Genomic DNA, 260,298 nt, shown 5'->3' on the forward strand with positions numbered 1-260,298 from the left:
TTTTGTAGGAACACAGGCTGTCTGTACGTCCAGGAGCACAGAGAGAGCCCATCTCAGTCAATTAGAAGGAAGGTTCTGATCCCAGACACCAAAAAGACTTTTTGGAGGTAGCAACCAAGCTTGTGACAAGAAACACATTTTGGAGGACATCCCAAGGACATCCTTTAGGCTGCTGTTGCCAGTAGACAATGTTCCTTCTGTCCCACAGCAAGGGAAAGACTGTGGCTGTCTAGTGCCTGGGAGCCTATTTGGGCATGTATCCTCTGACCGCTACATCCCTCAGGAGGTGTAATTTGATTTGCATTCTAACACATCCTAACACGTTCAGAAGAGGTAAAAGAAAGGATGTGGCCCTCTGTTACTACATCGGGGATGCTACTGAGACTTACTGCTGTTTCTGATGGAGAGCTGATAAATTTTCAAAGCACAAACTGTCAGAGTTGTGGCTCACAACAGGACACAAGGCTTTGGCAGGCAGTTCTGTTCTGTTGATTCTCAGTCAATCTTAAGTGTTGATAAAAGAAAAATGTGTTTAGGAAAAGCAAGTTTTTTTTCTGTCGAACAAGCAGCACAAGTATAAAGGAGTTGAAATGAGATACTTGAATGTTTTAAATCTTTTGTGGAGTGTGGAAGTGAAATAAGTACTTAAATCTAAAGGTATTCTCGAATAGATTTTAATTATTGACTGTTTGAAACTTAATTATTATATTCAAAAAACAACGTGATGCTGATTAAATTGCATGAAATTATATGGTTAGGATATTTCATAGTGCCTGTGGTATAATTTGCTAGCCTTTTAAGATCATAAAATGTTACATTGAGGGCAAATATATCTCATTATAACAATTTTTGGGGAAGATAAGCATCTCACCTCTGACACAGGCCGATAGCATTTGCCTGTTATATATGTACATATAAGGTACTGATTTACTAAGGACAGACAGGAATGAGAGTGAGGTCCTGGGAAGATGTGAATTAGAAATGAACTAAATCTGCATTTACCAAGTTAGTGCGGCACCAAGCTCATCTCATCAACTTTATGAAAGTCAGTGTATACTTGTTTGAGTCTAGTACTACTTAAACGTAGCTATACTTCTTTCATAGATCAGTTCCCACCAGCTCACAGCAGCAATAGAAATAACTCACAGCTGACAAAACATGCCAGGAAAATTGCTGCTGATAAACCCTTGAACTTTTGTTCTTTCTAGAAGCCTGGTCCAGAACCTGTGTAATGCAAGGTGGCCAGGGGTCCTTGCTCTCTGCCAGTCAAAGCTCCTTCTTCCATAATAGGGATCACAGTGGTAAGAGATGGACTTCTGTGTAAGTCTCTTTCAGGGTGCACACAGTGCAAGAAAGCACTTGTCTTTACACCAGAATTAAATCAACTTCTGGCTTCAAATCTCCCTTTCCTGTATACAACCCAAACCCAAACCTCCCTTTTACTGTATAGATGACAAAGGCTTCCAACTCAAGCTAGTTGGCTTGTAAGATGGGGGAACTATATCAAATCAGCACAACTTAGTTGTTCACCCCAGTCATTCTGTGTAGCATATTTTGGTGTGGCTAAGGGCTAGTTTACATCAGACGGGAGGAGAAAGAGTCAATATGTGGGATGTTCTAGCATTTTGTTTTCAGGTTGAAATACCTGCAGCCTCATGGAGTTCTCCCAAGTGAAGCAGAAATCTTCTGCCAACTGAAGAAATTCTTCCAAAAGGGCACATTCATTTCATGATGAGTTAAAGCAGGGGAAAGAAAAGTTCATACTGTTGCATCTGTATGTCAGATGTCCTTTTTTAGACTTTGGCAGTCTTCCCGCTGCTGTCCTACACTTAGCTGTCTCACACCACGACCAGTCTGTCAGATTACCTGGCTGCCCTGTAGTGCACCAGAGTCAAGCTGACCAGCTGCTAACTCACTGCTTTTAAAAAGTTGGGATGCAACTCCGTGCACTCCACTGGTGGTCACACACTCCTAAAAGCTCATTATCCTACTCAGAACCACAGCAATCATGGACTGTGTAACTGCCTAGCACTATGCAGAGATCCCAGATTTCTCTGACACCTAATGGAAGAAATTATTCTCCTTTAAAAGCTGTCACTGCAGCACAAAGAGCTACGATCTCTGAGTAAATACAGGTAGGACAGGGTATGTGCCTAGGACACATCTTAGGTAATGCCAAAAAGAGGTGTAACTTTTTAAACAGCTCAGGAGAGAAAGAGGTCTTCTATTAATAGTGCAAGTCCTCATCCTTACTCTGGGTTGAACATTATGGAAAACACTGAGACACTGAAGATACTGGAACCAGAACTCTGATAAGCTAGATGTGAAAATCAGAATAATTTGCTAAGACGCAGCCAAAGAATAACACGGAGAAACGGACAAAGAGAGAGAGAGAATGAGTCCAATGCTCAACAGGGTTATGAAGGAGACCTGGCAGTACCCGCTACATTAAAGTACGTGAACGGATGATCTAACCAAAAGACAGATCCCCTTTGCCTGACAGAGGCTGCATTTTAGGCAGGTGTTAGTGAAGACCCTTTCTGAACCTATTTGGCTCTATCCCCCTCTTCTCGCATGTATGCTGGGAAATTCACATCAGCAGCAATTATTTTCCTTCTGCTTTCAGATCCCACAGCCGTCAGCCGGATTAGCACCTACCCCTCAGCTGTCCCCTTTCATTTGGCTGGCATTCAGGGCACACTCCTTCTGCACTCCAAGTGCCCTGTGTAAGGCTTCTTTGACAAAGCGAGAGAGCATAAGTTGGAAACTTCAGCATCAGTGATGGATTAATGAGCCTTTGGCAAACCTTTGTACTTTCTGTTTCAAGTGCAAGGCAAAGTCCTTTGATCTTTCCTTATCTACCATATTTATGTAGAAGCACATAGACTGAAAGAGCAAACAAATAAATAAAATCCCTCAGGTCCACCAAAATAGGACATATAACTGCAGAATTTTTTCCTCCTAAAAGGAGAATCTGAGAATAAGCATGTAACAGATGTGTAGGATATATGGCTTAATGTACTAATGGAAGGCTCTCCTGTGCCACAGGGATGAACGCAGTCTAACAGTCTAGAGAAAACAGAATTATCCTTAGTAGCATAACTGCAAATGTTATCTTTTCACATATACTATGGGTACGTACACTATATATTTTATATACACATATGTTTGTTTCCTCCTTTTTAGTCATTTAAGGTGTGATTTTTCAAAATTGCCTAAGTGACTTTCTGACTTTAATTTAACAGAATTGCATAATTACTGAAGATGACAGCACAAGGCCAAATGCTGCCCTTGAAATCATTGACTTCTCTGGGAATTGCATGTATTCAGACGACTACAGGCTTTTGCAGAGGCTGAATCTGCAAAGTCTGCATAATTGTATCAGCTTGGTCTGGCCTTTTGGAGCTGGCCATCAGAATTACGCCTCCCCAGGGTCTGTTGACAAAGCCATCAACACATACACCATTTGAAGAAAAATCCTTAACAGAAATGGTCGCTTCTCCAATTATCTGTGCTGGGCTTTCCCCAGAACTTCTCTGTAATTTGGAGTGAGCAACATGAATTATTTTAGGGCAGGTGTTACATTACAAACTAACAGAATTTCTTGATTGGAGAAACGCTGCCGTGGGCTGTGATTGTGACAGTTCTAACAAAAACCACTGAACATTTCCTTCTGCCCATCAAGCCAGGTGACTTTAACAGGTATCAGTCTGGAAAGCTTTTGTGCAGAAAAAGGTTCCATAGTTCCACCTGGATGAACTCTTTCTGAAGCTGCTTTACTGAGGTGGGAAAACCAGGTGGGAAAAGTAGGTGGGAAACCGTCAGCTTTTATTAGGAAAGGATGGTGATGTGGTCATGGTAACAGAATCGGATAGAAGGAAAGAAATAAGCAGATTGTGCCTTGTATGTGCAGGGTATCTACTCGTTTATGCACTCCCTAACCTGCTTTAGCCACAATAACCACCTGAACATAAACAGTTTACATCCTAAATGTAGATTGACTGGATTCATTTTGATAGAAGAGGGTTAGGCATGGCTGGCAGCCCTGAATGAGTGATAGCTTCTCATACCACAAAGGGTGGTGATAAGCAGTTGTGGCATGAGCTGCTGGTGGTATCTGTTTCCCACTGCAAGCAGAACACAGCATCTCTCTACAGGATTAAGAGCTAACCTATTTAAAACTGGAAAACTCGTGGTAATGATCTTTTTTGTTTTTAATGTGAAATGTCAGAGCACAAAACTGATGCCAGCGCTCCTGTGAGCCAGTGGTATTAGAATGAAGTGCAAACCCCCAGATTACGGTACTTTCTTGTATGTCACAAAGATGGGGGGAAAGTGATTCCAGCTTCTGAAGCATCTGATAATAGCATTTGCGGAGTCTGAATGGGGAGCCAAATCCCAGCCTCCTTTACTCATGCGAGTAGTTTTGTGCTGAGCTATTCTTAAAATAATCATCAATTCCCGCTCAGTGCTTCCCCCCATAAATTAGTTTCTATGATGTATAACAGCCACTGAAAGAAGAACTGAACAGGGGAAATTAACTTGCTTTTCAGTAGCAGGAATTTATCAAGGCTCCAGTTTTTACTGGGACAAAAACAATTCATTTAAGCGTTGTCAAGATTCCTAATTAAAAATCTTCTACTCCCAATTGCAACTTACAAATACTGTGCTTAATTTGGAAGTTAATAATATTTCCACGCATTTCTGCTATACTCTGCTACAGCAGCTACGACTCTAGTCTGATAACAGGAGCACTGTACCCAAGCCAGCAGCAAATGACTTCCCTCCTTTCTGCGTAAAAAAGAAACTTACTTCGTAGAAGGGGGATGGGGAGGTTTGAAGCTGCGCTTATTGTCTGACTTTGAGCTCTATTGTATGAGATAAGAAAGATCCATCTCTTTTAGGCTTAGGCTAATGCATCAGGTATTGCAGGGCTGGAAAGCTTTGATTTTTTGTTGTAAATCAATCAGCTCGCACCAGGCTACCTGCTGCATGGCAGATCTCCATTGGTAAGTGATTGTGTGAACAGCTTGGACCACAGGTCACACTAATGGAAGATCAAGCCTTCAACCAACTAGCCCATGAATAGAGCTCAACCCTACTTTTCATTAGTTGTGAGTTGGAGGAGGTCTCTTCCTTCAAAGACTTTGGTAGTGTAGACCTTCAGCACATTCAAGGAACAATTTTCTGTTGTAGAAGAATATGAGTAAGATTATTCTGTTCTGTGATGGACGATTGTGATTTCACAGGTAATCATTCAAGCCTCTAGTGCTTTGGCTGGATTTTTTTATGCAAACTACAATATGAACTTGAAAGAAAACAACTCTCAATCTTCACCAACACATAACAGTTCATCTTCCTCTACTTACAGAGGAGTATTACAATGAAGAACTTGACGTGGCAAATCTCCAATAAGTCAAAATTCAACACCTCTTTTACGTGTCTCAAAAATATTTTACTTTGAAGCAACCCTTATTCTGCCTTCATTATACATCTGTAATGCCATTTCCCTACACCATCTTATCTTTGTTTGCCTCCATGCTTATAGTCTGTGGGACAAGAATGGTTGCTAATCATACAGTGAGGGTCCCAATTTATTTTTCTGTGCACTAGCAATCTCATTACCTCAGTAGCCAGTGTGTTGCCAGAGTTCTTGGGGATATCACTTAAAAATAGGCAGTTTTAAGGAGAGATCTGAGAGAGAAAGAGGAGGCAACTTTTCTGATATTTGTAGGGAAGGGTTTTCTAATCATCAGGGCCAGAAAAAATCCTGAAGCTGCGAGTTTTAAAAAATCTGACTAAATGTAATGGAGGATGTGATCCCTGGGTGACCACAAGGCCATCGTGAAGTTTGACCTAAACTGTATCTTCCAATAAAACAACTTGAAAAGCAGACTTGACTTTCCTGGTGTTTACAAGCACTTAAAAAAAGAAGCATGAAAAGTCTTTTAAAAGGAGAACCAGCCTTTCTGTTCTTAGTTTTGTATGAGTTGAATATAAATATATCCAACAGTCAAAAAGCAACTTAAGAAATGGCGGTATAAACATTAAGGGGAAAAAGCCTCAGTACAATGATTTTGTCCTGTTTTTTAAAGCTGAACTAAAATATTATTATTTGAGCTTGAAGTTTCAGAGGAATCTTATTGTACACTTCTCAGTTTAACCACTTTAGGAATCATTAAGAGCCAAAACCAAGTTAAAACTAGGTACTAGTGAGACATTTTTTCTTTAATCCTTGAAGACTGGCATACATACCAATTTATGAACTCAGAGGTGCAATGTGCGAATCACCTGACTGACAGGGAACCCTCTCAGGACCTCCTTAGCTAATAGTATTAATTCTTCCTTTGAGGGTCCTTAAGACACAAGATCAGAAAACTTCTCCTCATGTTGTTCGGACCTCGTCTGAAGCCACCAAAGCCAATACAAGTCTTTCCAACTGTTTCAGATCAGGCCGTAAGTCCTGAGACAGCACCCTCTCTTGAATTTGATGAATTATGATTCCCCAGCACTGGCGGTACACAATGTCACTGACAAGGTCACATCAACCATGAATCCCATAAGTGCCGTAAGAGAAAATCCAATGGGCTATGTGGTTTTTGCAGTTATCAGTTTTCACTTAATGCATGGGGAAAGACAGGGAAAAGAATAAGTCTCAGCTCTGCCACTCTACCTGATATTTACTGTTTGAGGTTTTTTTTCACAATTTAAATATTGTACACCTCATATGGCAGTTATTTTTACTTACTCAAATTAAATGACACTATTTTTTCCCTGCTCTGTAAATGCAAAAGGATAGATGTCTTGGCCTATTGAGCTGACATCACTTGAGTAATTCGGTTGATGTTGGAAGCCCACAGTTTGGCCTTCTGTGTGTTGCTACGTAGTTCTTAGGGATGTAACTTTTGGTAGATAAAGCACAGTTAGTTGTTATGAAAAAAATTATAAGTGACAGAAATAGCAGAACTAACTTACACAAGGGTATTTACCCAGTGACTTGCTAAAACACTGAAACAGCAAAGGCTCACAACAGTCCTCCAGCCAGCAAAGTTCAAACAGTCTGGAAAATGCTCTCCACCTCATAAAACTCATTCACCTCAGCCCAAAGAGGGAGCAGCACAACTCAATCTCTGGGGATACTTGACCCTGGAGGATCTCCAGGGATCTCTGAGACTGAGATCGTGCACTCCAAACCAGCACACTTAATGCTCTACTCCTCTAAACCATTAACAACTGCTGCTTAGGTAAGCAGCTAAAATGGGAGTAAAGGCAATCCTATTCCTGTGACTCTGTAGTCTTCTATGCATTAATAACCACTCTTTCACAGAGACAATAAATATCCAAACTTCTTCACACAGATCTAATTATCGCATAGTATTTGATGCGTAAGTTCAGTCTTTCTTGACCTAAACCACAATCATAGGAAACACACTTTGCAACTCAGTAGTCTCACTGAATTTGTGTTAATTCTGATGAGCATGAAAATAAGCAGGACTACTGACAGAAGGTTCAGAAAGTCTAGAAAGGTCTTCATTATCTGTTACAGCTATTGTAAAACATTAAATAAATAAATGCAAACATTCTTTCTACATACGAGATCCCATTAAAAAGAGTTCCAAAAGTCATCACTTCCTCTTCTAGTATTGTCATGGGGCTGGTGTCACAAATGTGGTTTCTCTGGATACAGAGGTTTATCTTCTTCCCAGAGGTGAAAGACTTACTGATACTGAAACAGCTTTAAAAAACCTAATTTTTCTTGACACAAACTTGCATTTATAAAATGAGCAAAAATACCTAGTTGCCATAAATTTTGTGAAATAGTAATTTAAGTCTGCTTTCAGACTTAAATCTATGTCTAACCACGGTTCAGGAGGGCACCTAATGTAAAGAACACATTAGCCTCATTTCTATATGACACAGGTGGTTTCTTCCACCTTCCCTCTGAAACATCCAGTGCCAGCTATGTTCAGAGACAAGTTTGTAGAGTAGATCGATATGAAGTCTAATTTGGTATGGCAAATCCTCTGGGACAAATTCCACCATAGCGTGCAGATGTACCATGATTCTGAAGTCAACAACGTTGCATGATTTATATCATTATAGATTTGTCCCAGGTTTTAACAAATAAATACACAGAAAATTGTGTCTTCTTTAGCATATTAACTCCTGGATATAGTAATGGGTTTTCTGTAAGGCTACTGAATTCAAACAGGGAAAAAAAAATCCCCTGTTTCATGAGATGGTCACATTAGTCATGTCAAGAAGTATGATGCAGTATGATGGGCAATGATCTTATATATGCAAGTGCCTATTCTCCCCATCTAACAGCACAGTTGTTGCTTCTTCACCAAGTGTTGCCAGGTCCTACAAACAAAACTGATAATATTGTCTCCAGCTACACTACTCAACATAAGGAACACTTCATCAATAAGAATCCTCTTGACCACCTGCTGTATGCCCTGACAGTCAGTTCTTTTCCTTCATTCATAAATGCATACAGAATTGAATTTAATTCAGAAGCAGTGATTTTTACCTGAAAACGATTTGAGAGCTTGTGACCTGTGCTCACAGGGAACCCACAGGTAGTCCAATAGGTCCTGGGAACAAAGGGGGATATGAGAGGAATTAATAGCCTTGTCCTCATCTTCCTGTTCTCTATCTTTTGGGAAGACACCTGTAGACTATTTGATTTCTTTCCCATTGAGAAGTGATTTATTTTTACTCATCGCCTGCTAGAAAAGGTTGTGTTCGTGTTAGAATTAGCAAACACTCTTTTTTTTCCTCCATGGGAATTACAATCCTGTTTCTCACACTGCATTAAATAATCTTTTTTCCAGAATTTAACAAAGCACTAATGGTCACACAACCATTCCCTCTGCAGAGCTTTGATTATATTTACATCAGGCAATGATAACACCACAAAAAGGCTGTTGTACAAAGGTAAATTTAAAAAACTATGAGTTTGCATAGTCAAGCTGGTGACAAACCTCTCATACCTGATAGTAAGCCTCCATGAATACAATTGCAAGCTGTAGATACAATCAACCTACATTTTACTTTTTTTTCCAGGACTTAAAATGGATTCCTTCATGCATCCTGAATACAGCAAACACCAAATATTCATTACAATCAATACCGTATTATGTTGTGACCTCTCAGCTGTAGCAAGATCTTTCACCCAGCAGAAATCATTCTATGTGAATGGCCCTTGAGCACAAATTAAATGAAAGTAGACTTCAATCGAGGGAAATTACAGTCATAACTGCTGTAGAAATGAAGTCAACTCTTTCTCTGCATGATCACATCAAACAGTGCAGATGCTTTCTGCAATCAGCACTGATACGGGTGCCAAAATACCTTCCTGCTAAAAGAGTTTTATTAAAATGCCTTTATCCTTAAGGGATGTGTCATCACTATTACACAAAAACAAAGACAGAAATGAGCCTTGAAAATACGATTTGATCTACTAGTGCCATTATAATACAAATGAGTGTCTAATGGCAGACATTACACTTCAGGTGTGAATAAGAATCCATACATTGCCTGCATAAGAGATGTGTGTGGAGTTGTACAAAACGCACTTCCAGATCTCCTGCCCCAAGAAGGCTGACAGAATCACACTCTGAGAAACCCAAAACATATACTTATTTAAAAAATGGAATGTTTTCTTTTTCCTTCCAACTGCTTCTTCAGCATAGAATTTACAGTATATCATTTTTTCTCCACAAAGCTTATAAAAGCAAGTGATAGGTCCTACAAAGTAGTAAATCATCAGAATCCAAGCTAGCTTGACAATAGCCAAAAAGCTAAGAATACATAATGGAATCTGCTTGCCAACAGCCACCAATTGAAAATACAAAATATTACTACTTATGACCATATTTATCAGAGAAAACTCACTAGCTGGTATAATGTACTACAATCAATAAAGGATCATAGAAAGGGCAGAGACATTGTTCTTCTGAGCAGAGACACCAACTTCAGGGCTTTAAGCCTTTAAACAAAAGATCAGGTCTAGTGGAGATTTTGAGCTCTCTAGGAGAATAAAGGGGCCTTTCATGAAGGTAAAAATCTCTGAGTTACCTAAATAAATGAATGCAAGCCCTGAAATTTTCTTTTAGGACTCAAGAACACTGAATATCACTGAAGGAGCGACAGGCCATTTTATTTTAAAGACACCAGGGAATAAGGAAAAAACAAAAATAAAAACAAAACCAAAGGAAACTTTAGGAAATGCTGGTCAAAAACTATTTAAGGATACTTCCTTTTCAAAAATATGCTTCACAAACATATCAATTAAATGAATCCTCCTTAAAAGCTAACTCCTAGTACATGTTAAAGATTAATTTACAGTACGGACTTCTCAAAGAGAAAAATGCAAATAAAAACAAAACATGTTGTCTTAATTGAACTGCTTGCATAAAACATACCCATTTCCATCAATAACAAACAGCACGCTCTGGGGACGAGGACAGACGGATGACAGGCAAGTAGTGAGAAGTCTGAACTGATCATCTCTAACATCACTTTAGGATTCCTTTCTCTTTCCATTCTGAAACTGTTAAAAGCTGAGAAGTGGGGGAAAAGATCAGAGGAAGGGAAAGATCTCTTTTCCCCATGAAAAAATACTAAATGCACAAACATACTATCTTTTTTATTTATGGCCTCAGCTCTTTATTGAGTCAGCAAATATTTGCATATATATTTTTTCCACCATTAAAGATTTTGGAAAAATGTAATGGCAAGTCAAATTACTATTTGTCATAGTCCTGGCTGAGTCCCTTTCATAGACAATCATCAATCTGCTGTAATTGGACCCAACAGTTGCATCCCACACATTTCCAAGCCAGCTAGATATGGCAAGATTCCAAATACTGTCTTTACTCTGGGTCTCTCCAGCAATTTTCTGGGTATAGAAATCCTGTCTGAAGTCCTCTGCAAGGGATCCATAGTCCAACTGCTCAGGGCCTGGGACCAGTGGTAAAACCCAACTCAGCTCCGCTGTTAGGCACATTGTCCCAGAATTACACCTCACTGTAGCTGTTCTGGTTCATGTTCAAAAAAAATAAAACAGGCAATCAAAGGAATTTCCTACAAACGTGTACTTCAATTTTAGCAAGTGCTAGAGCATCACAATGTTTGTAGAAAAACCACACATTAAAAATATCTCCCTTTGGAGCATTTGGATTTGGTTTGTGTCCTTGAGGAAGGACAACATTCTACTTGCCCTTCAGCTCTGTCAGCTGTCTTCTTTTTCCAGAAGTAGGTTGGACATACCTCCTTTTCTTTTATGGATACGTCTCCTTTATGGTATTGGAACACTCTTCTTTTTCTTCTTCCTCTACTTGAAATTTTCCCATCTCTGCCCCCTGCCTCCCCTTCTTTATCAACAGCTGAGCAGGGAACACAGGAAAATCAGTGATTCTGCTGGTAGAAATCCTTTCATTCTACCACAGTGGAAACGTTTCCTGAGACCTTGATTGGCCTCTTTCTGCTTCCCAGGTGTATTCAGCACTACTATAAAATGGATATTCTTCTCTACGTTGAAGGTAACAATCATAAATGATGCTCATAAAACCAAGAAGAATTCTTGTCCTGATGGACACATTCCTCACGCTGTCACGCTATTGCTCCTATCTTTATGTACCAGAGAACCAACAGACTGTTGAAGAAGAGCTACGGTAGCAGGGTATAAACAGCCTCCCTCAGCAGAGCGCAAGCCACGTGTTATACTGACATGGCTGGGCTGCCACCAATCCCCATCTTCGCTACCTGTGGTACACCTGTGTGTGGTGCTGCCCTGGTGGCTTCTGACCATCAAACTGCCGCTCCTCTTTGCTTTTGCTAACGGGCCTTTATGGGAGCAGAATGTGCTTTGGATGCAATTAAAGAAGCATCTCTACCTATGGGCTTGCAATTTAAAACAATCATTTTGTGCTAATGTTTCCTTACAAAGAGCATTGTCGCATATCATAGTTCATCAGAACAAAAATATAAACATGACACTAAGGCATAAGGAGCCTCTATAATGTAATGGCCCATGAAACAGATAACTTCACAAGATATTGTTAAGGGTTTTCAGGCTAGAGAACACAGATAGACCTTCTTAAAACAAGAATTCAATACTTATCCCTAGGCTCTTCATTTGTCAATTTCCTTCACAAATCCCTGTGTAGCTATAAAGTGGGTCCCCTCTAATTTTGAAACGTCTTGTAAACTGAACCTTGTCTCAAGCTGAGCTCTCCAGATCAGGTAGGGATGTCAACCCACGGAACATGCAAGCCCCCAGCTATACAATCAATCACGAAGTCAGGATTTCAGACTGTGTGTACTTTAAAGTGTATTTTAAATAAAGCAACACTGAAACTCTCTTAGCCATCTGACCTGTTGGTCCTAATAATAAATAGGTAACTCAGCCAAACTCTGCTGACACAAAGAGATCCATTTAAATTAAAATAACCATTTCTTCCTCTTCCCATCAGTTACCACCTAATAGATCAGTCTGCAAGACATAAACCAACGAGCAAGTCAGAGACAATTAGGAAAGATTTCGTGCATGCTCAGAGGTGGCCACACACAAGATCTGAGAATAAAATTCTGAAAGATTGATCGCACCACAAATCAGGAAACCTGTATTCTTAACATCATAATTTCTTTTCCCTCTCTACTAACAAATCATTTTCTTAAGATTAAGAATTGTATCTTTCTTTATGAGTCCCATAGAAAATTTTTGCACTCTCCATGTATTATCTTCTAAGCCATACCTTGTCATTAGTATTTGCACCAATTGCCTCCATTTCTTGCTGCTGACTCTCATGACACTTGCCATTAATTTGTCGCCTAAAGAAATCATTCTGAAAATGTTCTGAAATAACTCACTTGCTCAGTGCATAAAATTAGGCACTTCAACAATAAAGGATGCAGCTTTACAAAACAGCCAAGTTCTAAACAGAATGACTTGAGTCTTGATTTGATGCCTTTAGGCACTAGGCTGCCATGTAAAGGAATCATTAATAAAACAAGCATAATTTGTACACCTAGAACAATTTACTCTTCAGTTGGGAAAAAAAGCATACCAAATCTTTTGAGCTAAATTCCCAAGAATCTCTGGGAAAAGGGCCAAGTAGCAAAAAATCCATTTCAGCACAAGACCAAAGAAAGCAAAGTAGAACAGGTTTTTGATGTTATCCTCTAGACAACTGCTGACCTACAGCAAAACAAATTATAACCAGTTCTAACTAATCAGGTTGCTGCCTTTTTCAGTCTTACTCTTTCTTTATCTATGCAGATATAAGGAGGTGACAGAATACTGGGTTCCTTACAGCATTATTTTCATATGCAATCAACAAAGCAATATTATCTGGGAATAAATGTTCTTCACCTTAGGACAGGAGCAATCTCACAGTACCTTCTCCGTACTAGAATCAGTAAATTACTTCAGCTATCTGAGAAGCTTTGTTAGTTGACTGCTAAAAGGCAGTTTGCAATTTGCTTAAATGGAGTACAAACTTGTTAAGCAGTTTCCTTATATTATCTATAATGTTAACAGGCTACTAAGTAAGTGTACTAATATGTCAAGTACTTCTACCTCGAGGATGGGGCATAGGAGATGTCAGAGAGAGAGAAATTACATATATTTATGTGTTAATATATTTTCTTCTCAAGAAGCTGTTGATAGGATCCTGTTAACATTTTGACTTGGAATGAGTTTCAGCCTCATCTCTCTCCTGAAGCACTGGGTTGTTTCTAGGGAATAGGAAGAACAGGCCTATAAAATTCCTTCCAGGCTGAACAGCAAAAACAGCAAAAACAGCAGCTGCAGGAGGTATGAGTGGCTTTTTGGCAGAAAGGCATCCTGTCATGCATCAGACCCACACTCATTAGTATTAGTGAGCATTGCTGCAGTCAGAATTAACTATCATGCACAGGACTCTAGGATAATTTAGACTCAAACAATAAGAAAGCACACGTATTTTAACATTAGAAGTAATGGTGGCATCGGCTCAGCTGCACTCTTAATTCTTTTGAACAGAACGCAAAACTAACCCCATGAAGAATGATCTCCTGTTAGTCTAGTTGAAGACTTCCAAAATTTTAAATAGAAAATACAACACAGTCTTGTATGGGACAAAATAAAGAAAAACCTGACGTGAAATAAAAAAGCGTCATTATTTGGACCTACTTCTACACAGTCCTGAGCACATGCTGAACACTAAGCATTAGGCATTACTAAGCATTAAGAGGTCTCATTACCATTCAGGTAGCATCTAACACAATCAGACCTCTTATGAGGAGATAGTAGCTACAGAAAAGGTCATAGCAGCATTTTTCACCAGTGCATCACAGCACCACATGAAAGAGGCTGGTATCATTATGCCCATTTTACAGATATGGAAATTGAGACAAAAAGCTGTGAAGTACCTTAATCAAAACTTCACAAGCTACTATTAGACCTAAAAATAGAATCCATTTCTCTTAAATCCTCATCTAGTCTAGTCATGAGCTTCCCAGGAGAAAAAGGAGACAGTTGTTCTTGGACAATGATAAAGAGCTGACTTTTCAGACGTACAGCCAGCAAGGCAGACAGACACTTGAAGCCTAAAGAAAAAAAAGCACATATTTTTTCCCTTCTTATAGCCAACACAATCACCAGATCAATAAACAGCCTGGAGTGCTAATACCACATTTCTTAGCCTGGTTTCAGATGGCCAACAAATCCAACTGCCCTCAAAGGGTTGCTCTGAACTGAGCAGGATTCCCTTCAGGCAGAAAAGTCACATGCACAGGATTATAGTTATAGGATCAAGATATAATAGCATGCTGAATTATTCATTTTAAAATGTTTAAAATGGCAACATCCCTTTAAATATAAACTATTTCCTACACAGTCTTGACAGTACTCTCGTTAAATGCTAATAGATGGTTCTGTAATAAACAGAAGCTTAAAAATGAATCACATTTATATACCTTGGGATGTCATGAGTAACAATGTTTTGCAACTTAGGAGTGCAGAAAATGTTTTTTTTTGATGCATTGACATCTCCTTCTTGGTATTGAGCAACACTTCATAATATCTTACACTATAATTTTATTTCCTTTGTACCAAAATTTGTAGTTGTTCTATAAATTTCAAATGTTAATTGTATAATTGTCCTTTATGAGGATACAAGAAAGTCTCTTCAGATTCACCTTTTTTTATACATGCAGAGCAATCACTCCCTTGTGTGCCATAACAATGATAAATGTGAGGTATTTTTTCTTCTGAGCTAAAGTAATATACCACTCCCCTCATTAGAAATGTACATATTTGGACTGAAGAGAAGAACTGTAACCCAGCAATGTTTTCAGAAGGTCACATTTCTCCTGACCTACTGTCTAATCCTCCTCTAGGTGTGCACATCGTAATCTATTCCAAGCAAAGCTGCTGGTAATGCTGAGGTAACAGATAATTAAATATTTGGTTCTAGGGCACTTTGAAATCCTTCAATCAAAGGCACCATGCAATTTCAAATACTATTACATCCAAAATCACTGTTATCGGCTATTATAATAATATAAATTACATTAACACAGACTGCAGGCCTATCAGTGCAAACAAACTTGAATTGCAGAGGAGCCCTAAAATGAGATTCTGGTGTTGGGACAGAGACAGGTGACTCAGCCATTAAAAATGCAGCACTGTCTCAGCTTTTTTTCTTTGCAACAAAACCTTGGAGCCACACTACGGAGTACATCTCAATTCTGACACAAAAAAAAACCCCAAAGAAGTCAACAACTGTTTATCACTGCTATTCACACAGTTTCAAGCTCATCCATAGCCACTTGCTAGGGAAACCATGTGATGTCTGCGTATTTGTGGTATTCAAGCTGGAAATAATAGCAGGGCAAAATAAAAGGGTTTACATGAGTTTTATATTTGGAAATACCAAGACAAGAACCAAACCATTTACTTAGGTACAAAAGGATGCGTATAGAGATCCATTTTTAGCAGTAAGGTAAGTTATTAACATTGGTTGTGTAGAAAGGCAGACAAGCATACCACCTAAGCTCTGAAGTTTAGTGGCAATGTTGGTTTTAATCTAACGGTTGTTAATTACCTGATTTAATTATTAGTAGTCACCTCGCATGCAGGGTTACAGCATAAACACGAATCAGAAGACTTAATTTCCTCTTTCTCTACATCTACAAGTTCTAATTCTGTCCACTATGGGGTTTTACACAATGGTGACATAAGTGTTGTTATTGCTAGCTATGACAGTGTCAGGATCAAATAACTTATTTGTTTTATTAGCTCATCTAGATTTTTAAAACTGGCAAAATGCAAGTTTAATAGTAACTATCAAATTAGTTACATCAGTGCAAACTCCTAGAGGTACGTGCATACAAACAAATTACTGTGATGAAAAGCAAGGTATGTATTTCGAGATATAGTAGACCGATAGAAGGATTAAAACAGTGTAGCTTAATTTGTGTATGTGCATGTTAACAGAAGAAAATTGCTTCTATTTAAATTAGGCTAACATTTTAAAGGGATTTACGCCGGTACACAAAATAAGCTGTCTGGAAACTCTCAGAAATTCCCACACAGACAAATTACAACAGGGTAACAGGCTACTGTGTATCACCTGATCTGTTGCCACGGGCTGTGTCAGTTTTCTTAGCCTGTAACAAATAGCGAGATAACCAAAGTTAGCTTAGCCATCTTTCCATTAAACATAAACTAATTCAAATAATTTCTCATCTGTCTTGGGCAGATGCACAGTCACTGTAGATCAGCTGATAGGCGGTATCTTGTCAAGGCACTGCAATGGATGATGAACATGAGAATAGAGTAAAATTGGTCCAACTTCTGCTCAACAAAAATAACTAAATGACCAAACTAAAATGGGATAAACTGTATTTTCTTCCAGTTGCTGCATTTTTCAGGGATCTATGTCAACCTAAACTAACTGATACTGGTGCCAATTTTCTTTATCTAGATGGAAACCTACAGAGCTGTCTATAAAATGTAGCACTAGTTTAACTAAGTGTGTGTTTAAAATTACTAAATGTAACTCAGTTCAAATCACCACATTTAAAGTATGTTTATTTTAATTTGTCTTAAATTGATTAGGAATAGGTTTAAATTAAAATAATATAATCTTAAATCAGAATGCTGGATTAGAATACAACAACTATGCAGAATTTTTCACCTGTAAAGTTATTTAAAAATACTTTCTAACCTTCTCATCAGACAGGCCAAAATTGATACTGGTAAAGGTAGTAGAACGTCCAATTTGAAGACCTCCATTTGTTGCGAAGAAGCTCTCAATTGCAGTAGTCTTTTGCGCCTTCAAATGACTTAAATGTGGGAATATTTGCATATTCAAGGTTGTTATAAATATCTGATTTACTCCTGGATGAAATTTAATCCTACCTGAGGAAATACTATCAGGTAACCCAGAAAGAGTTAATTATTATGCTTGGAAGAAATGAAACATTTCTACAGCTTTAGCAATCCAAATTAAAAAATGTAAAACCTTTTGCTCCTCAGACTCAAGGACTACAGCTAATTAGACTGAATCATAATGCTCCCTTAAAACCAATGCATATTAAAAGAAGAGTATTTAAAAGACTAGAAAAAACAACATAAAGAAAAAGTAATGAAATTAGTAAATTCTTCATGATTCTGCAAATCAGTATCAAAGGGTTTACTGTCATCATCTTTTAACATCAAACTGTATAAAAGAAAATTTCTCTACATGTTTTGAAGCAGGAACATCTCAAAACAGATTTACTGGGTATATTGCTTTGGTTGGAAGTGCCAAAATATACAGAAAAAATATTACTGTCCAAGATGTCCAATCTGATTTCTAAATAAAAGAAGTAATAGCCTGGGTTTCATCCATTACAGGGATCCCAATGGTCTGGAAATCACTCACACTAAAACGACAGAGCAAAATATCTCAGCACACACAGGAATAAACAAGGCCTTGATCCAGGAAACTGCTCCCTGCTGAGACTCCTTGAGACCAATTAGACTCAGGATTGACATTGGACATGGCTTATTCGGAGCAGTTTGCAAGACTGAGGCCAAAAATCTAAAGAAAAACTTTAACAGAAATTCCTCTCACTGCAACAAAAAGCCCCTTATGCATTTTTTCAATTTTTCATTTTTTGTTGTTCCTTCTATACCTTATTGTAAGATACTAGGAAGGCCAAGGTTTATTTTATTCTTCACATTTTTCATTAGTAAAATGGAATAGTATCAATTTAAAAAAAACATTTAAAATAAATCATTTCCCATGTACTACTAGTACTCAGTGATGATTTCATAGGCGGCCAAAATGTTTCTAAAGGGATAAGAATTTTTGGGGTGAGGCGTTCCCCAAAAGTCATCCCACAAATTCCTGTTCTCTTCCAGAGGCAAATTTCCAGATATCTTTCATTTTCATTAAAAAGTTTCTCAGCTCATCCTTGTGGGTATAGGTGGTATAAACTGGTAGTTATGGAGAAAGGTCATTCTGAGGTGTTGTGATTCAAGTGCTGGCACAGGTTCTAAAATAAAGCAACATTCTCAGTGTTATGATAAAGGCTGATCCTCCAGCACTTATGGTTTTGCTGCTATTGAAACTATTGCTGATGTACAATGTTAGTTATTCTCAGCAATTCATACTAACCTTGGAAAATTTGCACAGAAAATTGAGAAGGGTTCCACTGGACTTAAATACAGATAGTATATCTACATCTTCAATCCATTAGCTTAATAAAACTGAATTTATTCCAAAAAAAAGTCTGATTCACCATAGAGCTTGTATGCTTTTCCTATTTTCACTGCATTAAGTGAAATGCAAGAGGCAGACACTTTCACAGCAGGGAATAGCACTGAGATATTTCATGGCTTTATAAAGTTTTAAATCAAAGGAGACCATCAGATCATCCCATCCGCTTCAGGAACATCATAATCCATTATATTTCATCCAGTCATCACTGCACTGAGCCTCCTCTAACTTGTGTTTGTTGAACGCCTCTCTATCAAAGTAGGCACCTGGGAGTTTTGCTTCAGTCATTACCGGTTAAACTGCGGTCTCCGTGGCCCCCGCTGCAGCTGCAAATGAACCCATGGCAAACAAAATGTCACTGTTTTGTGCGGTGCACTCTGCCAGGGCACTTCACACACGCTGCGCCTCCTTATGTTTACATGTGAAGACAAGGCTGATGTAAGGACGCTCAGCTCCTTCACAGTTCGTGGCACCTGAGGACCCTGACAGCAGGAGTGGCAGGTATGTCATGGTGGTGACAAAATCTGAAACGACAGCTATTCTCCCTCCGGTAAATGCTGGTGCAGACGGCACTCTGAGTGACTGGCCGTCAGACTCTTTCGTGAAAGACAGGTGTGAGGTGTTCCAGGACTATCAGCCCAAAAATGACTGGAGGACTGATACAACCGTAGCACCTGATCAGGCAGGAACAACTACAGAACAGTTTTCTACAGAAATCAGAAGGTTCCTTCACTTCGCACCTATGCAGATCTTTGAAACGAGGACACTTGTAAAGGCATTTATCTGTACTGTAGCTCCAGCACAACTGAGACTAGCAGTTGGCTTCAAGTAAAGGTAGACAATACTTTACTGTCTCCTCTTCCTCTGTCAGTTGGCCCTTAACTTTGACAGTGCACTTGTATAATTTGAACTCTCCTGCATCACTGACACAACTGGAGCCTGCATTAGGGTGTGTCTATTAACATACTTGAAGGCCTTTGAAGACAGCTGCTACTTTCGCAATCTGTTTAGCAACTGATGTAACCACGACCAGCATGACAATGCAGGTAGGCCCATGCAGTGGAGCATGTTCACCAACAGTAAGTGAAAATGGATGAATACGATCACAGCTGCCAAAACCAAAGTCATTCAAAGGATTTCTGAAGAAGTTGGAAGGAATTTAATGCAGGGATGTAGCCACTCCATCTTTATATTCTTGAATGAGAACATGAGGAGACACAGCAGGGGCATACTTGTCAAGTGTGAAAGAAGTGAATCTCCCACAAGGCCCAAGGAATGGAGAAGCCCTGATGATGAATTAAAAAGAGAGGGAAAAGCACAGATGTCTGGATAAAGAGTCCCACATGATTCCTTCAACCAAGCACAGTCAAGTTGTGCTATGCCACAGAGGAAAAGGAGAACTGCTATTAAGTCTTCCAGTAGTGAGACAGAAAAGAAAGAAAACAATAAAGAAGAACCACCTGTTTCCTTACAGTTTCACTTTCTAGTTCTCATCTGCAACACTGCAACTGCACTGCCTGCAAACACACCAAGGAGACTTCTCTTCCCTTTTTTTCTTCCTGTAGTCAGTCATTTCTGCCTTTCCTGGAGGTGCCACTGGATTCTAAAGCTCAAGGAAGAATTTAGTCAGCGAGTGGGTAGGAGTGTAAAGGAAAGAAGGGGAAGAGAAGGCAAACAAGCAGGTAAATGTCAAACCAAACAGGCAAAGGAATCTATAGCACCACTATCAAAACAGCAAAAGCCACAATGGCTGAAAACCTGAGGCTGATGTGATTTACTTTCACACCTTAGGACATTCAGTTCCACATAATCCACTGTCAAAGTCAATTATAAATATTACAGTATCTGCTACTGGAATTGATCCAATCCATTGAGAAGAAAATATCAAATGCTGCCTGTAAGGTACATGAGCACTTAATGACAAGGATATATACCAAGATACAGTCAAAATGAACAAGCTGTACAAAAAAGCAAACCAAAGCTAGGTTGCTTGTGTCTCTCATTAATATCTGCACTTGATTTCTCAAGGGATTATTTTAAACTAATTTCTTCAAATACAACAGCATTAGGAAACAAAGGACCAAAGATTTTTTAACACTGGCCCATAAACTTACTTTCCTAAGTCTATGTTAATATATCAAAATAGATGTAATTATTAGATTTTTAAAACACTCAGAGCCTGGCATCCTCTGATGAAATCAGTAACACCATCTATCTCTCACCACATGACTTTACCACTACGGAGAGAATGATCCACTCTTGAATGTGATGTAGTGCTCTTTGAAGAAGAAAACTGTGCTGGTAGGCATAGGGAAGTGCTTTGAAGAGTTTGAAATCAGAGTGCAGTCTCTTTTTGTCAAAGATATACAGGCAGAACTGTTTATTCAGAATTGGAACTGCTCCCCAGATCTTTCTCCAGTTTTAGGGCAAATGAGTGAGTGATGATTTTTACTATATCTGCTTGGCTAAGAAACCCCAGACTGTTCTGGCAAAAGAGGACCTCGGCCACATTTATTTCCACCTTTGCCCTTTCTTGACTTGTGTACAGTTGCCATGTACTCCAACACAAAGCCTCTAACACTTTGGAGATTCCACCTGACACAGAGCAGAGCAGCGTGTGCCCTCAGAAACACATGCTGCTGTGAGCACATCAAATCTATTCTCCTCACTTGAAAGTGGCTTCTCAACGGGCAACAAATGAAGCCATACTTCTGCCAGATGGCAGGGTGTCTGAAAGATCAACAAAACCTCCAAAATGAACATTACGATCAACATCATCCCGTGGCCCAAGCGTGCACTACGGGAGCAGTCCAAACCTCACCACACAAGTACAGGTTGACTTTCTCTCACCTTCTTTTCTTCTAGCATTAACACACAACAGTAGGAATAGTATATATTTTAACCTTAAATTCCGCTGCACATACTCTTCCTCTTAAGAAACTATGGAGGCACAGTCAGGCAGCCGGTACCCTGCCATGTGACCAGGGAGTATAACGGCCATACCAAGTGGTGACATGGGTGGGAAAGGACTAGTGGATTGCTTAGCACACCCTCATCTAGCGTATAAATCCAACAGAGGTAAGCAAAATTGCTAGGAGGTGCATAGAAGTGCATTCATCACAGAGGATAATCACTCAATCCTTCTGTAAAATCAGAAAGTAAGAGAGGAGACTGGATCAGATTTTCATTTCTAACTTCCAACACCTCATTGAGACAGGTCTGGGCAATTATGACGCACTGATGCAACTCTAACTTGTGGGAAGCAAACTGGTTTACTGGACACACTTTGCTAGCAGATAAACCACTACAGCACAGGCAGGCTCAGGGAAAACAAAGCCTGCAAGAACAGAAAGAATCCTCTAAAGTGACATTCCAAGTGACTGTGGATATCCTTTATGAAGGAAAATTGTGCTTCTACTGTTCCTCTTGAAGACAGATGCAAGATTTTTTTCCAGGTCTGTTCATTTGACTTCTCCTGAGTACATTAACAACTTATTCCTATGTTTCTCACTTTTTTTTATTAGGAAGGATTTCACTGAAAATTGTGGATAGCACAGGAAACTACTTTTAGTCTACCTTTTTAGCACAGAAAAAAATCTTTCTACACTACATAATTTCATTTGCTACAATGAATCATTATAAAGTCAGCTGAAGTGCAAGATAACATATCTTAAGAACCTTCAAAGAAAAAAAAATAACGGTATCTACCTAATTATACATCAAAGAGTATTTTAGGAATAAATTTTGTTATCTGCAATGTTAGAATTTTTTTTTAGTGCTCTACTGTAGTAATAACATAAGAACAGTGCTGCTTGAATTAACCATTCTGTATAACTGTGCTCAGATATCAGAGGTGTCCAAATGTCCTTTTACATGTCCAGTCTATTCTTTTCATTAGAGATTCTCATTCCATATTTCCCACAAAAATATTCAATTCTTAATGCAGAAGCACTTCCACTGTGGTTCTTTTTAATAACTTCAGTCTTGTCACAGTTCAGCATAATATTTTATAAAGCTTCTTTTTGAGCTAAAGGGCATGAAGTTCCAATAATACCAGTAATGTATATTGCATTTGTATTTCAGTTTTCAATTATTTTCACGTTTCTATTACCACTTTCTCCACAAAAATGTTTATATGGGGGCAGTCTCGTTTTACTCATAAGAATACATCTAATTCTGACATCCATCTGGTATGCTGTCTGGAAACCTTTTCTATTATATTTGTCATGGCGTATTTAGAGGTAAACTTACTCTGTGACATTTCAAGATATAACAGCATTTTCTCATGCACACTAATGAAAATCCTAAAAGCCTCCTATACTACGTTGAAAATTTGCCCTAAATCATAGATACGTTTTTCCAGGTACTTTGAATCTGCATGTTATTTTGCATTTAAAACACTTAATCAAAGTTGATCAACGTTGTGGTTGGAAAGGAGCTCTGGAGGTCACCTTGTCAAAACCCACAGCACAAGCAGGGCCACTTACAGCCGGTTGCCCAGGACCACGTCCAGACTCCAAGGTGAGGGACTCCACAACCTCCCTGGGCAACCTGTGCCTCTGGGCTCAGCTGTTCACTCAGTTTTTAACCCCCCTTACTGCCTGCTCAGCTAGCCCATACTTAATCAGCTTCTCCATGAGCATCTTTTGGGAGGCAGTGTTGATTGCCTCACTGAAGTCAAGGTATACAATACCCACTGCTTTTAAGTTTACCAGTACCATGATTTCCTCTCATATTCTATTATTGTTCATTAATACGCCAATATTCCTGATGTGCTATGGTTAACATTTTTAAAAGAGAGTAGGTCAGATATTCAGCATTTATCAATTGGTTCATTGCCCCTGAAATCAGTGATACATTGCTGCTTTCCCATTGGATCAGGAATCAGCTTTTAATACTGGGAAGAGAAAGCAAGTAAAACAGAGGAGCAACCAAGTTCATGTTTTCTTTTTTGTTTTGTTTTGGTTTTTTTTATCCTTTTTTCTTTATAAATTCACTTCTCTGGGGCATCCTTGAGGATGCCTCTATGAGATGTTTGAAAGAAGAGAGAATGATGGGCTGCTAATTGGGATGGAAGAATGTCCTATACCCAGCAGTGCTTAAAATAAAGAAATAGAAGAGTGGGATGTGAAAAGCCGGAATCACTAAAAGAACAAAAGAAGGAGTGGTGACACAACACAAGACAATTCAGAGGCAACAGCTTCCATTGCTCCTCAGTTTTGATTAAACCCCAGAGCAGGCTCATCTTGTGTACTGAATGAACCGAGAAATCCTTTGGAAAAAAAGCCTTGGTGGCACAGAACTAATTAAAAACTTATGGAAAACATACACCCAATGAGAAGTCATTGAGAACAGCTTAAAGCTGTAGATTCCTTACACATTTTAACTCAGTGCAGTTTCTTTCTTTCTTTCAAACACCACATTCAAATTTAGATATGTTTCCAAATTTCACCCTTTCACATGCAACATCCAAAATATTTTAAATAGTCTTCCTTAAAAGTAAGAGAAAAATTCCTTCGATTTTTAAAGATGTTAATTCTCAGAGCAGAGGTGTCATAGGAGACAATTATGAAATCTCAAAGTAAAATCCATCTTTCAAAGGGTAAAAAGTAGTACAGTTACATAATTAAAAAGGTAGAGTAATAAAATAGTAATAACACTTGCAACTTCTTTCTAAAGATCTTCAAAAGCTGTACAAATATTGATGTAGATGGAAGCACTATAATTTATCTGGAAATTAAGAAATAGTTTCAGTTTCATTTCAGAGATTAATAAAGCACACAAATGTTAACTAATTAGCTCAGGGTCACTCAGTTATATGACGTAATCAAAAAGGGGGATGTAGAACAGCTGTGCTTGGCCACTGTTTTAAAAGTATAACTGAAAACTGCTCTGAAGTCACATGCCTGCTTCCTAGATTGCATTCCATTGAAGAGTACTATCTATCCAGAAAATGGATCGCCGTGTGCCTTGCGTTGGCAAACAGAGGAAGTTACAAATCTGCCAATACAGTTCCTCAGTAATGAAACACGTGTAATGTACAGTACGGAACAAATGAAAAGGCAAATATCAGAAGATGTTTTGTCATTTTCTTACCTGCTTTTATTACTGCAGACAAATGAGAACAGGGCTGTGTGGAAAGACTAAATGATTAGAAGAAATGCAGAACAGGATCACCTGGATAAAATACAATTCTAGTACAAAAATGTGACTGATAGTGAAGCTGGAGGAAGAAGGTGCATGCATTTGTCAATGCAGCACTGAATCTATGCTGCAGCATTACATACCAAGGTGAGAAATAATGAGATTCTATCCCACATCTATTTCCTCTATAAATGTGGTAATGTATACACAGGGCAATACCGCAACTCAAGCAGTAACATCCTAGATTGGCTTCTCTAAAGGGAAAGCATAAAGAGTGTAATTCATTGGCATTATACTGAGATATTTCAATAGAGACAGAAGAGAAATCAAACAAAAAATGAAAGGTGAAAGTCTTCCTTGATATGGTATTAGTCACTGTCTTTATCTAAAGATAAAGTAGGTGATGAGGGATGAGGCATACTTAATGTTGGTTAATGTCCTGTTTGTTACCATTATACTGAATTTAGCAGTCTGTTTAACAATCAGAGGATTTTTTAATCTCATTTGAATGTGACTCCTAAACCTAACACGGTGCTTGTGAGAGTCCAATCTGTTGCTGAAGAAGCACTGCTGTTCAGGTAACATTTGTGTGGAAGTAGCTGTAAATTTACCATTCTGTTACTTCCAAAATGTCGCATATTTCTAGGTAACAAGAAGAATACCAGCTCCGTGCGATTGTACAACTTTCCCCAATTACAAAACCAAAACACAGTGGGAAAGATAAGAGATGCTTGGGACGATCTGAACATTGAATTTCCCAGGACAATCCAGATCCTATAATATGAATGTGTTTTACCTACCATCAACAACGAACACACAGTTCTTTCTAGCCTTACGTATCAAGCCTCCTGATTTGCTATTTTGTATTGCAACAGGGTGAGATAATACCAGAATGATTCAATAGAAAATGTTTTGATTTTTTTTAACAGTAATGTAGAGTTTTGACAGAACTCATACACCAAAGCTAAAAGGGTCTATATTTTTAGAACCTATACCAAATTTTCATTTGCACTAGTGTCAGTCTGTTAATCTTTATATCTACTCTTCATTTAAGCAACACATGTAGAAGATTAACACACCCACACACATTCCTTTGCTATAATTTTAGCCATTCACCTAACCAAAAAGATAGAACCTGAAGTGTTCTGTAGTTGGAATTGTGTGCATCTTAACAGATCCAGAAGCGTATCTTGATCGCCAAGGAATAAGAAATTAGGAAACAGAGCTATGAAGGCTATGGATGTAGAAATCTGCAAATGGTGAGGTTTTATTAAGGCTTTATCTGGAGCTATGTGACTAAACTTTGCCTGTTTTAGAAGAGGAAAAATTTTATCTTAAAAAAATGAACACTGATTCAAGATGCATTTTTAAAAGCCCAATACATGCAAGATTTTCCTTATTGTGTTCTAAATGCTGTACAGATTCTCACTCACCCTGTATTTTCTCAATTCTCTTCTTTATTACTCAGCAGAACACTGTCAATGCAAATCATAACAAGGCACCTCCACAGAAAAAATTATCATGTATGTTCAGAAGATATTAATACATTTTATAAGCTTGATTTATACAAGGCAGTGGTAGGGGGTTTTTTTTCACTTTTTGCACACATAATTGCGGTTTATTTTTAAAAATCCAGCAGCTTTCAATCCTGTGACAGCAAAGCCTCTCATCTTTTGAGTAAAACCTTAAAAGGGTATCTCACTGTATTCCTTTTTATTAGCAGTCTATAATGCTAAAGCAAGAATAGTCTCATTTCATTACAAATGAAAACTAATTCACATAATCTGGGACTCAAAAACCACACAACATAATAGAGAAAAATCATATGAGAAAATGGAAAATAGGAAACAACTTCTGTATCAGACAAGGAGCTAAAATAGGTGATCTTTAGAAATGTGAGCAAACCAGGTGTTTTACTTCAGATCTCATGGAAGTGGATTTATTTTCTGAGCAAGTTACAAGATCATCAATTTACACAATATTCAAAAGTCAGAATTCTGAAAGAGAAGCATGCAAGAGCAAGCACCTCCCAGTCAACATCCTGCCAAGGAAGGTAATACATCTTTTACTATAGCTTACAACTCTATAGAGCTGATAATTAAGCCAATTTATGCCCCTGATCTGTCAGTCTTTCATATCTCAGGTAAGTGCCATCAACTGCATCATGATAGAAGGGCTGAGCCTTTCCCTCTGTCTCTGTACCTGGAAAGCTTTCACCCAGCAGACATTTCACGAAAAGGAGTATATTTCTGCAGAAAGTTTTCATTTTATTAAGTGAACATTTTTTTACAAAAGCATGTTTCAACAGAAAATTCATGATCTGAATTCTTGATCGTCCTCATGGCAATTAATATATTTTTCTGATACCATTTTTCATTAGTTTCCTTCCACACAGAGATTGCAATATGTTCTTAATAAAACAGTAATCCAAGACAGACAGAAAGACAGACACTTATAAGGAATATTAAAACTGCCTATCACAGTGCACAAAGAAGACTTAAGAGCCTACTAAGGAATCTATATTCAGGAGCAATCAATTACTCACTGTATGTATTATCCACAGTCTGTAAGACTTGGCTGTAAATGAAGAGTTAGGAGCAGTACTTAATTTGGTCATCTGCAGTCCCAAAACAGAGTTCTCAGTTTTCTGAGTAGGCTGCACAGGGAAACAGGTCTGGCAGTCTTGGACAGTATACACTGGATCTGTCACAATTTTTTCATTGTTAGACATCCACAATATGCCTCCAAATCCTTTTTTGACACCTAATCAGAATGGCTAAGACTATAACGTTAATAAGAGTCCAGAGGCTCTAAGGCCATGTGGCGGATGCGCACCACATAGCACTTGACCCTGAGTTCCTTCTGGGCCATATGAATTGCCCCTCTGACCACAAGACATAATTATTTTTTACCCTGTTTTCTTTTCAGTTTAAACCACCTGAAATAACATGAGAGCTGTTCATACAGTTCCTCCAGCTTTGGTTTTTTTCCGTCTGCAAAATTTTAAATCTAAAAATACGACTTAAACATTCCTTCCATAATGGTATGTCACACTGAAACAGCAGGCAAAAAAATGAGTATGTATTACCATATACTACTGCTGTGGCTGGTAGCTGCACTGTAATTAAAAATTGTTAATGGTTCTATTATAAGTATCTAATTCATAGGTTTTACCATTTAGACTTAAAAGATAATGGCTTCATTTTACTTCATTTACTTGAGTGAGTAATCCTGACTTGTGAAAGGAGTCCTGTTAATGAGTCACATCAATAAAGATGCAGGATTGGCCCCAAACTGAAACTAACATTTACAGTGTAAATGTTAGCTGAAAGCCACATTTCTTTCTTTTCCTTCCTCTACCTATAAACAAAAAAGAACAGCTTCATCTGAGCCAAAATGGAAACATGTAGATGCTCTTAGTTAACACTGGATTTGTTTTCAGAACGAAATAGGAAATTTATCAAGTGGGCAGTCATTACAGGGTTATGATTTCTTTTGATAAAGATCTTTGAAAGGTAGTTCAGGTGTTTATCTTTGCTCATGATCAGTGGTCCATGCTCTTCTAGAGCAAAATCCAAAGGATCTTTTTGCGAATCTTACATAAGATGCTGAGCTTATACTCACTTCCTGCTCAATACAACCCCTTCCCTCACTCCAAATCCAGGTGTAATTGGTCAGATCCAAAAGAAATGTTTGTTTCTGGATAGCGCCTACATATCATGATTTTTTCATACGAGGCTTTTACAAATATTATGAATGTCTACTTGACCATCTAAGGCCTGGTCTTTTTCACAACTCACATCATCACAGTACAGAAGAAATTCAGTCATTTAGTAGAGATCTGCATTTGCATGCAGTGCCTGTACTGTGGGATTTCCCAGATCCACAAGGTACCCCTTGCACTTAACACTCCACGCTCTGCAGCATTGTATTTTTTCCCGCAACATTGTTATTTTAGACACTTCATCAAATGACCTATCAAGACCATGATTGCAGTGCATCAACAGAGATCTTGTATCGCTTAGCATTCCTCCACATAGAAGTGCTAAATCACAGTAAAGAATGATGAGGCCAATAAAAATATCCAGTTTCTTCTGCTAAGATGAGTAAGGGAAGTCAACGTATACCACAGAAGCTAGGAAGTTTGTGCATCAAAGCTGGCGACAGAAAGGTGCAACACTGAAGGTACTAACAGTGCTGGAGAGCTAAGGCAAAGGAGGCCAAGGTAATAATGATTCTGATGACTTACCTTACTTTGAGGTACTTATTTCAATGGGGATATTGAACTCATAAAAGCAGGTGAGGGGTTGTAGAAGCAAAGTTTGTTCCTGGTGAGCTAAAATCCTGCCATGGTAAGCCAGTCCCCCAGCTCAGTCCTTTTACCAAAGCAGGAAGCTTCTCTCATCGACACATCAATTTCAGACCACAGAGAACTTTCAAGACAGAAATTAAACTAAGTTTGACTCAGAGCTCAGAGGAAGGGGCCAAGAGCAGGATGAGCAAAAGTGCTCAGGTGTGCTAACAGTTAAAAACCTAGCTCAAGACAGCAGCCACAGAAAGTAAAGTTAGGTTAGGCATGAAAAGCTTACCTACCATTTAAATTCCAGTGATAAAAAAAAAAGGATCAGGATGCCTCAGGCTAAGACTTAGAGGAATCAGGGAATTAATTTTATTTATATATGTATATACATATATATGTACTGAGCATCTAAGAGGCTTTGACAAAAAAGCTAAGTTGTGTTGACTAGAATAATTGAAAATTATTCCTGGGGCAAGGATTTTCTTCCAGGTCTTCAGTTACAAAGCAACTGGCTGAAATGCTCTCAAAGCTACCAGATTATGAGAGAATGCACCAGTGGGGTGGATCTTCGGGAACAGCCTCCAAAGTCTCAAAGGTTAGCAGTTTTCCTGATTTGTGTCAAAGCGTGAAAAACAAGATGAATAGGTCCAAAACTAAATTAATACAGACTACAGAAAGGGCAATGATTTTGACCTAGGGGCAAAGAAAAGCTGGATATTGGGAATGCAAGTGTGAGATGGTACTGACCACAGAGGAGGGAGAAATAAAACTCAAAGGGTTTCATGAACTATAGGGTATCTGCCAATTTCCATGCTGGTATTCTGAAAGATTTATCACATGTATTCACATGAAAATACTTTCAATGAATGTCTCAATTTATCATATGAACAGGTAAACAGCGATTATAAACTGCTTCATAAACATGCTTGTGTTTATGAAGCAGTGGGGACAGGTGATTCAAACAGTTACTGCACTATTTGGACCTCAGTAGAACACGGTGCTTTCAAATAGATGATGCCAGTAGACAGAAATAAATACAAAATGGATTCAAAGGCAGATAAGTCCAGACTAAACTTGACAGCATTCTTTTTTCAAGAGAGCTGGCTTTAAAAGAAAATCCTTAGATGTCCTCCGTCCAGACATCAGTAAAATAGCTGATACAGGGCTATGTAGGAAATTAATAAATAATGCTAGAAAAGAAAGAGGTAAAAGAGGAACTGTTAGATGGGTATTGCTAAAGGAAAAATGTAAGTAAAGTGTTGGATAGTTGACAGTGTTGAAAGGGGCAATTTGACACTGGAGGGAGCTTAATTGTAGTTACTTGAGGATCAGTTCTGGGGCTAAATCTTTTTAAATTTTCTTTTATGATCATGGCATAAAAATGAGTGGTATGATGATGCAAAGCAAAGAAGCATTGTCAATACAAAACAAAATCAAGTCACTGTGGAGAAAAACTGAAATGATCTGAGGACAGGAATAATGGAAAAAAGAGTGTGGACTGCAACACTATTTACTTGAGGACCTAATTGCAAATCTTTCTGCAGTAAATGTAGGAAATCACTAGCAAAAAAAGACTGAAGAAAAGGTCCTATCTTGGCTATGAGGCACAGATTTACCAGGAAACTAGAACGTCCTTTGTCTCTTGCACCAGCATTTATCTGAGAGCAAGCACAGCACACATAGTCCCACTGCACGTGATGCAATTTCAGTTGTTCTGCTGCCTAGACCCCCAGTCAGATCACGGTGTGCTTAAGGGCTGACCACAGAACTACTGTGAGCAATGCAGCTGTGACAAGAACGAAGACATAATCAGGATGTACTTACTATTTGAGGTATTTTCTGTGGACACAGAGAACTACGTGTGCCGTTATAGAAGGCATTGCTAACCAGTGAGAACTGCAGCCACTCCTTAAAAAAAAGTAAGACACAAACAGGAACTGGTGGAGAGGGGTTCCTGGGAAAAACACAAGAGTTATGGGTGATGGAAAAACAGAGCTCTGAAGCTGCAGGAGGTCTTGGCCAATCCTTTTTTCTTGGGTTGAAATCAGCAGTCTTTGTTACCCTGTCTCTATTGGAAGTAAAGTGAGAGTTCTGAACTAGAAGCAAAAAGGTGGTGTCTTGTTTGGTTTTTTTTAAAAAAAAGTCTCACAATAGCACAGGTATCTTAACAGGCTTTTTTAGCAAAGATTTACATTTACAGCTTTATGCGGATCCAAGATTACAGAGATAGATGGGGTAGTTAAAAAAAAACAATTCTATTTGCATGGTTTATCTTTTATGCCATTGTACCATTGTACACTCAAAGAAAGAACCAGTAACTCAACCACAGAGTGATATTTTTATTGTGTTCTGCAAGAAGGGCAATTATCATCACCACATGACAATACAGTCCCATAAAGAAAAATTCTCTCATCCTGAGACAACACACAGAAACATAATGGCTTCAAAGACTTTTTATAGTCCCATATCCTAAAATTTCCAGGTTCAAACAAAAAAGAAAAGAAAAACCACGCACACAAAAAAAGAAATAAAATTTTATTTTAAAAGTATTCTGACTATTAAGGCAAAAAATGTGCGTTTGTGTAACATCTTTTTGTAAACAGGATTAGCAAACAGAAGGACCAAACAGTAAAGCCTGGGTTTTCATTCATTCCTCCAAATAGCTCACTGTTGCATTTTTACTGGTTTATATCTTACTTATGAATTTTGGCATTAAATCAAAGTAATAGTCTTTCCAATCTGATATCCTGTCTTCCACAGTAGCCACAGGCAGATAATTTGTGCAACAGTTTAAACTTTCTTCCTTGAGATCATATTGATGCGTAAAGTTCCTTCCTCACCTCTGGCAGGTAGCAGTTAGATTACATCCTGAAAACATACATCCTGGATGACAGCCATTCCTTTGAATATTTCTAATACAAGCGAGCAGTACTGTTGTCGTGTATTAAATGTTCCTGTAAAGTGGGAAGGCCCATCTAGAAACATGGGCCATATACGACTTGTCAAAACAATTGATCGAGTCTGGCTGCTCTCTTCTCTTAGTATTCCTGAGGCACAAGCGAGGAGGGAACTGCCAGCCACCTGAAAAGTTCTATGCCTGGTCTTCTTTTCCAGCAGCCCCGCATGTGGCAGCCACAGAAAAATGGGAAAATGTCAGTGAAGGGCTCTTGTGAAAGAAAGCAGAGGGGACTGGGATAGATCAATGATTCTGGAGGTGGCAGTAAAGAATAGCCATTTCCTTGATAGATATGGACAGACATATGCTGCACTGTGTGTCAGCAATATTTCCATTGCTTCAGGGAAGCATCAGATCTAGCAAGCATACTCAGATCTCATTGATTTGGGCATGGTCAGTAAATCCAGTGCCATAAGGACTAACTGTGCAAGTGCAAATCCTCCGGTCAGTCCATTATGTGCTGGCCGCATGACCATGGAAGAGCCATGGCACGTGACTCAAGTGCTTTTATAAGAAGCTGTGTGGCCAGCTGTATCAGAAAGACTGGGCATCACCAACATAAATAAATAATGGCAAAAAAGATTGTCCACATATTAAGGTACCAATCTAACATCCAGGTCGCTAAAATTCAGTTTTGCTCGACAAGAGCTTCTGTCTGTCGTCCAGGGATAATCATCTAGTGTTCCCTAGGTGTCAATTCTCTTCACCAGATTAGGGGGATGATAACACTTTCCTGCCTTAGAAGCCTGTTGTAAGGATCAATACATTAAGGATTCTTAAACATTCAGATCACATGTTATTAGATGATTACCCAAGGTAGTGAGAAATGTCAGACCCGTTTATTAATCCCATGAATTTAATTGCCTCAAATCTTGAGTCAGGGAGGCCACGTTTATGTAAAAAGGATTTCCTGCTATCAGTTTTGAACTGAAAGGCTATGATTTCCTTGTGAACCCTTTGTTCTTGTGTTCTGGGAGAGTTAAATCAGTGCATCTTCGTGACCTTCTCTAAACCATTAATAATTTATACACCTCTTTCATTTCACCTCTTATTCATCTCTGCTCTTACGTAAATACCCTAATCTTTTTAATCTCTGCATGTATGGAACTCTTTCCATGCCTCTAATCTTTCTCATTACTATTCTCTATTTCCTGTTTCACTTATAGCCTAAGTGAAATAAAGTGACCAAACTGAATGCATATTCAAAATGGAAGGTTACTATTGCTTTATGTAAGATGTTTGTAATGGATTTGATTTATTTCTAAATTTCAGGATCCTCTCTTTTTTCCCCCTTGTGTGTGTAGATGTTTTCAATAGGAAGTCCACAGTAACACCATAGTCTTTCCTCTGTATATTGCTGCTGCTCATTTGGGACTTCTCAAGGTGTGCAAGCAGTTCTAATAATTTTTTCCCAATGTCCATTAATGTCTTCTCACTTTATCAATTGCTGTTGGAATACAGGCTTCCAAACTGTAGGTCCCTGCATTCTGCACCCTGGCATTCTCTCTGTTTTGCTCTAATTTAATTTCTTCTGTCTTTTCTGTGTCAGCACAGCTGTTTCCTAAGCTTTGCTCAAAAAATCCTGGTTTTTTCTTCAATTTTAATTCTGTTACTCAAATAATTAGTATCTCACCATATCTTGTATTGTTGCTTTATGCCACTGCTTTGCAGGAATCCAAACCTGATCATCTGGGCACAATGAGAAGACCTGCACTCATCTGTTGCACTGGTCTGTTTAGCTTGGCGTTCCCTTATCTGCTCCTATAAACTCTCTTGCCTACCCATTAGGATCTTTTCCCGTCTATTTGCCTTCCTTTCTGTTGTGCTTTAAATCAATGATCTCCTGACCATCTTGATTGCCAACTGTGCCATACCATCATTTTGTGTTACCCATGAGAAAGTGCCTTTGTGCTCAAGGTTCTGTTGATGATGACTTGGTTAAATCCAGCCACAGTGCCGTATAGACCATTGTCTGAGTACAATAATCTCAGGCCAAACACACACTTTGCAAAACACACCTGGGGCTCCCTAGTCAGAGCTCTTTCCTACATGTCCTTCAGACAGGCACTTCTCAGAAATGCGTGTAATGTCTTATAGGTGACTGTTACCAGAAGTCAAGTCTATTCTCACTTTCTGCCAGAACTGAGATGTGTAAGACTGCATTCCATACTGTCTTTGAATTCGTCATCCAGTTACATACACGCCCTCAATTAGATATTTATGTCTGCCAAGCAGACAGGCTCTCTAAGCAGTCTTAGTGATGTCTGTAATTTCATATATGAGATGTTGTTCGTTTCATATCAACTCCTAAGATTATAACTCAATTCTCTAAAATAAAATGTCTCAACCACACAGATCAACCATTATCTCATATAAGAGATAGCTTCATGTGGTACTTACTCCTCACAATCTGGTCACAATGCCAGAGCATAAACTTTTTTATTCTCATTAAACTGCACTTTCTTGTGTTAGAAAGAGAGCCCGCACATACACATCTCAAGAAAAGAAGCAAATATAACATAGTCCATTGCTGTAATCCATCTCACAGAGACTCATGCATTGTGTCTGGGAAAGCCAGTTCACTATCTGCTACCAGTAGTGTCTCTTGCTCCACATTGTAGCTCTGGAGTTTTCACAACGCTCAGTCATCCGAGTATATTCAGAATGCAGCTTCTCTGATGAGACTGCTCACAGTGCTTGTACCTACAGATGAGCTGGTGAAAATGTTTGCTTGCAAAAAGCTCAGTCTGTAACTCTTTTCCTAACAGTCATTTTTTGTGCCCCTTGATGCTTTCTAACAAGTTATGCAAGCTGCTGCCTTAGGAGCCACAGTGTCCTTGGTTTTCAGTAGGACAAATACTTTAGGAAAATAACTTCAGCTATAATATTTTTATTCTTCAAATGTCTGTTCTTGTACCCATGACTCTCCTTATGCTGCACCACTATGTGTTAAAACCTGTCTCAAAGACTATTGCAAAGAGCATGCAGTATCTAGGAAGACAGTTATTCATCCTTACAGATCATTGACTCCTTTCATATATATCAGTCTTACATATTCTTAATAGCATCTCAAGGCCTGACCATTATTTCCTAGAAGTCTACAGAGTTCAGTTCCCCTCACTTTCACCTTGTCCATGTTTTCGCTAATATTCTCTTCACAGGACTTGATTATAAATTGTTGCAGCTTCATATTATGGACCTTGTTCCTTGGTTGTTCCTTGTTTACCTTCAAGATATCAAGAGTACTACTCCTAGGACTTTTTCTAGTGTTTCGATTGACACTAGAACTCCTTTGAAGACGGACAGACACTCAACACTACTCATGGCCAGCAGTGCTAACCCAACAATAATTGTAAAGATAGTTGCATTGCCTTATTATGTCAAAACTTGTATACTTGATTTCACCTAAAATGATATTTTTATTCTAAAGCAGATCTTACATCCTCAGTCTCTGGATCAGGCTAATGACTTATCTTCAGTGTGACTTCAGTACAGCTTCTGGTATTACCTAAGGAGTCCCTCATTTCTTGTGTAGCTGGATTACCACTGTAGTCTGCTGCAAGTAATTACGGTACACAGTACGGCAGTTCATCGGTACATTTGCCGGTTCCTTTCTATGGGGAGTTTAAAACATTTCATTGTCTCACACAGTAAACATGGGAATATACCTCTAAAATAACCCTGCAGTGTAGGCATCCTTTTCCTTGACATATATTATTAGCCTCCAATTTAGATGCTGCTAGACAGTTTTCTCTTCTCTCTTCCATCAAGAACTTCATTGCTGTTCATCAGCGGGAGGTACACCTGCATTCGAACTACTGGAAATTCTAACAAATAATATATAATTTGGGGAGGAAGGGTTCTTATGGACCGTACATATTCACTCCACTGCCTTCAGAAAGTTTTTACTATCTTTTATCACTTGGTAGACACTCTTCTTGAATCTAACCACTTATCAGCTGGTATTATAATGCAGCTCAAATTTAATTGGCTGCCAATGTTAATGTTAATTAATTAACATCACTTCAAACATTATTTGACATGAATATATGTATATTAGTTTCGAGATTGCTCACACGTGGCAGACATCTCTTCTGTAGGCTTCCTTCATTACACACACTGCTACTTACCACTCCTATGGTAGTTTCAGTTTTGGGATAAGAAGTATTTCTAGTCCTCATCCCTGCCCACAGACTGGGCTTTTTTTTTTTAGTTATTTTTCTGCTTTTCATGTTGCTTTCTGATGTCTGCCCTAGATCTCAGCATCAGCCTCAATGTCTTCATGGTTTTCTTTAATTTGAGACAGTAGATTGTTGGGTTCTTTTTCCTAGTATCCACTGTTGCTTTGATAGTTTCCCTGGATAGTGCAAGAGTCTTGGTTATTGGAAGCTATGCGCTGGATGTATGTCTCTTGACAGTCTTCCCTGAGAAACTTGTCTCCCGTATACAAATCTGTCATTAACAAGGAATCTTTAATGTTTCCAGAGTTTCATAAGGCTAGAAGAGTTCTCAGCTCTTGGTATAATTATTTCCTCTTCTGCTTGACTTTAAATACAAAATAACAAAAACAGCACAACAGCTCCTTGTCCATGATCTTCTTCTGTGGGGTCACATTACTCATTAAGTACTTTTATCAGTCTTTCCAGTGTTTCATGCACAACAGCATCTTATTCATGTCTCTTCCACCTTTTCCCAAAAGGATAGTAAAAAAACCTTTACTGACATTTGTTCATCTTTATCCCTTTGTGCGTACACTCCATTACTTTTTTAACCACTTATTTTGCCTGAAAATCCACCATCATGTTTTTAAAAGTCCCTCAGGCTATCTGTTTACTTCACTCCTAGCTTTATTTTCTAATTAATCATATTGAAGGGGGTGGTGTGTCTCTCTGGAATTATTGCTGCTGACATGTTTCTGCATCATATACTGGACAATAACACAAGAAGACTCTATGTTTATAACACTAACCTGGCTTTTTAATAAGCAAACTATTTACACAGATGCTGAGACTGCAATTAACGCCAAAGCCACATGCATGCAGATTAGCTGATGTGTGGTCTTTCAGATCTCCCTGCAACCTATTTTCTTCACCCTGGCTTCACACAGATTGCTGTACCCAGTTATCTCTATTTACTTTCCCAGCCTAAGGAATTGTACGTGATTTAACAGCAGCTAGAGAAGTCAGATGCTGAGCACTTATCAGTAACGGTGGCAGCTGTTATTCCAATAAATCTGTCTTTTCCAGCTTGGCTTTATATTTAGGTACTCATTTAAGCAAGACTGAATCTATGTTATACAGAATTCCTCTTAAAAAAAAGGGCATTTTAAGTATTAGCTCTGCCAACTTTATGTACTTACTAGGAAAGCAAATTTTCAAACCTTTGTGCTCATGTTGCACATATTGTACAGGCATATGCAAATAAAATTACCTGTTTTGAGTATTGATGAGCTTGTCTTAAATCCATCACTGGTCTTGTACACCTTATCTCACTTGGACTGTGTCACCCATACAGGATGTCCAAGAAGCCTGTGCCTAATAAAGCAGTGTATTATGCTGATAGAAAAACCTTTAACATATTCAAATTTACTCTTTGATCATAGACTATGATGGTATTGCCAAGATAAGGATAAAAGGCACATTTAAAACTACTTTAGCTAAAATATTTAAACATTACTATTTCTAAATTCAAATATATAGAGAGATGTTCTAAAACATATGAGCTACTAAAAATAAACTCCAAGTTCTTCCTATAGTTTTTTTTTTTTTTTTTTTGACTCAAGCAGCTAAACACAACAAAATATATCACAATATTTTGATAGGACATTAAAACATGACCATTAAAATGTAGTATCTACTGTGGAGGGCTTTTTAGTTAATAACTCCTGTGTTAATCTAGAAACATCCTGTATTAATTCAGGCAAATCTGAGAGAAAAATGGCAGTTCAGACCTTGTGCTTAAAGCATTCTGTTCTTTAGTGTAAGTCAGCAACGAAAGATTAATTTCCCATTTAAGAATTACACAAACAGCTATAAATACAAGATATGGCATCAAATACAGAATGAAGATTATATTGCCTTTAAGAAAATCCAGCGAATTTTCATTCATAGAATGGTTGGAGTTGGAAGGGACCTTAAAGATCATCTAGCTCCAACACCCTCATGATGGGCAGGGACACATCCCATTAGACCAGGTTACTCAAAGCCCCATCCAGCCTGGCCTTGGACACTTCCAGGGATGGGGCATCCGCAACTTCTCTGGGAAACCTGTTCCAGTGCCTCACTGCTGACAGAGTGAAGAAATTCTTCCTAATATCTAATCTAAATCTCCCCTCTTTCAGTTTAAAACCGTTACCCCTCATCCTATCGCTACACTCCCTGACAAAGGGTCCCTCTCCACCTTTCCTGTAGGAAGGCTGCTATAAGGTCTCCCCAGAGCCTTCTCTTCTCCAGGCTGAAAAACTGCAACTCTCTCAGCCTGTCCTCATAGGAGAGGTGCTCCAGCCCTCTGATCATCTTTGTGGCCTTTCACTGGACCTACTGCAACAGGTCCATGTCCTTCTTGAGCTAAGGACTCCAAAGCTGGACACAGTACTGCAGGTGGGGTCTCAGGAGAGTGGAACAGAGGGGCAGAATCACCTCCCCCAACTTGCTGGACATGCTTCTTTTGATGCAGCCCAGGATGTAGCTGGCCTTCTGGGCTGCAAGCGTACATTGCTGGCTCATGTTGAGCTTCCCATCCACACCCAAGTCCTTCTCCTGAGGGCTGCTTTCAACCCATTCTCCGCCCAGCCTGTATTTGTGCTTGGGATTGCCCTGATCCACGTGCAGGACCTTGCACTTGGCCTTGTCGAACTTCATGAGGTTCACACACGCCCAAATATGTTCAGTCTTACTTAAAAATTGATATATATGTAGAGGTATATTGTATTTTCCAGGAAGAGAGACACAGTATGTTTTCTTACTTCACACTGCAGTAGAAGTGGCCACATCTCCTTAGCTCAGAAAGCAGATGGATGTTCAAATACGGTTTCAAAGCATATATTTCAAGGAGAAAATTTAACTGCTTGCATGTCACATTTTAATTCAATATAGCTGAAGCAGGAAGATTAGAATTTTTTAAAATTTCCTGAGTTAATTGATTGATGAATAACAGCTTCCAAGCACAGACCTTTATTCATCTCATTTCATATACCCTGATCCGAAATTCACTCAGATTACCTCAGGTCATAGAAAATGATAACTAAGGACACACTGAAGTGTGCACTGCACACTGCACACTTGCAGTTTCTATTTCCTAGCATTTTTCCAGGATTTTAATTTACTGGAGATACCTGTCCAGAATACCTATTTCTATAAAACTACTTTTAGAGCTTGAGTCAAGAAATATTAAGAGCAAGTATTTCCCCACAGTGTTTCTGTGAAAAGCAGTAATGACCTGGTGCTACTTCCCTCTCAGGGGAGAGAAACGTTTTACAACTCTCAACCACAGACAAATGGGAAAGCTTCTCAGCCGCAATGATAAACATTTTTATAAAGATGGTTATTGATGCAAATGCTTCCATGTTTTCTGCCAGATTAGCTTTCCTGCCCAATAGCTTATACAATTGAAGAGGTGTTTGCTAAATGATAACTATATAGGTACAAACAACTTAACAATAAAAGAACACCAGCATGAAGTCTGTAACGTGAAAGCTATACACATCATAAGTTATTGTGGATCTATCTAATTTTATCACTGCTGAATGGTTTTAAAACATTGGATTCCTTTCACTTGTGCATCCACAGCAAGCCTATAAATGTCAACTCTTTCAATTATAGACACCTAATAGCAGGCAGCCAAATTGTCTAAATAGTAAAAGGGAAATTTAAGACATTTAGGTTTTGAGATGGCAAGAGCCAATTAGAAATATAATAAAAAGCATAAAGCTTTGGAATGTAGTTCAAATTGTATCTTCTTACAGAATGATCTATGACGCATCATATTCAGCAGCTCCATAGCTTGCAATACACCTTGTTTGAACCGGGTACAGCCCTGTACAGAACATACCTGTTTTCCATAAGGACACCATGTGATAGGATGTTCCACACTGAATAGGCATGTCACACACTGACTACATTTAGCCCTTCACGAGGCAGTGAATGGAAGACAAGGAAAAATACCTTCTTAGTCACCCAGACTGGGTGAATGAACAAACATTCAATCTGTGAATAACTGAAGGAAAAATTAAAATTCATGGAGAACTTGGGGTTGTTTGTTTAGCATAATCCTAAAGTGTGTGCTGTTCACACAAATTTATATTAAAAAATGAATACTTGTTCTTCAAAAATAAATAAATGTTTTGCAACAGAACTCCATCATCTCTGACGCTGATCATAGTGGTTTTCTTTTGTCATGAGAGTGATGGAGTGTGACCAGTTTTAAGCAGGCCATATCATGTAATTATTACCAACATCCATATATATTCAATTGGGCAGGTAATTTTTTTTCTCACTGATATTGGCTTCCATCAGCTCTGTGGAGAGATCTTCTTTTTGTCTCCTGGAATGTTCATAATACTATGGGGAAATTGATTTCTAAATTATAAACGAGGCAGGGTCATTTATAATAAACAGTGGTTTTTAAAAGATACAGTTTTTGGAAGTCAGTTTCTAACATTAATAAGAAGTGTCATTGCAAGGGGGTTGTTGAGCACAGCTACAGCAAATAGGACAAGCAAAGTACAGAACAATAACGTTATAGGAGAGGACACTATTGAACAGAACAGATACAATGGGATGCCAAAAAATATATGGTGCAAGGAGTCAGAAGGTGTATGAAACTATGGACTTTAGAATGATTGTTTCGCTTATAGCTTGGTGCTGATAACAAGTTGTCAACTAACTGGTATCATCCAAACAAGCGGTTAGCTGATTTTACTAGCTATATATAGGCAACTGTGTAGAAATAGCATAAAGCCCAGGCTCAAGCTGAATTTGTCACTTCTCCACAGCACTTTGCTGGAAAAGCCTACTCAAGGGTCAGGTCTACACCAACCCAACTAAAGCACCCAGTAGAGAAAGCCCATGTACTTTTGAAAGCACATAAGGTTATGCTTACTTGCTATGTGGATGCAATGCAGGATGCTGCAACTTCTTTGCCCTCAGGATGGCATCATGTCATGGAGGTCAGCAAAATGAGATGACTGAAGGTTCTTCCAGGAAGACTCCACTGAGTTCTACTGCAAAGCCAAATGGGATGTGTGAGCACAAGCTCCAGCTCAAGGAAAGCTGCTTGTAACAGAGACATGAAATTTCAAAGCATTCTGGGGCTGCTCAGCTTCCATACAATGTATAGGTATGAACAGAGGTTACTAACAGTTGTGACATCTTTGTATCTGCCTGCTAAATTATATAAATAACAAGTAGGTCACATGGCCAAATATCACTCTATGTGTTCCAATGAGTGTTACCCACACATTTGTCCTTCCTTATTTGTTGTATTTCTTCATTTAGGCCCCAGTTTCACAAAGAGCTCTAGGGCCTTATCATGAGGATGGTATTAAAAACTCCAGACCTTACATTCAAATCTGTTTGGAACAGAGACTGCCTTGTGATATAGCTCTGTACAATGCCCAAGGTTTCAGGGTATTTGAGTTTGCTATAATTAAAAAAGTAAACAAACAAAACCCACAAAACAAAACACCCTACCAACAACAACAATAAAAAAAACAACCAACCAAAAAACACAAAACCAACCAACCAAAAAAAAAAACCACAAAGCAACATAAAACCAGTAGAAAGTTACATCCTCTCCAAAAGATTTCTTCCACACACTAACCTAGTGAGATTATTCGGAATCAGCTGGTCTGCAGAAAGTATTCCTCTGACCCCCATTCTTCTCCTTTTTTGTCTTCTCTTCTTTGGAGTTGGAATGGTACCCAGAAATGGGCTCTTGCCCACTTTAATCACATCTTCACTTCAGCACTATTGGCAAAGAAAGGAATATAACATTTCAAGAGAGAGTAATCTTACTTGCAAACCCTCATCAATCTCATTTCCATTGCTTGTTTGCATTCTGGAAACAACACTTTTGTGTTGCCACTATACCCTTGCAACAATTATCATCTTCAGATGTCTTTATTTTTGTAAACTAATGCTTTTTATTCATAAATAAAAGTTGGACTGAATGAAGAATGCTGGCAAATCTAGCAAAAGAAAAAGCCTTTGAAGCAAAAGTACTCTGGTCGTCATTATCCTGAGACACCATATTAAAGGCTTTCTGCTATATTCATCTTAACACTGTAAACAAGAGGTATCTGCTTCCAGAGAGCTGTGGAGTGAAGGTGCCACAATATTAGCAGTATTGCAGCAAGTAACAGACAGGCTCTGATGTGACAGAATAATAATAGAAAATACATCTATTTCAGGGAGAAAATGTACTAATTTGTAGTCAACTCCACACGGTGGAGAGATACTGAAAACAACTCCTTAAACTGGCTTCCTAAGAAAGATGGTAGGATATTAGCTTACTGCCTCTTTTTCCTGAGAGACACAACCAAGTGCATTACACAGAAGAATGATGAGTGCTATTTTTGAAAAAGGGTGGTTAACTATTTCTACTAATACTAGTAACACTTGGCTCTTCATACAAAGTTTGCCATTTCAACTGCACCTCACAGCACTTCGTGAAAGCTATATTTTATAGACCCTTTCAGCCAGGGAATCCAAAAGGAAAGCATTATGAAAGTGGGGTCACCTCTGAGGAAACACCAAAGGAGGAAAAAACACGCCCGAATAATTTCTGTTGCTGCCAAGAACATTCATCTCTTGTGTCCTCATCCTTGCAAGTTCATACCTGGAGGAGGCTACATATCAGAGTTATAGAGGGAAGGGGTAAAGGTAAGCATGCTGACTGGAAGGAAGCGGTGAGGGGAAAATAAGGGTCAGGAAAACCCTGGAGGATGTACAAGTTTGATAGAACAGAATGTGGAAAGCTCACACAGTTGGGAGGGCCAAGACACAGAGGTAAAGATGGTTCATTAACATTTATATAGACTGTCAACCACCTTGGGAAGCAGACCACAGATATGACAACACTGCACTGTACTAAAAAGTTAGTTCTAGCAGGGAATGTGGCATCTGTTCCATAATGAGTAACATTTCACTACAATCTAGGGGACAAAATAAAGAAGCATCTAACTGAAGCTACTAGGAAATTTTGTAAACGGGTAATTGTCTACACTACAGACTGGGGTTTGCTTTTCCCACAACTGCTAAATGAGAAAAGGCTCTACTTAGCTCCCAGCTAGTGGAAGACAGCTGAGGTCCACCTGTCTATATGAAGAAGTATCTTTTGTTCCCTTACATCATTCTTCTACAGAGGTCAAGGAAAGCAAGAAAAACTCTCTCCTGTGCAATTCACTAGAGCAGAACACACAGTTCCTCTTCCAAAATCCTTTAAGCAACACCTTTGCTTTGTATCCATCACTAGTAAAATCTATAATCTACCATACAGAGCTCACAGGAGACACTGCATTGTCTCAGTTGCAGCAATTACCTGAAAAACATTGTTTTAGCCACTAAATCTACAGTTTTAATCAACTTACAAAACCAAATCATCCCCAGCAGTGCACCACTGCAACCTTAGTGTTTAGGCCTCGTGGCAACAGTGATTGCATCTGTCACCCCAAAAGACTTGTTCTCTCTTAGACAGCTCTTCACCATCCCTAGAGGCAAAAAATTTATCCCTCTGCATTTAGGCAAGATTTTAAATACAGAATAGTGCCCCAGTTGTTGCTTATTTGGACCAGAATTCCTGTGAATCATAAATGACAGGGTTTGAGACAGAAGTGCTATCTGTATCATCTGGTTCCTAGTTTGACCAGGCTTCCATACTGCTCCTATGTTATGTTTTATGGGAACCCTTCTAGAATAATTGAATTTCTTGCTACCATTTCCTTCACATCAAGGGAAAAAAAAAAAACAAACAACAAAACAAAACCCACCACAGAAAAAGCTGAAAAAAATGGTAGGGACCTCAGCAGTGTAATTTCCAGTTAATCCCACTGTTTAAATGAACAACAATGTCAAAAACATTTATTTCTAAGATCTTTAATTCTAGCCACCCTTAAGCCCTGCAAAATCGATTTCACCCTAGAAAGAAAGCAAAATATAGTAGATCAGTTCATCTTTTCTATAGTAGATCTCTATTCTGTGCAATGCCCCCACCTGTTCAGTAATGGGGGAAGGAGTACAATTTCCTGTTGTATCAATCCCAAGGAACACAAGTCCCTGCTAAGAAACAAAAGTCTCTGCTAAAAATCCCTGTAACGAATATGACCTTTAGAGAAACAGTGTGCAAGAGGCTTGAAGTGTTTAGTTACTACCTAGCCACGTAGAATGTAGCACATAATATTGAAAACAGTCGTCTTTTCACCAGACATTAATTTTATAACCTCATATTAATTTTATCACCAGATATTTAACACTACCTGTCCAGACTCCCCTGTGTCTTATCCCTTTGCAACTATTTACACTTATTCTAATTTAAAATAAGGAGTAGGTAAGGTGGCCATCCAGTATTGATGAGACGTACAACATCCGCTTTGTAACAGCACAAGGTGCTCTGCATTAAAGAATTTTTTAAAAAAATCCAAATTCTTAAATATTATTATACTACTATATAGACAAATTGATTAAAATGTATATCCAAAAACCTACTTAGAGACAAATATTTTTGACCTTGCAAACTGCAGATTTAATCTGGAAGAAGTCTAAAACACATTGCTAAAAAAATATTTCCAGAGCAGACACAAACATTCAAGTAAACTTCTGTTTATTTTTACTATTGTTTGATCATTCTTGTCACCAAGAGTCACGGACCATGAGGTCACGTCACCTTAACTATTGAAAAATTAAATTTACTATGTAATCAAGCTTACTGATACATTGTCAAAAGTTTCAGGGCAGAAAACTGAACACTCGACGTCATCAAAAGTGAGACAGATGTGTGGTGTCTGACCATAATACGATGTAATTCAGTGCCACACTTCTGCAGTTAATACTATGAAAAAAAAAAAACAAACCGTATTTGCCAAACAATTTTGCTTTGTATCCCGTATCTTCACCTCCTGTCTTGTTTGCACACTTCTACTGCCTTGTATAAATGCACAATATCTACGTCTTCATTTTTCTAAGGAGAATACATCTGGGTTTTTTTTTCCTTCCCATCAAGTTTGAACTGTCTTTAGTTTGGTAGAGTTAAGATGCATGTGGGGGAAGAAAAAAAAAAAGCAAAGCCTCTACATTATTCAACAGTATTTGACATGAGTACAGAACTGGGAAAAAACATATCTTTGAAGTGCATGTGCTGTCATACTGTGACATTATATTACCAGGTGGTGATAAAACATGACACTATGTGAAATGATGACACACCTTTGTCACAGAGAATGTTAGCTGCTTTGGAATAGTATCACTTGCTGTTCCAAGAAAGAAAAATTCTAAGTTATCAGGAAACTTACAGGATGGCTGCATCCAACATTGAAGAAAATTACTTTAAAATAGTTTCAACTTCACTGCCCAGAGCATACATTAAATGCATTATCTGTATTGAGCTCTGCTGCAGCTCTGAATTTAGTGAAATGTGGTTTTCACTGAGGCTAATGAAAGTGGTAATCCCTATGGAGAGTGAAATTTCAGCATTTTCTTTATTCAGTGGCTTCTCATTTTCCAACCAGACCACCTCAGGCTATGATTTATCAGAGCTCAGAAGTTAAGGTTTGAGGGCCTTTTTAAATATGTGGATAGGAAACCTTTTTGGAAAACTTGGTGTTGAAGGAAGAAGTGCTAATGATACTATCGCACTACTATAAACTCAGAACAAGGATAGTAGGTACCTAGTCACTGAAATTGCCTTCTTTCAGCTGAGATCTAAAATAGAAGTGTAATTAGCAGAAGCCTTTTAAAAGATTATTGGGTTGGGCTTTTTTTCCACAAGAGGAAATGCCAGTACTCCTATTTCAGCGGGATATGAAGCTGTAGTTCTGCATACTGCCAGGTCACATAGCAGTAAACCTTTCTTCTGGTTTAACTGTGGGCATGGAACTATAGTTTTATTGAATTTGCTAGATGACACAACTTGGAGCTTATGCTGGCATCATGCTTTTGTGACAACTGTATGTCACTACAGAAACATCTACTTCCCCCTAAAATTAGGGTGATAAAAATCATCCATACCCAACTGGCCTAAAGTCAGCAGGAGCAAAGATAGCCCACCAAAAATTTTCAGAGAAGTTTAACCTAGCCATGTGAGTAGGGTTGTTTTGTCCTGTGGCCAGGGTGGTTTTCGTCCAAGACTGAGAGCTCTAATGTTGGATTTACTGTATATCATCGTGTACACAGATCCAAAGATCAAAAAAACACATTTATCTTTACTTTATCATCATATAACATCACGCTTAACCTCTAGATTAAGACATCTAAACATAGGGTTCTACATGTGAGCCAGATGTCCTCACTCTCACTGTAGTTAGTGGAGATCCGATCAATAGAGCTGACAGAATCCAAAAGCAATTCAACTCAAAAGTCTGTTCTGAATTTGGCAGCTCACAAGGCCAGCATGGTTAAAGACCACTGTTTCTGTGGTCAATTTTATACAAATGAATGATGCGTCTATCAACCCATTTCATTGCTTTCAACTCCTGAACCCAAATGACCAAGGACCCATGCATACCAGGATCAATCATACACTTTTGTCACAAGGCTGAAATTCACATCTCTATATAGCATAAGGGCCACTCTACTTCCACAGTGTCAACACTATCTGTATCTGTACTTCATCTCTGTGTCTCTACTTCAGAGCACTTAAAGCAAACAGAACAGAAGCATAACAGTTCAGGTTTGGTTTAACACCACAGCTCAAATGGTATAATTTCCTATCAGCATTAAGTCCTCTTGGAGAAACATATAATGGCATAATCTACACAAAGCACCCAAAATTACCTAAATGCCTGAGGTACTGAGCTGCCAGCTGAAACACATACTGATACTATACATCCTCTAGGCAGCTTTTGCTGACTGACACCTAAGAAATCCAGTATGGAATTTAAATCTTCCCCTATGCAGACTTCTTAAGATCTCTGTCCAATAATTACACCTCAGGATTATAGCAAGGTTCAAGCACCCTCTCACACATGACATTTAACTGAAAAAGGTTCACGCCTCGGGGAAAATTTGGATGAAGATGCTAAAGATATCCCCTGCAGGTCAGCTTAAAAGCTTTTTAGCTTGGTTAATAGATAAGAGTCTGATTGCATTAGTATCGGCTAATTGATTTTGGGAACAAAAACCCATTGCCTTAGCTTTAGCCTAACTGCCCTATAGTTTGCTGGTAAAGCTGAATAGTCAGAGACCAAGCCTTACCAGATGCAGCAGAGACTGGAAATTGGATGTTTTCCAGCCCAGCAATTGGTATAGACGCTATCTGGATTATGCAGTCCCTTATTAAGAAGTGTCAAGGATTAGCCAGAACTAAAAACACTTGCGGGATTAGGGATTTATTTATATGGGGACAATCAGGAAAGTGTATTAACTAAAAATGTTACTTTAAAGAGAAGCTGTAAAACTGCATTAAACTCTAATGTGGATGTTCGCCTTTAGAATTACATTTGAGATCTAACTTCACTGTAGAAGTAAATTAAATTAAATTAGGACCACTTGAATTCTGGATAAGAAGGTCCTTGGGGGTTTTAATGACGTTTAACTGATCTAAGTCACATCTTTAGTTGACTCACATTAATTTTCATGAATTGCTCCATGTAGATAAGTCTCAAGTCCTGAAATGAGGAAATTCCACAAAAAGAAAAGTGACTGCTAAATAAATGGCAACAAAACTCTTCTTAGAACAGTTGCAACACTGCTTGTTCATCTGCAAAAGCAACAGTAAGTAATCACAATGACTCTGGATCTGCATATTGAAGGACAAGATTTTAGTAACAGGTTCTCAAATAAGTCTTCTTGTGACAATGCCCAAGCGAGGCTCCTTCTATACTTCTCACACTGGAAACTGCTTGCCCTGTAATTGTCGTTTAGCCAGTCTTACACCAAGATTCTACATTTTTGGAAACTCAAACCATTTTGTAAGGCATTTAGGCCAAGGTTAAGATTTATAATTAAAGAGCTGTAAACTACTGACATGTCAAGAAAGCAGCTTTCTTTTCTCTTTTTTTCATTCTAAGTTCAACTGCTGGAGGCAAAAAGAACAACACAAAACTCAAAATTCTCTCTTTTTTTTTCTCATTTCTGTAGTCTTTGTAATCCATGGTTAACAACTTCTACCCTATCTATTTCTTGTATAGTATTAGAAAGCCAATGGGACAAATAGCATTACTGACCTTTCTGCTTTATGGATGTTCAATATCCTATTTTCCAGAGGGAAAGGAACTACACGGGTCTAAAATATCAATAATATTTGAGTCAAATTATGCACCAGTTAGTTTGTTGTAAATTCAGCTAATTTGCTATTGTCATCCTTCTATTGCACATCTTGAGCTCCTTTTGTGCTTTTACTGTCTATAGAACAATGCTATTACAGATATTCATATTTGAGTTGTACATAAGACTTCCCTCCCTCATACAAGGTTTCCTTTTCCTTAAGAGGGATAATATAAGAATATACAATTAAATTTTAATACCAGGCATTATAAATAGGTTTTTCTTACAAAGATATAGTTCCTCAAGTCCCTCTCATGATATGTGCAGCAATGAGCATCATATCATTGTAGATGGGCTGTAGTTATTGCTGTTCAGGGAATATCTCTAGATCAGAGGTGAAACCTGGAACCGGGCTAAAAAATGCTGAAGGTTCAAATCCTCTTGTCTTCACCACTGTCAGTAGCTAAGGGTAAAAACATCTGTATTAAGCCAAAAGTCAAAGTCAAAAGAGTCAAAGTCAAAGATTTTCTCTGTGCACAGGACAATCTGTGAAGGCCTGACCTCTGTTGTTAATAGCAAACACGTGTTTAGATTAAAATGTAGGTCTTAAAATATCCTACTCTTGAACACATGCACCTAAAAGGATGTTATGTCTAATTTCGGCTTTTTGGGAGGCTTACTATTTTCAGATTGTATTTTACTGATGTCTTAGTATAGTTTCAGAAATAAAGTACAACATTGACTCAGTAGCAACCATGTTTCAAAAAATCAAGATGGATATGCTGTTTTCTCCTCACTTGAAAGAATGAAAGAAAAAGCTACTTTGTACCAAAACACGTTTCATTATTGTCGTTAATTACGGTCTGAAACAACATTCATGCAACCAAAGCTGTTAAAGAATCAGAAAAACCAAAAAGGTGTAATGCAGTTGTAGTTAAACTTAGCTTAGCACCTTTACCTTTTTCCATTATGGAATTAAGACTTCAGCATTTTGATTAATAATTCCTGATGTTTTACCCATTACATCATCATTTTCAATAGAAAGGAAATACAACTTGCCTATTTCAGAGCACTGAACAACAAAAATGCAGGGGGTTACAGTTGTGAACAAGGTAGAGAATGCAATCTGTCTCTGAACTTTCTAGAAAACACAAGGAGCTAAAACCAGAGAGGTTAAGGGGAGGAAGGCATGGAAGAGGAAGCTAATTTAACCTGGAGTTCCCCAGTGTTTGTGAAATGCTAACATCCAAGCAGACCTTTAAATGAAAAAACAACCCTGCTTCTCAATTATTCTGAGGTGACAGGGATTGCAGAACTTCAGAGAGCATGATTCTGAGATTCTGGCATGCTGTTGCCCATCAGAATATCCTGATTTTAATTTCCGCTGTGAAAGATAAAATCAATTATTTCTTTTTTGGACCTTGAACCAGTAGTGGCTTAAGCACATACCTAAATCCTTCTGATTTCTAAAATACTGTATGTATTTCAGGACTGTGATTGTCTTTTTGTTATGTGTTTGTGCAGACTCTTCCATGACAAATATTACAAATAAAATTGCAAAAGCCTGCCTGGTTCAGCAAAAAACCCACCCTGCTTTCTGCTGACTTAATGATCTGAATCAGCTCATGAGTCGTCGAACAAGTAACAGTGCCTGTAAAAAAGAGGTTGGACCATGGGGCAGAAGTAAGGGAGGACAGAAAAAGACACAGGAAAGAACAGAACCTGAAATCCTCCTTTCAGCAGGATGTTAAATGGGCTCAGAGATCTCATCTCTTTGCACGTTTACAGACCCAAGCATGACGCCTGACAACAGCCAAGCCTCTCTGCCTTTTCCGCTTCCCTTCCTTACCAGAGGCACAGTTCTGCTAAGTGTGTAAAAAGAGCTGTTAAATTTTGCAAGATTTAGCAAGACCATTTTTTTTTATTTTCAAGTATTTGTAGTAGCTCCAGTGCATTGAACGAAGTCTTATAGGGAAAGCCCTACCTAGTTAATAATAACCCTGATGCTTTCTCATGCTAGTCAAGAGTACTAAGTCTTCAGACAACACATTTTTGTAAGGCTTTTCACAAAGCAAAGTCTTTTGCTGTAAAAATGAAAACAATTTCTTTTTAGTTTCCATAGTCTCAAAAAACAGCTTGAGCAGTTAAACTTGAGTCCTTTCCAAGTACCTTCTTTTGACTACACATCACACTCCAAAATTTAAAAGAAAAAAGTTCTCCTCTATGAAAGTCAACATTAAAAGCTTTTAATAAAAAAAAAACATTTTACAACTTTAACCATGAAACTGCTATTGGAAGACTATATTCTTAAGATGCACAGCAAAATATTTGGGGGGAGAGGTACAGAAGTTTGTCTGGATTTTTCTGTAAATAATTATCAACATGCACTGGCAGACTTTGCTGGAATGCACTAAAATGCAGTAAAGAAAAAATGTTGCCCTTTTCTATCTATATTTAAATTAGACCTTTGTTCAAAAGCCCATTTCAAATCAGAAGGTCTTTTTGCTTAAAACAACATTGGAGGAGATGAACTATTTTAAAAAGAAATCCCCCCAAATGAAAAAGAGGATTATCCAATTTTATTTTCTACCCAGTTTTGATTAAAACTCAGTGATAAAAACCCTCCTGTGCTATCCTATGTAATAAATTGATATATAAGCAGCATCTGCAGACATTCTAAAAATAAAAACATCTTTCAATGCATACTAAATATCCCACACCAAACTCATCAGCCTTCCACTGCGAAACAATACAAGTACAGGTACCACAAGGTCCCACATGACAGTCTTTCTACTGCCTTCTGCTCTTTTTCTGCACTAGAAATACTCTCGTGACAGGCTCTTTTACAAAATTTATCATAAACAGATAAAATTGATGGTATTTTCATTCTGAACGTTACATTTCCACACCCAAAAATACACCAGTAGATTTTTACTGTGGTTTTATTTAAGCGGTAATATATACCCATTTGCTAAATCTTACCATTGATTGGAGAAAGGAAAACAGATGTGTGTGTGTGGAGGAAATGTAAGTGTAGGAGGGAAGGAAAGCAGAACCAAATGTGAACTCCTGCATACAAAAGATGGTGGTAGCAAGTAGAGGGTGTAACATATGATGGAACACTGCTCTTAATCTAATTTTAACATTCTTTGGGACTGGTAAATTCACCACACTTACACCACTAAGATTCTTCAGCCATTTGCAAGCAAGCATAGAAACATAAGAATAGAAGAATGGTAGGAAGGGACTACAATTAGAGACAACGCACAGATAAATTAGCAGATAGTAAGCAGGAATATAGAGATGACTGATGGACAAAAAGTGAGAAGGAAGGAAAAGCAGAGTGGCTAGACACTCTCTAAAGTCTCTAGAGACTGAGGCTGGCCTGCTGAGCTCTGCAGCAGTGGGGCTGTGGCTGCAAGATGCGTGGAGCATACGCTGGGTACAGTATGAAACAGCTGGAGACTGAAGAACAGAATCCGCATATGAGGAAATGCCATCTTACTCAAATACAGACACCCTGTCAATTATCCTCCTCAGTTCCTGTTTTCAGAGTAACACTTGATTCCCCCGTTGAAGATAACAGAAGAGGGAGGTGTGCTAGGAACCTTTGGAAACTAGAGTCGGACAACAAAAGAATTAAAGATCTTCTGTCTCAGCTTATCTCTAAAATGAAGATACAATATCTGGCTAGCCTACAGAAGTTATCGAGTTGTTGGCAGCAAAGCTCTTTTCAATACATAGGGTAATATAAAAGTGTTAAATATTATTATTGTTACTACTACTAAGAAAAAACAATAAAATACAGTATTGAACAAAGGGCAGCACACTGTAATATTGTTAGATCTCAAAAAACCATCTTTTTCTGTCAATAGCAATAAAAATATACTATAAAAATGAAAACTTGGAAAAATAGATCACAGATAAGTAATCTAAGAAGGTTGTGAGTGATATAAGAAATTGGCATTGGCTTGCTTGATTGTTTTTATGCTAAATGACTCAGGGATCGGGCTGAATACTGTAGACTGTCGTAAGATTCTCTGTTAAGGTTGATCTGTCCAAATCCATTGCTCTGTGAGAATTTGGTCATTTATGCATCTGTTGGGGAGAGAAATCAAATATTGTAAACTCTCAAGGCAGTGATGTAACTCCTGTATTGTATTTTTTTCAGTTTGACACCACCACAGACCACTTAGATGTTGTGAATCTCTTTATTGCCTCCACAGGTGTCTGGACACACTGACCTTTCTTTACCGTATGCAAGTTTGAGTGGAACAAATAATATGCTGGTTTGCCACTAGGCTTTTGTGTACACATCCAAGCTGATATAACTAATCTGTTTCGTGATTGACAGAAGTCCAGCCCAAAGGAGGGCGACTCTCAGAAAGACTGTTAAAGCCTAAATACATCAAATGGCCTAAATGGAGCTCCAGACCCCTGCCTGGCTACGCTATGCTTGATACCCAAGCTAGCTGTTTTAAAGCCAGCTTAGGTGTACCATGAGGAGCTATAGCTGCATCACTAGACTGCAGTGTAGATGTATGATATGAAAGATGACCATAGATATTCATCAGCTTTAAAAATTAAAAAATGCTCAGGATGAGAGCAGGAAAGAGACAAAGACAAATTTTTAAAGGAAATAAGATTTTACTTTCTGGAAATTGCTATTTGAACATAAAGCCTGATTAATGACAATTTAGTAATGTTTTTAGCATCTAATCACATTTGCTCAGGGTGGTTTTGACTCTCACTGGTGCTGGTTACCCAGTAAATTCCTAACCAGGGAAATATATGACATTTCCTCAGTCATCTGAAGCTTTGGTGGGAAGATTTCTCGCAAGAAACTGATCCCAGTCCAAGAGGTTTGCCACACAAATCTTAAAGATTTCTATTTTTACCTTCCTGGGCAACAAGCTTGCAGATTTCCTTATTTTGCTCGGCAACTTCCACAAGCCAAAGCAGTAAAAGCCTCCTCAGATGGGAGCACTACATTCTTATGGATTCATTTTTACCTCAATGTTTTTACTTTCTTTAAACAAAATATTCCCACTGGCACCCTACATATAAAACTGAAGTCCTTAGAAAAGAATGTAGACAAATGTCCAATCCAACTTATTTTAAAAGTCACTAAGTATATAAAACATTTCAGCATGGTTCCATCAATATTTTTGGGAAGGGAGGAGAGGAAGTCTGTTTATCAAGGCTTTTATCATTACAAAGGGAAAAAGTCAGGAACTTTCTGTGTGTAATTAAGGGATGATGGCCATAGGAGTTTCAAATCCATTTTTTTTGAACTGATCTACAGCTACACAGGCAATCATGTTAATTCATTAAGATGCAATTCATTAAGGAACTAAATTCTGACAAATTGTAACCATGAACGATTCTATTACCAAGACTAGAAATATTGGAAGACTTTTACCTATTGGGATTCTAGCTATTCAGAAATTGAATAAAAGTTTTATTTAAAAACATTAAATACTAAATATATATATAATTTTTAAATTAGAATACTAGCTTTAGTTTGATATGAACTGCTTTAGCAAGCTATATTTTAGTCTTACTTACTCAAACTGACCTGTTTTCAGTTCTGAGATTTCTATTAATCATCCTCTCATTGTACTAACACAGTAAGTCATTGTTATCACATAAGTTGTCCTAAAGAGGTGAGGAATAATTGTATTTATGGACAAATAGTTGTGCTACAATGTTTTAAAACACTAGAAATTATTTCTGTTCATCTTCTAGCAGGAACACTAACAGTTTCACTAAAGGGTCAAACAAAATGAAAGCGAATGTTAGCTTTTTGTGCCTCTATAATGTTCTTTACTTGTTCTTTTAATCTTTCTAAAAGATTAAAGATCAAGACCTGTGTAATTTGTTTCAATGACAACATTGTTAGTTCAGAAGTAATGCCTATAAAGATCTGCAGTGCTTGGCAGTAAGCATTATTAAGGACAGTAGCAAAGACACGCAGACACGAATTTAAAATAAAGAGACATAACTTAGAAATCTCGTTTTCTTACTCTCTTGTTTACCTGTCATTGCAATTAGCAGTAAATTAAATGGCTGTGATAAGAAGTTATGGTAATAGGAGAAGCTTTTTTTTTTTCTTTCTTTTAGCGAGGGTGTATTTGAAAGTATTTGGTTCAATAGTACTACTCACACTCTTTGGGGGGGGACCTTACTGCAAAAAAATATGTGTGAAAACATAATTGCAAAACTGCAACATTTGTTAAGGCACTTGGGTATATATAGCATTAGACTGGAAAATACTTTGAAATTTTTTTCTCTCTACCTAGCTCAGAAAAGATCAGATAACAAATTGCTGTCCTTTAAAATATATCTATATCCATCTACCTACCTATATATGTATGCTAAATATAAAGTAAAATATAATTAAATATTTTTGAATAAGTTGTTCAATAACTGCCTTAGGAAGCACTAAAAATCCTGTTATTTGCAGAGATATTTAAAAATAAACTGCATAAAGCACTGGAAAAGTTTATGTTAGAGAACCATTTTGCAGCAGCAATGTGATGGACTACATAACTTAACAGGTCTCCCCTATCTAGATTCTATGATTCATATAGTGCATGAAGACTTTTTTTTTTTTAACCAATAAAACGAAAAACACCATCTTATAAAAACTCTGTCCTTCATTATTCTGGGAGACACTAAGGTGGAGAAGTCTGACAAGTCCACTAATCATTCTAAAATTACAACAAAATAAAATAAATTATTTAGATTTAAGTATAACTTCACAAGTACTGTATCATGCTTCTAAAATATTACACTTTTGGCCATGTTTACATTTGATCATGACTGAACTTGCTGTATGCCCAGAGCAAAGCAAAACAGTAAAGTCATACAGGTAAACAAAGGGTATGCAAAAAGTATTTAAGCCCGATTTGAGCTGTAGATCTGCTAGTCAAGTTAGAGCAATAGATGATTGATCACATCAGTGAGAATTCCTGAAATGACACAGTGGCCTGGAGTCTTCCCAGCCTAACTTGGAATATTTACCAAAATGCCTCAAATTAACATTGTCACCTTGAGCTGCACCTCCAGCCAGTTATGAGAAAGCTGCTCTGCCGTGCAATTCAGGCCGCTACAATCCAAAAGGAAAACAAGAGACCAAACAGGGAGCCTCAGTTATTGATCTCTGCCCCAACAGCCAGGGTCTGAGACTCTCCTTGGAGCCCAATTGCAAATCCTTCCTTGGAAACATTAGCAGATAAAGCTCTGCATGACCCCAGCTACCCACCTATTACAGCAGAGAGCTGTGGCTGACGCCATAGAGATATGCAGCCCCAGCTATTGCTTTCTCCTGTCCCCAGGGAATAGGAAGGTCATATACTGGAACCATACAGAGTTTCCGATGGGACAGAAAGAGTAGTAACTGGGCTGTGCACTGGCCATGCCTATCAGCTACTCTTTATTACAGTTGGGTGAACCTTGAGTAACTTTGGGTTCCTCCCACTCTCACCTCCCTCAGGATACATCCCATGCACCTTCTTGCGAGCATATACACCCCCGTCACCAAAAATAAAAAACCTGAGATCCACTTCTGTGGGCTGATTCTTCCAAAACAAATTATGAATAGTTCTTACTGACAAGAGTGGCTTAATCCTGTTTGCAGAGTGATAATAGAGTTTCTTGAGCACAATGACTAGTATTATACTAGATGGGAGTAGGAGGGCAGGTGATGTCTTGCACCTTCTCTGTGCTTATGTAACAGCACGGAACAGTGCACAAATCCAGCCCTCAGGCTGTTGAACAGAAAAGTATCTTATTGTTGTCCAGCGTTTCATAAATTCTTAATAAAATAGTAACATCGATATATAGCATGATACACTTACCAAATGCAACTTTGGGGAAGGGAGGGAGGGAGGGAGGGAGGGAGGGAAGGGAAAGATATTTATGGCATGCTGCTTGCATCTGGGTTGCTGAACAGCAGAGTTATATTAAAACTGCATTCAAGGGAAATGGATACTAAGAAGTACATACGAAAAGGCAAAATATTTCTACCAAACCTGGGAACAATGCTCATATATTTAGATATATTTTTCTTTGCGCGCATTAAATTCTCTAGGGACTTGATTCAGCAAAACACTTCAGCATAAGATTAGCTCTACGCACTTTAATCGAGCTATTCACGTGCTTACAAAGAAATACTAGCTTAAGTGCTTAACTTAAGGCTTAGACATTTCAACAATTTTAAAATTACAGTCTTCAAATAAAACATGCCAACACAGATTTCATAAAAATGTATCTTATAAAAATATTCTCAACTTGGCAAGCAACTTTTCTCCTATCATCCAGCATCTGCAAGGATGCCCTCACCTCATCCATTGCTACAGAGAATCCTCCAATCTGTCTCTTTTGTTACATCAAGACATATAACCAAACTACAAATGTTCAAGGCAACCTGATCTCCAGAGGGAGCACAGCAATTTTTTATTTTTATTTTTTTTAAATCACAACTGTTCTGTTAATTTTCCTAGAAAAAAAAATGAGATTTGGAACAACATACCTAGAAAACTGACAAGAAAGATGCTTCCTCGATCCAATACCTAAACCAAAGTGCTTCTGCAAGAAGTTCACTTTGATCCTGATTTATAGTCAGCAGCATCAGCATCTTCCTGGCTTCTGAGAGGACACACGACATAAAAGACACAAGTCTGACACATACGTCACCATAAGTGTGCTCTGGCAGCACCTCACCTCACCTAGATGGAAACCTTCACAGGAAAATCTACAGATTTTTCTCTTCTCGTAGTCCCCATTCTTCTATCGTGGTTTCAGCCCAGTCAGAATCCAAGCAACTCTATCTTCAAAAGAATTTGAAAACTCACAGCAAGAAAAGCTTAACTCTATTACTGTAGGCAAGTTGCTTAGATTAACCAGGTAGCTAAGCACCAGGAATGTTCCTGCTGATTATGATTTCATATGTGCTCCTTAAGGCACAGGCATTTTCTTTTCCCTCCACCACAGTCACAGGACAAAAGTTTCAGATTTAAAATACTTCTTACATTTCTCTGCAACTGAAGTAAGGTCTTTCACAACTATCATCATAGTTTTCTTCCTTGCTGCTTCAGGTATCACAGTCAGTATACCCTTGCAACACAGCTGAAGTGCAGGAAAATTAGCACTATTAGCATTAATGATTTAAGGATGGAAGTTCATGTCCCATCAAACCAAGACATCTGTCAATTTGCATTACTCTTCTTCAGACCCCAATAAACCTAGATTTTCTTAAGTTTTAGGAACAAACTTTCAAAATAGAGTCTAAAAGGTAAAACATGCTATCCCATCATTACACTTCTTACGCTCTACGTGTAAACTCTATTCATCATGAAACAGGACTGAGGCAGCTCCTTGTTCACAGCAGGAGACCCTGCACTAGACCAAGAGCATAAACATTGCAACAGAATGGCTGTTTTCAGTCCTTTTCAATTTTTGTACCCCAAAAAGTTTTCCAATGAAGATGTATTTCTCCATAGTCAATCTAAGGTCATTGGTATTGGGCTTCTTTTGCAAAAGTCTTATAGGTAGCCATGATGGGAATCCGCTGACCACATTTTGAAATCTGTCAACAGTGTTGTAACCAAAAGAACTGGCCCCTGTGACTCTATTCCTTCAGTGGGAAAAAGCTCCACCACATGTAAGTTAGGCCTAAGAAACTATTTTTCCAAAAATCTGGAGCTGACTAGATATATGGGTAGAAACACAGTGTTTGTTTGCTCATGACATATATACACTGATGAGCTTGTTTTGAACACTTAACATCTCAACTCTGCTAGCGGTGCATTATTTATAACACCAGAGCATTTCTCAAGCCTTGCAGATGCCTGAAAATAAGGACTACATAAGCATAGGAAAGGAGGCAATGCCAATAACTATGTACTAAGAGGCTTAGAAGAGCCATAATACCGTTCTGGCCAATTTAAATATTCATTCTTTCCTTGTTAACATAAAGCCTCTCCACATTCAGTTTCTCAATTAAACAAGAGGTGAAGTGGTTTACATAGCAGTGCTTTAGTGAGATGGAATCTAATTACAGTTAATCTTCCAATATATAAAAGGGTGGCTTCCCAACAGTTAATAAAAAGCGATGGTTAGGAATGATGAGAGTACTGCTTCCAAAATGAACTCAAGATAAAGTACAAGGATGTCTAATTACCAAATTAAAAACCTGCACTGAGAGGTATTCATTTCTCAAGCAAGGATGGGTGGAACAAGTCATGATTATATCTCTCATCCTGGAGGAAAGGAAAGCTTACCATACACATTTCTTACAGACCCACCTTGCACTAATGCTTAGGAAGCTGAGTGCTTTTGCTTTCTTATCAAGAAACTTGGTGACATCGTGTTGGCTCTATGAATAAAAGGATAATAATACCATATGGAGAGAGAGGAACTAAAATATTTATGTTTCATTTCTTAGTCCTACTGGGGATCTGTAGCCCTTCAGATTGTTCTAATATGTGACAGACAGAGAAAACTCTTTGCCATCATAAATCAATATGGCTTGGGACTGCACACCTAAAAGCATTCAGGGTTTGACCTTGTGTTTCCAAATTTTTAGGAGTCTCTATAGTACTCCAAAACATAATTGTATTATGCTGACAGACAGTGCTTATAATACTCTGGAGGATCTGGCTGATCTTCAGAAGCATATCTCTATCTCAACTAAAATAGAGAATTAAGTAAAAGATGGTCAGTCTGTACTTAATATTCACAGCTTTCCTAGTTTCTGGCTGTGAGAACCAGTGGTGACTGTATTAATAAAAATTTTCTCCTATCACATTAGAAGAAAACACATAAAACTTTTACTTGACAGTTCAGGTCAGGACAGTGCACACTAAGCTACAGGCCACAGTAGGGTGGAGGGACTACAATGAAATGACACTGCATTTTTCCACAAGCCTGACAAAATTACTCTAATGCTGTTAAAAGAGCATTTGAACACTGTCTTCTCCTCGTTGTTACCTAACACAATGAGTTAATGAAGAAAACAAGAAAGTCACAGACGAATACAAGTACATTTCTCCCCAGAAGAAGGATAATTGTGGCAGAAATAAGAAAAGATTACCATGCCTAATAATTCAAATGCCAGTAATTAACAGCCCAATAAAAAATGCCTAGGATTTCCACACAAATCTTACCATCTGCCTGCAATAAAAACCATGGAGTGTATCTCTGCTTCAAGTGGAAGTCATATGAAGGAGATGTAAGTAGAACCGACTCAGCAAATTAAAGAACCTTGTATGTCAAGATAATGGGGGTATTTTCTCTAAAAAAGAGGCCCATTATCTTAAGAATTCCTGAATTTATTCTCGATATTAATAAATAAGATCCTCTCAAAATAAAAAGTTATGTGACTCCGTAAATACGTACAGCCTCCGAGCATAATATTGAATGTGTGATGATGACGGATAAACAAGAGTAGTATGTAATAAAAAGACCTTTCAGTAAAGTAAAAAAATTCCTGGTAACCAGCAAAAAGATATCATGATGCAGATAACTTGGTCACATTCCCTATCCAGCTTGCCTGTGTGGACTTGGAAACCCATACTGGGTGTACATAGGAAGATTTTGGTAGTGGGGAAGACTGCAGGGGCAGCCTCTGTGGGGAGAGGTCAGGGGCTGCCCTGTGCTGGCCAGATGGCTCTGCAATGGACCCACTGCAGGTCAAAGCTGAGCCCATCAGCCAAGTTAGCGTCACTTTTATGAAAATATTTCTAAGAAAGAGAAGAAAACACCAGCTACAGAAAGAGGAGGAGGGAACAAAAAGAGTTAGAAACAACAGAAGGAATACCAAGGTCAGAGGAGGAGAAGGAGGAAGGGGAGGAAGTGCCTCCGTGACAGATACTTTCTGCAGCCCGTGAGCCACTACCTTTATACCTTGCACTTGAAAAATGGCAACTACACTCACAAAAATATACCTCTCTCAAATTAATGTTGATTAGCTCTTTATGACATTGTGTGTCTGTTGGATGACAGAGGACAAGAGCAGCATGGAAGCTGCCATACAGTTTAGATGTTGGTGCTAACCTGGTGTGTCTGTTCCCCCCCCCAGCCCCGTTAACAATGCATGTCTGACACAGTAGGTTACAGGACTGAAAAGACTCTCAGGATGAATCCTGAATACTATAGATAATGGTCCACACTTTAGGTAACAGTACAGGGAACAGCTGCAAGATTTGTCCATCTCTCACTCATACGATTTTGAAGGTCAACAGTTTGGCTATTCCTACCATGTGATCTCCATGGCACAAAGAAGCTAAAGCAACGCTGAACACAGTCCTTTGTGCAAAACCAATGTGCATCTGTTCTAGCTCAGAAAAGAGCAACATTGAGGTTAGAGTTACCACACAGGTCTCAGCAACTTTGGGTGGTCTCAAGCAACACTGATTCCATGCAAAAATGAGGGACAATATCAACAAGGTGGGGGAAGGAAGGGGGCAGACAGGTTGTATGTGTGTGCCAGGGCAGTAGCTATTAAATCAGCACTTGCAAGGCACTTTCCTATCTTCACGTTAAAGACAATTTCATGCAACCCCTCAAAGTGTTTTTAAATGCAGAAGTACAGACAGCATAAGGAGAAGAAAACAAGATCAAGTTCTAGAGGACAGAATTCACACTAGAAAAGAACAAAGAGGCTTTTTAAAGTTATGAGATGGCTTGTTATGTTAGGGTATATTACTCTAGATGATTGCCACATCATGGAAGGAAAACAGGGCATGCAATAGTCGCACAACCTGCCCAGTATGTCCTGCAAGTGTCTGCCTTGAACAGTGGCTCAGGTGCTTTGGCAGGGGAGTTTATCCTCTGGTCCTGTTTTTGCAGCAGCACTTCTGTATAGTCAAATAAGAACAGGATCTTTATTTTTGCCTCAGATTTGTGTGGCTTCTTTCCTTTAGCAATTAGAAATTCTCTTTTTTGAATTTGAAATACTAACTGGGTTTTTAAGTCTGGGAGCGCATATCAGTAACAGCCATAAAGTATCGATAGGGATTTCAGTGCCCTAAGACCTACAAAAATGGAAAAAATATTTAAAAGAGAGATGCATAAAAAGAGTTTAACAGTAAGGATTAATTATTGTGTTTCCTCAAGATAGGATTTTAAACATTAAGATTCATTGTTCCAGATACACCTACAATTTAAAAAAAAAAATAATCAAAAACACATGCCAGAAGTTCAACTGGATAACAATGAATTTGGAATTTAAGTGCTACAGTCATTTACAGATCTGGGGTTTGAGTGCTACAGTCATTTACTGAAAGAGAGTCCTGTGGTAAGAACTGGAGACCTATGGATTAGATATCACAGGACAGTGTCTCAGTTCACATGTGGACAGAAGTCATTAAAAGCCTCTTAGTAACTTTTCCTCAATGCAGCAGTTTTTCCATTTTTGAAGCCTCTAATCATTTGATGCCACTGCAGCAGCCAAAAAAATTCAAGTCATATAAAGTCATAAAGTAGTCATTGCTGAATTCTCTCGACAATGATGGAGTCCTCGCTTCAAATCTGTATGTGAGGATGGGTTGAAATTATACTATCCCAAAGCACCCATAAGCTCCTGTTTTGTATTTCATTGTGCATTTTGGCGCAGTTCATTCCTCAAAAAAAATGACTTAAATTCTTTTGCAATTCTGATGCAGTTATTAATGCAGCAGTTGACTACAAGAATATCTAAAAGCAGTCTAGAAAAACAGCAAGGAGACAATAATTTGTTTGAATTGCTAGCAACAGAAAAGCACTAGAAACAATCCTTTGTAAAATAACTTCTCTTTCCTTAAGGCTATGCACATTTAGACTACAAACTCAATTATGGAAAAATACTGCACAATACTTACAGAGAAATTTTCAGACATGGGGAATTCTTTGCTGATATTATACTGCACAATCTTCAAATTTTTTCCTACCGAACTAGTTATCTTTGATACTGCAGAAGAACTTTCTAACTTAAACAACTTGCTCAAATTTATCAGCCAAACTAAAATCAGAAGAGTTAAGCTCTGATGAACTATGGTAGTAGTTCACAAACAATGTGCAAACAATACCCTCTTCCCCTTCCCCTACATTCAGTTGCTACCAGGGACTGTGGAATGTTCTGGTGAGGGAGGCAGTGAAGAAAAATACAACTCAAGGGTGATCAAAAACCTACCAACAGAACTCTCCACCGATTTCAACAGGCTTTAAACAACAACATAAAACCAATTTTCTTTCCTCTCTGTCCCTCTGTTCTGTGCTGTTTCCACACGTCCTGCTATGATGCTGTAACATGCAGCTGCTGTTACAGCTAACAGCAGAATGACTCTTTCCTGTATTCTGCTCCCCCTCTCACTTCAATCTAGTGACAAAATTCATCTTAATTGCGACCAAGCAGTAACAGAGCCCATATATTTAAAATGGATATATCCCTCACTTCACTCCCCAGAGGTTAGCTTTACCCTCTAGCTAGTTCCCTTAGCAGCTTTGCTGTTCCAACACAATATTTTAATAAGACCCGGTATCCACAACTTCTGGGGACTTAGCATTTACATGCTAAACATCACCCTTCAGCTATTTGATGGGCCATTTAGTGATGTCCCCGAAGAAAATAGCCTTTTTAAAAATTTTATTTTTTGCTGATCATCCCCAAGGCAGCACATTCCTTCTCACCAGAAGGAATAAAATTAAAATTCTGCAAAAACACCTGGCTGCAGCATTTGCCAAGAACAACCAAGTTCTGGTTAAGGTGCTTGCAAGCACTGGAGATGACAACACACAACACTTCAAGAAAGGTGCTTCAGAGGTCCACAGGTTTTAAATGTTGCACAGCGCTTACGCATGTGGGTAAGAATATACATGTGTATAATGTCGAGTACGGTATTTTTTTATTTCTTTAAATAAAGGCCCAGCATGTGCCTCTCCCTCAGTTTTTCTAACAAGGGATGGGGACTTTGCAGAGCTGGTACCAGTCCACCAGAGAGAAAAGCACCATTTCTCCTCAAGAAGTGAAGACATGGTTGATACAATAGGTGCTGGCGGCAGAAGAATATACCAGGGCCTGGCTAGGGAGAGCTAAAAGCATTGTGATTCCTGGCAGGTCTGTGCGTGCAAACCAGAGAGATTTTTACCCCTGTGCGTGTCATGGGAAAGGGAGATTAAGTAGGATAATTAAGTCAGGGGAAGCAGAGGAAGAACACCGACACATGGTTACATTATTGGAAAGGAAGAGGAGAAATCACCAGTAGAACACTGTGAGGAGTAAGCCAAGTTTCTACTGTTACTGAATTAAATGCTAGATGAAGGCCTTGTCTAAACACAACAGTTGCGCCATTTTAATTCAAATCAATCAAAAACCTCATTGTAGTTGCACAGGTGCAAAGCTCTTTGCAGACAATCTTGTATCAGTTTACAACTGGCTTAAGTGATTTACAGATATCCACAAAAGGTTGCACCTGCTTAATTAAACTGATTTTAAAATTATTTTAAATTCATGCCATTTTGTCTATATGGAGACTAATAGACAGTTATTTTTAAAATGCATTAAACTTCAAATTCTCAAGGATAATTATGTGCAATAGTATTATGTTTTCTCTCAATTAAACACTGTCACACATTTTCAAACAATGACCATCTGAGCACATAGCTGAAATCAATCATCCTCCACCACATCAAGTTATGCTCAACTGTGCTACTCAGATTGTCATATTCTTCAGTTCAGGAAGTATTATATTGTTAATTTCTAAAGCCATCCTCAAAAAAATCTTAACACCAAACTTTTTAACTTGTTCACCTGCAGGACCACAAAGTTGGAAGGACTAATTAAGAGACTTATTTATTCATTTCAAGCCTGAGCTGCACTTCAAATGTCTATCTAAACTGAGGTACCTACTCCTGTTAATAAACATGCTGAATTGTTGACGATAAAGTTTGGTGAAAAGTATGAATTGTTCCCATCAACTATGAGTTTGTACTTCTGATTAAGAATTTATTACCTGGATGTTTCCATGTGCAGTTTTTTTCTGCACAAATTTCATCTCCTATTCTTTCAATAGCAGCCCAAACATCAGTGACACGTGGTAGCTCTGTTGAGGAATGAGGAGCTCTCATCTGACATTTTCCTGTATGCAGCTCCACAACTTTCAAGATGCTCTGGTTTGTACAACCATAACATGAATGCTGCACTTGGCATTATGCCCTGAATAATTCCATTATTAAGGAAGCTTGAAAATGAAACAAGATCTTTTTTCCTTAAGGCATTCAGCTATTACTTTGCATGCTTAGAATAGGAAACTGATTTTCTATATGCAAAATGGTTCATATCACTACGCAAAGTCAACTCCTCAGTCATTACTGTGGACATTTTTTGTGGTTTTTGTGTTCAAAGAAAATGCCACCACACACAGTGGAACAAATAAAACCAAATTACCTTAAAACAAATGGAAGAAAACAAGGCGGGGGGTTGGGGGGGGGGGGGCGCAGGGGCGGGAAGAGACAAAAAAACTCTTTCCCCATCAAGCTATTAGTATGGGTTGAATACAGTTTTCAGCACACGTTTTGCATCTCCTCTACAGAAATGTACTTTCCATTGCTTTCATGGCAGTATAGCATCAAAAATCATTGAATCCTTCCATCTAACTATAGGAGTCTATGAATTTCCTTCTGTGTGTGTATTTGTTTGATCAATTTTATTGTAACACTACTAAACCTTATTTAATACAAAAATTCAAACAATATATTTACAGAAACATTAATAAAAGCTTTTACTAGAACTGTGCTTTTGCTGCCACTAAATTTTGTTGCCCAAGCTCTGAGGTATTCAACAGTACAGACTTTTGAACAGTTTGAAAATGAATAGGCAACAAAATCATTTGTTACCAACGACAAAGGAACACTTTACCACTAGTCAGCATTCAAATAAATCACATTCTGTCTGGGCTTGTCTATACTCAAAAAATTGTCTGATTTAACTCTTGTCAGTATAGTCAAAGTGATATAACTTTCAGTTATAGCACTGAAATTTAAAGTAAACACCGTATAACCTTATCCACCATGATCTGCAAGAATTTTGAAATAAAACGGATTCCCAATCACGGAAATTTAACATTGATACTAAATTTTACATAAAGATAAGTTTTGATATACACATTTTCTTCCAGCTGATATGCATCATCAATCCTTTTTGGCTCCTTAACTTCTAAAAAAATGGTTGGAGGAGGGGAGGGAAGTGGGTAAGAAGAAAAGACAAAGGTATTCTACATACAACACTAACATTTAAAGCAGCTCCTCTACTGCATGTTAAGCTTGAACTGCTGTTACCAAAACACAGGATCCCAACTGTGAGAATGGAAACACCACATTATCATCTCAGAAAAGTAGACCAGGACAGAGCCTGCTGTAAAGTCAGTCAATGCATTTTAGAAAAGATTTGACAGTTGCAAATTTCTAGTCACATTTGCTCTTTGTTCATGAGCCAATTAAAAAAAAAAATCCTTCTCTTGAAATGCCAGTTGATCAGGTCATTAAAAAAGCCTCACTAACAACACTAGAAAAGGGACGAATAGCTAACTCACTTTATATTGAACATATTATTGGCCTATTTTAACAAGAATAAGAAAGAACACAATATTAAAAGGAAACAAACAAACCCCCACCAAACAAAAAACATAGCCTTCTAAGAGCCAGATTCAGCAAAACTGAACCTCAAAATTTTCTGGAAGTTTTCCTAAGCCTTATTCTAAAAAAAGCATGTAAAATGGAGTCCTATAGGAGCAACAGAATATCAAAGTGCTCATCTTAAAACACACACACCATACAATACAGTAACTCTGCTTTCATACCCAGTAACACAGTCACAACTGTTGACTAGTGCAAGGATTGAGGAAAGATATAGTTACACTCTCTACAAATGGTTAAACAGAGCTTTCCACTGAAAGAACAACTTTTAACAGAAAGGCTTCCACTTTCCTTACCATGAAACATACTGTTTTCTTCCTCTGGCAAATAAAATAAAACCAGAGACAATAGCAAGGACTAATTAGAATGGTATTAGTCAGCTAAGGCCCAGTGTAATTCCCATCAATATTGGTGAAATTGAACTGCAGATCTTCAGGACCTCTGAAGAGTCATTTTTGTGTGTCAGAGGGAATGCCTGGAGCTCAGACAACAGAACCCAAGCTATTTAATTTCAAAAATGCAGCCCTACATAAAAGTCACAAGATGAGTTGCTCGTGTAAACTGTGCAAACAACCATAGATTTTTTATTTTGCCTGTGCTGAGTATCATATTTCTTCTAAAAGCAGGCAGTCTTCTGCCATCTCAGAGTAGAATAAAGGTCATCAGGACCATTCAAAAAGCGCGACTACAAAACTTCACCAGCTTTCAGCTTTCTTCACATTCTTATTATAACTGTAGGTTTCACAAAATATTTTGAGGAAGTTACAAGACTCCCAAGCAGCATTTAATCATGAAAACTCACTTTAAATAAAAAAAGACCACGGCTTCCATTTGCCAGGCTCTGCACCAGTCTGGAAGTGCTCCCAGCAGAGGCAGGTGGCCACAGCAGGGCAAGGGCAGCAAGGTGCCCCAGACCTCGGCCAGGCCTCACCTCCACGTACTCCTCCTGGCTGCCTGGGGGTCAAGCTCTGGCACCACGCTTGCTGCGGCCAATGCCATTTCCACCAGGGTAATTAAACATTTGAAGCACACGGATCGAAGGTATGCCAGCCCCAGGGGAGACAGAGCACCGAAGAGTAAGCTCGCATCATGGAAGACAAATAAAAGCCGGCTGCAGGGCGGGCGACCAGCCCTGAACGCCAGCCCAGGGCCCCCTCAGGGAAGGGGGGGGTGAGCCCCCAGGGCTCCCTGAGGACGGGCTGGTGCCGCTGCTGCCTCCGACCACACAGGCGCACCCCGGCGCCACAGGGCTCCCTTAACAAGCAAGGGCCGTTGGAGCCGTTACAACCGTTGGAGCAACCCCCTCGCGCGCTCAGGGGTTGCGACACGCCCCCACCCCGCCGACTACGGCTCCCGACAGGCGCCGCGCCCCCGCGCGGAGCACACCGGGAGCGGCGCGGCGCGGCACCGCCCCGGCGGCCCACACGCACTGCAGCGCTCTGGCACGGCGCCGTGAGCCACCGCCGCTCCGGAGGGCGCCCACGTGACACGCACCCCTCGCTCCGATTGGAGCAGGCCGCCACCAGTCACCCCTGCCCCTCTTTTTTTTTTCTAATCCCCTCCAATGGCTGGCGGCGACTGCAACCTCCCCGCCGAGCGCTGCCACGCCTTTCACCACCCACCGCTCCCATTGGCTGCCTGAGCTGGCCCCGCCCCTTTTAAATACCTGTCGCTCCGTGACAGGCCGTCACGGAGTTCCTGTCAGAAGGGCGACGGCGGGGATTGGTCCCTCCCACCCTCGCCTTCCCCTCGGAGCCCCGCCCCTTCCCCCCTAGCCCCTCCCCCGCCGGAGGGCGGCAATGTCAAACCGCTCGCTCGCCCGCCCCCTCCCCCCCGGCTTCGCGCGCTCCCGCCCGCGCGCGTGGCGGGGCGGGGCCCCCCCTGTCGCCGGGCCGCGCCCCTCGCGGCTGCCCCCCGATCCCCGGGCTCTGCCCTCAGCCTGCGCCCGCGGCCACCGGCCCCTCCTACTCCCGACCCCCCCGCCTCGAGCTCGACCCTCGGCTCCTCCCCCCGTTCCGTCACTGGCTCCGCCCACCCCCTCGGCCCCGCCCGTCCAGCCCCGCGCCGCACTGGGACGGCGACGGCGGCGGCGGGAGGCAGAGCCCGGCCCAGCGAGGAGGCGGCGGCGGCGGGGAGTGAGCGAGGACCGCTGAGGGAGCGGGCGGAGCTCCGCCCCTCCCCTCGCCGAGCCTCCCTCCCCCTGCCCTTCCTCCCGCTCCCTCCCCCCCCCGCCTTCCCCTCCTCCTCCGCCTCCTCCCCGCACGCGCCAGGCGGAGAGGCTGCGAGGGAGCCCCGGGTACAACATGGCGGAGCACTCGGCCCCCGACAACAAGCACAAACCCGCCGCCAACTCCGTGGCGCCGCTCAACAGCCGCGGCGGGGCGGGCGGCGGCGGCGCGGCGGCGGCGGCTGCCGGCGGCCCCCCGGCGGGCGGAGGCGGCCTGTCGGGGGGCCTGTCGCAGCCGGCGGGCTGGCAGTCGCTCCTCTCCTTCACCATCCTCTTCCTGGCCTGGCTGGCCGGCTTCAGCTCCCGGCTCTTCGCCGTCATCCGCTTCGAGAGCATCATCCACGAGTTCGACCCCTGGTGAGTCCCCGCCGCTGCCGGACGGGACGGGACGGAGGAAGGCGGGAAAGCCGCCCCCTTACGGGGCGCGCCTCAGGCGGGGAGGTGGAGGTTGTGTTGGGGGGCAGCTCCCCTCAGGCTTCCCTCGCCGCGGGGCCGCCGGGAGGCCCCCGCCGCCTGCCCCCCGCTCCGCCACTTCGCCAACTTGCGCCCTGCCTGTTCCCTCGGCCGCCGGGCGGAGGGAGCCGAGAGCCGCGGCCGCCCGGCGAAGGAGGGAGGGAAGGTTGGGGGGGAGGGTAGGGGGGTGCGCGGGAGGTGAGGCGGTGCGGCCGGGACACGCTGTGGCGGGGTCGGAGGGAGCCCAAGGGGTGGTGGGTGCGCGGGGGAAAAGGCGTGAGGGGCCGCCCGGCGGGAGCGGGCGGCAGTGCCGGGTCGCTTCGGTGTGGCCGTAGGGCGGGAGGGAGCAGGGACACCTCGGGGAGGGGGAGGCGGCTGTTGCCCCGGATCCGGCGGAGTTGCGGCAGGACGGTCCGCCGAGGGGGGACGGGAAAAGTTGCAGGGGGTGGGTGGAGGTGCTGGTGCCAGGCGGGAATCGGGGGTGGGGGGGCGGGCGCCGGCGACCGCCGTCGTAACGAAAACGGTTGTACCAAAACGTGCCCGACGTCCCGGTCCTGCTGTCGCGGCGTGGGGTCTCCAGATGCGCGGCTTCTCGGAGTGGTCTGTCCTAGAGCCCCTGTTGGCCGGGGGAGGGAGGGGGGCGAGGAATGCACTGCAGGAAGTAATCTTCATAAAAGTGACTGGAGGGATTACAGTGAAATGGGTGACATTGATTTACTGCCAGGTGTTTCAAAGCTGTGCTTACTGAGCCCAAGGACTTTTGCTGTTTCCCACGCATCTTGATTTTTTTTTTTTTCCTAAAGATTGCTTTCCCTCCTGTAGAAGCTGTCTGTTCTTTCCCCTGTTGGAGGGGGCTGAAACCATTTTATGTATAAGATCAAGAAATGCTGCGCTCGTTCCTTGCAGCAAGGCAAAGTGAAAGATGACGGGACTTCTGGGGCAGTTCTTTTAATGCGAAAACGTGACAATGAATTTTTATATTGGTGGCTACTTCATCCTAGGAATCCGTGGGTTTTTTCAGAACTTTAGGTAGGGTAAGCGGCAGATGACTTTAGAATAATGAATTCTCTGGTTTTAATTTAAAATTTTATGTCTCGAGTCTTACTGTTAATCTCATGAAGGAAGGAGATGCTTGATTTTGAAATGCACAGTAGATGCTTCGTGTTAAACTCAATCTAAAATTGTTACTGAAATTGTACTTATCTGCAAAGCATGCACTCCACCGATAGTTTCAAAAGCACGACTTCCTCTTTTCTGGTTGGTTTTTCCCCCTCGCCCCCCCAGTGTAATCCATTCACAAATCATGGCTCAGAATAGTGGTTAGAGAACAAGGAATTGCTTTGTTTTTAAATGCTGTCTGAAGTAATACACACTTTGTGATGTGAAAGCCAAATATCTCAAAATATCTTTAAAACATCAAGTAATTGCCCATAATTTAAGTGTGTTGCTGCAAACACGAATGGAAGGAATGCAAGCATTCAGTTAATAAAGTTAACAACGGGGGGAGCACAGTTAAGCACATCTGCAATGAGGCTATGAACGTGGGGTTATATCCTATGGAGTAGTTCTCAGGCTCTTCTAATCTAAATTTAAGCAAAAAGTCTTTCTATCATGGAGGAAACTTTTTTTTAAAGCACACAACCTAAATTTTTGTACAACTTTATCTGATTTTTATAATCAAGGCTGATCCTTGTTGGATAAATGGAAGTTTTATATTAAGCCCTGAAGTACATTGAAAAAGGTGCTGTGGGAGTTAAGTTCATAGCCGTGATGCAGTTGTAAAGATAAACTTCTGGTTTAAGCAATGTGTAAGTTGGTGCAAAGTCATCTTCCTGAGTATATAAACAAAAGGCATTGCTGCCAATGCTGCTGTATGTACCTTTGTTAATTAGAGAATAGATTAAGTTAACAAAACTCATTGATTTTAGTGCAGGTCTGTGAGAAGCAGTTGAAATGTCAAGAATCATGCCAGTGTCATGTTGCTGCATGCCAGAAATGGTAGAGGTAAATGCACTTAAGTTAATTAGTAGGAAAGAGAACCTAAAACGGTAGAAACTGAGGAAAAAACGAAGGGCTTTCTCTACTGCAGCAGCAATATTGGTGAAAAATGATGTCACTCCTAAATGCTGTTGAGTAACTAGGTAGGAATGGATTTTCACAGTTGTAGGGGTCTTACAAGTCTGAATCTAATGTGGAAAAGGAGCTTATGAAAAGAGATTAGAAGCAGTGCTCTATTTTTATATTTTTTAACCACTTTAGCAGCTTGTTCAGGTAAACTGGATTTTTTTTTAATATTTATTTTTTTCAGGACAGCGGCCATAGTATTTGCAGGTGGAACAGTTCCGTAGTTTTCTCCATTTCTTTGGCTTTTTTTGTCAAGCTTGAATACGATATCTTGCAATGTGTGCGGTGCGTCACCTATTCTGTAGTATCCAGTTTGTGATCAAGAGAGGAAGCTGAGGTATATTTGATAAAATGAGGAGCATTAGACAAAACTATTATTCTTTTGAATGGAAAAATATTTTGCCTCTGAGGTCTAGAAAGCTTTCTTATTTACTTCAGAATCCAGTTTTCTGCTATGGACATAAGAAACGTAGGATATCTGGGGTGGGAAGAAAGGGAGATGTGCCTTGGGTTTTCTGCATATTAATTGAATCAAATATGGCTTTTTTCTAACATCTCTTTCAAGCTGGATTTCTGACAGTAAATTTAGGTTTTGATTTGGGGCCGTGAGCTTTGCTGGTTTTGTAAAATTAGCCTTTGAGACTTACTCCAGTTGGCATTTATTCCAGAAATGACCCAAATGTAGTACAATAGGCCAAGGCAGTAGAAACAGGACAACTTTTGCTCTTGATCTCCATTATAATATAATGCCTGTGTGAGGAAAAAACAAACTGGTACTTTGAGGTCACCATACTGTCACTTACAAACTTGCAAGCTGTTCATCATTACTAGGATTACTGGTTTTTTTCTACGCTGAATACCTCTTTCATATAGTATTGACACTTTATTTTGATTTATTTCTCATGTCTTGTTTACTTTCCATACTTGAGCTGGTCCAGAGACTTTGAAAAATGCGTGTAAGTTTAGGCAGCTCCTAGGTCAGGTGAGCCAATAGATGAAGTTGGTCAGCATTGACTTTAAGCTGTGCTGTTGACAGGCCTCCAGCATTTAACTTCAGGATTTCATTATCAGGCCAAGAACTTGAAACATGGACAGAGGTTTCATGCCTGCAATTTGGTTCATCTGTTGGATGGTTTGGCAGCTGGGCGGACCAAGAGCATAATTTCTGTGCTGCGTACACACAAGTGCACAGTGAAAGCTTTTCCTGAAAGTACAACCGCGTGTTTAACTTGGTTGTCAAGCGAGGTCATTCTTTCTGTCAGATGTTGCCTTAAATGCTAGCATGGCTGTTGAACCGAGGCGACCAAAATTATGGAGTACTTGAACAGGGACTACTTTCTATGCACCGGTTTGTCTAAAGTACAGCTCCAGCATGCCCGTATGCTATTTCATTTGGCTGCTCGTATCATATATGTGCATAATAATCTATATGTGTGTGTATATATGTATATATATAAGGTAGATATATCTAGCAAGACCGTTGCATCCTGATACTGCTGCTAACTAAAACAGTAGCAGCCTTTGGTACATCAGTAGTTTTCAGGGAGTGCTGTCAGAATAGTAACGTTCATTCTGTTTGCATGGTTCTTACCATTAGGTCACACATGTGAGAACTGTATCTGAATCATTAATCATATTCCATGTCATTAGATCAAAGTTTTATCTTTTCCTGAGAATTTTAACAGCTTGCTAAACACCACATTAGCACCAGCTACCTTAGGAGTGAAAGAGCTGGTTTAAGCTGGAATGCAGAAGCTTGTATGTCTGAGCATGAGGCCCTCTCTGTACCAGCTTGCATATGCAGGATGGAGCACCAGTGTGATCTTTGTCAGTTACATTTGCCTATGTACTACTGCCAGGAATGTTGTCTCCTACTGTCCTGACAGTTCCTGGTACTGAACAGCACTCCCAGAATCCTATATACATATTTGCCTCCTCCAAACCGACATCATTGATTGCTCAAACCACCAGCTTTTTAGCTGTCCTCAGGGTGACCATTGTTTATCATACCTCACTGAGGTAACATAATTGTGTTAGTGGGAAGTATGGTTTATATATATAATAGCAATCCACTTTCTTATCACTGATACCATCATATAGCATTAGTGGACTTCGGTAGATGGAAATGGACTGATGAAAATAAATATAAGGTCAGTGTCATTGCTTGCATTTCAGAGGCAGACTGGTTAAAGGAAGTTAGTATTTTATCTTCGGTGCAACCAAAAAGACGGGTTTTGCTAGGCTCAAGTCGTGTTTGCTAGACAGATTCTTGAGCTGTATGAACTTTTTTTATTAATGAAAACTTAAATTAATACCTCTAAATATCACGGAATCTTCAGAGTTGGAAGGGACCTCTAGAGATCATCTAGTCCAACTCCCCTGCTAGAGCAGGATTACCTAAAGCACAACGGAATCACGGAATCTTCAGAGTTGGATATGGATATGATATGAAATCTTCATTAAAATACAAAGTGTGACTCAAGTGAACATTGGAAGTGGTGTACGGAGTTGGTCGAACACTGGAGGTTGTGTAAATGTATTGATTTTGTTGGGAGAGAGTAAGGTTGTGGGTTTGTGTTGTAGTTAGCTGATCTGATGGTTGCCTTTTGGAGTAGGAGCTCTCCTCTGTCACCCACTGTGCAGTCTGCGTTTTTTCTTTGTGCTTGCTCTAACGCAGTCATGGTGAGTTGATTCAGTTGTCAAAATGCTGTAACATTTTAGTTCCCTGAGCCTGCCTACCATCAGTTTTTATACTGCAGTTTAGTTTCTTGTTTTTGAGGAAGAATGAATATTGGGAAGGAATGTAAATAGTGACTGATTTTAGAAGGTAAACGGATTGAGTGATAGGGTGGAGACTTGTATACATATAAAAACAGAGCATGTTAAAACACTGCAGCAACAGGAGTGACAAAAGAAGGGGTATGTAGCAGTGAATGAGAGTATCTTAAACTGGTGTTCATAAGGGGAAAAACAACATGTGAAGAGGGTGATAGTGTTGATAATCTCAATTAACAATGCTCAGTCTGTAGGCTATGGTCAGATGTGGCTCACCCAGATAATTCATCTGGCCATTGCTTACCTGCTAGTGACTCTTCTTGCTGGGCAGACAGCAGATTGCATAGTAAATGTGTTCTTCTTGAGGGGTGTCAGCCGCTGCCATCTCTAAACTGCTGTCTTTCTGGAGGCTTTCAACCCATCACATAATCTTGTTGAAGGTGAGTACATGAATGTGGATCTGTTTAGGAAACATTTCCCATCCACTTCAGAATTCTTTTCCCAAACACTTGCTCTTGTTTATAATCTTAGACAATTTCCAGACCTTGGGGAAAGCATTTGATTCCAATCCAGTTTGAATATAATCACTTTGGATTGATTTTGCGATGTTGCAAATGTCATGAGATTCATATTATAAACTTACTACAGTATCTTCATTCACAGGCTTTTTGATTCTATTAAATGAGAAGTATTCTACTTCTGTTTTACAGGAATATATTTTAAAAGGTTGTGTACTTACTGTTAATGAACAGTTGGATTAAGTATTTTGTGACTTTTTTTTCTGACTGTAAGATACAGACATATTACATGTGAATGATGAAAGTTGTTTATACTCTAGTAATACTAATAACTTCAGCATGATTTCAGGTAGCTGGGTATCTCAGACTCATTTCTGCCACTTTATTATAGTAGGAAAAAATATTCTAGCATAGTCTCCAAATCTGATTTAGCAGGGCTTGTGTGTTCACGAAGGGCAAGTTTAGAGATTTCTGTGTTCTTGGAGAATAGCCTGCCAGCTATCTTCCCCTGTTTTTAATGAGGAAGATTCAGATCAGGCATCTTTTTTCATCGCTTCTATTGCAATATGACATGTGTTGAGAAACTCTTGTTAGCACAGGTTGGTGTCTGGCTTTTGTGGCTTTCTAGATTATAAGATAATAAGTCCTGTATGTCCAGGGACTTGGAACAGCCTTTCCTTGTTTAGGTACTTGGAGGGTGCTGTTTTGAAGCTAAGTGAACTTTTCTAGAAGGTTGCTACAGTATTAGTAGTTGAGAAGATGTGCAGTTGACTGTACTGAACTTCTCTACTGCTTAGGAAATTGCAGAAATAGGTAAATATTAAAAATTTAATGGAAGGAGGACAATCAGGAAAAAGAACATTGGACAGAGCTGAAGGCATAGCAGAGGCTATGCTTTGTGAGCATGGAGACCTCAGGCTAGATTTGATCAGTTAGACTGATGCAGCTGAAAAGTGATTCACCGTGTGGCCTCATAAAATAACATTCATGTAAGAATCAAACCTCTGCTCCATCTCTACTAATGTTTTCTGCCATCTTTACTTAGCAGGTAGCGTTTCTTTCCTCGCTTGCACAACTTTTAATTGGGGTGAATACCTCATCAATTTTCATGTGGGTGCAGTAATGAGGTTATGCATGAGAGGGTAGGAGGGGCAGTGTTCATAAAACACGTGCAGAGTATGGTTGAGGACAGAAACTATCCCTGCAGTCATCTTTTGGAAAACATTGGAGGTGAGACAGAATGCATGCAGTGTTGATCCTTTTATTGATTCGTCGATAGCAGAATGAAACCTGAAAAGGAAAATGTATCGGAATGTTTTATGTAGACTGAGTCAAACTGAACCAGCAAGTTTAACTTTTAATGCCATGATTATTTTTTTTTAAATGGTCTTTAGCAAATACTCACAAACACTTGGCTAGCTAGAGCAAATGCTATGATGAAAATCCTTGAATGGGCTTTTCTTGGCAGTTATCCTATTATTTGAGCAGCTTAATCTGTTCTGTTTTTTAAACAGAAATATGATTTGATTACATAAGGTTAGGGTGGTTTATAAAGGTTAACTTTTGCTTCGTATCATAATTCTCTCTCTAACAGTGTCTGGGTTTTGGCGGCCTGTAATCCTAATACTCATGTTTTTAAATCTGTCTCATGTTGAGCTGGTGGGGGAAGGGGAGAATAAAAATTTTGGACAGTAAAGCTAGCAGGAAAATTCAAAATCCTGTACTTATTATTAAAAACTATTTTTTAAATGGGTTGGGGGTAGTTTGGGTTTAGGGAGGTGTCTTTGCTGTTCCACAAAGATCTCTTCTGATGCAGTCAGGTTGTTTTCCATGTAATGTCTATCTGTGCATGTGCTGTGGAGTTTCCTCCTTAATTTTTGAAAACTCCATTCTTGCAAGCCCTTTGAGGTACATTTGTACTGACATTTAGGGCTAATCCTGAGGGCCTCTTTCTACTTAGCAGAGACATTAAACTGCTGCTTTCAGAGCCTGTGGAGCCTGCACCCTGTCGCGGGGCATGGGTAGATGTTTTTGTTATTATTAACTGCTATAGCAAAACTTCTAATCCTCAGTCTTACAACTTGCTTGGAGAGCAAAGTGAATTTAGGACAAGTTTTGCTATAGTTTTTTTTGTGCTTTACTTCTGCAGTAAGTTTCGTAGTATGTCCAACGGATAGACTTCATTTCTGGCCCTGTAGCTGAGCAGAGCTTGTCATATTTATCTGAGCTGTTGCTGGGAATCAAGCTGAGGTATTTTTAATGTGGGTAGCTCATAGGTCTGGGCTTGAGAGGCACCATGAAGTTGACCCTAATGCTGTATCACACCTTACATAAGTTGAAGCAGCCCGAGGAATGAATTTAAGGACATAGATACAAACAAAATAGATCAGCTTCTGTATTTCTCAACTTGCTGCTCCTTTCCCAGGGTAAAAGCTCCTTTGGCATATGGAGAATTAAATGCTGCCTATACTTCAAAAGTTTTTGCTGTTAAGTGAGGCAATACCTCTGTGCTTTAGAAAAAGAGATGGTCTGTTTTAAACAAGGAATAACTGAGCATTTGTACATGAATGCTTATTGGAGCAGGAAACAATATTTAAAATGTCTGTGTGCTATGGGAGACCCAAGTCCAGTATTGTATGCAACTTTTTAAAGGGCCGATCTAATATAAATGGCTGGGGTATATGGGCTGTAATGATAATTACTTCAGGGTGTTACAATGCTTATCATATGATTTTCTATGGCAAGTGATTTATATCGGTTATGTTAGTTTGTTAGTTAAAGAGCATGTTAGAGTCCTGTTCAGCTGATAATCCATGAAGACAGAACTGCAAAACACCTTTTCAAAACTTCCCTCGTTTAAAACAAACAAAAAACCCTTGGGAAACTACATTGCAAGTGAGGATGGGAGTTTCATTTTATTATTGGTTTTTGGTGGTGTTCTTAATGGGATTGCTGTTATCTTCTAGACTGTTTTAATCAGTATTATTTACGTTAATTTTAAGAGTTGCTCACTGTACGCATGGGCACCACCGATCCTGGTTGTTGAATGGTAAATGGATTTTGCAGAAGGGAAAAATAGCAAGTAATTATGTAATTTTAAACTGTTCTAGCACATGTGGCTGGGCAGCCTATATTTTCTGAGTTCTTTGCTTTATTTTTTCAGTCTTTGTGATAATTTTTTGCAATTGTTATAGTATAAATGGTATCCAAATACTTTAACTCCAAGGAGTGTGATTTTTATTTATTTTTATTCCAATCTTCCCAATAGATGGATATTTTAAGGAAATCTAGGTATAGAAAGCACCTATTTGAGGATGCAGCTGACTGGGAAGACCACATGTTGAACAGAATACTTGTGTGCTATAGCCAGAGGATTTGAAAATACAGCAGTGCATTTTCTTGAGGCAGAAGCAAAATGTAACACAACAAGCCTACTTGTCCTGAATATTTTTCTTTATGTCTATGTTTATCCAGCTTTTTTTTCCCCCCAGTAGTCTATTGCATATGTTGAATGTGCTTCCTTCATATTCTAGACTTATCCCAAGCAGCATTTGGAAGGTCAGCTGAATAACTTAGAATTTCATAAATATTGTTTGGAATGTGTATCTTGACAAAGGCAGTTTAATCTTTATGGTTGAAATATTTAAAGTTTATCATTTGGGTATTAAAGGCCTTTAAAATGCCTTTAATTATTTCTCTGGCAATAGATAAAACACCTTAAAGTTGCAATTCTTCTAATTTAGAAAGTCAGTGAAATAAAATTGGAGCTTTGGCATTATTATATTGATATTAACAACGGAAGTAAATGGGTGTCTCTTTGGCTTGCTTTACAGTAGAACAAGAGTCGTGAAAGCCAATGCAGTGTTTGAGTTTTCCAAGCAGTTGTGTAATGCTGTGTTTTGACTATTTTAGCTTTCACAGGTGACTAGAATGATTTATCTAATGTCAAGTGTCTGAAGTAATACTTGAAACACTGTTGCATATGTCTCACAATTCATTTTACTCTGTAAGAGTTTTAATCTTTTATTTGCCAAATAGAAAATGGATTTTGACACTGGAGAGACTGCCTTAAACATTTGCACCAGTATCTTAATTTGTGATGTCTCAGGTCAGCTAGTAATTACAAATGTAATTTTTCTCCCATGGCTAAATGTGTTCAGGAGCCAAGGAATTTTTAGTGCTTTAATTTTGTAATCCACCACTACTTCACCAATGCTCTCCCCACCCTCCCACAGTAAAGCCCAATTTTTGCTTGGGAGAAGACTGGATGATACGTTTTGTGTCAAATATGTCATGCTTGTAACCGTTTCATCACTGAATTTAATTTTCTAGCTTTTGCTAAGTTCTCTTTATTAAGTCCACTTAATAAAAAGTGAACTTCGGGGTCCCTTTTTCCTTATGCTTCCATCTTACTCTAGTTTCAGCACAACATTCTTACCTATGCACATTATGGTTTTGCTTTGCGATAGTACGCTCAATACAGCATCATCTGCTATCTTCTTTCAGGGGTATCTTCAGTAAGAAAAAGCCACGGAGCAGCTTTCAATGTTAGTTGAATGGTACTTTTACCTGGGAAGTTAAGCAGTGTTGTCCTCTATCTCAGTATCTAATATGCTGTGCTGGAGTACCTGTGGATATCATTTGCGTGTTGGAAAATACATGGAAGATGATTCCAAAGGTTCCTTTGAGAACCTCCAGGAAGCTGTTGTTGCTGATAAGATGGCAGTTCAGTGTTTTGAGTAAAGCCTGACTCTGAATAGCTACAATATGACAAGGTGCTGCTAAGCTTGTCTTCACCACTATAAATTGGCCTTATTTGCATTTAATCAAGTGGAGCAGTTCTCCTGAATTTCCTGTAATCTGTTGGACGTTTCCTGGGGTAGTTTTCTGCTGTGTTAACAAGTTAAGGCAACTTGCAGAAATCTGGTAAGAGCAGTGTCAGGATTTGCAGCTGGGTGCAGGGAGAGGGAAACTCCCCTTTTGTAGTGGCAGTGAGCTACTGCATTGTCACATCCTGTACCCTGATCTGATCTCAAGTACTCATGAGTTCTCTGATGAGGGGCCATGAGTTATTGAGGGGTGAACATATCAATAGTTTCTGCTAAAACTCTTCTACTGTGCTGTAACTGTTTAAAAGTTCTGCCAGAAATAAGATTGTCATTGCTTAAATGGTTATATGGGATGTTGGGGATCTAGAGCCAAATCCTTTTTCTGAATCAGGAAGGCTAACTCTAGTTTTCTAATTTAAATGCGCATTTATGGAGAGAGAGTCGAGAGGGCATACGGTCTGGTGGGGATTGAAGCGTGAAAGGTCCTGGAACAGGCCGATTTAATTCATGTCTGGAGAGCGAGGAGAGAGAAGATTTAGGATTATGTGACCTAAGAACTATCCCTTGAGAACTTCTGCTAGATCCTTCCCAACAACTCTCACGTATCCCCTGTGATACTGTCCGACCCTGTCTGAACTGCAACTAATGCTCTCGCTTTAGTATCCTCCTTTCCCCATTCCTTTTCATGGGCAACCGGACGTTCATTTTACCTTACCCCATTTTATGTGGCAATGGAGAAGGAGGGGAAGGCATGGTACCTCAAGTCACTACGTGTTATTTAATAAAATGGCATTAGAAATTAAACTCATCTGTTTTACTATTCATTAATGTAAGCCAGAAGGGCTGTAGCTACCAAACTGTATACTAATGTAGTCATCTGGTCAAAGAGGTGTCATGTTTTGGAAAGGACATCCTCCTGGACGTAGAATAGATGAGGCAAGGATGGGTGTAGCCTATGTCCATAATAGCATTTGTGGCAGAAGGGCATCGCAGCTTCAAAGCATATGTGTGTAATATTAAGCCTAGCTCATCTTAACAGTGTTCCCCCACCTCCACATTTTTATTGTACTTTCTTTTCTTTAAAAGGCCCTATATCGTCACTTTTAAACATGAATTGGATTTTACTAAAGTGACTGAGGAGCACAGTGAAATGGTTTGATATAGTAGGACAATATAGTAAGAGTAAGCAATAAAGGAAATACTATCATGTAATGAGAAAACAAACGTAAATTTAATTTCACATTGTACATGGCAGGAATTTAATATTAATTATAAATACTGTCTTAAATGCTGAGCACTGTAGTCACTGCATTACACTTAATCTGCAGCATTTCTGCAAGGATACCTAATAAAAAGCAAATAATGTTTTGTTATTACACTTTTGTGTTTCTTGTGCATAGTCTTTAAAGAAACAATGGTAACCATTAAGTACAATTCTTAACAGGTTGAATTAAATTCAGTGAAAACTTGCATTTTTGCTTTAATTTAGACTTATTTGAAACAGTATGAAAGGTATAAAATAAATGTAGTGGATAACTGATTTTAAATACTGCTTGCCATACTTATTTCAGAATAAACTGGACATTGAAAGTGGATCAAGAATGCAAAATATAGTTAGAAACTCCAGTCTGTAGGGAATGATGAAGACCACTTTCTGTTGTCATCTACTCTTCTGGTCTTTGTTTATTTTATTGGTGACATCCTTTTCCACATCAGTTTCCCCCAGTGTGAGAATATGCAGTCACTTTGCAAACAGCTGGAAGTCTTTCTGCCCTCATCTGGAGGCCACCGTCCCTTCTGGTGGACTGTATTAATAGATTACGTGAGTACTCCTAAACTGCTTCAGGGAAAGAGCAGGTGAAGTAGTTTAAATCATCTTTCGAGTGATTTGCTTTTTAGCTGTGATTCAAGCTAATTTGGGCACAGAAGCGGATTAGGAGTGCTTCTGCACTCCTTTTGACTAGTAAAGCTCAGTTGAAGGATAACTGCCACAGCCACATTTGTGTGAGCGTCTAATTCAGTACAAGGCATCCTGGAGTTGTGAATTTTTTTTTTTATATATTTTTTTTCCCCTTACGCTTTTGCACTTTGGGATATATTCATGCTTTTTCCTTTTCAGCTTTATTTGATTAGGGCATAATTAGAACTATCTCTAGGTTTCTGCAAACTCTGGGCATATTGCTTGGTTTGGTCTGCAGGTAGCTATATATGTATATCTATATATGTACATACCCACAGCAGAAAATTGCCTGATCCCTACTACATGCCTGGTGAAGGTAATGTTTATGTCTACTTATGTCAAGTTACTGAAGGGTTAAGTTGAATTTGAGCAGACATATTTAAGTTAGATAAAATTTGGTCTTTAACCTGTCCTCAATCACTGGTCAGAAATTGTTCAAGTTAGATAGACTGACTGGTTCTGCTCTGATGCTTTGTATTATCCACTCTGAAGCATTAATTTTTATTTTTTTTCAGTGTTCATTGTAGTAAAAAATCAGTAAGTCAATACTGCAACAGATGGAGCTGAACAGGTGCACTGTGAGAGGTCCAGCTTCTTAGACTAAACATAATCTACATACAGAAAGGACAATTGAAAGAAAGCATAATCAGACAATATAGGTAACGGAGAGCTAGTTGCAGGAGGAAGAATAGCAGGTGCCTTAAGAGATGTAGTAAAAGGCAAATACTTAATGAATATTGGGTGAAACACTAACTTGCGAAACTGACTTAAACTGCTGACATGCAATCACAACACTGTAGATTTTTTAAATCTCTGTGAGCTAACAGAAAACTATGTTGACATATTTTGTACAGGGTGATTTGGTATCTAATGTCTGATTCCGTCTGGATCTACTCTTTTTAATATTAGGCAGAAGTTCAAGCAACAGGCTGTGGGTTATCGAGGGGTGAACACAATAGTTTCTGCTACAGCTCTTGTACAGTGATATAACTGTTTTAAATGTTCTGCCAAAAATAATATCGTCATTACTTACGTGCTTGTATGAGATGGTGGAGATCTGGACCCTTTTTAAGGGTCCCATTTACTTTTTACCGTGCCTTGTCTCTTACAGGGTATAAACAGTCTGCCAGGCCGCCTTATGTCCAGTCTGATTCCTTAAATTTTACTTAATGGGAAGTGATTGTGAAGTTGATTCAATGGTGTTTTGGTGTAACTAGTACTTCCATAGTTGCCACTGCATTGTAGCATATAGATGACTATGTTATGTAATAGAGATTATGACTGTGCCACATACTCCCAAATACTTAAAATATAATTGAAGTACCCACAATGAATAAGAAATATCCTTTATTTTACTCTATATTTCAGACTATTACAAAAAGTAGTATTCTTTTCTGGGTACATATTAGATTTTGCTACAGGATGGCAGGTAGTATATTTGAGATCAGTTTCATAAGAGTCCACTCTAGTTGTTTAGGTGTTATAGGTTGCTTTGTTCTATAGTAGAAGACCATGATGAAAGTGGCTTGGGGGCTAGCCATCCTCTGTTCACAGTCACTTCTTGTGAAGCAGTCGTGTTCAGCCCATTGATTTCTAGTATCGCATTTCTTACAGAAAGAATGTTTTGCTTCTTAAAATATATTAGTCAGATAATTGCCTTTTGAATTCCTCTCTGTCGACCAGATCCTCATGTACCAGCCTTTAACTTAGAAGGTCCTGAGGTTAAGCTGCCTCCATCATGTTAAAAATAAGTGCAGCACGAATCTGTTTCATCCGGAAGAACATATTTTTGGATTTGATGCAAGGCCTTCAGAGCTGCAAGATGCAAGGCTAAGGTGCCACAGAGTAGCCCAATAGCACTCAGAAAAAAACAGACATAACACTATAGGGCCTTCTGGGTTAGTGGTAGTTAATATTGTATTGAGCAGAGAAGTGATGACTCTCAAGAAGTGGATGCTGCCAAAAGATAGGGAATCAGTGTTGCCATCAGTACTGATGCCAGTCATACTGTAGTGTCTGCAGTGAAGTTGTGTGTCCAGTAGAGAAGAAAATGACCATTCAGTTTTCCCCTGTAGGAATTTTTAGTTATTCTGTTTGCATCTTGTTGAAACCTCTTGGGAATTTTGACTGTCCCAAGAAAAAATGGCATCATCACTTTTTTTCTTAGGTCTGAAATGTTGTTAAATGTCACGAATGGCAGACTTCGCTGGCAAAGTAAGCCTTTTAGTATAAATTCTTTTCTTAATAATTTGCCTTGAGACATGGAATAGTTCAAAAGCAAGACGGAAAAAAGTAATGAAAAAGCCTAATAGGCATCAGAGGAAGTGTCTGAAACTGTACGCGGATATACACCCACCATAGTGATGATGGGAAGCATATCGTGGCTTCAGATGTGGTATATTGTGTGAAAAATATGAGCTATGGTCATGGAATGCCTCAAAAAGCTTGCAGCTCCTCAGCAAAAATACCGAAGATGCCCTGGGCTCTCTGAAGAAGTTATAGTAACTGTATGCTCCCTGTAGAATTTCGTATCATTAAGCTACTGTCAGCATGCAGTTCCTGATTTTAGCACTTGCTAAGCGTGTGCATCTTATTGCAGGCAGTGAAAATACCATGCCAAGTAGTGGCAGTAGGAATGCTGTAATCCTTCTTAAACACATTGGGGACATTCTGATATTCTTAATGGTTATTCTATAACCATTCTAGTATTCTTTAGTATTTCCATTGAGTATGGCTGAATGTTGGACCTGAAAAAATAGCTGCCATTCTGGTTGTGCCATCAAGCGCTTTTTTTTGCCTGGGCTTTCTTCTGTTCTTCCCCGTCAGGGAAGTCCTCCTTTGATTCAGAATTTCCATCTTTTCTGAAGTTAGGTGGCCACATCACTGCAGAACTTCCTGCTATTTTATTACTTAAGTATACTCATTATTGTTAGTATAACACAGGATTTTTGCCATATATTTTTGAGTTGATGGTGTTTGTTCAGAATTAGGAAATCTGAAATCAAAGGCAGCATCATGACCAATTTTGACCCTGAGAAAACTCAGAATGATAGTACTGCTGCCAGTCCTGTTATCTAACATTAGACTTCTGGGTGACAGTCAACTTGCACATGTGTGTGTCTTTCTTCAAATGGCCCTGCTTGCAACAAAACCCCAGAAGATCAGTTGGGCCTTTCAAAATGTAGGGCACTCTTGGCCTGCATTTCACCAAGTACTTGATATTAGTTGAGGCTTATCTCAGAATACAAAGAGTAATTACATGTCCATATATTTTGAGATAAAACTATCAAAAATTCCATACTGATCCACCCCCCCCAAAGGACAGAATTAGGACAATATTAAACTGTACTTCAGCCAAAGCTGTTATTTTTTCTTTCTGGTGGACTTGACTTAATAATTGTCTGCTTCAATCAAATTTAGTAAAGAACTGTGTGAACATGTTTCATGTCTCTTGTGAAAGACTGGGTAGAGTTAATATGTTCAGGACATATTTGTTGCGTTTCTTGTCCAGTGAGGTGCAGAAGCTCCAGCTGAGTGTACAGAGCAATGACATCTTCCACATAAAACTGGGGTAGCTGTGCAGCTAGAGAAATTCCAGAAAAAGTATTTCTGGACACATAAGTACTTGATTATGTATAAATGTTCTAATTGGGGACGATTCATGCAGCGTATCCTTATGTTTTTATTAAATTTGAGACCTAATAAAACCATTCTGATGACACAGCTTAAGTTAAAAAGAAAGGAACGTGAGATTTTCAGTTTTGGCTCAGGTAAATGGAGGACCACCCTGTCTCACTGGTTCTTACACATGTACAGCTTGGTGCATGTTTCTCCATTCTTACTGTTGAGGTCTGTGACGCCTTAGTTTTGGGTTGTGGGCAGTAGGAAAGGCTCTTTACCTGTTTTAAGTACTTCCGCCTACAGGTATTGCTGGTGCAGAATTCTGATCTTGATTAGTTGAAACTAGCTTAAATGTCCATACATACTTTCTAAGGTTATAAACTCAATACAGGTAAGCATTTTCATGATGAGAAATACTGCCATAGTGCATTGAATTCATTATGTGATCAATGGGGTTACTGTACTTCCATTTTAAAAACAATATGCATAACTCATTGTGGTAATTGCTTATTCGTAATTACAGATTTCAGAATAAGACTTTCAGGATGTTATGCTTGCCGTGTAATATGTAGGCAAGCAGGTGTTTTAAAATTTAATATGGAATACTGTGTATATGTTTCTTCATTTCAGTGGAAGTTACTGAACTTTCTCATTAAATTTTCCATGAAAGTGTTGGACTGAATAAATTCTTCCTTTGGTTGCAAAGAATACGTCGGATATGGAGTCAATCTGCAACTGTCTTCTTCAAGAATCTAGACTTGCCATCTCTAATTAGATGCTGTATGGCAGAATTGATTCTGTAATCTACATTTGCATTAAAAACTGACTCCTAAAATTGCTCAGATAGCTTGTAATATTCACAGTTTGTATCATGTTATTTTTCTGAGTTTGCAGATGTGAAAATTTTGTGCATCTGCAGCTGGAGACTTTTAGAGCACAGAAGCCTTTATAATTGCAGGCTTAGAAAATTTTCAACAGATTCTGCTAGTAAGGATATTACATATTCTCAGACGGCTATAAAACACCGAAGTCCAGATGATGGGGCAATGGCAGTATGAAATTGATCGGGGTTTTAGACACTTCACAACATTCCCACAGGAAGCAATGCGCTGAGCTTGTGCTCTGTTGTAATGGGAGGGTCAAATGAATTCCATGGCCATCAGTGTAATTTGCCCTAAATGTTGTTAAGATGTGGATCAAGTAACTGCATTGCTGTACATGTGCCGTTTTCCTATATGTTCTTACTTTCTCATTAGGCTGAATTTTATTTGAATGTTCTTCTTAAATAGTACTTCTGCCAAGGAAATACTAAACTTAGGAATGTCAAGGCCAAAGATGTCTCCTTATAAATATAGCAGTAATTGTTGCTGTGAAGTGCTGGAGAATTCTATAGCCCCTGGATAGAGCGAGTGATCACTGTGAACAGCATTAACTAATCATTTTACAGCATTACCTTCTGTCATCAAGAAAAGCAGTTCATAGGGTGGAATAAAAATCAAATCCAAGCATGAACAGATAGTTAAGATTATGTATTAACAGTACATAACGTATAACTGAAAACTTTACAGGCTTTATTTTCCAAGCTGCCTAGTTAAGCTTTCCAAATTAATGTTGCTACTAATAAATAAATAAATATGCCTCTGCTCAGTTCTTTTGCCTTTGCTGCATATGCTCTGTTCTATGCTGAAATTGAAATATGCTTTTAAAATGAGAACTGTATCTTTAATTTATCTTCAGTTGTCTGATGAACCAACTATAATATAGGTATCTCCAATAGTGCCACAAAATTAATGGTACCATGCATAGAGCGCTTTTGTGATCATTAGAGCATCCCCCAAAATGTTCAAACTACAGTATCAGGCTAATTTGGTGGTTGGCACTTTGAATTCTGGAATGTACAAAGACTTAGGATTGTTTGATGATTCCTTTAAAGCTTAGGTTGGAGGAGGAGACAGTTCAAACTACAGACCTGACAGAAAGGGGCAAGGAGAACAGCAGAGCATCACTTTTCCTCCTGGAACATCAGCTAAAATAAGAAAAGCCAACGCTTATTGGTGTTAATCAGTGAGGTCCTCAAGAGCTCTTCTCTGCTGAATGTTAGAAAGAGTGGTTATTTTCTTCACAACATGGACTAAGAACTTGAATATTCATCTCAGTCTTTCAAGCTATGTTCTTAATTAGGCATGTGGTTCACATAATTTTGTCCTTCATTCTTCTCAGGTCTGTCTCAAATTGACTTGCCTCAAAGGGATGAAGAAGGATGAGAGGGAACCCTGGGAGATGGGTGAACAGTTCCCATACCTCAAGATTAGATGGATGTGAGGGTTGAGGGTGGGAGAAAAGGGAGCCTTTCCTTCAGTCTGGTACTGCCACGTAGTACTGTGTCCTATTTAGTCACTGTAACCAGCAGCATACTCCGGTTCCTGTGTCTCCTTGGCTAATGTCTAGCCAGTCAGAAAGAGTTAGATAAAAACCCTAATTACCACCTATTCTTGCTGCTGCTGGAGATGGAAGAACTGGGGAAGGCAGTGACACACAGGCCTGAAATGCAACCCCTACCCACCACTGGCTGTTCTTGTCTCCATTCTGATTCCTCCCTCAGTTGCAGCCCCTAGATCTCCAGAATGTAGGCATAGGCAAAGGTGGCACTTCGGGTATTTCCCAGGGCTGGTTTCCATCCTTAAGAAACCTATAGATAGTTGTAAATACTGTAAGAGTACTGCTGTAGAAATACAATAACACTGTGCAGCATTTCAAACACAGTTTGAAAAGTACCAAGATAATAAGAAGGTTGTGTGACTATGGTTTGTGATGCTCACCGTTTGTTAGCGGATCTCTCCATTCTGGCCAAAAGGGAAACGGTTTTACAAGGTTCAGGCTTGTCCCTAAAGAAGTAGAGTGCTATGAAGTGGGTAAGCAGTGTCAGAGCATAATACTGGCATCATATGATTGCTAGACCATAGTGTTGTCTGGTGCTGCCCATTGCTGCCACTTTGTCAATGCCTGAAGCAGGCTTTGATATGCAGTATTACTCATCAAGCTTCCCCTATGTATGCATATGTTTATATTTACATTTTAACTTATTTTTGTTTGCAGGTTACTAGTGGGAGGTGGAGTGAGCACTTTTTTTTAAGTCAAAGTGAGGTGCTGTAGTTAAACTTCTAAATATGTTTTTTAGGTTTCTGTGGTCAGAGGTTATTTCTTGTTCTCACCTATAGGTCTTCTCACAGTGAAAAATTAATATACCTACAGCATTGCTAGTAATTTCTTCTGTGAAGACATGCCCAGCTGTCTCTGCATGCTTTCATTTGTGGAAAAAGAATCAACTGCTTTCTGAAAGAAGTAGTTAATAGATTTGTATCTATCCAAACGCATATTAGGAGGGAAGATTAAATTCTTACCTCTTAAGTGATAGAGGTAGCATGCTGTTACACTGCATTTCAATTTTGGGTGGTAATTCATTCTTGTTAAGGACTTAATGGGATGCTGCCAAAGCACAAGACAGTTGTTCGCATGCTTCTGAAGTCAGTTATGAGGTTTTACTAGTTCAAAACACAAGGAGAATGTCGATATGTATTCTTCTTGCCTATTTAATCTGCCTAACTGATCTTTTAATGCTCTAAAAGTAAACATTAGTCATACTTTTGTAGCCTCTGTGAGTTTGAGTCATTATTTAAAAATTTGAAAGTAATCCATGTTAGTAAATATCTTTCTGGTTTGCTTTTTAAAGTTCTAGGATAACAACACTGACTGAGTTTTCAGTGAGTTTTCAGTGTGTTTTAAGTTCGGTCCACAGCTGGCTGGATTGTATGCGTCCTGTGCAACATGGAACTCCTGCTTTGTCTCGTACCATACTGCAGGCACTTGGCACTAAACAAATTAACAATAGACCTTGCTATACTAAGATAAGAGGGTAATTTTACAGGTACGGCATTTCATAAATCACATTACAGTTGACAGCTCAGAACTAGAGAATTAATTTATATTTAGAAATCTAGTGGAATGGGAATAGTTGCAGGCTTATTAGAAACAAATGTCACATTGCTGTTTGATACAAAGATTTCTAGGTCAGAATGACTGATGTTTGTGTGAATTTTCTTATATAAACATGACTAATTGAGTTTGAAAGGCCACAGTTTTATCAGTTAATGTATGCTATATAACTGCTTATTTAACATGTAAGAGAGTGTTCCTGAAAGTTCTGCACTCTTATTTTTTTATTTACTTATTTTTAATGTCACTTGACTGATGCTGTGATAGTTCAGTCAGTGGAAACATGCAAGTTTGCTGACATCTGGACTTGAATTTCAATTCTTCTTCTTCTTTCACTGTGTAGATGAAGAAATCTGCTCATGACCTCTGTGTAGTGGTACTTCGGATGTTAGACTTGTACTGATTAAACAAGTAGGAACTTGATGGGTCTTTCAGAGTCTTGAATGACATTAGCTTTGTTCTGTTGAAATGAATTAGTTCAAAGTAAACCTGTGATATTTTGGGAATCGTAGATATACAGAAGAATTTGATGTAGTTTTAAAATTTCTATTAGAAGTGATGCATGTTACTGATACAAGTGGATACTTTCATAAAATAGACAAAATGAAAAATACATATAAGCTTTTCTAGTCTTGAATACTAACTGTCTTTGGAAGTCTTTCATGGTAGTTTGCTCATCTAATCTGTTGTCTGTTACAGTATTCCATTTAGTCATCTGAACTTCCACTTAACTAATGAATATAATCTTTAACACTTCTTTAACTAATTAATTTTGCATTGTTATCTAAATTCCAATTAGAATATCTCTTAGGAGGGTTGGGTTTGCGGATGTTGCTTGTTTCAGAAGCGGTGTTCCCCCAGGCATTTCTAAGCCTAAACTTTGTTTACAGAGCTTTACAGCATCAATACCTGTAGCCTTGTTAGTTTGGCTTTTGAGTGATCATGAAAGAGTTGCAGTTGGGGTAACGTGCACTGCAGTTCTTCTCACAGCAGTCTGGTAGCTAATTTGAAGAATTAATGAACTTTCTAATAGTTGAAAGGTTTCGCTATCTGAATTTTAAGAAGTTGGAAAAATTATGTGCCAGAAAAGCGGAAGATTAGTGCCTTGATGGCAATCCGTCAATGTTTTTTAATGGTATATGGGCAATGTAGAACTGAAGGTATGCATGGGAGGGCTTTTGTTCTACAAGGAATTTTGTGCAGCAGAGAACGTACAAGCTTTGAGGGTTAAACTTCATCTACATAGATTCTCCATTGTATAGATTCTTATTGATTGAAAGAAGGGAATATGTCAAGACCATTAATTTGATAGTGTGAAAAAATAGACCGATTGCCTATGGTGCATATTATTACATTATGTCGCCTCTCAATGTTGCATGAAGTAGAGCAGCAGCAGATGTACCGGGTAGCTATCCTGTCTCAGAATGGCACTCTTGCATTGATTCTTTCATGATCTTAATTCTGCTTAAGTGGTATTCTGGATATAGTAAATACTTGGTTGATAGACTGTATTAGAAAACTAGCTTTAAAAAGGAATGCAGAAAATTACAGGAGTGTTTGTCAGAGTGACAGAAAACTTCATAATGTTTACAAAAAAATTCTCCAAAACTCTTAACGTTTCATCTGTGTATATGCACTGGCTGTAGAAATGAAGAAGATATAGTGATTAGAAACTGGGAGTTTAGTAATTTACTTTAAAACTCTATAGATCTAGGGAGGACTGTTGTACTTATATACTAAATGAGATGCTAAACTTTAAGTACTTTCTAGGTCTTAGAAAACAGGTGACCTAAGATATGCCTAAAACTTAGGTTCTTGATTTTTATCTCCCCCCTCCCCCCCTTCTTTTCCTCGATTTCTTTCTAGGTTTAACTATAGATCAACACATCATCTTGCATCCCATGGGTTTTATGAATTTTTAAATTGGTTTGATGAAAGAGCATGGTATCCACTGGGAAGAATAGTAGGTGGAACTGTAAGTATTGTAACAATAATTTAAAGATGAGTTTGCAGTAAGTTTTTTTTGAACTTTCAATACAATTTGACATTGATAAAAGGAGAACCTTAATAAAATATGCTTTTAATTGTCAGATTGTTGCAGAGGGAATAGCAAAATGTTTTAATTTTTAGCTGCAGGAGACAGTAAGTCAACATGCTTTAGTCTTTACCCAACAGCATACTGTTTCATGTGAACAAGAAATACAGAACTGAGTTTTACTTCTCACATATGAACTTGTAATAAATAAGGATATTATGACTCCTTTAATTCTGGTACATGAAATGAAAAAAGGAAAAAAAAAAAATTTAAAGCAGTTATCTAAACCTCTAAAGGCACAAGTTTTAATCCAATGTTAAGTGGACTTCACGTGTGTATGGTAAATGTTAGGGTTTCACTGGAAAAAGACCTTCTGAAATTAAATCAGCAGGGCACCTGTATAAAGCATAAGGAGTAGGTAAGGTTGATATCAATGCAAGCTACACGACAGGAAAGCTGTACAAAACAATATTACGAAATCAGAATACATTGGTAGAATGGCTTTAGTAACACTAAGTAACACAGCCATGTGTTACTTAATGTGTGAAAGTGTGATAAAACTTTTTGATTATAGTACATGCCATTTAAATGCATTTACGAAGTTTTTTGTAACAATTAGAACACCGTTTTACTGTCTTAGAGATACTTGCAACTTTTTATGTAACGTATGTATACATTTTTTCCATACCTGTCGTATACAAAGTTAAAACCTTTAGGAAATAGAATTGAAATGTTGATTGCATACGTTATTTTGCAAGTCGCATGGTATATTGTGTTTTGATAGTTTATCTAGAAAACCAGCTCTCAAGGATATATGCAGGTCAACATTCTGTCGTCTGTTAATTTAATTTAGTACAACGCCCTTCTTAGCTTTCACAAGAAACTAAGGCAGGTGAAGCACATACTAGAAAAGTTAGTACATATTGATTTTTCTAATGTTGATAAATGTGGGAGGGTAGAATTCCCATTAAGAATATTTTAATGTTCTCCGATAATCTATGATTGGTTCAATAGATTTGTGTAAGTCTATGCTACCTTTCCTGGAGGACATCTTAATTCAATTTTATAGGACTTTATTTTAATCCTTTATATCCAAAGATGTCTACGCACGTTTTGTAAATTTATAATATTCAACTGACTGTCCATCAGCTTTTCAGCTTAAAAAGAGATCTTGTTGATGCGCATTTTCTTTCTCCATGGGTAACAAGAAGTGAAAGAGTGGCGTGGTATATTTTGGAGGAAAATGGATAGGGCTGGGGAATGTTCTTGGGTTTCTTGTTGTCTTAGGATTTTCGGGTTCATTTTTCTCTTAAAGCTGCTACCTGGCTTGAAATTCTCTCGCAAACTTCAGCTTTTGCTTCCATACCTTTACAACACATTCTTTTTATTATATGATAAATGTCAGGTAAGATAGGATATTATCTGTATGCTGCTTATCCATTTACAAAATGGATTATATGTAATTGTTAGCGTTTGGATAAAATTTAAAGGACCTCTGGTATTCAGTATTGTCAAAACATGATTAAAGTAGTATTAAAATAATTCCATTAGCTTTACCTACTCAATGCTTGTATCAACTTAAGAAATGACTGTTTCATTGCAAATTATATGCTAATAAACCTACCATGATTGTTTTCTGCAATAACCTAGTGGTTTTTGGTTTTTTTTTCCTCCTTTTAGGTGTACCCAGGACTAATGGTGACAGCAGGCCTTATACATTGGATTTTAAATATGCTTAATGTGACAGTCCATATAAGAGATGTATGTGTGTTCCTAGCACCAGTTTTTAGCGGCCTTACAGCTATTTCTACTTTCCTGCTCACCAGAGAACTGTGGAACCAGGGAGCAGGGCTTTTAGCTGCCTGTTTTATTGCCATAGTTCCAGGTTACATATCCCGATCAGTAGCAGGATCATTTGACAATGAAGGCATAGCTATTTTTGCACTGCAGTTCACATACTATTTATGGGTAAGTAATTGCTGAGTCTTTTGCTTTGGAAAGGTTTCTTTGGTTCCTCCTTCCAACCAAATGACTGATTTTGCTTAGAATCCATTGAATTCTCATTTTCCTCCCTCTCATCTCTCTTCCCCTTGGCTCTTGATCAGGCAAGTACTGAGAAGTCACATGATCTGAACCACTCTGTAATCATGCCCTTTAGTTTGCTGTGTAAAAGTCCTGTTCAACTGAAGTATATGTGTCCTGTAGTAGTAATAATAATAGTAAGTCTATAAATTTAAAGCAAACAGGAGGGTTGTTTCTGGTTTTCAGTTTGGAGGTAATAGTATTATGTGAGCATCAGACTTTAGCCTCCTTATTTAGCTAGTGAAAAGCAGTAGACTGAATATGAAGTGCTTTGAATTGTCTTCTGGAGAATATTTTGACTGTATGGAAGGGCCGGGCTTGGGCTTTGGCTTTGACTTAAGCATCAAAATTAAATACCCAAAGCTGTCCAGAGCAAGATACTAATATTGCTTGCATGATTTGAACAAAATAGGCTGATGTCTTTTAATTAGCCTACTTGCTAGTGTGGCTTGTCTGTCAATCCTTAATCTGTAGGTAGAATTACATCTGTAATGCAGTTTTGTATGAAGGAGTTTAGGCAAGCTGGAGTTTTTCTGGACTGTTGCATCTATTTTGGAAATACCAGAAGTAGAATAATTATATTGTTAATTCAGCATAGACACTGCATGGTACTGTCTCTTGTGCATTGATGCATATACTTTTCAATTTGAGTGTCTCCATGTATGTACGTGGTCATTACAGCTTTTCCCATGATTTTGTCAAGAGTTCTACTTTTCAGAAGCAGATGCGTACTCAGAAGTTTTTTAGCTTTAGAGTGTTTCAAACTTGGATATTGTTGGTAGAAGTGTAATGGAAGGGAATTCAAGTTTTTCATGACTGAGTGACCAGTGTTACTTAAATGTGGGTTTTTCAAATCTGAACTTAGAATAAACTGCAGCTGTAAAGGTGTACTGTGTTTGATAACAGTAATAGAATCAACCTAAGCTGTTACTTTATAACAACTGAGGCATGATCGCAGTTATCTGTTCTTATGGAACTCATATTTAACTAAACTGCATAGTGCAATAATGTTTGCGTGAACTCTTGTAGAATTATGTGTGAATCAAATATATTTTATAGTGAACTTTCTAGCTTTATTTAATGTCAGGTTTTCATTCCTATTTTCCCACACCACAATCACTGCCATCAGTTTTGGACAAAATCATACCCCTGGGCCAATTTATGGATCCTGCTAAACGTTCAGTAGTGTCTGGATGCTCTCCCTAACCTTAAGGGAATTTTTAAAAATTACAGAATAGCTCTTTTACCTATAATTGCAGAGTTGGGTCCGATGACAACCAAAGTAAGTCATGGATAGTCTACACTTAGTCTTAGACTTAGTCTAATGTCTCAGAGAAAGTAGCACAGAGGTGTTGCAACAACTTTTCTATTGGGTCGTGAAGCAGAGGGTTGCATTGCATCCTGCCTCTGCTTTAACTAGAGAGAGAGGTGTAAGCTGTTTTGCATGTGAATGAATTGCACTTGTGGTTTGGTTTTATGGGCATGAGTTCAGAAGTACAGAAATATAACTTGATATGCGCTGAAGAAGTTCTCTTGACAATTGTTTTGGAATTAAATTTTGGAATATTGTCCAGTATTTGTTTGTCATTCATAAATACTTGGGTTTTTTTAAAGGTGAAGTCTGTGAAAACTGGGTCGGTCTTTTGGACAATCTGCTGCTGTCTATCCTACTTTTACATGGTAAGCCTTTTGAATATGTATATACACACTAGCTAAACTATTTGAGTAAGGTTTACATAATCCATATGTTGATGAAGAACAGAAGGAAGAGATTTTAATCTTTGTTGGAGCCATAATATAAAATTGTTGCTTCATATTACTAATAAAACCTTAAATATATGAGTAAAAAAAGCATAATAAATATTTTGAAATTTAAAGTATTTAAATAAACACAGTAAAAACAATTTTTCTAAAAACTCTTAGGTAGAATAACTTTACTTACAAATTTATCCTATGCTGTGAATAGGTACTCTGATTCAGTGGGATTTTTGTTTTGGTGCAGGTGAATTAAGGTAGAATTTTTAAATTCGTGTGTCTGTATCATTATTACTAAAATGCAATAATGATAATAATATTTAATATTTATGGACGAATTTACACTTATATAACTTTGAAAACTGTTTCTTTGTCTATAATCATGCCATAAACTAAAACCACAGAACTGCAGAATGAATTCAGTGTCAGATTAAAGGATTGTAAAGTCCCTTTTCATTCCTGATCTGTGAAAATGGAGGCTATTGCAGAGATGTTCCTAAGGGCTAACAGAAGTGAAAAACAGTAGTAAAATTGAGGAGATAAAACTAATTGCAAAATGGAGGGAATTCGTTCCCCCCCCTTCCTCCATCTTCTGAAAACGTGAACTTGAAGAATTTTCCTGTATGAATCAGTCAAAGGTCCTTTTTTTCCCCTGATAATTTTTTTTTTGTGGCTATATGAAAAATAAATTGGCCTCAAACTAACCAGTGGTGGGACAGTCAGGCAAATTGCTTGGTGTTGGTTAAGACTGAAGTCTCGAATATTGCTTTCCTGCAGTCAGGTAACTAGGCGTGCAAGGAAAAAGGTGTTTATGAACCGTTTTGCATGCCTTAAAGTACAAGGTTAATTCAGAGGTTATCTGGATGCTGCCTAGATTTCCCCTAGCTGTTATGTTCATTGGGTTTTCTGGGAGATTTTTGCTGTTAATATAGCAAATAATAGTCCTGTATATGTCACCAAAGAGGACAGCTATCTCTTGTTGAGACTACATTTATTTCCTCCTCTATTTCTCCTCCTTTTTGCAAAGTCATTAAATAAACAACCACTTTTTTATACATAGCGTTGCTGTTTATGTAGTGTTACAGTGAAGAGATTCTGTAGGTTTGTACCAAACCTACGTGCAGTACAAAATCAGGCAAGTAAGTTTTTGAATTGCTATAATTGTATACCATAGTCTTTTTTATATTGTGCCAATTTATTGGCAAGATCCTCTAAAAGTTCTCTTCATAAATATGGAGGTAACAAATGCAATACTTTTACAATTTTACTGATGAAAAGTCACACAGTAACAAGTTCTTCCCATCTTAGGCTGACTGGTGTCTTAGTCTGTGCAATTTGTACGAGAGGCAGGGGATGTGATATATAGTGTGCATGGTGACAGAATTTATGGAATCAATGTCATCATCATGACATTCAATCCTTGAATGTAAATTAATGTGGTGGTTTTTCTTATTTTATTTCCTTTCAAGTGCTGTCAGCCAGTGAAAGGTTAAGATTTGTCCATAGCTTAGCCTCAGTGATTAGGTGATAGAATTTTATTGCTTACAGAGGGTACCTGCTTCGTTCCTGGTGTCGGCTTTCCATATATTTTATTTCCCTTTGGGAAAAAGTTTTGTTAAGATGCCCTTCTAGATATTTTGCTTAGGTAAATTTTTAAGACAAAGCATAATTGTACCATTCGTTACATAGTATTCATTTGCCTTTCTCTAATGGAATTAGTTACATTTTCAGTGTAAGCTGAAAATTAAATTAAATAACAATTTTGAGGTAGTAAGAGTGAGTCTTGCATGGGGGGAGTTTGGGGAAAAGCTTCTTAAAAGAAGAACAGATACTGCATGGACTGACAGAAGTCTTTCTTGATAACTAAGTCTGCCTAAAATATATACCTACTTCACTGTGGTAATTTGACCCATAGCACTGCATTGCATTCCATACGGAGAAGGGGTTTTTCCTTTAATTTATATTTTTAGCATTTATTTGACTTCAGCAACTTCCGCTTCTTAGCGGAAGGATAGCTTTTTATGATGAGGAGGTAAAATAAAACAAAGCTTTACATTGAAGCAGTCATTGTAAGAGTAATAGCATGTTTCCACTCTTTGTGCCAGTCTATGAGGATGCCTCAGTTCTGTTTGAAAAGTTCCAAAGTGCATCTTTAGTTCAGTACAATCTTCAGTGCTTAGATTTGATTTGATTTAATATTTTGATAATTAGAGATGCAGGTCTCTGTCCAAATTGTCTGGTACCTGCTTCATTCAAACCTTTCCCTAATTATGACAGTGTCCTAATTGCACATTTGTTCTTATTCTGTTCTGTATTGTCTATCTTCATATCATATTTTCTCCCATTAAATAAACTTCCCTGTGTAAACCAGCACGCTTCATACTAGTAATTTGGCAATAGGATCTTGATAACCTGAAATGATTTTCCAGAAGACTTCTAGATTTCTATTCTACTTGTTTCACATTGTCTGAATTGGTTACCCCAAATTTTGAAACACTGGGTTTTGTAGTATTAGTATCAAAAAACAGTAGTACTTGGCCTTGTTCTTATTTTACAATCTGTTCTATAGAACATAGTCATTTGGGTTTCTTTTTGGATTCTAGGGCTTTAAAAATAGTTACGTGAATCTACGCCCTAAAGTACAATTAAAGTGAAAACCACATTAGCTACTGCATTCTAAAAATTAAGATCTAGGGTAGGCATGGTACATATGGGAGAAGTCTAGGCTGTAATTTGACAACAGGACATGTGTTAAAATACAGTCAACATCAGCCCTTCTAAATATGTTAGAAATGGAGATAATACATTGTAATGATAGCTCATTAAATCTTTATCTAAACTAGCAATCAGTGATATATTGATAACACTGTAGTTTTTCAGTTCTAAGTACACCATGCCAGTGCTTCTGAAGTGCTGCTGTTATCACAGGCTTACAATATCCATGATATTGTTATACATCATTGCAGAGTCCTCAGCCCTGCTTCCCTGTGCATCCACCTGCTTCCTTTTGTTTCTTTCCTTACGTGGCAACCTGCATTAGCTGCTGTGTTCCAGGAGTTCTGCTTCTGAGGTTGTCCCTTGTTGCCTTTCTCCTCTCCGGCTGGAGATACTGTTCCCTGACCCCAGCAACAAGTGCAGAGCATCAGAGCATGGTGCTAAATTTGTAGGTCAAAGGAAAATTTTGGATCCTACCTGGGGGTCATGCTGCTGCCTTGTGCTGCAGCCTTCACCATGGGGAAAAGCCCTCAGCATCACATTCTTGTTTGCCAGCATGGGAGGAGGAGGAGATACAGGAAGGATAGCCTTGAAAATCCACCAGCCCATTTCAAAAGTCTTTAGTACTTTGATATGCAGGGGGTTTGTTGGGGTTTTTTCTTTTTTGATAATAAATATTGACAAAGATTCTGGTTGTATTACTGGTAGCTCTGATGGCTTGTCTAGGTGGAGATTGTGTTTCTTGTTACACCATCACAATGTATAAATCCAGCATTGGCTAGCCTAAGAATTTGCAGGTATTTTCAGGTCTAATTTCGTATCCCATTTCTCTTAGGTCTCTGCATGGGGTGGTTATGTTTTCATCATCAACCTTATTCCACTGCATGTGTTTGTTCTGTTGCTGATGCAGAGATACAGCAGGAGGGTCTACATTGGTAAGTTTTGTTCAGTGAACAGTCATTCTCAAATGCTTAGTCATGAGATATGAAGTTAATTATATGGATATGTTTTGTATCAAGTGGGAATTAAGTAATTGCATATCAGGTTGCATTTTATTAATTTGTTTACTGATTATAGTCAGTTACTTGCTACAGCATAGAAATAAGGAGTTAAAACATATTCACACTTCCAAAATTTCATATATGTAGCTCCCAATTAATTTTCTTGTCTTGTGCACAGAAAAAAAAATAAAATTGAATGGTTTGGTATCTGTAGAATCCTTTTAATATATTTCATATATATATTATGTGTGTCTATAATAATGTTTCATATTTTTGTCTTTTCCTAGTATGTTATACAATTGCTATTTTAAAAAGTTGTGCAGCAGAAATTACGCAAACAGACAGTATATTGTGACATGTGAGAAAAAACATGGGTAATTTTAAGCAGACGTGTATGTTTTTATATAACCTAGACCAAAAAGTAGTCTAAGAGTCTCTCCACTCCATGTGAATCCGTAAGATTTTATTGGGTTAATGGGTCAACCTTCTTTCCAGTTTCAGAAATGTTTGAATAGTGATTTTAAGAGACTAACAATTTAACTTATTTGCCTGACACTTAAGTACTCTGTAAACTGTTTTTACAGAGACTTTATCAGTTAAATCAGTTGGCCACGGTGTAGGTGTGTGAATGAAATAAGTAACAAGCAATTTGAGTATTCAAAGGTTTATAAGTTAGCTAGAACATTTTTGACTCTGTAATGTGAAATCTTTACAATAGATAGATAGTTTGAGAACATAATATGAGTTGAAGTGTAATATCACAGGACATTTCATATCTGTAAATATAATCTTGTTGCCCATTTTAATACTGTTTTATCTCTGTATTTTTAATTATTCTAATGCTTTTTTTAGTGCTTACTAGAGAAATTGCTATCTTTACATATATATTTGATCCATTATGTACTATAATAATTACTCAAGTTCCGTTTTGTATTTTTGTTTAAAAAAATGTAAATACTGGTTTCATGCTTCTTTGATAATCTATTTATGTAATTCAAAAATGGATATTCTTTTAAAAAAGGAAAAAATCTCTAACCCATTTTTAATGTTAGTATTACTTCTTCACTAACTGCTTCTTCATAACTTATGGGGAAAGTAATTTATCTTGTTTTGCTTTTAAAACTGTTTTATTGTGTATTTCCATTTTCCAGTTTCTATGAGTTAGGCAAGAGAAAATTAAATCTACTAATTATAAAATCCTGAAGCAATGTGGTAACCAGAAACAATAAAGAATAAGTACTCTTGCTTTTTCCGCTTTCAATGAACTAGTCTTTGAACTAGTCTGGGGAAAATAGTACTGCAGGTTCACATGAATTAAAGGTTTTGGCAGACGTTTGTTTTGCAAATAGCTACAGTGTTTTCAGATGTTATTGCCCTTCAGCTGTACTTCAGCAGAGTTGTCAGAATGAAAATGTAATTGCTGCTCTGCTCTTTCATTGCAACTGCTGGCTTAATTTAAGTTTTCATGGGAAGCCTTACACACAGAGAAGGCTGTACGTATCACATTAGTATGTGATTTCTAGGTTTGTTTAACAGGATGTTTTTGTAAAACAGGTAAGAATGTTCAAGCGCTTCTGAGACGAACTTCAAGTGTGCTTCACTTACTACTCAGATAGGGAAAAGACTTTACAAAAGCTCATTGAAATAAGGAGAATAAAGATATTTTTGGAGTCTATGTGATACACAATTGCTAGTGTGCCTGCAGCAGTCTCATAATTCTCAAAAAAACTACCAATATGCAGCTAAAACTTTAGTAAACTATTGTCAGCTGACAGCAGCTATTAAAATCTGTATCCATTTTACTATTGCCGAGAATTTTGGGGGTTTTAATCTCTTGATCAGTTGCTTAATTTTATTTAAAACTAGCATGAGCCTAACTTTTGTAACAGATGAATGTTTAGTCTAACATAACATAAATGTACAGGACACTATCTGGCAGCAGCAAGTTTTAAAAAATAGTGATGGCTTCCTGGTATATATTTTTCATGTGGCTGTTCGTACACCAAAGAAAAGGTTAATGGGACATGATCTGATATGCCTGGCAGTGTAACTCAGAATCATTTAATGAGTAAAAATTTCCTAGAACGTGAACCTTTTGCCAATTTTAAAGTATTTTGTGACTTGCATGCAGATGAATTTATCAGCCAGATCACTTATGACCCACTTGGCATCAATGGTGATCATGCTACCTACATTTGAAAGCTTAAGCTGTGCTTTTTTTTTTTTTCCTTGACAGTAGTCAGTATCTTTCATTCAGATTTTACTAGGTTAATAATTAAGAAGTGCTTAAAATTCCAATGTATTAGCATTAGCAGCAGTTGTATAGGTGGAAAACATCTTTATTCAGATAGAGGAACCATTGATAATATGTTCTATTATTGTACTTGTAATTTCTCTTGCAGTTTACCATATGTTGAAAAAGTAAATGGTTTTACATTTGTAAATATACCAGTATATATAGATTTAAGACATGCTTTGCACATTTTAGAGACTTGGTAATTTCCACTTCAATCTGTTTTGGTTTTTGTCTGTATAATTTTTAAGTTCTGTGTACTTTTCAAAATGTTTAATAACAAAACCATTAAGGATCTTCCAGAATTTAAAACTTAATTTCAATAATTCCTTGTTCTATGTATTGGATTTTATAATTTAAATAGTAAGTGGGCATGTGTATTTATATTAACTACTTCAGTGTTCTAAAACTTCAGATTATTAGTGTTTATTTCTGGTGATTATAATCCATTAATTGGAAGTATGTGATCAAGTATTTGATTGTACTCTCTGGAGAATTTTTTCAGTAGGTTCTTCCTGTGTTTGTGCAGGATTGTTTGTAAAATGAGTTTATCCACAGTAGGTCAGAATGTTTTTGTTGTTGACCTAGTCAAAGTTATAACCATGAGAATAGATTGCAGGGATCAAATTAATTTCTTGTTTTCACAAAGACTGTGCGAACAGTAGAATGTAAAGGAACATGGAAAGCTTGTGATGATAGATCACCTTGACATAGCCAAGTTCCTAGAAAAATTGCATTGCTGGGTATATTACCTTTTTTTGGTGGTTTTTTTCCCCTTATATTAGGCAGACATATGTGATAGCTTTTTGAAAGAAGTCGGAAGTAAGGGATGGGGCCAGGGGGGTGATGGGTATAGAAAGTATAACAGTTGCAGGCCTATGCTTAAAAATGATGATTTACAATGGTCTAACAAATGTGAAATGTAGTGATTTATGCCAATCATTGAACTTCCACAGGATGGCAGTGTTGTAACACTTTCATGGTACAATAAATCATTTATGTTGTAGTGAATTCTTCAAAAATTGAGCATCCTACAGCAAAAGTGTATTTCGGTGACGTAAGAGGGAATAGATCAGTAGCTAGGCAAAGCAGTGCAATACAGATGCTTGAAAGAATACACCAGAGAAGACAGCAAGTGGATGGAAGTACCATCACAGTCACTTGTGTGACTTTTGGAAAGCATGTGGTACCCTGGGAGCGTAATCCCCCAGTGAGACCACACAGGTGCTATGGAAACAGTACCACTGGAAAATGATGTGCTCCCCAAGCCTCTTCTCATGGAGGTTAGGAAAGGATTGTATGAGCACAGGGATCTCTTCATAAGATCAAGGCAGTAACAAAGACAGTGGTTTATGGTTTGTAGGAGTGTTTAAAAATCTGGGAGGTGGATTATTGCTGTTTGCCACAGAAGGAACAAAACTTTGCTTGGACTTTAGGTTGGCTGGTTACTTCAAATGTGATCAGACTCATGGCTGTTCAGAGTTGGTATTTCTTTCTTCCCCTCCCCTCTCTTCTTCACCCTGGAATACTGAGCGCTAAAACCTTGCCAAAAGAAAGTATATGAATCTTAATGCATACATAATAATCATTCATATTATTAATACTAATATTAATATTAATGATGTTCTTGGCCTCTACTTTCTGGGGGGCTATGAGTCCCTGTGGTTGATATAGATCCATTAATACATATGCTTAATATTAATTTTTAATTCTATTGCTTTTCAGTTTCTTGGCATGCCTCTGCTTTTGTGTTTAAAAAAATACCTCTTTGCATTTTCTAAATAGGTAGTGGACTCTCTAATGTTCTGCTGCTTCGAGGTCTGGTCCCTTCAATTTCTGCTCATGTAGAAAGCTTCTTTTGTTGTTTGTTATCTGAGAGCTTTTTCTCCCACCCATGACCCATGAAAACAAGATGGGAAGGGAAAACTATTTCCAAGCTAGAGCATCTTGGGTAGATGGTTTATTTCCCTAGGAGGAGAAAAGGCAGCGCAAGTAGGAACAACAATACTTTGCCACTTCCTCTAAAATAGCATGCAGTAGGGAGGCTTATTCTAGTCAAAGGAGGAAAAATTAATTAGGATGGCTGAAATATGTTTCAGTGTCACTGAAGTTGGGGGGGAGATGGGCTCTACTGGGGAACCAATGCTTTTTGAAACGCGTGTATTCATTTTCTTCCCACCTTTCTCTTCCTCCCCTCTCCTCACTCTTTTTTTCCTAGCATATAGCACTTTCTACATCGTGGGATTAATATTATCGATGCAGATACCTTTTGTGGGATTTCAGCCAATTAGAACAAGTGAACACATGGCAGCTGCAGGTAAGAAAATTAAATGTCTGCTTCCAAACAGTCTGCTTAGCACAAGAAAAGCTCAAACCCTTGCGGCTTTGTTTCCTTATATTAGAAAGAACACATACTAACCAACCAAATTGTTAAAGAAAAAGAGGTACAATTCAGTGTCTGTAGGGAAGTTTTCTTTCCAGTTGACATATTATCCTTTGTGTGAACCACTTTCTGACAAGCACTTATTTTACACATTGATAATCTCTACTCTTTTGCAATATAATGTTGCCTTCAAGCATTGTACAATTGAAACATTCCTTATTGGTAAACACAGTTTTTACTGAGCAATTTGGTTTTAGAGTTGATAGTCTGCTGTAATTTTTCAAAGTGGGTTAAATAAAAATGACTTAAAAATCAGCCTCCTGATTAGTAATTTAAATAACTAATTTCAGTGTTGTTTGATTCTTTTTATTTCTTTAAAGTAAGTTCATTTTTCAGTAGTTAAGTCAGACATCTTGATTTCTTGACAGCAGTAACCTCTACTAAGACTCTGACAGGTTTATGTTTAACTGCGTACACGGTGTGATATAGCTTAGTTTGTTAGATTCTTCTTTTTTTTTTTGTTATGTATAATCGTTTACCAAAATGTATTTAGGACAGCAATTGAAATATCATTAAAATTTACCAGAAAAATACTTTTTAAAATGGAGATTTTTTTCAACAGACTGAATATAATGGAAAGATTAAAGATCATCAAACCACATTTTGTGTCTAAAGAATTTTGCATTTATTTACTGAATAGAGTTAGTGACTTCCTCTGAGAGTTCAGAACTACTGAATTTCAACATTGTGCACCTCAAATTTGTTGTTAATTTGAAGAAAGACCATATGCTCTAGTTCTGTGGTTTCCTTCTGCCAGCCACCAGTGGTTTTTCACTTTTGAATGGACTTATCATTGAATTGATCTGATTATATACATTGAAATGAATAGCAACAGAAAAATCATGTCCAAGTTTTGATTTTAATGTTAAACTCTGAACAGGCTTTTCGAGGGTGTGGGATGCTTATCCAGTGAATTCTGGTGTTTCAACACTAGCTTTATATAATTCAGTTGTCTGTATTACTTAATGCTTGGGTGTTTTTCTTTCATTAAATCCTCCTGGTTTGTGTAGTAGCTTAATTTCCATATATTTTCTATGTCAGCCTTGTTTGTGTTGCGTCGGATATGTGTCTTAATTTTTCACCAGGTCTGGATATGCTAACCTGTGTTTTTGTCATAATCAATGCAATTTATATTTCAAGTGATTCTGTCCCTTACCCCAGTGTAATTTGGGAGCAAAGAGGCCGTGGGTATTGGAGCTCTTGATATATAATAAGCAAAAAATGTTTTGGAGAGCATTTTCTCCCATTGCAAGTTTCTGTCATTGCAAGAAAGTATCATCCCTGTTAAGTATTAAAGGCTATTTGTCAGAAAGTGATTTTATACTAGTTTTCAGATGTAAGTGTGTACCCTACATCTATTTTTCTAATTCAAATATAGCCAAAGTATGCCAATTGCTTTAACAGCTGTTACTGGTTTTGAGCATTTAAACAAAAACTTGCCTCTTCCTTTAGGTGTTTTTGCACTGCTGCAGGCGTATGCATTTTTGCAGTACCTGAGAGACAGATTAACAAAGCAAGAATTTCAGACGTTGTTCTTCTTGGGTGTCTCACTAGCTGCTGGTATTGTATTCCTGAGTGTCATCTATTTGACATACACAGGTAAATAAACGTGAAACTAGTTTACCTTTGGAGCCTGTAACCGGTTGATCAATATTTTGTTTACAAGTAGTTACTAAAGAAGTAGTTTACAACTAGTTGTTGGCAATGCCACAGCAAACCAGTGTGCATGTTACTCGGTATTTCTGTGTGTTGTAATTCACTGTGCTTTCTGGGCTACAGGGGCTGAAAAAAAAACAAAAAAAAACAAAACAAAAAAAAAACAAAACAACAAAAAAAAACCCAAAACCCAAAACCAAACAAACAAAAAACCACCAACAAAACAAAACAACTTTGTAGCATCATTCCAATATTTCAGGTTTATCCACAATCCACATGATGATGTAAGAAGTCAGACTGGATGAGGAACATAACTGTAGCCAAAGCATATTATGAAGATAGGTATAGCTAATCTATTCTGAATAGCATTGATAGGTCAAAGTCAGATTGCTTACTTTCTGAAATACTTGAACCTGATTTCTGTATGACCGGAATTAATCTGTAAGTTCTACTTTAGGTCTGTGGTTCAGCCTCCAGTCTTCAAGGCAGTCTTACCCAGTCTTACAAAATCAAGCTTGTCTTTGCTTGGTTGCCATCCCCAGATGTCTCACTGCTGTCTTCTGATTCCATGACACTTCCTTGGTGATCTAATGCCATACTTCCTCCCCCTGGTGAAGAAAAAGCAATTTTATTTTCCTAGCCAAAGATATGTTGCCCGTGCAACAATTGAATTCTGCTTGGTTTAAATTGCATGATCTTAATATTATGCCTCAAATACAGTTGTGTTTTGTTAGAGTTTTATTTTGGAAAAACACACTTCCCTGAGACTTCACTTGTTTTTATTTTGGCTGACTTCTTTCTTGTACTTTTTTAGCAATGTTTCTGGCATAAATTTTTTTTTATATCAGTTGTTTAACATTTTGGACTGTTTAACAGCAGTTTTATTTTTGTTAATTATGATACCATTATTCCAAAAGAATACTTAGCATCTCTATTTGTTTGAAAGTCTTCTAAAACTTGATGGTTTATGATTTGCTTTTCAGTACGTATGAGCAGGTCTTAGTAATACTTAGTAAAAATTTTCAGACTGGCATATCAAAACAAAATGTGGCTTCTAATCTCAGTGTGCAGCAAAATGTCTTTTGTTGCAGTTCTTAGGAAGTGTTGGTTTCCACTTCTGAAATTCACGGTTCAGTATCAGCACTTCACCAGATGGAACAAACCTCATTGCCTCAAGTTTCTCCTGGTGTGCTGTGCGGTCTGGGGTCCTGACCATCTCACAGCACTCTGATCCCTATTTTCTTAATGATCCTCTTTCAGAAGGGTGCTCACATCTGGACCCTGTATCCCAGGTGCAGCACCTGGAAGAAAGGTTTGAGGTTCTGGATTGAAGTCCTGCCTGATACAAGGCATGTCAGCCACTCTTTTCAATTTAGCATCGTTCACTGTTTCGGCCTCTGGGATATTTTTACTTTTTACTAGCCACCAGCTGGACCCTGATCCACTGAGTGCTCCTTTTGAGCTTGTCAGTACAACCAGTGTTCAATCCATCAAATGGTCTGTTTGTTCAGCCCATTCTTCTTCAGCTTATAAATGAGAAATGAAGAAAATGGTTCAAAAAGCATTTAATAATGTATTTCAGGAGGCTGTGCTCCATGATCTTTTCAGGGACTCAGGTTACTGGCCTGTAGTTCCTGTGTATTCCTTCATGCCTTTCCTACTGGTGTAGCATTAGCCATTTACAAGCACCAGACACCTCCCTTATCACCCCGATGAAGATGGTGGCTAGTTTATCACATTGGCCAACTCTTTCAGTACCTCAGATGAATCCTATCTAATCTAATATTTTGGATACATTCAGAGAAGACCATAACAGGTAGTTCCCCATCTGCTGGCAGCTCCTTGTGCACAGAGTGATTTGGGAGCAAACTTTACACCCAAAGACTGAAGGGAAAAATATGTCTTGTCATAGAGGATTAACCACAATATTTAAATGTCTAAACTAGATATTAAACTAAAACCTTCAGTCAGTTTATACTAATTTTAAATATCAGATAGAGGGAAGACTTACTGTGTCATGTACAAAGACTTGGGTAATAAATAAAAGGATTTAACTTTCTCTTGTTTCAGCTTGTCTGTATCTCTTCAGAGCGAGCTGAAGCAGATGCAAGGAAAGTGAAAATAAAATCTAAGAAGAATCTCACTAATAACTTCAAATACTGATTTTTATCTTTTATCTCATAATGATGCTGTTTCTTTTCATCTTAAGATATTAAAGTATCTAAAGTCTTTGTTTAAAAAAAAATAATATGTAAAGCTTGTCAGCATGTCTAGTAGCAGCTTTTCTATTCCATGCTTGGTGTAGATCCATCAGTCGAGAAACAATAGGAAACCAGTGTTTCATTGAGTATCAGTGTTTTGGCTATAGATTGTTGCCAGTTTCCCACTCGGGCATTTCAGAAGTATTAAATACTTTCTTATCAATTATGGAATTTTTTTTTATATTTCTTTATGGAGTGTAGGTTGCTATCTGTCATATTCTTCGAGAAATATTTTAGTTATTACTGCATTACTTTAATTTTGGAGGTGTGCGTGTTTCGATACTCAACGAGTACAATGTGATCCTGTGAGAGTGTGATCCTGTAAGAGTGTGTTGTTCTAAAACTAGCTTCATGGTTGGTAGACTTTATAGCCTGCTAATGCGGTAGGTCTAGTTCACATATATTAGAAGTTAATGAAATTTCTTTGGGTTTTGCTAGAAAAATTACTGCATTTAAATAGCTAGGCAGCAAAAGATTTTTTTCCCCATTCTCTCTTTCAGGTTATATTGCTCCTTGGAGTGGCAGATTTTATTCATTGTGGGACACTGGGTAAGTAGGAATAAAGGATATAAGGATTTAGATATCAATAACATTCTACTGAAAACTAATAACCTCTTGTTCTCCTCATCCTCAAATCCATTTAGTATATCAGTCAAGGAGAATATAGTGCTTTTATCTAAAGAAAGCATTTGTAGTGGCTGTTTCATGATCTTTGCAACCATTTCACTAATTGGTCTATTAAATTTCTTGCTTCTTTGGAAGTCTTTGAATATGTAATGGTATGTTTTTCTATATGAAATTGTAGCACTTCTCGGCATAAAATAACCAAAAGTTGTACCAACACTTGAAGACACATTTAAAAATTACTAAGAGCCTTAACCTTATGCTATTTTCGTTGTGCAACGTTGCACGAAGTCACAAAGATGTTGCACATATGATCTTGCATGTTGCCTGTTTATTATGTTCATACATCCGGTTTGTGTATACAGATGTATACTCTGAACAATTCTGGTTTATTCATGTATGTTTTCATGGGTAAAAACCTGTGCTAGTTAACCTTTTGTTTTAGTAAACCTTTAAAAATACAATCTTGGATTCTTTAGCCAGCCAGGAAAATAGGAACAAAAACTCAAATATTTTTTTTCAGATAAATGTATTTAAGGTGTAATTCAGTTGGTAGGTTTTGGGCTTTTTTGAGTTTAAAAGCAGGAATAGGAGAACTTCAAGCTTTTGCTGTTCACGTTTTTTCAAGCTCCTAAGTGCCACTCATACAGATTCTGTACCAACTCTGTAGTAAATGTAGTAGAAATAGATGTCAGTAAAGAAGCCTCACATTTGTTTGAAGAACACATAGATGTTGTTCTTTGCCTATAAATGAAGCAGTCCATATACATATATATATATACACACAGAGCATTAAACTTTTGAGGGCTTGTCTACATTAGAAAATCACATTGTGTTAAAACATGCAATGTAGCTTTGAATGAGAACTAGATCTCAGTGAAGAAAAGGACATATGTTTGATACCTCACCATTCAGTCACGTAGCACCCTGGATTAGGTCGGTACATATAGCTGTCTTTAATATAGCATGCAGTTTTGTCCTTGTCTGCACTGAGTGTGTGACATGTTGTTTAGCTGACACGTATTTCCAAGTGTAGACAAGGCCTGATTTATTCAGCATCTAAAAGGATGTGAGGGCATCAGTAACTGATCTGGTATTTAATACTGTAACTTTCTGTACTAAGAAAACAAAGATATTCTGTGTAGAAAGTTTTCAAAATACAATATTGAAACTCTAGGAGACTTACTGGCATGTATTATTATCTCTTCAAAATGTAATGATGGGGCTTCCATAGCTGTGTGTTTTCATTTTGATCAATTTGGCTTCGTATTTAGCCATAATAATAATAAAAAAAAATCGTCCATAATTTTCATTCTTTTAATTAGTATGGAAATAATCCTTTATATTGGTGTTTTCAATAACTCTATACACCAAATACTTCCTAAATACAGTAAGACCTGGGGACTTTTTCGGTATAAAAGTTTTATCAGTTTTCTACTGAATAGAGCACTTGCCATTTTAAATTGAAATGCTTCTTTTGAAATTAATTTCAGAATTCCTAATGTTTACAAGTTTTAATAATTTTATCTTTTCAAAATAATTTGAACTGAATTTTTTTTAAAAAAGGTATGCGAAAATTCACATCCCGATCATTGCCTCTGTGTCTGAGCATCAGCCTACAACATGGGTTTCCTTCTTTTTTGATCTGCATATTCTCGTGTGTACTTTCCCAGCAGGGCTGTGGTTCTGTATCAAAAACATCAATGATGAAAGAGTCTTTGGTAAGAGAAAACATTTAAAAATTGTTTTGAAAAATCTTGTCTTCAACTTGATTCTATTTTGTTTTTGTTTGCTGAGAGCTGGTATATGGCTTGTTCTAAAAAAAGGTTTAAAAGTGATGTGTTTAAAGATGATTATTAAAAGTTGCCTGCACCCAGCAGTATTTAAAATCGTTTGTAAAAATGCAAAGGTTGGTGAAATGATGATGGAGTGTCCTCCCAAGAGGTGGGACTGAAATCCTTGTGGGTATGGTTCTGTTCTGCGGATGGAGTTGTATGTTCTTCCGCATGCCAATCTTGCAAACCCTGCATTGGGGTGCAGTTCCACAGTGCAGTTCAGCAAGACGAACAGCTCAGTGCAAAGGGAAGGTCCCAGCACTGTGCAGGCTGCAAGGCACCTGACCCTCCCCTGGGTTTCTGGCACTCATCCCATCACAGATGATGATTCAAAATGACTTCTCTTTCCAGATTTTCTGCTATTTTAGTGAACAGAATCGCTTGCTGTGGAGCCTAAGTGGAGGTGTGGGGTCTCCCTATGTCAGTGACAACAAATAGTTTATTTGTACAAAGCTGTACTGTGAAAGCAGACTTTTAAGACTATGAATGAGGCTTGTAAGGATGTAATTTGAAGTTGAGACTTGTATGGAGGAGTGAAGATCACTGAGGTCTTGAGCTTTTACAGGGACAGGAGGCTCCAGACTACGCCATTTAGGATTACCTAAGATGTACGTGGGCAGTGGGAACATTTACTGTGTTAAGGAATAACAACTATTACTTGAACAATAGATGTTCCTAACCAGTGCACACAAGTTTGTTTGGGTTTTTTTCCCTCCTAAGAAGAGTGTTCTGAATATTCCTTACCATTCTGAAAATCTTGTTTTGGGATTTTTGGGGGGAGGGGAGTGGAGATAACATCGTTCAGGAAAACTTGCTTCAGAATAGGGCTCACAATATTTTATTATTTGTCTGTATGGAATTATAATGTAGACAAGCCCCCAATTTGTCCACAGATATCTCTAGCTTAAATTAAAATTTGATACTTAACATGAAACTCTAACGCTTCCTTTTGCTTTTTCAGTTTCAATAACTTGTTTGGTCTAGGGCTGTTTGACCTTTTTAATCAAATGAGCTACCTATTATTCCAGTAGTATTTTTGGTGTGTGATATTAAACTGCACTAATAATGTATCTTCTGACACATTATTAATGAATATGAAAATGGGATTGCATTACTGTTAAGTTGTCAAGATGGACTTCAGGAAGGGTTTGAGGCTTAAAAGGGACAAACGTTAATTGAACTGTAGCTCTGTAAATTAAAAAGCAATGAAATACAAGATGCATACTGAAGGCTTTACATACACAGATGCTCAACCCACTTCTGGAAGTAGTTTTATGGAGAGCATGTACGTGTGCAGTCAGAGTGAGTGTTATTTTCTAAATGTCATCAGTAGATTTGCTTCTTTGCAGTTGCTCTGTACGCAATCAGCGCCGTTTACTTTGCTGGTGTGATGGTTCGGCTGATGCTCACTTTGACTCCAGTGGTCTGCATGCTGTCTGCAATTGCTTTCTCCAATGTCTTTGAGCGTTATTTGGGGGATGATATGAAGAGGGAAAATCCACCAATAGAGGACAGCAGTGATGAGGATGACAAAAGGAACCCTGGCAACCTGTATGATAAGGTATGGGGAGGGAGCAAAAGTTAGACATCAGAAACCAGCTCATTTTTACTTCTCTTTTTTTTTTTTTTTTTTTTTCTTCTGGTCAGAATGTTTTAAATACCACTAGAGGTCTGAATCACTAGCATTTAAATTTAGAACAAATATTGATGTTCTCCAATAAGGTGTGACTGATGTCCTGAAAAAAAATCAGTGTCAATGTAGAAGCGCATCCTTCTAGCTTGATCAGTGCTGTGCCCGTAACCTAAAGGAAACGTACAGTGTTGACCCAGCCTTTTGTAGAAGCAACGGCAGACAGCTGCTCGCTCACCTTAACTAGTTATAGCAGTTCTGTGTCACTGAATATTTGCCTCTCTGTATTTCCTCTAAGACACGGTGAAATTAAAGAATAATAGATTTTATGAAAAGGTATTTCTATTCATAAACATGCATACTCTCTTTATCATGAAGAAAACGCTGTTAGATACGAATTTTTTTAAATCTCTTAGGCTTTGTCATACTGACCCTGACAGTGCATGAGCCTTGGGTTTCCCCCCTTTTCCTCACAGGGAGTATCTGTGCCTTTCTCTTTTCCATCCTGCCTTATAAAAGGTCATCATCATATTGAGCCAAACCAAGGAAGTCATGCATTGACCCTCACATAATAGTTTTTTGTCTTCTGAAAGAGGCTTTTAAGGAATCATCCATTTTTGCAAGTTGCTGGATTGTCAAAATATTCTTGTGCATACTTAGTTAATTTACACTACAACTTGGTCTAGCTTTATAGTATCCCGTAGCGTTTATGGGGTGTATGTGGTGAAGAAAAAGGCATGGGTTCCATTGTCAAGGGTGACAAAAGTTGCCGTAACAGATATATCTGTGTTTGTTTAGGCAGGCAAAGTGAGAAAACATGTATCTGAACAGGAAAAAACAGAAGAAGGACTGGGTCCCAATATCAAAAACATTGTTACTATGCTGATGCTGATGTTGTTGATGATGTTTGCTGTTCACTGTACCTGGGTAACTAGCAATGCGTACTCCAGCCCCAGCGTTGTTCTTGCTTCCTATAACCATGATGGGTAAGTAAGGTCTACAGGTCTGAAAATAATTAAAGGGCAAAAGCCTTTCTACTTCCTTTGCGATAGAAATTTGCTTTAACTTCTTTTAATCACTTCTTATGATATTAAGGCAGAGCTGTCACCTGAATAAACAATTCGTAATACTTTAATTTTCAAGAAGATACAACATTTTCTGAAATATTTAATGTAAATGCCTAAAAATAATCCTATCCAAAGCCAATAAAGATGATGGTTAAAAAAAAAAGGAAAGTTTTTGAGTCAAGTGGGAAAACCTGTTTATGAATATATATTTGACTGGAAATGCATTTAAAATGCATATAGTGCATTTTGAAGATGCAGATGCATCTTCAAAAGCAGCTCAGCTTCTGGTCATTCAGCTGTCAGTGAGTTCAAACTTATGACTGCTGGTGACTGAATCCCTCAAAGGGAGACGAACACACAAGAAAACCCTTATTTGTGAGCCCAGATTTATCATGGTGCAGTTAATTTGTTGCTAGTATTTGTACTGATGTGAATAAAATGAATTCTGTTTTCCAGCACCCGGAATATCCTAGATGACTTCAGAGAAGCCTATTACTGGCTGAGACAAAACACAGACGAGCACGCCAGAGTGATGTCGTGGTGGGACTATGGCTATCAGATAGCAGGAATGGCTAACCGGACAACCTTGGTTGATAACAATACTTGGAACAACAGCCACATAGCCCTGGTAAGGGTGGCGATTTTCTGTGGAGTAGAAACACTAAAACGTTTACATTGTAGTCAAGTACAAAATTGTAAATGTCTGTTGACAGATAGTATGATACTAAGGAAAAAATCCATAGAGCGGGAAACACAGAGGTGGAAGGAACACATTTTTGCATTTATTAGAACTCGAGTATAAAGAGTTTTGGGACTGGAAGGGAGGGATCAATTTTGGTTTTGGAGTTTCCATTTTGTTTCCTTGGAGTTTTGAAAACTTCACTTCTGCTTCAGTTTCTCTTCTTTTCTTTGTGAGAGGATAGACAAAAGCTAATGGAACCATTCTCCTTGTGATTAGTGCTATGACAGCTTGCCTGGTATCACTACTTTACAGGAACTATCCAAATAGGGATCATTTCAGTTCAGCAGGGTCTTTGCTGACTGGATTTTTGAATGGCATGTGAAAACTGACCACATGAAACAACAGATTTCAGGCATCTTGGAAATTAGAGAAAGTTTATGAATAGCAGTGGAAGTGTTGCAGATTTGATACGATTCTGTCTTCTCAAATTTGCAGTTAGACAGAACATCTGTACATTTCATTTCTTTCACTTCTGAAGAGTAAGTTTAACCTTTGTGCATGTGCTTAGAAGCCGGGTGTTAGCATTGCCTGTGGCTACAGGATCACCACCTTGGGCAACTTAAAACTTTTTTCAGAAACAAAAAAACGCTGTACGTTGTAGCTGGGTTGCAGTCTTACTAGGTGCTGTGTGATGACTCCTCACTCTGTGATCACACAGAAGACCTGTGTCTTGGGCAGAATGGGGGAAGGGCTTGAGCAACATGTTAGGGCAGTTTCTTGTCTTGTGTCAGTACCTAGTACAGCAGTTGGACCACATCTGCAGACAAGCAGTGTTCAAACTGACAAATTAATCAAACTATGCTTTGAGCACCCAAAGTCCTGAAAAATGTGTATTGGGGTAGGGGGGGATCATACGTATGTGCTTTTGACAGGAGCAGGGAACTCACATCAGCTGAAAGCAAGCTTGGGAAATCGTGGTGTTGGTCCTAATGTCGGAAAACGAGCCTTCCCATGTACTCTTAAGGCATTTTTCTCTAATTTTGGTTGTTGGTGTGACAGTGTGTTTTAGATGGACGTTCAACTCTTGATAGCTCTATGTGCCTCCCTCTTCTACAAGAGGTAGAAGTGTAGATACTATATCTGGACCACCAGATCCCTGCAGGACAAGGTGAACAGAGAGACTGTGGAAGTCATCTGTATTGCATAAGCACAGTAACCATACACATTACAGCAATTAGCAATGATGGTTTTTAATAAAGAATTCTCTCCAGTATGACTGCTGGCGCTGTCAGGTTCCATTTCGGAATGAATAAAGGGGGACCCAAACAATAAATGTGTGTTGTGGCGAATACCTGAACTTCTGCGCTAAATGAGGCATGCCCTGGAGACATGCGCCAGATGACTTCCTCCTGCACAGCAATGGAAATCTGCCAAATAACTTCACGTTGATTAGGATAATGGCCAAGAAGCTGAGGTTCCCAGTCTTTTTGACAGATTGCAGCTGAAGCTTGGCGTTTTCTAATTACCTTCTTAACTGAATGTTACCAATTTGGATGCAATATTATTTATATTGTAGTTACTCCCTTTTACTACAGTGATACATTATTATGTCTGAAGTACAAGAGCTTCAATGGCAAACAAAACTACTGAACTGATTGCCAGCTACTGACCTAAGCAAATTCTTTAAGTGCGGGAAGTGACCAGCATGGAAGAGGTTCTGGAAACGGCTTTAGAAAGTTTTTCAAAGCCAGAACTGTATTACGCTTTTAACTTAAGGATGTCACTATTCTGACATTTTCTCTGCATAAATTTACCTTGAATTCAATGCTGAGGGTGCCTGTATGCTACTGAGTACAACGCAGCACGGCTGCTTTATTACTGAAGGACAGAGCTCAAGGGGGGGAAAAAAAACCAAAAAACCCCCAAAGAAATGACTAACTCTTCAAATAATTTATTCACTTTGGGTTGTGTGTAAAGCTTTGAAAATAAGTTGCAATTAGGTATTTTCTGCAACACTAAGTTTGTCAATACAGCCATGACGTGAAAAATCTGTAGGTGCCACAAAAGGAAAACCCTTACTGCTACGTTTTATACTCAAACCACTCATTTCAGCGGGCAGCACTCCTCTTACAGAGGAGAAAATACTTCAGTGTAGGTTGGGCTTTTGTGTTTCTAAATATTCACAATAGGTTTTCTTTATCTAGAATGAAAATGTAGGCTTTGGTTGGCAAGGATGGATTCCTGGGCTTTGGTCTGGCAGGTATTGATCAGCAGGTGTGTTCGATAGGCAGCTCTGCAGGTATTTAAGATACTTTTGCTATGATGCAGGTGGGAAAGGCAATGTCATCAAATGAGTCGGCGGCATATGAGATCATGAGAAGTCTGGATGTGGATTATGTTTTGATTATTTTTGGTGGTGTGATTGGCTACTCTGGTGATGATATCAATAAGTTCTTGTGGATGGTGAGAATAGCAGAGGGGGAACATCCCAAAGATATTCGGGTAAGTGGAAACGTACACGGGAAGACTGAAGCATTCTTGGCTGAAAACCGTATTTCTGTATGTTCATCTCTACGTTTTTTTTTTGTTGTTTTTGGTTTTTTTTTCTTAATTTTCATTTATGTTGTTGCTTTTCTGGTAGTGCTTATTACAGCGGAGGGAAATCTTTACTACTTATTGCAATTTTATTTGAAAAATGTGTTATGGGTTGTTTTCCTAGAACAGTAGGAGTGCAGAGGCCTGTAGCCCAGTTTCTTTCAATATTTATCGTTTTGAAAGGTCAGTAACCTCAAAAGCTTCTCACTTTTTTTTTGCATGATACTAAAAGTACAGAATATCTTTTGTAATTCTTGTGTGCATGTCTCACTGCGCACCATCATACTTTAAAAAAGTAGGAGCGTTCAGACTGTTTAAACAGTTGTCCTTAGAAATTTCTTCAAACTCTGTAATAGTAGGAGACCAGTTTAAGTGTTAATATTGACTTATGTAGACTTTAAGTTATTCAAACATCCCAGAGATTGCAGAAGTCTGTAGTAATATTTGCTTAAGCCTAAGAAAAACTTCTAGATATTGAGCACAGGCTCAAGGGAGTAGCCCCTGTGCATAGTTTCATCTTGTACTGGAGATGAAAATGGCAGACATTTTTTTTGGTTAAACACTCTGCACGTATGAAGTTTATGGTAACATTGCAGACCTTGTGCATCAACAATACAATGCTTTTCACCTTTCTGAAGAATCATTTTGATAGATGCCCAACTAACTTTTACATTTTTGAGATTAGTTTTTCAGTAACTGCTAACGGAAGTGACAAAACTTGTACCAGCACAGTAAAATGGATTTAGGAAGGTGGGTCCATTGGGGTCTGGGTTAGAAGCAGGTAGTTTGTAACTATTGTACCTTCATTTTCTGTTTTAAGACTAGCCTAAATCAGCTTTTAAACTGTAAAACTCAGTTTTATTCTCTATGAAGTTTTTTTTTGTGGAGAAGGGGATGAGAAATATCTTAAATAGGGGCTTACTTTATATTGACTCTTTGTATCTTCTTTTCTTTTTAAAGGAAAGTGATTACTTTACCCCTCAGGGAGAATTCCGGGTAGACAAGGCAGGTTCTCCAACTTTGCTGAACTGCCTCATGTATAAAATGTCCTATTACAGATTTGGAGAGATGCAGGTTAGTGCTACAACTTCTTCTGAATCTGAATTGAAATGTGAGAAAGCAAATGTTATTTTGATGTATTTTCCATCTTTTAGATTGTGTTGCTTGTAGTAGCAGAATCGGAGGTAAGAGTCAGCTTTCCAAATTAAAACACATCTAGGCATGCTCTACTGTATCTAACCTTTAGAAAAAAGCATTTCTGCTGCTAACCTACACTTGTACTTGGCTTTTTGCTGTCCTTCATATTGCCCCAGACGAGCATCTTAATTCCACTATGCAGCGCGCTTGCTGAAGCATTAACTGTTATGTTGTGGAGAGCTTTTAGATTTGTGTTTTGTAATAGCAACACAGAAGTGGAACTCTTTAATTGACTATTTAATCATTGTCAGAAACTACCCCATTTCTATCCAAGTCACATCAGTGTATTAAACAACATGGCACTTATATAATAAAGGCATAATTCTCAGAGCGAGCTGTCACTCCCCTTTGGGATCATCAAGCATATGGATGTAGCGAAGTCTGCCTGATTTGCTTCTTTCTTTCCTCTTCTCCCCTCCCCTCCTCCCCACCAAGGGCCCTTCATCCTGATGTGTTAGCACAAGAATCATTTATTTGGCTAAAATTGAGGCCAGTGGATCTTATTTGTAACGCGGGGGAAGCAAATTTAGCTGATAAACATAAAAAACATGAACTATTTCCAACTTGTATGGTAAACCACAGAAGTACAAATTATTGCCCTATAGAAGAGAGAGTGCAAGTGCAATAAGACAAGGGGTAATGGTTTTAAACTAAGAGAGGGAAGATTTAGACTACATAGAAGAAAGATATTTTTTACAATGAGGATAGTGAAACACTGGCACAGGTTCCCCAGAGAGAGGTGGTAGATGCCTCATCCCTGGAAACATTCAAGGTCAGGTTGGACGGGGCTCTGAGCAACCTGATCCTAGTGGGAGATGCTCGTTGCAGGGCGGTGGGACTAGATGTCCCTTCTACCCTATTCTATGATTCTAAGCGAGCAGCTATGCTAAAAAGCCACCACAGGCTGCTGCACCTCAGACTTTCACTTGAGTAGTTTCATCTCTGAATGCAGACGTGGTGTTTCTGTTGAGTCACGGAGCGCTGTCTCCTGCGGCATCTGTAGGAGTAAGAATAAACGTGTCTCTTTCTCAGTTGTAAAAAGGAACTGAGTTTTTTTCTATGTAGCAATAACCAGTGCAAGAGAAGTGCTATCCTTTGACTAGGCCAGTTGAAAGCGTTGCCTTGTGGTATGAAGTACCACAGTTTTGCAGTGATGGGTGTTGTGGGTTTTGTCTCAAACTAATATGCAACTTTAATTTTTATAGCTGGATTTTCGGACACCCCCAGGATTCGATCGTACACGCAATGCTGAGATAGGCAACAAAGACATTAAATTTAAACATCTGGAGGAAGCCTTTACCTCAGAGCACTGGCTTGTTAGAATATACAAGGTGAAACAACTAGACAACAGAGAGACATTGGATCATAAACCTAGAGTAACCAACATTGTACCGAAACAGAAGTATTTGTCAAAGAAGGTGGGTTCCCAGTGAAGTGACTGAAAGGGGTTGAGGAGATGGCAGTTTATTTTTAACAGTGAATCACATAGCTGGTGAATTATGTATTTCCACTAGCCAGAATGTTACGGATACTGTTCATGTTAGTGTCCAATATCAGACCTGCCTGCTGGTAGTAATTGTTAATTTACTGTCTGCTTAACTTAAAAGCATGTGAAGACACAAGGCTAGATTTTTTTTTTTTAAGGCAGAATGCTAACTGGAAATAGAGTGTGTCACTGGCTGTTACAACTCTTAAGTCTTCATGTAACTGGAATTATAATCTCTAAAGTACAGCAATTCATGTTTCAGTATCTATGGCTCACTAAGTAAATAATGTGGAAGTTGCTTTCTGACTTTGTTTGGAAGTAGTGATGCCTAGAAGTTTAAAAATGGCAATTTTGTATGAAATAAATTAAATATGAAACTTTTGTTGACGGAACTTTAGTGTCTGGCTGCTTACTGTTTGAAGTCATCTTCATGGTTTTCAAACTGTTAGCTGTGGTGGGCTACTTCAGCCTAGTAAGAAAGATGCGTTACCAGCGGAGACCCTTAGCAGTCCTCTCCTTCACAACATCTCTTTTCTATATATTCAAATATATGTTGCAAAAGGAATTCCAGAATCCCATCAGAAACATATGTGTAACGAACTGAACTAGTATAGGTAATAAACTTACACTGCGTCGTGGAAATACAAGTAAAGAATGTTACAGGGTAAAGATGCTAATTTTTGTGATTTGATGCAAGGTCATAAAATAAGGCATTTAGGAGTTGCCACTGAAGCTAGACTTATGTTGAAAGGAAATTATAAGCTTTACTGTGCCTATCATACACTTCAGTGTAATCCTTCATCTTAAGTGACAGACAAGGCTGTATTCATTAACGATAGATGCATTGACCTCACTTAAGCTGTGGCTGTGTTGGTTCTATGTCTAAAGACAGGATAAAAGTTGATGCAAATTATTATCCATCACCAACTCCTGCAGTACAAACAGGCTCCACTTCCCATTAAGGAATGGGAGAACCAGCAAAGAGCGTGGGGTGAACATCTAAACTAGGGTTTCTTAACTGCGTTCTGAGGGCCCCTTAGTAGCCACAGGTTTTCAGCAGTTGCTTCCTTACTGGAAATTCAGTCCCTCTCCTGTCACTCTTCCATGTTAAGAATGACATTGCTCAAGCTCAGAGGTATGATGTGTCTGAGTATTACGTATTAGTTTGTATCTCTCTCTCTTTATATTAAAGTTATATTTAATTGAGATAAGGGAGCCTGCTGGTAAGCACCGCAAAGTGCAGCAAGAGTGGGAGCTGCCTACTGTCTGATGTGTTGTGGCAGGCGTGTTGAGTGTAAAACTCTACCTGCCAGCAGCTAACTGTATTTCTGCAACTTTGAAGTTAATATTACTTAAGACTAACATTAATATTTCCCCCCATTACTACCTTAAAAAAACCAATATCTAAAATAGCTGATAAAGACACATGAGCAGAAAGCGCTAACTAGCCTACAGACCAACAGCAGAAGACTAAAGACTAAAATGTTGTTATTCAGTTTTTCTCTTATTTTTGAAAAATGCTGCTTTGAGCAAATATTACTGTCAGCTTGGTAACTTCTAAGAGAATCAAGTAGTGGAAAAGATGCAAGAAGGTATTTCCAAACAAAACTAACATTTTACACCACTTCTGCTCCTTGGGCATACTAGAGCTTTATCATGTTGGTAAATTATTAATTCTGCCTCAGCACAAGCTTTGAAAACAATCCTACAGATCTGGTAGACGGGGCTTGCAAAAGTACATCTTGTGCAAAAGCAAGTGTTGGGCATGCATTAATAATCCCAACTTTAAAACTAATAACTGGATAATACCTAATTGAGGGTTTACCATTTAAGCTCTTTAAAATCACTCTAAAGATGAGGTGTTGAAATGCACATCATTAAACCGCGGTCAAGACTAAATCATTAACTAATACGTTTTATTCTGTTTTTCTTTTTAGACCTCCAAAAGGAAGCGTGGCTACATTAAGAATAAACTAATTTTAAAGAAAGGCAAGAGACCCAACAGGAAGACAGTTTAAATACACTGTTCTGATTGCTAATACGAAGCAGTTGTCCTTGAGATAACCAGTCTTTGCCTTTAGCTCGAGTCATGTTTCACAGCAACATGAGGGTACAGAACCATCATTGGTCCAGATTATTGTACAAAATTTTCAGGCAATGTCTGATTAAAAATATTGGCTTATTGAGAACAGCTGTTTTAGATTTGTAATGTGAAGCAAGACAGAGCTGCTATCCAAGTCTAGCAGCATTTTTTTTATTGGTACATATTATCCTTCAAATCTGTTGAGAATTTGGACTGACTGCACCAAAGAACCCTGTAATTTGGTCCTTGGCACATGCATACTTGTCAATCTTTTTTGGAAAACACTGTTCAGCTGAATAGCAGCCATATGTAAACTGGAATGGTGAAACCTAAAAATGACTTGTTTTCAACGATTTTAAGAGGAAGCAGAGCTCTCTGAAATGAAACTCTCAAAATAAGTTTCTCCCGTGATTCTTTTTCAATGCGTTTGGTGTTGGGTTTTTTTTCCAGTGTCCTCTTACTCTTGCTGCAGGCTGGTTTTGATCTGGTAAGAAGCGGAGCTGCCGTTTTCACAAGAGATGGCAGGTCAGATTGATTGGATGCTGGTCCAGATTGGCCAAGCTGCTTTAGTTGCGCAGGGGCTTGCAGCATCCCTGCCTTACACTGGCATTTCCCAAGGTAGACACGGCCAGCCTTGCACGCCGTAGATACAAGGGCTAAATCTGTATCCTCCTGACAAAAAAAAATCTGAAACGACAGTAATGAATGCTACAGTAACACACGCCTGAGCACCGTGTAGCGGCGGGTGCTTCAGAACAGAAAATAAAGTATTTTAGGTAAATGTTTACATTGGTACGGCAAGTATAGCCTGTTTAATGGGAAAGAAAAAAAAAGAAAAAAAAGGTTGACAGGTATACAAACCCCCTTTTCTGTGGCTCTCGGAGGTGGAGGATTTGCGAACCTCTGCTCCCCTCTCACTGCCTTTCTTGTGAGGGCAAAAGTTTTTCTGGAAATCTGTTTCTCTGCATTTTTATTTAGAGTGCTTAAATCAATTGAAGAAATTCCTGCTATAGTGCTATTTGCTTTGTCTGTCTTTTATACTGTTTTTTTTAAAGGAAAAAAACAAAAAGTGGTGAAAACTGTCAGATTAAATGCACTAAAATACAAATGGAGACTGAACACGTTCACTTTCCAGCTATAGGAAAACTTTATATCGACTTGAAAATTTTCTTTAATTAAAATGAAAGGGTTTTGCAGTTTGTTTTCCTGCCACAGGTTGTAACTTTTTATAGAAACAAAACTTGCATCATTAATTTGATGTAAAATGCAGAATAGTATGTACCTTTCATGAAGAAAATGTAAATTTACAGTGTTCTGTGAGAATGTTACTGCTGACTTCTTTCCCAAGGTGTAGAATATTTTTTTTGATTTATGAACTCATTTTTGACTCCGATGGTTTATACAGACCAATACTACAGCTGCAACATTTTCACAAAGGTAATTAAATCTGGATTTCTGGCCCCCTGGCGTTTGGAGATTTCATTTTATTTTGTTGCTTTAAAGCTCAATGCAGACCAGTTGTTGACTGTAGGGGAAAATAAAGTTAATTCAAGTTTTGTGTTAAGGGTGTTGTGTCGGTTTTGTTGTGATTAACTTGATAACACGTTGCTTACGCTCCTAGTGATAAATTAAGTCATTCCGACTCCGTAATGCAAATCTGCTGACCTCACGAAGTCGCTGTAATGAAGCCGCAGAAGCTACTTCACATCCTTGCCCTTGCAGGGCTGCTGCTTTGCTGCCATTCCAGGGGGCTGCAATATTTTGGAGAACAGCAGCCGTCTTTCCCCAATGCATGCGTTCGTTTGTTTGCAGTGAATCCTGTGAGCAGCTGGAGCAGCTCAAGCTGTTGCTGTTCCTTACGCAACAAGCGGAAGGGTAATTGTGCGATGCAGGATTTGTGGTATCTTTCTTGCTTCTCCCAAGCACACCTGTATCCTGCCCCCTCGCCACTGCTGCGAAATAAACGCGCTAACATTTGCAAGAACATCTGAAAAGCAGCAGAACAGATGCTGCCGGTCAGGCTGGGGTTTGGCAGTAACTCAGCCTTGGTTTAAAACAAGGCAATAAAAGGTTGCCCTCCCATCTCTAGGTATCTTTACAGTTCTGTCAGATTGTTTTCCATCTCAGCTGACAGCGTTCTCGTCAACAGAGCAGAAACAAGTGACTCGTATCAACAGTTCCAGCATTTTTAAAGCTATGGGAAAGAAAAAAGCGCTAACTACAGGAATGTTAGCAGCCTGGGCCTAAAGTTGCCTGCCGCTTACCTGAGCTTTCTTAAATCTAACTTGATGCCAAGGCTTCTGCCAACATTCTGCACGTAAATGAAATGAAACGTTGGGGTCATTAAGCTACAAAGAAGAAGTGGCAGGTGTTGTATCACCTCCCTCGGTTCCTCGGGAACCTGCAGGCCAGGTTGGGTACCTGGTTGTCCACCTGCATCTGAGAGTTCCTCAGCTCAACTAACTTCTCCCTCTTCTCGCTGAGAACTGAACCACACTCATAGCGGCAAAGAATACGAACATCTTGCATCATTATCAAACATGCCTCCCATACCAGTGTATTTCCTTAGCTACAGTCATTCTTTTATTGTTCTACTAGGTCAAAATTTGAAGATTTTTGAAGCTTAATTGTCACAGAACAGTAAAAGCTGATGGAAAAAAATGCTTCTGCTGGGCTTTGGTCTTCAGTTGCTAAGGAACTAAAACTGCCAGTGCCTAGAAGCCAGCACTGCTGAAGTTCTGTATCACTTGATCAGCGCTGTTGAAAGCAGCGAGGGCAGACAGTACTATTGGTAATCCCAGCAGAAATATTTTGACTTGTGGAAGTAATTCCATAACAGAGGGGGGAGAAAAGTCATTAGTTAAGTATCTTGACAGATTTACTCTTGAAAAAAAAACAACACACCAGTTTTAACTGCTTTGACTCAGCCCTCCATACATATCAGTCCCGCTATGAGTAAAAACTGAAAATAAATGGTATTTGGCTAGGAGTAAAACTCTTCAAACCAAACGTATAAACTGCTGCAAGACACGGCCTTGAAGCAACACAACGAACACAAGTGGGTAATGTTTCCTGTCCTCTTTACAGCGAGTCTTGGTTTTATGCAAAATAGAAAACAAAAAGTGTTCTGGCACCATAGTTTCCAGCACTGTGGATAAATGTTTAAAATAAACCAGAACACTTGAAAGAAAATAAATCTAACACTTGAAAAATGTAGACCAGGATCCATGAAGCCTCTAAAAGCACGTTTTTCCTCCCCATGCAAGTGTCCAATGCTGCAATAATTTAGAGTTGTATTTTAAGAGGTATCTGATCAAGACTCTCTGTTAATGATGAAATGAAATAATGATTTTCAGAAACAAGGGAACACCTCAGCCTGTTTCCTTTTTATTTGTCAAAATAAGGCACGTGTTCCCCAGCCTTTCCCAAAGCCATGGACGTGCCCAGCCCTGTATTCCCGGTGTAGCACTGGCCCCTTGAAACAAAGACTTACCCCTGCCGTGTGTGGCAGCAGGAACGGGGGGGCAAAAACCCCACCCCAGACCAGGGTTCAGCTGACACGTCGCTGCTGTCAGAGCCACGCCAAGAGCTCCCGGGTGCCCTGGGTGTCGTACACCGCTCCTGGACATCCCAGTAACCGACACCAGTCAACTCCCGCTTCAATGGAAAGAGAAAGGGCATCCCACTACTAAATGAAACAAATCTTTTATTCATGAGCATTTGTCGTTTTAAATTCACAAATTATGAAAGGAAGGCAAATCAGAAGAGACTGCCAGAGCATCTTTTAAATGATAAAGGTATAAACTTTCTTTCTGAACATTTCTAATTTAAGAAAGAAAAAGGTTGCATAGGCTTTCTACAGGTGTGCACAAAAAAAAAAAATTAAAAAAAAAATTGAAGTACATGGAGGTTCTTACATTACAATTCAGAGTGTACATTGGCTACTTGAAAAGATTCACTTGCAAATCCAAGACGGCTATTGGAACAACCTACAGAATAAGGCTTATGAATATTTACTTTTCAGTCCTGTAAAATATACTGAACACGTAACTATAAAAAGAATTAATAAAATGAGACGTGTGAATCTTGTTCTGGAATCTCTCGCTGATGGGATCTTTTCAGAAAGGACCATTTTCATGTTTGCCTCTCCCATTTCATTTCTTTGGGAAAGAAAGGGCGGTGATGGCATCAGGGGATTCGTCACAGCGTCAGAACAAAACAAAACATTTCTCAGAGCACAAGCGGAACGTTCTCGGCATGCAGAAACAACCAACCATGCAGACAGAAAAAAGCTTCAATAAATTACAGGCATAAAATTAGTCAAATTTCTCCTTAAAAGAACGGTTACAGCATCTTTGTCACCTTGACAGTCCCACCATCAAAGCTGAAAGAGGTCTACTCTTTCAGGAGCGCAGGCCCGCGCGCCTGCCACAGAGAGAGGTTTTCAATGGCTATTTTTAGGGAGTATGTGGCTTGTTCTTTGGTGCGTGAAAGTCAAAAGTTCTGGGAGGATGTTCCACGTGTTTAACTCTGCAATTCTCAATTGCTCTTTGTGATGGTATTACAAACTGCGTGAATACTTCTAGTTACTTGTCAGACTAACCTCTAGAACAAGAGCGGAGCCGTTATAAAGTTAATTCCTGCAGGTGATCAAAGTACGCGTTTTCCTGATGATGCTTGGTAGTACTTCAGTGATTACTGTGACAGCATCATTTTGGTTTTGTTACAGAAAAACATCAACTATTCCTAAAAATAAGATAATTTTTTCTCCTTTTTAAAAAAAAAAAAAAGTGTCAGTTACAAAACCAAGCTCATAAAGTCCACTTTTTTTTTAAAAAATAGGATTTAAATCATTTATAACATGAATCTTTCTAATGTGCAGAAAAAAGGACACACAAGCAAGACAGAATAGCATTTAGGAGGAAAAAGGAGCCACACCCTCATTAAACAGGGAACTGAAGTTCAAATGTGAAGATCTATTAAATATTATGTTTCCTTGTGTACACGCCTCCGTTTGGCCTTGTTAGTTGCTCAAGAGATTTTTAACATCTACCAAAAATAATAACTATAAAATGCAGGACGCACAAGAACAGATATAAGCAGTGCTTTGACCTAAATATATTTGTGTAATACCTATAAAGCCTAAGTTATTGTATTAAGAAAGCAGACAAAAGGCACAAAATTAATCCGTACTAGAGAAGGTAGGCATCCATGCTACTGTACGTGAGAAACGAGAGCGGTTTCTTTCCGGGGCACTGTAGAAAGCAGCGCTGAGCAGAAGTCAGCACATTTTCCATTTGCCTTTTGTTGCCCCTTCTCTCAAAAACACCTTCACTTGCAACAAACGGGAACTAAAAAGCGACAAAGCCTTAACACCCTTTTAGAATCCACTTTCCTGGTGTCGCAGTGGTTACCTTACAAAGCAAGATCAAGCTACAGCATTGTTTGCCTACTTCTTTTTAGTTTACGGAACAAATTATATCCCATTTCATTAATAAAAGGTAATTGTCTCAGTGTAATACTTTACTAAAATCGTATCTACTTTTGCATCAGAAAATCATTCATCTGAGGAGGCTCGTTACGTCATCTCTATTCATCCAAATATCGCATCCAGGAGCAAACAACGGGGCCAAAAGCACAAGAAATCACAACACGTGTCTGCTCGGAGCCTTACCACAGAATTAAGGGCTCTGACCAGAGGAGCTCGCTCTGATTTCCCGGAGCAGTGTACGGAACCCGCCTCTCGGCTGGTGGGGGCGGCTGACGCCCACCGCAGCGGCACAGGAGGACAGGTCTCCTGTCCCACCTCACCCCCCTCAGCGCACGGCTGGGCTTTTTTAGCATGAACACACCAGCAGTGGTTTGGGTTTTTTACGTGGGGGTGGAAAGCTGAGGCAAGAGTGAGCTGGAAACGCCACCAGCTACATCGGCCAGAAGGGATTTAGCGGGACACGTAACCCAAAAGCATCGGCATGAGAGCAGCCAGAGAACATTCAGCAGCGAGATGGAAATGAGCAGAGCAGCTGGCTGACTGGTGACCACGGGTCCACTCAACAGCTGGAAATACGAACAAACAAACAAGTGAGGACGCAACAGGTTAGTGCCAACAACGTTCTGGAGAAGGTATTGCTACTTCTTATAAGATGGCAGAAAATTCACACTCGTAAGTGACAGGGAACATGCTCTTAAATCAGCATCCCGGAGAGCGAGCGCGCGCGCGCTGTCAGTGTATCATTCTTACGTCAAAGTGAGTGACTGTTTAGACAGAACGGCTGCCATTAAGTGACGCGTCACGTTTTAAGTGCAAAACATTTTTGGCAAAAGTGAAAAATAGAAAAACCTTAACCGGTACTAATAAAAAAGTATTTTCTTAAATACTAGCATAGGGCCTGATCCTGCAAGCACACAACTCGGGGAACCCCAGCTGAGTCCAGCCGGAGTTCTGTGCCCTAACACTTAGAGGAAAAAGGTCTGTAAATCGCCATTAGTGTTTATACTTGTTTACATGTAGTGTAAATAATACACACACAGGCACATACACACTGCGTGTACATATGTGTGTATATATGGACGTGTGCGCGTGTGTTTGTGTACCCATACACACAAAATGGCTCCTGAATAAACGTGAGCTTGTGGTTATTTTGAGATGCATCATTCACAGTATATATAGCTTCTCGTTTGTGTCTTGAAGTTATATACTGTATCATTTCAATGCCTTTAAGGTAAAGTTATGAGGCAACTGCTCTGTCCCGTCAGTGGGTCTTCCAGAGAGGATTCAAGTACAGCCAACCATCGCCCTGCAAGAAAAGCAGAGTTTACAAACAAGATTTATACATCCTGGATCTGCGTGTGTCCACATAAAAGCTAAAATAATACCAATCAGCACAAGCAACCATCTCGGTCATCTGAAAATTCTGCGCTCAATGAGTTTACAAGTAATCTGGGCAGAAGGGAGAAAATTACAAGGGGGAAGAGAAGCCATGGGATGACGCAACAGCTGAGCTGCTGGTTTAAACAGCTGCACAGAGCGGCTCACTTAACAACAGAGTCACATCCTCGCTCCCTCGGGCCGTCTTACTTCCCTTCCCCCCTGCCTCTAAGGAAGGGCAAGGATGAACTTAGTAAAACTTGTTTCATTTCAAGCAGATGAAACCCAAGACTGTGTTTAAGATGTCTGTGCTTACTTATATTGGACAAATATCCCTAGATCATGTTCACGGAATCACAGAATGGTAGGGGTTGGAAGGGACCTCTGGAGATCATCTAGTCCAACCCCCCTGCCAGAGCAGGGTCACCTAAAGCAGGTTGCACAGGAACGCGTCCAGGCGGGTTTTGAATGTCTCCAGAGACGGAGACTCCACCACCTCTCTGGGCAGCCTGTGCCAGGGCTCTCCCACCCTCAAAGCTGACCTCCACTTTAGGTCAAGATTAGTGGGGGTTGTGAGTACACCACACTTGTAAATTAAGGTGCGGATTTTAAGGTAAAAAGCATAGCTTTAGGTGCCTAACATTAGGTACCAAAAAATTCCAGTTAAAATAAATCTAACCGAAGGGAAGTGAACAAGTTTACAAAACGGACACGGGGCGATCCATTGCTCTTCTTTAAGAGCCAAATTCTGACAAAAATAAAGTTTAAAAAATAAATATGTCATCGCTACATAACACCACTAGCCCGTGGTGAAGACCGCAGAGAAGAACCCCGCTGTTTGCACGAAGAGGCTACTGGTCTCGAACGCATGTACCTCTTTGGCAAAATATTTTGGTTTCCACGGGGTTGTGAGAGCCACCCGTTGCCTCTCCTCCGCTCGCTGCCTCTCTTCAAGGCGGTGCTTGTGTTCTGTCGCTGCGTCGATGTTACCTTCTTTCAGAGAATTGGTGACGTGTTGCCAAAGGTGCCTGCGTGACGGAGAAGGAGCACAAGCGACAGAGTGAGAACTTCTGCCCCAGACAGCAGCACGGTGTCGGGCACACTGATTTTTGCAAGGCACGTAGTTTGTGAACCATCCCTCCTCCCGCTTAGTCATCGCGTTTGCGGACCACATTTTCAGATTTACTCAACTCCCAGTATTTTGCCACGTAAGTTAACTTTCGTTCGTGTTCCTGACTCTTCACGACCTGAGCGTTCTTCTCAAAGCAGATAGATTTATTATTATTTCCTGTTGACGTTCTTTACTGATGATCCACCCCCAAAATGACATGCGCTTATTCCGTGTTTATTCGCAGTTAATTTTTTAATTACAAGGGAATGTTAGCCAAAAGCACATTGAACTGGGATACTGACTGTTCCCACCAGGTTACTGACAGAGGAACTGATGCACTGATTCTAGGGAGCCCTTCTAGGTCTGTGGTCCATATTCCCAGCCAACAATAATTATCAGTATATAACCAAACTTATTTTTCCGCACGACTGACCACATTCAGATGCAACGACTTCTCACACTGTATTAGCCTAGGAGAAACTTTGCCCAGAAAAATACCGAGAAGAAACTGACTGCAGCTTTCGCATATTTCCAGGGCTGTTTAAATGAGTTTCTGTTTACAATCTGATAAACTGCATGTCCTGCAGAAACACCGGATAGTTGTAATTTGTTTACGAGTATCCAAAAAATGCAATAAATACACTGCAGAGCTACTGGTTTCCTTATTTACTCCAAGCTTTCTGTTCCTAAACTACAGGGGAGAAATGAGTTCTTGATAAGCAAGCCTGTCTAGAAAGCAGAAAACCATATCTGACCCTGCACAATGACTCAAGACAGTTTTGTACAATAAAGAGAACATATTTACAGATAATAAAATGAGGCTTAACTCATGTTTTTAAATCCTCCAATCAAATGTTCCTAAATTCAATAAAATTATTGATTTTTCTGAAGATAAGCGCCAACAGTTATTGACAGCGAAGAACAGAACATTTTTTTTTTTCTAATGTACCTAGTCATAGTTTGGCATGTGATGTGGGTGCTGAGAGCCCTAAAACCACGTGTGTGTGTATTTATATCTCACATTGGATCATATTTTACATTTTTTTATACATACACATATTCTAAAATATATAAAACATGAAATTCCAGGTAAATCATAAGACACAACATTACTTGTAACAAACTAACCTGACTACCACCTTACAATCACTCAAAAAAGCAGGCGCAAACACCGCATTACCATTTTCCAAATGCTCATTAAAACGCAGACAAGCATCTTCCCCCTCTACAAAATTGATGTATACGTCGCTATAATGGAATTTATGTTCCAACGCACCAATACACAGCTTCGGCTATTTGTGCCTAGATTAATGTGCTGCAGGAAGCGCGGCGGTTCTGAGCCACACCGTTTATGACTGCAGTTTGCTTCCCTCTTCTCTTTCCACCCAAGGTTCACTGCAATGAACGCTGCAATGCCTCTGCCCTTACCTTGATTCCAGCGGGCCTTGCTTTGCTATCGGCCTAATCTTTTTCCTGATAACAGGCAGTTTGCTAGTGTCGATCACTTTGGTTTCTCCGTTGCTGTAAGTAAATTCCAGCGTCCCGTTCCATTCTCCCTGTGCCTTGCATACAATGGTGTTGGTGGGATTGTGTTTCACTTCGGCCGTAACCCTAATTCAAGAGGGAAGAAAAAAAGACCATGGAAATAACTGGTACCATTTATTATCAGCATATTGAAAGCACTACCGCAGGGAAGGCTACAAGCAGCTTTCTACATCTACAAAGTAATTTTTCAAGCAGAAGTAGTGACGCTGCATCCAAAAAGGAAGACTCAACCCAAGAAAGCTCTGCTAACACAGCAACAGCCTTTGGACAACCTTCTCCCAGAGTACAGCTGACCCAACGTAAAACTCTGACGCTCGGCTCTAACCCAGAACTGTTCACCTCATCAGCCTGAAAAACTGCTCCCGACACTCACGTGACATTTGCAGTACACGTGTTGTTTTCACACCTGAACACAAAGCTGTCAGACAACTAAGTCAAAGACTTCAGGTACCTTTATCTTCTTTAGCTCGGTGAGTTTACTTCTCAGCTGCTGAGACACAGCTATGATTAAACCTACCCAAGTGGTCCAAGAACTGGTCTGAGAGCGAGCAAAATAGATTGGTAGGGCTGGAAAACCAAAATGCAGGGAGTAGTTTTGTGTGAGTGTCTCTCTCTAAGAACACACAGAGATATGCTTTAGCAAGCCACGCCAAGTAATAATCTGCAACCTCAATTAAATTTTTAAATTAGTAGACTCATACAGCACAACTTTGCCCAGTTTTCACTCAGCCTGATGGCATCAATTATTAATCGACACCTTTTAGAAAAGCCCTTGTCGAAACAGCCCGTGTCAGTATTGGCCTGAACACAATATTGAAATGGTTGACATGCATATGGAAGAATAATTAGGCCAACTGAAACAAAACAGAGGTAACTGTGGAAAACCACACCATCCCAACAGGCAACACAGCCTTGTCATGGACACTGCTACAGCCCGCAGCAGAACAAGAAAGGGGTCTGCGTACGTTAATGACCAGGCCATCAACTTGAGCATGGAAGCAAGAGAGGAAGCTGTCTTGCACAGTGCCTTTTCACACCCTTAATAAAAGAGCACCAAAGACACATAAATAATATTTTCATCATCTGTTTCAGCGCAGAAGTGGGGGTTCCCAGCAGGGAGCTACTGCTCTGGGCAGCGACACTTTTGCTTCTCTCCTCCTTACAGGAGCTCCACTGGAACACCAGTTCGTCTACAAGACTCACACAGAAGGAGCAGCAGCTGGTGTAGCAGAAATATTGCCTTTTCTACAGACGTTTTTCTGATCCTGCACTTACAGCAATTTTTACAAGCAACAAAGCCTGGAAGAATACATTCACTTTAGTTTAATGAGAGAAATATATCCAAGTCAGTTAAACGATATAAAATGTATAACTACAATAAACTGTGCTCTAAAGCTGTACGTCATCTCAGACACTAATAGGAAAAGAAATTTAGATAACTGACTATAAAATACTCCAGCAGAAGAACCTAACAGACACCCAGGAGTCTTTCTATTGAAATCCGGTAGCAGGGAAACAAGAATAAGACAGTAATTTCCATACCTGTGGACCTTCCCGCCGTAGAACGGCTTGGTGTGGAAGGTGACGGTGGCAGAATAGCCCGTTCTGGCACAATTGATGTTGACTTTCCCTCCAAGCTCCACCCATGGGATGGTAAGTATCGAGCGAGCATAGGCACTAGGCAGGGTGAAAACATACTCTTCTTCATGTTCCATCAAGTAAAGAACACCTACGTAGGAAGAAGGTTGAAAGTGAAATGATAAAAAGTTCACTGATAAGACCTGATGGTCACCAACCAATGACTGTCATCAAAATGTCCTTCCACAGAGAGCACAACGTGCAACTTGCCTTGAAGGAGGGTACTGTCTGCTAAGGAAAAAAAAGTCTGCCCTCTGGAACAAATTTCTTCAAACAAGCATTTTCAAAAGCACACAATTTGAATGTGTACCCTGGGGTCCATCATGGTACCAAACAGCTTATCAGAAAATCGGACTGGATTACTTATTTCATATTCCTGACAAGCAATAAACTGTTAAAGCTGGGGGAAAAAAAAAAAAATTCTTGCAAAAAGCCACACTGAATATTCAGATGCTCACTCAATGTCATGCCATAATCTCTCTCCAGAAAAAACACGGGCATGGCCAAAGGACTCTTCAGTTCTTCATTCAATCAGACACAACCAGGTCCTCTCCATCAATTTCTTACTGACGCGTTTGCTGGTGGGAGTGAAAGGCTCTCCCTAGGTCTGCTCGGGTGCAACTAGGACACACGCTTAAGGAAGCCTTCTAGAAATTCCCTACGAGTTTGCTCCTTCATTTCCAAATGCCTGGTTTTCCCATACAGCCTTTGCAAAAGTCTCGCGTAACCAACGAGGGGCCACCAGCCCCACTGGTCTATTACCACTGGGACCAATGTCTCTGCCATGCAGAGAAAATCACTGGCAATTCTGTTCTTTAAAGGCTCCTGCAACCTGAGCGTTGTGGGGTTGCAACTAAAACCAACAACATGCAGCAGCAGTAATTTTACAAGATTATTTGGAACTACAAAGAAAGCTGCATGTCTCATCAGATCTTAGCTTCCCCTGGTGTTAAGGATACACCTCTATCCCCACCACAGCTGTAGTTTGGTCTTCAGGATGACAAAGAACAGGATGTAAGACGGAGTAAAGAGGACCTTAAACCTTGCACACAGAATTAGATCATGACAAATATCTGTAGCATATTTTTGATTAGAGTTTTACACTCTTTTGTGTCCCATTTAATGACTGCCTAAAGGTAAAAAGAATTACAGCTTTGAAAATAATTTTTCACAACAGAGATTGAAAGTAACCCATCACAGGAAGCACTTAGAACCCAGAAATATTTGGAAAAAAAAAAAAAAGCAGGAAAATTATCTTCACATAGTAATAGTATCTGCTGAGAAACAAGATGAACTTGAGCCAATCGGCCTTCACCCTGGGGCAGACAGGGGAAGAACGCATTGTTGTGGTATTAATTTGTCTATCTGTTTAAGGGAACAATGACATTAATTTTGGAAAGTGATCTGACATGTAATGATGAAAAGGCACTAAATAGGAACAAGGCACCAGTTCTGCCAACATAAAAATATTCCCTTAACACTGTGTGAAAACACAAACCTAAAAAACATTCAAAATTTGAAAGCACAGAGCTCTAACAGAATAATCATCTTAAATATTGGCTCCAATTAATAGAACTAAACGCAGGCACAGGAAGCTCTGCAACTTGTCACTTCTGCCTTCTGAAAATGTTCCACAGGCAAACATCTTTTGCAAACCAGAATAGTTTTGTGCAGTCGTTCTCAGGACTTCTGCAACCTCAGCCTGCCACCAGTGACACTGCCAGCGCTTCTGCTCCGACGACTCGGAGACAAACGAGCTGGAGAGTGCACAAGCACGAACAATGCGATGTCTTCAATGGACCTTTAATCATTTTGCCTCGGCAAGTCACAACTTCCTGGTGTCACGTGCTGAACCCTGCCCGGCATGGAAGAGGCAGGACACAGCTGGAACACACACCCACACAGCTGGAACACACACCCACGCTGTCTCAAGCTTCCTCAACGCCACAGCTGCAGGTAAAACCAAGCTCGTCACGCTGCAGGAAGGCTGAACTACCCCCAGGACACCCAGCCAGGATGAACTTCTACTCAAAAAAGACAACTCTGCTTATCAAACTCATTAAACGGGTGCTAAAACAATATTAAATTAATAAAGAACAATCAAGAAGTCTTTTAACTGGATGATGATATTCAAAAAGGACCACAGAAAGCTAACGGGTGCTGATCAAACGCAGACAGGAAACCCGACGGTCTGCAGTGGGGCACGTTCCACATAGAGAACTGCAACAGGTTTTAGACTCAGGTCTGACAGGTTTCCTTTCTCCTCCTCTTCCCCTTTATTCTTCACCTTCTTCATTAACAGTCACGAGCAACAGACACGCAGCAGCAACCCACGAGGGTTGGCCCACGAGGCCACGTTTCCTCCGTCTTAATGGCTGAAGCACAGACACAATCCTTCCACAGTCCAAAAGCACAGTCCACCCGGAAGCATCGGCTTCCAACGCGACAGTTTTTGGGGTTTTGTTGTTGTGAGGGTTTTGTGTTCGGTTGGCTTTTTTTTTTTTTTAAAGACAGAAGGTCTAACAGCAGTAGGTGTGGTGCTCGCCACTGGGGGAGAACCTCCTCCTACTCCCCCAGGCCCAGCCGTCCTCCGCTGACCGTCACGGCGCGTCCCCACCGTCAGAGGAAACTGCCGTGACAAACACCATTTCCTTCTGGGTTAGTATGGGTTTGCTTTTTGTCTCTCTGACGGGATCGATAGCTTTCTTCCTCCACACCCGAGCGGGAGGGAGGCAGAGCTCTAACGAACGCTGCCAAGCACACCGAAAAGTGAACAGCAAATAACAGCCGTGACCTTCAATGCAAATATTTAACCACCACAGCAGGTTAGAAATTAAAAACTGAACCCAGCTCTCTTGGCAGTATTTTTAGCACCTGGTAGCGTATTTTTTGAATTCCTTAAACACCTGAATAAACACATTTTTAATGAAATGGCTATCTCACTTGAAATGGGACTCCAGCTCAATAATTATAATCTAAAAAAGAATAAAGGGATGATTTGAAATATCCGCAACTTGATACTACTTTTGGTATTAACGTGACTGCTAGCTTTGCATTCTGGCGTTTGCAGAGTCCACGTGCAAAACCTCATTCAACCGAAGCACCCTGAAGACCGTGGCTGCACCACCACGTCTGAACGGAGCCCTGCGCGCTCGGACGGAAGAGGAAGCCAAAATGACGCCGAGAGTCACGGCTGGTAACTGCCACCACAATTGGAATTCGTGCCTTACACCCTGCTGAGTTTAAATCTTGAGAAATTAAAGGCAGAAAAACTAAAAACTAACGGTTATTTTGAAAAGCGTTGCGTACTTTTAACATCTGCTTATAAGTATCACCGCATTGTGACTGATGTTTAAAAATATCTGCTGGAAAATACACAGGCTATTTTTCTTCTTTTTTGTAAGCGACTATTCATTTTTAGTTTAAAAATGGCTATAAGTAAATATACATGAAAAGTTGCAGAAGATTCTCCCATTTTCAGTAACATTTCCTCCTCTCACATCAAATAATTATTTCAGAAACTACAAATTCCTTTAAAAAAAAAAAATCTTAAGTATTTATAGGCGGCTATTATGCATGGAAGAACGCACCAGATAAATACTCTGGGAGGAACAGTGGATTTAGTAATCTAGTCTATTCGAAAAAAATCCCACAGAGAAGGGTGAATTTTTTTATAAGCAAGTGTGGAATTCTGAAATTCCCCCTTGCAATGTCCTCAACACCATTTACTCCAGCTTTTGAGTAAGGCAACATATTCACAGCCATGCTCCTTTCCACGACTCCTCAGCCTGCATTAAAGGAAGTGATGTTCAGGGCATATAATTTTCCCTGTTTGACTATTACACCTCCCTCACCAATGCTGCAGCTTTGTGAATCGATTTTCCTGTAACACATATTGACAAAATACCCAGAGAAGGCTCTGGATCAATAAGCTGCAGAAGAGGCATGTGAAATTTAATGCTTCCCACCGATTTTATGGAGATCAATCTGAACAACAAATGGTACGTGGGACACAAACGGCCTAGGGCAGTTTCCTAATTTAACAGGCTCCTCACTCTGCATTATTTGTAACACGGCACAAACAGGAGTAAGTTACATCTGGGATGGACCCCACACGGGTGTGGGGCATCACCAGCTGTACAGAATCGCACCGGAAAACATGAGATGCCAGAAACGGGTTCTTATCGTCTCGTAAGTGTTCCAGCGAGCTGCGCTGCACTGCTCATTTTCCAAAGGCTGGAGCCATTTGCTAAATTAAGTAATGAGTGCCATGCCATACGGAAACCATTCTGAAACCACTGGGCTAAAAAATATTAATACAAAAATTAGTACTAGGGAAATATTTAGGTTGCTCTAGTTGCATGGAGCAGTCAATCTTTGGGACTGGTAAATTAAAAAGTCACTAATGTCTCAGGAATAGAAATTATAGACCTGTACAACCATAAATAACATACACATACATATATTTGAACAGGAGACCAAAAAAAAAAAAAGAGAAAAAACATTCATTGTTTTCATTTAGATTTATCCTGGAAAGCACATTGAATCTTTTCCATACCTACCAAATATTTTCACGGTTGACTTCAATTTAAAAAAAAATAATAATAATTTTGGAAGCCTACACCTCACTAGTTTTTAAAACATTTAAAATAGCAGGAGTGAAAACACAAGACAGAACTACCCACTTGATAGTACAGAGCAATCCACTTAAACATACTTTATACTCTCTGCAAAATTAACCCATGAATCAAAGGTGACACTTTCAGTTGGATTTTGCCACTTTAGAACAATACCCAAGAGCAGAAAAGGAAAACGCAGAGCCCACACTGAAGTGTGCTCACCACAGCCTCTTCCACTAAAGCATCCTTATCCTACTACCAGTATCTGTTTGAAGATTCTTTGGACCACGTAAAACACATTAAATATTTACATTGACTCTCCCATCCCTTGCTAATTTAAATCTTAATGTGATCCTATTCATTACACCCTCTTCTCCTCCCTCACTCTCTCATTAGTACATAATTAACATTAACCAGAATTAGGGACTGCGCATGCAACATGAATTCTTTTATGCAAAATACCCTCTCTTCTATTGAGGCTAGCTTTCTCATGAGGAAACTCAATGCAGAATACTCTGAAGAATGGGGGGTTTGTTACATAGTGAAGAAAAAAATTGAGACATTTCATTAGCAAGCCAGATTTAGACCCCTCATAACCACAGATGAAGGGCTAGCATATAAAACAGCTTCTCACACGGGTTTCCAGCAGTGCTTTCCTACTCGTTCTGTATCTCTGCAACTGATACTTACTTTGAATCAACAAACAAAAATCACAGATAGAAAAAAAATAATCTTAAGTCACTTTGAGGTGAAACATACACTAAAAATTGTACAATAAAGATATTGAGCTGTACCCTTTGCGTGACAGGACCATACTGTCCTTAAATCCCCTAATTCTTTAAATTCTTATAGAAGCCTTTGTATTTCCATGACATCCTATTTCAGCGTATCCTCTGCTGCTTCTAACAACAAAGCATAAAAAGCAACATGCTCTATACATCTGAGGACAATGTGACAAGTTAGAAAAATACACTTCAAAAACACCACAGAAACATTACCGGCATATTCCTTACACAATAACAAGTCCGAAAATCCAGTGCTCCTTTATTTCTGTGAATAGCCAACCGCAGCAGTAAAAGCTTCATTGAATTGTTTGAAGGGCACACACAGAACTATTCACTAGAGAGCAAAGTTTCAAAACACATCACAGTCCAGCGGCTACTTTTTTCTGGTTCAGCACTCTTTTCCCAAGTACTCGCACTGACCTCAATCTAACGCAGAATTTATACGTAGGCAGCCCATGAGAAAGAAACATCTGCAGCAGATCCTAATTTTTGCACAGCTTGACACATCTACACACCAACTTAATTAGGAAGATTTCCCTGGGACTAAAATAAATTTTAAAAAATTTTGAAGAAAGTGTAGTTTTGAGTGAATAAACCACACTTTTAAACCCAGGCTGTTGGGTTTAGGCTGGCTGTCTTCAGATGACCGAAAAGCTTCGGTGGTACAACTTCTTGCTGCCTATTGCCAGCCCTCAAACATGCAACAGAAACGCTTGGGCTGCACTGGAGTTTCTCCACCACATCCCAGAAATGCTCTCACTGCAAAGCCACATGCTTCTGCACTGCTTACCTGAACAAAAAAAGATGAATGGTAACTATGAACTGGTAAATCCAAATGTCCTCCCATCATAAAGACAGCAGCAAACCTTGCAATAAAAGAGTTCACCACTGCAGATGCTCCCCAAAGGCCGCCTCCACTCATGGGATATCTCCAGGATCATGAAAAAAGGGGATAGAGGAGAACTTATTCTCACAAACACACATTAAACAATCCTCGGGGCAGGGAAGTGGTTAATTCCTGGACCCTTTCTCTCTCAAAACTGGGACACATCAGGACTTTGAAGTCTTAAATAATCCCCACAGTAGACACCCCCAATCCCAGGGAACTCTGTGTGCCAGCAGCAAGAAAATTTCCCTACTCCTACATAATCATAAGTGACTTTGTGTTTAATTTTATTTCCATTAAATAGCTCCCTTCACTGAGAAAAAGAGTACTAGGAACGAATATGTACCGGAAAAATGCAGCAAGTCAAACCAGTGACTCAGGCTGGCAGCGCTACAGTCAGGAGACAGACAGAAAGACCAATTTCCCTTCTGACACTCCCTTCCCAACTTCCTTAACTCCGTATTAAAAGCAAAATACCTAATTCCTAATACGGAAACAGCTGTGATATTTTAGACTTTAACTATCACAACAATACCAAATACAGTAGTAAGGAAGTTCCGTGGCTCTTCTATGAAAAAGGGAATATAGTGCCATCAGGAAAGAAGCTACTTTAACCCTTTCTACTGTTTGAGCTTGTTCTTCAGTTCTAGCCAGTAGAAATATCTGCATGTTTCCACCATAATTGTTTTGTTGTTATTACTAAGCAAAACCAAATCACTACATTTCCCACTCTACTTTTTATTACTCCCTTTAATATCATAGTATTTAACATAATGATGACAAAAGGAAGCATTTACTGTAAGTTGTCCTGGTACTTCTGAGATTACAGTCAAAAAACTGGTTAAGAAAAAACACTAAAAGCCATACATGGGAAATTACCCTCAAATGGCAAGAGGGACTGATTAAATTGCTTAGAAACATTAAATCAATACATTAGCAGTCAGTAACGACACTGGAACAGGTGCATTTATCGGTTCAGATCATCCATTAAGAATGTGTTATGATTCTCCATATTTCAGAATTTGTGTTGAGCAATAACTGCTCACAAAGCAGACCGCGTATATATGATATAGCAAATCCCAATCTATAACTCAACTACACGACTGTCTATAAAGCTTGAGATGATACACTAACTTTGTAAACACTGCAGAAACCATGATTCTTTGCAGAAACTATGAAAAAAGAATGACAGGCTTAAGTAAAAACATGTTCTTTCCCATAGCTTTGTTCCAGTTGTGAAACTGTTCCATACCGAATCGTATATTACTTTAAAAGTGAGCAAGACAAACAAAAATGTTCTTACAGAATATGCTGTCAGTAGCCATTTGCTACAGCAACTTAATTATATCTGAACTACAGTCATATGTTAACAGACTCACATACAAAAGCACATATTTATAAATGGAATGTGTGTCACATTACGCCTGGACAGAAAAAAGTTCTAAGAACCCTACAGTTTTAATTCCAAACTTCACAAAAGCTAACAGCCACAAGGTTCAAATGAAAGGTCAGAGGGAAAGCAAGTAGGAAAATATCTGGATTCGTGCTGTGTTGACACCCACAACATTAGCTCAAAAAAAAAAACCAAAATAAAAGCAGATTTCTTACCTTCACCTACCATAGAGACACCTATTGACATGCCCATAAACTTGCTTTTGGTCCATACGTGAGCGTTGACGCACATTTTCTTCTCTTTGCACTCACAGTAGAAGCAAGATACCGGTGGATGATGGGACACTTGTTCAGCTACAAACCTCAGCTTGTAGCACGTGGACTGGTCCTGGCCAAGCTCCTTGGTTGGGTCCTTAGAAACCGTGGAGGCACCATTAGTTCTGAATGCTTTCACTTTATCTTTAGGCACATCCCACGAGCAATGAAACGTTTCACCAATTATAGGGTTATAGGGCTTCTTGGCAACCGCTCCCTTTCGGCCTTCGTGAAAAGCTGTTAGATAATACTCCACAAAGCAGATAATTCTTTCCTCGGGAGTGGCTCCAGCTGCAATTGACAAAAACAGGTCTGGATGGGCCATGAAATTTGCATACATCTCCAGCAGGGATCTTTTCTCCAAAATAAATGTTGGAAGCACTACCTGTATGCAAAGCAGACAAAGGCAGATATGATTTCCCCATGATCATACTACCACAGGGGAAGGGGGGAAGAACAGTTAAGACAGCTGCAATTCTGGCCCTGCCAAGTTTCGGGACAGGGTATTTTCCTCCCCTGCCACAGCGATTTCATTTTCTTTGCAGTGTAAATAATGAGCGAAGGAAAAAGCAGCGGCCTTGAGAGCCATGCAGGCTGCTTCCGATTTCATTATGATTCTCAACAGCGGCTCACACAACAGGGATGGGCTGTTCCGCTCACATGGAAATCTGCCTTTTCCTCTCCTCTAACAAACCCAACCATTGTTCTGCTTGTTTACAGGGCATAAAAAACATACTTCAATGTAAATTAATTTACATCAAACATCAACAAACCCTCCAAACACCATAACCCTCCAAGAAGGGAGTGGCACACCTTCCCAAACCACTAAAAGATGAATATTTTATATAAACATACACATCACCAACCTGTAAGTGGTGGGGAGTGTTAGGGGTCCACCTACCCATTCTGTCAAACATCTGGGCTCCCAGTTTCACACCTGGGCCCTTGACCACCCACTGCATAGGTATTAGGTCCCTTCCAGCCTCTAACAAACCAAGCCAACTAGATCCAGCCAAACCCAAATCTCAGGTGTGTTTCCAAGGATAAAACCATGCCGTGGACCCTTCCCAAGAGGTTATAAGCAAGAAAACACTCCCTGTTTGCCTCCCTCTGCCCTACGCTGTCATCATATGTCTCACGTCCCCTCCCACCTCCCAAGTCAAATCCTTTGCCACCCCTACACTACCCTGTCACCCCCAGGCACACGGCGTCTCCCCTCAGTTTCAGATCATACCATATGATGGGCCCCTGTATGCCTTTACCTTATTTCAGACAAAGCTGAAATAAACAAAAACTGCACAAACTGTTACATCAGTGTCCTGGGACTAGAGAGGCATGAGGGGGGCCAGAAAAAAACTGGGACTGAGCACCAGGCAGCCTGCACTGGAGGGAGCCAGCCCCGAGCGATTCGGATGCAGTCTCGAGTGGCTCATCTAGCAACACAGATGTTGCTAAAGTCACCCTCTTAGGAATAACATTCTGTTAGAAGTTTTCAGTGAAACATCCCAGAGTGCACTGCAAGACAGATGAGGGCTACAGGACCTGAAATGATTTCTTTCTCTCCTTTTCTTCTCCCCCACCTTGTGCAGGACCATCCCAGGGGAGCTCAGAGGTCGCTCCTGCGCGACCAACAAGGCACACACGAATTTGTCTAGAATCAAAGTGGCTCAATGATGCCAGGTGCAGATCAACAGCTGTCCTCTATTAAAGCAGTTGTTCTGCTTTCCTCTCTAATTCTTCATTGCATTTATTTTTTCCCTTTCCCAAAAGCAAAGGTTATTTACAGCAGGCAGGGAGCCACCCTTCAATCATAAACACATTTGCTTTCCCCCCTGCCGCCCCAGCTTGCTGTTCTAAGTGGGACGAAAGCACAGCTCAGTCCTTCTGGATCCCACGGGTAATGAAATAGAAACTGTCAAACTTTTTTTAATCATTTAGTTCTTTTCAAAGAAAACTTGTAAACATGAAAAAAAAAAAATATTCCAGTCACATCAGCTCAAACGCAGTCTTAACGGCTACACAGTAAGTCAACATACCACAACTGCAAAAAAAGATAACCGCTCCATTTGGTAACGTACATGCTCATTCGCTCTCTCCTTCTGTATATTGTTTACACGCATATAGTCTTTATAGACTAATAATTTTTACAAGTTTAGATATAAATCAAGCAAAGTTCTGTCTGTAATATTCCTCTGATCTACTCTGGAAGCCTTGAGGACTCTACATGGTCTCTGTTACCAACCTAATGAGGCCCCAAAAGATGCAGGACCTTAATTTTACACTACGCGTGGCAAACTACAGAGTGCTAGAGGCAGCCTACAGTCCCCATGGTGGTGTGACAGCGAGGGTCTGAGAAGACTTGTTTTTAGAAGTGAAATCCAAAACTTTGGAAGGCAAAGTGGAAAGGCAGATTTTCTTATGGTGTTTTTAGCTCTTTAAACAGTCCCATCTTACTTGCAGCACTCTCATTCTGACCAAATACTAATTATCCGATATAATCTTAAAAAAAATGCAATTCAGCATCACTGACCCTCAATACAGGATCTCATTTTAATATAAATTGTACATTCCAAGATCAGGTTATCAAAGGGGAAACTGACAGCAAAACACACAGGAAAAAAAACCCACAACCCATCACTTCTGTCCAGAAATACTAGTAGTGACTACCATTTCACTGCACAGATTTAAAAGGGCAGAGAAACTCATCTGAATAAACAGCATTCTGCACCTCGTCACGTCCAAGTGCCTCTCTCTAAAAAGAGTGAACTTTATTAGCACGAATGGAGGAGAAGAAAACTACAGACCATCCTTAAGATGATGCAAATTTTATGGTACAACATTAAGACTGTAGTTTCATCCTGTTGTCTTGATCGTATAGTGCTCCTATCCACTCTTGCAAGTCCCAGCTGTGTGCTCTGCAGCTACGTACTTAATACAGCTACACCAACACAGCCACTAAATGAGATGTTATGAATCACTGGACTCTAATTTTTCAGTTTCAAGAGTCAATTTAAAATCTGAATAACGCTTGAACTCCAGCTCAAATTATCTTGCTTTAAAAGCCCAACTAAAATGGAAACTACACTCTTAATGGCAGCAGGAAAGGATCCACTGCAAAACGCAGAATAATTGAATTGTTTCCACAAAAGGAGCCAGAACTACGTATGAAAAATATTTGAGTGTTAAAGCTTACACAACTCCAGTGTTACAAAATATGCCTAGAAAACGTTGCCTCTTACTAAATAATCTCATAGCTTCAAAGTCTCAATATGCAACACCACTACACACTAACATAGTCTAAAATAAAAATAAAATAAAAAGCACACCAGTCAATTTTTTTTTTAATTGGCCCTATCTTGATTTTTGCAGAAATAAGCAAAACAGAAATAAACAAATTTGGAAGCGTACAGCATTCTTCTTGCCAGCATTGGACTGTCATGCACTTGTGCTAGTACTCTAGCTTCCAAAGGAAGGAGGCTTTTGACTCTTCTGCAGCCAAACAGAATGCACTGTCCAGAAAAATACACTTAGGATCCATGTTCTTTATGTTGTATTGGTTTTGGACTGGACTGCAACGATATTAATTTTTTTTTTGGTAATTGCATAAAAAGTCAAAACTGCCGTATTTTTTCCTCTGAGAAAAATCCCGCATGATAACCAAATGGGACACAAGAATTTCTCTAGAAAAAATACCAAGTTGCTGAAGTCTGAAGCAAAAAAAAAATCTCCTGACTGCATTCTAAATTGTTAGAATAATCTCAGTTCTTATTCTTTTCTCAGGCTTCAGGTTGAAAACGAAGCAGTTTAACAACCATTCTTCCATTTTCATTGAAGTTAAAAAGAGGATATTGGCTCAAAGCTTGACCATAATCTCCTAGGTTTGAATTCACCTATACTTAATTAGATCTGAATGCAACTGAGAAAAGTAAGAGCATGACTTCTTAAGAATAGAGATATTTATCCCCTCTACTATTTACTGTGGGGCAAACTATGGGTGTCAGCACCATTCCCTACTTTTTTCAGAAATCTGACCAAGGTACCCCACGCTGAGATGTCCGTCTCTTAGAGGTACAAAAGCTTTCCACTGTCGTATGTGTTGCTGTGGGAATAAAACAAGCTATTGTCATCCCACTTATATTTTAAAATTACAAGGTAAAAGTATGTTGACAAGCAAATTAAAAACTTCTGACATCGTGAACATACTACAATGTTAATTTACAAAAGGCTGATATTCTGCAGAATTACTGGCAGCCCTTTTACACAGAATGGCAGCCCTTTATTTTTAACACATATTAACTATGTAGGGAACGTGAGGGAATGCACGGGAGCGATCACCCATCTGTACAAACTGTTAGCATTAATTACAATCCATTAGATGCCATTTGCCAACAAATTTATCAGGCTGTCAGCTCTTTTTAGCGCTACTTTTCATTTTTTAAAAGTCCAAAGAACAAACAATGTAGAAACTTATTTTTTCCCCAGCAATTCCAATTTTAAACGAGGTTTAAAGTCCTAGCCCAGTCCAAGGCATCCGTTTTGTACTAAGTTCTGCTGCTGCAAACTGCTCCCCCCCCCCCAACTCTCTCTAGCAGCTATTGAAGTCTATTTGGCCACCACAGCGCCTATCCTGTTCTAGCAAATCCCCATGCAGATTTAATACTTCATTGCGGGTGTTTTCCGTCACAGTAGATTTTCACCGTTTAACTCCTCATTAAAAGGCATGGCAGCATGACACATAAGTGAAGCATCTCTGTGACATTAAATGGGCCTATCATCACTGTGGGAAACTGATGTCAGCGCAGGCAAGGCCAAGACTAACTATAAGCAATCACCCCAAAGGAAAAGGAAAAGATGCTGCTTCCTCTGATATGGTACATGAAGGTAATGATTATGCATCCAGAACTCAAAGCCACCAAGGGCTCAGAAGAGCTCTTTGTTCATGTGTGGAGCATGTTACAGTCCACAGCTCACAAAATGAACCAAAGAAACAACCCTCGGAGAAAAAACATACAAAAAACATCCCCTGGTATTAGCAACTACTGTGCCACAGCCACTTCCAGCAGAAGCTGACTAGCATCAAGGCTATCTGAAACCTGACTTTCAGAGGAATAACAAAAAATGAGAAGAGGTGCAGCCAACAAACCAAGCTTTATCATCTGTGGCCCAAAGGGCCTCATGTCAGTAAGCAAAGTTTATTAAAAAAGCAGCCAGCTGTCTTGCAATTTATTTTTTTTTAATCCTCAAAATGGTCAGAATAGTGATGTGCACATGTGGCACGTCTCATTAATACTCATCATATGTGTATTCGTGCATCACACAGACCAGAGATAGATCTGATCTGCCATATGCCTCTTTTCAGACTGTAGATTTTATATACACACATTCATGTGTGTATATACATGTATTTTGCTATACTATAGATCTTTATATAGCAAAATACTACTTTATATAGCAAAAAAAAAAAAATACTAGTATTTTGCTATACTATAGATCTGATAATATTCATCACCATCCTCAAAAACTGTGCTCTAAGAACACTCTGTAAGAAACAGGTTATCATATATATTTACCTTCCTACTTTTCTTATGAGTGTCTACACTTCTCTTATTTAGAGAGAAGGAGGATTTAGAAGAATTTGTCTTATTTACATTAATTGTGTGTCTTTGGGGTTTTGCTTCCTCTGCTGTGACAAAAAGATGACACTGGAAATTAGGGAAGAAAAATCTTGTTCGTTACCAAAACCAGAATGTTTTGAGACATAAGAACAACACATAAGGAATCTTTGTCTAATTTAAACACTATGGACTCAGACAGCCTCAGGAAACCAACACAGAAAAGAGTAAGAGCTATGAAAAATTGAGGAGCATTAAGAAAAACAAAACCAAAAATGAACTGTACATAACCCCAGACATACTAAGAAGTGACAGGTATAAATTATTCACAAATGAACTGATGAAACTTTTGTTCAACGTAGAACAAAACATTAATTCCTGTGCAGCTATTCAATAGCTATACTTAGCAACAAATCATGGGATTGCTCAGTCTTAAAAATGTAAGTATTTTTAAATACTGTCAATTGTTCCAGAGGAAGCAGAAAAGACTATATTGAGAAAGCCTTATTTTGTAAGAAAGTGATACTAAAATAGATTTTGACTAATATGTTAAGATCAAAAGGAAAGCAGATGAACTCTTCAGAGTACCAAAACGCCCATGAGAAGAATCTCCTACAAAGCTTCTTCATGCACAAGGGAAATTCCCTGGTCATTACAAACATTTTTTTATTTGTGGAGGGTTGTCAGAATGAGCTCTTCTTATTTGTGGGAAGCGGCTTATAGGGGTTTTATGTGTGGGGTTTTTTTAGGTAGAGAACCTTTGTGGAAGGAGAGGCTATTCCGTATCTTTACAAAAATACACTTGATTATTCATTAAGCCCCATGAGAAGGTTTCACTGGAATGTAGGACTATTCAAAAAGAGGCATTCCCTGCTTCCAGAACATCTACCTCATTTCCAAAACTCTAAGGACTTATAAGAAACTTCTCAGATGCCGTAACTTCTCTGATCATGTCAGTACAGATAAGCTCATAACAATAGTGGTTCCAGGACCAGAAGGATGCACAGAAGGTTAAACTGGTGAGCTGCTAAGCACAGACAAGAACAGTGACACAGTGAAGAGCGTAAATTCTTTACCATCGTGGTTTTTTGGAAGCTGCCAAGTAATTAAATGGAACCCAATCCACAAAGCAGTAACTTGAGCACTTATCTCCTTCATTGAAACAACTGCAACTATTGTTCCTCAAAAACTCAGTGCAGCCTGACTTAACATACATGTGGGATACATAGACAACATATGGTTGCTCGGAAAGACTTACAAAAAAATAAGCAAGAGTTTCAGGGCTTTTTCTTCTTTTTTCTTTCCCTTCCCCCCACCCCATTCTCCCATACCCAAAATATGTGATGTGGTCACTTCAAGTGAAAGCCTACCTAGCAGGAGATAGTACTCCATAGCTCTCTGGAACTACACCTTTATAGCAAACTTCCCTGCCTGCAGGGGCAAAACATGCTCGGGAGAATCACATGTGTGAACACACACACACACAGAAGGATAAGAAGAAGAAAAAATAATGAACTATAAAAAAGATACAGTGTCCATACCCTGGTAAGGTCCATGCCAAGTTTGAGTTGAGAGATGAGATGGAGAATTACACTACGTTGATCATCCATGACTCCTAAATCCTCCTCTTCGTTATCTTCAGTATCTGTCATTTCTTCTTCAACTAGGATCAACTCAGAAGCTGAATGCTGAAATGAAAAGAAACATTACCATCTGGGCAAAAAGATACAGTATGTTTTTTTCCACTGTATATGTTTAAAAATGGAGCTGTCTCAATGGAACCAAAGACAAGCTCTGTTAAAACCAAGCAAAGATACAAATTCAAAATAGAAAAATCCAGTGACGGGTTCACAGAGCATTTTGATCCTATCCTCAGAACAAGTGTGGTAAGTATCAGATGCTAATTTACACATAAATTACTCATATTTATATTCCAGTGATGCCAGAAAAAAATCATAGCATATTGAAGTAATGGGTCTTTATTTATTAAGTAGAAGTACACAGCTGAAAATGAGTCTTCAAGAATTTGTTTCATAAATCTCTCCAGTAAATATTCACGCTTCGTATCTAGATGTTGCATGACCTGATTTCACACTGGTAGGGGTATTTTTTTTTTTCCTTTCCTCTATCCAACTTGCAAGTTACATACCTAAGAAAGTCAAGACTATTAACTGAAGGAGATAAAAAGATAACTATAATTAAAGTACACACCTTTGAAAAAAAAAAAAAAAAAAGGACATTAGATTTTGGGGGGTAAGGCAATTCCATGAGTCTTTATGACGTTTGCAACACTAAGGTGCTTCGCAGCACAACAATCCCAACGCTGCCCAGTTTCCAGACATACAAGCTGAAGATCAAGAGAAAGGTGTCATGCCATCCTCCTTCAAGAGGAGCTTTAAAGCAGGAAGGGATAATGATCTGTGACATTTTATTTCTCTTCAGGGTTTACAATATATTACTAACAATAACCCAAACAGGTGGTAGTTACTTTGTTGAATTCATCAAAACCACTCAGCAAGCCTTCCGGATATGTATTTGGGTAAGCTTTTTGTACTTAAAAAAAAGTTGGGTTATGGAGCTGAAAAATTTTCAGCCCAGCATTTCATTATTCCCCAAGGATTCCAGGCTGTAAATGAGACACTACCTGCAAAAGTTAGCATTCCTTCATGCTAAATAGCATTTCTGCAGAAACAGCTAGTTCGTTACATAAAATGAGAAATTTTTCATCTCACTGTGAAAGTCTTTGCAACCAAAAAGTTTCATTAAAACCAGCTGATATTCAGAATTAGGTTCACCTCTCAGGTGAACAACAGCTTGTGTAAGGAGAGCGTCCCCGAAATTTAGTTACTACACATGTTTCCAAGATTTGAATAAAGTCTTTTCTCTGTCTCTTTTTTTTTTTTTTTTTTTTAAATACTAAATAAATGTTTAGGTAGCTATTCCCAAACGCATAGCTATTTGGTGAAATCCAAGGACACTTGAAAGACACTTTACTATTACTTTATTTAGAAAGTAGAATATGTAGATTACATAAAACAGAATCTGGTAAACTGTAACCTCAACAGCTTGGAGCTTTTCAAAAGGACAGAACCACACTTTCTTCTTCCCACTCCCTCAGAAAATAAAAAGATAGAACAATAAGCCCTTTCCTCCCAAAATGCACAGCATTATTATCCAACTGACGCCTTACTGACAAGTTCAATTAACACAAAACCTGACAACCTCACACAAAATTATCAGTCGGGGAGACATAAAGCACCGAAGCCTGGCTCCGTTGTACAGGCTACGATTCATTGGAGAGAGCGTGGAAAAAGCAGTATCAGAACTTACAGTAGATGCTTCCACAGGAGGTTTCCCTTTGATCCAGCTTGACCTCATTGAGAGCACTGAGCTACCGAATAAGCACTGCTGCTTCTGTTACTGCCATGAACTGAGCTCGCGGCAAACAAGCTCCAGCAGGAATTAATAGCGCTAGAAAAAAAAGCAAGGGAACCTCCCCTCCTCACTCCCACTGCCTTTTTTTTTTTTTTCTTTTTTTTTTTTTTTGGCTATCTGACAAGTTGGAGAGCGCGTGCCGGATGTCAATCTGCTCCTTGCGTTTCCAGTCACATGGCGTTGAGATCAGTGAGCTTAACTGCACACAGCTCCAACTGGGAAATGGGGCTGCTCTTTCCCAAAGGACATCCTGGTGGGCTGCTCTCCGGGTCGGGGCGGGGGGGTGGGGAGGGCACGAGGGAAGGGGCACAGGCGTGTGTGAATGTGCACGAGTGTGAGAGAGAGAGAACATGCTAGCAGGTAACATGCTTTCAAGTGAACAAATAACAGGTGTGTAACCTTTAGTTGTTAACAGCATCAGAAAATAAACAAATTGCACATCGACAAGTTCGCAGTCTAAATCATAAATTAAGAATCTGCTTGTTCTCCTGAAAACTGCATGTTCAGCCACCGACAGAAACCCTTCTTTCTTTCCTGCTAGAATAGGTATTAGGCTTTCCATGCTTTTCAAAGTGTTACTAACAAAATAGCAACTGCCTCTCATTGCTACTCTACAAAACGTTCACGGTGAGGGCAAGCAACCCTATAAACAATTTAGGTGCCCAGGAAAGTAGGGTTTGCACTGTTTTAATTGAAGGACTTCCTGCTAATCAGGGAGGGTAAGTACAACGTAACATTAGGATCAAGCGTGTTTAATGACCATTCTGCAATAAGGACTAGAATTTCTATTATCTTAACTCTCCCCTATTTTAAGAACACGTGCAAGGGCACCAAAAATCCCACAACTCTACTATTAGAGTTATCAACATACTAGTGGCCTTCAGTGCATGAAGAATGACATCAGCTGTCTGCATCTTTTCTCACTTTCCAAGAAAATAAGAACTTAAGTAGCAGTTTACAATTTATGTCACAGGAACTGAACAGCAGCTGGCATCAGTAAAAGCAATATCCTTTCTGTATTTCCCTCTGTTGTCATTAGCTGTTCTAGGTAATTACTGAACTCCTTCTTAAGAGCACAGAAAATGGAATTTCTTTTTTAACTAATGCGTATTTTCTTTAAAAAAAACAACCATGTAAGCACAACTCAGGGTGTGTGGACACACAGCCACAAAACACAAAGCTACTGTATCTTTAAAGCGTCATAAAAGTCCAATCAGGTTTTTAATTCTTTTTATTTCCACCAAAATGCAGTTTAGTAGTAACCCACGTGTAAGCATTCAGTAGAATGCAAAAGATTATGGCAAGTGATTATCCTTTAATGGCAGCTTTTCTGAATTATCAGACACAGACATACATCTCCCCCTCCCCCCCTTAAAATATAATATATATAGGCAAGCAGTGATTTGTTCCATTCCTGTGTGGTCAGAGCATGTTGTAAAAGCTATCGAGCTGTGCACAGTTCAGCCTGGGAATGAACAGCACAGCTAGGCTTCAGTGCTGACCCCGAGAATCAAATACTGAACCAGTTACAAATAAGCACCAAAAAGGGGCTTATTTTTAAAATTATTTCAATCAAAATGAGTTTCCAACACTGGGCTGAAGCACCAGGATTTTTCAGAAAAATCTGAATGGAAAACAACAGGGCATTTCTAGAAATCCCGTGAAGGGATTCACTTCAAAGTTTAAAGGCTGAAGACATAAAAACACACGCCAGCAGAGATCCATTTTAAACAGGTCACTTCATTATAACTGAGTCGATTAATTTAGAGAGGTCATCTGCTGGGAAATGAAATGGATGTTCTAGTCAGCAGTCTTCATCAGAAAACACGCCAATTCTTTTTGAACAGATGAAACCTGTAAGGGAAAGAAATTGTTTCTGAAGGAAACATTCCGCATTTAAAAAAAAATGTCTTCAGGAAAAAGCCATTTCAAAAAGTGTGGGACAGAATCACAAGAGTGGGATAGAATCACAAGAGTTAAAAGCCACATTTCTGTAAAAGGGCAAACCTGCCTCTGCTCTTCCAAAACATCTTCCACAAGTTAATTTTTCAAATTAACTGCTGTGCTGGAAATTTATTTTAGATAATTAGTTCAGCTATAAGGCCCACAGCTTGACTTTCCAACATACTTCACAAAACATATCATGCGACAGTACTGTCAAGCATGACATGGATCTCACCCTGTTTACTTGTTTGGGGTAGGGGGGAGAGAAAGGAATATACAGAATCACAGCATCATTTAGGTTGGAATGGACCTCTTGAGATCATCTTGTCTCATATCCTGCTCAGGCACGGACACCTAGAACCAGTTATCAAGGACCGTGTCCAGCTAGGTTTTGAATATCTCCAAGGATGGAGACTCCACAACCTCTCTGGGCAACCCATGCCAGCGTTTGATCATCCTCACGGTGAAAAAGCATTTTCTGATGTTCAGATTGACTTTCATGTGCCCATTGCCTCTTGTCCTGTCACTGGGTACTACTGAGAAGAGTCCATCTCCCTGTCCTTCACTCCTTCCCATCAGGTATTTATACACGTTGGTAGGCTCCCCTGAACTGTCTCTTCTCCGGGCCAAACAGTCCCAGCTCTCTCAGCTTCTCCTCATGTGAAGGATGCTCCAGAAATTTCAAATTTCATCATTTTTGTGCACCTGTGCTGGACTCACTCCAGTAAGTCCATGCCTGTCTTGTACTGGGGAGCCCAGAACTGCATACAGCACCACAGATGTGGCCTCACCTCTGCCAAGTAGAGGGAAAGGATCACCTCCCTCCACCTGCTGGCAACACTCTTCCTAAAGCAGTCCAGGATGCTGTTGGCCACCTTTGCCACAAGAATGCATTGCTGGCTCATGGTCAATTTGTTGTCCACCAAGACCCCAAGGTCTTCTCTGCAAGTGTTGCTTTCCAGCCAGTTGGCCTCCAGCCTGTACTGGTGCAGGGGCTTACCCTCAGATATCCCTGGATGCAGGACTTTCCATTTCCCTCTGTTGAACTTGATGAGATTCCTCTCTGTCCAGCCTGACAAGGTCCCTCTCAATGGTAGCACAACCCTCCGGCTCATCAGCCACTCCTCCCAGTCCCCCTACAAACTTGCCAGAGGGTGCACTCTACCCCGTCGTCCAGGTCATTAATGAAGATGTTGAACAGTATTGGCCCCAGTATTGACCCCTGGGGTACACCACTAGTGACTGGCCTCCAAGTGGACCTTGTACCAGTGATCACAACCCGCTGGGCCTGGTCATTCAGACAGTTTTTAATCCACCTCACTGCTCACTTATCTAATCCATAATCTATCAGCTTGTCTATGAGGATGTTACTGAAGATACAGTCAAAAACCTTACCACGGTCAAAGCAAACAACATCCACACCTCCCCCAAATGCACCAAGCTAGTCGCTTCATTGTAGAGGGCTATCACGTCAGTTAAGCATGATTTTCTCTATGTAAATGCATGCTGACTACTCCTGATCATCACCTTGTCCTTCATGTATTTGGAAATGCTTTCCAGCATTAGCTGCTCCATCACAGGCCAGCCAAACTGCAGCTCCCCAGACGTTACCAGAACATCCCCAGATGTTCCTTCTTGCCCTTCTTGAAAACAGGGGTGAGATTTGCTTTCTTCCCGTCTCCATGAACCTCTCCTAAACACCATGATCCTTTAAAGACAATAGATAGTGGCCTTGCAATGACACTGGCTAACTCCCTCCATGCTCATAGATGCATCCCATCGTGCCCCATGGACATATGAATGTGCAGCTTAAGTGCTGCTTAAACTATTCCTCCTCCACCAAGGGTAAGTCTTCCTCCAATCTTTCCCTCTGACGTCAGAGGCCTGGGATTCCTGAAGGCTGATGTCACCAGTAAAGATTGAGGCAAAGAAGGTATTGCGTAACTCAACCTTTTCTCCACCATAGTAATAAGCAGAGACCATGTGTGTGCTGACAGGGACACACTGAGGATTTGTATAGGACTCATAAGGCAATTCTTCACATAATTGCACCAAAATATTCTAAGAGTTTTCATTAAGGCATGAAAAAGTTTTTATGTAGTACAAAAAGGACTGCAGTCAGGAGCAAGAGGATAAGTCTTAGGAACTTTAAGCTATGTCTTTTTATCCAGATGTTTTATGATATTCCAAGGGAAGTAGTCCTGAAATCTTTTTACATTCAAAAAAAATGCAAAAGATACTAAAAAAATAACACTGTACAAAACTTTTCTGCATTGAGAGAAAGACGGAATAAATTACTTGCAGGACTTGTTCAGAAGCAACATTAAGCAGAATTAGCATTTTCAGACTACGCAAGGATTGCCATATTTTCTGTAGAGTCACCTAATTACAATTAGTTCTACTAGTGCACATGAAAGTCAAAGGCCTCATTTTGATTTTCAGATTCCCTTCGTTAATGGTATAGGTTTGCAAGCGTCATTTACACTTTCAATTGTGTAACTTGAGAGCTTGCAAACAGGTTTTCTGTAGGTGTAAGATTAAATATAACTCTGTAAGGTCAGAGAGCTTTAACACATTTACACTAAGGTGACAAAATTGGCCCCGTAAGATTTTCACTAGTCTCAATACCAAAGTTAGAATTCTCTTCATAAAGCAGATATAGTAAAAATACCCCCAAAGTAGTAATATGTAATGAGCTGTTAGCTTCTTGCAGGGCTTGCCACCTTATCAGAATCTACAAAGCTGCAATAACTTGCATGCATCACTTGTCTTCTCTTCTTCCAGCATATACGCCTTCAAAATATTTCATTGCATTTACTGCCAGCTGTGGCATGCACCTGATAGAAAAACACGCAAGCTTACCGCACCCATGCCTCATTAGCAGTGATTTCTATCTCCAACGTAGCTTGTCCAGTAAATTGTACTAATTGAAACTATTTTATACACAGACTAGCATATTATCATATTCTTGTGGTGGGTTGACCCTGGCTGGATGCCAAGTGCCCGCCAAAGTCGCTCTATCACTCCCACTCCTCAGATGGACAGGGGAGAGAAAAATATAAGAAGGTAGGTTGAAATACAGACAGGGAGAGATCATTCAGCAATTACCATCATGGGTAAAACAGACTTGACTTGGGGAAATTAATTTATTGTCAACCAAATCGGAGTAGGATAATGAGAAATAAAACCAAATCTTAAAAACACCTTCCACCCAACTTCCTCTTTCCCAGGCCCAACTTCACTCCCGATTTATCTATTCTCTACCCTCCTCCCCCTGAGCGGCGCAGGTGGACAGGGAACGGGGCTTGTGGTCAGCTCATCACACGTTGTCTCTGACGCTCCTGCCTCCTCACATTCTTCCCCTGCCCAAGCATGGGGTCCCGTCCCATGGAAGGCGGTCCTCCATGAACTTCTCCAACATGGGTCCTTCTCACAAGCTGCAGTTCTTCATGAACTGCTCCAATGTGGATCCTTTCCATGGGGTGCAGTCCTTCAGGAACAGACTGTTCCAGCGCAGGTCCCCCACAGGGTCACAAGTCCTGCCACCAAACCTGCTCCAGCGTGGGCTCGTCTCTCCTGGGGGTCACAGACTCCTTTGGGTGCATCCACCTGCTCCACTGTTGACCTCCATGGGCTGCAGGGAGACAGCCTGCCTCACCATAGTCTTCACCATGGGCTGCAGGGGAATCTCTGCTCCAGCACCTGGACCACCTCCTCCTCCTTCTTCACTGACCTTGGTGTCTGCATAATTGTTTCTCTCACACATTCTCACTCCTCTCTTCCAGCTGCTGATGGACAGCAGTTGTTTCCCCTTCTTAAACTTGGTATCCCAGAGGCGCTACCATGGCTGCTGACGGGCTCAGCCTTGGCCAGCAGCAGGTCCATCTTGGAGCTGACTGGCATTGGCTCTATCGAACATGGGGGAAGCTTCTATCAACTTCTCAAAGAAGCCACCCCTGTAGCCCCCTCGCTACCAAAATTGTGCCACACAAACCCAATACAGCTGTGAAAGGAGGAGTAATTCCCATATAGAAAAATGAAATTAAAACAATAGAAATGAAATAGAAAAAATTCATTTTACTTCAACCTAAATCTTGAAACCAACAAAATACTCAAGACACATTTACTTCAAACCCAGTCTAAAGACTGAAATCATAATCATCATCCATGCATTTCTCCTCTAATTTCCAAATGCATTGTCATCTACAGATTAGCAACTTTAAGCTTCACTGTAAGGTAGTAACACTTTCTTTTTTAAATATCCAATAAGCTCCTATATCTCTTTATATAAGCTTTTCTACTCTTCAAGAACAGTTCAAATAAAACAAAATAGAAAAAGCTCTTCTCAACATTTACCACAACACCATTACACAATGTAGCAGAGGAAGGCGAAAAGAGGGTTTGAAAAGCTGTGGTAGAGTGAACTCAGGTCATTGCTTGAGCCCTGGCCTCCATCTTACTGTAGTGTTATTTATGCCTTGCTCCTGGTAGCCCCGTGACTGGTCATTGCAAAGAAAGAGTAGATTAAAGACAAAACCTCAAACACACTGAGATCCCGTACACCCATTGTAATCCGTACACCTGGATACCAAAGTTCCAGTGACTTCCAAAGAGACTTAAGGCTCCCCAGTGCTCAAAGTTTGATTTTTTTTAAAAAGAGACTTAACAAGTTCAGAACCAAAGCAGAGCTTAAATGGAGAATTTAGAAAGCAAAACTTAGTACAGCCCATACATCTCAATTTCATCCTGAAAAAGTTCTCTTAAAGGTAGCAAAATAGGTGGCTCAAGTCAGATGATTTTCTTCACTTACTCTGAATATTTCAGAGGAGGAGCTGTCTCCTCTACTGCCTTTGTCAGTAGCTTTTGCTTTAATTGCTGGGAAAATTTTTGCCATAGTATTAATATGCAAAAAGTCTACCACCTCAAGGGGGAACCCACCCACCCCCAAACCCCAAAACACACACACCCACTGTCACACTTTTCCTAGTATTCAATCATTACAGCTTAGATATAACAATGATGAACCAAAAATGAAGTTAAGATACCTTAAAATATCAAAGCAAGTAACAGAGGATGACAATCAAATGAGAAGGATCTTACAATTAAAAAGCAAGCGCATTTATACACAACAACATGCTACTGTCATCTACATACAGATCCAATTGGCAAGAGAGTTACTTTCTCCGTCACACAACTGGATGAAGGAAAAATGTGGTAATAGGCAGATTGTCTACTTACCTTAAATTATGTATACCAAGAAAAATAATCCAGGCACATCTATCTGGATATATAAGTAATTGCTGCATCTGGGTTGTTTAGAGTGTGAGAGTGGGGTCAAAGCTTCTACGTAATCCTGGATACATTGTTCATCATTGATAGGTCAAAGCATAGAATATTTGGTAGAAAAAGCTTGCAACAGGAAAGAATGTCTACAAAGTGCTCAGAAATTAATTTCTTATCAAATTTCCTATTTGTGTTTGGTAATTCAGGTCTCCACAGAAAATAAAATTCTTCAAATTAGGACTATCAACAATTAAAACATCTCATTTTTTTGTGTATGGGTAATTTATATACATTTTGTGGTTTGTTGTTTGGGATTTTTTTAATTGAATATGCTAAATACATTGGACGTTCAGAAAATCTCTCCAGCTAGGGTCAAGTGCAAGGATAAAAGGGTGGCAATGCGAGCAATCCATCTATCCCACAAGATTAATTGGATACAGCACATAACAGCAGAGTCATCAAGTGAACCAAGTAATACCTAGCTCTCTTTAGGACATCCTTCCTTCACTGCAAAGCAAACAAGCAAAGTAGAAACGCATCTTGAACTTAATACTTCGTAAATATAGACAGGCTGACATAGAGACGACGCAAGCACAGAAAATAATCACAAACCCTGTATCTTAGGTGACAAATAGGTCTGCAATCTTTTTTCTTCCCAACAAAACCAATCTGCCAGGCATCTGGAGGCAAGCACATTATATGGATATTCACTATTTTGAGAGCTTTACTATTCCTTTTTTTTAATGTTTTGCAGTACTATCTCCAGGAGCAGAAGTCTTTTCATCCTTAAAGAACAAGCTACGAAAGCTTCCTTTTCCTACACTGTAGATGCATTTAACTCTGATGTGTGACCCTATTTAGGGGTAAACATAACAATATAGCAGTGATGAGGACCAGATAACAAGAGATTTAAGAAGAAAAAGGGTTGGTTTGTTGCTTAAAGAATAGGAAAACACACATGTAACATGAAACAAAGCACATCTATGCCTATGTTGCAGTATAGCATGTGTAAGCCTTCAGAAAAAATACTAGAAACTAACCATGAAAGTGATAATGTTTGAGAATAAAGAATCAATCAGTGACTTAACATGCTTTTAAACAGAGATCCTCATTTAGGTTATCTACAGCACTGTAACCCTGTTACACACCACATAATGTTTGTTGGAAAACTTTTTCACATGTTTGTATCTTCTTCATAAGACAATTCCTCTTGCAAATTTCGATTTTCATAAATTTAAGGTAGTCAGTTCTGAAAACCCGCTGAAAAGCAGCTAATTCCCAAGCACAGACTCCACAGGAAAAGACTAAGTACCAGCACCAGTCCACACATCTTGTGAGCATCTTTCATGAAATGAGGGCTACTGAAGTACAGCATTGTTTAATCTGAATCCTAAAACACAAGAGGACTTTGCAGTATTGCATAAATTCAGTAAGAACTGGGAATAAATATTTTTCATCACTGGTATCAACAGAAATGAACAGCAACATGAGACTACAAAAAAACATGTGCAAAGAGAAAAGCCCCACGGACTTGTCCTAAATTGAAGCAAAAAACCTTGAAGGCTAGCATAAATCACAACAGTAAATTTTATGCTAACCTAAAACCACAAGAAATACAGTACCACATCATAAACAATTTTAACAAAACCTGTTCCTAATGCAATACAGATACTAGTGAAGAATGATTTCCTGAAAGATATTCGGTTTTGGTTTTGACAATCAAATTTTTTAGAAGCAAGATGGCTATAAATACAGCATCTGACACTATCCAAAATAAGTTACTCGTAATTTACAAGCTTACAAACCACACAGCGTGGCAGGACAGATTCCCATCACTGGTCAGGCAGGACTTCAGAGATTGTGATGGATCTGAAAGTCACATTTATAACTTCTGGGGAGCTAAAGACAAAAGACTGAACTGAGCTGCAGGTTGGTGAGGGAGACTAACATGGAGGGAAAGTATGGCAGAAGGCTATACTCTCCATACCTGTATATTAATATATATATATATTATGTATAAATAATGTATAATACCCTGTATTAAAAGAGATCCTCTCTTGAATGAGATCATTGGGGAGAAACCTGAAGAACCAGGAGCAACTTGCCTCATAACCCCACAAAGAAGGGAAAGACAAACACTTTTTGGTAAGGGACCCAGCAGGTGATCTTAGTCTCCCACCAGAGAGTACAGCACAGCCCACTGATAAGGAAAGGCATCATACTCAAACGAACCTTTGCTCCCATTGATAAAATCCCTAGAGAAACTGCAACAATTTGCGCAGAGAGGTTGTTGGACCTCCACTGTTGGTGGTGTTCAAGACTTAACTGGACGTGACCCTGAGCAAGGTGACCTGAGCAGGGTGTTGGGCTGCAGGACCTCCAGCGGTCCCTTCCAAGCTGGAGTACTCCATAATGATTCTGCTTGCAAAGCCCAGCAACTGAAAAGCTAGGAAGGAACAGAACTGAAATAATTCAGCCCACTGTAATCCTCTTTTATGTCGCTTTGTATGCTAGCTAAGCAAATTTATGACAGAAAAATGCTTCCACAATAGTCAATAATACACCATTCACATATGCAAAGAGGGCACAAAAAGATAGACAACTACAAATGTAACCTTTAGAATCATCTGGTCTTGCAATACTAATCTATATGTAAATCCAGTTGTCGCAGTGCTATTTCTTGTATGCAATATCACATGCCAGCGTATTTGTAAAAGGAAAGAAATGGTAAAGGCATGGTAATACAAACAGTATCAACAATCGTTCCTCAATGCAACGCACTTATTAAACCATTCTGACTCTTCCTGCAATTTCTTGTCCCATCCTCCATACACATTCCCATTGTGGCCACACACACACAAAATAAAAAATAAGGGAAAAAAAAAAAAGACAGGCTCCAGTCTTGCAAAAGAAAAATAAATCATTATAAATCATACCAGGAGAACATTCAATGTGCATGTGGAACAAACTGAGCCTAGAAGATTGTCAGCTTTTATACAGCTAAATTCTTGAGGCCAGTGGAACTCTCCACTTGAAAAGCTTCTAAGATTTGTTCTCAGGCCTGATGAATCGCTTGGTCCATCTCAGACTGAAGACAACCGTGCAGTCTCTCTACACTATAATGTGGAAGAGTCCTGCCTCTCCCATCTTCTCCTTCCAACTCCTCCTCTGAGACAAAGTTTTATAATTAAATACTTTCAACGCAGCTGTTTCCACATTCCAGGCTTTTCAAATAAAGAATCACTAGAATTCATCATCACAAGCAGAAAATGCTATTTTCTCCTACCAAGACCAGATGGAACAGCTGAAGCCAGTTTGGATGGTGCTTCACTGAGCAAGATAAAGCAATTCCAACCCGAGACAAATACTTGTTGTAAGAGAGTTCACCCCAACTTACTAAAGTCTAGCGAAGTTATTGACTGTTTTAATGAGATGGGTAAGCCTACTAATGAGCAGTATTGCCAAACCCACATGTATAAACATACTAAGAAATAAAACTGACAGCACAACGCAAATCAATTGTCACACAACAAATCAATTAGCTCACAATCCTGAAATAAAATTAACATTGGCTTCAGACTTTGTTTTGCAGAGGGCACAAGTTTTATAATGAACAGATTAGGCAATTGATCCATTTTAACTCAATTTTTAAGCTTTACTGCAAGGGAACCTGAGTTCTTTATATTCCAATGATTAGTTTTCACTGAATTTAACTGTTAATTATGGAATGCCACATGAACCAGAGCCTCAAGTTTATTCAAATTAGATGTAAATTTTGTATTAAAGCTTCATATTTTTATTTTAAGCAGAATATTACTCTCAAATATATTAGACAGCAGCTGGAATACATGCATTTTGGAGGTGAGAGTGAGTCAACAAAATGCAATGGCTTTGGCTGGAGTTAAATGTTATTAATTATTTGCATAAACAGTTTTATTACAGATTGTTTGCTGACAGAGTAATTATTCCAGAAAGCTAGCAAAAAAAATAAAATCAAAATTAGCTAGATTATCTTAGTCATTGTCAGCCCCGCTGCAGCAGGCTTAGGGTCATTTAATTCTACTTTTAGTGTAATTGTACATTTAATCCTTAAATATACCTCCCTTGATTATCCTTAAATATACCTTCAATTGATTATCTCAGATTTCATTTTTCAGATGGTCTGCTAGTGAATGGATTAACTGGTACTATCTTTGCCTAGAGATTAATTTATCTATCCAGGTCATTACAGGCCATTTACTGCGCTCTTCGGCCCAAAAACTACTTAATCATGCAGAAGGCAAAAAGCAGAGCACGTTGAGAAATCCTGTAACGTCTGTACTAAACAGTGAAAAGGGACTCTCTGTAATACTGCAAATGTTACTTTCACACGCTGATATGCTCTCTTTCCATTACTGCACTTGTGGCTAGCACAGTATGTTCATCGCCAAACTGATCTCCCAACATCAATTACACAGCTTTATGTCAAGTACAAAATGGAACTAGGAAACACTAGGAACAATTTAAACTAGCAAACAATCCCCAGTCCTGGGAAAGTCTGCTGAGACACAGCTGTATAGAGAAAAGGTAATACCGAATTAGAAAGCATTTCTTGTACCCAGCTTAGTCTCTAAAATTGCATGAGTGCTTTTAAAATCATTTCTTAGCATCTTGACATTCCGTAATAGCTCTGAAGGCTATTATATCCTCTGTAACGGATGAAGCATCGTCATATTAGGATGTATACTAACCTAGAGATAGAAAACAACTTCAGCTTGAAAGTGACTATCATCTGAAGAGATTGGACAAAAACACATGGTCTTTTAAAATTAAGAACTAAAAAAATACAGTACACCCTGTAAATAGCACAGTTCCTTCTTACAGTTGAAAACATCAAGGTTAAGATCATCTAGGGGACCAAAAGATGTTTAATAACCTGGACTTGACTGCCCTTGCAATCACTACCACAATTAAAACCTGGTTTAGCAGTTAGATAATCAGAGCTAAAGCCTCAATCCTACAGAGCTAAAACTTCAATCCTATTAAAAAGACACTTCAACATGGAGCATGCGTACAGCTTCTCATGCGCACAAGCAAGGGAAAGTTAGGGACAGGAAAGCAGAGAGAACGCACAGACACCAGATCCGCAGGATGGAAAGAATCAGCTGGCATGGCATTTTAAGGCATAAAAATCACACGAAGAGAACTAAATCACAAATGTAGATACAGCATGATTTTCTAATCCTCCTTAACTAAACTGTTAGATCAACAGAAGATTATTCCATCCTTCTCAGGTCCTGTGTAAGAACAGCCTGTTTCCCATTTATATTTGCCTGCCGGGGGAAGCATTTGGCCCACAGTTGCATTTTTTCAGCTCAGAAGGGGAATTCTAACACCCAAAATGACAATTATTTGAACTGGAACAGTAGCTCACACATGGAAGTGATTCACACCTTTATTCTACTTAGGCACCAAGTTTACTACAACTGAATTTACTATGAGACTCAATATTTTAAAACTAATCAATTTCAGCATTTGTTGAAAGGAATCTCAAAATTACAAACTCTTAAATGAAGGAAGCAGGGTCCCGTTTACCACACAACAGACACAGACCAAGTTCATGTCACAGCTCTGAAGAGTGTACTCTGGCGTATTCCATACCAAATTTGACCCGTTCGGCTTTAAGGGAAAAACCCTAAATAGTATCTTGAAATTATAACATAGCTTATGCCAAAAACTCCAAAGTGGTTTGGTAGGAGAGGCACAAAAGTATGTTATATCAACTCACATCAGATGGAGAATAGTTCTGTCCAGCTCAGCCCTTATCCCTGCTTCCACCTGATGTTTCAGGTGGACAGAATGAAAAAAAATCCAAAAAAGGAAACTTGTACCTCCAAAAAAGGAGGCTTATACCATTAAAAAAAAAAAGTGTGAAAAATAAAGAGAAAAAGGTGTTTGATCCGGCATTTCACTGTCAGGTGTTACTTCCTTCAGTGAAGATAACAGGCTTTAACTTCATGTTGTCCTATATCACAACCCTAAAAGAAAACTCATCTAGGAAGATGAAACAGCAACATCAAGAAAGGACATGATAAAATAGGCAAGGAATACACAAGAAAATAATCTCTGCCACAAAATCTTGTATTTTCTGAACTAGCTTAAACAATATCTCAAATTATATCCCTGCATTTGGAAGCTAGAAACGCCCTGAATAACAAAAGCCAGTGAACACCAACACATTATCTAAAGAGAAGAATCTTTAGCTGCTACATTATTTCACCAGGGAAGAGAATCTGCATTCCTGAAACCCTGACAGTGCGACAGACCAAAAAGAAAGGTTTTACATTAGTTATCTATGGCATCAAAACTCAACACCAGAACTTACTACATCCCTCAAGAATGCTTAAGCATTCAAAGAAAATTGCATCAGATGAGCCTTGTTATTCCAGAGGAGAATTATAAAGATCCACGCTTCTTCATAAACATACAAAAACCACGGCAGAGAACAAGTCATTGGTTTGTTAATGATGTTGCTTAATACACTGCTGCAAAGTGTCTACATGCTGTGCTGAGAATTAACACAGCTATCACTAAAGACGTTCAGCCACTTGGTCATGTTGCCAGGAAACTGCTGCCACTGGCAGCCTGCTATATGGGAAAGATTCCCCAGCAGTCATCCCTCTCCCCAGCCCAACATAACAAACATCTCCGTTTTCTTTTCAAAATCACTGCTGATGTACATACCTAAGATTATCTTTTCCTTATAAATAACACTCTATAATATAAGCAGCTGAGTTGGTTGTTCCTCAAGGGTACTAATTTAATGGCTTTTTCTATTTCAGACTACAGGTCAATTCACAATTTGTTTGGTCAGTACATCTACTGTATTACGCTGAGCGATAGCGAAAAAGCTCTCTCCCATTCCTTTGGGGTATAACTTCTGACTAAGAGATAGAAGTTATGTCATAAAAGGTACAGATTTTTTAAAATAAAAATCCAGAATCCAGTCAAAGAAGAAACTGGTATTAACTTTGATAATCACTCTCTTATAACTTCTGTAAAAGCAAGGCTCACTTCTTTTGGCAGGTATATTCTGAAAGCTGAGCCCCATTAATACACTACAAACTTCCTCAGAAAAAAGGATCATCCAGTGCCCAATTTGGGGTTTTTTTAAACAAAAATCATTAAGAGAAATAAGCTTCATCTGAATGACACTTGTGGATTCCTCTTTTCTTCTACATTTAAAAGAAGCTACCAGATAAAAAAAGAAATCAGGGTCTTCAATGTCAAAAATTTGTCAAACAATGACATCTAGATGCATCTGTGCTCATGCCACCACAGCTATTAACAATAATAAATCTGGACTACGAAACAAGTGGGGTGTGACAATTTGCAGTTGCTTTTATATATAATCACACATCGTAAGTAATTAGGCACAGTCAGTGCTTTTATACCTTTTAAAATGAATTGGCTAGTTAGTGCCAAACCTAGGCTCCTGCCTTGGACACACAACAGGCCAGAATAAATTTAAAAATATGCTTAAATCCTGCACACAGAATTGTTAAAAGTGTGTTAAGTCAAACACCTTTGATGACTTTGTGGGGTGTCAGACATCATCTCCAGGGTGACCATCTGGCTCAGACAGCATCCTTAGCAGGGTAACAGTTATGCTGCTCAGAAGATTTTTCTCTTCTCTGAAGTCTGTTCTCTCACCCTCCTTTCTCTTGTCACAACTCCAAGAAGCTCCAGCTTCCTGTTTGACACTTCACTCAGCTTGGGACAGCTGGGCAGAACCTGCAGTACTCAAAGAAAACTTCATCTCCTCTTCCAGAAAAGGATCTGACCACAGCAGCCAAGAGGTGTAGCCTCTGGGACAAGGCATGACAACTCGCTTGATCTGAAGATGAACATGAAACACAAAAGCTCCAACTTACGTTAGATGCAACTCTTCACCTCTTCCACAATTCAGGCTTTGTGCTTCAGCCCTCCAATGGGGCATTGATACCTTAATCAACATGATCAAAACTGAAAAATGTATCAGCTACATTTAAAAGAGCACTTCAAATCGACGACACGAAGTACAAAAGGACTCAGTGGAAGGGAAGATGCAGGTTTGGAAAGAGCTTCCAGGAATGAATCCTGATTCAGGCCACTTTCTTGGGGCAAAACCAAATTTCTGCTTAACAAACTATATTACCATACAAAAATTACATGCATCAGTCCTGATGCTTCTTGTTGGTCTATCAGTCCACAAACTTCCACTTACTGCTTCTGCCAAAAACACCATCTTCAGCTGAGCTTTTTAGAACTTAAAAATCTTATTTATTCTCTTTTTCTTTCTTTTCCTCCTTTTTTCTTCTTTTTTAAGGGCTAGCGCCCCAGGGCTTCCAAATGCAAGCTGCTGATTTCAGGAAGATTGCCCACAAAGCACTGAGGACTCTGTACTACAAACTCTGCTATGCTCCCTTGTTTATATCCAACTCTTCAAGGGTACTCCCTTCTCAATAAATCATGAGTTCCACAAGCAAAGCAGTATCTCAAGCCACACGCGCAACTCAGTATTTCTCATCAGCAAGCGAAGGGGAGGAGATTGGACTTTTAAAAAAAAAAAAAAAAAAATTTAAAACAAGCTGTAAAGGCTCAACTCAACTGCAAAATGATACCCTGAGATGAGTTAAATCAGCTCCTGCTCTTTATGTTTTTGCTGCAAAGCCCATGTTTCCACATCCCATTTGGCTTTACCAGGCCAAAAAAACCCTAATGAAACAAATTGCAGGCTATCAGTGAGTAAAGAAGTAACTCCCAAAACAATATTCTTAAATAGCCTCTTGTCTTAAAAACATACTATAAGAACTGCAGTTGGCTTATCTGAAAAAGAAATTACACAACCTCCTAATAAAAAGCAATTACAGGTAATTTAAACATTGTGATTAATGGACACTAGGAGTAACAGAATTTGAAATTACTTTCTAAAGATAGATCTGGAAGAGGACCAAAATAACACGTAATACTAAAAGAAAAATAATCTGGTTTATCCTTGGATTTTTTGAACTATACTCAATTCAAGATACTACAAAAGAACTGGAAAAACAAACAACTTTATTGATGTCCCCAGCCATTACACATTTTGTTAAAGGTGATATAATTTAATTTAAGCCATTCCAATTGCCAAAGAGCATTCATTAGTAGGGAAGGGTTTCTTCAGCTCTCTCAAAAACTTCCTCCCAGTTTTCCAGGTCTCACATGTTCCAGGTGCCCTACAATCTGTGGGGTCTCAGAGTGAAGTGTTTTCCTGGTGGGCAGCACTGGTAACCGAAGCAGACAGTAGAAGCTGGAGAAGTTTGGCATGGTGAGATGTGAGATTTCAGTGCATGAGATGCCTGATACGCAGCTGTGAGCCTCCTCAAAGAGTCGATGCTTCAGAACTGCCCTTTACCAAGTAAACGCCACAAAAGCACAAATCAACAGGCTGGAGCAGGATAATGTGGACAAGTTCTGCCCATAATTACTTAACAGGAAAAGGGGTCAGAAAATAATATAGTTTTCAACTATATTATTTTTTCAACTCAAAGAGACACCAAAGAGAAAACAGCAACATGGAAGAACAAGTAGCAAGCAAATGGTATGGTCCTAGCGCCTCCTGTCTATCTCAACCCAGCATAAAAATCAAACAGCTTTTTCTGGTGACAGAAAATAGAAATGGGTACTGACAGTCTGTTAATTGCTTTTACGACTAGAAAAGAGACTGTACACTCGCCACAGCCCACTGTCCAAAGTACCTCAGAGAGGCAAAAGCACACATCAATATCATCAATGTATTTTTCTAGTTTTGAGTGCACTTTTGCACGCAACTTAGCATTTTCACAACTAATTTCAAACAAAGAGGATACTATAAAAAAAATAAACCAAGTAATTAATAAAAGCATCCACCATCATACATGGTTGACATCTAACCAACGTCAAGTCTCAGGTACAACAGAAATGGCCTACAGAGACCTAGCACGCTTACCTCTGTATTTGGCTGCAGCGCCTGTCCATCCTGGGCTGCAGATGGTACTATTGCCCATGTAATGTTGGCACTAGCAGATGATAAGGAGCTGAGGGCACCATTTTTCAGTTGCTCTGTGGAGTGTGACTTGGGCCCAGGCCATCCCAGGATACCTTCTGAAGCAGAAAATGAGGGTCAACTTACAAGAGACAGATTACAGATTTCTTCCATTCATCTCATCACTCTACTAATATAAATGAATTGCTATCTCTTCTCTGCTTCCATGCAGTTTTACTTCAGTAACAAAATACTTTAGCATCTTTTATGCCAATTTATCTGTGATAAGTACTTTTTTTAAAAAAGTCAATGAAGGAAGATTTTAAAATGTTACTCCCACCACCAGACAGAATTATACATGAAGACTGTACAATCTGGCACACCTTGGTAATTAAGAAAGCATCTTCTATCCACTGTTTTCATAGTTACGGAGTTATCCAAGCAAACACTCCATTTCTTCTGCCTGAAATCAGGGTTTTAAGCTTAGCAGCTGTATTTTATTTCTCTCTGTACTGTTAAAAGCTCTTTCTAGATTAAGTGCCGAAATGCTCTACTGGTCCCAAGACCACGGTTTAAAAGCGGTCTATTAGAAAGATACATATTAAATATGAATCAGACAGAACTAGATATCAGAACAACCCTTATTTCTGGGGGCACCTGATTTCAAGGATGGGACAGCATTTAAGGATGCCCAAGACAGAAAGAACAATCAGCTAAGGCGACTGCAGGGTTGTTCCTGCCTTAATGCTCTAAAACATAGTATCAACATTCAAATCAGTAGCCCTCAGCATAGGGCTTAAATTTCAGCTATTGATTACACACTGCTATAAAATGCATAGATATGGATGAGAAAATCGCAGCTCTTCAGTCATTACCATAATTTGTGTATGAAAATACAATTAGTGCCACTGGGAGGATCTCCTCTCATCACTGACAACTTTTTAAGATGACCCAAATCAACACAATGTACATTAAAGAATATGCCATTTCTATTCTCCCTATCACAAAGGGTCACCAGAGGTTGCCTCCTAATTAAAGTAAATGGTTTGATCTGGCGAGGTAATGCTGTGTAATATTATAAATGGGCCGCAAATTCTATACCTAACCTCTTACCAAATTCTAAAGATAAAATAATCACAGAACATTCCTCTCATCCAAAATGGCATTAAATTATGATGACATGACAGGAGTTCAGGCCTACTTGCTTAGCATGATTTTGTGACACCATCTTTTGCTGGGGAAAGCATAAGCTAATAGTTAAGTATAAAACGATTTTCAAAAATCTGAGTAACCAACAAGGGAAAAAAACCCCGCTTTTTTTTTTTTTTTTTTAAATGTGTATTTCACACAATGACTCAAATTTCCCATTGCCCAGGGGAGAACATCTCTGTGGCTCTGCTGTCAGGCCACATACTGCAAAGCTTTTTGGGTTTCAATGACTTTGAGGATTGTGCCAGTAGATGTTGTAAGTCCTGGTCAAGTTATGTGAACCATGTGAGAGAAAAATACAAGTATGAAACAAACTGTTATTTTGTTGGATTGGCTCTATACATTGGTCCTACGCGTCAGGAAACTAACGTCTGCCTCCATTCCAAAGATGGAGTTAAATCAACACATGCTGTTACAGTATATGTGGCAAGGAATGAAGAGTGCAGTGACTGTAGTCACGGTATCTCTTCGCTTGCTCCTCAGGTCTTGAGCGATTTGCTGACAGGAGCAAAGGATAACCCCAGACCCCTCAAAACAAGCTCTGATTCAGAGGATCATCTGAAGATTGTTTTGGCACATCCAAAATGGACTCTCGCTGCATGGGAGGAAGGAAGTGTACCATCAGCACGAACAATAGAACTAAACTGGAAAGTTTCAAATAAAAATGTTGGTTCCTTGGAAGAAATTCGCATGTCTGTAAACCGTTAAAAAATTTTCACTCTTTTTGATGTTAATTAGTACAGGTTTCAAAGAGGGGAAAAAAAAAAAAAGCAAGAAGTTAAAAAACTTCCTTCACTTTTGAATAACCACAAAGAGTCCTATGGAGCGTGCCTATTCTTCTCGCTCTTCATTATTTTGTAGTAACAAATCTCAATCTATTTTTCTGTTTCTCCTTGTCAGACAGCTGAATATTGGATTATTGATGCTGTTTTCCTACTACAGAGAGACTAAAAAGAATAAAAAAATTGAGCTGACTTCTCTTTATGCCAATCTTTGAAAATAAGTCATCCGATCATTTCCTTGGGGTATTCCGTTTTCTCTTTGCACACACAATCTATTTGGGCTTCACTGTAAACAATTATTTTTTTTAATTAATATATTTTTAAAAAATTTAATTTCTGTAAATAAGCATAAGAAAAAGCTCTGACTTGAATAAATGCTTTGCTTCAGGGGAAATGTTTAAACATGAACATTTACTTTATTATCATCACTTACATATTTTTAAAAGCACTTTAAGACTGTGTTGTCTTCAGTACAAACACACCATAAAAAGACTATTTACTTCATCTTTCTCCACACATTTTAGAGACTCTCTTACAGAAATAGAAACTGTTAGAACTATGGAAGCATGTTTTTCCACCTGTCCCAAGGGCAATGCTACCCTCACAAAACAACAAATCTTGTCAGCTTAATCAATTTTTACAAAGATCTTAACAACACTTTATGACCTAGCCAACACCAATAGGATGCCAAAAGTTAAGGTCCAAAGGATAAAGCACATCTGTTTCCTCAACACCTCTGCATAGGAGAAAAACTGTTTTGTTAAATTCTGTCTGCCTGGAATTTTACTTTGCAGAAGAGACATATGCAGTAAAAGATACCAGTAATATGCACAGAAACCTAAATAAATAAAAAGTCAGCTCTCTGAACGAGTTGAAAAAGTTCCATGCCTAGTTTCAAAGCGCCATCAGGGAACCTTTGATGATCTTTAATCTACAAATCTTACACTGAAATGTCAGCATTCTCATACCATCCCAAGGGAGTTGCCATATACCTAATATAGCAGCCTACTTTTCAGGCAAAAACAAAAGTATGAAGAGAGAACTTGTCAGAAATAATCTTAAAATCAACTAAGATCAGAATACAATCTCTATGTAAGAAGTGAAAGGACACAACAACATGGCTCCTATTTCACTCACGTTATCAGTTGTATATCCAAAATGTTCTCACCTGCATTAGTAGAAATTACTCTTACCACAAAATAATACAGGTAGTTGTTCCCTGTCCCATATCAAATCACATTATTTTATTGGAATTTACTCTCTGCAGACTAAGCTGCCACCTGTAAATAACCTGATCCCTTCTAATGGATTTGCCATCTTTGCCGCTTTATGACACTCAAAATTTTCTATCACTAGTTCAAGTCATGTTCTTTTAAAGACTTCAAGAAGGGAAAAAAAAAAAGACATAAAAACTAAACATATTATGAGAAAGAAAGTTCATTTTCAGAGTTGGATAAAAATAGGAAGAAACTGCTGTTACTGTTTTGTTTTTAAGACAGCTTTTTGCTCTGTTCTCAGTCATAGCCAAAGACAGCTGACAGAAAGGTAAATTCAATTCTTATTTTGATGCATTTCATAATTCTAAAGAAATTCTCCAGAAGGGCAGCCATAAGCATTCATGGCTACTTTAAGACTATGCAAAGCACTATACTAACTAAAACAAAATATCAGTTTCTGCAGTGAACTATGCAAAAATTAGAAAGGATGTGCCAAATACACAACTAGTAAAATCAGCCAGATCTCCTCTACCTGCGCAGTGCTGGTTCTGTGGTTCCAGGATTGAAAACACAAGCCTGATTCCTCTGAAGTTCAGTGCACACGTACACACAAAATGAGAGTTCTTACTGAAAATACCCAAAATGAGCTTCTTTCCCACTTCCCCTGTCACCGACTGCTGCGTGTTCATCACCGATTTCCACTGTGATTAACACCCAGCAGACAAATCCACCAAGGCACAGGAGAACGCTTCTACATAAGAAAAGTACAGCATCCAGGCACAACCTACTCTCCTTTCCCTATGGCAATGCTATAGTTCACAAAAACCGCACCTATTTCAGATGGCACAATAGGCCGTATCCCACACAAATGCCCTCAGGACACACGTTTCCCTCTCACAGGTACACACAGCAGGAAGGAGGGAAATTGTCCCCAAAGAGGCTTGCAGGAGATTTTTTCAGTTAAGCAGTGTTCACAATTTTCTTTTGTTGGTTCTGATTTTCTAGGTACCTCATGTACCTTCAAACACCATTTTGCATGATAACTGATGCATGAAGTATGCTTAACACCTACCTCTATTCTATAACAAAAACCTTTCTATTAAGTCTTCTGGTCTTGGTTTATAGACGAAAAAAAACAATTATGTTTTTTCCTGGCACAATTGTAAACAAATATCTATTGATAGAACTCTTACAATACACTGTACCTATACTCTAACAAGTATCCCCTTAACAATGCAACGGTAGGCCTCGAGCAGAGACCAAGATTAGATCCGTATTCCTTCCCCTGCCAGGGATGGATGCGACAGTTTTGTCTCTGATGAATCCTACAGCAGGCTGAACCAGCAACAGCAAGCGGCAGCTGCACGTCTGCTTTTCAGATTAGAAAGACAACATTGTACTTGCTAATGCTCTGCAGGAACTAGAAAATAAAGTTATTTTCCAAAGAAGAAAGAGCATATAAAGAATAATGTATCAGCTTTTAGGTAGAACAGCAAATTGTTTTGGTTATTCTCAGCAGAAGCAAGTATAGTGATGATGCATTCAAGGGAGACCTTACTGACCATGACAAATTTAGTAAATTACACCAGTAACAAAGAATATGGTCTCCCCCGTCTTCTTTTCTCACCCTTTCCTGCCCACAAGCATTTGGGGGTGGGGGGGTTAAGCAAGAAAGAGGACTCCTCTGCTCAATTTTCTCCTGCCGTTTCAGCTGCAGGAGACTCCCTAGCTGTCATTTGTCACCTAATTGAAAGTATCTAGATTTTGTCTTCCCTGTCCATTTATTTTCTCTAAAAAGGAGGCAACAGAGAATCTGCTAAAGCAAAGTTCAAGTACATCGCCCTCACCTCCAGAATCATCTTCAATCCATTTGCTGACATGGGAGCCAAAATAAGCAGCATTTGCACATTCAAATGAACTCCAGAAAGATCTATAGTAAGGACGGGTTTGTTTTTTTAAAAAAAAAAATTCCTCAGGAAAAAAAAAAAACCTACATTCTATTTTACATTTTGGAAAAGTGGGTAAGTGAGAAAGAGAAAAATATAGGAGGGAATTCCTATCATGGAGATGCTTTATTCAGTGAGTGAATGGCTAATGTGAAACACAGACTAGAAGAACGGATTTATCTGTGCAGCTTGCTACTACAAGACAGGATTCTGTCTGCCAAAACACTAAAATAAAAAAACAGACTTAAAACACAACATAACCTGTAAAGAGCATTCAAGTTTGTCCTGTTTGCAGTTTAGGAAGGAAGGATGTTAGCCATTGCAGTCAATAGGCTCTATAGAGTATTCTTCTGCCAACGGCTACAGAGGCAGAAAAGATAACAAAGATAAAACTTTAAAGTTTTAAAGGTTGAAGTGAAGAAAAAAGTTTCTTCTCCACATTTTTATTTTAAAAGTCATCTGTTTCCTATCTGCATGCTAAATCAACTCAAGCTTGTCACAAGGCACAGAATGCTGACTAGCAAATACTTCACATGTACCTAAGTGGTGACATTCTTGACCAATAGGAAAATCATAGAATCATACAATAGTTTGGGTTGGGAGGGACCTTTAAAGGTCATCAAGTCCCACCCCCCTGCAATAAGCAAGGACAACTTCAACATCCAAACTGACTGAATGTTTCCAGAGATGGGGCACCTACCATCTCTCAGGGCAACCTGTTCCAATGTTTCACCACCCTCAGCGTAAAAGATTTCTTCCTTCTATGTAGTCTAAATCTTCCCTCTCTTAAGTTTAAAACCATTACCCCTTGTCCTATCACAACAGACCCTGCTAAAAAGTCTGTCTCCATCTTTCTTATAAGTCCCCTTTAGGTACTGGAAAGCCACTATAAGGTCTCCCCAGAGCCTTCCCTTCTCCAGGCTGAACAACCCCAACTCTCTCAGTCTGTCTTCACAGGAGAGGTGCTCCAGCCCGCTCATCATTTTGTGGCCCTTCTCTGGACCCTCTCCAACAGGTCCACGGTCCTTCCTGTGCGGAGGACAATACTCAGGTGGGGTCTCATCAGAGCAGAGTAGAGTAAAAATCCTTTCCACTTTTGTTAGTAAAATCCTTGACATTTTTCTCCCTCCTACAAAGAGAGTAAAATTCTCAAACCCAAAGAACGCTTGTCTACGTGCAATCCCTCATCCTCAATTCACACTATATGTAACCACTTTCAGCTAATAATATCCTTCTCCAGCATATTTTTCAATGAAAGAAAAAAAAATCACAAAGAATTTAGCCAGTGATCAATGCACATACCTTTAATAATGTCAGCTAGAAATTAATTTGACAATATTTGACATTATTTTGACTCAAAAGTAGAAACACAGACAGGATTTTGCTTCACTGACTGTTCTTGTTGATGCACTTCCAAAATCAAGCACTAACAAAAAAGACAATCACAAAAACCTTTCCTTGAAGCTTTAGAGTGGAAATAAAATGTGTTGACTACCCTTCAAGACAAGATTGAAGACTTCAGTTTCATCCTCACATCTGCTTATAGGCTTGAGGTCTAAGACTGACAACTCGTGAGAAACATGAAAACGAGAAGGAAAAATCACGTCATCTTTAAACTATTCCATGACAAAGGAGGCCATAAAAATATTCAAAGTCAAGACCTACACAATCCTAGATTCTGGATAAGATTCCACTAAACTGAATGCCAAGCTGCTTTCTTTCTACTCACATTACTGGAAAACAAAGCAGTAAAAACATCAAAAGAAAGGAGACATTTTTTTTCTGTTTAAAACAATAAAGGTCTGTAAATCTGTTTAAAATAGCCACTATTTAATTATGATCTTCATAAGTGCATTCCTTAAATATGTCAGAAACTCTCAGCTACTTTAATTCCTTCCTTTAGAAGCAGTAAGATTGCAAGGCCTACAGTGCACAGAGAAGCAATCCTTGAGTACTCAGCCATAAAGACTTCAAGGACACAAGCGGAGCAAAGGTACAGAGAAAGCAGATATAGATCTACTTTTCAGGCAGTTCTCTTTATGGCATAATAGTGAGAGCTTTTAATGCTGAAGGAAGGAAAACTCAAGGGTAAGTCTGAACCACCAAAGCTAAGCCACTGATTATTTCTCACGCTCCACATGTGCCAGGACCTGTGCTGCTTTGCTGGACTGGACCGCTTTCAGGAACTGTAGGCTAGAAGCAAGAAAGTAAGTTACCAAACTCCTATCTTGTCTCTCCCTACAGAACTCTGTGGATCCTGCCCAGCGACGCCCCCTAGCATATTGGGACACTATGCGGGAGGTAACGAGACAGCACTGGCATGGGAAAATTTGGCAATAAATTGCACGGTGCCATCACATCTCATGGGGAAGGCGTTTGAAACTTCCTGTCAGAAAAAATGTATGGCTTTTAAACTAACAAGAGTCATTTTCACTTGACAGTATCAACAGGTGACAGTAAAGGTCATCTTTTGGTTGCACCTTCTGGGTAAGAAATTTTAAAAAATCACCTGGAGGACACAGAATCGAAATGAAATATGTCATCTCTCAGAATTAGACTTTGCTAGAGGATTACTTAAAGGCATTAGTCTGATTAGATATGAGTTTATGCAGCTTTGATGACTCTGAAACTCTACCCACTCAGCAGAAATGTTAAGTCTATCAAAGTACGCCTGGACAAGATTAAATGTGTAGGAAAATCAGTAATCAAGACTGGTAGGCCAGGTTCTTTCAGGCAACTGTGTTGCATAACAAGGCACAGATCGTTTCACAGACTTTCAGTCAGGGAGAAGAGACTAAATACTTCAGCAGCTTTTAGTTCTTTTTTCTTTTTTCTTTTGTTTTTTAAATTACATACCGAAGAACAAGCACATGTACACACTGAAGAATTAACTGTTTACACTCAGGTTTCCACAGTTACACCAAACCTGCTGGTGTGAACCAGTGTTACAGAATTTTGACTCCTGAAAGGATTCTTGAACAAGTTTAAAGTCTTAGGAGGAACAAAGAACAACGTTTTAATTTTATCGAGTACTTCAGAGTTGTGGCTTTCCTTTTTTTTTTTTCTCAAAAAATATGGGATTCCCTTTCAGCAATTACTAATGTTGTGTTTGCTTTTTTCTGTTCTTGCACACGAATCCTCAAAAATCATTATCAAGTCAAAATACAGACACTGATTTAACAGAAGATTATTCGGACACAGATTCAAGGACATGTACAACTCAAAGTCATCTATCTCTGACAGTTCACTTAGATCACATGGACACGAAAAACAACCTTCAGGGACTTTGAAACTAGAAAGTGACTTTTCTTTGAAGGATGCTTTTCATCTTTGTTCCAAACCATTCTCTTTTGAAATGAAATTATATCAAAGAATTCAATTAAATACATTTTATCATCACTATTTAAATACGTGCAACTTTTTTTGCATTTTCTACAAGAAAACCAGAATACAGAAAATAAGAAAACTAATTTTTTATTTATGTTCCTTTATGAAATATATATCAGAACCTGGATGCCGGAAAGTCACGACATACCATAGTATAGGCATCAAAGTTTTTACACTGTTTTTTCCAAGAACCTTTTTTACATCATTTGCCTGCTTTTTAAGTGACCCTCTCACATTTCTATTTTTCCCCACAATTGGAATTCTTCAGAGGGCTTCCTACCTACCTTCCTACCTGTCTCAGCAGCCCTCGGGGCATACTCTGCCCTGTAGTAACAGGTTAGGGGGGATGTTGTTGAAGCACCTGAAGGAAACATAAAAAGCCATCCCGTATCCAGAGTTCTGCTGCTGCTGCTCCTCTCATATCAAGTCCTGCTCCTGCTCTTATACTTGGGAGTGCAGCTTGTGTATGGAGAAACACTGGCCACCCTTTCAGAACACTAAAGGTCCAACTTCAGACATTATGGACAGAGATGTAGAACTGGGTGAACTGAAAAAAACCGAGCTACGTGGGGACTGAGAATTTCATGCCTGCTCATGAGAGAGCTCAATGCAGAATCACACTGTTCAACATTTTAGGCTCATAGAAGTTTGCCACTTTTTTTTTTTTTTTTTTTTTTTTTTTAAATAGCAGCATGGGGAACTCTTTCCAGATTTAAAAAAAAAACAGAGTGAAATAAATCTGCCTCAGCAGCATCCTTGCATATAAAAAACTAGAAATATGATTTTTCGTTGTATATTGCATACTATTACATGCATTTTCATCAAACAGATCTGTATTGTGGTTTCAATCTCAAAAAAAAAAAGCAAAACAAGACAATGAAGCAGGTTCTGCACTGTCATTAAGAATATAGGCTGTTCTCCATGCCCACCTTTTTTTTTTGTCTTGCTGTCTCCAGAACCCAATTTCCCTGAGAAGACTTAGGACGACCCCTTTTCCTCCTGTCCTCTGCTTTCAATAGATTTTGCATCTTTTTTTAGGCAAAGAAAAAAATTACAATACCTGAGACTGTAGAAGTTTACAAGCTGCTTGTCCCAACTTACTCTCTGAGGAACGGTTAATTTTGCCTGCTTCATTATCATAACAAAAAACCCAAAGGCACATAAAATAACACCCAAGAGAGTTTGTGCTCACCTGACGACAGTGTCCTGTTATGATGCTGGCCCACTTGATGCATGCTTTGCTGTAACAGAGTTAGGCATTCTCCAAGGCAGCTCAGGGTGGCAGCAGAGGTAGCTTTTAAAAGCAGCAAGTCCTGATCCAAGGCAGAAAGGGGGCCAGAACTTGGGAGAGCTTCAATGGCTTGTACAAGATTCTTCTGTTGTCCCTCAACTTGGCTCATGATCTGTAAAGGTCCAAAACCATCTGTTGTCATAGGAAATATCACTATGTAGCTGTTAAATTCTTATGGGTTGATATAGTGACTAAATATGAAGAACTACCACAAATGGATGTTAATGTTCTGATCCAAATATACCATATACTTACCTACAAAAACGAAGGGCTTGAGACTACCAAAGGCCTGTAAAAATGTCAAGACTATGTTAGAGAAAATCGTCTCTTAAAATAGTAGGTTCATAGTAGGTTTAATAGTGTGACTCATACTTTCTGAAAGTCTTCGTAAGGAAAAGTATGAAAATTCTACTTCCTTCTCCATTAGTAATTTAGGCTTAGATTTTCTTTCCTTTATATGTGATCTGAGACACCCAAGGAATTTACACTGTCCCTTCTCCTTCTTTCCTACATAAAATATCTAATTACAGTTTAAGAACAGCCATTTTTAATTTCTCAAGCATCAGTAAGGAATTGTTACAAAATAAGGTAACTTGTAAGTTTACGGACATTAGCATAGGATGCAACTTAAGAGTACTTATTTACTATCAGATATGAAATCCAGCTGTCAGGGAGAAAGTTAATTTGTTTCTAGATTTGGACTGTCCAGATGAAGATGAAATGCATGCTTGTATAGCAGATAAAAACAACATTATTTCAGCAGGCTGTTCTTTAAACAAATTGTCAAGCTTCCAAAATCCTTCCTAAAGCCAAAAGATGTTTGAAACTACTCTCCTGTTTTTACAGCCTATAGGATATTAGACATGCACATGACAAGCCTCTTTTCTTACACTTACCTTGCAAAAAACTTATTGCAAAAACTTATAGGTTCATACTCGAGGTATCCAAAGCTTTCAGAAAAAAATATCCAAAGGCTTCATAAACAACAAAGATTCAAGCTCTGTTTGTCTGAGCTACTAGACTGTAAAAATGTATTATTATGAACTCCATGGCTTTATTATCATTATCATATATTTCAAAGTATGGTACAGCCTCCTTCCTATACCCTCACTATGCTATGGTAAATAACTGATTAAAAAAGTATACGTTGAGTGCACTGAAAAGCGAGAAAGGAAACTGAACTCAAAGATGCAAATAACCATCCTTGCAAACCGGTTTAGAATGAAGCGAAAAGCTGTTGTTGCAAGGTTTGTAAGGAAACTTCGCTAAATGCCTTGCTGAAGGTTACAATAATGACATTTTAATAGACAACATTTAAAACCGAAGCCAAAGCTTCAGTAGAAGGCACAGTCAATTTTAATTCCCTTTGACAGAAAACCAGATCAGTCAGAAGGTGACACAGACCCCCAACAACATGCAGCTTTAGGGAACCGCTAAAACCCCAGGCAGCACTCTGCTTTGAGAAGTCACACACCGTGTAACTGAGCTCTGCAGCACAGACAGAGGGTTACTTCAAAGCTAGAACAAAATCAAGAGCATCACAGACACACACTCATGCAAATATTCCTCCCTCGGGAAAAGAGCTCAGGGAGGCAACAAAGAAATGGCTAGGATAAAAAAAAAAATCATCTTTTCCCTGTAAGACTGCACAATATAAATGTATGGAAAACTGCTTCCCTCCTGTTCCTATCCTGAATAAGAATGTGAAGTTGAAAACCTGATGTTCTCATGCTCCACTGTGACAGAAATGTTCTATTTTCATTTCTAAGTGACTGGTTTTCCTACCTTCCTTTTTCTTGTCCTTTTTTTTTTTTTATTTTGGTGAGAAACAGTAATATTTCCAAATAAATGCTTCCATAGGAAATAAAATCCAAAATAAAACTTTGAAAACTTCAAACATTTCCATTTTCCCCTCCATATTAATAAAAGGCAATATATTCTTCTGCAGCTAAGACAGGAGGATAAGATAAACTGACTTGGGAAACATATGGAAAATTAACTGAATGTTTGCAGTCATCACCTAGCCCAAAGCTTTACAGGCTTTTATCAACTATATCATTCCTAGATTAGGAGAAATTAAAAAAAAAAAAAAAAAAAATCAATGATTTATTCTCCCTTTAGCCAAAACAAGGTATTGCTCCGAGTCGTACTATCCTCTAGCTGACCTAAGATAGTTTTAAAGAAGCCTTTTTGACTCATCCTTTCTGTGCTACCTAGCTTCACGTTATCATTACGGTACCAGCAGCTGTTCTACAGACCTGATGCAGCAGAAGACTCCAAGAACGCCAACTTCTGTGTAGGATTCAAAGTATTAGAACTTGCCGAACATTTGCTGCATGAGCACTGATCAAAACCACTCTGTTTAAAGTGCTGAATGAAGAGAACAAAAAGGAATACCTCCCCTATTCTAGACAGTCACAGAACAACTCTGTGGCAAAAGGGGAAGGAAATAACGTATATTATTGAAATAACTGAACTTTTTTTACATGCTTGCCAATATTTTTTTATAAAAAAAAGTCTTTGACAAAAGGTTTTAGAAGAGTTGAAGTGTGGTTGTTCTAAAAAGAGTAAATCAAAGAGGAGCTAATACAAAAACACCAAACTGTGCTAGACGAAACTTATTAAACACAGTAACCCTTAACAGGGCAGACACTATGCCATGCAGCTCTAGTACTATCCGCTATCTTACTTATTTATCAGCACTCTAAGCTGGCTGCAAAACCAGAATTAAAAGCTTTGATTTTGAGATAGTTAAATTGTAACTTCCATTTTCCAAAGTGAAAAAGCTTGCTTCAGTTTGAATGACGTTGCTCTTGCTCTGGGTTATTTTAGCACCTTACAGCTCTCCATCCTCCCCATTTGCAAATACAGAGAGCTGAAAGTAGTAGTTCTCTACTTCTAACAACAGCAAGGATATTTGCCCCCGTCTCCTCACAAAGTCTTAACCCAGTTCTCTTTCCACTCTTGTTTCAGCTTTGGATCCCTTCTTCACCTATAAATAGCTTCTCACAACATGGAAAAGAAACCACATATTCCCACAAATGCACTCAAACTTCAGAAATACAACTCTATGCTAGATACAAAATAGAAAAACTGAAAGAACTATCAGGACTACATGTATTAAAAGGAATTACATGCATGCATATGTCTAACATTAGTAGGCCTGCATTTCTCTAACTGCAAAATGTTAAGAGAAAGCCTCGGGCTAGGAGAAGACTAGCTCATACAAATGGTTTGCTCCTTTCTCCATCTTCATCCTGCAGCAGAACAAGCAGACCACATCACGTGTTCCCTATTAACAGCTGCTCCTAAAGCTTGACGGAGATTCAGACCTTTCAGCCTGCCAGAAATTCTCAGGTATTGTCCATATTCTTGTGGTGGGTTGACCTTCGCTGGACACCAGGTGCCCACCAAAGCAGCTCTATCGTTCCCACTCCTCAGATGGACAGGGGAGAGAAAATATAACAAAAGTCTTGTAGGTCAAGATAAGGACAGGGAGAGATCATTCAGCAATTACCATCACAGGTAAAACAGACTTGACTTGCGGAAATTAGTTTATTATCAATCAAATCAGAGTAGGTAATGAGAAATAAAACCAAATCTTAGAACACCTTCCTCCCACCCCTCCCTTCTTCCCAGGCTCAACTTCACTCCCGACTTCTCTACCTCCTGGCCCTGAGCAGCGCAGGGGGAATTGGGAATGGAGGTTGTGGTCAGTTCATCACACGTTGTCTCTGCCACTCCTGCCTCCTCACATTCTTCACCTGTTCCAGTGTGGGGTCCCTCCCATGGGAGACAGTCCTCCACCAACTTCTCCAACATGAGTCCTTCCCAAAGGCTGCAGTTCTTCACGAACTGCTCCAGCATGCAACCCTTCCATGGGGTGCAGTCCTTCAGGAAGAGCATGCTCCAGTGTAGGTCCTCCGCAGGGTCACAAGGCCTGCCACCAAACCTGCTCCAGCATGGGCTCCTCTTTCCATGGGGTCACAGGTCCTGCCAGGAGCCTGCTCCAGCGAGGGTTCTCCTCGGGGTCACAGCCTCCTTCAGACACATAAACCTGGTCCAGCATGGGGTCCTCCACAGGCTTCAGGTGGATATCTGCTCCACTGTTAACCTCCATGGGCTGCAGGGGAACAGCCTGCCTCACCATGGTCTTCACCATGGGCTGCAGGGGAATCTCTGCTCCAGCACCTGGACCACCACCTCCTCCTCCTTCTTCACTGACCTTGGTGTCTGCATAATTGTTTCTCTCACACATTCCTCTCTACCAGCTTCTGGTGGACAGCAGTTGTTTCCCATTCTTAAACGTGTTATCCCAGCTCACATGGTTTCAGCCTTGGCCAGCAGCAGGTCCACCTTAGAGCTGGCTGGCATCAGCTCTGTTGGACATGAGGGAAGCTTCTAGCAGCTTCTCAAAGAAGCCACCCCTGTATCCCGCTCGCTATCAAAACCCTGGCATGCATACCCAATAAAATTCTTCTGAATAATGCTACCCTCGAAGAAACCTGCTATCCAATGACACCCTCACAGAAGACTGCAATGGGAATCATCTCTGACTTTTTCCTCAGTAGGTCATCTGCTTGCTCCAAAACAGCCAATTCACAGCTTCTGTTGCTGCCTGCTTCCTCCCCTCCCTGGCTAATCTTAAAATCCTGTCCTACTTATCCCAGCCACTGCAACTGCTAACTACTCCTTCACAGCTGGAATTGCACCTCCTGGATCTTCCTGTTATGAACACAATGACAACCATAATGTATGGGAACAAACGGTTATGTGACAAGATCCCAAACAAATGGGTGAAATAGAAACGACGCTTGTCTCGGGGTCACCCCCACAGTATGTGAAAGATAGGCAGATGTATTTCAGATGTCAGAAAAAGAAAGAACATTCTTTCATCCAGTAAATAAGCTAAAATTAGCTGCTATAAATTAAGACGTAATAATGAAAAATTGAGGTGCTTTCTGTGCTAAAATAAAAAATTACAGTAATTCAATATTTTGTTAAAATACTAGATGATATATTAATCTTTCCCATGCAGAGAAATCATCTTACAAAACCTGAATGTCATTTTCAATTTAAGGCTTCAATTTGTTTCTTAAACTAGAAAGAGAGAGAGAGAGAGACTCCCAATCATTAAGTATAATAATAAACTCTCTGTTAAAGATTTTTCCTCCTATCCTAAAACAAAGATAAATAGAAATTTCAAAGGAAAAAAACTGAATAGCCACACCTAAACGGAAGAGCATATGACTGCTTTTGACATGATTTTATTTACAGTGGAAATGCTTTTGTTATCCAGACTCCAGGACTAAGAGGCCTAAGTCTGGTTGTCCAGCCCAGATGGGTATTATGACAATCAGAACATCTTTCTTTCTAGAATTACTGGTCTATGGGATCTCACCCAACTCACACAGCACATCACAACAACCTAAAGCAAACACCAGCTTTAAGCCATCTATAAAACTTCCCCAATCCACAGCTGTCTCAGCGGCATCTCCCAAGACACAGTGACTTCAAGCTCCCTGGAACAAAGGAAGAACGACATCAGCCATATGACCTTGAAGGGCAAGCAGACACTCTCCCTTTGTCATACAGGCCATGTGGAGCTGGCCGAGAAAATAAAGTAGTGTCACCAATCCTGCCTTTCTATATAACCACTTAAATACTTCAGATCTTCCTACTTTTCTTTGGAATATAAAATCCAAGGAAGATTCTTCACACCTCCCTAGCCACAATCTTATGGTATTTTCCTTTTCTGGTATTGACCTTCACACATATTGAATACTTTTAGACCTGGTATTAAGATATGCCTACCCATGTGTATGAAAAAATCCAAAACACTCCAGAGAAAAAGGAAAACATTCTTTTAGCGCTGAGAACCCACAGAAATTCTGTATCATCAAGCTCCTCTGTGACGTGCTAGAAATAATTAATCGAGACATTCAGCTCAATCAGTTAATAACTCTTTTTCTCTACTGTAGTATTCTCTGTGCACCACCACTAGCAGCACTACTTATCTCTAGGCAATTCCTTTGAAAGATTTAATGCAGCAATTTTTATTTTTAAATCCTTTCCATTACTGACTGCATGCAAGTTGAAAACAATTATTAAAAACATGGGAAAATAAACAACACAGTGCTTATATGAAAAACAGAGCATCTGTAAAAATAAACCGTTGTGTGGGAAAAGCTCTAGACATTTAAATAATAACAGAAATGCAACATGGATCACTTTCTTACCAACATTAAGTCAAGTTGCCCTTGTGAAAAGTTTACTGCCTTCCAAGGCGGGGAAATAGCCAGTTTTCTTCTTCACTTTCTAGGGAATTTTTTGTTTGTTTGGTAGGTTGGTTTGTTTTTTTAAATAAATAAAGTGTTATATGAAAACACGATATCTCTCTCCCTATCCACACACATACACACTTTCTGGAAATATTAGTTTCTTGCTTTTAGACAACAGTACCAAAAGAAAAACATTTCAGAAGAGATTGCAAAAGGACACAAGGAGAAACCAGCTTTTCAAACCACCCTAGACTAAGTCATAAGTGATATGAGTCAGGACCTTGATTCTCACTGTTAAATAAGCATATACCACAGGGGCGTGTTTTTTTCTGTTCTTTAATATAAAACACTGCTTTTCTTAAAAGCAAAAGCAGATGAGTGACAGAACAGAGGAAAGTCCACGCACAAAAAATAAAAGCCTTCTAAGTAATTCTAAGTAAACCCAATAGATTGGGTTGCCATGTAAACCTAATATAGTCATCAATTCTGACCTTGAGCAAGGACTCCTCTTGCAATCTTGACCTGTATTTCATCAACAACAACAGGAACTGTCATATTGTAAAAATTAAAGGTTGAAACAGACAACCAACATACATCAATGTATTTTTTTATACATTTATGTATAACTGTATGTATCAAGTATATATCAAAATGGAAGACAGAGATACCTGGAACTCCCACGTCACTAAAGCAATCATACCAGTCATTGATTTGACACACTAGCCACCAATTCAGCTTAAATTCACAATTCCCACTTAGTATTTCCATGAAGCTTTCCCACATTTAACTATTTATTCTGAAAAAGGAAAGAGCATAAACACATGCAAAAAAGACTATTGTAAATACTGTTAAGCACCAGCTCAACAGGTATACCTCTCCAACTGAGAAGTATGCAACTGCAGTAGAAATGATTTTTTTTTTTCCCCCAATTTAATGCATTTTTGTTTTGAGTTAAGCATTTATACCCAACCACTGCAGAGCAAGAGAACTTTTCCCTTGGCTTAACTTCTGAAAAGCATTCCCAAACTACTCAAGGTCACTTGCTACGTGCATCTCACTGCTTGACAAAAGAAATTGTCTGATAAGGATTTATAGACTTCTCTCTTCTCTTAAGTAAAGTCACATCCATAGATCTTTCAATGGGATTCCATCAATAGCACACAAGCTAGGAAGGCAGCTTAATATATAACTAAAGCAAGAGAGCTATGCACAGAGGTTGCTGCTAGAAGTACCGCAATATAAAACGCAAATCTCTTAAAGAGAATTTTGCATTTCAGCTTTAAAAGTGTCTAAAGTGGAAACAGTACAAGACCAGATGACCGCAAACATGCTTAAGTTCCACAAGTAACAATCTGTACATTTTGTTACAATAAAACCTGAGCTTTTGACTAGAAAGAACCTCCCTGAGCTGCAAACAGAAAGGAATTCTACCCAAAAAGCTTCAATCTGGATGAAGACCCACAGTAGCCTCTGTGAACATTACCACAGTAATGAGAAAAAAAAAAAATTTAAGAAAGGATCCTAGAACACCAAGTGAGATATTCTGAAAGCATCTTGGAAAGATGGAACCAGATAATGACATCGATATCAATTGTCCTTTCTTGATTACTGCTTCCCTCCCATTACAGAGAATAAGCCCATAATTCTCCATTATTGTCACCTCAGGGTAGCAGTCGGCTTGACCTCAATTGTTTTAAAGAAGCAAACAATGAACAGTAAAATTGGAATGACTTGTTATATAATAGTTATTAAGGCTTAGACACATACATCCTATCAACGAAGCTTCAAAGGAGCAAGTTAATTTTCACTTGGCATGTAATTTGCAGACAGAGACACAAAAAGTGACGGAACAAACAGAACTATACCTCTGACAATCAGGATGGCAGCCAATCACCAGCGCACATTTCTTTTTCTTTTCAGTCCTTGCCTCTGCTTTCACAATTCTATTTCTTCCCTCAGAGAAGAATGAAAACAAGCTCCCCCCACCCCCATCCACTGTTTTGTTCTCTTTTCCCTAACCAGGAATCCACATCATCTCTGTTAAGGGAACAAATGAAAAACCAGTTGCTATGTATCTTCATTGTCTCAGCTAACAAAAAATTATTTCCTTTGGGGTTTTGTTTTGGCTTTTTTAGCTCAGTCTCATCGTGCACTTTGCAGGGTGGTTCCTTGTAAGTAAAACCTTACAGAACAGAGAGCAAATGTCATTAGGACTGATGCTAAAAGCCAAGTCTAAGACAACTGGGAGAAAACAAGGTGAGAAGGAGAAGGCCTGGCCGAATTGTTTCATGTTCTTAGCTATTCTTTCCAATCTGCTGCTTCCGTTGACGCTGCTGCTGTTCCACTGGTCGCCATCAGCATCTCCAGGGATCTCAGCTCACGATTTACACTCCAGGGAGTAGCTGTTATTTATCGAGTCCTGTCATGCACTTTTTAAATTGGCTAGTTTATTCATTCATATACTAGACGTGATCCTATGTTCCATTCTTTATGCATTCAATTCCTATTTTATATCTTTAAATTCTGTAACTTGGACACTTGCTGCATATCCTTACAACATAGTACCATTCTGTTTTGTGAAGACAACATTCACTAATCATTTGATGGACTACAGACTTCTTACTCATTGGTCAACCTTCCAGTAGTTTATTAGTCACACCTGCAAGCTCCCTTGCTGTTAGCTGCACAGCTACAATAATCAGACTTTGTATTTTGTGGGTCTGCATACTATTGCTTTAGCCCATAAGGTTGTTGGATCTGGGGGAGGGAAGAAAAAGGTAAGAAGGGTCTTTTTTGTTGATGGGTCTGGAAGCCTTCAACATTCTTTTCAGTACCAGAGAAGGAAAAGTAATCCACCTTCCCAAGAAATTGTCAGTCTGTTGAAACTCAGGCATATGGGAAGGGAGGGGATAAGTGAAATTACAGAAAAGATCTTGTGTCCTTTGAGATGGACTACGACGAAAAGTTCAAATCCTGCCAGACAATGTTTTAGCAAACAGTCAACCTTGGATTTTCTAAACTGGAGATGCTTTTAATCTTAGTCAATACCCTGAGATATTCAGCTTCCTTTGAATGGCTTATTTTACAGAGGAAAGGGGGGGAAGCCTCCCAAAATTTGCTAGTTACTTTGAGAATGTCATCTTGCTGCTTAAGATCTGAAGAGGAGAACACTTCTCCCTTCCAAACCAACAGAAACTTCAGGTTCTTTTCCCTGTGGAAGAGCAAGATTTAAAGAGAAAGATTTACAAACAAACCAAAGTACTAAAACACTGGAGGAAAATAAAATTCCTCTGATAGTGTCAGCTATCTTAAGAGCGCTTAATGGAGCTACTCCACAGGTCTCTAGGAGACAAGTTAAAGCTATTTAGTAAGAGCTGGCTGCCATAATAAATACTCAAGTGAAAAAGTATGATTCAGACAAATTGTACCAATGAGCACTACTTTCCCCACAAATTAGAATGAGTGGGCTGTACATTTTCTGCAAAATGATCACTATCAATCTATCACTGGTCATTTTGCCACTGGAGGGAGGTGTCTGGGGATCAGGGTCTATTGCAGGAGACACAACAGGTTTTCTTTTTTGCCTGTTGGATTAGAGCTCCCTGCGGATACTCCACACATGTAGGTAATGCATGACATTTGCTAACAGTATAAGGTTTGTACTAAAACACAAATACTAAATGCCAGGTTCCCCCACCGTGAGTTCTTTTCTTGCGCATTTGCTAATCTACTTGCTATATTAACCACATCCTACTAATAGTCACCTTCTGAGACTTACCCTTTACTATCAAAGATGACTCAAGGGGAGCAGGGCGTTGGGATCTTGAGGTAAAACTACAGAGAAGAGAAAAAGCAGACAGTGGCTGCCAAGATTGTTTCCCCCACCCCGAGTTGCCTCCAGTGATCCAGAACCAAAAATTAGAGAAGCAAAAGGAAGGAGCTTGCAAGTTCAAGTGAATCTTGGATGGCAACTGGCTGCCATCTAGCCAAGCAGGATGCACATAGCTGTATTTTAAACCACGGAATGCTGCACCGAGAACACAGCTTATAAAAAAACGTCTTGCAGGAAATTCTTCTTACGCAATTTTACTATAAAAATTACCTCAAAATCCGCAAGGAAAGTCATTAGTTTTAGTGATTAAACGTTACCCATAAGCAGATGTTATTCTATGGGCTCTTCTGAGTAGCAGTTCACATTTCAGAAGGATCACTTTGGTGAAGTTAATAGCTATAGCACAGAGCTGGAAAGCATATTTTAATTATCAGCAATTAAGGCCAATTTGTGAATTTTAAGCATTCAAAAGAGCACCTAAAAGGTTGCTGCTAGTCATTAAGTCAACATCATCACAGGAAAATTCTATTAGTTTACCACAATACAGCATACTACTGATAAAAACAGGTTGTTGTACTTTGATTGAAATCAGTCTTCAGAAGAGAAAAGGTCATGTTGTATTAGAACATAAATTACACATTTCAACATGCACAGCTTCAAGGATGTGGAGGTCTCTCTCAGAACAGATAGTGCTAGGAAACGTAACTCAATCTTTTTTAATTTTTTTTTTTTTAAATTATTCCATTCCATCTGGGGTTATATAAACACACATACAGCTATTCAGAGTAGTCCAATATCCCATATAGTACTCATCCAAATTTCTGATGGATACTTCCAGTGCTTCTTCTCTTTCCCAACACAGCTTATACTTCCTTTCACCCCTCTCCCAGTTAGCCACCTAGCTTGTAGTGTCCAAGCATAAAATAAAATTTTATTTCTGACATTATAACAATTCTCAGGTGTCCAGTATACACTGGAATGACCTTCAATTTTAATCAAAGTAGACATTACTTCCCCATCTTGCAGCCAATTCACCTTATGTTTTCTGAAGAGCAAATGAACTGTCACTATCAAAGCTATCTAATCTTGCCATTCCTGAGCCTTGAATAAAGCGTACCTGTACAACCTGTGACAAAGCATTCCAAATCCACCCCTTTGACTTCTCCCCATGTCCTAAAGCTGACTATGAACTGGTTTAAGTTGACATCATTAACTTCACAGCACTGAAGTGATTCAACATACACTACCACAATTTTGAGTAGCAAACTTATGACATACTGTAATATGTCTGAATTGCATTTACACAGCAACTTTTCCACAAATTCATGTGCTTTGTCAGCTTAGACCTACCAATAAAACTGCAATTAGATAACTGGGGATCTCTGTGAGAAAAACTGCAAGCAGTCATCCCAGAACACAGCAGATATCACCAGAAGAATATGCTAAGCACTATGTGCAAGAACATAAGACTCTGTTTCCTGAGCAAGAGAAAAATGTATGGACCATAAAAAAAATTCAAAATAATTAATCAATTACAGGTATACATCTAGTACCTATAATACGAAGCTACTTTAAAGTATATGTCAAATTCAGGTAGGTATAGTTCAGTTTAGCTTGTTAGGATGAAGTGTTGCTAGCCGTCATGTTATTAGCCATATTTTAAAAGCATATTATCAGAAATCAGAATTGCAAACAAGAAGCGGGTAAGCAGCTGCTTAAAAGCATCTGTTTAACACACACAAAGTTTCTAAAGCATTTAAAACCTGCAAGCCAAGCATAAGAGATGGAGATCACAATAAAAACATACAGCAACAGCTGCTAGAGATCAGCTCTTTGTTAAATAACTGATGAGAGCTATAGTGTTTATTATTCCCATTTGTTGTAAAATCAAAATGTTTCCTGTATTTCTTAGGGCAGCATGCAGCACTTTGGGTGTTACACAAGGAGTTGAAGATTATAGTAAGTCCCTCGATAAATCTGTATAATAATGTAAACTGAATGGTATGCTTAAAATATATAAGGCATTTCTATGGTTACTTTCTCCTGGAGGGCCTTTATGCAAGTACTTTCTGTACTTAGTATTTGAAACTTGGCTAGCCACCTAATATTACATTGTCATACATTAACACTGAGAACATTCAAAAATATCTTCTACTTAATTTAATAAAAATAGCATTTAAGTGTGGGCTAACAAAATAGCCCATGTATCTTGGAAGCTGCAATTTGCATTATAAACAGAGCTACAGAAGGTAAATGCACCTTGTGGCGTTCAGGGTTTCCTACGAAGATCACTGCTGCACCAGCCAGTCACCCAGAAGCCCACACTGAAAGCAAGGCCACTAAACAAGCAGCCATGAGATGTGACACCCTAATCTGAGAAAAGATTTACCAAACTATATTTTCTCTAATGCTTCATTTTCAAACTGTCAACTCTAAATTGAAACTACTGCAGTATTTGTGCTTTAATTGTGAAAGAAAACAGCCTTGTAGTTTTCCAAAAAAATAGGTAAGTATACAATATACTATGCTGTTTTATATATGCATATAAAACAGAACAGTTGAATTCTGTCTAGTTTTGAAGGCCTCTAAAAGCTGGAGACTGAATACCCTTCATATCTGACTTCTCTCAAGCTCCTTTGGGAACCTACCATTTACTTAAAATTTAATGAAATATTTTAATAACTGTGAAGAGTAATCTTAGCTTCTCTGTAATTTCTAAAGAAAATGAATGCTGCAGCAGTCTCTGAATGTAGCTATCATACGCACTGTATTATCCCTAATTTATAAATTGCCATTATTAAACGATTGAAAATTATTGTCTTTGCACATGCTCAAGTATTACTAAACTACAGACTGAAAAAAAATTAATTAAAAAAAGCCATGTTTGCATCATTTATATTTTTCAGATTTGGAGGGGAAAAAAAAAAAAAATCAGAAATAATGGGCTGGGTTCACTCTTGGCATAACCTGCATGGACAAAGGGTGTAATTTTAGTAGAACATTTGCTCTATGATTCCCATAGCAACCTTCATTCTCCCTGCCTGGGTATCTGCAATCCAGGATGACTCAACCTTTCCATGAATACAAAATCAAATGCACAGAACAAGGTGCAGTTTAGAAAGGTGTAACTTATATGCAGTCTTAGCGACCTCAAAGATACTGCAAAGGCAAGGTAAAGATTCAGAGAATACAAGAGTATTCCACTCATGTTTATGTGATTTAATAACTATTGGTTTATAGTATAACAATACTTTACATTTCCTCATCCCCAAAGTGGAATAGTTAATGCTACTTACTGAATAATTTTTATAAGCACATGCACACTTACTAGTTTGGAAGGTACTAGGCCGACACTCCCAGAGATTTAAGCATCCTATTTATCCCCTTGGAAGGTGTGGGTTTATTGATATTCGCAGTACTGACTTGAGGTAGAATAAACAGATATAGGAGATGAGACTTCTATAGACAAGTCAAATAGCCTCCAAAGAAATCTGGTTTAGAGTGGAGATTGTTTTCCCTGTTTTCCACCCCTTGCTAATTAAAATAAAAAATTTGTGACAATGAGTTTGCAGACAAAAGAAGTGTAATACATACAATGCACATAAAGTATAGATGTATTGGTATTAAGATGTAACCTATTAAGTAACATACCATTTTCTGACCAGCATCCATCTACAGTTACAGACCGACTATTTTGTGTATGATATGATGCACCTGATTAAAGATGATCAAAAGGATGACCCTTTACCTTTAATTCATTATGTATAGTGGGGGCTGGGAGGAAGGTTTTAAATACAAGCCCAGGAAAAACTGTAAATCTATAACTAACAAAGGTTCCTCCTCTGTGTTTTCCCTTCTCTTTCCAAAATTACCACTCACTGCACCACCATATCATTTCTCCAAAAGAACTGAAAACAGGATACTTAGATTTCAAAAGTGAAACACTATAAATGATTTCTTTAGTATCTTTAAATTACCAATATGAAGCTCCCTGGTCAGTCCAACCGAGAAACTATAGAGTATATTTACTGTACTAGTTTTGAAGTGCAGGAAGACTCTACTTAAAAGAATCAACCAAACTGCCACGAAGAAAACACCACAAAGCTACCTTTTACACTAAAACATGCCTAGAAGGAAAAATGGGCACGATTTTAGGTAACTAGTTTTATATCTGCCTAGCAAAGGCACAGCAGCAGACTCCAGCAGTGCTATTGCAGCTGCAGTCCATGGTTATCAGGCCTCTCCCTGATAAAGCATCCACATTACTAGGCCTGAAAGACTGAAGTTAGCCTAGTTTAGCAGTCCATCCTATATCCATACCTTTTAGTCAGGTAAACATGATGAGATCATTTTCATCTTCTAAAAGCAAATATTTGATTAGTCATGCAGTCCTGAAGGTCATCTTTATCACAAAGCTTGGTCTCACCTTCCTACGCTCCGAAATCAAGATGAGAACTGTCAGTGAAAGCAATAGATTTAACATATAGCACTTCTCCCTACTTACACAGAAGTTTACCAAACTAATCAAAATTATACACATACTTTCAAAAACACTTCAATTGTTAACAGGATTTTTTAAAAATGTTCTTTGTGCATACTTCGCACTGTTTAGGCATGATGTTCAAGGATCCAAATCAATATTTTTACCTGTGCCCTTATCGCACAACCTCACATAACCTCAATGCTATCCCAAACACCAAGAGCCGCAGCATGCTTTTTGCTAGAACTGGCATTAGATTGATCTTATCCATTGACATTTTTACGTACACACTTCCAGAGAAACAAGGAGGATTAAAAAATTGAAATAAAAAGCAAAACTTCACTTTTCAAAGCTGAAAAGTAAAATTTGGCATGGAATGAAAATCATCAGGTTTTCCCCTACTACCAGCTTGAACACCGATTACAAAGTTTTACCATCAAGAAACTCACAGCTTAGTGTATGTACGTTAACACATGTGGAAGCCCTGCAAGTCTGAATGCTTCTCCAAGTGGTTTGAGTACTGCATCTACTTTTTCACCTACAATGCTGCCTGTGCAGTGCTTTAATTCTATAACAGAACACAGTTATCCACAGACAACAGTATCCTTTTTTGCTAACCGTAGCTAGTCACAGCTCCTAATTTTGCTATCCCAATATTACAACGACCTGAAGATGTTCACTTCTCACTTGAAAATTCCCAAAGTGTTTTAGTATCATATCTCTTTCTCCTAGTAACCACATAAAATTGGACAATTGCAGCCCCACAAATTGCAGGTAAACCTCACTCCACCTCCCACCCAAGGCGCAAGTCCTAGATTTTCCTATATTGTAAGGCAGGAAGCAAAGAACTATCAGCTAGTTGCGTAATTCCTGCAGGAATCAAACAGTAATCACATTTATACATGGCAAAGGACATGCAAGAAGCAGTAGGACTGTCACCTTACCAAAAAGCAGTCTGAAAGCATTCTACCAAAAAGCAAAAACATTCTGGAACTGCCCACTGGCACATAAAATAGATGTCACACTGGTGGAGGCCCCATGAAATCTGGATCTCACCGTACCAGATGTTCAGAAACACTTGCTGATGTCTAGTCCAGTGTAGAGCATCAAAAGTTGTAACAAACACCACATTTCCAAAGGGATCAGAAATTCCTCTATTACTTTTTTTAATTATGGAAAAAAAGTATTTCTCTAGGCTTATTTTTGTTAACTTCATTTAATTTCTCTAAACTTCTGTAAATAATTATATAAGTCACTATAACATGTTTGCATACTGCAATTCTTAGTTCTTTCACAACAATGGCAGCACTGGCAGAGGTCATACAATAGTCATAGATGTTCTCAGCCAAAATAAATGCCACTCCAAGATGAAGCGTGCCACTATTATTTAGTTCCGTGACAGCTAAAATTTAATATGAATTGTGACGTGGCCAGTTGGCTTTATGTTCCAGTTAATCTTAACTGCCTGCAGTAAAGAATTCTGCAAGCATAAGTCTTACCACAAATTGTTAAGAGGATAATAATATGCATAGTTTAAAAAACAGAATTCAGTTTCATGACCACACATAGTTAGGTTTTACCATAAAACCACCTGCTAAAAAATCAGATGAAAGCACCCCTTTAATAATAAGTTATGGCCCAAATAAAGACATAGTATCTTGAATAATTCTGCATAAAATGCAACACATAGCAGATCAGCTGTCCCAAATCAATGTATGGTGAATTTTAGTTTTGATATAACATTCCATAAATCAGTATGGACTGGACTATTAATATCAAGTTAATATAAGCAAAAATCTGATTTAGGAGAGCAATATTATTTTAAACAAAAAAATTACGTTATGATGAAAAAGAATGTTCCTGAGCTCTTTTTCAATTCAATGTTATACAAAAGTAGTTCTGAGTATTAAAAGTAAAATTTTTATAGCAGTTAAAAGTTCCATATTCACACTCAATTGTAATTTACCAAAATTTTGAAAAAAGGTAAACATCTAATTTCACAACAGAAACACTTACTACATGTGTCATTTTGGAGACCTATGCAGTTGCTTTTACTATCTTTACCGAATTTTGCATCTATGTTGTCTAAAAAAAAATAAAAATAAATTTAATCAGCCACAACAAACAACAGAAGGAAGCAATGTGTTGTTTACTCTTGCTATGAAAGGAAAAAGGGGGAAAAAAAACAACAAAGTATTACCAAATATCGTTGCATTATGTCAATTTGTCCTATTTGCAACATGGCAATACACTTCATTTTTTCCAAATAACATGGACAAATCCAGAAAACCTGGTCAAGAATTGAGTAACAATTTCAGGTTCAGCATTTCCCAGAGAGATTGACCAAGACAGTGAAGACGTATGTCCCACGTGAAAGATTCCCGTTTTGCGGCATTCTTGTTTCTCACGGATCTTATATATAATATTGTTGCATTACCGTAACATTGTTTTAAAACTTAAAAATATGTATGCTGCTTCGCATTTTCCAGAAGCATATCAACTCTTTCCATTGATTGAACTACTGTATTTTGTAAGATGTAAAATTAGTTAATGTAGTCCTATTAATAGTACCATAAAAAAAAGCTTATTTGCATGTCAAAGCTTCGGTGGCTTCATTCTATAAAGGGAATACTAACACAGATCCATAATCATTTTGCAGTCTCTTCGCTTCATCCAAATCATACCAAACAACTCCCAAATAAAACGCAAAGATTTGGGTGTTAAAGAGAGGATTAATTCTCTCTTATTGTACTTTTAGTTCCTATTTCTCCTCGCTTCAAATTTTAAAAAAAGGACTAGCACAGATTTAAGTGCACTTTTGTGAAGGCATCTGGACCCATCTCTTTATTCATAAATTTAACAAGGGAGAGTACATCTAACAGTCACCATTGACTCATAAAGGGAACAAGAACATTCCCTGACAAAACAGGCAGCATATACCCAAGTCTATTGCAGTCACTCTGGGAAAGGAGGGAGAAGGAAATGTACGGAGCATGCCACTGAAATTAAATCTGTCTGCTCCTTTAATCTGGAAAAACAGACTTATCCTTTCACAAGAGGGAAACAAGATCAGTCAAGAAGCCACTATTTACGTGAGTCTGGGAAATAGGGCAGAATGACCAATTTTTCCACTAATACGCTCACTTCAAGAAGCAGCACACCAAAAAAAACCAAAAATCAATACACAAAAAGGTAAAGCTCATATGCCTCGTTATAAAATTTTCTTATGCGTTGTTTATTTTAGTACCATTTTCCCTCCCTGAAAAACACTCATTTCTTTTAACCTTCAATCACTGCCATATGTTCAATGTCTAAGATTTTTTTATTGCAGCCCTCTAAGTTGTTCTCACAGGATTTGGTGCTGCAGCTAAGGAATCATAAACATCAAACACATCAAAATAATTATCTTTCATGATTACAGATTACAGTCCTGTAATATTTACCTTTTTGCAATGACATCACATTGCAATACACTGCAAACAAATGTGCCAGCAACCCCCAGGCCTTTTCTGCAGGGATGATACCTAGCCACTTTTTCTCTGGTTTACTATAGGGTAGTGTTTATTTCTTCCTTCCCAAGTGTAGTTCTTTGCATCTGTTGACTTTTTCCCTTCCCAACTTATTATGATCAGCTCATACACTAATTCTGTCTTTTAAATTCCTTTCAACCCTACCCAGCTTCATTTGATAAAGCTGCAACAGCCCCCACTGTTTATTTTATTAATAGGTTTAAGGTACACTCTGAATTCAACCTATGAGAGCAAATACGTTTAGTAAGGCAGAAACAACTTGGAGGAGATGATTGGTAGGCAAAGACAAGGTATTCTCATGAAAAACAAACAGATGTGAGTTTTCTATAACGTGGGTGACATTCAGACAATGCGCTCTTCAGAGCAAGGAATGACTATTGTTAATAGAATAGAGGATACAAGGGAAGTTTTCACTTTTAATGTTGCTAGAAGAAAAACAAGCATTCTTCATCTGGATGTGTAATTTGAGTCTTCATTGTGAGCACACGCTAAGAATTTATTCAAAGTCTTAATATGAAAGGTGTCCATTTCTAAAACATTTAGGGAGTATAAACTTATAAGCAGACTTTTGAGATTGCAACTTGAGGGGGTGGGGTAATTATTTTAAACCCACGTGATAGCAGAATGCTTTAAAGAAGCGAGGCTGCCAACAGTTTCTTTGGTAGAAGAGGTGGAAGGGGGACCTTACACAGACATTATTAGAGAATAGCAAGAAATTCAAACAAAGCAAAAATAACGAGGGATGAGAGAAAGATGAAAGTCAGTTCTGTGCAAGTCTGCCATAGTATTTAAGCTTAGAACTCTGTACTATTTTTGTTGTGTGGAAGACAGACTTAAATTATATACGAGTTATACTTCTTAAACCCTGGTAAACACACTTTGAAAAAAAACATGTTTTCTTGTTTGCTTTTCACGTGTTTAATACAGACAATTCCATCACAAGGCCAGCAATAGAAACCTCACAACAAAATTAAGACGACAGCCATATAGAAACTGATGAGTATGGGAGCCATGCCTTCTTTCACATTCATTCATCAGACTTACTCAAGTTTTTGTTTTTCTAGTTATATTTAAAGGCTTCAGGGCCCTCTCTCTAATCTGAAAGGTTTCGCTGCATGCAGCTTGAAAGAGATGTTCCTCCAGCACTGGAGCACCACTGCAAAGTCTGAGACCTGTGGCTAACCTACTTCCTCTTTTAACGATGCGCACACACTGATTTTAACATCGGCACAAAAAAAGCCTGTATAAACCAGACTTTAAGCTGAACCAGAACTAAAGACCGCCTTTTTCTCAGCGAAGGGATCAAAACAAAGCAGTCAAACATAAAGTAGGAAACAAAGAGAACTGTTAACTCGCCAGGCTTGATTGCTTATTCTAAAGCAAAATAAGCATTTAGAAGTTCTAGCAAAACAGCAGATTTTTATCTCTTACCTCTCTGACTTCATGGAGTTGACCAGAACGTTGGCTCTTCGCTCTTCGAGCAGCTGCAGGTGATTTGTGGTGTGTGATGGTTACAACAGTTGGACCACTTTGATTCATATGTTTCTGGCCACTAGGAGATGCAGAATTAACTGTCCCAGGCGGCAGCAGAGATGAGCTTCTACTTCGCGAGGATGAAATGCTCTAGAACAAGCGATGAGATGTTGACATCAGCAACCTTTACACAAGTAAATAATTTACAATTCAGGCTATAGATTTATTCTACTTCCCTCACAAACCTAAATCTGGAGGCGTAACTGTGCTCAGGACTGATTTATTCCTTCTGAACCATCTGCATTGCTCAGCAGGGATCCTCTTGGAAACATTGCAACTACCGCCTTTGTTTTTTGGATGGTCTGAAATTGGCCTTCACAAAAATCTTCACAAACTCTTACATATTAACATGCTGCTAAGTTCTCACAACCATACTTTTTAGGAAAGATTAGGAAGGACTTTGCAGACAAAGTAATAACAATGCCAACACAAACATTTTTTATTAAGCCATTGACCTATAATTCACCAAACTGGTGTGAACAGCAAGGAAGAAAGAAATAATCTTAATGGTTTCACCTGATGAACTTCTGAAACAGCGCAGTGCTGGTTCAACATTACAGGAACTGCAATTTTGGCAAGGCAAATCCACACACCAATTAAACACTAACATTTAAAACAAAACATGGCTTAAAGAGTTAACACATTTTGGAATAAGCTTGGAATAAACCCTAAATACAAAAAAAGTCAGAAATAAGTCTCCAACAGTATCTGCAGTGTGAATATTCTTAACACACAACCTATATAATCAGTCTGAACGTTCAAGAACTTTCTCTGTTCTCATCTAACCGTTTGACAGTGCTGCCATTTGGTTTGCCTTCTGCAGCCCTTAAACCTGAGTCTTCCTGGAAGTCTTTAGGACAACAATTCTCAATCAAGCTCAGATGTGCACTAGAACACCACAGGACATCATATATGAGAGTGTAATATTAAAGACCTTTTCCTTTCTATTTGAACAGATTGCATTTGTAAGGTGAAAACTGAAACAGAAAAACTCTTACCTCATAAAACACAAATTGCTTCAGAGCGTGACATTTAGTAGCACCTTAAGAAAGTGAGGTAAACATGCTGCCCTATGGGTGAAATACAAACCTTGCACAAGCAGTGATGGCAGCCTTCAACACTGCTGAGACAGTTACCGTCAACATGGGGTACTACTCTTGAGTCTGCTGGCAAGTGCGCAAAAAAATATTACTTGGGTACAACTTCTTTCCTTATCCCTTACAGGTCAGACTTTGGAATTCTGTGGTAATTTCATTAAAAGACTTTAAATCCAAGGTGGACGGGTTCCAACTAGCACTGGAATTAAAGCCAGGCCTTCTGTTACCACTACACTGACTGTAAATGACAAGGCAGATTATCTGCCACTGCCAAGAAGGAAAAGTGAAATAAGTTACATGAACCCTCTGCCACCCCCACACAAAACCAGACTTCAGACTTTTTGAAGCATTTGAATGTTTAAAAAATGGGTTAACACATTCCCAGCGTGCAGAGAGCTGCCATACTCAATAGAAATAAGCATTATTCCATTGGTCTGGACTTACGTTTACAAACACTTCCAAGAATCTGCCTGACTCTGTTTTTGCAACAAATGTATTCTTTATTACCATGACTAATAAGATCATAATAATAAGCATCTGTAGAATCAGACATTCAACAACTATCCATCCCTGATGATAATTCACAATCGCATTAAAACTGGATTTGACGCTAAGGCAAAAAAAAAAAGCACGGGGGTGGAATTTGTCAGAAGGGCACAGAAGGTTGCTAGGTTTTTAATCCATCTTCCATTTGAAAGAGCACTGCTTAGACATAACTACAATTAAAATAAGAGCCAGAGAAAAAGGTATTTGTGAGGAAGAAGGGGAACTGGGTGCAATTGAATTTCCTTTTTCAAACAGAAGTTTCACAGTAAAAGGCTATCCCTAGTATGTAATAGCAGAATACACTTAGTGATGTTTCTTTTTTAAACTGACGAGCATCAGAGTACTTCTAAACTAAATATAGGATGCAGATGAAGAATAAGATAACTTATTTTGTTTTCAGCATAAAGTCAATTTATCTCCCAGTTTAATAAAAGTTGGTTTTTGAATTAAATCTTCTGAGAATCACTGACATTCTAGTATCATGCAATAACAATATTAAAAATATTAAAAAACTGCTACTTTCATACAGCTAAACTGATGCTAAAACTCAGATAAACAGCAGCAATGTAAAACAGTCAGTTTAGTCATTAGTTTTGCTTGAAAGAAAACAACACTCTGTGAGAAGTGAAGTTTTATTATGTTGTGATTTTCTTGGGGGGGGGAGTTAAAGATCTGCAAATAACAAAAGTAACATAAAACAAATATGGAAAAATCCATGCACCGTTTCTGTTTAAATACAGAATCAGGAAGGAATTTTAGGAGAGGAGTAACTTTCAAAAAAAACAGCTGCCAAAATAATCTCATTTAACCTGAACACTTTGAGAGATATGTTCATATATTGAAATGCGTGTATGTTCTAAGTTAGTATCTATATCATTGATAATAGTTGGCAATTCAGTGCTGTTTTTCCTCAAGACAGTGTTTCAAACTGCAGTGTACTATCTGCAGCTGACCCGCTGCTCCCAACAAACACCTTGACTGCAGCTCACACCTCACACTTTCTTTCACCATGTCACCTAATATGATATGCCTTTCACCAAACCCCGCTTACGCTTGGGAGTCACAAATTTGGTAGTGAACTACTAGTACAAAAGCTGCTAGCGAGCTGCGATTTTTTTTAACTGGCTATGTATCACAAATAAGTTTTGAACACATTTCCAAGAAACAGATATGCCCATCATTTTAGGAGTCTCTTAATCCAGATTAGGTTTTTTTTCCATGCAAGATTTGCTCTAGTTCATACCACAACTCACTGGGCGACATCAGCTACACTCCTAAACTGTGACTTGAGGCAGAACAAGCAGACCGTGGGCCCACAGTGCATTTAGGATGGCTTTTCATTAAGTTTTGCAAAGGCATGTGGCAGCTCACAGCAACTGTTGGTCATTTAGGACATGGAGTTTGAGAATCAGTGGAGCAGGAGAGAAAAATGAGGAAGAAAAGCCCGTCTGTAGTATCAGTAGTGGGTGATGCTCAACACGGCTGTCCTGCTACAGGGACACTGGGTAAGCTCAAATCTCTGTGTACAGAAGTCCACAGCCTGGCAAGGGCTGACCATATCACGCTGCCCGGTGTGACAGACATTCAGCTGCATGCCTTGCCCTACAAGAGTGTTTGTTATACGATCTCTAGGGAACGATAACCTCTGCCAGTGAGCCTCTCCTAGAGTCCTCTCCTTCCCTTCTCAGCACAAGATAGTTATCAATCCTATGCAGCTCACCGAATCAGGAAGATTGGCAATCGTGAATTTGGCACAGTCTGTGCCAAATATCAGAGCCGAATACGCTGAATAGCTCCTACAGGTCTAAAAGTAGGTTTTCCTCACCTCTTTGTTTTCTGTCCCTTTATACCCTTCATCCACCTAGTGACCCCATGTTTCCAACCAACGTGCCAGAAAACTCCACCAGCCCACAACACAAATTCTCTAGCATCTAATTTGGGATTATTCTTTAGAGGACATCTACAACATACAAATTCTAAATGAGCTTAGCACCAGGACCTCTGGCTACCCATGAAGCAATCCACAGGCAAGGCCCCGTGATAAATGTAAAAAATTACAACTTACAACTTGCAAAAGCAGTCACACACAAAATGCAGGTGAATTTTTGCAGGAGGCAGTTTCTACAACCACTCCAAACCTTTCAAATTGGGGGTCCACTCCTGAATGCCACAGAGAACAGCAGCAGAGAACTGTGCCTGCTCCTCCAAGGAGACAGGGGCGGCAGCTCATTCCTTCTGACAGCTTCTTCCTGCCACTGCCAGAAGATGCCTCTCCAGGAACTATACACTCAGCCCTTCAGGCGCTGATGAATTCTACAACACATTGTCAACACCTATGTCCCAGCCAAATGCTTCACTCCTCTTTTGCACAAGTTTTTCCAATTAAGCACTGTGAATGACAGGCATCTCTTTCACATTGATATACAGCTGTGCAAAAATCAAAATTTTCCATTTTTATTAAAATGTTAAAACCTGTGTGATGTTTTCCACAGCGAAAAACACTCTAATTACATATCATACTACAACAGTCATTAAAGTCACTCTCCCAGGAAATCAAAGTAATGACAGTAACTGAGGGATCTTTACTCCTAATCCCCTCTTCCCCATAGCACTGCTGGTATGACTGCTCTGCCCCTCTATTATCATATCCCGTTTTCTTTGGTCCTACTGCTTTCTGGTTTGCAAATAAATAAATAAATAAAAAGACAGTGAAAAATCTGATGAAAGGAAGACATAAGCTCTTCAAAAATTAGTAATGCATGGTGCCAATAATGAGTCAAGATATCCACAGGCTGAAGCATCCCAAAAGGATTACAAATATTCTTTCCTGAGGCTACACTTTGCCATTGCTCCAACATTTGCCTGCTAATAAAATGAAACTAATAAAAGAATAATAAAGAAGCTAATAAAAGATTAATTTCTAACTGTGTTCATCTTGGGTTTATGACCTAAAGTTAGCTAAAGTACACTTAGCTAACACAGAGTTGGGTTAAGAATTTTGCTTTAGTAGACTGTCCATCTCCAAGAAAAAAAAGCAGCATAATGGATGCTTCCATTTGGATATCAACAATCCTAACAATTAAAGTAATGTAATTGTACAACAGCAAGTTCCAACAATACTAATCTTTTCATGACTCACTCTCCCTGGAGATGGTCATTCCTGCTCACAAAGATGCTGAAGTGTTTTTCACCATTTACCAGAAGCAAACAGTTTTGTTTATTTTGTAAAGTAAATGCAATGTTCCAGAGATCAATAAACTAATTTCTGAAGTGAATTACCATAACTGTTTATGGCCAATAATCATAATTTTCACAGGCTCTGTGCTATAGATGTTGTCTACAGAATAATAAATACTGAAATGACATTCCTTTACTCCTTTGCATATATATAGCACAGAACCAATCCCTACGTGCAGCTTTGGAGCAATGAGAAGTCTCATGCCGTCAGAAAGTAATTACAATTTTGAGACACCACCATTCAGTATTTTAATTCCCATCTACTTCTTTTCCAATGCATCCTAAGTAAACAAACATTGATAAAAGAAAGATATGGACAGAGATCTGTTTAATTTACATTATAGTCATTCACAAATATTAAAATGCAAATGACTGAATCTACGTAACATCCAAACTTCAGCCCTGCAAAGGAACCCGGCTTATGATACGCTTTGCACATTTGTGTAAAGCACCATCTATAGTACTAACTTTTCCAACAGAATATTACAGTGCTGCATCATCTTCTATAAGGCAATACATGTGTCTGCTTTTAAGCAAGAGACTATGATAATCATTCCATCATAAAATCTTTTCTTTGTCAAGAATTATTCGAGCAAGCTCGTGTTCAGTTGTAAATGGATATTTTTTTTCAGTTTCTGTAAAAGGATTTTGAAAGCAGAAAGCTGTGAGCAACTCTTATCCTCATGCAGCTTCCAAAGGCAGGAAAAAAGGTGTCAAACACGCATATCTACGGCCAAGCACTGCTTCCTTCTCAGCCTCACCACTGTGAGGATTTCCAAAGCATGTTTTAATTAGAAGCACCATTCTTTAGTTGACTCCTATAGGTCAGGGACAAGAGGAGGAAGCAGACGTGCATACCAGAGGAGGGAAGAGTGAACTTGCTCAAAAGGAAAATAGGTTTGATGTGCATAAAGGAACCAAAATGTGCAAAAACAAAACTCACAAAGACTTGAAACTTTCACTAATCTGGCTTTACGAAAATGGTTATCAAGCAGATGTTAAAAATACCCAGTGAATAATACACTTAGAAATGTAAAGGTATCTCCACGGCCATTTATTAATAAGGCAAGAAGAAACCTGATAAAACTGAAGAAGGGCCACCAAAGATCTGATAGCCATTTTTCCAGCTGTGGAAAAAAATTACACACCTGCCTCAAAATGATTTGATAGCAAGTGTTGACCTCAAACTTTCAGGCATTACTACAGCTGAACGGCTACTGCAGTTACCACTGAAAGGGGTAGGTTTGGACTTTTTTCTCCACCATCTCTCCATGCTGGCTCTGAGGCCCATTTGACCTCATGGAGAGCCACGCTGGGGAGTTAAACCAGAAAAGAAACAGAGAAGCAGCCATACACAGAGCTGATCTGGCTCCCCCAACTGCCTTTCCAAAGAGATAGATGATGGTTATAACAGGCACCAGGAGCACTCCTTGAGGCGAAAGTGAGCAGGACAGCCTCTCACAGAGGCATGCAGTCATCAGGTTGATTCAGTTTTAAATACAAAGCCTCAAACTACACCAGAGAAAAGTTAGGTTTTGGCCAGATCCGTTTCAGCCATCCTCCATTCAGGAGGAAGATTACAGCAGGGCTTTACCACTAGAGGCTGCTGGAAGCAGAGTCTAGCTTCCCCTGTATCACTGCTCATCCGATTCCTCAGTGGGCTGCTCAGGTAACTTTAATAGGATGCCATTTTTTGTTTCTGATGCCCAAGCTAACACAGAACCAGAAACACAACTGAGCCCACACAAAGGGTGGCAGCAGAAGGAAGGGTATTGGACTCACATTTACAGCTGCAGGGAATGAGCAGATGAGTTCTGATGAGCTGAAACGTAAAACCACATCATTCAATTTTTAGCAGCTCATGTGTGCAGCTCCAAACCAGAAGCTGGAACAAGGGGCAGTCTACCTCCTTATTCTAGCACAGACCTAAGCTGAAAGTAACCATCTGAGCAGAGTTTAAGAGAAGCTACTTCACAAGATCAAGGTTTCTGTTCCCTGCCACATTCCTGATACACACTGAGAAATATGAGGGTTATATGCCAATCCAGCAACTGATCCACATGTTGGAATTAAGAGCTGGTATAAAAACCCGCGTGTTTGTTTTTCGTAGTGCTTTTACAGCCACCATCATTAAACAGTAGAGAAAAAAGGGGTATGAAACAGAGGAACCAACAAGCTTGTGACAATTTATAGACATAAAATTATTCTTTGAAGTTACCATAAAAATTATGCATAAGCCTTCTTCTTCTTCTTGGAAGCATTTTATATCACTGAATTCCTATTTGACTAATGCTTTAATTAAGACTCATAAAATAATATTCACTTAGAATAGTCTAAAAAAACAGCAGTCTTATCCAGACATAGAAGACTTCTTCCAATACAGTGTGATTTGGCACTCTGTGGAGGTTGAGCAATCTGTAATTAAGTGAAATGAGACTTGTATGGGAATACGAAGAACATTAAGGCTATCTTACAGCATGGGAATTATTTGCCAGAGAACATTATCCTTTTACTGCTTTTTTATCATTAAGATGTAAAATTTAATTAAAGCAAAGTGACAGACTTACCTTGTGTCACATCCAATTGTTAGCAGTATAGCTCACCTTTGGACCATTAATTAGGATGCAACTAAATTTAGTCATTAGTATATAACTTTTTTTTTTTTTACTTTTTTTTTTTTTTTTTTTTTAAATTGCTGCTCTACTTAATTTCCTCCACCACTCCAGTCCCCAGCTGAAGCTTTAAAGATAGCAAGGACAGCAAGTCATACAGTAGCATTCTGAAGCAAGCAGTAGCTTTGGAAAAGAAAACCAGTGCTGATCTGGATCCAGTGCAGGAAGAAGCAATGCTCTCCTATGAATATTTCACAGAAATAGTGTCATAGCTTCAGCTTTGAAAAACATTCTCCAAACTCTCATGTTTCCTATCAATCTCCTTTCAATAATATCTATTCAAGATTTTTAAAATGCATTCTCTCTCTCTAGTATGAAAGGCCTGTATCTAAGAGTTGCTTCACTGGTATGCTTGGAAACTTTCCCACTGCTTGCCTGGTTATCCCATTATTTTTCCCCAGTTAAACTGTGTCCCACTTTCATAAGATAAAACATACCCCTCATTGCATATTTTACACTTCCCATTCCACCTCCTTCTCAAGTGTATGACTCCTAAAAAAAATAGCTAGAAATTTCTGCCTCTCGTTCTTCCTGTGAAAAAGATGAGTTTAAGATGTAGAAGCTGGGAGCAAACACTCAGGCTCCAACTTCCCAGATGCAGAAACATGCCAGTTCCCAGCAGAGACAGAGCTTGGATTCTGTTCAAACTCCAGAAGTTTAAAACACTACTATCTCTCTGCCTGTTCATGACAGCACTATGAGAGACAGACAATTTGCAGTTATGACTTACTGCAGCCCTCGAAGTATGGGGAGATGGGGGAAGAGACAGATCCAGCCCTGTTGCCAGTAGACTAACTAACCACATCGTGACACTCCTATCAATGGTAGGGCTATTTTAACAAAATACAAAAATACGGATTTTTGTCAAGTCCTCAATTATGCAAAAGGAAGTCAAACACATACCCTTCTCTGTGTCATTATAGACCTTCCTATGTAATTCCAGTCCCTAAGCCCAACACAAAAAAACCCCAAATCTGTAAGGTGGCTAAAATAGCAGCATGCTTTTTTATGTAAATTTAAATATTTTCAACAGCACGTTTCCACTCCCATGCCAATAATTATTATACTAAAGTACTTTCACCTACAATAGAAAGGAAAAAAACCCACAAAGAAATGCAGCAGTTTTTGCTTCCCTTACCTTCTACCAGGCAGTGGTTTTGAAGTACGAAACTTTGAGGAAAAGAAAAAAAGAAGTTATAGAAATGCTTTTTTTTCCTAGTTTCTGGAATCTCTGTGAAGAGATATCTGTAACCAATGTAACCAATATCTGATCTCCAAAGTCTAATCATTGTAGCATTAAAGCTTCTGATCACTTACTTTCTTAGAGAAAAGCAGAGAGAAGCTTTAAAACCCACTTGTAGGTGAAATCCAAGTTAGCATTATATGCAATGCTAAGGTCAGGGAAAATCTGCCTCTTTGATAATACTCTAACCCTGAGAAGATAGGAGGAGAAAAGGGAAAAAATTATATTGAAAAACAAGACGCAAATCTTGTCAAAAGAAAGGTTCCTAGGAACAGGTAAGCACAACATTGCTTCAAGTACGGTGCACTTCCGAACTAAGAAGCAGAGTCATCAGTGGCCTCAACTGGAACACATAAATTCCCAACATTTTATTTTCTGGACTGTTAAGTTTAAAAATACAGAAGATATAAAATTTCTATTTGCTCTGTGGCTTACAAGAGTGGGGAATTAAGAGCACTTCACTAACAAAAACGTCAACTGAAAAGTGACCTAGTCTGATTTTAGATGTAGACTTGTAATACAGAACTAAGAAATGTATTTTAATTTTCTTCAGCATTTCTATTTCATACTAAATGGATCCAAGCTAATTAAAATTTATGACTGGTTGTATCAACCAAAATGAATCTATACTGTGGCATTCTCTGTCAAGTTTCTGTAACTGATCAGTCTTCCAAGAAAAACGCATGAACCCTTCTCCTGCTGTTTGAAATAAACTTTCACTTGGTTCCTCAGTTACGTATGCCCACCACTTCTCAGTCAAGGAAATCCTTTTATTTTCTTGCATGCTGAGCCTAGGAACCAGAAGAAAGCCACAGCAGTGGTGAGTCACTATGCAAGAGTACAACTACAAGTCTAGAGAGATGCTCCCCATTCTAAGCCCTTCCTGTTTCTAAAAGTTGCACATTACATCTTCTGGGTCAGACGCCGTCTTTGTATTTAGTAGCCCCCCCACTCAATTAGTCAAGACTTTCTAATAATATTTTGCCTTTCAAATACTTTTCAAATCTATATACACTTTTGGCATCAAAAGCATTCCTGTTTTCATTCATCTCCTTTTATTTTGATCCTGTTTTCAGCTCATTTTCTTTGAGGCTCCTCCATACTGCTATTAACAGCTAGAAAATACTTCCTATTCAGCCACTCCACAGCACTCACTAACAGTATACTTCCCTGATTTGCCCTTTCCCTTCCCATCATCAGAAAAGAGACTCCAACATAGTCAAGTTTTGTCACACAGAGTTCATTCTGTACAGAAGAATAAGAGATGAAAAGTACTTTCCCCCACTCCAGTGTTTCTGTTTCAGAAGTGGAAGGGGGCTGATAAAAGTATTCAACATAAGTGTTCGACAGAGTTAGAGCAGTCTAAGTATTCTCCCTTTTGTTCTCTGCTCCTTTCCTCATAATCCCTAAAATTCTACTCGATTTTTTTGCACCACTATTAATTGCTGGACATTTTCGCTGTTATAACACCAAGATTTTTCTCTTGACGTATAATTAATTCAGAACCTATCAAAATACGTAGATAATACTACTGCAGGAGCTCGACATGGAGAGGCAGTATGAAAAATTCTGAACATAAATTATTACCAAGTGCAACAGTTTTTACCTAAGGAGGAAAAATGATCCAAACTTCACTTACACAAAATCAGCTTCAATTCAATTACTACCATTCTGAATGAAGTTTTGTATTAGAATAGACACTTCTACAGAATTATTTATCAGGATGGGGCCAAAGGAGAAAAACAAATCCAATATTAAGAAATATTACCAAACTAATAGAGAGTAGAAGTATAAGAATCAATTTTCCATTGCATAAGTCTCTGATATCATATACACTCAGAAACACTTCTATTACCTTGTCACAATACATTATAGATGCCAAACATTTAAATGGGTTCCAGAAGTGACTAGAAAACTTATTGAGGAATAATTCATTGATGGTAATTGAGTATAAAAAGTTACCGTCTCTATCTAGCACAGAAAGTCCCTGAGCTGCAAATCATCAGCAACTGTATGAGTATTCTGACCATGCGGAGTTTCAACTTTCTGAATAGTACCGGGCCACAGCTATATAAAAACCATATATTTTATCTGTCATGCATTACAATTGAAAGAGTACTGAAACACTGAAGTTACTTATTATCCTTCAAAAAGGGTTTTAATTATACCATAATTGCTTCCCGACAAGTCCACATCACTCACAAAGAAGGAAAAAAGGTTGGTTTCATTTTATTTCACACATTTCAGTGAATGCCAGTCCCCTCAAAATACCATCCATCTTTTCAAAGTCCAACTTTCAAAGACACTCAGGATCATGACTCTAACTGCAGTTAACATAATACTGATATTGTCAACAGAGAACAGTCCAGATATTTATTCGCCTGTCTGAAATATTTACCTGTTTGAGGACAAAAATTCTGACATCACTTCCAAAGAGAAATACATATAAATCTTCATATGATGACCTTTCATATTTGGTAAAGTTGAAGATTGACCACTGCTAACATTTAACTGAAGCTTCTATAATAAAAGCCATTAAATTTTATAAAATAAAATAAAACTAGTATCAGTTAACACTTTTAAATACTAATCAGGACATCACACAGGTATTTATTAATAAACTGTTGATCCAGCCACTCAATTAACCATTCATTAACAGCATCCAAAATGCACTTCATTAATTTCTCATAAATAGGACAGTCTTTATTTAAGATCGCCCAATTAACTTAAGTCTGCTCCAGTTAGTGAGGAATGACTTGTTGCTTTTATTGATAAACCTCTGAACACCAGCCCACTAACTACAGCAGACAGTCTATTATCCAGATCGTGCCATTCTTCACCTACACCACTTAAAATATAATAGTTACTTCTCCCTCTTACTTATTTACCTTAGAATTACCTTCCTTGTGATGTTTGGCACAGGATCGAAGCTGAGTTATCCAGTACTGTTTCTCCTTTGCATCAGCAGCTAGAACAAAAACAAGAAAATGCAGGGAATCACACATAAACCAATACTCTTTTTTTTGTGTAAGAGGACATTATGGGGTCAGGGTGGGGAGGAGAGAGATTATTTATTGGTTAGGACATATTATAAATTCTAATTTACGCTACGTAATTCAGTACATGTAAATTCTTTAGTACAAAACATCCAAACTTCAACTTAAGATGCTGCGGCCAGGTGGAAGAGATAAGCTCATCATAGTTATCTCCTCCAAGTGTTATTTAAAAGCAGAATTACCTCACGATGAATTTTTTTTTTATTTTTAATCCACTTTTCTTTACTCATCTCTCTGTGAAGGACAAGGGCCACATCACAGCATTTAAATCAGCGAAACCTCTACACTCAGGTTGTCAATCAGCTAGTAGACAAGCTACCAGCTCCCCAGATACTTTAGTACTTCTGTTTTAATGTAGTTCAACTAAATCTCTCTTTAAACCTGTGTGTCATTCACTTAAAGACACAAGAATGAAAAACACATTTTCCCCCATACATCTTTGTAAAACGGCTTTAAAAATTATTGAAAAGATTGTCTGCAGTCCATATCAGGTGGCTCCTGTGTAATATGAATAAGTATAATTAGGAGAGAGGTTTGGTTTTGTTTTTTACTTTTAAACAAAACACTACTAAAGCAATCCTAACTAAGAACAGCAATACAGACTGGATAATTTCAGTAAATATTTTCTGTTACTTCTTCTGCTATTAAGTATCTCAATGGTTATTGACTCAGCATAAAAATTATTTACTGATTTGAATCAAATTCATAGATCTCATTCAATTAAAAGCAGCACATTGTAAGTAGTTTATAATCTCAAGTGATTGGAAAAGCCTCATAGTGGAACCACAAGTGTTCATGATTTCTAGCTGTGCAAATTCAGAAATATTTTAGCAGAAACTCTCCCTGGTTGTTCTTCTGTTTCAGTTCTACATATAAAACAGCATCACTCTGTACAACAGGGGAGTCCTACATACTCTGTCCTGCTAGCCAACTGATAGACTGTGGTCAGAATAAAACTAACATAATTTTAAACTTCTGTTACACGTCACTTTTTTAATTAGTGTATTTTTTTACAAACTAGTTTGATATGAAAGTATCTTGACCAATCAGCTATACTGAAAATACCTTTGAATCAGAATTCTGGGGTTTTTTTAAGAAAATAAAATATCTAATGTAACTCTTACATACTCTATATTGTCTTTCTTACATTTGGGAGCAAGGGAAGGCAAAATTTTATTTTAAAGGTGCATTCAGTTATTCCAAGGCTGACAAGAACAGAGTTTCTTAACAGCCTTCTGAGGGCATTTCGCCCTTCTCTGACCCATCAGCACATTCATTACTGCACATTATCTGCAGGGTGGTGGCAGGGGAGAACAATATTAGAAGTGAAATGCTATGCTGTGGACAGCAACAAAAGCAGCTTTTTCTTCCTTCCGAAGCAAACAAGATATACTGTACAATCAAAACGCCACACTAGCAGTTTACAGAAGGCATCTTCCAGTGCTTAAAGTCTATATATCGTAAATTCACACATATTTAACTCCAGATTACTGTTCCACTATGGTTTATAACATAGTATGTAACAATATAGCTGTATAACCACTACTTTCTGACAGTATAGGGAGGTAAAAGAGAAATGAGATATGACAGAAGAGATGCAGAAGCAGGAATGGGAGAGAAGAATGACTCAGCTGGCACCAAAGCAGCGCTGTACCTCTCAATTTATACATCTCTCCATTAGCAGAGTAGACCACCAACATGTGTGGCACTTCATCACTGGGCGATATTATAGCTCCAGCTAAAGACAAGGTTCCTCGTGGCTTCTGGTTTTTACTTTGTTCATTCACGAAATACTGCAGAATCCCCGTCTCAAAGTCCAGCACAAAGTACCTGTTCAAAGAAATTGTAATGGTATAGTATTTCTGTCAAAGTTTTTCATCCATTTGCTCAAATAAGAGTACAAACTGATCTTAAATCAAAATCATAAACAAACAAATGTGGTTAAATTTGGTTTTGTAATAACTCAATTTTATAAGGTGCTGTTATTTTGATCATTAGGTTTGGGTTTTCAAGGGCATGTGTAAGCTATTCTTTTATTCATGTTTCTTTCAGATTAATGGTGAGGTTTGCATACAAGACATAAAAGCAAGGAAAGGAGTTTTTAATTGAAGAGGTTCCACTGAAGAAGTATGAGACTGCTTCACCTGGGGGGGGTTGGCCCCTCCCCCCCCCCCTTTTTTTTTTTCATTTATAACCTTGAAAGACAATGCTAATTCCCCATAACTAGTCTTTTGAAAAGGTGACACTGTTTTTACAGAGGGATGACCACAATTAAAGATACCATGGTGTTTTAATCTTTGTGACAATATTTTACATGCAGATGTGGAGTGTAATTTTGAGAACTGGACAACCAAATTGAACATTCAGTTCCCGATAAGCACCAGGTAGGAAGTAGGGACACCTGCGTATAAGAAAACAATTAGGAGGAGAGAGAAGTAAAGTCTAAATTCTATTTGGTCATTCTGCTAACAAATTCTAACAAGGCAAAACCATTTTTACTGATGATCATATATTTAGGATCAGGAAATACTCAGACGGTAAAAATTCAGTAGCCACAAAGATTTAAAAAAAAAAAAAAAGTTTTGACGAACACAAGCCGTTCCACAATAAACCAACTACTAGGACTGCAAGATCATACAAACAGAAACAAACTCATTACATTGTCCAAGTGCACTAAATGAAAGTGAAGATGTTTCAAACTTAGTGCATCAGTTTCAAGAGTTGGAAACACAAATTATTATTTTTTCCCAAATAAGCCTATCTTTCACAACAGCACAGATCTTAAATTCCATTTCCCTGCAGAAATCATCCATGCTATTACACAGAACAACTATTTGACGCTAACTCTTTGCCCACAGGGGACGGACGGCAACCTCTTGGCTCACACGAAGGACAATTTGCTGTGACTCACAACAGACTAGAGAGAAGATCACACGAATGCAGGTTACCCCCTTAGCTTCTACTAAAAAACAGCCCTAACAATCTGACTAACGCACTAACGTGGGCATTTGGAATGCATACTATTTGCTGCTGTTCCTCTAGATAGCATTAGCATAGGACATATGAATTTGTGTACAATATTTCAGAAACTGATTACTCAGACTTCCATAGCTTTGTACACCCCAAATTTGCTCAAGTCACAACTTTGTTTTGAAAGCGGCATTTTGTCTTAGCCCTTTTTCAATATACCGATATGCAAAACACCTCTAACTTTTCCCACGATGGGGTATTTCCAGGATCATCTTCACAGCCTGTTGAAGTCATTGGTGTTCTTGTGCTCTTTTTTCAAGTTAAATAAGCCTGGACATAATGCAAGCAATCATTGCCTAAGATTTACCCAGCTTCAGACATTTTTGCTCGGGGAACCTTCCTTTGCCACATTTATGCATAACTCTCTACTGCCACCACCTCTGCACGAGGACAAAGATCAAATTTTCTCTAAAATATTAACAGATTAACACCAGCTGTCCCAAATGATTTTAAGTTAGTGCATCACTACACCCCTCACTTCTGCCCTGACTCCATCTCCCACAAGCATCTCTCCACCCCTTCCCTCATGAAACAAATGGAAGGCCTCCCTTTTATAATCATGAAGCACATCTCTTCACCTTCCCTCTACAGTTTATCTTCATCACAAAAAAAAATCACTAGATAAATGGCAAGCTGAATACCAACCACCACAGTGTTTTCAACAGTAGTGTTAAACATAAAGAGGCCCTAAATGGAAATTGCCAAAATTTCAGAAGATTATTTTAATGACTGTATTACACCAGTCCACAACCTTCCTGTTTTGTTTTTTGCTTTTAAATGACTTTACAATACAGCTCTCCCACTTACAAAGCATTTTTTCCTCTTCAAGTTGCTTAGCAGGGAAAGATGATGCACTTAACTGCAGGTAAAAACAGCAGAATTGGAAAACACACTATAAAAAAAAGAGTCAGATTTGCACATTTCATAGTAAATTTTAAATTTTGCTCATTCTTAGTTTTCCTTGTCCATTTTAGGAATAACTGTTACATATTCAGGATAAAAAGCAGAGCACTGGACAGAAGTGATGCCATGCCCCTGAGAAAACGATGGAGTAGCTTGACCCTAGAGCTAGTGCTTCTCTCTATCCAACGGACAAGTTTTCAGCAATCTCCAACTGACAAGTTTTCAGCAATCTCTTTGTTAGCAAACAAGTCTAGGCTTTATATGCAGTGATGTCCATTCTGAGCCTGTGCCATCCTCATTATAATTTCGTTGTCCTTTTATTGTTCAGGTACAAATCATTTATTTCAGCCTTTGTTATCAAGCCATCTTTTATCGATTAGTACCTTGGAAGTCATCATTGTGGTTATTGCAGTTCAGGTCTACAATTAACAAAAGGAGGAACAACAGCTAAAAATAAAAAAAAAAGGGGGGGGGGAAGAGGCAAGAAAAATCATCTTTCCTTCTATTAAGACCAAAGGATTTGGGGAAAATAGTTCCTCTGAGTCTAATGGAACAGGATCTATTACATTACATAAATACTACGAGCACTTCAACTCAGAAACCTTTGCATGCCAGACCAGTAAAGCACTCCCAGAATGACTGTAAGCTCCGCAAAGATGGTCTTTGCATTGCCATAAAGCTACCCCAGGGACGGAAACCAGCGATTTGAGTACAGAATACACCTTTACCAGCATAACGACATCCAAGACTAACGACTTCTGCAAATCCACATGTGCAGAGACAGCATCCTTCCACATCCTTATTATCACTGCTACAGCAGTAGTGGTAACTTGCCCTTCTAGCCAACCATAACCTATTTTACATACAGTCTCAGAAAAAAAACGAACATCATTGGCCTTGTACCTTCAGTTTTCAGTACTTGTGATGATGTCTTAGTTGCCTGTAAAAGCATGCAATATGTTTCCAGAACAACTCAAGTAGTAATCTTAAGAAAGAAAAAAAAAGTATCCAGTTCTCACAGGCCTTCCCATCGCCCTTTTCAAGTATCCTGCCTTCTTTCTTGTCCCAGTTGAACCAGTATCTATGTTTGCCAACTTTGAAAGTCATAAGAGAAAAAAGAATTATCTACAGAAACGTTAAGTCCCAACTGCCCAACAAAAACTGGTCACGTCAACGAAATAGCTTTCCTGTGACTTTGAAAAGCTCAGGAACTTTTCACAGGCATCCTGACCATGACACTGTTCGAATCACACAGAAGCAAGTATTTGCTTTTCAAAAGTTATGGTTCACCTTTACACAGTGGTATCACAGAAAAAGATAGACAGGAGTAAAATGCACAGACAACTATAGTCTCACAAGAGCAGCAGGGGGATAATGCACCTTGAAAACTGCTAAAAGGAGAGGAAAAGCCAGGAGAAGGAATAAGGAATTAAATGTCAAATCAAGCAGCGCAAGACTTCCTACAAAGGAGGGGGGAAGGAGTAACAGAAAGAGATAGAAAAAACAGAAGCAGCTTTCAAAAACATTTTCTTGCATCACAGACCAAGTGATGACCTAGTTCAGACCATCACAAAAACGCAGAAGAAATGGGAGACCAGATTCTTTCATTAACTGAGGATGGAAAAGCGTTATATAAATATAAAGCAGAACAGAAGTAAGAGAATGGTACATGTCCCATTTTAGAAGCCCCATGTAACCGTATCAAAAGGACAGGGATATCTTTTAACTTGAGTTCCAAAAGCCGTTTGTTCTACACACCAGGGAAATAACGGCAGTAACCTCTCTAGAACTGATTAATCTTACCACCTTATCCTGGATTTCTCTACTGGTCTTGTTCACAGGGCACACATTTACCCATGATGTCATTTTTTTGTAATTAATTCACAGACCAATACTCCTGAAAACTAACATACACTTTAGTCAGGTAGGAGGACGCAGGGTCAAGTTATGTCACACGAGACATACAAACAATGAGTGCTATACAGAAATGATGAAATAACTGTTACTGACAAACCCTTCCAAAAGACAGCTAAATATTTTATTCCAAAATTGGACAAAATCATCATTTTGGGTTGTGGGGTTTTTTTTTTAAATTAACATTCGTTAAAAGAGTCCATCTAATGGCAAGCTAGAAAATTACTGCTTTAACAGATTTTAAGCGGTTTTAACTGCTTAAGCACTGTTCAAAGCAGACATGTAAAATTAGAGGCAGGAAAAAGTAGGCCATTTCATAAAGAAAAGCCTTGGCCAATGGATTTCTCACTTTGAACCGAATACATTCAGAGACTACAGGCTTCCTGCTCCTCTGGCCCAGCCTGCCGCAAGCTCCTGGGATTCACCGAGATACTCCCCTCTGCCATTCCAATCAAACGCAGATGCATTACCAGCTGGTATCAATTACAAGATAAAAACATTCAGCCACACTGAGAACTAGAATTTTACTGCTGTTCTATCAAGTTAAAAAAAAAAAAACAAAGAGTCTGATGCTACCAGAATTTTTTTAAGTTACTCATGAGTTTGTCAATATGGCCTGATGACGCTTTATTTCTATTTTACTTCCCGTATTTCAAAATCAGCGCGCTCTCAGAATAAATCCTAAGTCTTGTAAGTTCTGTAACCATCTGTCTTAATTAAACACTCATCGTGTTTCATTCCTATCCCCTTTATCCATCAACTTTGACAGCCATTACAAAAAAAAAAAAAAAAAGTGAATGACATCCATCAGGAAGTGTAACTATGTCATCTTTTGAATTCTTGGAAGATAGAGACTCAAACTGTATCAATAAACTATTGCAACTGGATTTTGCATTCACTGTTATAAGCATTTATTATAGTAATAATTATAAACTATTAATAATTATATAATATAATAATTTATTATTAGTTCCACATTCAGTAAGAATTTAAGAAAAAGCAATGACTATGGTTTAAAAAGTGATAAAATGCTGGTAGCATAGTAGATAACAATGGTCTACCATCAGAGGACAACAGCTACATAGGTCTTCCATGAGAAAATTTGACATTTCCAACACTATTCCAGTTTGGGGCAATAAAAAAAAAAATGTTTAAAAAAATTGTAAAAAGACACCCAAAACTATCAGAAGCACACAATATGAACATTTCCCATGTAATTTACTCACCTCACCGGATTTAAGAATTTTCATTTTCCCATCTCCACTCAAATTAAGCATTTCCATATTCTCCAGTGGAAATGCATAGTTTAATAAAAAAATAAAGAACAAATTAAAACATTTCTAGGCACCTCAACATTCAATTGCACGTAACAGGGTGCACTGCTTATTGAAGCTGTCACTCCGATGGAAGTCTGCAAGTCTGCAATGCACACAAAGGTATGTTCCCAGCAGAAAAAACACCACTTAAAACAACTTTCTTCTCTCCCCTTATTCTGAAAGCATCTCAGAAACCAACCATCTGAAAACACGTTTTCAGTACTCTGTAATCCCAAGAAGTTTTCAGGGTAGGACTGTCAAATCTTTCCATTGTGTAATGCATTCCTAGTCATCTGAATTCTCCCCACACCCTTCTTCCTCAGTTAAGTCAGTTTTCTGGACCAAATTTTGTTTGAATATATAATGTGATAGAAGTTTTTTATATAAAGACTTTTGCAACTGGACAACTGCAATCCCAGTCAAATCTTCAACTAAAGACTCAATCTGCTTAAAAAATCACCTCTTTTGGAAAGCAACACTGTATTAATTACTTCCTAGGGTTCATAAACTAGCCTACATTGGGACCCATGCTTCATAATTGGACTGTGTCTAATCCCAGAGCTCACCTGTTTAAAATTGGTATGGATGCCCAAATACCGCACAGTAGCATAGACAAATCCTTTGACTAAAGACAAAACTTCCATAATCTCTAAACAATAAAATGGTTTTCATTATATCATGACCTAACACAGCAACTACTTATGGATGGAGAAGCTTGCTGGGTTTCTACAGCAGGCTAGCCTTGGTTTCAGCTTTTTGGAGTTTTTTTCCCCAGTTACTTTTTCACTGATGGACAGAGGAGCTTTTCTCTCTGAACACCACTTTAGCTCTTCCAGAGACACCTCTTCTTCCAAACCAGTCTCACAATACATACTTTATGACCTACTTTTTATTTTGCTTTAACCATAAAAATGCAAACTGTTCAGATAAAATACATTGATTTGAAGGAGCACAAAGCCTTCAGTCTGATTTAAAACCTTGATAGGCAACGTCTCTTTCCCTGTCATATCAGAAAAGTAACAATTAATGTATTTCCCCTTCTCAGACTTTATTATTTCAGACAATGGGACAAATATTATGTTTCACTATGCATTTCAGGATCAAATTAGCTCAAGAACAGAAACAACCCACCGGCAGAAGAATTTCACTACCTTTTCCTTCTACCACTTTGTTCTCAACATTTCTGAGTCCCAAACACATGTTTTCCTTTCACTCCATTCCAGTTTTCCTCCAGTCGCTGCTTAGGTGTGTTCTTCAGGGATTGCATAATCCTCAAAAAGAGGACATTTTCAAGAATAAGGAATCAAAGCATTCTATAATTCTTTTCCTTTTTTTTTTTTACCGTAGTTAAAAAAACTATATAAGAATTATAGTACAGAAAGTAAATCACTGTGTCAAAGAAAAGTTTATGGTTCCAGTAACTGAACAAGATGTCACATAGAAATATTTCCTTTTTAGGAAACTGTATCTTATTAGGCCATCTTGGAGATGACATTTATGCAACTGCTTAATTCTTTTTTTCCCTTTTACCTTGAGCCATAAGATTAATGGACTTATTCATGCCAATAAAGATAAAGCATGGCATACACATTTGAAAGTCAAGGACTTTATTATTAAAAACCATCTCTAAAATTGACATTTAAAGACAGGTGGCTGGGAGAACATACTTACATTTCAGTAACTGCTTAACATCCTTTATGCATTGAGGTTCCTCAATTTATCGTTTTCTAACATAAGAAAACGTAAGAACCACAGCATTCATTTTAAGTTTTACTGACTTTGAGCATTTCTGAATGAAAACTAGATTTTTAAAACTGTAATTTCTCTGCATTATTGTAATTGCTTATCAGTCAAGCTGAACTATAATTTGCTGAATACATTTAGAAGCGTTCCACATCTAAAATGGAGATAAGAAATAGAGGAAGTATTATCCACACCTAATACATGGACTACTTGTTTCTGATCATCACGTCCTTCCTGATTTTAACATCCACAGAACTCTCACAAATAAAATCTTAAGAGAAATTGCCTTTCCTGTTTTGTCAAGTTCCAGTCAATCTTTAAGTTTACAGGAAAGCCCACTTTACCAACTAAAAGATCACTTCTTTCTCAGCGTCTGCAGAAGCTGCAATTGCTACAGACCAGCCCATCAGTTCATCAACTTCTGCTTGCCACGCCAATTACTTTCAACGGTCTGAAATCCTGTATAGTCAGCAATAGACATGCTGCCCAGATTTTATTTCAGTAAAACGAGACTTGCAGTAAGGATAAATATTAATATTAGTTTTCTCATCTCAGATAAGAGTTGCTTAGGGGTTGCTTTTTAGGACAGAGGGAGAAAAAATAGGCTTAAAAATAATGCATCCATTTTAACCCATCAGGCTTAGAATTCATACAGATTTGCGGAAAAGTATATTCATCATACTAATGTATGCTTTAGCACAACATGCCCGCATTGAGGGGTAACAACCGCAATTTAGGGGCAAAGACATAAACAAAAGATACACAGTTGAGAGTGATCACGTAAACAGCACTTACTGCTCATATCCCACCAAAGCGGCTGGCTGCCCGATGCTACTTTGTGCCATTTAGTAGTCCTTGCCACCTTCCTTTTTATTTGCTCTAAATTCACCACTACTTAATAATTAAACAGGCTCCAATTTTTGTATTGCAGATCAGAGAAAAAAGGCTAGCAGACATAATTGGGGGAGTAAATGGGCTGGTGCAATCTTAATTCTGGCAATGCTATTATCCAGCTCGATTGAGGTCACAGATTAAAAACAGAGCTTCCAGATAGAAAAACAACGAAGATCTAAAACAAAACAAGAACGGAGTACTTCCACGTCATTTATAATAATTTGTATGTAATGAAAGGACGTTAAGCTTTAGAAAGACACACTTCTGCGCAATTCTAAAAAATGATACAGGAAACATACGAGAGACAACTAGTTACACGCTGATTCACTTGCTTTCGTTATCATAACAAATCACCTACAAAAAAATAACTAAACGGGGGGCAATAACTAAAAATTGGAAAAAATCTGAGCTTCTTCCCCAAAATAAAGAAAATACCTATATAAAATGATGTCTAGCTCGTGAAAGCTGCTTTTCCATATTAAATTTGTAATTTTCTCTACTCACATTAGCAGCTGTCAAAACTGCTGCTGATCAAGCAGTTGGATCACTACAAAGTTTTAAACGTCTCCCAAAACAATGCCAGCCATGCCAGGAATCTTATTGTCTATTCTTTTCTGTAATTAAAAAACACACCAGAATTGTAAGTGATACAGAAACATTTGGCCTTCCATAAAAACATGTCACTTTTTTTGCTCGATACTTTCTGCAACAGGCTTAGAAGATGGCCTAGCAACCAAAAATACAACTCTCCAACAAGCCGAATAACAAATTCAGGAAGCCTGAAATGCTGAATCAAAGGCTCTACCATGTACTTTAAACACACTAAGAAAGTGTAAGCATCCCACAGACCTGTTTGAAGGAAAGTAATCAAAAAGAAGGCAGCACTGAATGCAGAGACTGTGAACGCGGCTGCTCAGAGCACTAATGAGTCCAACAGTAACTGACGCTATTATATATTATTCTTTCAACAGTCTCTACTTTAAGTAGGGAGTTGCATACACACACAGAGAACGCATTTCCAGGAAGGTCATATATGAAGACAGATCAATAATGAAGTAAGATTTGACCAATGTCAGTATTTTACAGAGATTTCTGTCTGCTACGTGCCACGTTCTGCAGGAGACTTCACAGACTGAAGAGAGATGTACCCTTAGCTTTCCGGTACTTGCTATTACCACATCCATAAATGAATCAAATACATCCATTTGACAGCCTGGTTCTCATGCAATATAAGGAGAGTATAGCAAATTCAGTCACCTAATATAACGCCCCCACAACACACACAGATAGCCTGGAATTGCTGGTTTTGTATCAGCACTACCACGAAACAGTTTAACGAAAACCACATCCCACTGAATTTGTGTGAGTCAGCCAGATCTAAATCACAAATTTATCTCAAAATACTACCATCCGTAATCCAAATACTCTACAATTTGCAGCTACTAAATTTTGGCAATCCCAAACATACACACCCACAAAAGAGGATGCTGAACAAAGAACATCTATTCAATTAAGATACCTCCGCACCCTTTTCCTCACCTTCTGCCTACAGCCTGCCCTCTGAACTACATTAAGAGAGACGGATACAATTACTAGAAGGACAGAAAAGGTACGAAGGAAGCAGTAAACCTTCACACACACACACCATGTCTACTACGTAGTACCTTCCCATCCTCAGCTTTCGTATTACTTCCCTCTTATGGTATACCAATGATGAATCAAACCCTTATTTGCAAGGGTAAAGTTGGTTTATGTTTCTCTGACTTGTCCCTCCCAAATCTTCTTCTCTCTTCTCCAACAACTTATATTCCTCACTGGTAAGAATTAACCCTACCTCAACGCAGCACTACTATTAAGTCCCATCTAGAGGAAGCCCCTTCATACCTCAAACATCCACAGATTTTTAGAGCTCTCTTTTGCTGCCACGAATTACAGACCGTATACAGAAAAACACTCAGCTATGAGACAACCAATACGACCCTGAGATTTTATGCTAGACCTGGTGTTAGTTAGGATTTCACCTGGAGATAAAATACTTCGAGGGACTGAAATATTAATGAAACAAATAATAAAGGCACAGAGAGTGACCCTGAACAGCACGAACTCTGAAGCTGAGGAAGAGACAATTGCTGGATGACAAATCAAGGGATGGCCTAAACACCTCCAAGTGGGAATATCAGGCAATTTATTCAGGTAATCAGACCACAAAACAGACTGCAAATAGAAGTAGCTCAAATTACAAGACTAGCTTCAATTAGAGTAGCTGTTGAGTAGTTCAGCTACTTTAAGTGCTGCTTTTTGCTCAATTTAACAATGACAGAACAGAAATTAGGAGTATCATTCAAGTCATATCTTGAGCCAATTACACAGACAAAAGGAGTCTGTTATCTCAGACTGAAGTATTTGGGCAGCACGTCTCCAAGTTAAAAGCCAGGGAAATTATCTATGTAGGTGAACACTAACGAGTCTGTTCCTCACAGGTGAACATGGTTCCTTGCTCAACAGTAACAGCCAGCAGTGCTAAGTCAGGGAACCTCAGGGAGTTGACCTGTATATAAATAAAAAGGAGTAAGTGTCAATGCAAGCAAATTGGCCGCTGGAGTTCTTTTCAACTCATTATTACTGCTTACTGGAAAACAAGGTTGCTTTAAGACAGACTGTAAAAACCCTAAAGTCACAGGAAAGGTACCTTAAGTCATGCAACTGAATTGTAAATTCTATGCTATAAAATCTGTACTATTTTGTATACAGTAACTATCAAACAAAACAGCTAAATCACTGAACTGTCTTCACTGTTACTTAGCTCTTCCATTATTTTTAATTATTAAACATGAAATATAAAAGGTTAGATAGGATTCATAAACTCTCTTAATAAAAAGATGTCGCCAACCTGAAAGTTTTCAATAGAAAGATGCTGCTGAAAATTAATTATCACAGTCACACATTTGTGGTTTATGGAGACAGATCCTCAGTTTTACTATGACCACTGTGCTGCCAACAAGTGATGGACAATTTACAGAGGAAATGAAACAGAGGGATGAAGGAGTAGACAAGCAGAACATTTTGGCAAGAGGATGTACCAAAAGGTTTTCAGTAAATTTACCTAAAACTAAGTAAACAGAAACCTGAAGAATCATTTGACACTACAGTCAAGAATAATGCACTCTACTAGCTAGACTTCAAACCACCATCCAGAGCAAAACACTCTCCTGCACCAGAGAGATGTGTCTAAGCAAACACATACTGAAAGCAGCAAAGATGTTAATTGGAGTACTTAACAAGAAAGGTATCAACACTCAATACATATTTACTTTAAGGTTTTTTCATCTTTTTTTGGCCAGGTTAATCTTCTGCCATTTTAGTGAGCCGAATTCCATTACCATGCAATCAACAGGACATCAGAGCCATGGCAAAGTAAAAGGAAGTGAGGAGCATGCAAGGAGGTTGTCCCCCTTTTGTTGACAACATGCTCTTAATTCGGTTCAACAAACCTCATTAAACCATAGCCTCTGAGGGCTATTTTAATGACATAGCGCTTAACTGTATGTATGAGCAGGAATAAAACTGTAGATAATTCTGATTCTTTAGTTATTCTGATTTGGTCTTTTCTAATTCCAACACTAAGTATCACAAGTGATAGTGTATAGTCTGAGGTTTGGGAGTTTATTTTTCAATTACAAAGGAGTAACTATAGTACTGTTTTTTCACATTCATTTCTCTCTCATACCATATTCTTGACTTCCACCTTAGCATCTGCTAATATAAAAACCTATATATATGTTAAAAGCAAACCTACAGGTGAAAATGCAAATCTACTATATTGTATACGTTCAACACTCTCAGGCATGCTGTGTACAGATCTACTTATATCACCCCTGCTATGCCTAAAGATGACCAGCAGGCAGAAAAAGCACCTTCTTTGTTCCTTCATGATGTATGAGAGACACCTAGGATGCTCTCCTCCAGTCGTATCAGCCTAGAGATATTAGTTCCAGCTTTCCCTAGTCTTCTTGGAAGAGTAATGTGCCAGAAATACTAACACAAGATAATAAATAAATAAACAAAAATTCATTCACACAGGGCAAGCATTCAAAAGTACACAGGAACCTAAATGAGTCTGTGAAGGCATTCCATCTTTTGCGCATGCTTTCTCAGAACATATTTTTGCATTTCAAATCTTGAAAAACTTCCGACAGGTAATATAAAAATATTAAAAGTCACATTTACTGAATACCTGCATGCTCCAAATTACAAGTGCCACTAACGCATGCTGTGGCAGGAGAAGCTGTTATGTCTTTCCATCGTCTGCTCCCCTCCACTTTGTTGCCAGAGATCATCACCCCTGCAGAGCAGCAACCGACCAACCCTACAGAAGTCCTGCGCTCAGTGAAACTAAGGTTATCATCTGCAATCAGTTCATCAGTTTATCACTATGCCACGCTATGAACAACTGCAGCTGACGGCACTGACTCACAACCTCTACTACAATGGTTAAACGAGTGAGGAAAAAGCACGAGCGGTATCAAGTGATCAGAAACAGGCCTCAGTTGAGTATTAACTGTGACAAATGATCACTTCCCTCTCTTCCAGAAACTGGTGTGCTAGGCTTACTGCCAAGTGTGGGTTACATTTTGATATCTTAGATTGTCTTCACAAAACACAGCACAGTTAACCTCATCTCATGTCCACAGCTCAGCTGGTTGTAAAAAAAACATCATCCAAACTTAGGGTTCATCACTGCTCCTCTTCCCTCCTTCCTCTCCTGTGCCCTTGGGTCCTCTCTAGTGCTCAAACTCAGTGGGACCTAATTAAATTTGTTAAACCAGGGGAAAAAAAAAAAACAGATGGAACAGACAGTTGGGAGAGGGTCGCCCTTATTCAGCAGTAAGGTGAAACTGCGGCTCATCTTCTGGTCTCATGAAAACAATTGGTACAAGCTACCACAAAAGCAAAGGAGGTCTTTTCAGATACCATCTACCAGCTCAAGCCAAACCACAACATACATTCATGCTAATTATTATCAGCAAACAAAAACTGGAATATGCAAAATAATTTGTAACTACTAAATCATTATAAAAGCCTTCAAAGAGACATAAGCCATGTTCATTTATTCCTCTTAACTATGCAATAACTTATACATTTTCTTCTCCTAATCTGCTTTTCCAACTTCATTATTTGGAAGAAAGTCAGAGATATTTAATTCCGTGCAAGTTACTGATAGGAGACTCTAAAGAACAGGACATTCCTCTGGAAGCTAAAACTCATCCAAAAATTATATTTAACCTGATTTACAATTGATGCATTTCCATGGATGAAGTCTTAGGAAATCTGCATGGACATCCTCTTACAACTGTTTGCAATCTACATGAAGAATTCCATTCCAGCACTACTTCATTGAAGAAAATACATAAAGTAGCTCTGGTATTTCTCAATACATACAATTCTTTTACGACCATTAAATTACAAAAAAATTTAAAAAATAGTTGAACTTTAGATAGTGCCCTTTAATCTCTAAATCACCTACTTTTATATAGAAATGTCTTGCACATTTACACCACAGTCGACAGTAATGGTGCAAAATAAACAGCAACAGTTCCCCCAAAATCTCAGTATATTGTTACATCAACACAATTAGGCAAAATGAAAAACGCTGCCCTTAGAAAGCACAAGGGAAAATCAGTTGTAATTTCTCACTCTATCTCCTCAAGGAAGAATTGTTGACTTGCACTTTAAAAATCTGCTTCATAAATAATACTGCTTCAAAAATAATACTTCCCTTATTTGGTGTCACGTCAGAACTTCTGCTCTGTCACCTTCATTTCTTTGTTCATATCACTGGCCAGTAGCAGTACTCGGTACCGCATCCCAGTATAGCCTATACAATAATCAGAGTTGTAGTCAGCTAAAGAACAATGCTGCCAGATCAGTCTTTGGGGAGAAGAGGAACTTTGCAGAGTCATCCATCCAGCAGGAAAGCAATCCATTTCCTCTGCAGCTACAAGCATTACACGGAAACCTCTGGCCAATATTTTCAGCCGTAGGTCTGTGATGGATACACTGGATTCCTAGCCATACTTTGATTCAGGCTGACTAAAGAGCAACAGGCCTTGCACCCTGTGGCAAACCTGAGAGCTGAAAAGCTCCTGGCTTGCATACAAGGGATTGAAGGTGCCTTGGAAAAATATTTCACAGAATCACAGAATGGTAGGGGTTAGAAGGGACTTTCAGAGATCATCTAGTCCATCCCCCCTGCCAAAGCATGTTCACCTAGAGCAAGTTGCACAGGTGTTTTCGAAAGGTGGTTTCAAAACCCAAAAACGCAAGATAACCAAAGTACAGAACACAATACCAGAGCTAAAATGAAGACATCTATCTTGCCTATACTATTGTCTAGCAGCCAACTACTTCTCACAGCTCCCCCTGAACTGCAGCTAGACGGCACGCCAGGTCACTCTTTCTTAGGAACAATTCGCACCACTCAGCGCTAGCAGTCCTGTCAAATTTGTTTCCACTGTACTCAGTACTACATCAATTTCAATTTTAAAATTATGAAACATGGTATTTTTCAGAAGCCTCCTACATTACATCACATTACATACATTTCTGTTGAGTCCCTTGTTATATCTTGCCGAATTACTGAGAAATCATATTGGCTGATCAGCTGGCAAGCAGGTAATTCTGAACAAAATTTGACATCATTCTTAATACGAAAGCAATCAGTCTGCTCTACAACGAGGCACAAGCTCGCTCGTAACTTTTTAAAAGCTTAACATAATTTCTGATATCATTCCTATAGTTACAATCATACTGGTTATAAAAGCAATTCAGAAATTGCTGATCTAACCCACCCTCCTGCACAAATAAAAAGAGCTCCTTTGCCATAACTGAAATTATGAACTTCTGAGCTATGAAGAACTATGAACCAACCAATACAAACCAAAGAGAAGTTTAAATTCTTCACTTTTGCAATAAACTAGTACATGGGTATTAAAGAAATATTGCCAATAATGGAAATATTATAGCAAAACCAATTTCTTTTAAACATGCTGACAACACCACTGCTTATCAATGGTATAAAGCAGAATCACCTGCCTGTAGAAGATCAAACCATGGAACAATGAGTTAACTTAATGAGGCAAATAGAATATCTTTTAGAGTCTGCTTCCAGTTCAACTTTAGAGTTTTATAGATTCTCTAAGGTCAGGTTTGTGCTCTCCTCTTTTTGGTAAAACCAGCATCAAACATATTATAGCAAAACAGCACACTTTTTTCCATGAGATGGGAAGTAACATCAAGTTGTGAGATTTCTATTAAACTTGAAGTTTAATGGTTCTAGCACAAGCTAGAACCCCAAATCTTATTTTTACTACCTGAATATTTAGGCTACTTTACGAGCATCCTCATGAACATCCGTAGTCACAATAATGAAAGGCTGTGGAGGACTTGGAAGAAGGAAAGATCAAGTTGTTATAGCTTAACCATTTCATTAACTAAGAGTTATAAACAATATGTTTTCCTTCAGTTACCGTAAGTCTTCAGCTTTAAAAATCAGAAGCAAGCAAAATTACTCTACTGCACTAAGTTCTTTTCAGTAATGACTTAGAATTTATTTTAATTTCTTTCCTTCAAGTGCAGTTCAAAAAGCTCTTCCTTCTAGCTTTTTTCCTTGTCTCTAATTATGATAAAAATCAATGCTGTGTTAAGTACTTCTCTATTCAACCACTTGTTTGTAGTTTTCTTTTAGTTTATTCCCAAATGTTATCAACTGTTTGCAAACAGTACTGCTCCTTAGCTGTTAGTTTCTCTTATCTGGCACCCCAGACAAGACATGATTTAAGAGCTTCGGAATGTATACCGTTATTCCCGCCCTTCCCCAGCAAAATAACTCCTCTCATTTATTGTATCTGAGACACCCAAATTATAATCAGAAATGCTCAAGCAAAAAGACAGGGGAAAAACAATCCCCAAAGAAACGTTAGTCTTAACTGAAAACTATAACTAGAGAGGTGCATTTTTTTTTAAACAGCCACTTCTAAAAACTAACTATTTCTCACAAGAAAATATTGTAAAGAAGTATTACTCCTTCACTTTAGGAAGCACAAACTGTAAGTCTTGTTTTCTAACAGAGATTTGACATTTGAAGGTCAGTCCTGCTCTGCAGTGCTCTTTGGTACCCTACCGCCTGCCTTCACCACCCCCCTCAGTACTCACACTGGTCCTGCACTGCAGCATTTGACGAGGCACCCTCCCTCTGCTTTTCATCTCATTCTGAGCAGTGACAAGCAGACACTACAATAAAAGGACTGTAATTAAAAAAAAAAAAAATTCACAACCTAAATACACTTGGAGGAAAAAGGTCCTTAATAGCAGCCTAGAACACTAGCAATAATTCTGTTTCCTTAGACTCCTCTAGTAAGCCCCATACTTGCTGTTAGAACTGCAATAGCAGCTTGCCTACTATGCAGTCCCTAAACAATGACAGAGCAGGGAATGATGCAGAATAAGAATTTCAGGAAGAAATTCAGTAGCAGGGATTTCAAAAAACAGAACCTCTTCCCCGGAAGGGAAAGACATAAGGTGGTCATTTTTTCCTTCAGCAGTATAAACACGCTACAACTTAAATGAACCTCTGAACCAAGCACTGCCAAATGCATACAGAAAGGGGGCGGGGGGGGAATAAACCAACTCATAAGTGTAAAACAGTCTTTAAAACAGAATTAGTTTTAACAATTAGTCCAAGCACCTAATAGATACCAATGCCACTAGGAAGAAAAAAATAAAACACAGAACAAGTGGAGATAATAAATTGCCAGAGCAGAGATCCAGTAGCTTTCATATTTCCAGAACTGTTACAGTTTCATAATTCTGATATTTTCCTTTAGAAAAGCATACAATTCTGCATTCCAATAATTAAATCTAGTTGAGGGAATTATTTAATGAAAGTTAAAACTCAACATGAGTAGAGTAGGTATTTTCAGTCTCTCAGACATCTGTTCCTGATGTCCTGACACCATCTCAAATAAGCAATCTGTGAGAAACTGCACTATATTTTTTCCTATACCAGCTGCTTTCTCTATTACTACTGACAGTTCCATTAAGGTTTCCAGCTCCCTCGGTTGAGACACCTATTCCACGCCTCTTGTGTTCAATCTGTTCAAATGTCACTTCTGAAAAATCAATTTTTTTCAGCTCAAGGGGAATAAAACCCAGGAAGGCTTCATGTCATTAGGCTTCTCTCTGGAACCTGAGGTCACAGCTCCTCCATCTCTAATTTTTAGCATATGTAACATTTTCATATCTGATCTCTATACTTTCAAATGTTTTCTTCTCTTCAGTCCATCTTCTACAGCACTACTCCCCTTACACCTGCTATCACAGTATCAAAAGCAAGATCAAATAAATTGGAAAGGAGCGAGATCCTTAGAACATAGGAAGAAGGACAGGTGGATTCATACCATTTTTCTGATCCTACAGAAAAGCTTCATATTCAACTGCTAACCCATTTGTTCAATGCAAGAAGCAGCAAGACTGTATCTGGCATCTGTTCAACCCTTTTCCTCCAAGCTTTAATCCTTCCATTTAAAAACTAGCATACAGAAAAGATAAGAACCTAAGTTATGAGACTAACAGTTCTAAGCTGCTACAGTCTGCTTAGAAAGTCCAGCTATTTCCCATAGTTCGTCCCTCAACTCAGAGATTCCCACCAGAACCTCTGTGCCCAAGGAGTGCTCACCTAAGCCTCCTACTAGCTTTCACAGTCATCTGACTCCTCTACAAAGGGTTATGTACAGGGAGATACTTCCAATACTTTTCCCACACTGAGAGGAGCACAGTGTGCTATGGGGAGCCCTGAGCTCTGTCTAGGTTTGAACGATCTGCCAGCCTTCAGTCCCCAGCACAGCAAAAATACCACATATATTACAGGATTTCTTCCAGCCAACAACATTTAAGCCACCACACTGAATGATGTAAGCTATGCCATACCTGCAACCCATCCTTTGCCGTTAGGCCCAAGGGCTGTGAATTAATTCATTATAGCTCAACAACTAACATCAGTCTGAGCTCACAGGCACAGATGAACTCCAGACCACGTAGCGCTAAGCACATCAAAGCAGGGCAGCCATCGATGCCAGCCATCAGAAACCAGCGCAACAGAACACCCCACAGTGTCCCAAAATGTGAGTATCACCCACCTACACCCTCTAAGCAGCACAGGGTGCACGAGGACATAAAGGCTGGAAAAGCAGTGGATTACCGGAAAGCTGCAGAATGAAACTTGCAGTTTGAACCTCTGACCCCCTGGGAAGGGCAGAGCAGCTGAACAAGGCTGTAATAACTCACAGGTTATCAATTGCTTACCGTCTGCAACGGATTCTCGTATTTGTACTCACATCTGAGAGCTTTGCTTCAAAACACTGGCTGTTCTCACAGCTCCTTATGACTATCAACTCTAAATCAGTATCTTAATTTAAAAAGAAGAGTAAGGGTACCAGTGAAGTCATTATTTTCAGAGCATAATTACATTTTCACTAGGATTTTACCATCAAAATATAAGAACTGGGGGGAAAGCTAGCAGTCCTGTTAGCAAGTTATTTAACAACAGAAGAAAACTAAGGAATTAGAAGTTTCGGGTATTCCAGTCTCTGGTTGTGTTTTTCTCACCCAGGAGCAAAAAGACCCAGCTAGCCAGAACCACCCGCAAGTCAGGCACCCCAGCTTTCACTTCTGGGGAAAATTACCAACCTTCTCCTAACCAGTGCAATTCAGGACTTGGGAGGAGAAGAGGATATTCTGAAATAAGCCTCAAAAGCATGTTTAGATTAACATGCCCTCCTAGAGAGAAAAGAGAGAGGGAGGGAGGGAGAGAGAAAAGAAGAAAAGGAAAAGAAAAATATGAACCATACATTTTATCAGTAACCTCTGGATCCCTTGCATTTCACTATCTCCCTGATAATGAATTTACTTGGCACCCTAAGCTGCATTCCTTACCGGGTGTGGAACAATTGCAGACATACTGTATGAAGCATGGTAAGCGTTAAATAAAATGTACACATAGACTTAACTGGACAGGACTTACACCAATTATAGCCGTAGTTTTTACAAACAGAATACGGAGCTGCAGAAATGCCTTAGGTTGTCCAAAAAAGCTTAAACAAACCAAAGACCACAGAGGCACTGGCAACAGAGGGGTAGAGATGGAAGGGAAATAAAGCATGACTGTACAGTCCATTTTAAATAAAGACACGGAATGTTTAGAGAGAGATCCTATACAACTGGAAGTAACTGTATTAGTAAAGATTACCGTACTACATAAGAAAATTTTTTTTGGTCAGTACACATTATGTTAAGGACTGGCCAGTATAAGTAGTTCATATTATCATTATATGTTTAAAAAAATGGCAGAAAAAGTTTCTGGTATATCCAGAGCTACTACCTTCAAATTGACATCTTCTCAATATTCAGAAGCTATTTTGCTGAAGCTAACTTTTTAAGAACAAGAACATATCAAGAGAAAGATAGTGACTGTACTGTATTACAATAATGCAATCCAATGAGGTTCAAAGCATAACCACATCCCATCAATGGATATTATAGCATAAATTTTCAATTAGCTGCCTTGAGTCAGCAAAGTTTTATAGAGGTTGTACCACAGTTCACTGACTTCTTTGCCAGACCTTCATAGCTCATCCTTGTTTTGCAATACCCTGTCCTCAGCAAGAATCATTGCCAGGAGCCAGCAACTCTTCAGTATTATTTTCTAGTCAGCAGCTAAAAACATCACGGAATAAGAGACCTCAAGATATAATAACCTTCCTGTAATCTGAAAGATTAATGTTTAGGTTTGAAAAACACCTTGCGATCAATGAAAGCCACTTGTAGATCTCAGTTTAACACCAAGAAAAGAAAAATGTATATATTGCACCTGGCAATGATTTAATGAGGAAGGACACCTTAGAGATCGAGCACCTCTTCCTCTAACCTCAGCAGTGTAAGCATCACATCTGAGGCTTGCTCAAATTTTGTGAAGTACCTATGGCATTCTCAGATGAAAAATAAATACTATTTTTTTAAAAAAGAAAACACTATCACCATAAAAAACAGTGTTAAAAGTTTAAAAAAAAGAGAACAGTCATGCTACAACTTAGTTTTAGGAAGTATTTTATTTTACTGAGTAAGGTATTGCAATACTGACAAGGATGCAAGCTCACTGACAGCTTTTTTTTCTTTAATATATTATGAGGTGTTCCAAGTATTAATAACATTTATAAAAAAAACAGACAAATATAACAGTTTGAAACACCTTTTCAGCTAGGTGTGATTGTCTTCATCAATCTAGGTCATCAGAGTTATAATGCCAACATAAAGCTTCTGAATGTGGCTTCCTGATTTTTTCGGATAACTGCCTCACGTTCATCTAGCTATTTTTGGCTTGTGTACAAATGTGTATTACTCACATAATTTATGTGGAAGAAACACAGAATAACAAGAGATGATTACCACCTGCAAAAGCAACACAAAGATTTTAAAGATAAAGAAATAAATATACATGATGCCAGGAGACAGCAGTCCTCAAATCAATTCTTCGTTCCTCCCTCATTCCACACTGTACTACTTACAGAATTCACTGAGGGTATATTCTCTATAGCTGTTCTAGACACAAATTATTATCACATATTCCAAGTGAATACATGGGCTACCAGATACTTTCTAGCAGACAAATGCTTTCGGAACACATATGTTTGGACAGTAATTTTTGTGCAAGTTGATGGAATAAAACATCTGGTTTTAGATTTGTCCTGTGTTTTTACTGTAGTGTTTATAGCAGCTGTTATTTTTCACTTTCAAGATGCAGGTAATTTATCATCTAGGTTCTCAAAACTGAACCACATGAGTGCTGGCTTTTCTCCCAACTGCAAGTTTCATTTAAGATACTATTTCACTGACAGAACCTGCTCAACAAGTAACATTCATTCCACTCTCGTATGCAAAGGGCTGAGAACTCACTCTCATATACAAGGGGATGAGAACTCACTTATGTCACACTAATGCCATTTTTTGTGAGCTGCATATATTTTTAATACATATTTACACAGAAGAAAAAAAATGCAAAAGGCAAGTTAAGGTCTTGCTTTGCGAATTTTTGAAGTTCTCGATTTTGTCTGTTCCTTTCTGCTCATCCTTCCTCACTTTAGATTTTTTTTTTTTTTTTTTTAATCCATAGTCTAAAAGTTCCTGGTTGGAAAGAATGAACATATCCAAGACCATGTATTTTCTTTACACATCATACTGAAGAAAACACAATATACAAAGTAAGGAACTTGCCTGCAAGATCAGCATGTTGGCTCACGTCCATCTCTTCTCCACCCCCGCTAGTTCAAACAAAGCTTTGCAGAAACCAGACCTTTCTTACATGTTGCATCATCTTAGGATAGTTGGAACTTTACAGCCATCCGTGCCAACGCTTTGCTGTCCAATAGGGTTTGCCCTGCCTTTATTCTTAGGACTATCGATTCATCGACTGAAATGAGAAATTTAAGTTCCTGTGTTTGCTCTTTATCCTGGCAGTTGATATGCAGCCATCTTCACAACAGAGTATCTTGTCAACACTGTTTCTTAGAAACATATGTATAGAGTCCACAGAGTCCGTGAGAGGGTGGTTTCACCAATATGTTGTGAGATACGCAGCATATTAGCCTGGATCCTTCTGAAGAAAGCATATTTACATTTGTGAGCAACAATTAATTCCAAAGACCTTTATGCGTTAGGTTACTGCTTTTTATATATGTATTTCTAAAAACACTATTCTACAAAAATCTACATCCTCATTGTTTTAATCAAAAATGAAGAATCAATACCTATAACATTTAACAGGAAACCAGTTTCATCATCACATATGCTTGAATTCCCACATAAACAATATTGTGTTTAAAAGGGCAAAGGTAAGTCTGGCACATTAATATATATCCAGGTGGACACTGTCAGTAGGTTCCTCTGGCTGCTATTCACATCAGTCACCCACCAGCCTGAAATGAGCTCTGCTACAGAAGGTGGCAGAGGGAAGAAAGCAAAACCAGAAAAATCCTCACTGCACTACAAATTCTACAATTTAGAAAATAATAATTTCCTCTCTACTTTTTGTGTGCCATTCTTAATGGCAGTATTAAAATTAATAAGAGCAAATTATCTCACTTGGGCTTCCAGGACTTCATTCTGAAGTAACATTACATGATTCCTAGACTTTCTTTTTTATTTTTTAAGAAGTGGTATAGATCTATCCTTGTGCTGTCTTCAGTTCAGTATCTACTTCTTTCTCTCCTCTGTTTCTTCCCTTTCCATTGATACCTTTCTCTCCATCAGTCCTCCTCCAGAGGCTTTAACTTCTCTTCTAAACTTCTTCCACCATTCTACATCCCTTCTTTTCTCCCTTGTTCTATTGCCAAACTACCCTTTCCTTGCACTTGCATAATATAAAAAAGATCAAGTTTGACACATGAACCCAACAGTCACAAAATCAAAGCCCACTAACCTGGTAAGATAAACACACAGGAACACAAGGAAAAAGAAAAAAAAAAAAAAAAAAAAAAAAAAAGAGAAGAAAAGAGGGAAAAAAAATTAAACACAAAACCCACACTACACCTTATGGTGTGGAAGGCAAACCTCCCAGTTGAAAAAAAAAAAGCGCAAGAGAGGAATCTCTTTATTCCTTTTTCAAGAGCAGAAACTTCTATAAAAAGCTTACTGTGATAAGGCACAAAAAAAAAATAAAAAAGAATCACTACCTTCAGGAGAGGTTTTTGTGCCAGTGCAAAATGCCTAACTGCTTGCAGCAATGAATAACACATTTTTTGCTTCTCAATCTTGCCTCTACTTCGGTATCTTTTTCAGGATCAAGTTCATTATCTTCCTCCTATCACCATGATAAAAGCAGTATGGAGAAACCTGATACAACTCTTCAATTCCCTGCCAACTCCAAGTAAGAACAACAGACAAGAAACTGGCCATTTTTCCTCTTCCCCATTATTATTTTTTTTAATTTTATAAATCTCAGGAGAATAATATCAGAACGTCTGGTCTTGCTTGCGCTAGCTTAAGCCATTCTCCTTTTACTAGGAAAGTTTTCTCCATATTCCAAAGCTAGAAAAACACACAGTTCTCTCTTGGTGAGGTTAAACACACTACTCTGGCCCCAGTGTGTAGATTTTTCCCACAGTGCATATGCGTCCCTTACATAAAAGCATCATCCTATCTCAATGAAAGATGTAGCAACCAATACAGCTGTAAGCGGCAGTGTGGTTCACAATTCTGTGTCTAAGGTAAACACAGAAATTTTATCAGAATCCCAACTTATATCTATGCACTCCCTCTAACTTTTAAATATACTGTTGAATGACCTAGACAAGTTGTCCCATCACAATCTTAACTGTGCTCCAAGTCCACTTATTTATAAAAAAATCTTGGGAACCCAACGAAAGGCACACTATATAAGGTGCAACTCTTAATACTGCACCAGGTAACCTCTAAAAGACTGCGTAGTTGAAGCAAAGACATTTCCCAGGTCACTGAGAAATATGTGCTTGATATATGAATTTGTAGTAGTAACTTATTCAAAACCACAGAAAAATACTAATCCAGGGATTTCAACTTACAACCATCCAACTTGTGGACTAAGGTCTTTTCAGTCAAACACCTTAGGGCACCTGCAAATGCTGTACAACACTCTTGAGTGGGTTCACTGGCCTGAGATACACAAGAGCAACTGCATTTAGTCTGTGGAAGGGTCCTAAAACAAGCACCAAGCATACAGCAATTAATACTACTTATCAGTGTAGTCCAGTCTTTTGAAGAATAGCACTCCAAGTTTTGAAGCATAATTTTATCAGAAAGATACTACCAACAAAATTGTTAGGTTTCACCAAACATATACTGAATGTTTCAAAACCGAGTTCATCAACACTTGGTGCATCCAGCTCCTTTCCACCAAAACCAATGGGAAAGTCCCCAAATTGAAGGAAACTACATTGTGCAAGCATTTTAAAAAGTATAAATGCAAGAGCCTCGTTAATTACATAGGCCTCTCAGCCTATCCAATGCTCAATAAAACAACAGCTGATACAGTACACTTTTAAACAAACAAAAGATATTTAAAGCAAGATAATTAACGCCAATCAGTATGCATTTACTAAAAACAAATTTCCTCCAGAAAACCTGCTAGGTTTCTGATGTTACAAGTTTGCTTCATAATATTAACAGCACTGAAGCAGTGTTCTAATGCAGGCAGCACTGGCTTTTAAGTACAATAAAAAAATGAACAAGACACATTAAATGATTGGAAAAACAGTTAAAAGGTGGAGCCAGACTCAAAATGTAACTAAATGAGGATCTTTGAGTGAATGTATTTCTAAGAGGGTTCCCTGGCAATCAGTTCTTGGCTTTGGAGTGTTTAGCAATGACCTAGATGGAAAAAAAAATTCCATAAAGATTGCTGATGACATGAAAACAAGCTATCATCAGCAAACAACGTGCACTCCAATACTGTCAAAATAAAACCATACATCCAGTGACCAAAAAAGTCATAACTACAAGATAGAGGATTTACCTGGAAAAGCAATGACTCAGAAATTCAGGGTAAGGAAAATCTACTGATTATTTCGTCCAAGTAATTCTTCCAACTAATAATCAGTTTCCTCAACTATATTTTATTATTTGTCTTCTGTAAACAAATAACTGACTACTATTTATACCCCCTCAAAAACGGGCCATGCACACACCATGAGAAAGCCCAAGAAGTATCACTGGGTATATACAAAAACATGCTAACCGTGGAAAGAGCATACTGCAGGGAGACAGCTCCCAACAGCACTCCTTTTCATCACCTTCCCATCCAAAAAAGGATAGTTAAGCGCTACTCTTTGTTTTGATACTTCTGGCACTCATTGTGATTGTACTATGCCATATGTTACCGGATCAAGTAGTATACTGGCTATCAGGAGAAAATGGCATAACAAGCACCAGGGTGTTGCACCACTGACAGCTTACACAAAGCAAGCAGGAAATAACAAGAGCATAGGTACGAAGATACCTGCCTGGAGAACCCAGGCAGCACCAGGGAACATGAGCTCTCAGTGTTGTGTGCAATTAGACTAATAGTGAAACTTATGAGGCAAAACTAACAACGTAGTTTTCAAAAAAAATCATGATAGAGAGCTAAAAAGCTAATGGTCTTAGAACTTTTTAGGCAGGGAATACTGAGTTGGAGGAAATGGGATGCATTACCCCTGTATTTGATCCCCACTGCAACCACAACTGAAAGTGTACACAGTTCTGCCCGCACATGAAGAAAAACATTGAAATACCAAAAAATAATCAGAACTATCATAAATTATTAAAGTTACTGGGAGATCTGGCTTGCAGCAAGAAAACTCCATTGGTCTAGATGCTCCAAACACAGACAAAAGATAACTTAGCCTGCCCAAAAAGACTGCACACAGAAATTTGATAAGAGATATCTTCAGTCCCATACACAACCAGCATAATGAGATTCAGTGAAAAGTCAAAGGCTGACATGTAGTAAGAGCAACAGGCAATTTTTTAAGTAGTGATTAAAGCCGGGCAAATTGTTCCCATAGCTACGGTGAAGAGTCCTCTACCAGTGGAAGAGAAACTCTTAGATAGATATCCAAAGAGAAACACAAGCCTAGGTGGAACAGAAACCACAACAAATTCTACGGCTTGTACTACAGACTTGGGTAGTTAAGGACCCATATTCTTAAACATTGAATTATCTACTAATTACATGCCATGCTGGAAAGAGAAGTGCAATAGCATTTAAACAGCATTTAGTGAAACACTTTCATATGCAACAGTTAAATACTAAGAAAACTTTGCATTCCCGGATTAGGTTCCGAAAAGTAATCAAACATCTCAGTAAGATATCCACAAAAGCCCACCAGATCTAAAGCAGAATGCCAACACACTTGAAAGCAAAGCTGTGGAAGTGTATTAGCATCAAAGAACAAACTCAGCATTTCTAGTTGAACCAAATTCAATACTTTCTGTTTCATCATTCATTATAATATGGATTTAACAAATACAATTTTACATTAAAAACCAATAGTTATGGCTATTTTTAGTGCCCTTTTCACTTCGAAGGTTCAGTCTTTTAAATACATCATAAAGGACAAAGTAAGAATTTTAGGATTACTTTACCAAGGAGCAGCTAAAGCCCAAACAAATTCTTCTTATTAAACAATTGCTTTTAAATATAAAATGACTGGGGACAACTTTCGAATACTTTTCTTACATACGCACAGAAAGACTCCAGGCACATTACTTAAACAACTTACTGTCACTTCTCCTACATGAACAAAATCCATATTCATGAACTGGTGGGTTTTTTTTAAATGAGCCAGCAAGTGCATGTGTGCTCCCTCTAACCACATTTATCACTGGGTTGGTAAGCACAGAAATCACCATTCAAAAAGCTAGCAGCAGATGAGCTAGTAATAACAAAACCCAGATAAGGGTAAGTGCGTGCTTCAGTGTTAGTGCCAACTGCCACTTCTTTTCACTGTCTGAAAACTAAGTGTGACATCTGGGTGAAAGGAAGACCACGCTCTGTTTTGCCTGTCACTTCATTCCCTCTGGTACACGACTGCTGCTCAGCTCTGAAGCACGCTTCCAAATCTCAAATGGGGTGAAAATGCTCAAGTCTCATTTGCTTTAAACAGATTTTTCCTACATAATCATCAAGCATCTTATGCATTAGATTATTATGCATTATATGAATCCATCCTCTCCATAGGCATAAGCAGCCCTAACACCATGTGACACAGGCAGCTGAGGAACAAACAACTTGGGTTTACCTGCCCGGGGACAAGAGAAAGATCCATGGCAGTTCTCCAACCAGAACCCACATCTCCACAGTGGAAACCAATTCCTTAACCACAAGACCATCCTTTTCCATTTCAGCCTGAGGTTCTAAGTTTTCTTCTTCCAAATGCTTCTTATAAGTATCACTGAAGGGCAGAGAATGATGGATTTCTCAGCCTCCCTCTTACCTCATTGAAATTCTTTTCCTGACTTCACTCTACCATTTGAACAGCCTTCTCCATTCTCCCAACCCAGCTAGTTTAGAGGCAACAGCAAAAGATATTCAAACTAAATCAACCAGCTCGTGATTAAAACACTTAGGTTTAATCAACCACTACTTAAACAAAGTGCATCTTAACTGGAAGTTCCGATTTTCCTACAAAAAAATTAGGGATATACAATTAAAGAGATAACCTTTTTTTTTTATGAGGGAAAAGTTTCAACAGCAAAAAGTGAAGGAAGCGGAGGAGGGAAAAAAGAAAGCTTACATTTGAGTGGGATTATTTTGCTACACAAATTTCAGAATTAAGAAAAAAAGATTAGTGCATTAATCCTGAACAGAACTTACTAATAACTGATTTTTTTTGACATTTTAAATTCCAAGTGGATTTGAAACTAATGACATGGATCTTCATTTCAATAGTGTAAGATACGCGACTCCTGAGTGTTCAGCACGGAACATATCCTGTTCATTTGCTCAACAGAACTAAACCACATTGCTTTTAACTAGTTTTCTTCCTTTCCACATTGCCTCCAACTACAAACAGAATCTACATGTGAAGGGACAGCACAGTTTCTAGTAAAATCTATTTTGCAAGTAAAATCTTTAATAGAATGTTAGCCCAATATTATCAAAATGTCTTGAAAATTTAAAATGTTTCCACCATCCCTAACAAATTATAACACAGGTTGCAAAATTTAAGGAGCAAACTTCCAACAGAAGAAAGAGAGAGAGTTGCACCTCCAGCTCCTTAAAATAGTCTCCCCCTCCCCAAACTCTGCAAATAAACCCTGGAAGGTATTACAACACTACACAAAGCCCCTACAGATATGTCAGAAACACAGTAAGACTAAAAGATACACAGTAGAGGGGTTGGTGTTAATCTTATTCCAGTAAGAACAGAAAAAAATGACCATTTCAGCAAACTTCACAAACATTAAACAAGTACATGGTTATTTTCTCCTCAGATACTATCTACTGTTAGAATCCTGACAGTATGGTTTATTTTGTATTAAAAATCAGTTTATTTCTCTAGGACACGCTTCCCTCCCAGCAGTTATATTGGTATACCTATAGCCATATAGTTTGTTCAGTAACCATCTACTCATTTCTTACACTGGAAAAAGACCACAATTCATTGCCAGAACAACTTAACTGGTACCACTGAAGAATTAGCAACTACTAGATGTGTCAACTACCCCAAAAGCTTCACAAGCACATGTGTCAATTCCAAAATTCTGCAAAAGATGGACTAGCTAATTCAGGAGGAGGGAGAGGGGGACTATTACCGTGTTTGAAGTACCTTCATCAATTCCCCTTCTAAGAGGTCACAATCTCCTTCTCCAGAATATATATACAATTTAAAAAAAAAAGAAATAAAAACCGTTACCTGCAGATTTTCATAGGTGCTATAGCACAAAACAGTGTTGACATATTTTGTCGACATACTTATAAATAACTCTCCCATAACAGCTATGGTGAGAGCTGCATAACCTCTGGGAGCCAAAGAAGTCATCACCTAAAGTAGCACTAAAGTCTGATGGTTCTTCTGGCGGCATCCTAGCTGCTGTTTGCGACACTGGAAATAGGGAAGGGTTTTTCTGTGGTGGCAGTAGTCAGGTTGCAGTTGTTCTCTGCAACTACACAAGCAAAGAGAGCACACCACAGCACTGTGAAGCCCAGTAAAGAGACTGAGCAAAAAAAAATCCCAAAATTGCCCCGAAGTACACTTTTTGTTGACATTCAAGGAATGCAGCTAACTCACAAAAGAAGTCTGGTGGTGCCCAAGCACAAGAAGTACACTGGACACAATTCATGCAGACTGGTAACACAATATATTTCTCAACTGTGAGAGGAAACAGGAATAGGCCAAAGTAATGCTTTAGAAAACACCTGGCTATAGAATAATTCACACAGAGCAGTTCAGCTCCCAAAAGCAACAACAACATCCATCAGCTGGGGCTCCATTTGTTGTTGGTACAAATCCAAATTTAAGCCCCAGCCCAAATGCAGATGATCCAGGGGCTTATACAACACTTGCAGGACAAAACCCTACAAGCACAAGCACTGAAAACATTTTCAAGGAAAACGCAGGGAGAGGGAGGCAGACCACATGTGAATTTTACACAACCTTGGGCAAATGGGAGTTTTAAAACTTTTTACAACATTTTACCGATCTATTCACAAACAGGATAATAAAGCCACCGGCAATAAATATTTCATTAATATCAAATTAACTCATGCAAAACAGGTTTTGCATGACATGAGTTGATTCTACAGAGACGTATTTGTCCATCAAACCCACTCAACTCCCATCTAAAAAACAAGCTACTACTTTCCCATACACGTAGAACAAGTAAATCCCCATAGAAATGCTCTGTTAACAGTCCTTCAGTTCTGATAACATCATTATATGTAATTTCATAAGCAGTCAGATGCCCCAATGTCTCAGACCAGACACAAGCAATCTAAAACACAGATGTTTTGACATAAGAATAAGTTCCTCTCCCTGCATTCATACTTGTGTAAATCCAAAGAAAGTTACAGACTTCAGTGGAGACACCCTAGATGCCCATGCCCCTTAACACCTTTATCACACAACAGTTTCAAAACAACCAAACAGAAAAAAGCAATGTTTCCTTCTGCTTGCTATAAAGGTGAAGAAGAACTTACTCATTTCCAGATCAGGTTGTTCCTGACCTGCTAGAGCAGAAAAAATTTATTTTTTTTTAGTAATAAACAACAAACCCTCCAAAATTCTTAACATAAGAAGTAACAGAGCTCTCCAGATTGACTGGATTTGGGGCTTTCAGTTACTTCAGTTAATGCTTGTAAATGCAGTGTTGTGCTTCAGTATTCATACTCAGTTGCCTCATCCAAAATAGGACTATTTTGGATGAGTTAAAGGACAATTAACACCTGTTAAAGGACAATGGATAAAAAAGTTACACTAATTTATTGTAATTCAAATGAAAATAATTTCTTTAGACTCATAGAGGCTACTCTGCACAGTAAGTGTTGGATAACCCACTAAAGCCTTTGAACTTCAATACCATGTGGCATAAGCTAACATTAAATACACTTAAATTATTTAGGCTAATGGACAAGGAGCTTTAAAGAAGAACATTCCAAATCCATGATCACCAAACTCTTGTCAGTTTTCACTTTATTTTTCCATTTTATTTATATTCACACCATCTGGCTGTATCGATCATGCGGTTAAACAATCTTGTATTTTTTCATATTAAGTAAATTCAAAACTAATTTGTATGATCATTCGGTAACACATACACTCTTGATAGATTTGCAGGTGCCAGCTACAAAGTCACTTACCAATCTTACAGACTGACCTCTGATTCACAGAAAACATGCTCCATGACAAGTATTCAGAAGGCCAAATGGAAAACCATGCTGGAACCCACAGATCACTATTCATTTATTGAGTATTATAATCAGACCAACTTTGGTAAACCTCAAGTTTCAACTGTCCATAGAATGGAATAACTGAACAAACTAAAGTTCAAACTAAAGTTACTTAGCATAAGAGCTCTTGCTCAAATACCACTTGCTCAAACAGCCGGATTTACAGAAAATAAAAGTAGCAATTGACACAGCATGATAAAGCAGCATTAGAAAAGACTGCTAAAGTAAATGGACATTGATTTCCAAGTGCTATGCTAGAATTGTTTAAGTAACATTTGTCTTTTTTCCATGATGTTTTCAGGTAAATTCCTTGGACATACATAGACTATACACACCACTTCAAGCTGTCAGCCTTATCAGAGACTTAATCAGTGCCCAAATACAACAAACAGACACTTCTACACCCAAAGACTTATGCGCAAAGACCTCTATTTTGGAATTTCATCAGATTACATGAAAGCGACCCTTGAAATCACTCGTGATCAGTAAAAGAGATACCGTTTCTGCAAAAAGAGATGGAGGTGTCAGGGGACACCAAAAAAAAAAAAAAAGAGGCTGGTGTGTTTTTAATTTGTAGTCATGCAGTTGAGTCCTACATTTTAGGTATCAAAACGTGTTTGTTTGGTTTTTAAACAAAGCTACAGGAGGACTGCATAAATCAATAAACAGATAGAAGCCTAATATAAACCTAGCACAGAATTGCAGTAACAAAATTATAGTCAAGGGCCTTCTCTATGCCTACACTGAAGCAGACTAGCTTTATAAAGATGAGCGTGTATCCAAATCATACCAGATATATTCATAAATGCTCCTAGCTGACGTACCTATGCATGCCCTCCAGTGTATGGAATTAAGACCAGCTCCTGAAACTTTTCAGGAAGTATTGCTACAGGACTCCTACCACTGATTTAGCCCCATGTGAGTTAGCATCATAGCATCATTGGCATTTGTGCCATTTAACTCTGTCGCTTACAAACACTTTAAAATCACTGTCAGAACATCAAGGACCCAGCCATTCCCATGTTCTTACTGCTTGGGATCACTTAATATTTAAGCAATGGCAAGTTTTGGTAGGTTTGGTGCGTTTTTTTGTTCTTTAAAGGTTTGTGTAGAGATCTGTAACTAGTCCTGTAATCTCTATAGCAATTATTTCTCTTCAAAACCATCACTGTGATGCCCTACATTAAAAAGTCAAGGTTTAGATATCATCCACCCATCCACTAAGAGGACAAAGTTTAATAATGAAAAGTAAAACACTAATAAGAAGTCTTCCCTCCTGATTTCAACAGATCCCAATACAACATTATTAATTCCACAGTCTGACTTCAACTTTGCAAAAAAAATTTGCACTGAAGGCACTAGATCCAAAACCAGACCTTCCCCGGGACTTCCACAGACGCACATCAGCCTGTCCACACCCAACAAAATTGCAGGACCTGGGCCTGTCACCGTATCAACATCAATTAGGACTTGTCAAACAGGAAGGACATAGGAACAAGAAAAGATCCTATTAAACACACAGGTAACTGTTTCCACTGTCCCACCCCGTAGCAAAAAAAAAAAAAAAAAAATAGTAATAATCACAAGCGTGGCATTTTTCCCATTTATTTTGGGAGGCTCTCACACGGTTTTTCATTCTGTAGTTACCCAAGACAACTTCACAGGAGACTAACGTGACACAAAAAGGAGCTTAAAACCCGCACGCCGCCGGCAGAACAGCGTGTGCGGGGGTCATCCCGCCCTGCCCCCGCTCGCACCTGCGGCGGCAGCGCTGGCGGCCACCGCTGCGGCCGGGCTGCCCTGCGCCCGCCGACCCCACACCGGGCCGCCCCCCCCATCCGCCTTATCCGTCCTTACGCCCAACTGCTCCTTCCGTTGGGAAAACAAACAAGTAAAGCAAAATGCAGGAAAGCGGGCGCGGAGGGGAAGGGAGCCTGGCCTCGGGCTGCGCTGGCGGCACGGCCCGGCCTACCTGCCCGCGGCGGCCGGGGAGGGGTCGGGTCGGGGCGGGGGTGGACCAGCAGCCCGGACACCATCTTGGGGGCGGCTGGGGGTGAGGAGCGGAGCCCGCGGAGGCAGGACGCGGCCCCGCAGCGTTTACCTGCTCTGCCAGCCCTGCAGGAGGTTGGTGTATTTGCTGAGCGTCCCTTCCAGCACCGGTTCCCGCCGCCTGCCACCGCCACCGGGCGCCTGCGCGCCCCCCGGGCTGGCCGCCGCCGAGCCGGGGCTGCTGCTGCCGCCGCCGGCCCCCCCGCCTCCATCCAGCCTCCCCGCGGCCGCCGCCCGGCCCGGCAACCCGCGGCTGGCTGAGGAGGACGAGGGAGACGAGCCCGCCGACGTGGGGCGGCTGCTGCTGCGGCTGCTGCTGTTGCTACCGCCGCCCTCGCTCACCGCTGCCGCCTTCTCCATGGAGCCCCCCGCGGCGGAGGCTGCGAGCCCGCTCCGGCCGCGGCTGCCGCCCGTGCCCGGCAAAGCCCTGACTCACAGGCGGCGCGGAGAGGGGCGGCGCCCGGGGGAGAAGGGGCCGGGCCGCGCCGGGCGAGGGAACGGCCGCGCCGCCTCCCTCCCGAGTTGCTGAGGGGAGTTGGGCGGCGGTTGGCGCCCCGCGGCTCAGCGGGCTCCCGGCCGCCCCCTCGGCCCCGCCCGCCCGAGGCGCGGGAGCCGGCCGGGAGCCGCGCAGGCCCTTGCCCGTGGGCGGGTGCCAGGCACGGAGACACGCAGGGAATGGGGAAAGGCAGGACACGCACACACGGAGTGCGTGGCGCAGCCAGGCGGCGCAGGGAGCGCCCCGCGCACCCCGATCCGCGACAGGCACACACGCACGCTGTGTGACACGGCGAGGGGACCCCAAAGGAAAGCGTGCCCAGGGTGCGGGGCGGCCATGGAGACCCGTACGCAGGCTGGCGGCACTGGGAAGGGGTGCCCTGCCCGCACGTTGCCAGGCCCTCGAGCGTGTGGCGGGGCAAGAGGAGAGCCCAGGAGGCAGCCTCCGTCCCTGCCAGGCCTGGCACACACACCATGACACGCACACGCGTGGGGAGCAAGGAAAGCAGTGGCTGTAGGCAGGGTGTACACACAGAGACACCGCCGGAGAAGAGGATGGCCGGGCGACGAAGCATATGACTGTCACTCACAAAAGCTGTGCCCGCCAGAGCACAAAGCGTAGCACCGGAGAGGGGATTTCTTGGGACAGGCTGATGCACATCGCTGCTCATTGCCATGGAGCGTGACACCAAGGAGACAACTGTCCACAATACAGTACACCAGCAGCACAGAGCAGTGCCTGCACGCAGCAAAAAATCAAGAGGTTGGTGATGTGCCCTGCAGTCAGGAACGCAACAGTCTTGCCCAACACACAGCATAAGTGCTACACATAATGCATATCAACATACAGAATCACAGAATGGTAGGGGTTGGAAGGGACCTTTGGATATCATCTAGGTCATCCCACCTGCCAAAGCAGGTTCACCTGGAGCAGGTTGGACAGGAACGCATCCAGGCGGGTTTTGAATATCTCCAGAGGAGGAGACTCCACAACCTCTGTGGGCAGCCTGTTCTTCTTACCACAGCAGCGATATCATTCATCCAGATTTTGAAAAAAACAAACAAACAAACAAACATTATTGTGGGTTAAGTCACATCTGAAAACAGAGGATGTAACCTCAAGATCACTGTAAAAAGCTAACCAGGTCCTTGAACAGGCAGCTCGGTACAGAGCTATGTGGTTACATTCCCTCAAATCAATTCTATGGCCATCCTTGCTGCATTAGCCCAGTGCTTCAGTTTTGTTACAAGAAGTATCTTCACAGCATACCACAGATCTAGTTACTCTCCTTGTCATTTTATAACTGGAAACCTGAAATATAGAGGAGCTCAAAGAGTCTATGACAAAATATGAACTGAGCTTAGCTCCTGTGCTTTAACCCTGTGGAAAGTTCTGCACTAGAGATTTTTGGAGTGTACCAAATATCATGTGCCCTCTGTGTTCTGCACTTCAGTAGATACTCAAACCACCCGAACCTACATACAGTTAGAGGCCTTCATTCCCCACATAAACGAGCATAGAGAGGAGGGATCCTAACTTAGATTCTCTCAGTTTTATCTCTGGAAAATCCTACCATATGTGTTGTGGTTGGGTAGCTGAAATGTTGGGCAACCTGATCCTGAGTTTTGGGTAGTTAAACTTCTTGTGTTGTAGATAAATATTGAGGCACTGCAGTCTGGAAACTTGAATTTGAATTTAATATTTCATTGGCAGAACATTTAATGCACATCTCTTGCAGTACAGACAAAGATTATGAACTCAGTTATTTTTTAAAACAAAATATTTTAGAGTTATTTTCCAAATCAGAGCTATTACTTAAGATGTTCGTGTAAAATTCCCCAATCATTGTTTACCATGGAAAGAAACTCCATGACCACAGCCTGAAAATCCTCATTCTTAGGCTCAACTCCACTACTGATAACCACGGTTTTCAGAAGACATTGGAATGAAGCAAGGCATGCTCCTTCAGGAAGCTCAGACCCTGCTCGCTGGAGGTAAGCATGAGACCCCTGCATTTCTCCTCATAATCAGTTACAATGACAGCCCAGAACAGTGGAACAAAATGCTTCAATGAAATAAGTGTCATCGCATCAGCCACTGCAACACATTACCTATATATGTTCTACATTATAAAGAATGAATGTAATTTTTTCTGCCTTCCACAGAATTTATTGGAAGAGAATTATATCAGGAAAATAAGCCTTCTTACACAGGTACAGAGAACCCTCTCATACCTTTCCACACAACAAATGTCAAGTAACAGTTGTGTGCTCATTCAGGAGTTTCTGAAATAGAAGGGACAAAAAACTGTAAATGTATTATGTCCTCAAGAGAATTTCATAAAATCCCTAAACATTCTTCACTGCTGCTAGAACGATTACTGTGATGTGATAGCATAGGAAGTCCTCTTACAGATTATAAACTAGTTAATAGATGGGAAACAAAACACAGGAATAAATGGCTAGCTTTCGAATAGAGGGAAACCACTACTCCGAGTTGAGATCTGTGTTACTCAGTATCTTCTTAAACCAGAATCCCTTGGTTCACTCAAAACTAGAATCAACTGCAAAAAGTAGCAGAAGTATCTCACAGTTGTGACTAAATCACTGATAAAATAGCAACTGAAATTTAATGTTGCTAAAAAACCAAAGTAAAGCACACGTGGAGAAAATAGCTTTTACTATGCATGCATAATGATGATCTATAAATTAGCTGTAGCCTCTCAGGAAAGAGATCTTGGAGTCATTTTAAATAGTCCTCTGAAAAGACCATCTCGGTGTTCAAGGGTAATCAAGCGAACAGCTGTGATGAGCTCATTAGGAAAACAGAAATATCAGCATGCTGCTATATAAATCTATAGTACAGCCAGCGTCTGTATACTCTGCATTTATAATATTCCTTCAAAAAGGACAGAGTAGAAATAGAAAAGGTATAAACTCCAGCTTTTTTATGAGGAGGGAGCTAACTGAACAGGGTTTTCAGTTGGAAAAGAAACAACTAGTGTACAAAATGGTACTCAGGTTAATAGGAACGATTCTTCACTGTTTCTCGTGAAACAAGAACTATGGGGTATCTGGTTTAAAGCAAGCTCAAGAAAATGCTTTTTCACATGATTTAGACTCATAAATCTCATTGTTACAAGATGGTTTTGGATGCCAAAAGTCAAGAAAGATTAAAAAAGCAATTATTTTTGAAGAACCTTTAAACAAGGTTGACCAAAGTGTTTTGGATGTATTTGAAGTTCAGAAAGGCCCTAAACATATGCCTCCTTGAAGACTGTTTATAATATTGATGAACTAATCCATGCCTTGTTCTTGAGTCTTTCCCTAAGCACCTGCTAGTGGAAGGAATAAAGTACTGTATTAGACAGACCTCTGGTTTAACCTGCAGTGCAGCTGTTCATGTACTAAGGATCCCTTCCCCTTGATTAGCCAAAGGTCCTTTTGAGTCAAACACTGGCACTCTGCAGCTTTTAGATTGTATTTAAGCACAAGAATATGTGATTCTTCTTGTCCTTTTTCCCTTCCCAGTATGTACATACTGCTGCAATCCAACAGAGCTGGACGACCTTTCATAGCAATCTTGATATCAGTGAACCCCTGTCGTCATTTATTTTAAGTTATTAGTGTTCTTCAAAATTGACCGAACCTGTATTTATCTCTTTTTTACTAGCTAATGATCTATCCCAGTAGAGCTAGACTTCAGAGTAATATACACTGACTTAGTCTGATGCAATCATGCATGATGTATGCTTTGTTACAAGTATTCTTAATTAGCTATTTATTAACAGCAACCTGCCTAATGAAGGTTCTCACTGTTTCCACGGTAACACAGCTGCTATGTTACAGTCCTCTTTCAGACTGTTACTTTCACTCTCTGGCCAAATCAAATTTTTGCCTCTTTCATTATGTACCCAAAAGAACCAAGATAACTCATTATTTATCCCACCTTTTTTAGAAAGCAAAACATCTGGTAAGATAACAAACGCAATACTGTTGGCCCTTATCAGGAAACAGAGATGTTTCTCCATCCTTTGTTAAATTACACAGTTTTAGCTTCTAGAAACAAGGTCAGCTCACCAATTTCTGTTTCCTGGTCATCCTAGTTTGGTTTTCTATACCTTTTTAATGCTCCCCTACCAAACAGTTTTACAGAATTACTTTCCAATTTCTTTTTCCACCTCCTCCCCCCACCAGATTTCCACGCAACTTCTTACCATCATAATCATGTGGAGGAGTTTAACTATATGCTCTGCAGAAACACTTCTGCCTGGTCTACATTCGAGCATTGAACCTATTCCATGGAAATGCCCCGAGGGTTGCTTATAGAGTTTTACTGTCACCTCCTTCTTGCCCCACGGTCCTCCTGAGACACTGCTTCATTTCCCATGAGCTTCTAGAGACTAAAGCCACCTGTCACTAAACTGCAGGCAATACTTAGGGCAAAACCATACCACTATGCACCTCTATCACCACTGTCTAAAGACGTCAGCAGTGGAATGACTCAGACACATTCCACAAAGTTCAGTTCATGCCAGAGTCACACCTGCACCGAGCCTGCTCTCACTAATGCTTCCCCAATTGTCTACAGCAACTGCCAGAGAGTGAACACAGCAGATGGAACAGTGCACAGCAGCAGCATGTCCTCTGGTCCTTCCTCAGATCCAGTTCCATAGATTCCTGGACTTGAAAGTCTAAAAGAAGCAGTGACCCTCCTAATCTGGCCTTTTTCATAACACAGTACAGGAATTGTAATACAATTACTATTTTCTATCTTATATGAGGTTTTCACTTAGATTTAACCAGCATGGCATCCATAAGTAAAACACTTCTGACCTTAGGATTTCACGAACGTAGAGAAACTACCATTAGCTTTGCAGTCTGCCAACTTTAGCATTGGCTTTGCTAACGTTATGCATCTTATCCTCCCTCCCTGGTGCCCGTAACCCTGCAGCATATGCTAAACATACTTCTTTGCCATACTTCATCCTGTTGTTAGCAACTTCTCATCCAGGTTTCTCATCCACCAGCATAACCATCCTCCTAAGCCTCACTTAACTTAAAGCTGGTGACAAGGAAACAGTCAAGAGAGACATGGCACACGGCAAAAGTACCCAAACTACCTTGGCTGCCACAAACACTCGAGCCTAGGAAACAGACTTGCATGCAGGGTAATTTACTCTGCCACGAGGCATTGCAAAGTCATTTGGACTGAGGTTTGTGCTGCCACAGCTAGACTCCCATAGCTTGTTTACAGTGCACTGCTCTGTAATTTGCAGGTTAGACCAGTTGAAACAAAACTTGATCAAAATGTCTGAGCCTCTGGAATACAAACTTTGGGATGGTTAGCTGGAGAGAATACTAGTTTATATTATGCATATTATATAAATTTGCATTTGATATCATTAAATGTGCATGAGGAAGTGATGTGTATGACAACCATGACAAAAGGTATTTTCTGTATAGCTAGAATCAACCCTTTGAACTGCAACTGGAAACAAATAGGAAGCCAGTGCATAAAGAAACTAAGTGAGCATAAGAAACTAAGTGAGCATAAATATCACTGACATTATATATTGTGTATTTTACCTAGTGGGAAGACCCTTATTCTGTGCCAGCCAATGTTTGAACAGTTGTTATAGGTAGTTGCAAATACAGTTCTTTAAAATAGATTCATTTATACAATGAGGCCAGAAGAAACCACTGAGATTATCTAGCATAACCTGCTGGATAACAGAAACCCTTTTCAGTTTGGTGTGGAATTACAGATAAATGTCAATATAGCAAATCTTAACAGTGTGCAGACATTTTTACCCACTGTTTTTCTATCTCTATAGTTAAACATTTAGAGATTTGAAAAGTACACTAGCCCACTAAGGGTCAAATTCAGATTCGAGACCAGGCTGGGATTACTCAATGCCACTCTCTTATATCGTATCTCAAACCAGTGCTCAAGCTCTCTTTTATCCCCCTTTTTTGGAGAGCGGAGTGGTTCCAGTGGAATCTGTCAGATTTCAGCATTTGTTATTCATAAGGCATGAGGCTGTATATCACTGTAAACCCCCCCAGTTTAGTGTCCAGTGTCCATCCACTTTCTAAATGAAGTATCTGTGCACCTGTAATCTTATGCCTAATCTGCAGAACCATTTTTACATCCTAAAAGTATTGCTATAGAGCACTTATACTGCAGAGTGCATATTTATTGATACTATAATGCTACCTTATGCCATTTGGGCTCTGATCTCATACTCCACCAACAGCAATTTGTATAGTTTGATAATAGCATGCAGTATCTTATGGCTTAAGAACCCTTATTCACCCACAGCAGAGCTGTGTTTTACTCAAATCATCTTTAAAAATACTACTTAGGTAATGTTAGAATACACCACACAATGGGATGACAGTTAAAAAAAAATAAAAAAAAAGGAAGGAACTATGGGCTAGAAATTAAAAACAAACATTTGAGATTTTTTGGCACTGAGAAAGGGAGAAAAATTCAGCTAATAAAACTTTCTACTTATGCAGAAAGTACTTTAGATTACTAATTTCAGACTCCGTTCTGCAAGCAGTTCCATCTACAGAAACCTAATTGAAACAAATACAAGTTTCTAATGCAACATGACTGACTCCTTTTTTACCTACAATTCTGCATAAAAATACTGGTAGGTATTTCAATATGCGTGGTTGAAATATATAGACACGACAAAAGACAGAGTATGTTTGAAACACTTTCTGAGACTGTGGAACCTTGTATTAAAACAAGCATAATGTTCACTCCCTTTTTCATGACAATGTTTTAGAAGCTGGGCAGATTATAGAGATTTCCTAGTTTTTTTATGAGTAATGTTAACACAAAATGCAAGAACCTTAGAGCCAATCATGATACCTATATTTTAACTGCTTTTTACTCTCAAAATAAATCTTTTGTAAATTCAATAAACTACTGAAATATATTTTGCCATTCGGTTCTAAATTTTAGCTCTCACCAATAAAACCAGTCAACAAGCGTGTAAAAGGCAGTAAAAGGCAATAAAACTTGGGGATTTTTTACAGTTTGGGGGTTTATAGTCTTGGGGGTTATACTGTGATTAGCTCTAGAATGTGTGATGTATGCAATTATCTGAAGCTAGGGATGACATTTTGTTTGCCAGCATTCACCACTGACTGATTTTAATTTGGCTGGTAACAGACAAATTAAAATAGCTAGTGAAAAACATATGAACCAAAAAATTTATTACATATTACAATAAATAAGATTGGTTTTAAATTAAAAAAAAAAATTTAAAAAAAACATAAAAGGAGTGTACTGCATATTGCCTAATTCATGCAAATGCTGGGCTAATTCTTTTGTGGTCTGCAGGTTTAATGCTGGCATAACAGATAGGCAACATCATGTTCAGCAGGACCCCACAGAACAGAACTGACTGTTATCTTCACTGATTCTGAAGAACAGTAGAAATTGAGGTTTATAAAAGCCTGACAAGGTCATTTATCTAATCCTCTTTAGGTTGCTGGACAGAAAGAGACAGCCATATTTTTTTCTCCCTCTTCCCCAGTGAATTTGCTTGTAATGCTTGCTCTCTCATATCACACAGCCTTGACAGGAGTATCCAATGGAGATAACCTCAAATATGCAAAGAGCTGAATTATGATTCCGTTTCTCTGGTTTCTAAAACTCAGCTGTCAGCTTTGATCTTTGACTTTTGAGAGCCTATTCTGCAAAACTGAATGTGCATTCATAAATGGCTTGATATGAAAGTATTTGCCGTGATTTCAAAGGTAGAAACAAATGTTAATTTTTTAGAATAAGCAAACTACAAGTTCAGGAAACTGTCATTTTTCAGTTTAACTTTTCCTGACCTTGATCTTTTCCATAGAGGATGCCTGGAACAGGCACTCCTTAGCCGCAGTTTCACAAATCCAGACATTCTAAACTCAGCTCTGCCAGCTTCGATCAATCATAAACTTCCCCTTACTATGGTGATACTGTGTTACAGCCTAAAAATAGGGCTATGCTTTCAGAAAATGAGATAGCATTAAAGTTATGAAAGTTGATAAAACAGATTCCAGACATTAACAATCTGAAATGACAATAAGAGGAAGAATCCAGGACTTTGCACACACAGATGATTCTCTTCCTTCTTTATAAGATACACAGCAGACTGGATAAATCTGTTTTAATTTTTCTGACATCCTGTTTGTGTGAAATGAAGAAGGAAAGTCTAATCTTACTATCCCATTCAGGAGAAATAGGGAAAAATTCTGGGGGACCTTGAAATCATGATCAGAAGAGATCAACCCCTAACTAAAAAGACAGGCATTAGATCTCTAAAAAAATTCTTCTCGCAAATATTTGAAATCATCATCAGAAACTAAAATTTAAATAAACTATATAACAAAGCTTTGAAGTATCTCAATAAGAACTTTCCCCCTCCAAGTTAGGCTTCACTGATCTGATGTCAGATTTAAAAACTATGTAAGTAAGTTCTCCACATAATTTTCAAAACACTTCATGAAAAACAAATAGAAAGGATCTGAGGTTTTAGTATAAATATCAAATGGAACAGGAAAGGTCTTCAAAAGTTCATGCACCTCCTTTTTTTTTTTTTAGAAGACTGCTTGAACAAAATCATCATCTAAAAGCTATAAATAAACTCATACACAGCATGTGCTTCATAAACTGGAATAGGGTCATATTATGGGAGAACACAGCCCATTTAATTTACTAATGTAATCTGGTCCCAGATTCCTTCATCTCAGAAATCAAATTCATATTGCTTTTAGTAGAGAAGGGCATAGAATTCTATTGCTGACAGGGAAAAATGGGGCTTATAGGCAGTAACAAAGACAAGAATCAGCCAGTCTGAAAGAGTTTTAGATTTTTTCCTTGCTAACAACAATGAGGACTGTCACACCACATTCGAAGCACCAGCAAGGTCTTTGGCAGTTGCTATCGCCTTATTTTGCCAGAGATCTGTTCTAACCAAGTTTAGACAACACTTTGATAGCAACACAAGCGGCTGGTCCACTTTAGAATTCCCAGTGGAGGTGGAGCTGCTCCAGTGTCAGCCTAAGAGTGTAATGGGGAGTTTGCCAAAAAAGGCTAGGTTAAATGCAGTCTTCAGAGGCTGCACATAAACCACACGTGTCAAAATTCTGGCAGTTAGCTGCCAGGAAGTTTGTAACCCAGGGAGAAATAGAAGACAAGTCTCCTGACATAACCACAGGATTTTCTCACTCTCATAGAGCTTCAGAAGGAAAGCTGATGTCGTTTGATGATGCAGTGCACCAGAAATAAGTCAGAGGTCATCAACCACAGACAGAGATAACCAAGCGTTTCAGGGTAATTTGAATCTTAGGAAAATATTACAAAGGGAAACGGACCTAAGCAAGCCAACCCAAGCCATCACACAAGAAAAGAGAAGGGTTTAAGGAAAAAAAAAAAAGCTTTATCTGCATGAAGTAAACTGACGTCCTGATGCCCTAGGTTTTAAGATTATTTTTCTTTAGTTTAGTAATTTTGAGGGAAAATACCACTCCTATCTACACAAATTTTATGCATAACACTTCTGACACATTCCTTGCACTCAAGTAATTTTCTTCACAGAGGATAGGAACGGTGTTTATGTATTCAGAGGTACTAATGGCCTTATTAATTAATAAATATGGGAAGAAATACACAAAGCAATTTCTTTCCACTTTGTTTTTTCCTAACATTTCCCTAGTGTAAAATTAGCACAGTTCTCAAAAGTGGAAATTCTCTGAAGTTGTTTAAATGCAGTACATACAGGTTCTCAGGCTTGAGTCTTGCTAAAAGAAAAAAATAAAAGTGAGGGAAAGGTAGAAAAATACTCTTGCATCAGCTTCTTTCTCAGGAAATTCTCCACTTTAGTTCAAGTCAAGAGAGCTTCTTTTTCTTTGGCCAAGAGTGGTGTTCTTCAACCTGGACTGGGGAGGTAGAAATAAACAGCAAGCAACATGCAATACCAGTTTACAAAAAAGTGATGAATATCCATGTGTAACACAGAACCAAGGCAGTACAATTTTCATTCACGATCTGTAGCACAATGCAACTGATATTTCTTCCTTGGAGAATAAAGTTATTTTCTTCTCACTAATGCTATTCTTAGCTACCCAGGAATGCATACATGGAGGGGCTGACCAGGAAGCATGTACCTTCCTTTTTCACTGGCTTCTGAATTTCCCCTATATTCTCTGTACTGTTAGTGGCACCCTTTGTGAAGAGCTGTGTTTCTGAGAAATTTGTGGTCTATAATAGAGAAGATCAATAAATTCAAGCCCAACTGGAATCAAAGCACTTAATAATGTAGTTGATCTCTGCTCTGCATCCTGTGTCCCAGAGTTTACTTAATGTCGTATAACAACAGAAATAAAATTACAACACATATGCTAAAGGCTCAGTCACAGCTCTAACTCTCTAGAAATACAGCAGCCAATGGAAGGACGTTCAAACACTGTTATACTGTGTGTACAAAAGCAATAGGCATTATTAAAAGAAAAATGACATTGAGAAGGTCACCTTTTTATGGTGGTTGGTGCTGAAATACATGGTACATTTAGGCATCTCTTGTTAATATAGGTCAAAGGAGGCAGTGAAACTGCAGCACAGAAATGTAAGAAGTACAATAGCTGTGCCATAAAATGAAACACAAAAATGTGGTTTTATCTAGGGTACAAGATTACATCAGAAGTATCTGTGGTTGAATGAAAACTGAAGAATCAAATTTATTTTCTCATGAAGGAAAAGAATATCGAAATCTAGGACACATTTGAAAACACTAAAAAGACTGGCAGATTTAGAATTAAATCTGGGCACATTATTTAGAGTTAGCTCAAGATCTGCTCATTCCAGAATAAGGCTTCTAGCAGATGGATGGCAGTCTAATTCAGCAGACATAACTGAAAATTCAAAATGCCAGTAAAAAGGACAACTCAGGTATGAAACTCATATCCACAGGGGTAATGAGGTGTATGCATACAAAGCTCAAAATCAAAGTCAAGCAAAATAACACAAGAAGCCTTACATTCTGTGGTAGCCAGCACAATCTAGGAAAACATGTCACAAAACTTATGTAGAATGAGAAGCAAAAAAATCTAATACATTATGTCATTTTGCAAGGGTGCACCAGTAGAGTGCACAACATCAAAAAGGAGATGATGAGGGCCTCATTAAGTCTGATTAATTCCTCGCAGGCATTGTATCAGGAGATGAATGGACTGTCAGCTAGAAAGCAAATGGGAAATGTATTGCTTTGTGCACCAATGTCCAGCTTAAAACTAATGTACTGTCAGAACTGCAGAGTTTCTAATAAAATTCCACTGATAATAGAAGATAAGCAATAGGACCTGGATCTCACAGTGGTTAGCTTTTCCCACAGACAAAATATGTTAATTAAGATATATTTCTATAAATTAAAACAGTGTCAAAAGAAAAAAAGCCCCAGCTTTTGGATTAAAAGTAATTAACATCTTTGGTCTTACTAAGGAGGCCACACTCAGAGGCAAACGGAAAGCAAAATAATACAGGTTATTATGAAGACATTTTCCTAGAGAATGTAGAAGTCCTCACAGATTATAGAAAAGAGCTGGAGAAATTCAAGCACTTCACATTTCATGCCTCCAGGAAAGTTCTCTTTGGCCTCGCAAAGAATGAGAAGAGAACTTGAATGCATTATTTTGGGAGTCACAGAGAAAACAGAAGAACCAAAAGAGCAAACGGATTTAAGCATAATTGAAAAAAAATATTCTACTTAGCCATGGATTCCAAAGAATTCAGCAAATATTTAAAAAGGGAACGTGTTCCATTTCCTCAAAGGGAAGGAACACTCAGGGAATATGGCTGATGCCAAGGATTTTTCTTCACATTCTCAAAATCTTCCTATCCTGAAAACCTTATGTATTTTACTTTTCCCTTTGAGAAAAGACTAAATCGTATTTTTATTTAATCCCATATTCTAATAAAATCTCCAAGGTTTGAAGGTGCAAGAAACTGCCAGTTAATGAGGTAATTAATGACTACAAAGTCAAGTTTCCATTTCATTATAATTTGGATAGCTCACACACTTCAGAAGACTTCTAATTGCATTACTGACAATTAATTTTGAATGGTCAAAGCATGCCTGTATTGTGCACATTTTAGTGCCTTCAAGGCCAAGACACAAAACAATTAAAAACTTTCAAATAAATATTCTTGCAAACTTGAAAGCTAAGCCATAAACTACATTACTAAGTTCACTGTTATTACAGCAGATTAATTAGTCATACAATAGAGCTTATGGCTGCACAGACAAAGAAAGACAATGCATCATCTCGGCTAGCAACAAATATGAAGATCTGAATCTCCAAGAGAACTGATAATATTTCTTCTAAAAGATGCAGCAAGTTTTATAGCAGTTGAGAAAATCAATAAAAGTGAGAAGAGGCTTCATTATCTACTGTGTTAATTTATTCTTCAGTCCAAATGTTTTTTACTCCATCCTGGTATTCATTCTTACACATTAGGTAAAAACTTGAATATCGGAGCAGAAAGGTTGCAGAGATGGGGATAACTATAGGGAGGATAGTCTCTTCGTGCTAATAATTGTAAATAATTTTCCTCTTTAACCAAATGAATACAAATTAGACTATCAAACAGCCTGCTACAGGCTCTCCTCTACATAAAAAGACAGCTTTTTTTTTTTTCGAGACAGTAGTTTGTGGCATGCTGTTCACTCTCAGAGTGGATTTATGTAAATAAAAGTGGATTTATCGCGCTTATGCATATTCAAAATTGAAACTCTTCTACTGAGAGATATCTGCTGATATTTACTGATATCTGGTGATATCTATCTACTGATATTTACTGGGTTTTATTCCTATCAATAGTGACCAAAACTCAACTCTTCTTCACCCTGTTTCTTAATCAACATGACTGCATCTTATACGCCTATCATTTACTACTGCACAACCCTATCCACGGCAACTAAATTGCTTGAGCTTTGGGGATGAATATTTCAGGCTCTAGAACATTATTTAGGTCTGAATACCACATTAATGCACACAAGCTTCACAAACAATGAAGTTTTTCTATCCAAAATTAAAGGAAATCAAAACTAGTGGTGAAATTGTTAACATCACCATAGTTCTTCATTATTTTTCTGAAAACTTGCAAGGATTTTTTTTTTCCTGTTGCTTCTCCCACACCCAAGTAACCAACTGAGGCATCACTCAGGAATTTGGAACTCAGAGCTCTTTTGGAAACACCTCTGTTGAGCAGGGACATAAGCTAGATGCTAAAACCAATGAAGCTATCTATAAACTACAGATTTTTAGTTTTGCTATGAAGAACATACCAGTCTTTCTTAAACATAATAGGTGGAGACTCAAATTAGGTCCAAAGTGGGAGATTAATTCAAATAATTTACTGATTTTAAGAACTGCAATAAAAATTGACGTGTTAACTGGCTGTAAACTTTGTTTTATGCCACATCTTCTTCAGAAATGTTCAGTCTAATGCCTCCTTTGTCTCTATCTTGGTCTTTTGCTCAGTCAGTTTGCATACAAACTTTGTAAACCAATAAAGTCCTATATGTTTGAACTCTAGCTGCATGGGACAGGATTTATCGTGGGGAAACAGCAACTCCCTCTAGTGCCAAAGGAGCTTCCTCCTTCACATCACACTAAATTAATGTCCAGTGAAAGTCATTCTTTGCTGATTAATATTATGTTCTCCTTTTAAAGTTGCATTTGGGAGTCTATTCTGTTGTTACCGGGCCTTGTTGTACATGCTAAAACAAGTGTTAGCAGGCACTAAAATTTAATGGAAAAAATAAAAACGTTTCTGTGCTTGCAAAGCAGGATACTGTTGATGATTTTTTTTCTTTGAAACAAATGTTTTTCTTTGAACCAAATTATGTTAAGCACACTGAAAACATTTGGTTTATATACTCAGACCCTATCAGACTGGCACTAAAGCTGGCTAGCTGCCATCTTTGAAAGCTGTTTCAGAACTCCCTGGCCTTTCACAATTTATGGCAAGTGTATGGTTTCCAACTAAACAAAAACATTGAAATAAGTCACAGTTACTCTGGATGCTAAATTTGTCCTAGGTGTTGATCCTCGGGAGGTTAATATGCATAAACTCTACCACAGAATAACAAAACAGAGAGTTGGAACACCCTCATGGGAGTTTTTATCCTCTGCAGATAAGATAAATAGAGCCCTACGCCCTTGAGTTACAAACTAGCTGCAGCAGATCAGTTCCACGGGGGACATTCCATGCCAGCTTGGTATGCTGATAACAGAGTTTGGATGCTGCTGGTACTCTTAGACTGCACATACTGTACACGAAGGTTACTGAGATTGTCACAGTAGATGCAGAGAGGCTTTGCGCACATTAGGAGTGCATAGCTTGCATTGTTTTCTGATGCACAGCAATGGAAAAGCACCAATGTAAGTGGTAAAGGCAAAAAACCAGCCCACTGCTGGTGAGAAATCAGATTGCATCTCATTAAAGATGACCAGAAGCAGCAGGGAAGCTGTCCTACCTCCATCACAGAGAGGTGACTAGCCCGCAATGCTAGACCTGCCCTCCATCCAGAAGATACACTAAGCACTAGGGGTGGAAAAGGATAGGAAATGCGGTTTATAGAAAAGATTTCACTAGAAACTCCTGTTACAATGCTCTAAAACTTAGATAGTGATCTGATGTCCAAAAATATGCATTTTTAAACCTTTACAGGTTCACTGATCATGACCTACCATCTAGAAAAAGGATGAACACAGGAAACAACCAGCTGCTCTGCTGTCTTAAGGTCAGAAGCTGAGGTACAAGCTGCCCCTCCTGTAGTGTATGTGATGTCCACTTACAAAGCAGACAAGCACAATACGTGCCCTGTGCAGATCCATAGCAGCAAAGCACGTCTCTGTACATTGCAATGTGGCAGAGTTTTGTACAGTGCACAAGCTAAAATAGCGTAAAGTCAGCATACAGAGAATTAGGGTCTCTACAGTGCAGACAGAAGGGGTGAAGACAGTGGGGCCATGAAATTACATGCCTATCCTAGCGCAACTACCAAGTACTGTTTGGCTTTCTTACTTCTGTAGCCTATACTTTTTTTTCCCTGGGGTCACTGGCACCCTGTGAGTCCCCCATAGTAGAACTCTTGCAGATTGTATGGCTTTACAAACTGAAACCGCACAACCTGGTTTTCATCAACAACCAGCTTGGCTTGGTACTAAGCCCTAAAGCCCACAAACTTACTTCCTGATATAAAGAACCATCCTTTATGAGAATGTCACCTGAGATTTAACTAAGTAACCAGCCTGGCTGCCCAGGTGGAGCTATGGGATAAGGTGATTCTCTTAAGTCTCCCAAGAATCTTTTAAGGCAGTGTTTCTACATCTGTTATATATTTTGTGGCTAATAAAACATTGGCTGGCATAGTTGCTGGAGTTCGTACATTTTGCATGAAGAGTAAGCTGCTTTTCACTAAATACCATATTAGTTTTGCTTGGCATGTAGAGTATATTTTTAAGATATAACATATTACAGACATAGATTCTGTTTATCCTACCTGATTTATTTTTAATATGATCTCACATAATAATAAAGTGATTTGCTCCCATCCTACAACAAGGGAATAAGAAGATGTTTTCACTTCCAGTCTTAAATAGTTTTGTAATCTGGAATAATTTGCCCTTTGTACACACCTTCCTCGAATGAGTGAGTCATGTATTAATTGTTACTTATTATGGCCCTAGTCCCTAATCCTGCATAACTTTACTCAAATAAACTGGATCTGCGGTTGCTCAAATGAATGAAGTCAGAGAGGAACACAAGTAAATTGCCTTTCTGTGCTGCTAATCTTTGTCCTGTTGTTAGTCTTACTCCTGCTCTCAGCAGTGCAGGATCAGCACAGGTGCATCCACATAAATAAGAAAAAAAATTTTGCATTTGCTGTGCTACAAGAGAAACTTACATAAGTCTGTATCATTATAGCTTTTAAAGCTAGTGTAGAAAAATATTTCTAGCTTTAGCTGTCGGGAAACAGCAAGAATGAAGTGCTCTGCAAAGGAAGGTGAGCCAAGAGGAGCAAGCCAGGATGGCAAGCAGATGGGAGCAACGCCCTTCCTAACAAGGGTGTAGTCCCACACTACATGAGCAAGAAGAGCAAAGCAGGTCCAGTGACAGTAACCAGGTTCAGCCAAAAGTCCACTGACAGCCAGAGAAGACACCTGGCAGTTCCAAGGCCAACCCAGGGAGACAAGTCAGGAAGGCAAGATCAGGGCTGGCAAGGTACAAGGCCAGGCATCGCACACATGCAACATAGTTCAGACACAAACTGACAGCAAGGCCTGGGCTGAAATGCAGCTCCTGAGCCAATGGGTGGAGTGTGTGTGGACCGAAATGTGCATCCTGGTCCCATGTGAGGTTTCTCTCAGCTCTTTCTCATGACCTAGCTGTTTACAGAGCAGTCTGATCCAGCCTTACGCAGTTGTGCCACAACACAGTTGCCTGTGCACAGAGGCAGCCAAAGCCTGGGAGATGGGGACGGGGTTCCAGGGGAGGCTTACAGAGAAAGACGGTTACAGGCTGGTCAAGACAACTAGAGCCTGGGGGCTCACTGAGGGCCCTGGTACCAGCTTAGTTAAAATGTTTTGTAAAAACTCTTTAGCTATTCACGTCCATGTAAAAATGGACTACTCTTCTCATATTTCTTACTCTCCTTGCTACATCAAATGTTCATGAGTCCATACACACTGGAGGCTCTCATTTTGCTTAAAATGAACCAACAGTTACTTTCTGATTTAGTACATTAGTTTGACTGTTTCACAGTGAATTTATGTTGTTTATTGTTTCACAGTGTTTACATTATGAAAAACACGTTCCATGGTTCTGTTTAGTTTCTCTCAATAGACAGACAGTCCACTAAATTGTTCCAAAAAATTACAATGACATATAATCAAATTTGAATGCAACAAAAAATCAATTCTGGAACTGCATACAATTCCACATAGTCTATGTCAATAAAAGCTATTAAACAGTAACATACTGACTTTCAGACACACCTATTGAGAGCATCAGCTAAGCATATCATTGATCTAGCAGGATCTGATGGGTATAATTATTTCTAAAAATCAGTCAATACATCTTTCCAGACTAACTTTAGCTGAATGTTTTCTTCGGACATTATAAGACTGAATATCTGATAAATGGAGAGAAATGAAGACATATGCATCTAGGTCAACATTCACTATGTTAATGGAACTGCCTGCACTATATCAATCCTTACTTTGGAAATCCTAAACTTTACATCTTGTTTTACTAAAAACTTGTAGTGAAAGCACTGGGACTGTCTTCTGGAGCCTTTTTAATCTGGAAGTGTAGCTGCATGCTGGTTAAAATTAATCTAGATATGGTAAAAGTCACTGGAGCACAGTAGAGACTATAAGCGACCTATCCTGATTCCAGATCATTGGACAATGCATGAATATCCATGAACTTCTGATTCCGTAATTCAACTGACCAGACAGTCATTTTACATCTTGAGCAGCTAGAAATAGTTTTCACTTCAAATCCACACACTTCTTTACTATCAGATCCTTCACTGTGCCATTGTATTGAGGCCAACTCTCCCCCTCTAGAGTTGCCCAATGTCAGCATGATACTAGCACACAGCACTTTGCCTAACAATCCAAGAAACCAGTAGTGGTAAGCAGCAATGCTAAGAAAATTCTGACTATTGCTTGTTAAGAGCTCACAAACCCACTCAAAAGTATCTTACGTTAAAATGTGGAGGCAATGATGCCAACGAATCTGCAGCAGATCTGCAGTCATCTGTAGCATCATAGTCACAAAGAAAGAAGCACAAACCATTCCCCCTGAGTTAAAGCAGAGTTTTCCTAATTGCAGCATTCCATCAGCTAATGGTACATGCATAGGGAGAACTGGTATTCTTTTCGTTCCTAGCTGAAAATGTGAATGCTTTATCAAAGCTGACTGTTAAACAGCAGGGAACTAGGCCTACATTCTTACACCATCACCATTCTCCTACCTTCCAAAAACAAAGGTCTTTGTTATTGTTTGCTTTGTGGAAGAAAGGTTAGAAAGAAAGCATTCCCCACATGCCATCAGAGTGCTTCAGTGAGTAAGGTGAGATGAAGACTAGGTCACCTTCAAGAAGACAAGAATGGAAGATAGAAAAGAAAGGAATGATTTGAGGCCATCTGCACTTCAAAACCAGGACAAAACATCGGCATATGTAAAGCAAAGTTTGCCTTTATTTTTTCTTTTGTACAGAATATCTTTTATATACTGTTTTTATATAGGACAGAGCAATGATAACCGATTCTTCTAAAAAGAGTTCTCCACTGCCTAAAGATTGTAGGCAAGAAGCACTTACCTGACAGACACACGTATTTCCCAAAATCAGTTTTGTCTATTGCCCTCAG

At 38.9% G+C, this 260,298-nt stretch overlaps 2 protein-coding genes across 2 annotated transcripts; one reads left to right on the forward strand and one right to left on the reverse strand.

Annotated features, from left to right (window-relative positions):
* Positions 1-68,303: 68,303 nt before the first annotated feature.
* On the forward strand, positions 68,304-121,756 carry STT3B (STT3 oligosaccharyltransferase complex catalytic subunit B). The gene is made up of 16 exons (XM_063325242.1): positions 68,304-68,836; positions 90,619-90,727; positions 92,468-92,755; positions 94,484-94,549; positions 98,175-98,274; positions 102,852-102,950; positions 104,529-104,675; positions 107,494-107,542; positions 109,184-109,338; positions 110,802-111,013; positions 111,881-112,068; positions 112,606-112,777; positions 115,160-115,333; positions 116,387-116,500; positions 117,829-118,041; positions 120,047-121,756. Exons 1-16 carry the CDS (start codon positions 68,556-68,558, stop codon positions 120,125-120,127), a joined length of 2,448 nt encoding a protein of 815 aa, XP_063181312.1. The 5' UTR covers positions 68,304-68,555; the 3' UTR covers positions 120,128-121,756.
* A 2,124-nt stretch (positions 121,757-123,880) lies between these two features.
* OSBPL10 (oxysterol binding protein like 10) lies at positions 123,881-241,989 on the reverse strand. Its single transcript, XM_063325243.1, has 12 exons — positions 241,403-241,989; positions 208,643-208,818; positions 206,821-206,900; positions 195,036-195,227; positions 175,383-175,593; positions 165,614-165,768; positions 146,505-146,651; positions 139,253-139,736; positions 131,259-131,445; positions 129,600-129,782; positions 127,935-128,088; positions 123,881-126,989 (listed from the first exon to the last, which is right to left on the reverse strand). The coding sequence occupies exons 1-12, from the start codon at positions 241,708-241,710 to the stop codon at positions 126,945-126,947; spliced, it is 2,322 nt and encodes a 773-aa protein (XP_063181313.1). The 5' UTR covers positions 241,711-241,989; the 3' UTR covers positions 123,881-126,944.
* Positions 241,990-260,298: the final 18,309 nt, after the last annotated feature.

The sequence above is a fragment of the Chroicocephalus ridibundus genome, chromosome 2 (genome assembly GCF_963924245.1).
Source record: "Chroicocephalus ridibundus chromosome 2, bChrRid1.1, whole genome shotgun sequence".
In the NCBI taxonomy this organism is placed as follows: domain Eukaryota; kingdom Metazoa; phylum Chordata; class Aves; order Charadriiformes; family Laridae; genus Chroicocephalus; species Chroicocephalus ridibundus.

Bases quoted from the DNA above. Each gene is read 5' to 3' on its own strand.
- STT3B (XM_063325242.1), top strand. From the start codon at position 68,556: ATGGCGGAGCACTCGGCCCCCGACAACAAGCACAAACCCGCCGCCAAC. The intron at 94,550-98,174 runs GTAAGCCTTTTG...CATTTCTCTTAG, and splicing joins GTCTATCCTACTTTTACATG to GTCTCTGCATGGGGTGGTTA. The intron at 118,042-120,046 runs GTGGGTTCCCAG...TTTTCTTTTTAG, and splicing joins AGAAGTATTTGTCAAAGAAG to ACCTCCAAAAGGAAGCGTGG.
- OSBPL10 (XM_063325243.1), bottom strand. From the start codon at position 241,710: ATGGAGAAGGCGGCAGCGGTGAGCGAGGGCGGCGGTAGCAACAGCAGC. The intron at 195,228-206,820 runs GTAAATAAGTAA...CGCTTGTTCTAG, and splicing joins ACAAGGAAGGTAATTCTAAG to AGCATTTCATCCTCGCGAAG. The intron at 129,783-131,258 runs GTATGGAAATTA...CTCTTGAATTAG, and splicing joins TACGGCGGGAAGGTCCACAG to GGTTACGGCCGAAGTGAAAC.